The 228,160-nt window shown below is 48.6% G+C and overlaps 5 protein-coding genes across 22 annotated transcripts; 2 read left to right on the top strand and 3 right to left on the bottom strand.

The window, feature by feature from the left end:
• The first annotated feature begins 16,112 nt into the window (after positions 1–16,112).
• Positions 16,113–26,418, top strand: LOC116437754. Its single transcript, XM_032095887.1, has 11 exons — positions 16,113–16,309; positions 18,706–18,888; positions 19,460–19,705; positions 21,736–21,972; positions 22,305–22,595; positions 22,859–22,956; positions 23,216–23,408; positions 24,024–24,144; positions 24,531–24,577; positions 24,974–25,048; positions 25,189–26,418. The coding sequence occupies exons 1-11, from the start codon at positions 16,198–16,200 to the stop codon at positions 25,263–25,265; spliced, it is 1,680 nt and encodes a 559-aa protein (XP_031951778.1). The 5' UTR covers positions 16,113–16,197; the 3' UTR covers positions 25,266–26,418.
• A 1,866-nt stretch (positions 26,419–28,284) lies between these two features.
• LOC116437857 (receptor-type tyrosine-protein phosphatase kappa-like) lies at positions 28,285–44,432 on the top strand. Of its 4 annotated transcripts, XM_032096136.1 has the most exons (26): positions 28,287–28,491; positions 29,967–30,209; positions 30,944–31,234; positions 31,621–31,718; positions 32,199–32,391; positions 32,526–32,637; positions 32,763–32,997; positions 33,232–33,271; positions 33,809–33,914; positions 34,095–34,162; positions 34,447–34,598; positions 34,735–34,822; positions 35,415–35,485; positions 35,889–35,925; positions 36,670–36,767; positions 36,939–37,055; positions 38,168–38,325; positions 38,402–38,537; positions 39,794–39,943; positions 40,126–40,225; positions 40,724–40,803; positions 41,220–41,354; positions 41,793–41,918; positions 42,490–42,647; positions 42,922–43,057; positions 43,562–44,432. In XM_032096136.1, exons 1-26 carry the CDS (start codon positions 28,383–28,385, stop codon positions 43,634–43,636), a joined length of 3,312 nt encoding a protein of 1,103 aa, XP_031952027.1. In that variant the 5' UTR covers positions 28,287–28,382; the 3' UTR covers positions 43,637–44,432. The 4 variants fall into 4 exon arrangements, 3 of the variants coding, with proteins under 3 accessions (XP_031952030.1, XP_031952029.1, XP_031952027.1); XR_004237498.1 differs by lacking the exon at positions 43,562–44,432 and having other exon boundaries at positions 28,285–28,491; positions 42,444–42,647; positions 42,922–43,013; XM_032096139.1 differs by lacking the exons at positions 42,490–42,647; positions 42,922–43,057; positions 43,562–44,432 and adding an exon at positions 42,320–42,437 and having other exon boundaries at positions 28,285–28,491.
• Positions 44,433–44,748: 316 nt separating this feature from the next.
• Positions 44,749–66,160, bottom strand: LOC116437858. Of its 2 annotated transcripts, XM_032096140.1 has the most exons (14): positions 65,947–66,160; positions 57,733–57,915; positions 56,284–56,508; positions 55,592–55,834; positions 54,514–54,756; positions 48,334–48,624; positions 47,850–47,947; positions 47,177–47,369; positions 46,931–47,042; positions 46,571–46,805; positions 46,297–46,336; positions 45,916–46,021; positions 45,790–45,836; positions 44,749–45,294 (listed from the first exon to the last, which is right to left on the bottom strand). In XM_032096140.1, the coding sequence occupies exons 1-13, from the start codon at positions 66,047–66,049 to the stop codon at positions 45,794–45,796; spliced, it is 2,115 nt and encodes a 704-aa protein (XP_031952031.1). In that variant the 5' UTR covers positions 66,050–66,160; the 3' UTR covers positions 44,749–45,294; positions 45,790–45,793. The 2 variants fall into 2 exon arrangements, with proteins under 2 accessions (XP_031952031.1, XP_031952032.1); XM_032096141.1 differs by lacking the exon at positions 57,733–57,915.
• Positions 66,161–72,783: 6,623 nt separating this feature from the next.
• On the bottom strand, positions 72,784–132,505 carry RUSC2 (RUN and SH3 domain containing 2). 9 transcript variants are annotated; one of them, XM_032097065.1, is made up of 13 exons: positions 125,357–125,671; positions 110,138–110,243; positions 89,229–91,304; positions 86,182–86,967; positions 85,489–85,689; positions 84,132–84,275; positions 83,132–83,208; positions 80,921–81,095; positions 79,780–79,885; positions 78,186–78,232; positions 75,939–76,917; positions 74,715–74,888; positions 72,784–74,398 (listed from the first exon to the last, which is right to left on the bottom strand). In XM_032097065.1, exons 3-13 carry the CDS (start codon positions 91,195–91,197, stop codon positions 74,218–74,220), a joined length of 4,839 nt encoding a protein of 1,612 aa, XP_031952956.1. In that variant the 5' UTR covers positions 91,198–91,304; positions 110,138–110,243; positions 125,357–125,671; the 3' UTR covers positions 72,784–74,217. The 9 variants fall into 9 exon arrangements, with proteins under 9 accessions (XP_031952956.1, XP_031952964.1, XP_031952957.1 ...); XM_032097073.1 differs by having other exon boundaries at positions 89,331–91,304; positions 125,357–125,670; XM_032097066.1 differs by lacking the exon at positions 125,357–125,671 and adding an exon at positions 124,688–124,756.
• A 2,639-nt stretch (positions 132,506–135,144) lies between these two features.
• Positions 135,145–217,307, bottom strand: LOC116438255 (phospholipid-transporting ATPase ID-like). Of its 6 annotated transcripts, XM_032097076.1 has the most exons (29): positions 204,634–205,071; positions 204,024–204,543; positions 197,588–197,666; positions 185,870–185,928; positions 176,200–176,313; positions 174,022–174,120; positions 173,060–173,121; positions 171,418–171,490; positions 171,151–171,221; positions 169,919–170,001; positions 166,010–166,168; positions 165,212–165,300; positions 160,055–160,251; positions 158,734–158,942; positions 156,627–156,670; positions 154,911–155,076; positions 153,935–154,123; positions 153,046–153,161; positions 152,025–152,189; positions 150,339–150,450; positions 149,198–149,303; positions 148,236–148,383; positions 145,225–145,408; positions 143,429–143,652; positions 142,013–142,096; positions 140,799–141,044; positions 139,306–139,444; positions 137,274–137,404; positions 135,145–135,394 (listed from the first exon to the last, which is right to left on the bottom strand). In XM_032097076.1, the coding sequence occupies exons 3-29, from the start codon at positions 197,628–197,630 to the stop codon at positions 135,173–135,175; spliced, it is 3,534 nt and encodes a 1,177-aa protein (XP_031952967.1). In that variant the 5' UTR covers positions 197,631–197,666; positions 204,024–204,543; positions 204,634–205,071; the 3' UTR covers positions 135,145–135,172. The 6 variants fall into 6 exon arrangements, with proteins under 6 accessions (XP_031952967.1, XP_031952968.1, XP_031952972.1 ...); XM_032097077.1 differs by lacking the exons at positions 204,024–204,543; positions 204,634–205,071 and adding an exon at positions 217,048–217,307; XM_032097081.1 differs by lacking the exons at positions 204,024–204,543; positions 204,634–205,071 and adding an exon at positions 215,192–215,210.
• Between the last annotated feature and the right edge of the window lie 10,853 nt (positions 217,308–228,160).

Below are 228,160 nucleotides of genomic sequence, written 5' to 3' on the forward strand. Positions count from 1 at the left end.
GTCGCCGCCGAGCCCAGCAGGAGCCCCCCCCCCCACCCCCGACACCGCCCTGCCCCGGCGGGCACCGCGGGGTCCCGCACGCCCCGATGTCCGCAACCACCGGCACCGGCCTCCGGTGGGTGCCGAGAGGGCGTCTCCCTACGCGCCAGGGTGGGCTGTGAGGCCCTGAGATCCCGGGGCACGGCTTTACGTGCACGGACACGGGGCTTTGACTGTCCCCAACCCCTGGATGCGCCATACAGGCATGGGAGCCTTCCTCCCCTGGGTCCCACCTGGATGCGCACTGTAGGTGCGGGACTTCCTTTCCCCCCTGGGCCCTGCCCGGATTCTCCGTGTAGCTATGGGACTCTCTTTGTCCTCGTAGCGCCCAGTCCCTGATGGATGGACAAAAGGCGTGGAGGTCTGATCCGATCTCCCCATACATCCAGCCCCACCCTATACAGTGTCGTGGGACCAGTTCCCCCATACAAGCAGCTGCTGGCAGGATGAGCCCCATAGGCTTGGATCTCTACACAGGGGCTCTGATTCTCCCCGTGTGCCCACCCCAGCCTGGGCAGTGTCTCGGGGGCAGTGCGATCTGCCCTCCTGAGGAGCAGGGAAGTGCAGCCTCTCAGTGACAGCATGCCTGCTGCCTGTTGCACCTTTTTGCGTTCCTTGTTTTCCTGAGCTCTTCCACTTCTCCCTGTTTTCCTCCTGCTTCCTGTTCCCCCACCTCAGGCCTTTTGCCTGCTCTGAGGCTGATCTGTCCTGTCCTTCCTGCCCAGGGACTTTCTGCAGCTGGATCTGCCCTTGCTCAGTCCCACACATTTTGCTGACACTCTCCTTGGCATCCACCTGCCTGTGCTGGCCTAGCCCTGCCCCAGCCGCCTCTCTGGGTGCTGCCTCTGCAGCTCCCCTCAAACAGCTTTGCTCCAGCTGTTTCCCTGTGTGGTAGGACTGGCTGCACATGCCCTGCACCACTCTAGCTGCTTTTCCTGCTGGGAAAAACAGCCACATAGAATATCTCTTGATACGGCATTTTTTGGCCGGTGCTCAGCTCCAGGTGCCACCAGGCACAGCATAAACACCATGGACCATGAGCTCTGGGTTTTCCTCCTTGTCCCAGGAAAGAGAATAACCCTGTGGACTAGAGCAGGGCACTGAGCCTCTTATTTATAGTGGGAACAGTGCCCTGCCCTCCCCCTAGGAATTCATGGTATTCCTGCTCTTCCAGGCCTGCAGAGGGAGTGGGTTTGTGCAGGGCAAGTTTCCTACATGTAGGGAGCCAGCTCTGCCAGTTCCTGTCTCATGGCGTCTGAGCTATCCTTTTCCTCACCAATGCCACTCCAGCCTGGTGCTGGATGGCATGTGTTGGGGAGGCCTTTGTAGCCGTGGGGTGGAGTGCTGTGCAACAGGCCACATTCTTAGTTTTCCTCAGCCTCACATGTCTGTCCTGCTGACAACAGCCCGACAAAATGACAGGAGCAGCTCCATGGATGAGAGGAGAGACCAGCATCTGCCTGTGGGGACAGGAGGCTGTAGGCTGTGCCCTCCCACCCTGGTGTCCAGCTGCAGCTGCTCGGATGGGTGGCAGTGGGTGCCTACCTGGGCTCAGCCCTGGTACCTGAAACGTGAGCATGCTGCTGCACCCACAGCCCAATGAGAATCTCCTCAGTGATGTGGGACACTGCTCAGAGCAGCACAGCCAGCTCAGCTGGGGCAAGAAGGACAGCCTCTTTCTCCCACTTGAGTGCAGCAGATTCCTGATGGTCAAGGCACCGCAACAGAGATGGGGAGTCCTGGTGAGGCATCTTGAAGACAGAAACTCAGGACCACTGCCTGATCAGAGCTCCTGCTGCTCGCAAGTGACTGGGTTTACATCCAATTAAGTTGTAATGGATAAATTAAAGCCCTGGAGATGGCTCTGACTGTGGAAATTGCTGCTGCAGGATTTGCAGTCCCTTCTCTCATCAGCACTGCTAACTCTACTGTGCTATTTCCATCACGCTCTGCTCCTGCCTGACACAGCAGGGCTGAGCTGAGACATGGCTAAAAGTCTCCAGTGCCCCAAATCCCTCCCATGGTGCAGGCAAGTACACTCTGAGCAGCTGGGTGCAAAGTGAGGCTGGGCTGAGCCTGCAGCAAACCCTGAATTAAGCTCCTCAATCCCTGGGGAGGAAAAGCAGAAAGGAGGTCTCCCTGTCTGTACTCTGCTCACGTGGATCTGCAGGGGAGAGAGGAGGGGGGCTTTGTCCTCTTTGCCCTTCTCTTTCTGGGCTCTACACCCTTCTTCTCTCACAGGGAGAAGGCTCAGGGATTAATAAACATCTTCACCCTGCCTGCTGGGAATGGTGCATCACCCAGGCAGAGCAGGGGTGGGAGCTTTCAAACAGCCTAGGGAGGCTGGAGCTGGAGAAGTGCAGGGTTGTCTTGTAAGGATCAGGGCGCTCTACAGGTGTGGGGTGGCCAGGCTGTGTGCAGGGCAGTGGGGGATGCAGGGGCTCTGCACACAGAAAACCCAATCCTTGCTGCACTCCCACCTCTATTCCACAACAGCACCTGTGGCACTGGGGTCCTTGCAGGACTGCTCTGAGTGGGATGAGCCTCGCCCTGCTCGGAGCCCCAGAGCCAGATCTTGTACAGTCCCCTGCTCTGCACCCATGTGCAAGAGCCCATCCATACCTGAGACTCCTTCTCTGCCAGTACTCTGGAAAATCAACAGCTGCTGCTGCCAGGGGTGTGCTGCCAGAGCAGGCATAAGGCTAATGTGCACAAGGGTTTTCCAGCCTGGAGGGGCTGTGCAGACACAGGGGTGAGCAGGACAAAGAGCACTGGCTGACTCAAATGACTCCCTTTGGTCATTTCTCCCTTTCTGCTTGTCTCCAAAATGTGGGTGCAGCCTCTTTGTCCCAACTATCCTCTTTCCTTCTGTGCCAGAAAATCTCTGCCCTTTTCTCACATTACCACACATCACCCTGCAGATCTCTACACCTCACCCCCATGTCCTGTATGTTCCCCAGCTCCCTGCTTATGAGAGGACTGTTCCCTGAAAAACATCTCACGCTTCTGCCCTGTAGGAAATGAGAGATGAGGGCACAGTAGGGGCCATTACACAGTGCTAGGAGACCTGGTCAGTTTGAGGAGCCCAGGGTATATGGGAGAAGGTCTCAGCCCCAGCCTGGTGATCTCCAGCAGCACCCAGTCCAGATGATGCAGCCAGACTACATTTCCCAGTGCGCTGTGTGCTGCTGAGCCCGGCAGGGCCATGCATGTTCCACACCCAGCACCATGGCTGCAGGCTGCAGCAGCCCTTGTCCAGCTGCCAGCAGGGACTGGCAAGGTCCCTGCTGTGAAGGCACATTGCTGTGCCCCCATTCCCTCCCTGTCACTCCAGCTGCAAAGCCTTTGCAGGGTTGTGTGCAGCATGAGGGCTGCAAATATTTATTGTGTCATTAATATTCTTCGAGCATAGTCAGCACAGCACCTGGCAGCATTTGCTTGCTGCCTCCTGTTATCGCTTGTCGATGCTTCTCATGCCTGGGTGCCAGTTCTATGACATCCATGGAGACAGCATCTACATCCATCCCTGTCTCTTAGTGCTGGGCAGTGATTTCAGCTCTCTGCTCTGCTTCTCCTTAAGCAAACCTCAGTGCCTGTGCCCAGGGAGGGCACTGATGCCTGAACCCAGCTGAATGTGTGCCTGCTGGAAGCCCCATGGGGGCAGTGAAATTGAAAACATTGAGAGCACTGATAAAAGAAAGCCAGCCACCACCTCTGAAAAGGAGGGACAGGCAGCTCTGGCTGTGCCTGCACCACGTGTAACCCAGGGTGATGTGACATGCAGCCACGTGAGCACAACTACACAGAATCATAGAATGGTTTGTGTTGGAAAAGACCTTAAAGATCATCTTGTTCCAATCCCCTCTGCCATGGACAGGAACACCTTGCACTGAACCAGGTTGCTCAAAGCCCCATCCAACCTGGCTTGAACACTGCCAGGGTTGGAATATCCACAACTCTGGGCAACCTGTTCCAGTGCCTCACCACCCTCAAAGGGAAAAAATTTTTCCTAATATCTAATCTAAAGTTAGTCTTTTTGAGTTTGAAGCCACTCCCCATTGTCCTATAACTTCACAGTTCCTGATGAAGTCCATCTCTAGTTTCCTTGTAGGCCCCCTTTAAGATACTTGAAGGTTGCTATGAGGGGTCCACACAACCTTCTCCTGAGGGTTGAACATTCCCAACTTTCTCAGCCTGTCTTCATAGGAGAGACGCTCTAGTCCTCTTATAAGATTCATAGCCCTTCTCTTGACTTGCTCCAACAGTTCCATGTCCACATTCTTGCAGTGATTAAGAACTACAGGGACCTTCACAGATCACCAGCAGCTGGTCACTTCATGTCAGGTGGGGACAATGCTACCATCTCCAGCATCACCCTGCTCCTGAACCAGCCTGAACACCTTATCACACAATACCTGGCCATGCTCCCATCCTTCAACACTGCCCAGCAGATAACAGGGCTTTGCCTTGTCCTCTTTACCTGGACCTGGAAAATGTGGCTGTCAGCAACTCCATGCTCATCTCAGGAGGCTGTGTGAGCCTTTCTCGATCTCCTGCACCTTGCCAAGCTATTAGTAACAACTCCCCAGGGACATTGCAGCACACCTGAAGGGCTTGTGGATATGCCAGATGTGAGCCAGGAGCACAGATGCCTAAAACCTGGTCTGGCTGTGGTGATGGGACAAGCGGGGCCGTACCAGAGCAGACTAACCTTGGACTCAGTGGTGCCTGTGACCCACAGCACCAGCTGCAGGAGAGCAAGTGTCCTGGTTTTGTCTGGGATAGAGTTCATTTTCTCCCTAGTAGCTGTTTCAGTGCTGTGATTTGGATTCAGGATGAGAATCATGTTGATAACACGCTGATGTTTCAGTTGTTGCTCAGCAGTGCTTACCCTTACTCAAGGACTGTTTGGTTTCCCATGGTCTGCCCGTGAGCAGGTACACGAGTGTCTCGGTTTTGAAAGACAGATGTCTGCTAAGGAAGGCAGAAGCCCCCCCTTGAAGTGGCAGATAATAACCCCTTTTCCCTCTAAGTTATTATATTTTGAAATCAAGGGCCTTTAGGCGAAGATGTGGGAAATAGGAATAACAGTTCTTTACTCTATATATATATATATATATATATATGTATATAACCAGTCAAACAAAACAACAACAACTCTGGCAGTAACAGCAATCACAAACCCAGCGCCAGCCTTCTCGGCTGTCGGGCCCTTTCCCCTCGGGTGCAGTTCCGCTCGCAGCCGGCAGGGGCGCTGGCGGCTCCCGGTGAGCAGGGCAGGTGCGATGGTTCCCCCGCGGCTGCAGGGGGCGCTCCGGAGCGAGCTCGGGGAGCACGCGGCACCGGCGGCCTGGGATCCCGGGAAGGGATGGGACAAAGGCTCCACAAACCCCTGGGCAGCTGATCCCGGGCTCTCAGGAACAGCAGCCTGGAACGGCAGGCTAGAACGGCAGGCTGGAGCGGCAGGGACGGACGCAAATCCCGGGTGGCAGACGAGATGTATCCAGATGGGAAAAACCCACGGAGGCCCAGGCAGGCAGGGCGAGCAGGGCTACAGCGTAGCGAAAGCTCGAAGCAGCAGCGGAGCAGGGCAGCCACAGCCCGGTCTCCAGCAGGGCAGGGAAAGCGGCTTTTGGGGTCCCGGCGTTGTTTCCAGCAGGAAGAAAGAACGGCCAAAAAGAAAGAAGCAGCAGCTCCTTTCTCTGCAGCTTCTCTCCCCGGACGCTCAGAGCGAACTGACCCCACACCCAGGTGTAGACAAAGGAGTAGCCAGGCCCGCCCCACCCCCCTTTTTGTCTTTCTTAAGTACAGCTATTTGTCCCCTAGCAACATGCATATGGGAGAAAATTCCTTTAACAGAAAAAAAACTAAGACTAAACTGAAACCCCAACAACGAGAAGCCAGGAGGGAGCAAGGCCAGGAGAGCTGACCCAAACTGGCCAAAGGATTATCCATGCCATAGAACATCATGCGCAGGAGTTGCGCACCAGCTGGGCACCAGTAAGGGGGTGGTGAGCAAATGTGTTGTGTTTCATTTAATTCATTCAAGTTTTATTCTTCTCCTTTTAATTACAATTATAATTTTTAATCTATTAATTATTATTAATATTAACAACAACAATAATAATAGTATTGTTTAAATATTTAAACTGCTCTTATCTCAACCCAAAAATTTTATTTTTTCCCCTCTGAATCTCCTCCCCACTGTGGCAGAGGGAGAGTGAGGGGGCATCTGTGTGACACTGAGTTGCCAGTTGCAGTTAAGCTGCGACGTCAAGGGCAGCCAGAGCCTTCACCCATGGTTCATCACTGCCCTTTGATCTGTATGGCTTGATGTTGCTGCAGGGAGGAACTCAGAAGCAGCCCAGCAATGTGTAGGGAAAGGCTGGTGAGGGCATGCATAGTTCAGCACAGTGCCTGACAGAGACCCTACAGAACACACCCACAAGGGTGTGTTCACCCCAGAGACCCTGTACTAACAAGCCAGAAGAAAGGAGCTGAAAAACTGGCCAAAAGCAAACAGGGTGCTTTCCCCACTCTCGCTCTCCTGCCACAGCTGAATGCAGACAGGTTTCTCTCTGTGTCCTTGGAACATGAAAACAAACTGCAAACTGCTTTGAAAAAGTACACTTTTCTCTCTCCCCTCTCAGGCTCAGTTTAAAGGCATAGAAAGGCACAAAATTAATTTCTGGGCATAGGGCAGCGATACGGGATACATCATCATAAACCATACCAGAACTGACAAAAAGAAAACCTTCTGGGGGAAAGCAGTGCTGGAGAACCATTCTCCTTTGAGCGCTGAGCTTCTGTTTGGGAAGGACACATCCCACCCCAGCCCCATTGGCGTGGATGAGAGAAATGTTCCCAGTCCTTTTTACTCTCCTGACCCCAGATAGAGATGGTGGAGCTCTGCTTATTCTCCCAGAAGCCTGAGCACCACGAGGTGGGTGCTGCAAGGAGCTCCCCACCCTTGAGCCAGTGGTCACTCAGGCTACACCTCTCTGAGTAACTCCTTGGCCTGCCCATGGTCCTGTAATCATCCACACCATGCAGTTTTGTTTCCTGGCACAGCTGTGGCCTGGGCTAAATAGGTCAGGTTAAAGGGAGGTTGTTGCTCAGATTATTCACAAGAGAAAACATGGACACAGCCACCTCCAGGCAGAGAATTTACTTGTGTGCCTGTCCTCCCGTGTCTGTTGCCTTCCCCTTTGGCTTCCCCTCCCTGTGCGAGGGCACGGGGGAGCAGTGTGATAGTGCTGTACTCTGGGTGCCCATGGGAGCCCTTCACCTGGAGGTCACCATTGCCACAGCCACGTGTGGGCAGTGATGCTGTGTCCAGGTGTTGGAGGAGCTGGAAAGCAAAACATCAGTTCTCTGTGCACTAGGGAATTGGGAGGTCCCTGTGACTGCAGGCACTTCCTAGCCCTTTCCCATGTCCTTGTGCCCTTTCCAGGCAAGGCAGGCTGAGGCAGCACAGGATGGAGCATGGCCTCCCAGTGTGGGGAGGGAAGGCAGCTGTGCTGTGTTTGTCGTGGAAGCTGCCGCTTGCAGCCAATTCAATCACAGCTCTTTATTGCTTCCCCCAGCTGTTGAAAATCTCATTATGTTTAGTGAGCTCTGTGAGCAGCTCTGCCTACCTTCCTTGTGTCCTGTCTTCTGCCATCAGTCCAGGCACCCTGACTGCTGAGGAAGTGCATCAGCATGCTCCATGGGGCCTGGAATAAAAAACCCACACCACAGCATACACAGGTGGATCTGGCACAGAAAAGGTGTACTGGGATTTTCCGTGAAGACAAAGGCAAAGGAATGGGGTGTGTGTTGTTCTAAGTGGGGACATCTCAACAGCAGGACAGCAAGATCAGAGGGCTACCCACAGACAGCAACCTTACTGTTGTAAGCAACAGTACTCCACAGTGGGCCAAAAAAGGGGAAAGAGTGTGGGTCCCACTTGGCTCTCTTAGTGCCAAACGTGAGGCTGATGGTCCCAGGCCAGCAGCAGGACAGGCAAAGGATACTTGAGCCAGGACAAATGGTGGCAGGTGGGATGTATGCTGGGTCCAGCACAAGGCAGAGCTGAGGCAAATGGCACAGGGCTTTAATCCTGCTGTGTCCTGCATGCTGGAGCACAGTTCCATTAATACCTTTGATTACCGTGACCTCATTTCTGTCCACCTGTGTCATGGGTGGCTGGTCACCCCACCCTGCAGAGCCCTTGTTCTACAGTGGCTGGTTGCACCAGCCCTGGACTGACTGGTCTCTAGGGGGTAATTACAGCCAAGAGACACCCGGTGCTGCAGGTTGTGGGTGAGCCAAGTGTGTCACCACCAGCCCAGTGCCTGGGATGTAAGTCACACCACGATCATGGCAGGCCCTTCCTTATGGGTCATTCAGGAGCATCTCTGTGGATGCCCTGTAGCCTGGATTCTCACAAAGAGGGATCATAAAAAGTATTATCCACGTTTCTGCTGGGTGAAGTGGCATAGGGCTCCCCATGGGAGGTTGTGGCATGAGACAGGACCTTCCCTTTTCCCCCAGGTCTGCTGTGATGCTGCTGTAGGTCTGCTTGAGATCTTGTCCTTGGACTGATCTTGGGCTGGAACACATGTGACTTTATGCACATATTTATACAACAAAGGGCAGCTGCTCTCTGAGCTCTGGGCACTGTGCCATCCACACCACTCACACTGACTTACCAGGACACTGTGCCCTCTTCTCTCCTTCTCCCATACCTGCCCAGCCTCTGTGAGGAGTAGGATCATTCCACGACAAGCTTTGGTCAGGGGCTGAGTGCTGGGGGAGACAGCAGGCTCCCGGGAGTTCTGCTGGGCCACACACTGAGGAAAGGGGTGAGCAGGGGCCCAGCTGAGACCTCGGCTTTCCAGTATCCCATATGTGAAGGAAGCTGCTTTGGGGAGGCATAGCATTCTACTGATGGCACCTGCAAAGCGGGGACATGGACAGGTATCCAGGATAGGTCAGGTAGGAGCTGTGTCAGCTCGGGGTCCCACTGGCATCAGTGATGCATCCTCCAATGCATTATTGGTGCAGCAGCAGGCAGGATGATGGGACTGTGAAGACCAAAATACCAGATAGCATCACCAGCTGGGCCACCTTATACCCTCCTTCATTTTACTGGAGAAACCACTGTTTTTCTTCCCTTTTCATCTGGTTCCTTTTGGGGTCGGTATATTTTGAGCACTTCTCTCTTCCCGGGTACCCTGAGTGGCATATATGGTTTCTCAGGACTTGCTTTTCTCTGGAAGCTGTACAGGCTGAGAACTGTACAGGGGAAGTCCAAGCCTTTTGCTTAATGGGATAGGAGGAGAGACTCCAGGCTCCACCAAACACTCCATCGGTTTTCTATGAAAGAGAACTAACTGGGGTCAGCAGATGGGGTGGAGGGTAACATTTAAATGGGAGCAATGCAGAGAGGCTTGAGCAGTGAAGGAGGTGCAGGCTGAAGGGTTTGTCAAGGAGAGAGAGAGTTGCTCAGGCAGTGGGACACACTGCTGGCACAATGGAGAGCAGATGGTGGGAAGTGGGTATAAAGCACTAGGACAGAAAGAGCAGATCAGGAGCTCTGATCTTTGTGCAGAGAGTCTTCAGGCAGCAGGGTTTGGGGGGAAGCTAATGTGACCCTGAGATACTGCCCCAAATCTTAAAATTCCCACCTCCTGGGCTTAGCCTGCCCAAGAACCAGGGTGGGATGTGCTGAAGATGAGGGGGATGGAAACAAGACTGCCTGGGTCAGATGTGGAACTGCTTGGATGCCAGAGCTGGAAACCCCATTTCTGAGCACATCTTCCTCAAACCAAAATGCAGCATCCCCCTCCACCCAGCCTTACTCCACCCTGCTCCCAGCTGCGAACTGCTTATGTCCAATTTTATGTGCTAAAAATACCTTTCTGGGCAGTCAGCAAATGCGCAGCCAAACAGGAGATGTTGGCAGTCTGAGCATGAAGGGGAGTCGGGGTGTATTTGGGGTTGGTGTGGGCTGCAGCCCCAGGCCAGGAGGGCCTAGGTGACCTAGGCAGGGGGTGGTGGGCTGGCAGATTTGCAGAGGGACCTGCGTCACGGTGGCAGTGCCAGGGCAGTCTTGCCTGGCTTGGGTGTGTGCTTCTGGGGAGAAGGCATGTGCAAGTGGACTCAGAAAGGTGGGGAGATGCTCCCTATGGAGTGCAGTCAGCAGGTCCTGCTCCCTCCCCTGGGAAGAGGTGATGTAGCAGACACAGCAAAGGGATTATCCGGCCCCCAGGGCCTACCTCTGTTCTGCCCAGCACCCAGGAGTGCCCTCCTGGGAACCCTGCAACATGCTGGGCTCTCCCCTGTCACAGCTCTGCTCTCAGCACACGTGTCTTGAATCAGGCCTGGCAGCTCCTTAAGCCACCATAGGAGCAGAGATGGTAGCCTTGTGCTAGGCTTGGTAGCCTTGGGTGACCAGTTGCACAAGAGGGAGTCCCTGCCCCTGCCTCTGTCACCAACTGGGTGACAGCAAAGGTGCCCCGGTGCCACTCCTCTCTCAGGTGAACAAAGCTCTCTGCAGACCTCCCAGATATTTTACTGGGCCCAAGGCAGACCACAATAACTGATCATGACCAGGCTGTCACCTGTCATCATGATCAGGGCTGATCCCTCTGCAACCCAGCACTACTGGGGCTCCCCTTATCCTCCTGCCCAGAGGTCTGTAGATGAGCTGTAGGGGTTTGAGATGTCTGTGTTCTATCCTCATTTTGTGAAAGAGGTTGGCGAGTTCCTAATTTCAGGGTGGCATGGAGTATGGGCCATTTTCCTGTTGATGGCATGGCAAGATCCCTGTGTGGAAGGAAGTTAGGGCCTGGATGGGTTGGGAAAGTCAGTGGAGAGGTGCGGAAGGTATCTTTTCAGCTTTATACCGGCTAGCGCTTGTATTTCAATGCCTTAGAAAGCCTCGAGCAGCCTTGAGAGGTAGCACGGGCAATCTAGCACTTCAGTAGCTCTAAAATCGGTACCTGAATCAGCTGCAGAGCAAATACCATCAGCAGAAGCAAAGAGGGAGAAATATAGCTCCCTGCTCGCTCAATTCCCTGCAGTTAGAAGCCTTCAAATGAGACAGACGACCAGAGATGTTCACAGGAAAGTAGCTGAGCTGAGAGAGAGCCTTTGCTTCCCCTCGACGATCTTTTATTAGGAGAAGGGGAAAGGGGAGGACTGGGGGCGGACCCGGGGCGAGCGGCCAATCAGACACTGCTGAAGAGTCTGAGTTACATTTGGCTTTGCCCGCGCTTGGAACAAAGGAGCTCAGAGCACATGTCTTTGGGAGGGGGGAGGGGAAGCTCAAAACAGGCAGCAACAGAGAGGTGAGGAAAAGCCCACAGCAGGGTTCGAGACTGGGTTCTGGCTGGGATCCTGTGGACTTTTTCCAGTTCTCCCTGTCAGAAGAGGCTCTAGGTTCTGGCAGCACAGGGTGAAGCCCTGACTGAGGCAGACTCTGCATCCTGGAGAGGGATCAGCAGCACATGAGGACCAAGACCCCCAGATCACACAGGGTCATGTGCTTGTGCTGTGCAGGGAACAGACCACTTCCTGGCTTTCCCAGGGCTGGATCTGACTGGGTTACCCTCCTCAGATCTGAGCCTGACCCAGCACCTTTGGGATGACATCCCACCACCATCACCTGACCATCATCTGACACCACCATCATAGGTACAACCCACACTGGGCTCCCTTGGGGACAGGTATGAGGTAGGGAAGAGGATAAGACCCTAATGTGCTTCTGTTCTTTGCGAGTTCTGACACAGTAACAGACTTTACTATAGGGGAACATGGTGACTGTGTTCCACAAAGCCTGATTCTCAAAAGCCACAGATACTTCTCCTTTTCCTTGAGGTTTTATGGGTGGTTTTGAGCACTCAATGTTCTTCTCTATGAGAAGTAAATCTGATTGCAAATTTCAGGTGGTTTGGGTTTTTCTCTCTTCAGTCCAAAAGTCTGAGTCCTGGTAGTTCTTTGATGACCAAATGGACCTTTGGGAAACAATTGCATGGAATCAATCACATTTGCAATGATACTGAATTCAATGCATATGGCTGAGTGTCCCGGCTTTCAGTATTTCTTCAGCGTTTTTCTGGTGGATGCTATACACCAAGACAACATCAAATCTCAAAACAGTGATAAGTTTCTAAGGAGGGAGAGGCCAAACACTGATTGCCAGGCCTCAGTGTGCTTCAGGACAGGGGAAAAGAAGTAATTGCATCAGCTGCAATAGGAAGCCTGTTGAACCACGTGTTAATTTTTTTGTTTAATTCCATTGGTTTCGCTTCTTTCACATGCCAGAGAGAGTCAGTGAGAATGTTTGTGTCTAGCTCTGGGATTTTATCAGGACATTACCCAGTGAGTGTTGCAGTGGGGATACTGCAACACGCATATATCAAACCAGGAGTCCCGTGGAAAGGAAATATATATGGGCAGACGGATTCTTGCTAGCTGTTTCAGAGATGTTTATTTCTCCAGCCGCATGGCCGGGGCTCTGCCCAGGAACTGTTCCAGTCATGGGACCAAGGGTCCTTCTGCCCGCGCAGGGAACACGAACCAACCAATGGGAACGAGGCTGAGCAGGGGCAGGGAAACCCCGTGTCTGTGCCCTCAGGGCCCCTCTCCCAGGGCTACACGGCAGGGGAGGGACCCCAACACCTCACCCGTTTTATTTTAATAAAAGGAGAATGGAAACAACTGGATAAACATAACAAGAACAGTTTCAAAACAAAACAAGCCACCCTCCTGAGTCTTTAAATGTCCAAACAGATTCTGTGGAACATCTTAGGGCTGACAGAAGGGAGACAGAACTCTCTGAGCATGCTTTGTGGGGAAACTGAGGCAGGAGAGGGTTTAACTTCTTCCCTCCCCCTTTTCATCCCCCACTCGGCATTGGAAAGGGATTTTTGGGGAAACAATTGGCAAAAGCATGGTTTTGTGAGGGAAACCATGGATAAAAAAACGGATTGGGAATACACTGGGGGTAATAGGACATAGGGTAAAAGGGAAAGGTGGGATTAGGAAAAGGAGACTGTAGGGGGGGCTTACAATAGAGATACTGTCTAACATGACTACGATTTTTGGCATATATACTGCCTTTTACAGGAACACCATCAGGCCCAGTGACCTGCGATGCTTGTAACCCTTTTCTACCTCGTATAATTTTGAATTCTACCACCTCTCCATCTCCCAAGCTTGGGATGCATTTTTCAGGGTTATTCTTTTTAATAGCAGTTCTATGCACGAATATGTCTTGCTGGTTGTCACACCTTGTTATAAAACCATAATTTTGCTTAACATTATACCATTTTACTATCCCTAAGATCTTAATTACTATGATCTTTTCCTTTTTCCGAGTGGCTGCTGTTTTCTGTCTCGCTGCGTCTTTGCTCTCTCCTTCGGTCGCTCCCGTGTTGGAATTGTCGGGGCTGCTGGTGCCTGCGCGCTCTTCCCGGGGTCGCGTTCGGGGCTGCGCGGGCCGGGCCGGGCCGCGCCGCTCAGTTCTCCGTGCGTCACCTCCTCTGGTCGCAGCTTCGCTGCCGATGCCGGGCGCTGCACCCACGTCTCGGCCGGGCCCCCGAGCGACGACCCCCCCCGCGCCCTGCTCCAGCGCGCGTCTTGGCTGGGCGCGGCTCCGTTCCACCGGCACCGCCGCCAGCTGCTGCCCGCGCGCCGCCCCTCTCGGCCGGGCGTTCATGGGGCTCGCTCCACCACGCGCTGCGCGGGGCTGTGTGGGGTCCGCCAGGTCCCGCCGCTCCCGCCGCTCCTCGCTCCGCCGCCGACACTGCGGCTCGCTTGGCTCCGCCCGCACGCGGGAACTGCCTCGCTGCTGCTCGCAGAGCACTCGGTGCACGTGGCCTGGGCCGCACGGTCCCTGCGCCAGGCTTCCCTTCGCCAAGACACAGCTGACATTGCTCAACAGTCTCCGTAATTAAATAATATTCACGAAAATATTCTTCCATTGGCATATATTTTGACTCCAGTATTAACTATGTCCAAACGGTTTTCCAAAAGCCCTTGGTAAGAATTAAATCCCAAGAAACATAGAAAAAGTTCTTAAACAACCATGCCAGGAAGTGTTTCAGTTCTTTATGAGCTTGAATCAAGCTAAAATTTACAAATCGTTGTTCAAGAATCATTTTAAGTTTAAGATAAATGTCCATATGCGGCTCTGAGAGCCAAGAGTCTTCCCACGGTTCTTCCATAGTTTAGATATGGAATAGCAAAGCAAAACCAAGAAGAGGAATCCAAAGTTTCCAGGGTTTATTCACACAAATCAGTCGCTTAGGGATCGGGGATCATTCTGCTCACAATTCTCCACCATTATGTTGCAGTGGGGATACTGCAACATGCATATACCAAACCAGGAGTCCCGTGGAAAGGAAATATATATGGACAGACAGATTCTTGCTAGATGTTTCAGAGATGTTTATTTCTCCAGCAGCATGGCCGGGGCTCTGCCGAGGAACTGTTCCAGTCACGGGACCAAGGGTCCTTCTGCCCACACAGGGAACACAAACCAACCAATGGGAACGAGGCTGAGCAGGGGCAGGGAAACCCCGTGTCTGTGCCCTCAGGGCCCCTCTCCCAGGGCTACATGGCAGGGGAGGGACCCCAACAAGTGAGTGCTGGTTGTGGCCATTCTCCTGGGTGCTTGCACCTTTGTTGACTGCACAGGATCGAGAAAAACCTGGTTCCCAAAGGACAGGGATCCACCAAGGAAACAAGGAAGACATGACTTAGTGCTGCTGCTCCTCTTGCTGAAAGCTTTCTAGAAGACTTCACCCATTAACCTCACAACAGCTGCATATGACACAGCTGGACTTGAAGTACTGATGTTCCCAAATGGACCTCAGGACACATCTAGTTTACAGAAAGCCCTCACTGTTGCTAGTTTATTGGGATAATACAGATAGATACACCAAGCACTGTCCTGAGGATGGTGGTTCCCAGGAAAGGATCTGTCAGGGAACTCTGGGCCAATGAGTCCCGACTGGGCGGTGAAAAACACCCTGGTGACAGCACCCATTGCCAGAACACTGGTAACGTTGGACTGTAAGGCAATTTTGCTTGTCTATCTAGGAAAACACAGAGAGAGAGAGACTGTGTAAAGCACAGAGCTGAAGGAGGAATGGCCCAGGAGAGCTGTCACAGCGCAGGGAGTCAGGACTGATGTAAGCTTGAAGTTGTGCAACAGTGTGTGAGCTGAAGAGGGGCTCAGAGAAGAGCTTGGTAGTGAGCAGCGACAGGAGACTGGGGGAGTGTGAGCATGCCCCAAATGGAGAGCACTTAGAGAATTCTCTCCCATACCCAAAGACCCTACCTGATCTCAACAGTAACAGGAACAAGACACCTCCATCCAGCTCCAGGAAGACCCTCTTAGCCCCATACTGTCCACACTGTCCAGACTGAGGGCTTCCCATTCTACAAGGCACTGACAAAGAGCAGCTCAGAGCAGGAAAGGTTTGGAGAAGAAAGGAAAAGGGAACACTTCCAGAATCAGGAGCTTGTCTGGCCTGGAAACTCTACTGGTGGGAGTCAACAGCAAGAATGTTGCAGCTGGATCAGTTCAAGGTAATAAGAAGAGAGAGTTTTGGAAGTATTTAAAAGATATGTAGATGTGGTTCTTAGGGACATGTTTTAGTGGTGGGCTTATTGTGCTGGCTTAGTGGTTGAACTTGATGATCTTAGAAGTGTTTTCCAACGTAAACAATTCCACAATTTTAAGGCAAAAGTGATGCATTATAAGAGCAGCCTAGGGTGACCTTAGTCACATTAATCAGGGGTGTGTTCCTCAACGTCCTCCACTGGACCTGGAAGGAGAGAGGACAGAGACAGATATGAGAAGGTTTTGGAGGTGTTTGTGGGAACAGGGCTATGGGAGCCTGAGGTAGCCAGGGAAGAGGCTGGACCAAGACACCTGGGAGACTGCACGGAGCCTGTAGCCACTGTCCATGGGAAGATGTGTGAGAATCAACACTGAGGCTAGTGGGATGCTCTCTTACCAAAGAGGAAGCTTCTTGCTCCACATGTGATTCCCCTGCGGGGCTGTCTCATTTCTGTGTGAGCTCCTCTCCTGCGTGGGGTTGCACAGACACCTTTCCTGAGCGGCTCACACTGAGTCCTGCCTGGGGACTTCATGCCAGCATGGCCCTGCCAGCGCTGGCTCAGACATTCCTCCTGGTCCTTGCTCCTCTGCTGCTTGCACGGGAACAGATGCACCACAGTCCTATGACTCCGTGGGTACATACTGAAGCAGGTAAGGGCAGACTGTGCCTCTCTCTTACAAAAATGGTTTTGCTGCCTCCGCTCTTTGCTACCTGGCCCTACCCTGCTCAGCCCATAGCTGAGGCTATGGGAAGGCTGAAGCTGGTGTCTGCATCAGCCTGGGACACTCAGGCATCCTTCAGGTTGTGGTGGGGCAAAGCTCTATCTGGGATGGAGGGCAGCAAGCCTTGGTGTGCTGGGAAACTTCCATGAGCATGGGAGTTGCAGCGTCCCTCTAAGAAGTGGGTAGTGTCACTGGGAGCAGGAGGTGGCTGGCTCTTGTTATGCAGCAGACAGATGAATCCGGGGTAATCAGAGCAGTGACAGCCTTTCTGGGCAGTCCAAGCAGCACCCCTGTCACAGGGGAAGGTGATAATGGTGCTCATCAAAGAGGTGGGGAGCTGTGAGCTCTGTTAGCTGGGATGCCTGCTCTCTCCCATAGTCCCTGGGGTTGAGGGAACTGTAGATTAGTGTGATTGCTCGTATCAAAAGGCTTGTTCTGTTCTTTCTCCATACCAGGAGGGTTAGGGGTAGCTCCTGGGTCTCTGCTGGGCTCTTCCTACAAAAATGTGGGCATTCCTATGGTGATTGTGTGCTGTGTTGAAGTCCCCATGGGGCAGAGCACGACTAGGGGACCTGAGCTGTGAGTCATTCCCTCTGTAGGGAAATGGGACCAGAAGTGGCTAGCCAAATCATCAGATGGGTCATGAGTCATGCTGCCCATCACTGGTGGCTGAAGGGATGCTGCCCTTCCAGCAATGGGCAGCTCTCAGCTATCCTGGGCAGGATAGAGCCTCTTCTCCTCTCCTAGTCTGTACTCATGACTGGGACTGACCCAAAAGGATCCTGGATGTCACCCTTGGGCAGGGTGTGTGTTACTTCAGGGTGTTTAATGGCAGGAGGGGGGAAGGTGTGTGAGGGGGGTGCCTAACGAGGCTGGGAACAAGTCAAGGGTTTCATGTCTGTCAGATAGTTTGTTTGTCACAGTGAAGTGTGTGCTCTGAAGGCACTGGGAGAGACACAGCTGAGGGGGAAGAAGTTTCGTGTCTGCACCACGTGGTCTAAAAGGATGGGGCTGGTGACAACTGTCCTTTGGGGTGGAGAGCTGGGAAGAGGATTGAGATAATGGCATGGAAACCTGCTACCAGACAAGGGAAGTGGTGAGGGCTGGCTGGCAGGAAGTGGGCAGCTGCAGCTGAAGAGAGGTGTTTCATCCTCATTCAGGGAAGGCCACCTCCATGCCCAGTGCCTCCTCATGGACTTATTTTGCACTGAGTGAGCAAGTCTAGGTGACATGTCTGCCAGGCATGACAAGGCAGACTCATTTTGGGTGAAGTGCAGAGGCTAGGCTGAGCACATTGAGCAGGGTGTGAGCTTTGTGGCCACTGGTGTGAATGTAGGTGGTCTGAGGGGCAGGCTCAAGTTGAAACCTTCTTTCACCCAGTGTAGAAAAAGCTGATTAACACACAGAGTCAAAGTATTTGATTTATTTACAGTTCTGCACAGAAAGGTGTGCTAGGTCACAAATCCACACAGCCAGCACACCAAGGCAGACAAAAGCAGGTATAGTTACACAGACACAATCTTTGGCTATTAGTATATCTTACTGAAGTCACTGCTTGCATGCGTTACTATGACTCATCCTTTCCCCTCTTCACTGTAAAAGCACAGTGTTCCAAGAAATTATGGTACATGCTAGGTGAATGGTGGTCTTTTTGAGAGAAGGAGGCGAATGAACGGAGAACGTGCGTTTTTTACTACTATTAAGAGCAAGGATTCATCACTAGGGTGATGAATAATGTAACAAAACTCGTCAAAACTGGGTGTTTGTTAGGTCACAGGTAAACATCCTGGATGAGAAGAGTGTTATCTTTTTTGTTTTTCCCCTTTCAGGGACTTAGACGATTCATTTTCTGTCGGCCTCATTCCTGTAGTTAATGCTTCCACTGCAGAATTGCTTTGTTCTTTCTCTTGTTACCTGCAACTTTGCTCCTGTTATTCACCACTGCTGCTGGCAGTCACTTCATGGGACCTAGCTGTGGAGTCTGGAATAGCAGCAGAGACTCCCTGGGTCTGGTGCACTCCCACAGCATCTGTGTTTGTGGGAAAGAGCAGCATCCCCCAGGCTGCTGGATCCCTCTGGCTAGGGTGTCTCTACAGCAGCAGGTGGGCAGCAGGGCCTGTGGATAACCCTGCTGCACTGCCCCTGAGGGTGTGAGGAGGGTAAAGCACCTGGGGGCTGGGGCTCATCCTGGGAGGTGCTGTCTCTGCCACCCCTCTGAAGAGAGGGAGAGAGACTGGCACCCCTGTGGATGGAACACCCTCGCCCCGAGGACGCTGCTGGAGCCCAGTGACCCTCAGGCTCTCCCTCCTGGCCTTTGCACACAGGAAGATGTCCAGCTCCCTCTGACTGGGACCCCAAACTGCAGTTTAAACCGAGGAGGAGCAGCTATGCCTTGAACGAAGTGGTGCAGCTCAGCTGTGTACGGGAATCTGTGCCATCCGTCCCACGGATCCAATGCATTTCCAGAGGGACCCGGATTCTGTGGAATGACACTGCCACCTGCAAAGGTAAGCACAGGCCTGCACCACCCTGACCCAGGGTCCTGAGCTGGTGACAGACCCTCCGTGACCTGGTCATGCACGTGACAATGCAGGAATGGCAGGCCTGGATGCCTTGGCTTTCCCCCATGTCCTGGCAGTGATGATGCTCTTTTTGTCTCAGCACCTTGCTGTGGGCACCTGCCAGGGTCTGTGCTCCTGGGGAGAGGAGTCCTTCCCAGACAGCATCTCCTGCCTCAGCTTTGAGTAGGAATAGCTGCAGGGGTTCTGCTTGTTTGCCTGGAAAGCTTCTCTAGGGTTTGGGTTGTCTCTGGTGTGGGAGGTTGTTACTGCTGCATGGCTCACCTGTGCATGAGGGAGACAAGAAAATGGGGGCTCAAACACCCCATGGAGGGGGTGGAATCCACGGGAGGCTTGTGAGTCCTGGAGATGGAGTGACGAGGAGCCCTGTGCCCTTGGACAGTGCCTGGGCATATGACACTCATATCTGTTGGGGTGAACAGGTCTCATGAGAGACCTGTCCCAACCCTCCTCTCATAACCTCCCAGAAGTTCTCCTCACCCAGTTTTGCCTCTGACAGAAACATGCCAAAGGCCTGCTTGGTGGGACCCCAGACTCCAGCTGGCACCAGCCCGTGACAGCTACACAGAGAATGAAGAAGTGACTCTGAGCTGCAACAATGGTTTCCAGCCATCTTTCACCCATGTCAAATGTGCAAACAGGGTTCAGCTATTGAATTATTCTGGATCTCTAAAGGGAGATTTGTGGCTGGGGAGAAAGAGCAGTGACGTGTGGATTCAGCTTCAGGGGAACATAGTGTGCCTTGGTAAGCAGGTGTCAGGAAGTGCTTCCTACTGAGCTCTGTGGTCAAATTCTGCCCCGTTCATCCATCTCTGAGCTTCCATCATCACTGTGGCCAGGGATGCAATTCTGATGTCATGTCAGGGCCACTCGGATCTCAGCACCACTTGGGTCTCAGCGCTTTTGACACCTGAGACCATTCCCCTACTGAATTCTGGCACAACCTTGTCCACCACCAGCCTGGAGAGGCCCCAGCCCCAGCTGACAGTCACCCACAAGGAAAGCCCCATCCCAACCAGCCTTGCCAAGGAGTCCCATCTAGCAGATGGATGTGTCACCTTCCCTCTCCCTTCAGGGGCTAGAGGGACTGCTTGGGATTGCTGACACCCTGCCACATACCCTGCTCCTCCTTGAAACCTCCCAGCCCAACTAACCTCCACTTTCACCTCTGCCAGAAACATGCCAAAAACCCCACTGGAGCCAAAGACTCCAGCTGGCATCAGACCAGGAGAGTTATGAGAAGAATAAAGAAGTGATGCTGAGCTGTCCCAGGGGTTTCCAGCCACCCTTCAGCCACATCAAACATACAGGAAACGTTCTGTCTGTTATCAATGGAAAACCTGTATACAGAGAAGCTTGGAATGAAAGGGACAGCAGAGGCAGTTGGATCAGATATTCAGACCAAGTTCAGGGCACAGTGCCTTGGCAAGGAAGCCTCAGGAGCTTTCCTAACTGCCCTGTTCTACCCTTCCTTAGCAGGGAAGGCAGGCTGTGGGGACACAGGAGGTTTCTGGCTCTGTGCTGCCTGGGAAAATTGCAAATGCTGCTGAAGGCAGTGTCGAGGCAGCTCCTGAGTCTGCCCGGTGCCTGCCCTGGGGTTCCAGGGGTGCCCTGGTGGGGAGAGGGCTGATGCCAGCTTTAGTCCCTGAGGGTCCTGGCAGGAGGAAGTTTTGGTACAAAGGTCCCTACCTTGATACCAAAGTAGCCATTTTGGCAGTAACCAATGCTGCCCATGGCACAGGAGGTCAGGGTCCATGCAGGGCTCCAGGCTGCATTCACAGAGAGCTGGGAGGTGTGTGGGAGACACAGGTCTCCCTAAGGGCTTCTGGCAAGAACATGTGCAGAGAAGTCAGGCTACAGTGTTGTAGGTCTGACAGGTGTTTATGACACAGGTGACAAGAAGCCTTGTGTCAGGGTCTAGGGGATCGCAGAACTCTGCTCCCTGTGTCACAAAATCATAGAATTGTTTAGGTTAGAAAACACCTCTAAGATCATCAAGTCCAACCATCAACCAACTCTACCATGTCATCTCTAAGTGCCACATCTACGTGTCTTTTTAATACCTCCAGGGATGGTGACTCCACCACTTCCCTGGCAGCCTGTTCCAGTGCTTGGGAATCCTTTCACTAAAGGATTTTTTTCTAATATCCAATCTAAACCACCCTGACACAACCTGAGATGGTTTCCTCTTCTCCTATCACTTGTTACCTGAGAGAAGAGACCAACCCTCACTTCCAGCAATAGGATCTGCCTGAGCCGCCTTTTCTCCGGCTCCTTCAGCTGTTCCTTATCAGACTTGTGCTCCAGATCCTTCACCCTCAGCCCACACAAGAAGGGTAAAGCCTGGCCCCTCCTCATGTGCCAGTCTCCCCTCCCTGTCCCTGCTGCATGCTGTCACTGTGGAGCCAGCTTTGGGGCTCAGGCTTTATGCCTTCTCAGGAGGAGTCAGGGTGTTGTTGTCCTGCCTGAGGGACAAACAGGGCACCAGAGTCTCTGGGCAGGCTTTGTGCACAGTACAAACCCTTCATGGGTTCCCCTCAGTCCCTGACTCCAGCTCCTTCTGGCCTTTCCCAGGAGGTCTGGGGGAAGAAGTTTGGAGTCCATATCCTCATCCTCTTGCCAAGAATTGATGTGGAAGGGCTGCTCTGTGCAGTGTCCTGGAGCTCCGTCCCTTGCCCTGGTGGGCCAGGGAAGGGGATGCCCTGCTCCATCCCCTGGTATGACCTGTGGAGCCATGCTCTGCCCAGCTAACACCTTCCCATCTTGTTGGTGCAGAGAAATGCCGGAAGCCCCAGTGGGACCCCAAGTTTATCTTTGACCAAGAACAGGGGACCTTCAACCCAAATGAAGTGGTGAAGATGAGGTGCCCTGAGGGGCACTGGCCTCCACCCATGGAGATCAAATGCGTGATGTTGAAGCCAAAGGAACGTTCCATGATTCCTCGTAGTGGCTGGATAGTGAGGAATGGCACAGACAACTGGCACATTATGGAGGAGAACTTGACCTGTGTGGGTAAGTTAGCAAGCCAGACACCCTCCCAGTGCTCTCAGTGTGTGCTCCCCAGGCTTGGAGAGCAGTTCTGCATGTGTGCCACAGCATCAGTGCCCTGTGCTTGGGGTGGTCAGGGCATGGCAGAGAAATCCAGAGAAAATTCTGGATGCATCCGAGGTTTGTGTCTGTGCTATTGGCAACTCTGGCATGTGTAGTCTGGGAGAAGGCAGAACGTCCTTGTCTGCTCTGTGCTGGGGACAGGCTAGTGAGGGAATGGTGAGGTTGATGGAGTTTGGTGTCAAGGCTTGGAGGGGAAGGGAGGGAGTGATCCTCTCGGAATGCTCCCTTCACAGATGTCCTCCAGGTTGTCCCTGAGACCCTGAAGATTTCCAGCACCAGCATCAAACTGAACTGGACTTGCATGCTCCCTGACATGTGCCAGCATATTCGGGCCAGGTGCCGGCTGGAGCAGCGCTCCTCCTCAAACTGTGAGGGTGAGGAGGTGAAGGGAGAGGAGATGTTACAAGGCCAGGAGGGAACTTTCACCTGCTCCCCTCTGCAGCCCTTCACTGTCTACAGTGTCACAATCTCCCTGCTGCCTAGCACAATCCTGTACACACGGCTCCTCAGGACAAAGGAAATGGGTATGTTTACATGAAATGTCAAGATGCTCTTCACCCTGAAGCTCAGCCAGGGCATCTGCTCCCTTCTGTGAGGTTCCTGGGATCAGAGCTGCTTGCTGCCTGTTGGGATCTGGGGCAGGGGCTGTGCAGGGCCCTGCAGCAGGGCATGTCCCCTTTTTACTTTCGCCCTCCTCACCACACTGTTGCTGCTGTGGGGGACAGCAGCCTTTGTGGGGGACAAATACTTGCTATCCTTGCATGATCCTGTTCTCCTGTGCTTCCAGTGCCAGACAAACCAGAGGAGCTGTGGCTGGATCCCAGCACAGGGTCCCTCAGATGGAAGGCGCTGCCCTCCTGCAAAGGGGAGATCATTGGATACCAGGTACCAGGGGTCCATGGAGTGCCCATGGTCCCCCTCACCTTTCCAGGTATCTCCCTGCCTGGAGCTCTATGCAGGCACCCTGAGAGAGGTGTGAGCCCTCCTTGGCTGGGGCCCACAGGCTGTACACTGCTGGTGTTCCTGGTAGGGCCTGGTCCCCTTGTGTGCCCAGCCAGCAGCCACAGCCCCTCTTCACAGAGCTGCCCAGTGCAGAAGCAGGATGTTGGTGCTACTGTCTAGCAGCTCCTTGTCCTTCCTCCAGCTGAACATCACCACCATGAGAGCAGAGGACGGCAGCTTCCTCGAATTCAGTCAGGTGTTGGTGAACCAGTCTGTCTCTGAGTACGTGCCACCTCGTCAGACAGCTGGCAGCAAATACGTGGTGACAGTGCAGGGCCTCACAGCGGCTGGGGCTGGGGCTGCATCACAGCTGGAATTCCAAACCTATGTCCTGGGTAATGGTTGTTCTGCCCTGGGTCTGGTTGGGGTGGCTTCTTGGGGGTGAGTGCTGAGCCTGGAGCAGCTTCCTGTGTGTGCAACCACCCTGTCCCAGCTCAAACAGGGGCAGAAGTGTGGGCACCTGGCTCAACAATAGGGATGGGGCTGGGTGAGTCCTGCCTCGAGGGCTTGCATTGCCAGGTCTCCAGAGGAGCTGTGCTGCTTCAGCCACTGTGTGTGCCTTTGATAGCAGACCTGCCCCCTCTACTCTTCCACTGAAGAAGGTGACACCCATCCCTGCATTTGAGTGCATTTGGCTCAAGGTCAGAGAGCCCTAGGGCTGCTGAGCCTGGGTCTGTGTCCTCCTGCTGTGTGCAGGAGGGCTGAGCAGGCTGCCAGACCCTCCAGCTGGGAACATGGGACAAGGCCCTTTGCTCCAGAGCCTCCCTCTGCCCTACCCAAGCAGATGTGCAGGCAGGGGAAGATGCTGTCTCACTGGCTGTCCCTGCAGCAGCCAGGGCAGCAGGGCCTGGACGCGCACGGCTACACACATGGAGACACCCAGCACCAAGGCTGGGGCCACTGCTGGGGCATGGCCTAGGCTGTGGCACCCACTCCTCTCTGTGTTTTAGTTTCAGGGCAGCCTCTGGGCCCTTGGCCTGGCTCAGCAGTCACAGTAGTGGTGGTGGTGGTGGTGGTGGTGGTGGTGTTGATCCCCTTGTCTGCAGGGATCCTCTGGTTCATGCTGTCCAGGTGAGTGGCAGGAGATCTGAAGTCTCAGCTTTGCCTCAGGCTGTGCTGTGCTGTGGGGTGAGTGGGGATGGAGAGGGCTCCCCAGCTGCTCCCACCCTTCTCTGGGTGCAGAGGATGCAGCTGGCTGGTCCTACCACAATTTGGTTCTAGGGCTCCTGGCTGGGGCTCTAAGCCCTGGGGCTCAGGGCTGGAACAGGGGCCCTGTGTGCTAAGAGACCCTCTCCCCTTGTTGCTGTTGCAGCCACCGCTGATGTCCCCTGAGGTGTGGGTGGGCAATGGCTGCCAGGGCAGAGGGAGGGTGTGCAGAAACCTCCGTGCCACTGCTGCTGGGTTCAGCAGGGTCTGGCCCACTCTCACTCACTCAGGACTGCCCTTTGCCTTCCCAGAAAAAAGAAGGCCTTGCCCAGCAAAGTCGAGGAGGATCATTACACAGGTAGGGTTCCCAGCACAGAGGGGACTGCAGGGCTGGAGCTGGGAGGGGAGCAAGTGTATTTCAGGAGGGCCCGTTGCCATTCTGAGGTGCCTGCAGGCAGCCCAGCTGGCTTTGGCTGATCTGTCAGAGCAGTGTGTCCCACATCTATTCTCAGCTGAGACCCTGCTCAGTGGCCTCTTCCAGCAGCTCCTGGCTGGGGTCTCTCCGAGGTGCCAGTGAGGGTTGGGAACTGCTCTTCCTTCTCACCCTCTCTGGGGTAGGCAGCAGCTCTTCCCAGCCCTGCTGTCCTGATGGTGTGCATCCCAGGATGATCTGCATCCTGCCCAAGGCTGCCCTGCTCCTTCTCCCACAGTCCTGGGGTCCCTCAGGCTGTTTCTGTCCTCTTGTCCCCCCCAGAGCTCCAGCCCTATGAGAATGCACGTGAGGATAATTACTGTGTGATGAAGACTTTTCTGGCAGAGAAAGATGCAGGTAGGAAATGGGTTGTCCTGCCTGTGACCCCACAGGTCACAGAGAGAGTGGGAACAGGCAGCTGTGATGGTGTGTCTGAGCTCCTCATGCTGCCAAGGGCATGCAGCAGCCTCTGCCCCGGGTTCTTTTGATCTCCTCAGGTAAATATGGCCAGGCTGGAGAGGCATTTCCCAAGCCCCTGCCTGTTCTAGTGTTCTCAGGAGAGTCAGAGCAGTGAGGAAGAAGAGCAGCTGGAAGGGACATCTGAGGCTCAGTGGTGATGGCACTTCCCTTCTTGAGGCTTGGCCCTCCACCACTGGAAGCAGGACAATCTTGTGGTTCTCGTGGGTTATTGCTTCCCCTCAAACTTTCTCCTTCATCAAGCTCCAGAATCCTCTGTCACAGCACAGGAGCAGCTCAAGTAATGGGATGGCCTTCTTGTGGCAGCAAGGATGTATTCTGGTAGTTGCCCAGTGCTCTGGCATAGCCATCTCACCAGCATCTTGGTGCCTGCAAATGTCCCCTGAGACTGAAGGAGCTCACAACTCCTCTTTCCACCCTGTGTCCTGTATCCTCCTAGACCCTGTCCTCTGCTTGAGGTTGGCCCAGCTGTGCTGCCCTGGCCATTATGCTGCTGTGTCTGAACAACCAATAAATTGTTCTGGTTTGCAGGGGCTGCCTGGCCCACAACAGTTCCCACCTCATCATGGGTCCTCCTTGCTTTGTGCGTGAAAGACTTGACCCCATGAATCTTCATGGAGGGGCTTGGAGTAGGCTTTTCCAGCTCCTGGCAGCTCCAAGGAAGCACACCTAAGGTGCTGCATGCTCCTGATGCAATGCTTTGAGTGGCTGCTTTCCCTCCTCCCCATCCTATAGGTAACACCATCTCCACTTTGCATAGCTGGGCCTCTGTGTTGGTCTGTGTCCCCCTCTGTGGGTGGTGGTGCTCATCTCCCGTTTTGTGATGTGAAGTTGGCACTGGACCTCTTGGGACATCTGTGTCCTGCAGCCTTTGGGATCTGCTGGCCCTTGGCTGCTGCTGCTGTCCCAGCATCACTTCCAACAGCCGCTGTCTCCCTCCCTGTGGGATACCAGTGCCCAGTCTGGATGCTGAGGCACAGTACCAAGGCTGTCCTTGGTGAGGAGTGGGCTGCTGGGCAAGGGGGCAATCAACCTCTCTTTCCTCTGTGTGTTGCCTGCAATGTTTCCATCTCCTTCTCCTGCCCTTGGGTGCTCAGGTTCTACTGAGTTCCCTGGACTCAGGTATGACAAGCTGGTTCTGGTTGTGCTTTTTACAGCTGTCCTGGGTTGGAATGTATTCTTTTACTGTCCTCATGAGCTGTTGGAACCAGCAGTGTTTCCTTTCCTCCTCTCTCTGGACTATCTTTTTGTTAATGAGCCCATCAATGCCTTGCCTCATGACTCATCATCCCATTGTGAGATGTTCCACACAGAAGGAGGAACCAAGCATTCCATCCTGGATATAATCTGAGATTCCGAACACCACAGACACCCTTTCCACTGGATTCCCAGAGGACAGGAGCTACACAGCCACCACTGGACCTTCTGAGGAAGAGCAGACCCTTCTACAGGATCACCGCTTCAACAGAACCACATCCACCACTTCAGGAGGAGTGCAGCCACCATCTTATTGGACTGCTACTGCCACCCTGACTAACAGGGTGTCAGGTTGTATCCTGACTGTCAGTTTGAGCCAGTGTTTTCTGCCTTTTTTTTGATTTCCCTATTAAATTGTTATTCTGACTTGGTGCCTCCCACTGGTTTGTTTTCAAACTAGTACAACAGCCCTGAACACAGAGCTGTCATGGTTTTTTGCTTCAGTGTTCTCTCTCTCCCCTGTCAAACCTGCCAATACCCAGTGTAGCCTGGAGGCTGAGGGGCAGCCTGAAGGATCTCCTTGTTGAGGAGCATGCTGCCAGAAGATAGAGCAATTGACCTCTCCCTTCTCCAGCTTTTTTTTTAGCCTGGCATGACTTGCATGTGCTGGTGAAGACATGCTTTGACAGTTTTCGTATGAGCTGTCTGCCCATTTCCTCAGTACCTGCAACTGGCCCCTGGGACCAAAATATCTCCTTCCTGAGGACTGTTGCTGGTATGATGTGTGTGCCTGATGGAGCTGCTCTTTGTGGGTACTGGGCAGAGAGGGGAAGATGAACTGAACCCTGTGTGGCTGCTGCTGGTTGAGAAAGAGGAATGAGCAGGCTTGGGATAGGGGAGAAGAGTTGCCACCTCCACGATTGCCCTGCTTCCCACGCCATATCCCCATAGCCAGTCATACCCTGGGCTGTCAGCCTCATGACTCCACCAGCTCTGTCCAGACAGCCAGTAAAGGCTTGTGGTTTGGAGGGGGCTACCTGCTGTCCCCCAGCTCCTGCCTCGTCACCTCATTGCCCTTGTGAGGTGCTGTTCCCTGTGGGTGCTGAGCTAACTGCACCTCGTTGAGGGGAGCCATGAGCAGACCACCCTTCACCCTGGGCAGGAGTGTGTCCTGTGCGTGTGCCACAGGCAGAGCTGACGGACAAGTATGGTCTCTGTTCCTCTGTAGCCCCCCCATGTCTGATCACCCAGCCTTCTGGAATCCAAGACATCCAAAGTAGATGGGAGGTTCTGGAGGAAGAGAAAAGCAGTGGCTGCTGATGAGCAAAGGGCATGGTTTAGTACTGTGAGTGTTTTCTCAAGCACACAGCTGGCACTGTAGGGCAGCGTGGTCTGCACACTTGGGGACAGATGAGAGTGCTGCGAGGCTGAGAGGGAGCAGGAGGAGGAGGCAGCTGAGGATAGAGAAGCGGGGAAGGATGAGAGAGGCTGTGGGTTGAGTGTTTCTTTCAGAAGGACTGCAGACTGTTTCAGGCACTGAAGTACTCCTTGCAGTTCATGTCCCCATTCCTATCTGTGCTTCTGACCAGCTCTTTATGTGCTTTCTCAAAGGTCCTCCATCTCCTGTGATCATTGAGGGGAAGTGACTCATCACCACTCTAAAACCCACGCAGTGTCAGGAAGCACTTGGATATTACCTCAGAAACAGGAGTAATTCTTCTTGAATGCCCTGGTAACTAGGAGGGTTTTGGGAGGAAACTCTGGGATCTTGGTGACAAGGTTCCTTCTGTTGAGTCCCAGAGCCTGGATGCTCCTGGGGCAAAAAGATATCAAAAGGCAGAAGTGCTGACAGTGATGGGAGGCTCCCTGGCCAAAGAGGAAGCCTCCTGTATCTCATGAGGAGATGCATCTGTTTCCTTCCTGTGGTTGCAAGCCTTGCAGTCAGATACAGATGCCTGGGCTCAGAGGCAGCGAGTGGGGCTGAGATTTCAGTCCTGCCTGGGGACTTCATGCTAGAATGGCCCTGCAGTCGCTGGCTTTGAGGTTTCTCCTGGCCCTTGCATCTCTGCTGTCAGCACATGGCCAGGAAGAACTTTTCAACATCCAGGTAGTGCCTCAGGGAACAGGTAAGAAGTGGTTCTTGCTCTTGGAAGACTTTGCTGCCTTTCCTCCTATAAGCTGAATATTCATCTTCACTGCCTGCAGCCCTGGGCTGGAGCCCAGATGGACTCCTGAGGGCTGTGTCAGCTGGGGCACCCACTGCCTCGGCCCCAGGGACAGGAGCTACAATGCAGTGTACACTGGGGCTCTGCGGGACAGACAGGACTGGGCAGCATGTGCGGTGATGGGTCACACTCTTCAGAAAACCAGTTTGCCCATCATTCCCTGGAGACAATGGGCATGAGTTGGGCATCAGTTCACACACTGTGAATCAGGGGAAGGGTCTTCAGGGAGAAGAGGTGTCACTTTCTGTACACATCCTATCCCCAGGTGTGCCTGAGGGACATTGTGCCTGCTGAGAGCAGTGCAAGAGGGAATTTGCTGCTGCTTTGCCAGGCAGATGGGCTGGGGCAGGATCAGTGGCTGGGTACCTCAGCATGAGGTGGGTCATGGTGGTGTGCCAGGGGACAATGCTGCTGGTTGTGGTGCTCAGCTGGGCATCTCTGGTTCTCTGCCATCGGGGCTGTTTGAGAGCAAAGCCTGAGCACAAGTGGCTTGTCACCAGCATTTCCCTTTGTGGCTGTTCAGAGGGGGATCTGAACCTTGTGAGATCCCTTGCCTGCCCCTTTGGGAGAAGGAAGATTGTATTTTAAGCCCTTTCAGGCCTCACAAAGCTTCTTGCAGAAGCTTGAACAGGCAAGAGCTCCTTTCAGGAGCCAGTGTTCTTGCCTGAAACAATCACTGCCACAAAGCCTCCCCCTGCAGCACTGGACAAACTGCTGGGACCAGCTGTGCCTACTCAGCCTGGAGGATGGAGAATTTGGTGAGAAGGAAGGGTTGTGTCAGGAGAAGAGGGCAGGGGCATTGGTAAAGCAGGAGATGTGAATGGAGAAGGCACTGCTCACCTCCTGTCCCACTACCCAGCGGTGTGGGGCAGGAGGAGAGCGGCCAAGGGACTGAGTGAGTGAGAACAGGGAGCCCAGAAGTGTCACAGGGGCATGGCTGATCCCTGTGGGAGGGATGAGCCATGGCTGAAGGGACATGCATCCCAGCGGGAGTGGTGGTGCCACGGGCCAGCAAATGCCAGCTGAGCTGGGCTGGGTGACAGGCCTGAATGAGAGGTTGGAGGGCGTCTCCTGGTGCAGGGGTGATTGTCCTGGGAATCTCCCTGCTGTGGGCTGTGGAGAAGGGAATATGGTGCCCAGGACACAAGGGTGAATGGGGAAGGTTCATAGATGAGTGATCCTTCACAGTTTCCATGCACAAAGAAAGCCCCTTCCCAACACCTCTTGCCTGAAGGTCACATCCCAGCAGATGGATGTGTCACCTTCCCTCCCCCTTCATTGGCTGGAGGAGTTGCTGGGGATTTGTCTCCCACCACCCACCCATACCCCATCTCATCACCTCCAGCCCAAATAACATCCACTTTCACCTCTGCCAGAAATGTGCCAAAGGCCCCTGTGGGACTCCAGACTCCAGCTGGCACCAGACCAGAAGAATTACAAGAAGAATGAAGAAGTGATGCTGAGTTGTCCTGAAGGTTTCCAGCCATCCTTCACCCATGTCAAATGTTCAAGCGAAGTCCAGTCTTTCACTCGTGGGAAACCTGTGTACAGAGAAATCTGGAATGGAAGAGACTCCAAAGGTGCCTGGGCCCGCATTCGCTCCAGCGTAGAGTGCATCGGTAAGGAATGGATTGGGAGCCCTCTTGGCTGCCTTGCTCTGCCCTCCCTGAACAGGAAAAGCAGGCTGGGGGGCACAGGAGATTTGTGGCTCCGTGCTGCCTGGGGAAATGGCAAGTGCTGCTGAAGGCAGTGTCAAGTCCAGCCTGTAGATCACCACTGAGGTTGTCAGTGATAAGGGTCTCCCTGTGGGCTTCTGGCAAATTGATGTGCACAAAGGAGAAGAGCATGGGGGAGGGATGTGTGGTGGGGTTTGTGGCCAGCACACAGCATCACAGTTTGAGCAGGATCAGAGGGCTTTGCTGCCTGTGTCCTCTCAGACAGTGCAGCTGTGAGCACCACAGCTTGCTCCATGTGGGCTGGGCCCCCTCCAGGCTCTGTGGAATGGTGGGTGCAGGCTTGGCACCCTCTTCTCACAGCTTAGGGCATTCATGTTCCCTCCAAGGGAGAGCAGAGCTGTACCTGCTGGACTGTAGAGATTCTGGGACACACAGACACCTCAGTTTTGAATCGATGGGGAAAATTGCTTGAGCAGCAGTAGTTCCCTCACTCACCCACATTCATTCCTGTCCAACTCCTCCTGCTCCCCTTTGAGAGAGCTGCAGTGACCACCTTCAGTCTCTCCCTTTCCCTCCCACCGGGCTGTGTGATGAGCAAGGTTGTCTGACTGCAGCATCCTTGCATGGCTGGGAGTGGAAGGGAAGAGAGTGACCTTCTGGCAATCTTTCCTTCACAGAAGTCCTCCAGGTTGTCCCCGGGACCTTTGAGATTTCCAGCACCAGCATCAAACTGAACTGGACCTGCAGGTTCCCTGATGCCTGCCAGGGCATGAGGGCCATGTGCCGGCTGGCAGCGCCTTCCTCTCCTCCCTGTGAGGCTGAGGAGGTGAATGGAGAGCAGATGTTACATGGCCAGGCAGGAACATTCACCTGCTCTCCTTTGCAGCCCTTCACTGAGTATAGTGTCACCATCAGCCTGCCCCCCAATGAAACCCTTTTCTCATGGTTGTTCATGACAGAGGAAACAGGTATGTGAACAGAAATATCAGAGACGAAGAACAGTCCAGAGCTGTGTCACAGGTGGATAGATGTTCTCCTCACCTGTCAGCTCATGCAGAGCATCTCTGCTCCCTGCAGTGATATGCCTGGGATCAGGGCTGCTCGGATCCTGGGCAGCTCTGGGGAAGGGGCTGTGAGAAGAGCCCTGAGCAGGGCACGTCCCATTCTCATTGTCCCATGCCACACCCCACTGTTGTGCTTCCCCCTGCTGCAGCACGTGCAGCCTTTGCAGGGAACAAACCCTTCCTGGGAGTCCCTTTGCAGCCTGTCCCATGGCCAGGAGCTGCCTGCACCCTCCTCTGGCCTCAGCCCCTGCTCATGGCCCTGTGTGTGACCCCACCGTCTGTGCTTCCAGTGCCGGACAAACCAGAGGAGCTGTGGCTGGATCCCAACAGGGGCTCTCTCAGGTGGAAGGCGCTGCCCTCCTGCAAAGGGGAGATCATCGGATACCAGGTACCAAGGGACCAGGGCAGACCTTCAGCTCCGGGCCTGGAGCTGTGTGCAGGCAGACTGGGAAGTGTGGGAAAGGGACAGTCGTGATGACCTGAAGGAGGAAAGAGAAGCGCAGGGCTCCTCTTGTGGAGGATGTCACCACAGTGCCTGTGGTATTGCAAGACCTGTCCTCGGGCTCAGAACATGTATCTACAGCCCTTCAAACGAACAGCATCCCTCTTTCCTTCACAGGGGCTCAGCCCTGTGCTCACAGAGGCTGCTGCTCGCACATCCCGAGTGTTGGCTCCAAATTCTTCCTCTCCTCTTCTCTGCTCTGAGGTCCCCGCGCGGGGCTGAGGCTCCTGCCCGTTCCTCTCCGGAGCCTTCCCCACCGGGCCAGGCACACGGAAGGGCAGGCTGGCAGGGCCGTTGCCAGCTGCAGGCACCTTCCCAGCGGGCAGCTGGGAGCTGTTGCATTCCAGCTGTGTCTCCTGTCCGCAGCTGAGCATCACGGCCAGGAACGCCGGGGACAGCGGCGTGCTGGAGATGGAGCGGCTGCGGCTCAATGGCTCCGTCACCGAGCACCGGCTGCCGGAGCGCAGCCCTGGCCGCAGCTACGCGGTGACGATCCGGGGACTGACGGCTGCTGGAGCCGGGGCTGCGCTGGCGAGGGAGTTTCCCACCGGCAGCTCGGGTAAGCTTTGCTGTGTCGCTGTCCCAGGAGCCTGGGCACGGAGGAGCTGCGCTCGGCAGAGCTGCGTTGCCCGAGGCTGGCCCTGCTCCTCGCACAGCCCTGCCCGTGCTCATTCGGCGGGTGTTCCCCTCCAGACACCCCGCACCCCCAGGGCATCAGCTGCCGCAGCGTCCGCGACATCGCCCCATCCCAAGGGACGGCCGTGCTCCCCCTGCGCCCCATCGCCCGTCCCTCTGAGGCAGCCAGGTGAGCGCAGCTCTCGCAGCTCTGCAGCCCCGGCATGGCTCTCCCCACGCCAGCGCTGGCCTGCAGACGCCTCCTTTCCACTGTCCCCGCTGTCCCCCCCGTCCCACCGACTTTGAGCCCTGCAGGGAGCACCAGCTGATCGTGGCCACGACGCACGACGGCTCGGTGACGGAGAGCATCTGCGCGGGGCAGCCACAGCTCTTCAATGGCAGCGTCTACCTGGCCGCTCTTCTCAACCTCACCGCCCCCACGGACTTCGTGCTGGGCGACGGCAGCCGCGGGCAGGGCCACCACAACGCTGCCCTCCGCCCGGGCTGCGACTACACGGCCCTCCTGCGCCTCGTCCGCCTCTCGCCGCAGGTACCCATCGCGGGGCTCCTGCTCCCTGGGGATGCTGCCGGCCGGGGCTGGGCCCCTCGCTGCGTCTGGGCTGGCTGTGAGGGCACACTCCTCTCCCGTGCCTGGGCAGGATGGTGTCCCTGGGCTCCTGGGCCACAGCCGGCTCACTCGGTGGCCCTGGGTGGGGACCTGTGCTGCCAGGTAGGCTAGTGCTGCACGAGTGGGCTGAGCTCTCCCTCCTGTCTCCTCCAACAGGCAGAGAAGTTCACCTGTGTCTGCTACAGCTTCTCTGTTGGTAAGTGTCTCCTTGCTCGTGGTGCCCAAGCCTCTCTCCTGCATGTTCCCTTTTGCCAGCCTGGCAGCTTCCCTGGAAATGAGCTGACACAGGGCAGATGTGGTGGCGTACTGCTGTACTTTGGTCTTCATAGAAGTTCTCTAGATCTTGAGGCTATCTATGGTAGAGAGGCTTCGGACATCCTCAGGACACCTGGGTAGGTGTGGCTCCAGTGGCCTCTGGACATTGCACATCATCCCTGCTATCACCACATATTTAGTTCTAGTCCCAGTGGTCCCCTTGTGATGTGTAACCCCTAAATGCAGATACCTCACCAGACTCTGGCAGTGCCTGGGGCCGTCAGGGACACAGGATCCACAACAGATGGTATCACACCAAGCAAGCACCTTCTCCTTCTGCCCCAACTTAGCTTTTCTCTAAAGCAAAGCCTGGAGTGGAAGACAAGAGAAGTTGCTTTACACTCCACGTCTCTATGGGATCTCCCAATGCTTGGTTCAGGCTGTGCAGGAGCCTGACCCTGGGTTGTGCTGCTTGCAGGGCAGGAGCCATCATCTCTGCTGGACAGGAAGCCAGTGGTTATGACAGTAGCTCTGGCTGTTGGATGCCTGGCACTGGGGATTTTGCTGCTCTTTGTGCTCTTCAGGTCAGTATGTGCCTCACCTCTCCTGCCCTCTGTGAGGCATTCATCAGCTTGCAATGGCAGGGAGAGTCCCAGTGGAGCCTGAGATGAGGCAGGGTGGGAGGCAGGGTGGCTAGATGGGCAACAGGCTCTCCTCTGTCTCTCTGTTCTGCTGGTCTGTGGACCTGACTTGCTGTTTTCCAGGCTGAAGCACAACAGATCAAAAGCGTCAGAGAACAACAGCACTATACCCCTGAGAGGATGTCAAAAAGGTGAAGTATGAGCAAGGGCCCTGTGTGCCTTGTCTAGACAGGCTGTCTGTTAAAAGCACAGGCAGGATGGTTGCTGGTTCCATAAGGTCCTTGCAGGAACAAGGTGATCAGAGCTGCCTGGCACAGGGAAAGGGACACCTCCCAGGACAAGGGAACAGTGTGGGGAGGGACAATCTAAGGTTTGGAGAAGTCCTGGCTGCTGCAATGCCATCTCAGTCCCCACTGCAGAGTGCCAGGACTGGCCAGTTTAGCATCAGTTGGGTGCTGAAGTCCTGTCCTTGTAGTCCCTGCAGATGTACGCAAGCCGAACACACAGATCCTGGTGGAAGAACTGCTGGAGGCTCTGAAGATGTTTAAGAGGGAAGAAATAGAGGCAGAGCAGACAGATGATGAATCAGTTGACAGGCATGGTGCTGGGCTTCTTAGAGAATATCAGGTCTGGTTTAGCTTTGCTTTCCCACCTGGCAGCACTGCCCACCTCTTACCCTTTCCCTGGATGTGTGATGCAGTTGGCCTTGGCCAGCCCCAGAATACATCCCAACGCAGAGTGGGCTTGTCTTCTTCCTCCACAGCAATTGTCCTCCACTTTGTTGCACCCCTGCAATGCTGGGAAGGAGCTATGTAATCAATACAAGAACCGCTACAAGAGCATTATCCCATGTAAGCAGAGCTCTTCAGGGGTTGGCTCAGGCTCTTGGAGCTGGTTGGGATAGCACAGGATGCTGGGTTGGTGTAGGTGCCCCTCCGACACTTCAGAAATACTGAGCTACTTATCTCATCCTCTGTGGCCCCTGAAACCCTGAGGGATTTCTGGCCCCATTGTTCTATATCCCATTGGAGGATCCATGTTCTGCCCTTCAAATCGCCCTGCAAACTTAATCAAACATCACTATATTCCTGTTCTTGACACTAGGCATTGCTGAACACTGCCATGTTCCATCCCGAGGCAGGTATTTGTGGGAAAGTGGAAGGAGTGACCCAATTTCTTTCAAACTTTAAAGCTCCTCTGGGCTCCACATGGTGTGTACATTTGGCCATTTCATAATCTTGCCTAAAACCCCATTGTACTTCCTGCTGTGCCATGTCACCCTTTGTCTCCTCAGCTGTTCTTTAACCCCGAACATGTCCTGAGGCCTGGGGTGCTGCTGAGGAGACAACAGACAGTCACAGACTTTAATAAATTATGCCTTCCCCCTTAATCAGTCTCTTTGTTGCTGCCCTAAAGCATCGGCCCACCTCCCTTCTCTTTCAGATGATCACTGCCGTGTGGTGCTGCAGCCCTCTGACACTGGGAATGGCTACATCAATGCCAGCTACGTGGATGTAGGTAGCAAGGAATTATTACCCTGGGAAGGGTAGGAAAGGTGCCTGGCTGTGCTGGGTGAGGACAGTCCTGCTCACATGGGGGGGGGGGAGGGGGAGGCGGGCTGAGGTCTGGCTCTTCTTGCCCTCAAGGGATGTTCCCTGAATCCCCTCAGAGCTGCCTGGAGTAGCCTGGGTTTGTGTGTTCTCGTCTCTAACAAAAAGGGACATGTGTGAGGGGACAGGAGCTGAGATGCAGCCCCTGGGTACCCACTGTCTGTGCTGGCCAGGAGAGGTGCTGTGGGACACACTGTGCTGAGGGTTATGGGCTTTGGTGCCTGTGGAGATGGATGGATCCTTTATTTCATTCCCTGTTAAACATTTAACCCATGTGATCTGAGCTGTTTGAATCTCTCCCCTGCAGAGCTACCGAAGTCCACGCTTCTTCATTGCAGCTCAAGGTAGGTGCTCCCAAACCTCAATCCTCAGGAGATTGCAGTCACTGCCCTGAGAATTCTGGGGAATGAGGAGCTGGGATAGCAGCCAAGGAGCTGTGAATGGCTCACTCCAAGTCTCTGTATCCCATGGGTCTCTGTCCTGAACAGTGGTTACAGCTGCTTCAGGGCATGGAAGGTCTTAGTGGTAGCTTGGCAGCAGCTGGAGCTGGTGTCTGTGCTGCCCAGTCTGAGGACGTGGTCCTTCCACCCACAAGCCTACTTTGTTCCCTTTGGCAGCTGGCCAAAGGGAACAAACATGTCGGGGACAACCCTGCAAATGCCTGGCATGTCTGCACCCAGTGCACTCAGATACAACCTCTTCTCAACAGTGCGAAGCCTGGATGGGCTTGTCTGCTCTGTGCAGCATGCAGTGAGGAGATCCCTGCAGAGCTGCAAAAATGCTCTTTGGGAAATAGGACCCTAAATATGGGAGCAGCTCATAGTCATCTCAAGAGTCTGCATGCGGGAGCCCCTAAAGCAGCAGTGAATCCCTGACATGTCCTGGGCTCATCTTCTCTCCCTCCTCCTTGTCCTAATTTCTAACATGGTGATGGAGCCGATGTGGGCAGCACCCCTGTCAGGTGCTGACATCCCCTGGCTGTGCCTCTGTCCCTGGGTAGAGGAAAGCCTGGGAATGTCCAAATTGTGCATGGGAACACACCCCCATGGCTTGGACACTGGCACAGGGCTTTCCTCTTCCTTCCCAAGGCCCCTTGGCTGGGACAGTGGTGGATTTCTGGCAGATGGTCTGGCAGGAGAAGACCTCAGTCATTGTGATGCTGACGGGCTTAGTGGAGCAGAACAAGGTAGAGAAAACCTCTCAGCCCATGCTCAGCCCGGGCATTGCCAGAGCCCAGGCTTCCACACATGCTGTGCTCCCAGTGCAGCCATCAGTGAGGGCAGGGAGCAGCTCTGCACCCCTGCAGTCCTCCCCTTGTGAGTTTGCCTACGCCCAGATGTCTCACTGCTGTTGACAGATCAAGTGTGAGCAGTACTGGCCAGAGCAGGAGCAGGTCTACGGTGACTTCACTGTGACACTCAACAACACCTGGACCACCACAGGCCTTGTCAAACGCATCTTCTGCCTGCAAAAGGTAAGCCTGGCATGGAACTGAGGTGAGAATGCAGGACGCATTTGGGTTCCAGCAGCTGGTGGGAGCTGTCAGCCCCAAACCCTCTGGGGATCTCTGCCTGGTCTCCAGCACAAGAAGGTCTGGTGTTAGCACGTTGCTATCACTGGAATCCCTACCAGGGCATCAGTCCCAGGTTTCTGTGCCAGGCAAAGGCAGTCAGTCAGCTCCAGTGGTCACCCCAGAAGATGAGTCTGGACTGACAATGTGCATGGGAATGTTGTGGATTCTTGAGGGCTTGGGTGAGGAGATTGCACAGGGTACAAAAGCAGTTAAAGGGTATAAAATGGAATATCTGCACATCCAGGGTGATGGGACAGGTGCCCGCCTGTCACCTGAATCAATCTGCAGAAGGTCCACACTGAAGCTCCTTGGTCACTTACAGTCCTAAACCTGGACAGATAGTTTATGGTTTCAGATAACCTGCATAGGGTCGTTTCTCAAGGTGGGTGCTCCTGCTGAAGTTACACTTCAGATAAAAAGCAGAAACTGAAGGAGCTGCAAGGAGGAAAACCAGGTACAATATAAAGAAATTGCAGTTATGCATATTCCTGTCCTTTCTTGTCTTGCCCAGAGCAAGATGTAGCTGAAATGTAAAGCTCCAAGAGCACCTGATGGTAAGATGTAGCATTAGTTCTTGCCAAGTGAATGTAATGTTTAGGGAAAAACACATAATGGTCTGGTAACAAAAGTGACTACGTTCACATTAGCGTAGAAACAGCCTTAGGGTATATATTTTCTGGGTAAGTCAGGGCTTTTTGACGACTGTAGAAATACCCTAAGCTGTGATTTTTATAGTTTTCCTCTGGAGTACAAGCTGCTTTTCCTGCTTTGTGTTCACTGTTCACAGCACAGTGAAGCAGAGGACAAAATTAATTGTGTGTCTGTGTGATGGATGAATCTGCCCTTTACTGTCTGAGGAGCTTACGCTGTGGGTGCTGGAGGGAGCACTCTGTGGCGGTGCCCCTCTGAAGTGGTATTCTCACTGCTCCCTCCTTGCTGGCATGCAGTCACTTCACACAAGTCTGCTGGCTGCTTCCAGCTCCCCATTGCCAGCCACGTCTCCCTCTTTGCAGGCAGGCTGTGCTCTCCCAAGAGCGGTGGAGCAGTTTCACTACCTGCTGTGGCCAGACCATGGAGTGCCCAGAAACCCTTCCCAGCTCCTGTACTTGGTGGAGGTGGTGAACAAGAGGGTGTTGGAAGCGCCTGCTGGACCCGTGTTGGTGCACTGCAGGTACCAGGCTGGGCGAGTTTGGGTGCTGGGGCATTGCCAGCAGGGGCAGCACTGACCCAGTTTTCTGTGTCCTCAGTGCAGGGATCGGGCGCACAGGTACCTTCATCGCCCTGGACTTCCTCTTGAAGATGGGAAAGGCTGAGGGGAAGGTGGATGTGTTTCACTGCGTGCAGCAGCTGCGGGAGCAGCGGGTCAGCATGGTGCAGACCAAGGTGAGGAGACGTACTTGCTCCCTGCACACCTCGGGCTGCAGGTCCAATTCCCACCTGTGGGAGTCGGCACAGGCAGGCGGCCAGAACAACCACAAAACCATGGCTGGAATGCCAAGAGTAAATTTATGTCATTACCTCCCTAGCTGGAGGATCCCAAAGCAACACCCAGGAGGTGACACACCAGGAGGTGACACACCAGCACCATCAGGCTCAGTCAATCTTAGGGGACGGCGGGGCTGCTGTTTGCACCCATTTATGAAGGGCACGTGCAGTTTACCAGCTGTGCTGTGATCTCTTCTGTGTTTCTATTATCTGTGGTCTTTGATTTCTCCCAAAACAGTGAGCTCAAGCTTGTCTGTAAGAATGGCCTCCAAGTTTCTGTAAACACCTACATTATCTCTACACAGATTCTACTCCTCAATGCAGACAGATGATAAACAGCAGTGTGCTGTATGTAGGATTTCTCATACTGTCGTTTTCCAGACGTTGACATTCCCAGCTGTACAGCCACTTGAGCAAATCCACCATGCTCCTTGCCATTCTTCTGCTTTCAACTCTTTGCTCTCAACACCACCCTTCCCAGGGATGTGGCATGCAAAGCCGAATTAGCTGTGCTGTTCATGATCTAGCCACAGGGACTCGGGCTGCCAGGTGGTGGATACTGCAGGATCCTTTTTCAATACTGTGTCGAAACCTAGTTGGGCTCTGTGTTTCCCTGAGACTCTCTGAGGTATCAGCAGCATTTGTATGGATCGGTCACCCTGATATAGAAGGGCTGTCTGGTAGGCAAGGATCATGAATGAGAGTCCACCTCTCCCTCAGGCTTTTAGGATGTCTGCCCTCCTGGCATCTCTTGGGCAGCAGCGTCCTGGCCTAGGGACTATGTCCCTGTGGTCTGCTTAGTGCTGGGTTCCTTTGGAGAAAACTAGGTTGGGCTGGACCAACCATCTGCTTGTAGGAGGTCGACTTAGTCCACAGGTTTCCTGAGCTGCCTTCCCCAGAACAGGGGTCTGGTCTGAGAGGGAGCATTAAACCTCAGGAAGATGATCTTGTCTGGGTTGCTGGAATTGCTGGCTGCATCCCAAAGCAGGGCTGCCTGCAATGAGAAGCGTCTGGCCTCAGGGATCTGCAGCAGGAAGGTGAAGGATGAACCTGGCTCACTTCTGGCACAGTTTGATGACAGCTGGTGGTCCGGAGCTCCAGGGCTCTTCCTGGACTGGCTCCAGACTGCGCAGCTGACCTGTATCCTCATGCAGGAGCAGTACAGTTTCCTTTACGAGGCGCTGCTTGAAGGCTTGCTCTGTGGCAACACCGGGGTCCCAGTGGAGAGCATCTCCACCCTTGTCCACTCCCTTCGAGAAGATGAGACCTCAGGCCACAACAGTGTCCTAGAGAAGGAGTTCAAGGTACCACCAGGATATGGTGCACTGGGGCTGTGAGGGCTCATCTGTGATGCCAACACCATCACTGCTCCCCTCCCCAGCAGTGGGATGGAGACGGGTGATCCTTTCTCTGGGGTGGCTCAATAAGGTGAAGGCAGGAGGAAGGACTGACAGGCAGGACTGACTTTGGTGAATCACCTCTACAGGCCCTGCAGAGCTTTTCTGAGTTGTTCCAGCTCCTGCCGTGCAGAGAAGCAGAGAAACCCAGAAACCAACCCAAGAACCGCAAGCCAGGGATCCTGCCAGGTAACACTGGCAGGGCTGGGCAGCCCCTTGCTCTAAAATCCAGTGTCTGATAGCAGCAGGGGAAAACAATGCTTTCCTGCTGCCTCCCTCCCTGGCCCATGGCACTCACAGGTTCTGCTCAAGGTCCAGTCATTGTTTTCTGGTTAGTAGATAATAAATACTGATTCCTTCTGAGCCTGTTGGAAGTACATGGGGTACACCTGGGATAAAGATGTCCCTGGTCTAAACTTTCCCAGTGGAGAAGCTCAGATGAGGCACATCAGGGAGCAGTGAGGAGGATGGATCTGCTGTGCAGTGCCCATGAGGTTTTGGATAACCCACATCAGTGTGCCCTGAGCTGTTGCAGCCATGGGTGTGGTGGTGCCTGTCCATTCAAGCCTCTCCAGCCCATGCTGCAGGGAGCTATGTTGACCATATCTGTTGCAGGGAAAGCCCACTGCCTCTCTGTAGGGAGAGAATGACCCATTACTTCCCTCTCTCTGCTCCTTGCCTCTGCAGCGGATTCCTGCCGGCCCATCCTGATGTCCTCGGTGAACGCAGACGGCTCGCCAGCTTACATCAACGCCGTGTTTGCCAGCGTAAGGCTCCGGCCCCCGCCAGAGTGGGAGCTGCTCAGGGCCCTCCCGCGCACCTCTGCTCAAGGCCCGGGGAGAGCATCCCAGCCAGGGCTGAGGTGCCCCAGCCCTCGGGCTCCTGCACAGTGACTGCTGGCCCTGCTGCCAGGAGATGGCCCCCGCGATCGCGATCGGCGGAGCCCTGCCCGTGCAGGCAGCGCAGCAGCCTGTGCTGGCCACAGCCTGCGGGCAGCTGAGCCCGGGTGTCATGAGCTGAGGGGGCAGCGGGGCTCAAACCGAGCTGCTCTGAGCAGGGCTGGGGTGGCCTGTGTCTTCTCCATCTCCGCAGGGAGGCAGGGAGCCGTTCCTGCTGTGGGAAGGGCTCTCGGGGAGTGGATCGTGGAACTCTCCCCCCACATGCATTACGGTGTGTTTTGCAGACGTACACCGAGGAGGAGAGAATCATCATCACCCAGCTGCCTTTCCCCACCACGCTGGTGGATTTCTGGGCTCTGGTTTGGGATTACACCTGCACATCGGTGGTAGTGCTGAATCAACTGCAGGAGCTGGACAAGGTCAGCAGCCCAAGCACAGCTCTCCCCTCCTGGTTCCCTGTGAGGCCGAGCAGTGTGATTTCTGCCTTTGACCCTGCATGGCTCTTACCATGAGAGCCCTGCTTGCACCAGGACCTACTGCAGGCTTGTGGGGCTCCACCTGGGAGAGCCCTGAGGACAGTCCCAGCACCACGGTGCCACAGCAGTGGGCTGTCCCCCAGCCTCACTGCAAGTGAGCATCCCTCAGGTTTTGTTTACCCCTGCCCCGGTGTCCTCTCTGCTGGAGTGTTGTCTTCTGGCTGCAGTACTGGGTTGGTGCCCAGCAAGTGTCTGGCAGAGACATGTGTACATGGCTTATGGGCAAGGGGCTGGTGTGAGCCCACCCATACGAGGGGCTGAGCTCTGCCCTGCATGCAACCCGGGGCCATGTGTAATCATGCACCTCTCCCCCTCCCCCAGACATACGTGCTGTTCTGGCCCACCCAGGGCGAAGATGACTATGGCCGTTTCCATGTCCAGCTGATCTCAGAGGAGCCTGGGGCTGGCTTCACAACCTGGACACTTGTCCTCAGCAATAGACAGCAGGTGGGCTCTTTGCTCAGAGATGGCAAACTCCTTTGAGAAGAACCTTTGTGAGAACTGGGAGGACCAGCTGTCAACAGGCTTTAATTTGGGGTCAAAGTCACAGCTAGAGATGGCAGAGGGATCTGGTGGAGTCCTGGAAGGGCACTGGCCAGAGCAGGGTCTTTTTCCTTGGGAGAGAGGTTACTCACAAGGAAGTGAGGCTGCAGGCAGAGATACAGCTCAGAGGTATTTTTGTGTGCCTTTCCAACTAGAGGACAGCAGCTGTGGATGGAGTTTGTGCATATTGGTGGTTCATGGAAGGGGACAACTATTGCAGGCAGCTGGACATGGGACTGGTGTCAGTCTGAGCTGCACCTGGTGCTCAGCTCTTCTCTTATGCTCTGTCCATCTGCCGATCTCAGAGCACTCAGTGGAGGAGGGCAAAGTCTGGAGTGGCATCTCCCGTTGTGAAGCTGTTCCCTTGATCCAGTGTGCATGGCTGAGCCAGGACTGGCATGCACTGTCCCTCTCCTTCCCTCTATGAAGCCAATAGGTCTCTGCTCTGCCCAGCCCAGTCTTTCTTCCCCGCTAGCCCAAGAAAGCTGCAGTGGAAATCCGGTTACATCAACTGACAGACTGGCCCATGCAGCAGCATCTTCCCCCACACCCTGACACCATCATCAGCTTGCTAGGGAAGGTGGAGACACACCATCGGCAGAGCCAGGATGGACATATCCTTGTCACCTGCTGGTGAGTGATGTCTCTTGGGGGAGCAGCCATGGCACAGAGCTGGACACAGCCCAGACTGTGTCAGTGAACTTGCTCACAGCTCCATCTTGGGTGGATGTATGGATATGGGGTCAGCTATGTTCAGGGAGGAAGGCTTCCCTGTGGAGGCTAGCTGGGTGTGGGATCTGTGGGCAAGATCATCCTGAGAGTGTGGGTGTCTAGGAGGACACCTCTGAGGCCCTGCCCTGCCACCTGATCCCAGAGCAAATGGCTCTCCCTTTACCCTCCTCCTCAGGGATGGAGCCAGCCGGAGTGGGATCTTCTGTGCTGCTAGTTTCCTGTGTGAGCAGATCCAGAGTGAGGGGATGGTGGATGTATCCCAGGCTGTGAGGATGCTGAAGAGGCGGCGGAGACAGTTCATTAAAGATGTGGTAAGTGCTGACTTCCAACCCAGAGGGATGGCAACACTAAAACAAGAGCCATATCCTGGATTGCCACAGCAGCTGCCCTGCCCCTCTGTGCTCAGATCATCCTGAGGCCAGCAGGGGTGCATGAGATCTTTGAAAACCCTGTTGTCTGCTGCTGGGATGTACCCACTCACTCAGCAGCAGGTTCTGCAGAACTGAATGGGCACCAAAGCATCCTGCATGATGAGTGGCCCCTTTCTGGTCCACCTGGCTGCTCAACACTTTGTGCTGTGGAGGCTGGCTCTCCTCCCAAAACCAGCTGGCTCCAGTGCTGGGGTAGTCCAGCCCTCCAGCTCCTGGAGTACACGCCTGTGATTCCTCAGCAGGGGAAAGTGGACTCCAGCTGGGAGGACGAGGGTGGACTGTACCTGTATTTGGCATGCTCAGGAAGCTGTTGGAGACCAGGGCTGACATGCCACTGCAGGTGTTGGTCCACCAGAGTCTCATGCACATCCTTTTTTTCCACAGGAACAGTATGGGCTCTGCTATGAACTAGCCCTCAGTTACCTGAATTCCTTTGAAACCTATGGGAATTTCAAGTAGGGGCATGACCACAGCCCATCTCTGGATGGGACTTTGACTCCCTGGATAACTCTTCATCAGTAACAGTGGAAGCAAGAGGAAACAAAAGGGATGTGCATGACCCCAAGATGCTTCACTCCCCTGAAAAACCACCCCAAGGGTCCTCCGTGGCTGGAGAGCACAATCTGGACTGTCTCGAAATTGTGGCCAGGCTTTGAAATGGGAACCTGACCCTTTGCTCAGCACTTGTGCAGGAACTTATCTGGAATCACATCCTGAGTATGCAGAGCAGAGGCACTAGGGCTTGACCTATCCTTCCTTGCCAAGGATGTCGAGCACAGCTGTCTCATCCAGGTTCCATTGTCCCCTCAGGTAGCCCCGAAGAAAGTGGGGTAGCACCAACACCCACATTGTGTTTGGTCAGGGAAGTATCAAACTGCTGCAAGATCCATGGTGCTGAGGAGCACAGGATATCTGTCCTACTTTGGGAGAAGCATGAAGCCCAAAGTCAACAAGACCCAACAGTGGGACAACCCATGGTTCTGCAGGGCTAAACTGGTGCTTCAAACCCCACACAATCCCTTCTGGGGGCTTCATCTTCCAGGTGCTTCTCCAAGTGCCACTGCCCTACCACCTCCAGAGAAACTCTATCATCAGCCTGTCTGGCTGCACCATGGCAATCCCAGGTTATAGTGGCTCAGCTTGAATATCCTGGATGTGCTTCAAGCAGTACTCAGAGACAGGAGACCTGAGAACCAGGAGTGACCCCATGGCTCTCTGTCCTGTGTCTTACCAATAAAGGCTATGGTGGTGGTGACATCTGATTTTCGCTTTTCTTCCAGGTTTGACCCAGCACAGGGGCCACAAAGGAACTGAAAGCACAGAGATCCCACAGCTCTGGCCACAGCATGGGCCAAAATGTGTGTTGAGGGACATCACCCTTGATGGATTCCCACTACAAGTCTGCTCCGAACTCACATGAGAACTGTCCAGCTCAGCTCAGGAGCTCAGAAAGGCTGTCAGGCACCACTAGGGCAATACGGGGTCATAGCAGCCCTGCTTGTGGCCCCTCTCAACAAGGCACAGCAAGGCAACGTGACCCCACAGGGTCAATGAGGGGACCAGGCAGCAGCTGAGTGGGACAGGCAGCCCCTCCAAACCATAAGCCTTTATTTGTTGTGCAGACAAAACAGGCAGTCACAAAGCAGTCCAGCCAGGCCTTGGCTGAATATCAGCAGAGAAGGCAGAAGGGTTGGAAACCCAGAGCACAGCAGGAGAATGCCATCATCCTGAGCCTGTGTGGGTCTGGGATTGGGAAATCTGGCATACAAGTCCTGCTTCCAGGAAAGCAAAAATAGAAGCAAAGCTTGAAAAAAAGGACTACAGAAGGCCAAATTCAAAGGCCTTACAAAAGCAGTAAGCAAAACCTGGGAGGTGAAGGGGCTGAGGATTGAAAATATTCAACCCTTCTTGACCTCCTGTTTTTCTCTTGCCTTGCTGAATTGGATAAATTGCATGGGACCCCCATGCTGGTAGTCACAGAAGAGCCAGGGGACATGGCAGCCATCAGCACTGGGCTGGGTTATCCTTCCCATTTTCTCCATTTCCTCACTGCTCTGGATGTCCCTACGGTCCTGGCTGGGGCTGAAGAGACTGACCTCCAGCCTAGCCCCCTTTACCTATGGCGAAAAAGGGCACCCAGTGTCAGAGACAGGCTGGAGCCCAGGGCAGTGCCTGCCACAGCCCAACACTTTCATCTCAGCTGTGCCCAGCCACAGGACCCCAGAGGTGCTTGTCAGTGCTGAGACGAGAGCAGCAGCACCTCAGCCTGACCCTCCTGAGACCCGTCCCTGCAGATCCCTGGTAGGGATGGCGCACACACGGGTCCCTCAAAGACCTGAGCCTTTGGAATGCCTGTCTTTGCTCACCCCTGCCCCTGCTCCAGGCTGGGAGCACTGCCTGGAACCAGACTCTGCTGCCATGTGGGGCTCAGTGGGCAGAGCCATCCTGACCATCCCCAGCCAAGGCAAATGGGGAGATGTGTCAGTGCAGTGTATGAGCTGCTGCTTCTCCTGGGGCTCAGGTCCTCCTAGGAGATTGCTGCCTCATCCCAGCTGTCCCACAGCCCTGTAGTCCCCTCCGTGATGGTTGTCTGCAGAATTGCGTTTTCCTACCTTTTTAGTTACCCTCCTTAGTTTTGTTGGGCAAATACTTCCTTTTCCTGGAAAGGCAAAGGGGAGTTCTGGGTAAGAGACTGGCATTGTGCATGTCCCTGCTGAACCTGTCCGATAACTACTCACCTGGAGATCACAAGCCACAGGATAACTGCAGCCACGAGGAGGACTGCCAAAAGCACAACCAGTCCAATCACAATCCCATGCCACGAGCCTGCAGTCTGTTCTGCAACTAACACAGAGCCAGGGGTGAGTGCCCACAGCCTGGCCTCCTGCTGGCAATGGCCCCAAGAATGGCAAAGGGTATGTGCAAGTGTGTAGGCCTGTGTCCTGCCTGAGGCTTCTTCTGGGAGGGAGGATCACCCCATGTGTGGGAATCTTGCTCTGTTCCACGTGAGACCCAGAAGCTCCTGCCCTGTGTCAGCTCATTTCCAGGGAAGCTGCCAGGCTGGCAAAAGGGAACATGCAGGAGAGAGGCTTGGGCACCACGAGCAAGGAGACACTTACCAACAGAGAAGCTGTAGCAGACACAGGTGAACTTCTCTGCCTGTTGGAGGAGACAGGAGGGAGAGCTCAGCCCACTCGTGCAGCACGAGCCTACCTGGCAGCACAGGTCCCCACCCAGGGCCACCGAGTGAGCCGGCTGTGGCCCAGGAGCCCAGGGACACCATCCTGCCCAGGCACGGGAGAGGAGTGTGCCCTCACAGCCAGCCCAGACGCAGCGAGGGGCCCAGCCCCGGCCGGCAGCATCCCCAGGGAGCAGGAGCCCCGCGATGGGTACCTGCGGCGAGAGGCGGACGAGGCGCAGGAGGGCCGTGTAGTCGCAGCCCGGGCGGAGGGCAGCGTTGTGGTGGCCCTGCCCGCGGCTGCCGTCGCCCAGCACGAAGTCCGTGGGGGCGGTGAGGTTGAGAAGAGCGGCCAGGTAGACGCTGCCATTGAAGAGCTGTGGCTGCCCCGCGCAGATGCTCTCCGTCACCGAGCCGTCGTGCGTCGTGGCCACGATCAGCTGGTGCTCCCTGCAGGGCTCAAAGTCGGTGGGACGGGGGGGACAGCGGGGACAGTGGAAAGGAGGCGTCTGCAGGCCAGCGCTGGCGTGGGGAGAGCCATGCCGGGGCTGCAGAGCTGCGAGAGCTGCGCTCACCTGGCTGCCTCAGAGGGACGGGCGATGGGGCGCAGGGGGAGCACGGCCGTCCCTTGGGATGGGGCGATGTCGCGGACGCTGCGGCAGCTGATGCCCTGGGGGTGCGGGGTGTCTGGAGGGGAACACCCGCCGAATGAGCACGGGCAGGGCTGTGCGAGGAGCAGGGCCAGCCTCGGGCAACGCAGCTCTGCCGAGCGCAGCTCCTCCGTGCCCAGGCTCCTGGGACAGCGACACAGCAAAGCTTACCCGAGCTGCCGGTGGGAAACTCCCTCGCCAGCGCAGCCCCGGCTCCAGCAGCCGTCAGTCCCCGGATCGTCACCGCGTAGCTGCGGCCAGGGCTGCGCTCCGGCAGCCGGTGCTCGGTGACGGAGCCATTGAGCCGCAGCCGCTCCATCTCCAGCACGCCGCTGTCCCCGGCGTTCCTGGCCGTGATGCTCAGCTGCGGACAGGAGACACAGCTGGAATGCAACAGCTCCCAGCTGCCCGCTGGGAAGGTGCCTGCAGCTGGCAACGGCCCTGCCAGCCTGCCCTTCCGTGTGCCTGGCCCGGTGGGGAAGGCTCCGGAGAGGAACGGGCAGGAGCCTCAGCCCCGCGCGGGGACCTCAGAGCAGAGAAGAGGAGAGGAAGAATTTGGAGCCAACACTCGGGATGTGCGAGCAGCAGCCTCTGTGAGCACAGGGCTGAGCCCCTGTGAAGGAAAGAGGGATGCTGTTCGTTTGAAGGGCTGTAGATACATGTTCTGAGCCCGAGGACAGGTCTTGCAATACCACAGGCACTGTGGTGACATCCTCCACAAGAGGAGCCCTGCGCTTCTCTTTCCTCCTTCAGGTCATCACGACTGTCCCTTTCCCACACTTCCCAGTCTGCCTGCACACAGCTCCAGGCCCGGAGCTGAAGGTCTGCCCTGGTCCCTTGGTACCTGGTATCCGATGATCTCCCCTTTGCAGGAGGGCAGCGCCTTCCACCTGAGAGAGCCCCTGTTGGGATCCAGCCACAGCTCCTCTGGTTTGTCCGGCACTGGAAGCACAGACGGTGGGGTCACACACAGGGCCATGAGCAGGGGCTGAGGCCAGAGGAGGGTGCAGGCAGCTCCTGGCCATGGGACAGGCTGCAAAGGGACTCCCAGGAAGGGTTTGTTCCCTGCAAAGGCTGCACGTGCTGCAGCAGGGGGAAGCACAACAGTGGGGTGTGGCATGGGACAATGAGAATGGGACGTGCCCTGCTCAGGGCTCTTCTCACAGCCCCTTCCCCAGAGCTGCCCAGGATCCGAGCAGCCCTGATCCCAGGCATATCACTGCAGGGAGCAGAGATGCTCTGCATGAGCTGACAGGTGAGGAGAACATCTATCCACCTGTGACACAGCTCTGGACTGTTCTTCGTCTCTGATATTTCTGTTCACATACCTGTTTCCTCTGTCATGAACAACCATGAGAAAAGGGTTTCATTGGGGGGCAGGCTGATGGTGACACTATACTCAGTGAAGGGCTGCAAAGGAGAGCAGGTGAATGTTCCTGCCTGGCCATGTAACATCTGCTCTCCATTCACCTCCTCAGCCTCACAGGGAGGAGAGGAAGGCGCTGCCAGCCGGCACATGGCCCTCATGCCCTGGCAGGCATCAGGGAACCTGCAGGTCCAGTTCAGTTTGATGCTGGTGCTGGAAATCTCAAAGGTCCCGGGGACAACCTGGAGGACTTCTGTGAAGGAAAGATTGCCAGAAGGTCACTCTCTTCCCTTCCACTCCCAGCCATGCAAGGATGCTGCAGTCAGACAACCTTGCTCATCACACAGCCCGGTGGGAGGGAAAGGGAGAGACTGAAGGTGGTCACTGCAGCTCTCTCAAAGGGGAGCAGGAGGAGTTGGACAGGAATGAATGTGGGTGAGTGAGGGAACTACTGCTGCTCAAGCAATTTTCCCCATCGATTCAAAACTGAGGTGTCTGTGTGTCCCAGAATCTCTACAGTCCAGCAGGTACAGCTCTGCTCTCCCTTGGAGGGAACATGAATGCCCTAAGCTGTGAGAAGAGGGTGCCAAGCCTGCACCCACCATTCCACAGAGCCTGGAGGGGGCCCAGCCCACATGGAGCAAGCTGTGGTGCTCACAGCTGCACTGTCTGAGAGGACACAGGCAGCAAAGCCCTCTGATCCTGCTCAAACTGTGATGCTGTGTGCTGGCCACAAACCCCACCACACATCCCTCCCCCATGCTCTTCTCCTTTGTGCACATCAATTTGCCAGAAGCCCACAGGGAGACCCTTATCACTGACAACCTCAGTGGTGATCTACAGGCTGGACTTGACACTGCCTTCAGCAGCACTTGCCATTTCCCCAGGCAGCACGGAGCCACAAATCTCCTGTGCCCCCCAGCCTGCTTTTCCTGTTCAGGGAGGGCAGAGCAAGGCAGCCAAGAGGGCTCCCAATCCATTCCTTACCGATGCACTCTACGCTGGAGCGAATGCGGGCCCAGGCACCTTTGGAGTCTCTTCCATTCCAGATTTCTCTGTACACAGGTTTCCCACGAGTGAAAGACTGGACTTCGCTTGAACATTTGACATGGGTGAAGGATGGCTGGAAACCTTCAGGACAACTCAGCATCACTTCTTCATTCTTCTTGTAATTCTTCTGGTCTGGTGCCAGCTGGAGTCTGGAGTCCCACAGGGGCCTTTGGCACATTTCTGGCAGAGGTGAAAGTGGATGTTATTTGGGCTGGAGGTGATGAGATGGGGTATGGGTGGGTGGTGGGAGACAAATCCCCAGCAACTCCTCCAGCCAATGAAGGGGGAGGGAAGGTGACACATCCATCTGCTGGGATGTGACCTTCAGGCAAGAGGTGTTGGGAAGGGGCTTTCTTTGTGCATGGAAACTGTGAAGGATCACTCATCTATGAACCTTCCCCATTCACCCTTGTGTCCTGGGCACCATATTCCCTTCTCCACAGCCCACAGCAGGGAGATTCCCAGGACAATCACCCCTGCACCAGGAGACGCCCTCCAACCTCTCATTCAGGCCTGTCACCCAGCCCAGCTCAGCTGGCATTTGCTGGCCCGTGGCACCACCACTCCCGCTGGGATGCATGTCCCTTCAGCCATGGCTCATCCCTCCCACAGGGATCAGCCATGCCCCTGTGACACTTCTGGGCTCCCTGTTCTCACTCACTCAGTCCCTTGGCCGCTCTCCTCCTGCCCCACACCGCTGGGTAGTGGGACAGGAGGTGAGCAGTGCCTTCTCCATTCACATCTCCTGCTTTACCAATGCCCCTGCCCTCTTCTCCTGACACAACCCTTCCTTCTCATCATCTCCTCACCAAATTCTCCATCCTCCAGGCTGAGTAGGCACAGCTGGTCCCAGCAGTTTGTCCAGTGCTGCAGGGGGAGGCTTTGTGGCAATGATTGTTCCAGACAAGAACACTGGCTCCTGGAAGGAGCTCTTGCCTGTTCAAGCTTCTGCAAGAAGCTTTGTGAGGCCTGAAAGGGCTTAAAATACAATCTTCCTTCTCCCAAAGGGGCAGGCAAGGGATCTCACAAGGTTCAGATCAACCTCTGAACAGCCACAAAGGGAAATGCTGGTGACAAGCCACTTGTGCTCAGGCTTTGCTCTCAAACAGCCCTGATGGCAGAGGACCAGAGATGCCCAGCTGAGCACCACAAACTGCAGCATTGTCCCCCTGCCACCACCAGCCTGCTTGGATGGAAAGTGAGAGACTGAAGGTGGTCACTGCAGATCCCTTGAAGGTGATCAGGAGGCGTTTGGGATCAAGGTGCACTAGGAAACGGAATGTGAACCTTTGGGTGAATTTCTCCAGTGAGACAACTGCACCTGTTCAGTCAAACATGAGACAATTTTGGGGGAGCAGAGGGGAGCCAGGAGAGTGTGTCCCCAGCTAGGCCACATCACAGCTCACAGGAAGCAGCAAAAGGATCCTGCCTCCCTCAAACCTTCTGAGCTGTGTGGCTGCAGTCATCCTTTGGTGGCACGGGAGAGCACAACAGGAGACATTTCATCCTGGCTTCGAAGCAGGAGCTGCTTTCACAGCCACCAGCCTCACAGCATTGGGCCCAAGGAAAAACCCTGACCTTCCTATGCTGTCCCCCCTCAGACACGTTCACAGGATCTCCCACTGCAAGGGACTATCCTGCTTCTGATCCCTCCCTTACCGATGCACTCCACATGGGACTGAATGGCGACCCAGGAATCGCTGGAGTCTCTTCCAAGCCATAATTGTCTGTATACAGGTGGGTCATAATAGTTGTCCTGGAATTGACTCTGACATTTGATTTCAGTGAAGGATGGCTGGAGACCTGCAGGGCAGCTCAGCATCACTTTCTCATCCTTCCCGTAGTTCTTCTGGTCTGGTGCCAGCTGGAGTCTGGAGTCCCACAGGGGCCTTTGGCACATTTCTGGCAGAGGTGAAAGTGGGTGTTATTTGGGCTGGAGGTGATGAGATGGGGTATGGGTGGGTGGTGAGAGACAAATCCCCAGCAACTCCTCCAGCCAATGAAGGGGGAGGGAAGGTGACACATCCATCTGCTGGGATGTGACCTGCAGGCAAGAGGTGTTGGGAAGGGGCTTTCTTTGTGCATGGAAACTGTGAAGGATCACTCATCTATGAACCTTCCCCATTCACCCTTGTGTCCTGGGCACCATATTCCCTTCTCCACAGCCCACAGCAGGGAGATTCCCAGGACAATCACCCCTGCACCAGGAGACGCCCTCCAACCTCTCATTCAGGCCTGTCACCCAGCCCAGCTCAGCAGGCATTTGCTGGCCCGTGGCACCACCACTCCTGCTGGAATGCATGTCCCTTCAGCCATGGCTCATCCCTCCCACAGGGATCAGCCATGCCCCTGTGACACTTCTGGGCTCCCTGTTCTCACTCACTCAGTCCCTTGGCCGCTCTCCTCCTGCCCCACACCGCTGGGTAGTGGGACAGGAGGTGAGCAGTGCCTTCTCCATTCACATCTCCTGCTTTACCAATGCCCCTGCCCTCTTCTCCTGACACAACCCTTCCTTCTCATCATCTCCTCACCAAATTCTCCATCCTCCAGGCTGAGTAGGCACAGCTGGTCCCAGCAGTTTGTCCAGTGCTGCAGGGGGAGGCTTTGTGGCAATGATTGTTCCAGACAAGAACACTGGCTCCTGGAAGGAGCTCTTGCCTGTTCAAGCTTCTGCAAGAAGCTTTGTGAGGCCTGAAAGGGCTTAAAATACAATCTTCCTTCTCCCAAAGGGGCAGGCAAGGGATCTCACAAGGTTCAGATCAACCTCTGAACAGCCACAAAGGGAAATGCTGGTGACAAGCCACTTGTGCTCAGGCTTTGCTCTCAAACAGCCCTGATGGCAGAGGACCAGAGATGCCCAGCTGAGCACCACAAACTGCAGCATTGTCCCCCTGCCACCACCAGCCTGCTTGGATGGAAAGTGAGAGACTGAAGGTGGTCACTGCAGATCCCTTGAAGGTGATCAGGAGGCGTTTGGGATCAAGGTGCACTAGGAAACGGAATGTGAACCTTTGGGTGAATTTCTCCAGTGAGACAACTGCACCTGTTCAGTCAAACATGAGACAATTTTGGGGGAGCAGAGGGGAGCCAGGAGAGTGTGTCCCCAGCTAGGCCACATCACAGCTCACAGGAAGCAGCAAAAGGATCCTGCCTCCCTCAAACCTTCTGAGCTGTGTGGCTGCAGTCATCCTTTGGTGGCACGGGAGAGCACAACAGGAGACATTTCATCCTGGCTTCGAAGCAGGAGCTGCTTTCACAGCCACCAGCCTCACAGCATTGGGCCCAAGGAAAAACCCTGACCTTCCCATGCTGTCCCCCCTCAGACACGTTCACAGGATCTCCCACTGCAAGGGACTATCCTGCTTCTGATCCCTCCCTTACCGATGCACTCCACATGGGACTGAATGGCGACCCAGGAATCGCTGGAGTCTCTTCCAAGCCATAATTGTCTGTATACAGGTGGGTCATAATAGTTGTCCTGGAATTGACTCTGACATTTGATTTCAGTGAAGGATGGCTGGAGACCTGCAGGGCAGCTCAGCATCACTTTCTCATCCTTCCCGTAGTTCTTCTGGTCTGGTGCCAGCTGGAGTCTGGAGTCCCACAGGGGCCTTTGGCACATTTCTGGCAGAGGTGAAAGTGGGTGTTATTTGGGCTGGAGGTGATGAGATGGGGTATGGGTGGGTGGTGGGAGACAAATCCCCAGCAATTCCTCCAGCCAATGAAGGGGGAGGGAAGGTGACACATCCATCTGCTGGGATGTGACCTGCAGGCAAGAGGTGTTGGGAAGGGGCTTTCTTTGTGCATGGAAACTGTGAAGGATCACTCATCTATGAACCTTCCCCATTCACCCTTGTGTCCTGGGCACCATATTCCCTTCTCCACAGCCCACAGCAGGGAGATTCCCAGGACAATCACCCCTGCACCAGGAGACGCCCTCCAACCTCTCATTCAGGCCTGTCACCCAGCCCAGCTCAGCTGGCATTTGCTGGCCCGTGGCACCACCACTCCCGCTGGGATGCATGTCCCTTCAGCCATGGCTCATCCCTCCCACAGGGATCAGCCATGCCCCTGTGACACTTCTGGGCTCCCTGTTCTCACTCACTCAGTCCCTTGGCCGCTCTCCTCCTGCCCCACACCGCTGGGTAGTGGGACAGGAGGTGAGCAGTGCCTTCTCCATTCACATCTCCTGCTTTACCAATGCCCCTGCCCTCTTCTCCTGACACAACCCTTCCTTCTCACCAAATTCTCCATCCTCCAGGCTGAGTAGGCACAGCTGGTCCCAGCAGTTTGTCCAGTGCTGCAGGGGGAGGCTTTGTGGCAATGATTGTTCCAGACAAGAACACTGGCTCCTGGAAGGAGCTCTTGCCTGTTCAAGCTTCTGCAAGAAGCTTTGTGAGGCCTGAAAGGGCTTAAAATACAATCTTCCTTCTCCCAAAGGGGCAGGCAAGGGATCTCACAAGGTTCAGATCAACCTCTGAACAGCCACAAAGGGAAATGCTGGTGACAAGCCACTTGTGCTCAGGCTTTGCTCTCAAACAGCCCTGATGGCAGAGGACCAGAGATGCCCAGCTGAGCACCACAAACTGCAGCATTGTCCCCCTGCCACCACCAGCCTGCTTGGATGGAAAGTGAGAGACTGAAGGTGGTCACTGCAGATCCCTTGAAGGTGATCAGGAGGCGTTTGGGATCAAGGTGCACTAGGAAACGGAATGTGAACCTTTGGGTGAATTTCTCCAGTGAGACAACTGCACCTGTTCAGTCAAACATGAGACAATTTTGGGGGAGCAGAGGGGAGCCAGGAGAGTGTGTCCCCAGCTAGGCCACATCACAGCTCACAGGAAGCAGCAAAAGGATCCTGCCTCCCTCAAACCTTCTGAGCTGTGTGGCTGCAGTCATCCTTTGGTGGCACGGGAGAGCACAACAGGAGACATTTCATCCTGGCTTCGAAGCAGGAGCTGCTTTCACAGCCACCAGCCTCACAGCATTGGGCCCAAGGAAAAACCCTGACCTTCCTATGCTGTCCCCCCTCAGACACGTTCACAGGATCTCCCACTGCAAGGGACTATCCTGCTTCTGATCCCTCCCTTACCGATGCACTCCACATGGGACTGAATGGCGACCCAGGAATCGCTGGAGTCTCTTCCAAGCCAAAATTGCCTGTATGCAGGTTGGTCATAATAGTAGTCCTGGAATTGACTCTGACATTTGATTTCAGTGAAGGATGGCTGGAGACCTGCAGGGCAGCTCAGCATCACTTTCTCATCCTTCCCGTAATTCTTCTGGTCTGGTGCCAGCTGGAGTCTGGAGTCCCACAGGGGCCTTTGGCACATTTCTGGCAGAGGTGAAAGTGGGTGTTATTTGGGCTGGAGGTGATGAGATGGGGTATGGGTGGGTGGTGAGAGACAAATCCCCAGCAACTCCTCCAGCCAATGAAGGGGGAGGGAAGGTGACACATCCATCTGCTGGGATGTGACCTTCAGGCAAGAGGTGTTGGGAAGGGGCTTTCTTTGTGCATGGAAACTGTGAAGGATCACTCATCTATGAACCTTCCCCTATCCATCCACTACTGTCTGTGGTTACTTCTATCTACGTCCCACAGCCCAAAGCATGGATGTTCCCATGTTATCTCTCCCTGCCCATCTCTCCTGAGCACTGCCATGCCCACAGCGAGCACAGCTCTGTTTCCGCATGGGACAGCTCTGCATCCCCATCCCCTGATGGATAGTATTGCTCCTCCTCCAGATCCTTCCCATACAGCCTCCTGTCCCAATGCCAAGGGCTCAGTACGCCCTGCACCATCAGGGCTCCCTTCATTCCCCTCTGCTCCAGCTCCTGCAAGTGCAGGAGATGTCCCCCAGGTTCCTTATCCATGGGCCAGCAGGGGAACAAGCAGACCTGTGTACTCGAGGGTGGCACCTGGAGGCACAGCAAAGGTAATGGAATCTTCATGGGCACCTGGTGGCAGCCTCGGATCCTGCCCCAGGCCCGGGCACCCGGCTGGGAGCCCCAGACCTGGCCTGCTCAGGAACCACTGCAGGAGCTTTCAGCTTGCCCAGCTGTTGTCTCCTGGCTGGGTTGTCCTCTTCAGCGTTTTGCACAGGCACCACAGCCCCAAGGAGGGTGAAGGTAGAGGGGAGACACAGGAGAGCTTCTGCAGCCTCACTTACCCATACACAGCACATCCCCCTCAATGCGTGTCCAGGCACCTGTGCTGTTCCTGCCCCACCAGACATCTCCATAGACTGTTTCTCCATCACTCATCACCTGAAGTTCCTTTGTACATTTGACCTCGGGGAAGGAAAGCTCGAGACCTTCAGGACAGGTCAGTGTCAGTTCTCTGTTCTGTGGGTATTCACTTTCATCTTCTGAAAACTGAAGTCTTTCATCCCACTGAGGTTTTGGGCATTTTTCTGTCAGGGAGAAAATGTGAAAGTCCTTCTCAGACAGGCAGTGCTCAGGCAGGAGAGGGACCAAGGCTTTTCCATGACTGACTGTGGTTAATGTCAGTATTCAACACCATGAGGAAACCCAAAGGCCCCCAAGAGCAGAAAAAGAGCATGTGCCTGGGCAAGAAGGTGATACAGGCTACTAGGAGAGAGGTGAACTGAGGGGCAGGATCTGTCCCACTCCAACTTTCCCATGACATACAGGTCAGGAATAGATTGGGACGAGATGCAGAGACAGAGAAAACCTGTCCCACACTGAAGGCTTCTAACCCTCTCCATTGTGGAGACTGCTGCCAATTGGGACCTGACTCTGAGCTGTGCCCAAGGTGTCTCACAGATACAGCAGCATGTCCAGGTCCCATCCACAGTGAGAAGTGCACGTAGCAGGGGAGACCTACTGGTCCCCAACTTACCCATAGGGCAGGTCAGGTCCTCTGCCAACCTCTGCCATGATCCCCAAATGTTCACCTCCCAAGCATCCTTCCAACTTCGAAAAAGCTTGTTTGCACATCTGATCACAGAAAGGGGAGGAGTGTTGTTCATAAAGCAGCTCACTGTCACCTCTTCACCGACCCAGTAAAAACTCTGGTCTGGGCTAAACTGGAGCTGTGAGTCCCACCGGGGCCGCTGGCATCTCTCTGCACAGAGAAGAAGAGGAGGAGCACATGTGAGCAGGATGGGAGGAGGTCTGCTGGGGTATCTCTTGATGTGGTTTTGACAGGGTCCATCTCCTTTGGTTACCACATTCAACTCCAAATCCCTCTCTTGCAGCCTAGAACAGAGTTATTGGTGACAGCATCCATGAGCAGTCCCATCCATGCCTACTACAGACTTGTAGGGTTCCCCACTCAGGCTCCATTTGGATAAGGGTGAGCAGGGACTGAATTTCTCCCCAGCCTTTGCAAAGAGTTCCTTCCCCTCTCACCACCTTGGCCATATGCCCAGTCATTGTCTGAAGGCACAGGACATACAGTAGGCCCCTGTGGCAGTGGTTGCCACTGCCTCTCAAGTGGCAAGTGAACTGCAGGGACAGAATGCAGCCCTGAATTCCTGCTGGGCTGGCTCAGAAGTTTAGACTCTCTCACAAGGTGATGATGAGCATCCACAGTCCCTTGCTCTGTTATGTAAACTGTCAATTATCGTTTCCCCTCCTCATTTTATGTATATGTCCTTGTATTACCCTGTTGAATATATATATGTTCTAGAAAGTTCTTCAATATCCCATTGGTCCCTCTCTCCCTGCTCCCTCCCACCTTCCTCGATTAGCCAGTTTGTACTCTCGCCTCCCCTTTGCCCAAACCTGATTGGTGGGCTGTATCCCTATAAAACCCTTGGACCCTCCCTTGTTAACATCTTTTGTCCCTGGGACGTCTGAGGAATAAAAGCCTTCATAACCCATACAGAAGACTTCTTTCGATCTCTTTGCCTTCGGTCAGTGCGCTGGCGATTCAGTCGCTTGTGATCCTGCTCGACATCACTCTGGGGATAGTGAGCGTGTGCATGGTGGCCTGACAGCCCCTCCTGAGGATCTTTAACCGTAGGTTGGAACCCCAGAGGTTTCCAGACCTACGTCGGACACTCAGGGAGGCGCAGCGCTGTTCCTTTCCCAGTCACGGCGGCGTGAACCAGGCCCCAGTGCAGGGCCCTTGTTCCTGCCTTTGAACCCCTTCCAGGAGCACAGACCCTGGCAGGTGCCCACAGCAAGGTGCTGAGACAAAAAGAGCATCATCACTGCCAGGACATGGGGGAAAGCCAAGGCATCCAGGCCTGCCATTCCTGCATTGTCACGTGCATGACCAGGTCACGGAGGGTCTGTCACCAGCTCAGGACCCTGGGTCAGGGTGGTGCAGGCCTGTGCTTACCTTTGCAGGTGGCAGTGTCATTCCACAGAATCCGGGTCCCTCTGGAAATGCATTGGATCCGTGGGACGGATGGCACAGATTCCCGTACACAGCTGAGCTGCACCACTTCGTTCAAGGCATAGCTGCTCCTCCTCGGTTTAAACTGCAGTTTGGGGTCCCAGTCAGAGGGAGCTGGACATCTTCCTGTGTGCAAAGGCCAGGAGGGAGAGCCTGAGGGTCACTGGGCTCCAGCAGCGTCCTCGGGGCGAGGGTGTTCCATCCATAGGGGTGCCAGTCTCTCTCCCTCTCTTCAGAGGGGTGGCAGAGACAGCACCTCCCAGTGGGCCCTGCTGCCCACCTGCTGCTGTAGAGACACCCCAGCCAGAGGGATCCAGCAGCCTGGGGGATGCTGCTCTTTCCCACAAACACAGATGCTGTGGGAGTGCACCAGACCCTCTGCTGCACTACTCATCTGCATTCCTGTCATTCGTGCTGGCCACGATCTGCTCACACCCACATACACACTTGTTTGCAGCAAAATCCCACTCAAGTTGCCACTTTGCTTTTGGTCTGGATGTTTCACTTGTTACTTCCTCTTCTTTGTCCCTCTCACAAAATATCTGCTGGCTCCTAGGAGCAGCTGCCTCCTGTCCCATATCCCTCCCATCCTCACCCAAGACGAGCCACAGCCCCTCATCTGAGCTGGCAGAAGGGGCTCGACAGGGACTGCACGTAGGTATTTCAATGGCTGCACATTTGGTTGTGGTTTGCAGCATGTAGATTGGGCAATTGATTGAAGTAAATCTTCATATTAATTTTCATTAACTTCTAGACAGGAGTGCTGCTGGCTCTTTGTATTGCCCTAATTTGGGTCTCTACTGTCTGATTAGATCCCACTTTTCACGTAATAAGAAATATAACTCTCTGTGAGTGTTCATCCATCATACAAATTTAGCTGTAGCTACCCAATCTTTGTCCAAAGTTACCAGGGTGCAGCCAGGCAGGCACAGTGAGTTTATACTATTTCCTACAGTACAAATGGCATCAAGACTGCCCAGGAAAGCTGGAGTGCTCTGCACAACCCATGTAGTAGTGGACCAGAACAACTGCACCACCCCAGACAGAAAGAAGCCCCTGACAAATAAATGGAACAAAAATACCCCCAGACTGGGAAATTGAGCAGCAAGTATTTCAGGCAGGTGAGATTTACTCGTGAAAGCATGAAAAACTGTTGGGGTCCCTCCCCTGCCATGTAGCCCTGGGAGAGGGGCCCTGAGGGCACAGACACGGGGTTTCCCTGCCCCTGCTCAGCCTCGTTCCCATTGGTTGGTTCGTGTTCCCTGCGCGGGCAGAAGGACCCTTGGTCCCGTGACTGGAACAGTTCCTGGGCAGAGCCCCGGCCATGCGGCTGGAGAAATAAACATCTCTGAAACATCTAGCAAGAATCTGTCTGTCCATATATATTTCCTTTCCACGGGACTCCTGGTTTGATATATGCATGTTGCAGTATCCCCACTGCAACAAAAAACAAAAGTGTTTTAATTTGCATTTCAGGGCCCCAAATTGTGCCTATACAAAGATTATTAATTGATGGGGATTCTTCAGTCCTAGAGTCACCACAGAAATGTGAACAATTGTTGCTTGAAAAGAGTCGTGTGGGGCCTGGCCTGAAACAAGAAGCAGTTTGAGGGGATGGAAACTTGCCAGTGGAGGCAGCCTTAGGACCTGAGGGGGCTGTGAGTGCTCACAAGCATGGCTGGCCTCTCCCATATTGCCCCACTCTTGACTTCAGTGCAAGGAGGCCTCATCATTTTTCCTTTTGTAACTGTTCCACACTGCCTGGTAGCTGTGAGAGTCCCCACAGCACACAAACCCCACTGGCAGCACCACTCCTGGCAACCTGCCGGGCAGGAAACCAGGAGGGAAAGAGAAATTCTCCTCTGCAGGCACTCTGCTGGCACAGATGCAGATTTCACGAGGTATCTGGGGCAGCGTCTTTGCACAAACACGGATGCTCTGCTGGCAAGGGTGATTGCAGCTGCACAGCAGAGCTTTGCCTTGCTTCCAGCTCTCCCTGAGTCTTTTCATACAGCAAAGCTCTTACTGCTAGAACAACTGTGAATGAACCTCTCTAGACTTACTGGGCTTCCTTGCAGAGGCCAGGGGTAACTCTGTGTTTGAAAAAGCTATATCTCATAGTTGCTGCTTTAGAGGTGCAGTACAGCGCAGACTTACTGTAGCACAAATGAGAGCTAGTCTTTGTTTAAAGTTTAAATTTTTTTCTTTTACTAAAAAGCGCAACTTCGGCACAACGGAAATTAGGCATATTTAGCATTATGCTAATTATTGTTTACAGGCACTTAGGACTTACTCAGTCTTTCATAAAAGCATAGGATGGCTTGGGCTGGAAGGTTCCCAAGGAAGATCATTTAGTTCCAGCCCCCCTGCCATGCACAGGGACACTTTCCACTACACCAGGTTGTCCAAAGCTCTATCCAGTCTGGCCTTGAACGCTTCCAGGGATGGGGCATCCACAGCTTCTCTGGGCAACCTGTGCCAGTGGACATCAATATACTGACTGCAACATTTTGAGTGTGACCATCCAGCTAACTCCTCCCCCACGTCATGGTTCATCCATCAAACCCACACCTTCACACCCACACCCACACCTTGGAGACAAGGATATCATGCAGGACAGTGTCAAATGCCTTGCACAGGTCCAGGCGGATCAGTCACTCCTCCCTTTTCTACCAATGCTGTCACTCCACCATAGAAGGCCAACAAATTTCTCAGATATGATTTGCTCTTTGTGAAGTCATCACCAATCATTTCCATGTGCCTTAGAAAAGTTTCCAGCAGGAACTGCTCCATGATCTTGCCAGGCACCAAAAAGAGACTGACTGGCCTGTAGTTCCCTGGGTCTCCCTCATTTCCCTTTTTTAAAAAGGGGGTTGTGCTTCTCCTTTTTACAGTCAGTGGGAACTTTACTGGAAGTTCCCTGCTACAGCTTCTCAAATATGGTGGATAGTGTCTTTGCTTGTTCCCCCACCCTCAGGACCCACACATGCATCTCATCAGGTCCCATGGATCTGTGCACCTTCAGGTACCTCAGATGGTCTCAAACCTGGTCTTTTCCTACCACAGGCTGGTCTTCATTCTGCCAGTCCCTGCTTTTGCCCCCTGCGACTTGGGTTACTTTCCCTTGGTTATGGGCACAAGAAAATAGGTGCTGTGTAAGACTCCTGGGCTGGAAACAGGTATAAAGGGATTGCATTAATTGAGCTGGCATAACAGCCACACATTTCTGACTAGCCTGTCCACCTTCACCAGGACTCCAGTGAATCATTCTTCTTAGACCTGGGCACTCATCAGACTTCATCCTTTGCCAGGAACATCAGCCTCTTCTCTGTTGTCTTTGTTTCAGGTGAGAAGGGCTCCACAGAGGTGCAGACTTGCTCCAGGGTTTCCTCAGTATTCCTGTCAGTGTCTTCTGAGCTGGAATGGTGGGATGCTGATGGGATGCAGCGTGGTTTCCAGTGCAGCCTCAGGCGAGGGTAGACACGTGGAATGTGCTTCTGCAAAGATGACACGTGTGCCAGCAGTGTGTCAGTGGCCACATCTGCCCTTCGGACACAAAGACTACACGGGAGAGCAGTCCTGCAGGCAAACCTTCTTGCTCCCTGCTTGCTCTTCCTCTGCCTACAGGGCCCCTTGCAAACACCAGGGGCATTCCTGGCCTCTGCGACTGATCGTTTCCTTGCCAAGCTCTCTGAGCTGTGTTTGGTGCCATGTGCTTGCTGAGAGGAGCTAAGAAAAGCAACCACTGTTTCCACAGAGAAAACCACTGTTCTTCCAGTTGCATTGGAGAGTTGCACTGCAAGCCACTGAGAACGCAAACATGGGTCTTAGAGCATCTCTCTGAATTTGGGAACGGAGGTGATCATTTGGCCCCACTTTTTAAATTCCCCATGGGCTCCCCTGTGCCCTTTGACCTGCCAGGTGTGCCCCTGTTGTGCTCCGGTATGGGGCAGACAGAGGCTGATACAGCACCCAGACCCAAACTGGGTATGGACTGTGCTGAGTGGAGCCCAAGGGGTGGGTGGGAGAGATCAGAAAAGGCAGGCAGAACCCACAGCTCATTCCCATACTCAAAGAAGCCAGTGACTGGAGAGTACCACTACAGGGGAATGCACCAGCATCAGAAACCACTCTAGGAATTAACCTGGTCTGACAGAGGGATGGGCATGGCAAAACAAGCTTGCTTGCCTTGCAGAGGGGTAGTGTACCCCAGCAGGGAAGCCTGAGGGACTGCCAAAGCCTATTTACCTCCTGCACACAGAGCACCCTGCCAGCAGTGCCCAAACATCACAGCTCCTCCAGGGCTTCCCTCCTGCCCACATTCCTGTGACAGCTGAACCCCCTGTCACAGCACTGACACCATCTGCATCCAGGCATCTACAGCTGCTCAGAGTCCCTCCTGCTGGCATTTCTGGTGATTGTTTGAGGGTAAAGCCTAGAAAGCTCTGCTTCCCTGCAGAATGGGGAAGAGAAGACACTTTCAGTCCATGCCTGTTTTTACCTCAAGAACATTGCTGATTACAGCCCAACTTGGCCTCACATCTCCAGTAAGTCCAAGCCTATCAGGCATGTGACTAGCACTTGAGGCTCATTGGAAGAAACTAATCCATGACTGCTGGGTGCAGTCAAGATGCACAGGCTGGGAGGGACACCTCTGTCCTCACCCTCCTTACACTCCTTTCCAAATCATTGCATAAGAATTGCCACAGGGAAAGGGCACCTTGGAGCAAAGGAGCCTGTGCTCTAACCCGGGGTGACTGTTTGAGTGCTTTGGAGATATCCATGGGAAGCTGTTAAGGGACCTCCACTGGAGAGATGGAGCTCACCACTTGTACAAAGCAGCGGGATGTATGTGGGGAGCCGGTGCACGGATGGAGAACAGAGTGTGCTCAGACAGCAATGGGAAAGAAACACTCAGCCTTGTAGGGATTAACAGCAACTGGGAGAGTAACGGAACAGTCCTCAGACACTGTTTTTTATACCACTCTGCACAGTGGTGTGCAGAGAGCCGCCCACAGGCTCTCTGCCCCAGCTAGAGGAAGGAGGCTGAGTCAAGTGAAATTTCAGCAAGGAAAATATGGTGTAGATGTGACCAAATAGGCACCTTTTGTAACGTGCAATGTGTGCTCACTGTGAAATGGGAAATGCTGAATGCCCAAGACAGGAGTGGTGACAAAAGGTTGGTCTATTTGCCTCCTAAAGGCAGATATTTACTGTTTTGGTTTTTTTCCTGGTTGATGCTATTAAATGAATACCCTCCTTGCTCATATTGTTTATTACCTCTGAATATAGAAAGCCTTTTACAGAAATATCTGGACTTCCTGCCCCTGCTGCAAGGAGTTCTGAGCCTGGCAGGCTAAACAAAGTCCCAGCATGGGCCAAAAGAGGAGGGTCAGGAGAAAAGAGAAACAGCTATGCTGACAATTCAGGTCAGGCTCCTGGGTTCAGCCCTTTGCTTACCAGCAGAAGGTGTCCTTTCTGACATTATATTATCTCACACACAAAGAATAAAGGACAAGGTGAAACCTAAGAAGCAGTAGACAAAGTTCAACCCTTTTGGCAGGGCAGCTCAGCAGCTGAGAGAGGTGACAGCAAAGTGCGCAGCAGCCTTGCTGTGTTCGATGCCCTGTGCTTGCTGAGAGGAGCTAAGAAAAGCAGTCACTCTTTCTGTCAGTGGAGTGTTTATTGCAGGTACTGAGAGCACAAAAATGGGTCTGAGAGCATCTCTGTACTCCTCACTGGCAATCAAAGCTGCTGAGTGGGTCTTTAAGAGTGGTGGAAAAGGAGCCTCAGCGAGACCTTGGGGATGCTCTGCCTGGGAGTCATGGCAGGGAAAAGGGGTGGCAAAGCAGGTCACTGAAAAAGGCATTGTGGGAGGAGCTGGGAAACAGAGGCACTCTAACCTGTAGTGGTCTACCAGATGCTAAAGACATCTGAGAGATGTCTAAGAACAGGAGGCAAAATCCGTGTTTCCTGAATCTGTGCTCTGATGATGGGAAGTGGAAGCGTGGTGGAGCACACAGTTCACCACCCCTGGCTGTCAAGCCCAAGGCACTCCTGTGCAGTACCTCTTAGCATTCATGTTCCCCGCAGGATTTGTTCAGGCACAGTTTGGAATTTGACTGACACAAAAACTTTCAGATTGGGTGTGGCTTAGTTTTAGCTACCACCCTCCCACCCCCCAGTCAAGGCAGCTGTGCTCCTCCTTAGAATTTCTTGTCAGCTGCCACTAGATCACTACACAGTGTCAAGCAAGGCTGATGAAAAAGGGGTCAGGACCGGCTTGGATCTGTGCATTTGCACAGAAAACGTGCCCTAGAAGCTTCTCCACCTGTCTTCAGGTGCACTGGGACTGTAAAGGGAGGGGAGTTTTGTGCAGGTACGGCATTTCAGGGAGGAAAAACACCCTGTGAGAGGAGCAGCACAGCAAGGCAATAAGGTGACAATAGGATAATGCCACAATGCACCCTGCTCGGTGTACAGTGTCCCCGTGACGGGGTGAGCAGAGCAGCCATGCCAACCGCACATAACAACCACATCCTGTGCCTGTGGCTGGGCTGCTCTTCTCTGCACTGTTCTCTGCAGCACCATGCACAATGGGTTGTACCCTGTATCTGCCAGGGACATGGGATATAATCAGGGGTCCCACCCTGTTGTTCCCTCTCTCTGTCCTACAGCTTTACCCTGCCCCACTGCCACTGTCAGCCCATTCCACCCTAGCAGGGACGGGAGGGACCCTCCTGCCTCACTCCAGCCATCTTTCTTGCCCTGCTCCTCTGCAAGAGAAGGACCCTGATCCGTCGGGTGGGACCTCAGCAGAGGTGCCAGGATGGGATGAGCACACGTGCTGAGGATGCAGGCAGGGCTGCTCACGCTGCTGGGCGCAGCCACCACATGTTTTTGTCTTGGTTCCTCTTTTCACAAACACCAAGGTGCAAACTCAGCAATATCGTCTCTGCCACAGGCAGCCCCAGACTCCTCTGGGGATGGCTGGGTGACTGAGATCTGCAGAGTGTGACAAGGGTCTGCAGGCCTACAGGCCCCTGTTGCATCCCACTGTACACAACACAGACAGATCCTGGTCTTATTGTGCACCTTGAAAACAAACAGGAAAGCCACACAACGTGACATGGTTGCACATGTGGGCGTGGGAGAACAGCTTCATCAGGGATCTGGGCAGCAGAAAGATGCTCTGGGCGGGAGAATATCCTCTGTTGCAGTTTTAGCCCTTGTTTTTTGCGTTACAGTGTGCTGTGCTTCCACTATCTGCAACCACACGGTCACATTTTCCCTGGAAATGGGCTCCCGTGATGCCTCTCACACAGTACAGACCCTAATGCCACTTCACATCAGCAATTAAAGTTTCTGATCCCACTCCCTGTACTCTGTCACAGCCACTAGATCAGCTGTTTTCTCTAGCCTGCATCCACCCAGACACAACACTGCAGTGGACCAGGACGACATGATTAGATGCTAGTTTAATGATTTTTATCATCTAGCTCCAGGAAAATTAGTTTAGAGAAATACTCCAGACAGATACAGACTAATGCAAGGTCACAGTCCCTGGACCCACAGCTCAATTGCCGGACATTGCAGCCTCCTGGGAGGGCAGGTAACACAGTGCAGTCAGTGAGCCTGCGAATTCCACTGACTCTGCTGGCATCAAAGTGTGTAGCCAATGTAGGAAGAGCCCAGAGGAACCCTGGAGATGCCCTGACCCTTCCAGCGCCAAGGAAGCCCATTAAAGTGCAATCCCAGAATATTATAACTCCTGCCCCCAGGCTCTCCTGGGCACCCAGGGGCTCAGCTCGTGGCTCCCCAGGTCTCTTTTGGGCACCAGCGCCCATCTCCTCTGTGGTGAGGACTAGGCACCCTCACACTGTGCAAGGACAGATGGACATCTTGTATTTCCATCTCCATGGAGGAACACTACAGACCCTGCAGAGACTTTCCCAGCACCCCAAGCTTTGCTGCCCTCCATCCCCAAACAGAGCTCCTCCTAACCACAACCCAGCTGGGGGACTGGGGCCCCAGTGTGGACATCAGACCTCTCTGATACAGATGCTGTATCCTGCAAGCCATGAAGGTGCCCCACAGCTCTGTGGCAGGAGCACAGTAAAACCTTCTCTTGCGGGCAGAGGAGGGAGCACTTCTTACCTCTTTCCTGGGGTTTTCCATGATTTCTGGCATAGGGGTTACCATTATTTTGTGCAGCCAGCAGAAGTGTGAGGAGCAGGAGAAACATCCATCGCAGGGCCATATTTGCCTATGCTCCCAGGGCAGAATTGAGGTCTCAGCCACGCCAGCTGCCTCAGTGCACACCCGTCTGATTGTGAGTGGTGCAAGCACGGAAAGGAAGCAGGCACGCAGAGAAATCACATATGGTGCAAGAGGCTTCCTCATTGGAGAGGGAAACTCCGCCAGTGTCAGCGCTGCCTTCTTTCTCTTTCAGCTCCATGACCCTTTTGCAATCTCGCTGTCTCCAATCGCTTGTCTAAAACCAGTGGTTTTAGGTCTTCTGTCAGGAGCAGCTACTAACCAGAGCTGCATTGCCTTCTCTCCCAGCACAGATCTCAGAAGGACTTGTGAGGTGTTCTGGCTGGGCTGTAGCAGGAATATGTGGCTTCCATACTCACCCAGAAAGTCAAGCAAGTAACTACATCAGGACAACCCTCACCTTGTTACTGCCTGGATAAGCATTGTGATAAAATGGACTTCTGAAGGGCACAGATGATCTTAATTACCTGGCAGTGTGTGTCATGGATGGGAAAGCCCAGGTTTTGGCAGGAGTGTTTGGGTGCTCAGGACTGGGCTGAGAGCAGGTGCTTGGGCAGAAGGTGACAAGAGCCCTGGTGGCCTCAAGCTCAAGTGCTGTGGCACATTGTGTTGTCAAAACATGGTGGGAGCCAGAATGACCATGAAGGGGTGGGAGGCCAGCCCGAGTCAGCAGTGGGGCAGAAAAGGGGCTGCTGGTGAGGCTGTCTGTGCAGCTGGAGGCTGATGGCACTGGCCACAGCAGCAGACCCAACTATCAGAGGACGTTTAGGGCAGGACCTGATGACTTTGTGCATCTCCAGCCACCTTGCTGGATGTGCCTGGCCTGCATCCCAGCTGAAACACACAACTAGGAGAAAAACAAGCCCTCAGGTCTTCTCTGAGGCTTCACAGCCAGGCTGCAGCTCTCTGTGATGGCCTTCCTCTGTTGTGCTCCTCAGCAAGGACTGCTGCTCACACACCTGGCATCAGATTCTGCTTTCTGCTGATTTGCACACCCTGCAACACCTTTATTAGCAGCACTGAGCAGGTCAGTGCAGAGTGGCTCTTTCGCAATATACTCCCCCCAGACACCCCCAAAATCTAACCCTAGGCAAAACATGGTGAAATTCTTGTTTTCTTATTTTTCTGCCATTATAGGACCTGCTTGGGGGCAGACACCCCTGAAGTCTTTTACCTCTGAGGGACAGAGAAGGAGACTGCCCAGCCACATTCCCTCCTAGGCTCAAAAAATCAGTCTCAGCCTCTTCTCCCTTGTCTGTGTTTCACCTCTTCCTGCAACAGAGCTGGCAGGGCTGGGGTCCCCACCTCCATGGACCTGCCTTTTTATTTCCTTTGCTCAAATATGAAGCTCGCCCATAGAGAGTTCACTGTTCTCAAACAAATTTGCCCTGGAAAGTGTGTCCTGGGGCTACAAGTGCACAGAGAGGACCCTGGCATGGCAGCGGGGCACAGCCTGGGAGGTACTCGGGAGGTAGGTGTGCTCTGTCTCAGGTATCTGGGAGGTTTGGGGAGTGGAGGGAAGCAACTGCTGCTCTGCCTCCAGCAACAGCAGCAACTCAGAGGTTACCTCTCCCTGCCCCTTGGTGTGTCTGGGCTTTTCAAGAAAAAAAATTGAAGAGCTGCAGAAGCAAACAGCATCAGTAGGAATGAGTTCTTCAATTTGGAGGATCAGTGCAAAAGGAGTAGGAGAATCCCATAAATTAAAAAAGTCTAAAAAAATCACATCCCTGGTCCCACTCTGCACCACTCTCAGCAGCACAATGGCTCTCAGCTCCTATGCTACCAGTATCTGGCATCTCTGAAAACCCTTCATGGCCTCATGTGAAACCTCAAAAGCCATGGAGGAAGTGTGGCCCAAGCAGTCAGGAAGCTCTCTAATTCTTCACACTTCTCCTTGCTCCACATCACAAAAATTCAGCCTCGAGTGTAACCCGGGCTCTCGCAGGGAGGATGGAGGGGTGCTGCAAGACAGTTCTGCTTTCTCCACAGGGTCCAACATGTTCTGGTCACACCAGGCAAACTGAAAGCCGCACAGACAGCTGCACCCAGCAGATCTGGCTCAGGTGGGAGGATGGGCAGGCTGGATCTCAGCAGGTGTAGGCTGGAGAGGAGCTGCATCCCGCTGCAATGCCATGGTCCAGGCATGCTGCAATGTTAGGGTCCACACATCCTGCAATGCCAGGGTCCAGGCACACTGCCAGGAGTGTGTCCTGCTTCACCACAAACCTTGCAGGGCACTGGCACTGGAGCCACGTTTCGCAGCAATTGTGTTACCCCAGGGAGGTCACTCTGCTGCAAGGAAATGCTCTCCTGTCGACCTTACAGACATTGTGGCAGATTTGGAGCTCTTGAAGTGTTTGCAAAAAGGGCTGCTGGCTGCTTCTATGGGTCTTTGCTCTCTTTTTTGTCTTATCAAAAATTTACGTCTTACCTGTCTGATACTGCTTTTGTCCTCTACACATGACTTGTTCTCTTTTAGGGAGCCTCTCTGTTTTGAATAACCTATGGCCCTGGTGGTTATTCCTGCTGCTTCCTCTCTACCTTTTGATACCAGGAGCCCTGGAGAGCTGCCTTTACCTCTTTGCAGGATTGCCGGACACTGTGACCATGCTGCTTTATCTGTTTCCTCATTTCCACGTATTTCCCCTTTTTGATGCTGATTAAGAAATCCCTGGACTTTTCAGTCTCTGATAATTATGCAATATCATGGAAAAAAAGCATGTTGTGGCTGTCCCCAGCAGGCAGCCCTTTTCCCATGTTTCTGGGAACATGCTTGGCCCATATTTCCTGCACAGAGCTCAGTTCCCCATCTTTCCCCCAGTCTTGTGGTGCATGTGGAAAGCCACACACTGACACCTTGCTTGCCCCTGCCTGCTATTGCAAACCAGTCATGGGGGTGCTTGAAGACCAGCAGCAGTAGCACTACACCCTGCCCCTTCCTTTCATTTGGGATTGCTGTTCCCAAAGGTGTATCCATGGTGCAAAGAGGTCTGCTTCCCTCCTCTGGAGCAGAGGCCCCATTGCTGGGGCCATACCCTGGAGAATCAGAGAGTCACAGAATGAGCTGAGTTGGAAAGAACCCACATGGATTATCGAGTCCAAATTTTTGCCGTTCACAGGACTTCCCCAAGAGTCACACCTTGGGACTGAGAGTGCTGTCCAAACTTCTTGAGCTCTGTCAGGCTTGGTGACCACGGTGACCAGCTGTGACCACTTCCCTGGGGAGCCTGTTCCAGTGCCCAACCATCCTCTGGGTGAAGAACCTTTTCCTAATATCCAACCTAAAGATCCTCTGACTCAGCTTCAGGCCATTCTCTCAGGTCCTGTCACTGGTCGCTACAGAGGAGAAACCAGTGTCTGAATGGGCTTCTGCCTGCAGCTGGAAGTCAGTGCTTGCACCCACACGTGCTCCTCCCCCGCACGAAGCTCTCCAGGAGCGGCATCTGGCTTGCCAGTCCTTCCCTGACATGGAACACACAGCTGCTGGTGCCAGACTGGCCCTTGCGCCTAAAGCATCCCAGCGAGGGGAAGAGGGCCCTGGGCCATGAAAGCCGCTCACGGGCAGTGCTGCCACTGAAGTTCACTCAGAGGAGGCCTCGTGGGTTTCGGTGTGCTGCTGGAGGCAGTGAGGCAGAGAGGGAGTCAGCGAAGGGCCCGAGGGAGGAAGTCAGTGCGGCAGGAGCCGATTTCAGTGCTGAGCCCCAGGATGGAGCCGCAAGAGCAGCACTGTCCTTCCTCCAGCTGAAGGGGAACCAGGCTGTGCCCCAGTGTCAGCCCAGCACTCCTGTCCTGCTGTCACAAGTGGGGTCACACTGGCCAGGGACCTGGGAAGTGGCTCCCGTGACTCCTGGCTGGGACAGAGGTGGTGCAGGGAGCTGGCCAGTCCCCAGGCCGGGCTGCAGCTGGACTGGCCCAAAAGCTGCATATTCAGCTGCTTTGAGCTCACACAAATTTCTCAGAGGTTAATATGAGCTGGTACTTAGTTTTATGACCCCAAAGTAGTGGCCACAAATATGTCAGAATCACCTGCATGCCCATCCCCAGCCTGGCAGCCCCTGCCCATCATGGCACAGACTTGTGGGATTTCAAATGTTCAAGGATGGGGCCAGACTGGATGGGCCTTTGAACAACTTGATCTAGTGAGTGGCATCCCTGCCCATGGTAGAGGGGTGGAACTAGATGATCTTTAATATCCCTTCCAACCCAAACCATTCTTTAATTCTATGAATTGTGTGTGTGTCACTGCCAGGAAGGGTATAGGAAGGAAAGGCATTCCCTTCTCTCCTCCAATATGTATCAGGCCTTTCCAGTGGACCCATACATTCCAGAGTTCCTTCAGCACTGACAGGCACCCAGGGTCCATGGTCAGAGCCTTTGACCTGTGAGCATAATCCAGGTTCCAATGACCTGGGCAGAGAAGGTCCAAGGGGACCTGTGGATGCTAAAAAGCTGGTAGAGAGCTTCTTGCAGCTTCTCACAAGCTCCTCACAGCTTTCCTGTGAGAAGCTTTTGTTCTTACGCAGTGTCTCATGAGAAAGCAGTTAGAGAAAAGTGAACTCTTTGCAGCTGCGTAATTGTTATGAGAACTGCATATTGGTTTGGGTACATGGAAAAATAATATTTACAGATGGGCATTATACTGCTCAACCTATCACCTTGAGAGGTGGTGGGTGAATAAGCCAATCATGTAATTTCTTTATTGCGAACCACACTATAAAAGATGAGCTTTCCATGAAACATGGTCTTAGCTCTGGCTTCGACCATACTTCTCTGACCTGAATCGATGTCATTTTTCGCCGTCCCTGCGCACAACAGTGACAGGGACCTGCCAGGATCCCCTAGCACTTGACACCAGCAGGTCCTCTCCTCTCAGCTGGCACATGTCCCTCAGATTTTCATGCACATCTGGACTCCCCTTGCACCCTAAATCTGCCCCAGCCATGCTGTCACCCCATGACTACCCCTGCCAACACTGGGTCCCACAGTCTTGTGTGTCATCACCCCTAACCTCTGTACCATGCAGAGCAGATTCCTGTTCCATCAAACTGGGCTCCTCTTTGCTTCCCACATGATGAATCTCTGCTCCCAGGGCTCACCCACAGAGCCCAGCACTTCTTTGCTAAGATCTGCTTTGAGATCTGAAAAGAAGCCAGGAGCAATTTTGCTGAGCAGCAGCTCAGAGCTGCATGCAAGGAGCATGAGAGGAGGACACTGCTGCTGCTCAGGTGACATGAGACAGGTGACATGAGACAGGCAGGACTGACTGTGCATCTTGGTGCTGGTCCAGAGCTACCCCTGGCCTGGCTCTGCACCTCAGGACATACGAGGTGCCCACACCAGCTGAGGGGCCTGGCCCTGGCCAGCAGTGTCCCCCAGAGAGCTGGAGTTCCCATGATGATTATCTACAGATGCCCAGTGTCTTTTCTTCCTGCTTAGCATGACCCTGACAGAGTTCATAGGCTCATGTCCCCACCAGGATCCTACAGCTGACCCTCCAGGACCAGGCCACCAGCAGGGCCACGTGGTCACAGCTCTGTTCCATACTGTCCCAATGTCCCATACACATTGCTGTGTTCTTCCAGCCTCACTGGATTCATGGGCTTTGTGCCCTGTGGCCAGTTCCTGGTTGGCCCAGGCTATCTGATAGCCACCAACCTGGATCTGCTTGACTTCAGCCTGATGACCCCAAAGAAGACCTCAGCAGTTGCAAGCCCCATAGCAGCAATCCCAAATCCAGCCTCTGACACCTTAACCACCCCTCTGTGCCTCCCCTGCATCCAAGGCTACCCCAGCAACAAGCACCCAGTGAGCTGCTCAGTGCCCACAATGCAGGCAGCTGGAAATCCCCTTTCCTGCCCCAGGGCTGACTCAGCACCCCGGGGGGCTGTTTGCCAGCACATGGTCCCCTTCCTCATCTGGGCCAGCCAGTGCATGCAGGGAGAGCAGCCTGGCTCCATGGAACTTGGAAACAGCCCTGACCATTGCCTGCTCTGAGAGCTTAATAAAAGCAGCCCATGTACAAGCCCTGGATGCTCTGTGCTGCTCTGGGCCAGGACAGGGGTTTATACTTCTTCACTTGTACATTTTTTTCCAGCAGTTTTGACGCACTGCACGTGTGCAGATCATTTGTCCACACAGACGCAGCAAACTCCAGAGCGGTGTTCTCGCAGAGAAGGCTGGAGCCGCAAGCAGAGATTTTCCCTTCTCCTTTTGAGCTGCTGAAAGGTAAAGAGAAGAGGTGGCTCTTGAGGTTCACAGTGGACTTGGAGGCCCAATGTTTGTTGTGAGTCTAAGTTTAGAATCCCTGAAGTCCTTCCCTGTGAGTGAGCCATAGCCACTGAAATTCATGGCCAGGTTGTCCCAGCCTATGGGTCCCAGCCCACAACTCCTCCTTCACCTTCACCTTCCCATGACCCAGGAGAAGCAGATTCCAGGCTGAAATGGTGTGATCTGTCTGAAACCTGCTTGGGTCCCCGCAAGCAATGCCCAAGGAACCCCAAACAGCACTGCCTCCCCACAACCTATCATCATGTGTAGTGCCCACTCCCCCAACCCCCCAGGCCTGAACTGACAGGTTTGATTGCTGGGGGCAACCTATCTCCTCCTGAAGGTCTGGTGTAGGCTGTGGTGAACGCAGGAGGAAGCCTGGAGTGCAGTGTCCCAGCAACGGTAACCACCAGACCCTTCCCAGGGATACACCGAAATCACAAGTCTGGGTAGCAGGGAGCTCAATCAGCACCTTTTTTATTAATATGCATCATAAATAAAGAAATAAATAAAGGCGAGACACCTCATTCTAACAGGGAAATACAAATTAAATATGGTGCAACATCCGCTAAGCGATGTACAAGCAGGAGGTAACCTAGCAAGACCAGGGCCCCTTGCCATGGTGAAGCCAGCCCAGGCACGATGCTGTGAACAGCGTCAAGCCGGCCATGGCACCAAATACTGGCATGGCCTTTCATTAACACTGTTCCCCACCTGACAGGCAGGTGAAGATCCCCACTACAGCAGGCGGCATGAACATGGCAAGGAAGGGGTTGACTGGCATTGCCTCTACCAAGGACCCCAGGACCTCCAGTATCCCCTTGTGTTTGTGCACAACACTTATCCCCCCCACCCCACAGCACTGCTCAGCAAGACCAGAAACCCTGTGCCAAAGGGAGCACCACCCCTCCCTCCCCAGGCTCCCCAGCTCCCTCTAGGAGCACCCCCAATCTACTTGCTGGGAGCACTGCCCCCAAATCCCTAGCCCAGTCAGGGACCCTGCCCTCATTCCCTCCCCTCCAGCGCCCCTCCACTGAGCATCCCAGGCGCTGGTTCCCTGCTCAGTGTGGAGGGCGCAGGGCCTCCCCCCAAAGCACCCATCTCTGCACAGGGTGGCACTACCCATCCTGGACCTACATAACACTGAACATCCCCGTGCCTTCCTCACAACCCCACACACCCCTTTGCTCCACACGCACACACATACCCTGTCCCCCTCCCCTGTCTGTGGCCACGCACAGCCCCAGCCCTGCAGTGTGGCACTACCAGGCCACTTGTCCCAGTACACCCCACCAGGAACCACTACAGCACACTAGGACCGGGATGCTCCAGTGTGGGGGAGCCTACCTTGCAGTGCCCCATCAAACACAACCCCTCAGCCCAGCCTCGAAGGGACCCTGACAACGCAGGGTGCTCCCACCCCTGCGGCTGAGGATGCCGGGGATGCTGGAGGCTGCAGACTGCACTGCCACCCTCAGGGAGGGGACGGCCAGCATCCTGCCCCCTCCAGCATCCAACAGCTGGGCAGCAGGGCAGCGCTGCCCTGGCAGGGACTGCTTGGGTTCCTGCAATGTACAAGTCCATGGCCTGTGGGTGCTGGAGACAGTGCGGGGCGGAGGGGGGGTCAGGCGGTCCCTGGTGTGGCTGCATGCATGGCGATGCCTGACAATACGAGGTGCAGCTCGCAGAAGACCCCGGGGGGCTAAGTTGGCCTTTGGCAGCTGCACAAGGAGGAGCAAGAAGGAACCACCTACGGTTACTGTATTCTGTAATGGCAGGAAAGGTAAGAAACTAGCAAGAAGCTGTGTTTGTTCCTCTGGCAGGGTAGGCTACCCCAGAGGAGCCTCAGCAGCCCAGGGAACTGTGCTTGGCCTCCTAAACGTGTCAATAGTCCTCGTCCTCAGGGTGGGTGACGTACATGATGGGCACCAGTCCCTTCTCAGAGCCAAGGCTGCACTGCAGCCAGTCACCATCCACCTTGGAGATGACCTGCAGAATATCCCCTTTGTTGAAGCTCAGTTGTCCTGCCTCAGTGGCAATGTGATGGCAAAGAGCTTTCACCTCACTGCAGGCAGAAGGAAAGTAGGGTTAGCTCACCTCAGGACACTCACCCCACCCAGGGACCACCACAGGCCCAGAGGAGAGAGGAAAACATCCCCTGCTTCCCTTGCCAGCCAGGCTCCCAACTGCCCCCCCAGCTCCCCACCACCCGCAGACTGTGGAGTTGTGGTGGATGGATGCACAAGCTGCATCACTGTCCCCAACCATTCCCTGGTCCACGACTACGAAGGGGGTCAGGCAAACTGCAACAGGTAGAGCCGTACCACCCTCAACCTACCCCATCCCAGCACCTGCAGGATTGACCACTTGGTGCCACTCACCAGGTAGGGTGAGGAGACATCCCCCGGGCTGGTTGTGCCACAGCGGGTGCCTCAGGTGGTTCTGGATGGGGAGGGTCTGGCTCTGGGGCTGCTTCACGCCACATGCTAGCCCCAACTGTCTGGGCCACCAGCTGGAACACGGACTTGTCCAAGCTCAGCCAGCCAGAGGGCAGCCTGGAAGGAGGAGACAGAAGCAGTCAGTGGCAGGAAACCGCACCCGGGGAACAGAGCAGCTGCTTCCATGGCAAGGTCATGCCTTAGAGGTTTGGCTTCATGCACAAAGTGCACTGCTAGGCAGTGCCCCAGGTCTCCAGGCAGGGAGAGCTCAGCTGTAACACCACAGCCTGGACTGGGAAGGACATTTCCAGTGGTCATTTTCAGGAGCAGTAAGGGTATATAGAGGGAGAGACAGTGCGGGGAGGTCTCAGCTACTGGGGACAACTTCATGCCTCCCCCTCACCTGTTGTGAGCAACAGGGATGGCTCCGTGTTCTGTTCTCAGTATGTGGTTTTGGGAGGGATGAGGCGATGATGGGGCCGTGTAGCAGAGTTTAGATGCCAAGGTAGTGGTAGTGATGCCTTAGGTTTTAACTGTTACATTTTTCAAATTCTGTATTGCTTAGTGTGTAAATTTGAAGTTTCTTGTAGCCTGTTAACTTCTGCTCTTTCATGCTACGTAGACGTAACAAAGCCTGTCCAGGCCTGCTCTCCAAGGACACCCAGACCGTCCTAGGCCCAAAAGGTATAAACCAAAGAGCAAGGGGGGCAAGCAGAGGAGAAATTACACCATTAAACTGAAGCTTTAATTGCAGAATTAACCCTGCTATGCAAATGAACCAAACCTATAAAAGTGTGAAGAACTCGGGACCTGTTGTCCATCTCGGGGTCCATCTTGGCAACAGCCTCTGGCTCCCCAGCCAGGGGGTACCTTTGAAGGCCTTTCAAATAAATACCTACCTTATTCCCTTACTCCTGTCTGGTCTCTGTTTCTAGGAGGCCTCTTAAGGCATCAGCAGAGCTCAGACAGAAGAGGAAAGCCTATGAGATGGACTGAGCAAGGCAATGGGAAGAATTAAGGCAGGCTGGCAGGACTGAGCAGGGTTACAGACCCATGATGCACCACCATGGTGTAGCCCAGCGGTCAGCTATTGGCCTGACTTCCACCTGTACTGCCACACTCCAGGTTAACCAGCCCTTCTCAGCCCCAAAACACAGCTGCCCTTACCTGTTTGGTTGCCTGGGCTCTTTTTGTACCTTCCTGGACCCAAACAAGTGTCCCCACTTGATGGGCTGGCTGCCCTCTGATGCACTGGTGCTGCTGTCCTCTTGGGGGGCTGCTGCTGCTGCTGCTCCCACTCTTTGCTGAGTTTCCTTCTCCTTGCTGCGCTTCAGCTCGGTAAGCACAGAGTCTGGGGGGCTGCCCATCCAGAAGGGCCAGCTCCGTTCTTTCACCTCTTCGCCGACCACTACCTGCTGGGGCTTTTCCAAGGGCTCTTCCACGGCTTCAGGACTTGGCTTGCTGGCTGCCTTGGGCCTCTCCTCCACGTTGCCCTCTGCAATGGGACAAGCCTCTGCACCCTCCACCACCCCTTCTCGGGGAGGTGGTGCCTTGTGGGTCTCCACTGACCTGGGCGCAGGGTTCAAATCCGCCTTCTTCTTCTCAGAGCGGATGAACTTTGAGCCTTCGGCTGAGCCCTCAATGTAAATCTGAGAGGTCTGCATGAGCTGGTACCACCAGCCTGCCTGTTTGTCCTTCTTCCCCTCCCATGTGCTCTCTTGCATCTTACTCTGCTCTTCCTGCCTGTCACCTTCTCCGCAGGAGGCCCCCACTCCCTTGATCCTCTTCTCACTCACAGCTTGCTGTGGGCTGTGCCCTGGTGAGATGTCACCATCTCTGGCACCCCCTTGGCACGTTTCAGGAGCAGTGCTGCAGCCGTCGGGATCCTCGCTGCTGCCCCGGGTCCGCATCAGCTGCAGGGTGGAGTGCACGGAAAGCAGCAGGTCCTGCTTCACACGCAGCAGCTCCTTTTGCTGCTGCTGCTCTTTGCCCATCTGCATTAGGTGGTGCTCAAAGAGGAGGTCCAGGTTGAAAGGCAGCAGGGAGAGAGGCTGAAGCAGGAGCAGGAGTTCCTCGAAAAGAGGCTGGCACACGCTGTGAGACAGGCACAAGAAGCCCACTGGCTGGTAGTGTGCCAGGATGATGTCTGTAGGGAAACAGACAGGAATTAGAGGAGACGCTCTTGCCACCATTGCCAAGCCACCATGAAGCTGCTGAAGCTATGAGGAAAGGAGATGGACACCAGTTTTTGGTCAAAGTGTGAGGCTGAGGCCTGGGTCAAGAAGCACCAGTTGCTCTGTGAGCTCTCAGGAAACCGGCCCAGACAGAGCTCTCCAGCTGTGCCTGCAGCCAGGACCTGCCTGGCAGACTACCAACCCAGATGACCTCTGCCACCAAATGCCATGGAAATAGAATGGGAATAAAGAGCATGAAAGGCTTGTCACATGGGAAAATTCTATTCTTCATCTTCTGGAGACGAAGGAGGAGCTGCACATACGGGCAGTACCAGTCCCCTACAGACAGAGGTGTCAGGGGCAGCTGGGTACTGTCTTTCCAGAGATCTGTCAGGGCTGAACTGTGGGTCTTAGCAGAGAATGAACTAGCATTTCTATCTGTAGCATTCATAGTTCACTTGATTTGACCACATCTGTACTACCCCTCTGTCCCGTTCTGTTGTCAGGTCTCACTACCAGGGAGAGAGCTGGGAATGGGATTTGTGGCCCCAGCCCAGTGAGATAACAAATTTACACCACAAACAGAACTTGCACCTTACCTCCCCTTTGCTTAGCTCTCATCACCCTGACAGCCCCAGCTTCTGCTCACACTTCCAGCTCTTAATGATGGCTTGAAATAGGTGGTTGTCTTCTGCTTCAGAAAGCCAGGATAAGCATAGATCTTATTCTATTCTATTCTATTCTATTCTATTCTATTCTACTCTATTCTATTCTAATCTGCTACAAAACAGACATATCCAGTAAAACCTGCTTTTTGTTTGTCAGATTTTCCTTTCCATTTCTTTCTATTTCCCGTGCCTGAAGAATTTCAGGTAAGCGTGCATATCTCTAGGCATACCAAAGTCTCAGGCACTGGGCAGGGAACACAGAAATTTGGGGAGCCTTAGATCTGATCTCCTGCAGATAGACTGAGGGATCTGCACTGATAGCCTTGGATAGTAGCTGCAGGTGGGAAGGAGAATGGAAGTCCAGGCTCAGGTGGAAGGAGCTGCATGGCACTTGGACTTCCACCTGGGATTTCCCTGGTACATTGAGACTGTGTATAGCTTAGTCCATCGGCTCAGGGCAGAGAAGAGCAGCCCAAGCCGAGAGAGCAACAAGAGAAACACATTTCCATCCCATGCTCTATTTGTGTGCAGAATTTGGCTCCCACTGCAGCCCACAGCCCTCAGGCTCTTACCTTCATGGTTGTAGAGGTGGTTGAACCAGAACTCCAGGGACCGGATGCTGCAGGAACAGAAAATTAGCAGGGTAAGAAAGAAATAGTGAAGATCTATTCACCTCATCCATCCTCACTGTTCTGCCACAAGAGGTGTGGCTGGAAAAGGGCATTTGCAAAGCATGAGCTTGTGTGTGAAGCTCAGAGAAAGGACAGTGGCTCAGTCCCATCAGCATACCCTGATCACAGCCACCCAGCCTGTCACCGAACATCTACATGGCTTTACATGTGCAGTTGTAACCCTTAACAACCATGTTTGCAGCAAGATTCCTCGCTAATCTGCTCCTATGTCCTTGGGAGAGCTTTGTTCGCTGAGACGAGGCTGCTGTGGAAGAGGCAAATTATCTACAAAACAAAGACCAGTGCTGCTGGCTCAGCCCAAAATATGCTGGTATCCTCTGCCAGCAGGGGAGAGCTGGGTCACCTTGTGTGGGGAGAGCAGGGCAGAGCTTGTTCCTGCCTGTAGGAGTTCTACAACATCTGGAGATCTTGGGAACTCTGTTGCCACTGCCAGAGCTCTTGCTGACCACCAGAGAGGAGCAGGGAAACACCATCCTAGGAGCACTTATCCCTTCACCCACTAAAAGGTATTGCTGCCTTCCTCTGTTAAACACAGCACACTATGCACACTCCTTATGCAAACTGGAAGGGCCGGTCTGGAGTCCTAGAGCAGGGCAACCTCTCCTTCAGATCCTTGCCTTGGGAATGCCTTGGGATCCACTGCAGCTCCACGAAACAGTGGTTTTGATGCCATGAAGATTTTTTGCCTTTTCTTTTATACCGCTGTTATACCTTTTTACAACTTCTGTATTCCTAGTGCTTTTTGCCTACGTTCTTGGACTTGTTTGTCAAGCTAAGAGGCTAAACATTTTAGAAGCTTCATAGCTAAGGATCAGTGTGCCCCAGACCCCAAGGTCCTCTCCAGAACACATTCTGTAAACCAAGATAGAACCATCCAGGGGAAGGCTCCTTGGGGAGGGGGGCTCACTTGAGCCTCTCATTAGAGAATCTTTAATAGATATGCTAATTAATAAAAACCTATAATGTCATACCCGATCTTTTGGGGTGGGCATTTGGCAGGGTGCATTTCAATGCACATGACCTGGACGTGTGCACCTAAGGATCCTTAAAATAAATACCAAGGTAAAATCCCTTTTCCCCTTCTAACCATGTATGACTCTTGATTTTAAGACCAGGAAAAGGCATCAGTTTAAAGAGGGATTTCCAAGAGTAATTAATGCATATATTATGTCTAACCTCATATGAAGCTGGACAGAGTTTTCTCACTCAATGTTTTGGGGCTAAAACAGACTGACCCTGTTCTGCAGCTGACTACAGCCACTCATTCTCAGTCCTGACCTGGAAGGGGAGGGTTTGATCCACCTGGAGTTCCCTGAGGCTTACAGCTTCTTCCTTCCCTTGCCTACTTCTGAGAGGTGGCTTCCCAGATTCTTAAGTTCTTTTCATGGTCATCCGTGCCTGCCTGCATTCATGGACCAACAGCTGCTGCCAGCCCTGGACAGGGACATGGAGCCACCCCAGGGGTCCTGCTTACTTGAGGAGGCCGAAGATGAACGCGTTGAACCTCATGGTGTGGTTGGTGAGCTCTGTGTACTGGCTGATCTTACTGTAGAGGCTGTGCAGCAACTTTGTAGAGGGGCCTGTAGAGAGAAGCAAATGGTTGAGATTAGCTGTGGTGAGCAAAGCCAAAACTGCACCACAGGATGGAGCATCAAGGCAAGATGGATGCTGTCTGGGTGTCCATGTCTGTGTGTGCTTTGCCTCTCCACCACGCCAGCATGAGCTCACTCCATCCCAACATTTAACCACACATGGGAGGTGGGTTGTGGTCCCTCCCAGACTGCCACTCCAAAACTCTGGGAGAGTTTCAATACCACAAGGACCTGCCTCCCACACTTCAGTGTCAATCGCAGCCGTTGGCTCAAAATCAGCATGTAAAGAGAGTACTGTGCTGCATGCTTATACTTTGGGGTGTCTGCAATCATAGAGATAACCCCAGCGCTGAAGATTTGCCATAATCTGGCTATGAGGCTTCCCAGTATGATGCAGAAACCAATGTGGAATTAATTTTGTTGGTTGTCTATCGCGGTATCCCGCAGTGGTAGGGAGGAGAAGAGAAATCCAGCAGGCAGGAATTGTGCAGCAAGATTCATTTATTTCATTATTTTACAACTCTTTTATACACTTTTCTCTTCATAGTCTAATTGGTCAAAGCATCAGCCACCCCTTGGGGTGATTGGCTAAAATCCTAAAACATCCATTGTCAAAATATTTTTCTACTGTACTATAAACAAGGCTTTGCAAGGTCGCAGGTGTTCATAGTTTATAGAACTCTACAAATATCTCCCGTGAGAGAGAAAAGTATCTCATGGGACTGGAAAGAAGCAACACAAATTCTTGCTAGCAGCATTCTGTATCCACAGGTGTCTTTTTTTCCTTTTTTTTTATTGGTTTGGCCTGTTAGGGAGAATTTGCAAATTTCAGGGGAAATGCCAGTAAATGCTTGGGCACAATAGTGCAGTGTCTCTCCCTTCTTGCAAGAGCCAGTCAACGTGCACCCTGTTCCAATGCAGGAAATGTGTGTTTTGCACTCCCATCCTTAGAGCCAACCTTCCCCAGCACCTCCCAACCACAACTACCACAGAGCTGCAGGCACTGCTGCACAACATCCATACCTAGCTGGGTGGATGCCTCCACCACGCTCCAGGGGATGTTCCTCCTCTGGCCGATGATCATGTCCAGGACGTAAGCCTTGAGCCCATCACTCAGAATGTCCCGGACAGCTGGGCACAGGTATTTCAGGATGAGATGCCCCACATTAGGGCTCACAGAGCTGTTCCCAAGTTTGGCCTAAGGCACAACAGGCAACAGGGAGAGTGTTGGTAACTGTTTTCAAGGTAGAGATGCATGGAAACAGTTCAGCCCCACTTGCCTACTATAGGCACCCAGCAAGCAACATCCAGGCTCAGCAGCTCCTTGAACATGCAGGGTCTTTGCTTTCACTCCTGATGCTTCATACACCAGTTGTGGATTGCTCTGTGCAAAGTCTTCCCCAGGCTGGGAAGAGGCAATGACTTGAAAAAAGAATATCCTAGCTTGGGAAGAGGATATCCCAATTAGAAGGGATGATGGGTTCTCCCAAAAGGTGTAACCAGGCTCTCCTGCTGGAGGAAGAAAAGAGCTGGGGATTTTCCTGCTGCTGTAGATTTTCTTGTTGCTAATTTTGGAGCAGGAAGCACCAAGCCACATAGAAGTACCAGCTCCGAGGGGTTAAGGAACACTTAACTCAGTGACATATCAAACTCTAACTCCTAGGGATTACTATGAATAAACAGGGTGAGGGCAAAATGGATGGCCAGAGCTCAGACTGAGGTGCAGAGGAAGCATGTAAGAGCCCAACACCAGCCGAGCAAGGACACATTCCGCTGCTTACAGTCTTTGAGCTGCCAAGGCGGTCTATCCAAATAGGTCAGGCAATGGTGTTCAGGGCGCAGATTTTACCAGCTGAGCTGGAATTATACTGACCACTTGGCACAGGTTCACAAAAGCCCTGAACTGAAACTGAACTTGGCTCAGGAATAATCCTGTCAGATCCACTGAGCACGGCAGCAGCAGGGATGGATGCTGCCTTTTGACAGGTGAATGCTCAACCCCTGGCACATAAAGAAATCCAAGGTTAAAACCACTGCATTGTCTGATAAGCATATTAATGGGGGAATGCTGAAATTATTCCCTAAACCTACACTGTAAGGATTGGAAATCCACAGTGAAGCCTTAAAAAGCTGTGGGAATCTCAACAGCTCCAGTTATGTTGCAGAGCAATCTCTGCATCAGCAACAGCCGCAATTAGGGGAAAATGACTCTGGGCTCTGAGATAAGATTGAACGGTTTTGGAATCTGTCCCAGTCAGGTTTCTCCTTGGGGATGGCATGCCAGGGGAGTTGTCATGTCCAAATAGCGTCACATTGCTGCCCAGAGTCGCCTGACTGAAGCTGAGCATTCAGCACTGAGAGGAGGCACCACAAACATGCTGGGTGTCACAGGACTGCAAACAATGCCTGGTACAAACAGAAGAAAAATTGCTCTGCTTCTGTGTCATTCCAGAAATGCGGGAATGAGGGAGCACAGGCCAAAGACAGCCAGCCCCAGGGCAACCTAGATGCACTTGTGTGTTATTCCAGAAATGGGAAATGAGGGGAGCACGGGCCTAACACAGCCAGTCCCAGAGATGTACTCTGACTACAAGAATGTATTCCTGGTAAGGGCTACCATGGGGGTGACCAACTGCCCCAGATGGGCAAAGACTGATGCACTTTTTTATCATTATTGAGCCCCATGAGACACTGAGGGATGGGGAACACTGCACTGTGTCCTGGCACCAGTGCCAGGCCACAGTCACAGGACATGTGGAGGAGGGAGACACAACTCTCCACTGTGTGAGATAAAAGAATGGTGTGCTGCATCAGACCAGAAGGGCAGCTGGTCTGGTATTTTTTCTTATAGAGAGCCATAGCAAGTACATAAGAAAGAGTTAAACCAGAGCAAACATATCTAATACTTGCCTTTTATACTTTCACGGCCTACAACTACTTTCAACTCAGACACTAAGCTGGACATTATTCCTAAGTGTTTAGTAAACATCAGTGAATTTCCCTTCCCTGTGTTTTTCCTGATCTTCCTTTAAATACATGTACTTACTGCAGTATGCAGCAGGAATTGTCACAGATTTACTATCTGCTGCATGGTGTGCCATCACCATTGTTTGATTTGTTCTTGGTACTCCTGCCTTCATTAGGTATCCTGGAGTTTTTTACTGGAAGAGAATGGAGAGGCAATCTTGCTCCGTTATTCTCTGTGTCACTCAGAATGTCGAATGCTAGACATACCTTCACCCCTGGATCCCTGCTGGTTCCAAAGTGAGCCACAATCAGGTCAACAGCAGTGTTGATAGCCTTCACCAGACCTAGAGGGAAACAGCAGGTCAGAGAGCTGCCTGAGTGGCTGCTAGGACAGACCCTGACAAAACACTCCTTGAAGTAATCAGCTAAGGGCACTGCAAGGCCATGTCTGCACACAAGCCCTCTTTGCCAAAAAACATGCAGACACTCTCCTAAATCCTCACCAAAAACTGTTCCTGCTGGTTCCAGCACTCACCTATCAGCCTGACAGTAGGAGGACCTGTCAATATTCCCACGGGACAGGGACCATCACCTCCACACCCCATCCACTGAGACAGAAGAGATGGGATCTGAGGCAATGAGTCTTTTGCTGCCTTGGTGCCACACGGAGGCAGGGCAGAAGCCTTGTCTTTGGCAGGTTCTGTAATGACTTTCAGTAACAAGCCAGTGGTATGTAGTCTGACATCTACACCAGGATAATGTGAGAACAGAACTGAAACGGGAGGGAAAGCTGCCACCTGGTAATCATGAACACATAGCTGGCAAAAGCATGGGAACCCTTCTGCACATCGGCTGCCTCTGAAATTGTAACAAATCAGCTGTCAAATTCCCCATCCCCAACCCTGCCTTCTAGCATGGATCCCACCACGGCCATATCTTGTCCTGCTCTGGAGTCCTTTCTCCCACCTTTTTATATAATTGATATAATTTTATATTACTTATATAGGCTTGAACAGACTTTTTACCTAAATTACAAAACCTCAGGTTAGCACATCTGCAACGCCACACAGATACACACAGGTCTACCCTTGTATGTAGAGCCTGAGGTGGCGGCATGCCCTGCCTTAGGATCACACTCCCGTGCCTGTCTGCTCTCTCTGCCCATTCTTGTGCGCCTAAGATCCTTTCTAATCGTATTTCCTGGCACAAGCAGCTCAAGCACACTCTGTGGCACATTGCACGGTCCACCGGAGATGCATGGACTCACCCTTCTTCTGCAGCAAGTCGATGGAGATGGACTCTGTGTTGCCATCTGGGGAGAGGCAGAACTCAGCAGGAGGTTTCTCTGCTAGCGAGAAGTAGTCAGGGAAAAAGTCATTGTAGGTAAGCTGGAGTTGCCTCATAGACTGTCCTGTGGGGACAACACAGAGGGGACAAGGATCAGCCCCAATCCCTCACACCAAAGCCTCTTTCATGTTGTTTGCTTTTCCCAGAAGCAACCTGCACCAGCAGCAGTCTTCGTGCCAGCCTGTCCTCTGCTGGGACAGCAAGGCCACAGGCTTGTTCCTGCCCCAGCACTGGTTTGCAATGTGTGCCTGAACAGTTGATCCCCATCACCTTCCCAGTATCCATCTCCAGCTTGACTGGGGGCCCAGGGGCTCTGGAAGATGCCGTGGGAGGCTCAGTCTCATGGGCTGGGGCTAAGGGAAACCTTGCTGCACCAGAGTCTCCAAGCTGCTGCAAGCAGGGCAGGAGTCAGCACAGAGAAAATCATTACTTGTCACACACAGGCACCCACAGACAAGAAGCTACTATGTTTGCTGCCTGTCCTCTGGGATGGCCTCTGTTTTCAAGGGGTGAGTGACATCCATAGGAGTTCTCCCATATGCTTGACTTCCATCTGTTTGACTCTGGGGTATGCATCTTCCCTTGAAGAAAGGATTGAGAAACTGTTTGTGTTGGCAGAGTGAGGTATAAGGCTTTGAGGAATTCCCTCCATGGCTTGAGGCTAGCCTGTAGATGCTCTCCCTCTCACAGACAGATGACACTGCTCTCCCCACAGGACTCTTGGAGGCTCAGTCAAAAGCAGCCTGCCCCTGTCAGCCCTTCCTGCAGCGGTTTTGGAGGACAGGGAAGACCTTAAGGGCAAAGCGTGGAGAAGACAGAGTCCCATAAAGGCTTTAGTGTTGTCAGCTGCCCCGTGAAAGCTACAGCTCAGTGTGGGCTGGGGTAGATGGTCAGGCACTGTGGGGCCAGACCCGAGATCTCCAAGGGCCCCCCCAACTCCTGTGTGAGACAAACTACAGTCTGGCCACAGCCCAGGAGCATTTCTTGAGGTCTAAATGTGCTCTTGCGCCATTCACTTTGCCCTTCAATCCAGCTCAGAGCTGGACGTGACTGCTCTCACCTCACGCAAGAGGGAGGCTCCACAAAGATTTGAACCAGTGAAGCAATTTTCACCTTCTTCTTGAACCCTCCAGCCCCACTGTGAATGGATGTATCATCCCTCCTGCTCTGAGCAGGCAGAGCAGTGATGAATCCAAGCTTAACCTGAGCCCCAAGGAAACTGAGCCTGAGTCCCAAGGTCACCTCCCAAGAACCCCCAGCAGAAAGGTGGTGCGCACCATTCAGCTTGCAGTGGAAATGGCTGGTGCTGAGAGCGCCAGGCAGCTCAAAGATGGGGTTGCCCCGGTTCAGCCGAGGCTCTTGCTGCCTCCTGTCCAGGCTGCCTGCTAAGCTGGGCAGCCCCGAAACGCGGTCCAGACCCAAGGGGTTCCTCCGCCTGTACTCCCGCCACTTCAGCGCTTGTGGGGAGAGGTGGTTCGCTGGGATGCCACGGGCAGTGAGCACCAGACAGGATGACGAGAGCACATGGGAGGATGCAGACGGGAAACACGAAGAGAGAAGAAGAGAAAGAAGGAGGACAGAGAAAGAGAGACAGCACATTACTCAGAGGTCCAGCAGCGTTTCAGGACATTAGCACATGCACATGAGGACAAGTGGAGGCCGCTGCCTGGCACAGCAGGCCAGGAGCTTGCATGCCCTCATGGCTGCAGGCATAGAGGCAGCAGGTTTGGGGTGCAAGCACCTGGCACGGGGTGCTGTAAGACCAGCAGCCCACACTGCCCTCTCTGGAAACACGGTGTAGGAGTTGGGACTGGATGGACATGCTCTTAGTATAGGTCTTCCTCCAGCACCCGGATGCAATTTTACCCTGGTCTGTGGCTGTAAGAAATGGTGGTACTATAGGGAGCAGCCATGGCTGTAGGGAGCTGGAGACGCTCCAGACTAGCAGGTCCTGGAGGATGGGTACCTACCATTGACAGGCCGTATTCCCATGCTGCTCAGGGGACCAGAGCTGCTGGCTTCACTGCCACTTCTCCAGTGGGAATCTGCATGGCCTCCTACTCTGCTCATGGACAGGCCACCCACCAAGAGGGGCGGGAGGGACCCACTGTGGAGTCGGTACTCGGAGAGTGGTGGGCTTGGCTCCAGCGGGGCCTCCTTCTTGGGAATCAGCTTGGGGTTCTCCTTTTGCCTCAGGGTGTCAGCTTTGGTGGCTTTGGAGGGCTGCATGGCACTGACAGCAGGGGATGACCTCGTGGGAAGCAGGTTGGCAGAGATGGGGCAGGACCTGCTTCTGGGGGGCTGGCTGTCTTCAGCTCTCTCTGCGGTGGGCGAGGAAGAGGAGTCCACGCTTTGGAAGAAAGGCAAGTTGCACCGCACGGGGGAGTAACTGCCCAGAGGGGACGGACGGGTTGTTTCGGGGCCAGGCTTCTTGATGCACCCATCACTGCGCGAGGCAGCTCCGTCTGCTGAGCGCTGGGTCACGAGCATGCCATGGGCTTGGCTCCCCGCCACCGCCACCCGCTCTGCCGAGGTGGCCAAGGCCGAGGACTGGGAACTGGAGATCTGCTGGCTGGCAGACCGGTTGCTGGACAAGCTGTAGAGCTGGGAAAGGCTGGAGGCAAAATGACTGTGCAGGGCACGTGCCTTGGGTGGCTTGCTGAAATGGTGCTGAAAAACAAAGGGCTGGATGGGCAGCGTTGTGGGACGCTGGTCCTTGCTGTAGCGTACTACAGGCTTGCTGTCTGTGCCACCACCTTCAGAGAGAGAAAGGGGAAGAAAGTGTGAGGACAGGCAGAGCGACAATCATCGTCAGCCAAGCAGATTGCAGGCAAAAGGGAATGTGCTCTCTGTTGCAGAAGGAAAAGGGTGAGCTAGAGGCCAGTTACAGACTGGTTCAAATCTGAACTGGTTATGCACACCAAGAGCTGGCAAGATAAACATATGTGGCCCCAAATGCAGAGTTTCCAGCTGTCTGGAAGAGCAGAGCACTGCACCAGGAGCTTGTCTGTCCTGGTAGGGTCACCAGCTTCACATCCTTTCCCAATGCCTTGCCCCCTGGACAGCACAAAGCCATGGTGTGAGGTGCCTGCCCTTGAGCTGCCTCTGCCCAAGCAGTACCACAAAGTCAAGGCCCAACACTTTGTGGTACAGTCAGATTTCCTATCTGAAAGGATCTGACTGTCCCCTCCCACATGCACTGCAGACTTGCCCAGCCCAGCACAAAGCATTACATGCAATAGCACTGCAGCTCTGCATCCCACATCGCAACATACTGGTGCTGTTGCAAAGGCTGCCTGCTTCCCCTTCTCCCTCCCTCTTCTTTCTCCTGTAACTGTCCCCGCTTTGGAACACAGAGCTTCCTTCATCCCCCTGCTGCTACCAGACCTTAGCAGGACACACCCAGCATCATGCCTCCAACCCTGGAAAGCGCCAGTCTACTCCAGCAAATGATGTACTGGGATGTCCTGAGGGAGTGTGGTGGGCTGATCTCCATGTGTACATGCCTCCAGCTCCTGATGGGGCCACAAACATCCTGAGGGAGACAGCTGTGACACACTGTGCGTTCAGTGCAGAACACACACAGCACTGGTTACATACATGGGGCTGACTGAGATCCCTGATCAGCCCTGGTGTTACCCAGTGTCTGTGGGGTGCTCCAGACCTTTCTCCCTGTAGCCAGCTTTTAGCAGGGCTTGCTTTCCCTCTAGTCCCTCTCAGAGATTCTGGGCTTGCATGCTGCTCTGGGCTGCAGCAAGGCAGATACATGTCCATCTCCAGCTGCAGGCAGAAGCCTCCTGCACAGCCCTAATGCCTGCCTTGCTGTCACAGTGCAGAGGGAGGGACCCCATTGGAGTGGTGGGCAGCAACTGCTGGGATGTATTACCCCGAAAGCTCCTGTCTGCCCCCTCCTGCCTGAGCAGGGCCTGCTCCTTCCAAGCCCTCCCTCTGAAGCTAAGAGGGCTGCTCCCATGCTGCCCTCTCCCTGTAGAGACCTGCCATCCCAAACCAAGCACACACTCAAGGCTCAATAAACAAACAGGACAATAACTAAAAATCTTTTGCTCCAAGGGCCAAAATCTCTCCCACTCCTGACATGGCAATAAACCACATGTTCTTACCTCCTGCCAAAATTTTTGAGGACATTAAATGGAGACAGTCTGGTTTTTGACATGGTAGGGGCTATTTACTGCAGTGGTCTGGTCAGAGGCATTTTAGAAGGGCTTCTACCTGTGAAGCAGGTGTAAGACCTGCCTAGGGCAGAGACAGGTCTCCCACAATGCTGGAGAAATCACCATACCTCTGAAGGGAGTGTCACAGAGCTTCCTCACGAGGACAAGTGACAGCAATATCAAGGTGGGAAACAACTCACATATTACAGGAGTCCCTACAGAGGTAACTGTGACAAAGGCTCTCCATGGGAACCTTTGCTGCAATCCACAGCACTGTGGAGGGCGTGACCAGGATATTCCAGCAGAGACACACAGGCTAGACTCTTAAGGACTCACACTGTAAGTCCCAGCAGAACCTGTGTGAGCTTCCTGAACCTGCATGGAGAGAAGATTGCTGGCTGTGCCTCTTCCTTCTCCACTTCTGCCCCAAATAGCTCCAAAGAAGAAAGGCTGTGACTATGACTCTACTGGGCATCTTCACATCTCTGTCTTAGGAGCTAAGGGCAGGTGATTCTTATGGACAAGCACAGTAAATTCCCTGCAAGGGATACAACCCTTCAAGCTGCACAGACTCTCTCAGTGCTAATGCCATGTCCTCGCTCACGTGGTATGAAAGGTTTGAACAAAACCTCAGGAGGCTTTAGAAATACAGAGACACGACACGTACACTGATATGAGACTGAAATGAGCACAGCAAGGCTTTGTCCCAGGGACTGGTAGGCCAGGAACCAAACTGCACAGGCACTGGTTTCCTATCACCATGCAGGTTCCCCTGCTGCTCCCCTCATATCCCAAAGAGCTGCCTTCCTTTTTACTTATCCCTTCTGCCTAGTTTGGCTCCTTACCGTCTGCTCGGGCTCTAACATCTTTTTGTCCGTGGCCACTGGCAGAGCCACCCGAGAAGCTGGCATCTGCCTCCGTCAGCAGGGAGAGAGGGGCTTGCTCACCTGCCCCATGCCCACTGGGGACCTTCTCACTGGAGAGCGAGTCTTTGGTGGAACACAAAGCCTGGCTGTCCCCAAAAGCAGGATTCAAACAGAAGCCCTCGCAGCTCCGGTTCAGGCCGTGGATGAAGGGCATGGGTGGAAGACTCTGGCTGCGCCGAGCTCTTTCTTCAAGGAAGGTTGGGCAATCCCGCTGAGTCTCAGGGATTGGAGAGAACTCCAGGGAAGAATCACCACTAGAGCGGAGCGGTGGGGAGGTGCTGTTCTTTTTCCGTCCTTTAGCCAGTTCAGCGAACGATGTCACCCTCTTGGGGGGAGAGCTCTGGATGGGTATTGCTGGACTTTCACTCAGCTTGACTGGACAGCTCACCATGCGCTCCAAGGAGCCCAGCCTGCTGCCAGGACTCCTGTCCAGGTTCTGATCATAGCTCCTGGAGCGCTGCCGGCTTGTGTTGAGGTTCGGTGGTGATACATTGACATAGACCTGACCCTCAATCATGTTCTGGCTGGAATCTCCCTTTGGCTCCTCTTCACTGCACTCTACGTTGCCTTCCTCTTGTCTCAGGTCGGGCCTTCTAAAGAGATAGTATTCTGTGGGCTGGGCTGGGCTACCCTTGGTCTGGTCTTCTGAGCAGCTAGTTATGGAAGATCCCGCAGGGCTGGGGGATGACTGGGAAGACAAGTCACACGTGACTAACTTATAGTAATTCTGAGTAGCCACAACAAGCCGTGCTTGGCTCTGGAAGCAAGCAGTGAGGTCTGAGCTCTCTGACGTGCAAGGCTCACAGTGGAGGTGGTAGGAGTTGCAGTTAGCATCGAGGACAGGTGAGGAGGAGTGTTGACACCCACATACCTTCCCCGAACTCTCTGGGTTATGCGACTCACAAGACATCTTGGATTCAGTGGGTGATGAATGTAAATCCAGGTAAAAAGCTCCTGTGTCTGAGTGGCTGCAGAAGGAAGAGTCACAGGACAGGTTAGCTGAATTGAGGTTGGATTGAGATTGGCCATTCATTTTGTTGTAGAGAGCACTGAAGTTCACCAGGACCCCATCAGAGCTGTTGCAAGAAGAGTCACTGATGTAGCCCATCTGTTGGTCAATCACTTCAGACTGACTTGATGAACTGTAGCAGCGACAGTGCTGGATCTCCGAGCTGGAACAACTGCATGTCCTGTGCAGGGCGTCCTGATTCCGCAGTGATTCACGCGTGTTCTGGTTCCACTCCTGGTCACCACTGTCAAAGGAGAAGTTGGAGGAGCTGCCACGATGGCAGCTGCATTCATCCAGCTCCATGCGTTCTGAGGCCTGGTGGCACCTGTTTGCGTTGTTCCTCTTCTGGATGTTGTCACTGCTGAGTTTGTCCTCTTGCCCATCCACCACACCAGACCGGCTGGCCATATTCCAGGATTTCACAATGTGGTTGGAGTCGTGGAGGTGGAAAGGGGGCAAGGCCAGATCCTGCAGACTGAAGGGAGGTTTGCCATCGACGAGTGAGTTGTGAAGGTGGAAAGATTTTTGACCCAAGTCATCCCCAAAAATGGTGAGGTCTTCACCCTCACTCAGCAGGAAAGGGTTGTGTCTCTTACTGACACTAGGGACAATCAGATCCCTCGCTTTTCTTTCTTTTTTGTCTGAGGCCTCTGCTGAGGTTTCAGAGGTCTGGAGAAAGCTGCTGTACACCAAGGAGTCAGTCTGTGAGAGGTCTCTGTCTGGAAGGGCAGAGGTCCGAGTAATGCTGAGCTCTGGCTGGCAGAAGGGGTTGGTCCTTTTGCTCACGGAGCAGCACTGTCTATCGGGGACCTGGCAATGCACCAGGGGAATGTGATGGACAATCAGCGTCTCACCAGTCAGTTTGGGAGGACTATCCATGGTGAGGAATACTCTTCAGGGCATCAGTGAAGCTGGTACCACCCACGAACAGGTAGGGCTGCACATGAGAGGCAGGGAGGACACTTCTCATGAGGGAATTCAGATACCTACAGAGAGACAAAATCACAAAGGAAGTCACCTCTCGGGAAAGGCAGTGACTATTTAAAGCATCCTTGGTTTGAGTGAAGATTCCATGTGTTGACAAGGATCAAACAGACTGGTTTCTTGTCAGCACAAGTACCTGAGCATGAGGTCCTTCTTCTGGGAAACAAACCATCACAATGTAAAACAAATATGTCACCCTCCATGCAGGCTCCTGGGACAACACTTGTGATTCCACCTGACCCCTCTCAAAGTTACCTGAAGAGAGTAACTGATTTCAGTCAAGTGGCCAAAGGGCTGTACAGGCTTTGGGCCAAACAAAGACCTCACTGCAGATGGCACTGTGTACTCACAGGAAAACAGTACAGGGTATGAAGTCAAGCACTGCACTCTGGTGAGAGCAGTCTATCTTCTCACACTGGATTGAACATCTTTGCTTTCCTTCAAGAACCAAACACAGCAAGGTCCTGCAACAGACACACAAAAGTCCAGGCAGACTGGAAAGCAGGAGCAGACTAAAACAGAAAAGCAGCAACAGTCATTCCTCTCCAAAATCCAGGAGACCCCATGAGGTCTTGAGCCCTTTTAATGGTGCCAGAGGAACATGCCAAAGTATGCAACTACTTATGCACACAAGGGCCTCTCCAGTGAAAAGGAGTGGATGACTTCACTGGGGCCATGGGGAGGCACAGGCATCGGTCAAAGAGGTCCCATACAGCCCACTGGCTTTTGCTGACGTTTTGCTGATGGTGAAGCCTCAGCTCAAACTGGTCCCTCCTGTGGTCTGTGAGGGATTCATATCTCTCTGCCACATTATCTGTGGCATTTACCTGCTTATCTTATTACCTGCTGTACTTCACAACAGTGTGACTGCCACAGTCCCAGGATAGGTGACCATAGGCAGGGCACTGCACAGGCAGGGCACTAAGAGCCCCACTCTCCCTGTGTTCACTAAATAGCAGGTTCTCGTAGAGCCAGCAGAATAACAAAACAGTTTGGACTGAAGGGACCTTAAAGAACATCTTGTTCCAACCCCCCTGCCACGGGCAGGGACACCTTCCCTGGGACCGGGTTGTGCAAAGCCCCATCCAACCTGGCCTTGAGCCACTCCCAGCGTCAACAACTGGGCATCAACAATTTCTCTGAGGAATCCATTCCAGTGCCTCTCTACCCTCAGAGTAAAGAATTTCTTCCTAAGATCTAATCTAAACATGCCACCTTCCAGTTTAAAGCCTTTCCCCGTTGTCCTGTCACTCTCGGCTTGTGTCAAAAGTGCCTCTTCATCTTTTCTTGTAGATGTTCACCAGCACTTGACGTGGGATAGCAAAGGACAAACTCACTTCTCCCTCCCCACCTAACCCAGAAGTCCAGCCTACAAGCACCTCCAGCACAGTCTGCAGGGAGTTTTCCTCCTCCCTTCCCTTCTACATATCAGATAATCCAACACAGACAAGTGTATGGGTGGGTAGCTAAGGCAGCAAGGAGAGGGAGAATCCACAAAAGACAGCAGTGATCCAGGATGAGTCTGAGAGATTAAAAAATGACCTAGTGCTCTCACAGATCTACCACTTGCCCTGAAAATCTTGGCCCAAGCACCCTCGGTCAGCATTACACATCCTGTAACTCATCCAGGCATCCTCAGTGCTCAGTGCAACCTGAAAAGTGCATCCTTGGATCCTGTTCTGGACTCCAGGACTCCATCACTGACCTTCAGACTCCAGAAAGTGGTATGTACAGTGGATTTTGCCTACCTTACCCCAGCATTTGTGATTGTGAGGTGATAATGGATTTGGAGCAGACCTGCAAAGGCACATGGGAGCCCAGGAGGGAAACTAAGAAATGTGGGTTAAGTGAAGTTAGAACAAGAGCTTAAGCAATGAGACAGCTACACAGAAACACCAGGAACTTAACTTCTTTCAGCCTCAAGGTGTAAGAATAGCAATTAGAAGATGATAGAAATGATCAGAAGAAGTACTTTCCTCCCACACACAGTAGTGCATCTCACAGACACAGGATGGTGCTGGCAGGAAATAAAACTACAAAGATGGAAACAGAGCTAATGTTTACAGTAAACTCCCAATAATGCGAAAGTTAATGCTGACACCAGTGTCAGAGAACAGACAGGCCTTCTGGTACATGCTGCCAGAGACTTACATGGCCAGGACTCTCACCTACATGTCTGCTTCTCCTGGCATGTTTCATCCAGGTTTAGGCTCTGAAGAAGAGAGATCACCTGGACCACTTGGACCACATCCAACTGGACTATTAATTGTGCAACCCTAAACTCTCTCCCTCACCTTAGTCTACCTAAAACCTCTATCAACCTTTACACCCCTTTCAGTGACTCCTCTGTCTTACAAGCTTTTGGCTCCTTTCCCACAGCTGCTGCCACAGAGGCTGATCTGTACTCAGCCTAGATCCTGGGGGACAGCTTTTTTTCATCAAGGATTCCTAAGAGCCCATTGCTCAAGAGCCACTGTGGATAACAGCAGCTCCTGACCCTGAGCCTAGAGCACACATAGACACACACACTTGCTGGAGTGGTGTTCATGCCCCAATTTGGACCTTGTGCACCAGTGATGGCACAGCAGGAGGTCTGAGTTTACCTGAGTTTATTTCTAGTTAACTCAGCAGAAGCTTATCCTGTCTCCCCGCCCCTGCCTCACAAGCATTTTGGGAAAAAAGCTGGTCCCCCAGTGCCTGTGTACTCATGTAGCCCACCCCTGCCTTTGTTACTGTTCTTGTATCTGACTGTAATGCTCAGATCACACCTGTCCACCAGGCTATGCTGTATTTCGAGTGCTGCCACTATGCAACCACCTGAAAAGCATCATTTTGAGGATACAGACAATGATGGCAGCACAGCCCATTGCTGAAGCACCAGGTCTCTGCTGCCTCTGGGAAATGGCTGCTTGGAGCAGGCTCCCAGCACCAGCATCCATCTGCTGACAAGCCCCGCACACAATTCACGTCAGTGCAGAAGCTGCCGTGGGAGGACAAGGCTTGCACAGACACACTTTGACATTTGACAGCAAAATGTCAGAGCTGACATGCAGCCATTTTCCATCTGTCTCTCCCGTGCTCTGGCTGCAACACGCAGCTCTGCCCAGCTCTCCGGCTCCGGCGGCAGCACAGGCTCCCCGGGTGGGCTGTGATTCACCGGCTGCCACAGATGCTGCAGCAGACGGCTGCCCATCCTGCCTGCACCCACAGCCTGCTCCCTGCACCAGGCTCTGAGGTGCAGGATCACAGGTGACATGCAGACAGCTCCTGCCAGGAGACATTCTGATGGCTTCTCTAGGGGTAGGCAGGACATTTGTGCCATAGCTACTCCATTTCTCTCCCTTGCAACACCTCCTGGCATCCTCTGGACTTAGGGGTGCAGGGAGGTTGGCAATGGCACTGCCAGCACAAGGATTATTCAGTTCCCAGCACCAGATTATCCTCCCTGGCTGCACCATTAGTTGACCCTTCCTTATTCTGGAAGACTGAAGAAATATCCTTCCTCTTCCTACTCAGGGTCTGCTACGCTGGGATTGACACTGGGGAATAAAATGCAGCAAGCAGACTAGTTTTAGATTTTGCTGGTTTTCATCAGCTCTTTGTAAAGCCCTCACTCCCCTTTTGCAACAGGAAATTTGCAGGTGTGGATAGGCAGTTCATACCTGAACCTTTTCTGCCAGACCAGTTCATTCTTCTTATCATTGTGCTGAATCCAGCTCAATGCTACACACACAAAAACAAACACAGCATCCAGCCTAGAACAGCATGTAATGGCAGTGCAAGGCAGGGAAGCATGCAGGGAGCACCACAACTCTAGACACGTCTGTACATCAGCCATTTTATTTTCAAATGTCAGAATTCTTGCCTTCTCCATACTGACACCTTCTGCTGCAACATGGCAGATACGGGTTGTTTATTCAGGGAGCTCTTCCTTGAGGTGCTAAGGATTACCTGGAGAAGGTGAGGGCCAGACTGTGGACGCTTCATTCCAACCAGGATAATACGGAGCAGACAGAATGGCTTTTTGCAATACAGCTACATTTGGTATGGAACTGCTCATGAATGATTGCATCCCCATGGAAATGAATATACGCAACAAAAACTCCTTAGCTGCAGCAAAGCTCTAGGTAAAAAGCAGGTGAGTGCTGAGCAACAAAGGATGGTTCAGCACTGATCTGAGAGCCACCTACCAGGTTACATCTGTGCTTTAGAGAGGAGGCACCATGCTGCAGGTAACAGGAGCATGCAGAATCTTTTGGGCTCTGCACTTCGTGCCTTCTAAGTCCTTGCTGACCACTACACAGAGACCCTCAAATCCCTCTCCTGTCATACCTCTAAGACTGAGGACACTGTGCTAATTTAAAGGTGGTCAGTGCAGCTTCATGGCTCCTTGGGTACAAGCTTCTGCCTCTGCAACACTGCTGAGAAGATGCAGAAGCCACCAGACCTGCCTGCAATTGCCTCCAAGAGCTGATGAGTTACGGTTGCACACCTCCAGGCATACTCTGATCTCTGTTATGGCTCCAACCAAAATTTCGGAGTTCTAAAGCTGAACCCTTAATACCCCACTCTTCTCAGAGCTGTCCCCTGTACACATGTGGGGCAACAGGGTTCAGCTCAGTAACACAGGCTTCCTCATAAAATGTAATACATTGGAGGAGACATGCTGAGATATAAGACATAAATGTGATTTTAATGCAAAAAGACTGCACATAGAGCACAGAGGATGAAGAAGCAGGAGCAACATCATCAGAACTGTCAGCTGGAGACTTTTTGGAGGATGCCTTTTCTGAACAGATTATTCTTTCTACAAACCTCAGTCACTTCATCTATGGAATTGAGTGTCCAAAGGAAACCTTTAACTGTGAGGGTTGTTGCTGACTCTTTCTGTATGGCTATGGTTTCACTGTCATCATCACCTTCCTCAGAGGGAACAAAATTCATCATGTCACTCAAGGGTGAAATACGCAAAAACAGGGTTAAAAGCTAGGCATTCAGTTTTGTAGAGAAGCAGAAAAAATTCTTTTGTAATAGAGCTGCTTGTTCTTTGAGGGTTGTTCCATGTTAACCCCTGACTCCCACAGTGCATTTGCATTAACATGCCTGAAGAAACCACCCAAAACCCTGCAAAACAAGCACCAGCAGAAATGCTTCAAAAAGCAATGGTTTGTGTGATCTTGCAGACACATGCACCATACAGACATCTCCTCTTTGCCCCACAGGGAGCAATATATTCAGTTTACTCCCTGTATGTCCACCTCCAGGCAAAAGGGCTGGGGGATTAATCCAAACTGAAAGCCACCCTTCGGACAGTGTGGGGGATCTCAGGGCTCACTGTATCCAGCACCAATCCTGCAGTTTATCCCTGCCCTGGCTCTGCCACTCCAAAAGCTACCAAAAAGCACTGGATGGTTTAAAAAAAAAACTTAACAGGAAAACTCCAGGAAACTGGAGGACATTCAGGGAGCAGCATCAGAGAAGAGGATGGGGTGAGTGGGATGGGGTGAGTGGCCTGGGGATGGTCCTGAACCATAGAAATGAATAAGCAGAGGGTGGAGATGAGGAAGCCTGTAAGTTGTTGCATGATGGGTCTAGTTAGTGGTATTTGTTTGGATACCTATTTCTTTCTTGCCAGCTATTACATCTCTGTCAAATTCACACCTTCATTATATACTTTATTAAATCATCCAGTGCGTTTAATGAAAGAAAAGGTATAAAAGGAAATGCTAGTTGTTTTACTCATCCTAAACCTCCAGCTCTCCTTCCCTGCCTCAGGGGACAGGGAGCATAGTCAGGCTGGTCTACATGCTCCCAGGATGAATATTCCAGCCCTTTATGTTTAAAGGGAGCTGCAGAAAAATAGAAAGACTAAATATTTCCTAAACTTCTGCCTCAGCTCAGGTTGGTTCCTCTTGTGGTGTTGTGCAGTGATTCCTGAAAAGACCACTTCCCTTTTCTTTCCACAAAGCCCTGCCTTAGCCAGGGCTTTTTCCAGTGGTTTCCAGGACAGCCTGACTAAGCCCATGATTAATGTATCATTACATCCCAGAACTATATAGGATTATGATGTGTTCCAAATGGAAACTGCAGCATGTGACCGTCAGTCACAGCCCTTGTGCTGCTGGCAGAAAGGAGCTGCATGGGTCAGGGACGAGGAGTCACCAGCACACACAGAACTAAGCAATAGGTGTAGCGTGTGTATTTCTGATGATGACATAACCAGTGTGAGGCAGGTACTGCCTCCCAGTCAGAGGACAAGAAGCCCCAGCTGCTCTGTGCATTTAGAGTTACACAAGACAACAGAAACAGCTCAAGCAGCAGATCTATACCAGCTAACACAGGAGCCAGAACAGTGACCCAACCAGTTTCTCCCATTTCTGTGTTCCCTTGCTCTGTGACTCATCATCTGGCATGTGGCACTCGGCAAGAGCCATTTACAGGCCATGACTCAGAGCATCCACTGAGGTGCTTTGGGATGGAACCTGCTCCTCCTCCTCCTCCCTGCCCCAGCCCCCAGCACATATGCTCCTAATTACTTTATGCAAATCCACAGAGAAGAAAAAGACTGATGTTTCTAGCTGTTCATATCACACAGAAATTGCTGCTGAATTAAACTGCAGACACAGTAAATCCTTTCTTATCACAGACACTCTAGTAGCAGCAGCAGCAGGAGGAGGAGGGACTATGCTTGTATAGCATCTTTCTGCCTGAGCAATCTGAAAGCTTCCTGAAGATCTTACAACAGCAGAAATCACACAATTCCATTCTGAAACGTGCATCTGCCTGGGTGCTGGAGTCAGGGGTTGCAGGGTCACCAGAGCACTCAGGAACCCACGCAGAAGGAAAGAAAATTCTGTAAGCATATGAAATTTCTGGGCACACTCAGTATCCAAAGATGCCAAGACTACCCCTCCCTAACTGCACAGCTTTGGTTAGGGCCTAGTGAGCCTGACCTAATGGGTGGCTTCCCTGTCCATGGCAAGAAGGTTGGAATTAAATTACCTTTAAGGTCCCTTCCAACCCAAGACATTTTATGCTTCTATGATTTATGGCAAAGCAGGACTGTCAGCTGGCTGCCTCATCAATATGTTCCTTCTACTGACCTGCCCAACTGAGGGCCCCAGGAACCAGCAGCTGCAGCTGAGTGGGGACAAAACCACAGCCAGCAGCTGTGGGTGAACCTGAGTCAAAGCCAGCAGAAGTCTGGACTGAAGGTTTTCCCACCAACTTCTATGCCTGGGAGCTGTGAGCTCAAAAATCTCCACCACAACAGCCATGGGAGGCGGGGAATGGAGTGTTTGGCTGAGGGAGCCAGGCATCAAACTCAGCTCAGCTTCAGGAATCAATGCCAGCTCTCTGACCTGTGCCTGCACAGGGTGGCAAAACTGGCTACGTGCAATGGTGAATGAGCAGCTGCTCTTGCTCAGGTGTCCACCGCAGGGGTGAAGGCTCCTGAGATAATGTCATGAAGTGGAGAGGACACAGATGCTTCATATGGATGGAAATACTCTCAACAGCACTGGAGATTTCTGGGCTTGCTGGGGATCTGTAGCATCCCTATAATTAGAATCACAGAATCACAGAATATGCAGAATTGGAAGGGACCCATCAGGATCATCAAGTCCAACTCCTGGCCCTGCACAGAACACCCCAAGAATCACACCACTGCAGGGAGAAAAGGCTTGAAAGTGGAAAATTTAGTGAGGAGGAAAAACACAGTTGTTTTCACTCAAGGTGACCTGGTAGCTGGGAGATGCTAAGAATATTCGGTGTGGGAAATTTCATGTATTGTGTTTGCTTTGAGAAATGGAATTTCTGTAGAAGACAACAGAATCCTGTCAATGACTTAAAACATCATTCTTCACAGGTTTGGGCCTCCCTGCTGTGAGAAAGAGAGGTAAGAAGCTTGGAGGTTACAGAAAGCACAGAACTCTGAAGCATTGCACATGGGCAAGGCCCTTTGAGATGCTGAGGCCGGGGAATGGGCCCATGTGCTTTTGGCTCCTCCTAGGATGGAATAAGTTTAGCAGGGTATGTGTATCCATTTGGTTTTGAAACCTCACAACCAGTAAGGTGATGGGATAAATCTACTCTTTGCACTTCAGCTGTGGGTCATGGCCGCCTTGGTTACTAGCATCTATCAGTTCACACAACCCTGCACCACCCTTTGGAAAGAGCTCTCAAAGTGAAGTGACAAATCACTTGCATTGGATTTTCTTCCCTAACCCTTACTGGAATCTGGCTTCAGGCAACATATTGCCAGACCATAGCAAAGCAGATGACCTACTTATCCAGAGCTTATGGGAGGATAATTTCAGGAGCAATCTTCATCTGCACAAAAAAGGCACACAAGGCCAGCTCTACCTCAAGTAGTCCTACATCCTCTACCACATTCATGACTTGTGGAAAAAAGATGAGCTAAGTCCTAAGATGGCCAAAGAAAGCCTGTCTTCACTGTGAACAAGATCTTGCTGCAGTACAGCTCAGCACATCCATACAGACTCCAGCCACTCCATGGCTGCATATCTTCCCTATTGCTTCCTTTCTGTGCAGATTAAAACTGATATTGCACTTCTGTCCAGACTATGCATTACAGGAATCACAGCTGCAAAACAATCCCTGCAAGAAAAAAAACCCCTCCTTACAAGACAAAAGCATCAGTGACCACTTGAAAAAGCCTGACAAATAAGGAACTCAGTCTTAAGATAACTCAGTAAAAAGAGGCTGTAAAATGATGTTTACTGTCTCTTCAGCCCAGAGTGCCACATATGCAGGAATTACTCACTATCAAGTGAAAACCAAACATTTCTGAGATGGTGGATTGCAGATGTACAACCTCACGCATTGTGACAGCAGAACAGGCAGCAAAGATGGCTACAGGGGAGTCAAGTAAAACCACAGCCAGGCCAAGCTCTTGAAATAACAAAATATCACCCCAGAAGCCACTGTAAATAAAGCAGTTAGTGATGTCAAAAAGCACCACCAGGATTATTTTCAGCCTGCAGTGCTGCAATGCTTTGCTGCCACATCCCAGTAAGCAGGAGAAGCAGCACAGGTATGGCACCACCTAGGAATGATGGACATCAGATCTGCCAGGCAGTCTGAATGCCTGCGTCTGCGGAGCTGTATTAAATGATGCAATCCTACACAGAATTTAACGCACACTGCGCGCAAACAAATCAGGAGCGCCAAAATCAGGCACAAACAGAACACATCCCAGCAGCAGCCTGCTTTACTAGATGTTTCTCTTCCACGATGCACATCTAAATGGTTTTTCAACCAGCAGCTGCGACCAACAGCTGACTCCTGCTAAGGCTGCAGGAGACTTTAACCCTTCCTAGCCCTAGGCTGTTCTACCAAGACTAGAAGAAATGCCTGGATACACAGGAAGACATTTTCTGCATCTCCAAGGCAGGAATACACAATGGTCTGGATGCTGGCAACTCCCTGATTTGGGGTGATAGCATTGTACAAAGCAAAATGGTTGAGTAGCCCAATAAATGCAGCATCTGAGGAGTTAATACATTAAATTTATCCTGCCTTCTTAAGGATATCAAGACCACATATAATATATACGTTAATTATTAATTATCTTATATTAATACATGAATATATAAAAAAATACATATATAATACATTATTTATATAATACATTAATACATGGATATATATATAGTAATAACAGTGATACCCAAATGCTTTTAGACCACAAGCTGGATTTTACAATCCCTTGAAGTCAGCTGGAGGAAAAGATCTTGTAGCACTCAGATTTGAAAATGGAAACTGCCTGATTGTTGTTAAGACTGTGCATTTCTTGATCCTTTTTTTGGTCAGGTACCTGAACAAACAGGTCCTCTGCAATCATGTCTGAATCTCATTTCAGCAGAGTTCAGTGTGGGTAAAAACAAAAAAGGCAGAATGATTCCCGGGATGATGAGACAAGAATTGTCTGATGTAGGAACAAATCCTTGGGCCATCATGAGACTACCCAGTCACAAGCAGCCTCCTTCATTTGGGATAGTTCACATTGCAGAGCAGGTTTCATAACCTTCCCATAGAAATTTAGGAGACTATACAATCATCCCTCAGTGTCCCTTTTGGGATTCCCACAAATTTTTAGAGCTTGTAACTTCCTGAACCAGTGCCTTCCACACCAAATTACATGCCACACTAGTAGTTATCTGTCAGTACTTTTGAACATAGGGATATTTAACTTCACTGCTTATCCTTGGGCTAGGGCAGGGAGAGGATCATATTTTCTACTGCATTTGCCTATCTTCAGTGCCAAGATTTTCGTTCTGCTGAAGTACAAGAGTATTCCCAGATCCTTGGTCTGATTACCAACCTCTCTCCAAGTGTCCTCTTGATGTGTGGGTGTGTTTGTATGTTCACATGGCTGGCAGCAAGGCAGAACTCAAGAGGATCTGGATGAAACCACAGCATTAGTTTATATAACAGAATATTTTCCAAGCAGCAAAACTAACAAAAGGCAAGCCAGAACCTTAATAAAATACTTATGAAGCAGACCAGGCACTCCTAATGATTACACATACTTTCCTTCTGAGAGGGAAATATATCCCTTGTAGGGGCTGGCAACCCAAACCAAGCTCAGTTTGTAAAGCTCTATTCAGGACAGTTTATTTTAGAATATCACTCCACAAGACAGCTCATGTGCTAATTAGGCTTGGAATGACTGGGCTCAACAGAGCATTAAGGGTAAACTAAATCTGATAACCCTGGATTAACCAAGGTCTTCTGCTGAGGATGTTGTGCTACAGAGACCTATTGACTAGAGAATAAAAAGGAGGGCAAACAGGGATGATCCTTGACTCTGTACTGGAAGAGCAGTCAGAGTTCCAGGAGACCCACCAAGCCAGGTTGGATGGGGCTTTGAGCAACCTGGTCTAGTGGAAAGTGTCCCTGCCCATGCAGGGGTACGGAACAAGAGGGGAACTTCAGGGTCCTTTCCAACCCAAACCATCCTACGATTCTGTGAGCATTCTTTTAATCACTTCAAGGGTGTCTGAGAGAACTGAGGAGGCACCTTAAGACTGCAAGGCTCCCAGATCTTCACAGACAGGACACATTCACATTTGAACACCTTTTTTCTTGAAGCTGTTGCATCCTTTCTGGACCAGAAGTCTCAGAGAAGACAAGTAGCTGAGACAAATGTTTGCCTGTGTTAAGCCCTTGCACTGAGATAGGCCTTAACAAAACCACAAGGTTTTAAACATCTGCAACTTCTGAACACATACTATAAATACACTGGGTAGTCTTATTCACAAGAATGCCAAGCCATTTGGGAATACTGCTGGGCTTTGAAGTTTGAAAGCAAGATTCACGGACTAATTAATCACAGTACGTGAAAAGTATTCATATTATCAGTTTCAAATAATCCTCCTTGATTTCCTGGAGCTTTCACATTACCATCAGGGCACCTCATAGATCATTATTTTCTTTCTCTAGATTGTTCATTATTTCATATCACAAACCCTACAGTTTCCCATTTACCACAAGTAACTTCCATTTCTTCAATCTCTCCTCTTAGGAGCATTTTCCAGGGACTTGTTCAGTTTCCTAGGCAGTTTCTCAATTCCCTCCAGCTTCTGAGCTGGGGTGACTAATTTCACACAGTTTTCCAATTGGCAGTGGGATTAGAAGTTGTAAAATAATTTTCCATTCCACTTCTTATGTACCTTAACATCCATATGTACATGCCCACCAGGTAACGTCCCTTATGAGCAGGGTGACAACCAGTTACTTTTTGCAGTTTAATGACATCAGTCTAATGACTTGGAATGCGTTTAATCAGTTTAATAATCTGGAATCTGACAAAGTGTATGTTTGTGACTATCTTCTCTTACACACAGTTATGTAACTTAGCATCAAGCTAAAGAATTTCAAGATTTACAACAAGACTAGCCTAGAAGAAACCAGGGGGGTTTTCTTACATATCTGTTCTCTGAGGAAAGGGGTTTCTTCTCCTTCCTCTCTGGAGTGTGAGTTCTGGGTCTTTGCTCTCTCAGGCTATACAAATTCTGGCCTGCCCATATGCAAGTTCTTTTTGAGGTCCCCCACGAGATAAAAGGGTCCTCCAAGCCTTACTAGGGTCTGGGCTGAAGGGTATTTCTCCACAGTGAATTTCCCTCACTAAAGCAGTGAGGCCTAGCAGCCAGCACCCTTGAAGGAAGATTCCCCTTCCATTTTGAAGGCCAAGCCAAGAGGTTGTTGTGGTTTTTCTTTTCAACCTCAACTCATGCCAAGGGGAAAGTAGAAACAAGACACTGGACCAAAATCCTGGATGTTGAACGTGCTCTGGTACAGAGGGGAATCACTCCTCAGTGCCTCTGGGACAAATACAAATCCACAATTTCAGTTTGGGGTGTTTCTCTACCCTGGGGTACCAAATCCTGTCAGCAGCACAAAGCCTGGGAGAGGTCAGAGTTACAGAGATGGAAATATTCTATGGGGTCTCTGAAACTTTTGCAAAGTCATCAAGAAAAACAGAGATTACAGAAACCCCAGCGGGTCAAAAACGATTCTCAGCATCTCAGCCAGATATGGCCAAGCATAAACTGAACGGCTGTGGCTGGAGCACTGCCACCTTTGTGCATTAACCACCCCCATGCCATTGCTTGTCAGTGCCAGGACACACCTGTTTCCTTGCAGTTTCCCCCCTCCTCCTCTCCTATCGTACTATGAACTGGCTGGCCCTCCTGACCAGGGTCAGGGATGCCTGAGGTCACCCTGTGCTCCATGCTGCCTCACCTCTCCTCTGACCCAGTGTTCCCCCAAAAACAGCCACTCTGAGGATCACATGGGAACAAACGGGCTGTCAGGCTTACTGTAATAAGCAGTCACCACCTTCAGAGTGCTTTATGAAGACAGTAATTATAAATAGCAGGTGCCTATGGAAATGAATGGGCATATGACAAGGAGCTGAAGGCAGGAGGAGATATCTGGGTAAGGACAATGGTCTCCTCAACACCATTTAAAGCACTAGGACCTGCAGTTGGAGGACAAATCTCAGCAGCAGGGTAAGTTAGATGCCACCGACTGTGGACAAGCGAGAACAGCTTGCTGCCAGTAGGAAATAGCTAAGTGCAGATGCATGCTGAAATCCACTTGCTGGTTTTCTGAAGGGAGGTACAATCACTGGTCAGGGTAAGACACACTTGGGCAAGAAACCCCTTAGAAACCACTGCAACAACTCAGATGAGAGCAAATGGTGAAGGAGACGTCGACCAGAGTAAGCCAAACCCCAGGTGGACGTGTCACTCCAGGTATCAATCATCAGAATGAATTAGGCAAAGCCAAGGAAGGCACACCATGTGGGCCAACAGCATCTTGGGACCAGAGATAAGAAATATTTATTCCTCCCACTGGATCTTCTCCTTGTGTGGGCTTATCATTCTTCCACCTGAGTTACTGGAAAAGGTTTGAAGATGGGACTACAGGGAAATACACTGTAATTAACCTGCCTGCTAAGAGCAGAAAATTGCACTAGCACCATAATCAAGCCAGGTCATTCTCCCTGCAAAGAAGGGCATCTGGGAGTAAGCTATGCTATGTGAGCTTACACACGACAATGAAACCTGAAGCACACATCCCTGCTGTTTGCCATGGGAACCCCAGAGAGGGACCAAAAGAAGGTATCTTGCTAAACAACCAAGGTGAATTGGGCCTATAGGCAGAAGGAGGCAAAGTAGCCATGTGGCTGGTCCTGCACCAGTGCAGGCAGAGCATAATGGAGAAGAGAACGAGCTCACTGAAAGCATTTAGGGCACATTCTTCCAGAAGCGACGGCAGCTACTGTGAGTTTATAGAGAATGAGATGCAGTTCTGGAGCCAAACTGATGAGATTAGTATAACTGTATAGGGACTCTAGTCTGAGGTAACAGTGGCTCTGAGGCAAGTATCAGGTGAAAACCCTCTATTTGCCAAAGTTTTCCATACAGGCTCTAATTTAATATTTTCTCCCTGTAACTCCCAGAGCAGGAACTCCCCTCTTCCCAAAAGGAACTGCTAGCATTCATACACTCTGAAATACCCCTGGCACTGTCCCCAAAAACATAACAACAGAGCAGTGACACTTGTTCTCTGCTTCCAGAGGGCATTTTGTGTGGGAGCAGAGGGTGGCCTTTTGGTAGTAAGGCCAGTTTCCTATCACTTGCCAAGGGTCAGTACAAAGCATTGCTGCCATCACTCAAATATTGATTATTTATCACTCAAAGGTACTGCCAGCCCCACACCCTCAGCACTGCCCAAAGACCAACACATGATCTCTCTTCCAAGAGTCCAAACTCAGCACTTCAGTCTGAGCCAGAAGTCGCCATCAGCCACGTTATGGCCACACACCTACATTACAGCTCTGCCTTCCCCCTCCATCCCATTTACAGCAGTTAACAAACACAGTGGGTTTTGTTTGGGTTTCTTATCCCTCTGTCTGTTAATATAGCAACCATCAGCCTTGCCCAGTAAAAAGTACTTACATGTGTCTGAGGGGTAGAAAAAAACCATTACCTACACGATCCTTAGGCTGCAACACAACTGTGGCAGGGAGAGAAAGAGCTTGTGGACCAGCCTGCTTTTGTGCTCATCTTAACAGGTATGTCCCAGCTTTGACCCACTTCTTTCAGAAAATGAACATTAAAATCATTTTCATCAAGAGAGAAAACTGGAGCAGAATCAGAGACCAGAGGTATTTTAACAGCCCATTTCTTTCTTACTGGAGAGTAACCAACTTTGAGATGAGTGTGAGGGCACGCAGGGAACCTGCTTGGCAGATAACATGGCAAATCCTTGCTAAGACTCATTACCAATACAGCTGTCATTGATCACTGCTGTAGATTTCATCCCCTGCCAGCCAAGCTCCCTCAGTTTCTTCAAGCCTTATCCTGCAGCCTCTCAGACAGCTGGAATGAGCTGGGCTTCTGGCTTTTTGGTCTTATGGACTGGACAGCCAGAAGAACTTTATCCACATCAGAACGCTCCCCATGAAGCAGCACAGGTAGCAGACAAGTGAGGTTTTCCACTACTGGTGAGATTTCAATGGTTTCCACAAGCATAAGGACAAAATCTTGTTTTCCAGTACTTCCCTTGATTCCATCGCTGACAGGGAGGTACCTCCAGCTCCAATCCTCCACCTCTCAACCATCTGTAGAGATCTCCACATCTCTTACTTTGGATTTACTTTTTTTGGGGTTCAACTATCAGAACTGTGCCTATTGAGATGAGTTTTCACCCAGCACCCATGATACAGAAGTGGCTTTGGATTGAATATCTCAAGCTGACCCAGTTTATATTAAACAGAATGGTAAAAAGCAAACAGAGCTGTAATGAAACCTTTTTAATTTTTAAAGAGCAGATCTCTGGCATGTCAGGGTAAACAGTTATAATGCCAACAAGAACAAAGAGCTTGGAGAAGTACTGAAGAAAATACTTTGAATGTAAGTAAAAAAAAATCTGGGTTCACCACGAAAGATGAGAAGATTAGAAGAGAAAGGCTCCTGACCAACCTGAATGAGCAACCACACCAAGAAGGATATTAGAGACAAGAAAAATAGCATCTTCAGTGCTGTTTTGGCAAGACGAATATTGAAGCTGCAGCAATTACAGGCTACATAATACAAGGGAAAGAAGGTGCAGAAAAGGAAATGAGCTTTTGAGTGGAAACAAATTCAAGAAGATGAAAGCACTCAAGTCAGAAGGACAAGATATTCTTGATCCCAGAGCAATGAAAGAATAGTTGGTTGATCGCAGCTGGCAACTGCACTTTCAATAAAAATACCCATTAGAAAAGAGAGGAAGAAGGTGAAACCATGTGGCTGACAAATATTAAAGGTAAAAGTCTGTAGCTGTTCTGCAAGGGCAGGCAAAGCGACCCACGTTAGATTTATCAACCTGCCCTTACTATTACATAAATCTTTCAGAAAACACTAGAAAAGAAAAATAAAACAGGGAAATAAACTAAAAACAGAGCAAAGCACAACAAGGGGCTGCAAAAGGCAGGGTATTGTCTGAGTATTAGGAATCATACCAGAGTGAGATCTTGACTCACCAGGAACATCTGACTGGAAGAAAATGAAAATGTCTGGGACTAAAATTTTGTTCTTTCTTTGCTCTCACAGCCTCAGACACCTGACAGGCAATAATGGAGCTTTGGGCAGGCCATTCCTGAGTTCACAGCATATTCTCCTGGGCCACCTGTACTTTCTGCAGTGCAGGTCCAGGTCCCTTGTACCTAGAGATCCAGCTGCACTTTATCTCCATCATCTGCATCGAAGCAGTGAGGAAGACACACTCCTGTGGATCATTTCAGTCAGCTCAGTCATTAGAACCTCTTGCCCATCTTTTAAGTGTCTCAAGGCAGAGATTATCTATGCACTCTCACTGCTTAACAGATGTTCTTGTAGGAGTGGTACCTACTAGCCAGGCACAGCCTGTATGCCCTGGGGACATTCCCACCCCACACAAAGAAGGAGGCTGCATCACCTTCTTTTTATTTCTTTAGGCATTGTACACACAAACCATACACATATGAATTTTCTTCCACATGCTGATACAGGTATGTGTGTCCTGTACATTCTGTTGGACATCCTGTCCTCCAGCACATGATGTGCTTGCTGCACACAGTCATGCTGGGGTTATCCACCACCAATCTCCCACAGGAACTTGCTCTGTAGCAGCAAACCCAGTCTGGAGCACACCTGCAGGAGACATCCCGCTCCCTGCTCCCATCAGCCTGAAAGGGACAGATTCTGGGAGACACAGAGCGGTTCTCCCAGGGCCAAGAGCAAGACAGGGGTGAGAAGGAGCTGCAGTTCAGGAAGCATTATGGTGCTTTCAGGACATTGTCATCGATCTGCAAGACGGCAACAAGCCACTTTGAGATTTTGCTGGAAGCCCTCTTCTCACCTGGCACCTTGCACTGAAACTCTGGGTTTGCCTTCATCACCAGGGATAAAGGCTGTGGAGCCTTGTGACTCCATAGGGATGGAGAGGGAGCAACCAAATGAGAACCTGCAGCAGCAAAATGGTTCCTCCAGAGAACTACTGCAGAAAAGGCTGTGCTGAGGATCACCCCCACCCCCACAAACCCTGCAGGGCTGCACACAGCACTGAATGTCTCAGGGAACACAGTGAGAGGCTGAAGAATGACAACAGAAACAACACATTTGCATTCCCTGACAATGACAACCCTGAATTTCCCCTCTGTGCACTCTCCCACTGGTCTCTGACCCAAATCCCCTGCTCCTCCAGCTCTGCAATGCCTCTCATCTGCCTCTTCTTTCCACGGTTCCTCTACAGCTCTGCAAAACATCTACCATTTTATCTACATCTCTCCTACCATCCTGTTGCTCTTTATAAGCCTAAAAAAACTTTGTCTGAATGATTATTGGGTCACTGGAAAATGGGAGAAAGTTTTTGTGAAATTTTGTGAAATAGGTAAGACCTGCCAAACTCACTCTTCAGCAACACTGGTATGAAAAGCTGCAGGTGTGTGGAGATAAAAATGCAGATCTCTACTTCCCTTGTACTCTAATGCACCTTTATGCCACCCATCAATCCACTCCTTGTGTGATATGTTCCTCTGTGACTCCTATTTACTCCACATCCACCCCAAATCCTGCAATTGCAACCCCACACACTCAGCATTTTCCATAACTCCAAAAGACTGAATCTGCTATTCGATTATCTCCTTTTGTTATGACATTCCCATCTGCACATTCCCCTACAGCCACGTCACTTTAACACATATACCAAAATCTCATTCTTTTATACCTTTGCTTTGTTGTTCTCACTGTCATGCTGAACATCGCCCCTTCAGCATCTATATCCCTATCCCACATACATCCTTCTCTTTGTTCAAGCCCTCCTCCTATTTGCAGAGGCAATTTAATGGAAGGATTTGTGCAGAGGGTGGGGGAGGGAGGAAGAAGAAGGAAGGCAGGGAGGGAAAAGAGGGATTTGGCTACAACGAGACCATGTAATTAAGCTCCAGCGACTGGTACCCAGCCTGGACCCCTCATTTCAGTAATTAAAAGCAGTAATTCCTCCATTCCTAGATAACCTTTCTCATCTGATCTGTGAAAAGAGGCAGGGAGAAAGCATCCATTTACACAGCCAGCACAGACACACCCTGGCAACACAAAGGACTCCAGCTTGCACAGAGCCCGTGTATCTCTTAGCAGAAGGACAGGGTTTTACATGCCATGATATTTACCCTAATGCCTTTTGAACAAATGATTTACCAGTATTTAGGGGAGAAAAAAGAAGGAAAAAAAAAAAAGAAAAGAAGCCAAAAAAAAAGAGCCAAAAGCCACAGTGACAGCAACCTTTCCTCTGTCTGAGTCCTTTGTCTCTGGCTTTTCATGGAAGCGCTGTCTGTCAAAACAGCTTTTGAGCTGCACAGCAGCATCACCGCCAGGGATGCACGGAGAGCATGGTATCTGGTGGGACCACAACAATCCGTGTGGGCTCAGCTGTCATGGCAGGCACAATGGAGAGCTGTGCGGAGGCACTGCCGGGGCGAAGCACGACTCGCCTCTGCACAGCCAGCCCCGGACATGACAACTGCTATTTCACAGCTACAATGGACAAACACACAGTCTGCGCAGCAGCCGCAGCCTCCTCGCTCGCTCACATCCATGACAGCCACAGCCCGCTCCAGAGTAATGCAGCCTCTGAAGAGACAAAGCAATCCTAAAATCCTTAAGCTTCATCGGCTAGCCGGCATCCTCCACAAAAACAAACCGGCCACCGTGCAGGACGACGAGTGGCCTGAAAATCAATAGCACAACTGACACCCACCCCGATAATTTCTCCACCTCACCTTTCCACAGATCCTTCTTTCCCCGTCTCCTGTCAGCAAACACACTCTGCTCCGCCACTCCTGAGCGCTCAGATTCCAGAAGGCTCCGTGCTCTCTCACCAGGATGCTGTGGGAAACACAGAGACAATTTTTTTTTTCCGATTTTTTTTCTTCACAGCTGCATCCCTGGCAATGCAGAGGGTCTGCGCAATCACATCTCTGATGCTCCTGCTGCTGCTGCTGCTGCTGTGACGTTGCTGCGTGTGAAGGAGCAAGCATGCCCACAGCACCGCCGCTCCAGCTCGCATTCAGTCCCTGTGAGACCTCAGACAAGGCAGGGGATGGGAGGGAGCAGAAAAGGAGGAGATGATGGAGGATTGATTCTTACAGGAACTGGGAAATCAGGAAGGCAGCATGAGGAGAAATAAAAAGATCGAAGCCTGTGCCATAAAATAGAGCTGCAGCAGCTTATTCTGTGATGAGACTGGATTTTGGATGCTGTGTGCTTGCAGGCTGTCTGATCTCTTACCCTATCTTTGCCAAGGAAAGCAAAAGGGACTGGAGTGTTATGTTCCTGCTGTTGATAACGGCAGCTAGAACCCTTGGAGATAAAATGGCAGTCTGCAAAGCAACGCACTGGAGGAGGAGGAGGAGGATGGGAAGACTGTGAGAAGCTTCCTGAAGCTTCTTTAAATTTCTGTAGTACCTTGTCCTAAACAGCTTCATCAACAGTATCTACCCCGCATCCCTGAAATGCAGCCACCTCTGCAGTAAAGTGCAACCACCAGCACTTCCCATAGTGCCGAACCCACCGCGTAGGGGCAGGATGTCTGTAGTCCCTGCTCTCACCGGGGACCTCAAATCAAGATCCCACCAACTCTTAGCTGCAGTTTGTGACTAAAATGCTGCTAGATCCTGGCATCTCAGCAAAGCAACCCACAGCAGATCTTCCTAGCAGAAACATGGGGTCACCACCTGCAAAGCTCAGGCTCTCTTGCTACCTGGAAGGATTTTCCCATACCCCTTTTCACCAGAGGCAGCTGGTGAGAAGAGGTGATGGAACTTGCTCCATTGGCAGAGTAGTGCAGCTCCTGACAGGGTACAGGTAGCTGTGCAAGGGACAAATGTGGCTACTTTTGCTTTTCTACCAGCTGGGGCATAACCACACACCCCAGAAACTCAGTTGCGCTCCGGGCTGTGCTGTGCCAGGGAGGTGTTTCTAACACTAGAGCAGCATCCATCCTGGAGGGACTGCTCACATTACTGCCCTTCCTCATCCAGCCCTGCGCCTACAGCCCTGTGTAGAGCCAAGAAGAGCTCAGAAATTGGAGCATCCACGCTGGAAAAAGCAAAACCTGTAAGCCCAAACCAAAACACGTCCTAAACTGAGGCTCCACAGGAAGTGAGCAGGGCAGAGCAAGGCAGAGAAGGGGTAAAACTGTCACACAGACACAAAATTCAAAGAAATTAAGAACTGCCACACGGCTGAGTACTTTTTACTTTATGCCATGATGTACCAAAAGCAGCAAACAAGTAATACAAATACAACAACCCAGACAATATACAACACTTTACAGAAGCTTCTGCCTCTGGAGACGTCAACATAAAATGCTATGACAGAAAAATGTTAAGACTTATTACTGGAAGTGGCTGCCAATTATCTCAGATCCAAGAACACTACAAAATTTTAAAATACCTCTTCAAGTACATTTAAATCAGATTTCTGACAGAAAACCATGGGACTGGGGGGTGGTTCCTACCAAGGGTTTCAGTGGCAGGAGTCCAGGACTCCCCCCAGTGCACAGAGACCATTCCACTGGGAAAAGAGAAAGGGCCTTGGGCTGTGGGCTGTGCAGATTGTTCGCAGTGCACTGGAGCCAGCATCACAGATGCAGCTCTACTACTCACCTCCAAACCACAGCGAACGATCCCTGAACCAGTCCCAGAGGTCGGGCTCCACAGGTCAGGTCCTTCTGAGACATCAATGTATCTGCTCTGTCAGTGGCACTTTATGCTCCCCAGCCCACTGCCTGCCTTTCCTGGGATGCTCGGGACCCACAGCACCAGCTGGTCTTGCTCAAGAGGCAGGGACAAGCCCCTGGGAGGATGCAGGAGGGAGGGACCTACCTCCATGCCTGGCCATTACAGCCAGCAGAAAGCCAGTCCTGGCAGGCTCTGTTCCAACCAAGCTGCAGTAAATGAGACTATTTACTGTGCTCCCATTAACGTGCAGCCCCAGGACCCCTGTACGGCCAGCCCCATTGTACTGTCAGTGTTAATTAAGGCAGGCTCAAGCAGACATCTCCGGCCCCTTCAGCTGGGACAGTCAGGGAGCAACAGCGAGAAAAGAGAAGGAGAGTTTCAGCTGTGGAGCTCTGTGCAGAACAAGGAGCATTTGTTACCCAGGAGACTCGTTCCCACAGCAGAGAGGAGAATGGAAACTATTTCGGTGCCCTCCCCAGTCCTCCACAAGCATTGCCAATGCTGACGCCAGGAGGTATAAATGCTGGCAGGCTGGGTGCTTGCCTTCATCCCTGCCACAGGACACTGGCATTAACCAATTCACTGACAGCAATGCCTGTCTTGTGTAGCAGACACACACACCAGAGCAGATGGGAGTCAGGGGGGTATGTTCTTAAAAATCAGAGCAATGCAGCAGATGAGGGGCTCCCTAAGAAACACTACTATTTACACATCTGTTCCCAACATAAATGTCTGTACCCTCCTCCCCAAAATACATTCTGCATGTTCCCCAGATCTCAAACTCACATGGCCTCAACCCTCTGCAGCACACACCCCTTTGACGCATCTCCCTCCCCAATCTGCCTCAACTCAGCAACAGCGCTAGGAACTGACGGCCTGTCCCAAAGCTTTGCAGGCAGCTGATCTCAGGCGCTAATAAGAAACAACAAAGCTCTTTCTTGCGGACTGTCTTCTAGGAGATGACTTCTCTTTGATCACAGAGATGAGTCACTGCAAGAAGGGGAGCATGGCTGACTCCACAGTGACACGCAAGGAAGGAGCAGAGATACTGCAGGCTGGTGACTGTATCCCTTGGAGAAGGAAGGTGAGAGAGATGGAGGTGTCAAGACATGCCTGCCCCTACAGTAACAGAGGTTCCCATCTTGCTTCACCTGGGCAGGTAGGGATAGGTGCTTCCCACAGACTCCAGCACTCTGTAGTGTAGGTAGCTTGGCAGGAGAAAATTCCTTATCGAGCTATGTCAGCCTCACTATCCTCAAGCATCTCAGGTGTCAGGAAGGATTTCTGCCATCTCGCCTCCTTATCCCTTGCTCCAGGGCTGTCAGAACTGAATGCACGACACAACCTCCCACCTGTGAATTCCAGTAAGGAGGCACATCCTGCTCCCAGTCCTGGGCTGCAGCAAAGCTTACCACTTTGGGGGGAGCCACAGGTGCTGCACTCACACTGGACATGAGCTGTACATGTACCTGGGGTTCTTGCTGACAACAATTAGGACACAAATAGATCAACTGGGTGTTAAAAAGCCCAACACATTTCAGGCTTGGGCTTGGGCTTCTTCCTTCATATAGCATGCAGGAATTGGCTGCTAAGGTCAGCACACGCCCACATACAAGAAGAACCCATTACACTTTTGCCGCAGTCGTGCAGTAAAATCACCCACCAGCTGACCCAGCCTCCCACCTATTTGCTGCAAAGCTGGTCCAGTGATGCATGAACTGGAAACAGCTCAGCCCGATTCCAGTCAGCTGTCTGGGCTGTAGTTCTGACATCAAGCACTGTGCTAGAACAGGTCTTTAATCATCCCTCACCATCAGGCATGGGACACAACCTGACCACCTCAAAACTGCCAGGCAGCCCCACCTGCTGCCTCCAGCTCACAGCTGTACCCCAGCAAAGGGAGTTGTCTGCCACCTCCTCCTAAAGGGTGGGCATTTTGACCAAGCCCTCAATACCTTCAATGTGTCCATGCTTCTCAAACAGAAAGTGGTACAAGCAACAGCAAGATCTCCATCACAGCAGAAAACCTGTGCCTTGCTGTCCACAGGTACAACAGCAGGAACATGCCTAGGATACCCATTCTGGCCACATTTGTAGCATGGCCACAGGGACATCTTCACTCTTTCCCATGTGCTGGACCACTCAGGAAGAAGGTGAAAGCAGCTCAGTGCCTTCCCACCTTGTTTACCCATTGTTTGTGGCAGAAATCTGAATCCCATGACAACTCCCACCCAGCACCAACCCCACCCAGGCTGTTTGGGAAATGCCAGAGAGAGGGATGTTGGTCAGAGATGAACTAAGAGCATGGGTCCGCTCAACTGGAGCAAGGGGGAAACAGAATACAGGAGCCAACAGGAAAGCAGGTGATGAAACTTTATAAAAATCCTCCTAAAGGAAAACTAAAATAATTCCCCCAGTCCTTCAAGTCCTGTGTTTCAAGGTCAAACAGCATCTCTCTGACACACGGAGATCAATACGGGCTGATCGTTAATGACATGCGCTCGACATCTTTTCTGCTCTGTGGGAAGAGATACACGAGCTTTTGAACGAGGGGTCAAAAATCCAAGCAGACTGATAAAAACATATGTTAGCACAGTGGAAATGCCTGCCCTTAGCCCTCACGTTTCCCTGGGGGATCACTAACCGATCCACACCGAGCCTGCTTTCCAAGGGGAACTGAGGACAGAGGCACAGGAGTCTGTGGGGATTTGCCAGTCAAAGACACATTCTCAACATCAGAGTTCACCAGCCCACCATGATGGCTCTGTGTGAGCCCTGTCCACTGACCACAACAGCAGGACTGATTTCTTCAGTGGTAGCAACCCAAGGCAGGAGGTACACCTCCAAATGAGGAAATGGCTTCAAAAGAGAAAGTTGTTGCTGTTTTTTAAAAAAAGTTGGACATTTCTTGTTGCTGCTAACTGTCTTCTAACAGAATTAATTCCCCAAGTTCAGTCCTCTGATGTTTAAGAACATTCTCTGAATTTCCAGCTTATCTTTATCCATGCACAGCTCACCCCTATTCACTCATGTTCCAAAAATGAGCTTTAACGTCAGCATTTATCCAGCCTGTGTTTAAAGTTGTATCATCTGAGTTCTCTAATCACTTCACATTAGGTAGGCTTTCCATTTCTTTGATCATACCCATATTCCTTCTCTTGACCCGACCCAGTTTGCACACAGCCTTCAGAGAGTGACTGGAAATGTACACAGTCTTCCAGGCAAGGTCTCCTGTGCCTTAATATGCTCAGATTTCCGAATCTCTGCTAGAAATGCTTTGTCCAACATGTCACATTGGATGACATATCTTTTCCATGGCTACATCACGTTAGATGCTCACAGTTATCTTGTACACCACTCTGAGACCCTGAGTTTTCTCCCCATCACTGTCACTTTCCCCCAGTGAGCTCCCAGATGGAGTTGAACATTTTGCTGATTTCTCAGGCACACAACAATGCAATTTTGAACTATCCAGTTCCCATTTGTATTGTTCCTTAAGGAATAATCCCAGCTCTTCCTGTTGAATAACACTGAATGGCCTGCAATGATGCTTCCTTAGCTTTGTGTCCTAAGGAAATATCACTATTGAAGTCTTACTTTTTAGTGCACAGAGCATTATTTCATGTATTGAATAGCTTCCATTTTGAGGATTATCTCCACTAACAACTTCCCTTCAGAGCAGTAGTTCCTCTTTCAAAATTCCTGTTATCTTCCTCTAGTCTGCTTACTGCCTCTTAGTTCTCAAAGGGTACTATGGATGGAAGAATTACACATGGATTAAAAGGGAGGCAGGACAAGCACTTGGGAGATTCATTACAGGTTAATAAGCAAACAAAATACTAGCCAATCTCCTGGAAAAAAAAAACCCAACAAGATAAGATAGTTGTGTGTTCTGCTCCCCCACTTTGCTGACCACCTGCAACCACTTCTAGAAAAATCATACTGGGCAAGGTGGTTCCTCCATCCCAAACACCATCTGAATTCCCAACTTCCAGTACTGAGGTCAAATCCCTCCTAGTGCTGGCAATTGATGCTTCACTGCCCAAGAACAGGGGCCCTCACAAGCTCCATAAAAAGTCACAACTACCAGATAGGGCTCGTGCTGGCACGGCTCCCCACAGGGCTGGGCTCAGTTTCACATACCTCCACACTACTGAGACATCTATGGGAGAACCAAACCCTGCCCACAACCAGCTGTCTGTCTCCAGTCCTTTCCAGCCCAGGATTCCAGTATGTTTGTACCCCAAAGGAGACTGGGGTAACAGGGAGATGTGAGTCACTTGGAATTCTGTGGGAAAGGGAGAAATGACCCTACAACCCAATTCTTAGTGCCCATCTTCTACTAGCACTGCCCATGCAAGAGCACAAAAAAATAGCTGAATGTTTCTAGGCAGAGGGAAATGAGAAAACAAACAGCAGAGCAGCTCCTGAATCATGTCTGAAGGCTCAGGTTCAATCTGGTAAACCAGGCTCATAAAGCTGCATAGAAAATGTTGAATTAAAGCAAAGCCTGAACGTAACTGATCTAGGCTGAGGTTTCAGGATGTTTTAAGTAGGAGCTCAGCTCTAAGGGCAAAGCTGTTTCTTCAAGCACTCACTCAGATATTGATGCTACACTAACTGGGAATATAAACTCTCATCAGTCAAAGCCTTGGCAAAAGAAGCAAAAAGGGTATTACTAAAAAAAAAAAAAAAGCCTTTTAATCTGGCAAATAACCACTCAGAGCAGCCATGGTAACAGTGGATATTAAGGTGTTACTGGCTTCACTCCTATTAAAATTAGTTTTCAAAGCAGGATCAATGCTGCCACTAAAGTACCATTTACCTAAATAACTAGTTTCACAGTAACTTAATAGTTCCCCACTGCCATAAGCAAAGCCTTAAGTTGCCACATAACATAATACATTGGAGCTGGTGAACTTGGCAGCCACAGCACTGCTGCATTCTGACCTCAAATAAAAATTATGTACTTCCAACTAAGCAGATGAAAAGCTGCAGGGCTCAACTGAATCTGCAGCCCTGAAATGGTTCACTGTGTGCACAGCACACACTGCTCGAGGACAGTGACTGCTTATGGTTCCCATGATGTGCACCAAAGTGACATTCCCTTCCCACTCTGGGGGCATAGCCAGGCTGATTCAAAGTGAGGGTGACTGCACTGCACACGAGGCTCAGCTCACAGGGACTGCAATGGAAGGGATGATGCAGGGAAAGGGCAAGCAGAGGAGAAGAAAAACATCACTGTTGGAAGCACAAGAGGCCACATCCAAGAATGGAAAAAAACCCTTCTGCCCTCTTGCTCAAGGACTGAGTCATAAACATTTCAGTTTTCCAAGGCAACAGTAAGTATGAAAACTGTTCCGGATTTCCCTGCCCAGGGCAGGGAGGTTGGAACTAAATGATCTTTTTAAGGTCCCTTCCAACCCAAACCATTCTGTGATCCTATGATTCACATAGAAAACCCGCATTAACATCACTCTGCACGTGCCAAAGTCCTTTCCTGCCATCCCTTTTCTGAGCAAAAGCAAGAGTCAAACAGAGAGATCTGGGAGCTCGCCACAAAGAACAGCAAGTTCCCAGCAGACCTTCCAGCTCTCAAACATTCCCACTCCACTTTGCAACAAAGCCTAGCGAGTACATAACCACTGTCTGATTTATTAGAGACACATGATATCAGTTATGATTGTTTATACTGATTTTCCCTCTAAGTTGCTCCAGTTACCGCCCAGCTGGACACACAGTGCTGCTCTGCAGTGTTACCTGCCCCAGCTGGCTATGTTTTAGTGGCAAATAGAGCAATGTCTTGGCAGCTGCAAAGCTCTCTGTTACTAAAAGATAAAAGAGACTTGAAGATTCACTCCACCCCCACCTACCAGCAGCAACGTAACAGCACAGTATTGGCAGGCACAGAGCTCCAGGGCTACATGGGAGACTGCCTGGACTCCTGAGCACCCACATCCCAGCAGGCACCTAGAAAAGCTACAAAGGGGAGAGGGAACAGGACCACTGAGAACTTCTTGAGACCCTGCCCACCACTTGTGCATTAACGTGCTGGCTCTCTTTTACTCTTCACCTCTGGTGTCTACAGTACTGTTAGCTGAAGGGATAAGGTCTATACACAAACAGCAAATTGACATAAATGACAGTCATTACCGTAACACCTGACACAGCACAGACTGCACATCCCCACCCTTAATCATTGTGCATGACCTGCTCATTCAGAAGGGATCTGTGGTTACTGCAGATCACAGGCAAAGCTTGAGCAATAGTGGCATTTTTCTTTGAAGCAGGCAAACAATGGGTAGGGCTGTATGAATAGGCATGTCTTGCATGTGCAAGACTTGGAGTCATCCTTCCCCTCTGCCCACACTGGCACATGGCTCATGGACATACCCTAAATGGACAAACTGGTGAGAGCTTGAAGACAACACGGAAAAAAGGACAGAAAGGAGTAAACTGCAAAGCAAGCAGGTTAGGTCTTGGGGGGAAAACCAGGGGGTACATTACAGTAGTTCCAAAATGTATAAAAGGCTGCTGCCAAGAGCAAGTGGACGAGCTGTTCTTCACATCCTCAACAACAAGAAGAGGATCCCTGAGGGCCAGACAGGAGAATTGAGGTTAGACATCAGGTATAACAGTTAAAACTAACCATTCCCTATTCAACCAAAAAAGCATAAAAGTCGGGAGGTAAATTGGTTTTCTTAAAATTTTCTATGGTCTTGTATATCTCAGAAGCTCTTTGCTTTACTTATTTAGAGGCATGCACCCCTGTTAATCTTCAGAGGCCCTTACTGTTAAAAATGGGAAACAATTTATTTTTTCAACTTTGCTGCCAAACAAATGCCCATGTTACAATCTTGGTCAACTCATGGCATCAGGAAATATCAACAGAAGCAACGGATTGGATTGCTAAAATGAAGGGTGCAGCAGGTAATGTCCCTATCAGTGGGAGCTTCCAGAGATTAAATAAAGAAACCCACAGAATGGCATAGCCCAAGTCCACTGTGCCAGCTCAGGGAAACGTGATTATTACATGGCTTTTGGAGGTTTTATTGTTGTGTGACTTCTGTTTGACTCAGAGAAGCAGGAAGCCTCTGATGCGGGATTAAAAGATGAGAGCAATTTATTCTCTGAGGCAGAATACCTGGGGAAATACAAACATGCTCCTGAAAAGACATAGCAAATATACAGGTGCAGCTGAGAGTGGAAAAGCATCCTGTGCCAGCTGATCTGGCTGCTAATCCACCTGGCTGTTAAAAATATACTCCAGGTGTATTTTTTCCCTAACAAGAATATGCTTAGTGTGAGCTTTCAGCCAGTGGATTCATCCTCCTTTCATGCACCACAGTGAAGAGACCTTTTCCTCAAGAATTCGGTCTTGTTGGAGACGATCCTTGGTCACAGCTGAGAACCCTTCTAAATTTCTCTCTGGTTATTATTAACATCTTCCCATCTACCAGAGCAAGCTGTCATGGATCATCAGTCAGCTGTATTCAAGGTCTCCATGTCAGGTCAGCCCATGATTAAGCAACCTTGTGGCTGTATGTGCTTATCGGTGTACATTTAATTAACACAAAGAGTCTTAACTTGCAGCTCCCAGCTGCTGGGCAAGTTGCGCAAGGTCTACCTCCTCCAAAAGTCACGTTCAAGCAACAGGCAGCCACCCCATATGCAGAGAGGCACAAAGAGCCAGAAATGGGAAATTTGTAGGCTGAGGGCAACAAATTTGCTCAGGTTGGAGAAAGACCCCCAGTGAAGGAAATGCTATAGGGATAAAGGGGATCTGTGTGTGGGAGGAAATCCTGTCCTCTTTTTTAAAATAGAAAATAAAAGCTGGCAGAGGCAAAGCCCAGGCAGCAATGGTGAGGCAGGCCACAAAGGCAAAGCAGGTCACAGGAGATGGCTGACAAACGTGCCAAGCTTGGATTGTGCTGGGCAGACTGAAATAGGGCTCAGCCTCCTGTGAGGCAGATGAAAGAGGTGGGGCAGACCACTCTACAAGGTCCCCATGGAGAAATCTCGGCACTTCAGGAACTCCTGGAATCCCTGGTGTGTGGCTCTGGCACCGCACTGACTATCAGAGAATAGTCTAGAAGGCATATTCTAGATAGAAGAACTATGAGAAAACTATCAAGAAATGTCCAGCAAAGACGGGCTCAAGGACAACAAACAACACATCCCCACATACTCCAGACACATTCCAGTCAGAGGAACAAGAGCATGCCAGGGTGCAAAGGGCCCTAAAAGAGCCCTCAGGAGCTCTGTAATATATGATACACAGAGCCTCATCTGAGGCCTAATAAGCAGCCACAATGGTGATTCAGAGAGCTCTTTGTTGGCTGGACATGGGAGAGGAGGAGGAAGGAACAGAATAACTGAGGAGCAGGAAGCCCCTGATGAAGAACTGATTGCCCAGAGCATGCTTCTGGAGAAACAGAAACATGCTTTTCATCTCCATGACGTACTTCCATGTCCGGACAATTCTGAAGTCGGTGCTTTCAATACATGCTTAAGAAAGCACTCCATCCCGTGCACACACCCTGCCTGTGCCTCTCCACACACAGCATGGAAAAGAGAAGACCAGCTAAGAGGTGAGAGAGGGAGAAGGATGGAGCACTGGAGATACATCAGTCCAAGCCAGAAGCCAGGCATCTATAGATGCTGAGGAGGCTAGCAGAGAAAAAATTCTCCACTTCTGTCTCATGTGAAAGTCTCCGTTCTCACACAAGCTAGCTGTCTGCCCGTTTGCTGTCTGGTAAACATTTGCACCTGCAGGGCTGTTGTGAGAACATCGTGGAATGTTTTGGTTTTACTGAGAATAATACTTTGAAATGGGTGGTTATACCTCTTGGCCTATCACCTTGGTAGGTGGTTGACCAATGGGCCAGTCATGTAATTTCTCTTTTGCGATCCATGCAAAGATGGGTTTTTGGCATTAAAGGGGTCAGCTTTGACCATACCTCTCTAACCTGAATCGATGTCATTTTTCGCCATCCCTGCGCGCAACAGCGACAAGCATCTGCTCTGCTCTCCCACTCATTCTCAGTGCAACAGACAGAGAAAACGCTTGGTCATGATGTTCTAACAGGACCTGCTCTCCATCCCTGGGAACATCTGCCAGAATTAGTAATCCCGTATCAGAGGAGGTGAAGCATAGAGTGTCCAACAGCACTTGTGACCTTTTTAGCAATTTTCACATGCCTGCAGCTTTCACAGCAACCTTCCCTTTCAGCTTAAAATAAATGCAGCCCTTCTGAAAGTGCTCAAAGACTACAGAATCACAGAATCATTTAGATTGGAAAAGATCTCTAAGATCATCAAGTCCAGCCATAACCACCCAGCCCTTCCAAAGCCAGAAACTGGAACTGATGTATCTGGGAATGCAAACATGGGGGCAAAGGAGCTATAAAGGCGGATCCTGAATTCCAGCATCTGAAAGAGATGTTTCTCCGTCCATGATACTGCTGCTGTCAACTCAGAGCAAACAGGTGAGCCCCAGTTCCCCTGCATTGCGCCCAGAGGACATCTTACCTCTTTCTCTTCTCCTGTGTGTGAGGCTTCATGTATTAAGCTATGTAATTAAGCAATGGGTGCTCTACTCCCACAGGGGCTTCTACATTCCATATGAGACCAGGCCAGAGTGGAGCCACATCACCCATCTGCAGGAAGGATTAGCTCTTTCTTCAGATAGAGTTTCTTTGAGCATGAGCCCCTCAAGAAGCATTTTTGTGAGCTCTGGGCTTCACACACTGGGCAGCAGGACTCACTGAGGTCTGCTGCCTTCCAGAGGTCTCATGTTTTTCAACACACAGCATGATGCTGCTGCAGCATGAGAGTAGCTGAATTGCATAACCAGCATAGAACCTGACCAACAACAAGCAAAACCCAGCCTGAGGGAAACAAACCACAGCTCCAGCTTCACAGTGGGATGGCGCATCCTGCACTGGCTGCACAGCTCAAGGAGCATGGCTCCCCAGACATCTCTGCTGTGTAGTCCAGATCCCCATTATAGACACAAATTACACCATAAAAAAGGCAGAATTTTGGGATAACGTTCGTGTTTATACGGATGGCAAGAATGTCCAGAGCTAAGCCATAATGCAACACACAGATTTAATATCCTTTCCACAGTTAAACTAATCTCCAGCTACCAGTCTGCAGGATAAACCTAACCCAGAACTAGAACGACTCCATACGCCATTCTACAGCCCAAGAGTTTCTAATGAGGCAGCGAGCTCTGGCCACCACCAGGGACCTGGCAGCAGGCTAGATTAAAGCTAGATTAAATTTCCTGTACCTCTCATTAGACCCAGCAATAATACCCAGAACATATAGGGAAAGCCCAGTGGCAAACAACCTAATAAAAAAGTGGAAGTCTCACACCTTCTTGGTGACCAGCACATCTGCTGAAGCTGAGGGCCACAGTCCTCTGTAGTCAGCAGGACAGCAAGAGGAGGAAAATACGGGAAGCTGTGCTGGGCCCCCTCCTGCTGCCCCCCACCAAGGGTCCAAGGCTGCTCTCCATGGAAGATTCCCAATGCTTTGGCTGAAATGACGCCAGCACTTGGGCAGGGCTTGGTGTTATTTTTCACACTTGCTCACATAACTCTTTGGATGAATCCTGGGAAGAGCTTCTCACCAAAATAGTACACTGTGGGCACTATTTATACACCCACTGGCAGCACCGCAGGATATGCTGGGGAAAGCTAGAGCACCCCTTTCTCCTCCTCACAGGGGTATAGCGGGGCCCTAAGACATGGTTTGCTGTTTGGGCCAGTCCTCAGAAGTGAGCCATCACCTGCAGAAGCCCTGGTATCCCTGTCTGTCCTGCTGAGGAGACAGACTCTTGTCCATATGGGAGGGAAGCCCAGGTACATTAGGCTCGGGGAAGATGGATGGCTCAGTGCACATCCCAGCTGCTGTGGACTAAAAAGGGAACAGTTGTGCCTAAACACAGAAAATGCAGATGCCTTCCTATTTTATCGCTCCTTGGCTGCTGCAGAGAAATCCAGCAGGGGTCGGGTTTCTTGGTCATCACCTCTTTTCTCGATGTGGCAGCAGCAAAGGTGTGCAGAGGTGAGGGCAGGCAAAGCACCTAACGTCAGCAAGGTTCACTGGAAAGGAGGCACCAGACTGACAAGACTGACTGTCCTTTATCCCTAGGGACAGTAGCAGCCTCAGGCTTTTCCGTATCAGAAGTGGGCCCTAAAAGACTACAGGAAAAAAAAAAAAAAATCAAAAGCAAACCTAGACTATCCAAGGAAAGGAGGCTCTTCCCCTGTCTGATTTTCTGGGTTAAAAATAACTTCTCTAAAGCCATTTCCGAGCCTATTGAACTTACTTGATTTTTGTCTTCAGTGAGTTTCTCCTCCCTCCCCCTTCCTCCCAAGACACATCAGACTGCTCTCTACTCTCACATCTCCTGAAGAAGCAGGTGACATGACCTAAAGAACATGCACAGGATTGCTGCATGAAAACTGACAAGACGGAAAAGAGAAGACTCCATCTTGAAGCAGAAAAGGATCCAAAGTTTGATTTTTCCAGTATGTAGGTTAAAAAAAAAGGGTATATATACATCCTCTTTCCCTGCAAGAGAGGCTACAGCCTGAGCAGCATACTGGCTGTCGAGCAGAGCTACAGAGCAATGCAAAATAAACCCACTAATTGACGCATGCTGTAAAGGCATGGGCAGAACTGGTCACATTACATTTAGCAGAATAAACAGAAGGGATCAGCTCCTACCTTGCCAGATAGAACCTCCCCAGGACGTGGGCTCAGCTCACCGCAGCTGGAAGCCGAGTGCAGCGGCACTGGCATGAGAGCCGCAGGAGGAGCACAGCATGCAGAGCCAGCGATAATCCAAAGCAAAACCAGCTTGTCCCCGTGCCGGCTCAGGGATCAGCGAGCCGTGCTGCGGGGCGTCTCCGCCGGCTGCTCCCCTGTTGATGCAGGATGGCGGGCAACAGGCAAGATGAGAAGGCACTTCTTCCAGGCAGGAGCTGGCTGAGGAATTCCTCCTGCTGCCAGCCACCTGCCCCTCGTCAGGCACAGTGGTGCCAGAGTCTCACTCGGAGAGCATGTGGGCAGGGGAGAGGAGCGAGGGCCAGACTGCTAATGAAAGCCCCAGTGTAAATACAGATGCGCACAGGAGAGGGCTATGGCAGAAATGCAGCTCGTGTTACAGAGAGCCATTTACAGCAGGCACAGAAAGCAGGGAAGCGTGGCAGGGCTGTGCGGGATGGGTCCACTGCCTGCCTGCTCCCACAGCGGGGTGGGAGGGCAGCTGCCTGCCAGGAGAAGCCATGGGGTGAAGTGACCACTAGCAAGGGGAGACCCCCCAGTTCCACATTCTCCATCAGCTCCTAAGCTCCGTATGCAGTACGTGCTAGCAGTAATGCAAACCCATCCAACTTCACGCCAGCCGGGACGGCCCTAGCCCCACACCTTCTCTGGTGCAGAGTGCCACAGCAGCCCATTGCTCCAGGGAGAAAGGCTGATTGGAGCATTGCTCCATTCACCTGCTTGGACTCATTCCTATTGCTCAGGCCCTCTCCCCAGGCTCCAGTTTTCTGCATCTTTGAGACTTACCCTCTCTCCCTAGTTCAATGTGTTTGGTACCTCCTGCCAGGATTCTTCTCTCCCGCCATCTCAGGGTAATTTACATGCTGTACTGCAGCTGTATTTACACCAAATATGGAACATGGGCGATAGGGATTACGTTGGCACAGAATCACAGAGTATTCTGAGTTGGAAGGGACCCACAAGGATCATCAAGCCCAGCCCTTAACTGAATGACCCATTCAGGGATCAAACCCACAACTGCTAGCACCATGCTCTAACCAGCTGAGCTCATCTCACAGTTAAGAAGCAAGGTGTCAAAGAGTTCAGGGGCTTTGCCTCCACTGTGCCTTCAACTAGAACCAGCAGCAGAGGAGAGGTTTGCTGGTGTCAACCACTGCCCATTAAACAAGCCTTGGAAGACCTTAGGGAGAGGCTGGGAAGGAGCTGTTTCAGGACGTTTCATAGCACAGCAGGCACTGCCTATAAGCCCCATGCCAGGCAGGCATATAGCTCACACCAGTGACCTCTGGGTGAAACCGGCAATGAAGAACAAGGCGTTCCTGTAGTTCTCAAGCAAGTGTGGTCTGTAAGGATGTGGGGGAGCTCCAGCTCAGTGGTGTAAAACCTCAAGCAGATCATTTCCCTGCCTGGTGCCCCGGTTTCCCCCCTCTGGAAAACAAGGACCGTAACACTTACCAAACTGCTGTGGATGTTGCAAAGTTAATTTCCTCATGGGATGCTGGCAGCCTGTAAACAGGAATGAGCATTCTGTGGGACTCTCTTCCCACCCATAAAGCAGAGATCCCTTGTGGCTTCCCTCAACATAGAAGCTACTGCTCACAGCTTTCTTCACCCTCACCACAGCAGGTACCCTGCAAAGACAGGGATCCCCATTACCCCAAAAGCAGGAGCATCAGTCCCTCTACCAGCTGCACCCAGGCCATCTGCCAGGCAGGAATGCTGTGCACCAGCCCAGCCTCAGCCGAGCTGTCAAAGCAGCGGAAGGGCTGAGGCTGCACTGCTCTGGAATTCCAGAAACGCACAAACACCCTGTCAGCCTGCACCAGGAATGACTCCTCCCTGCCCCGGACCAGGCTGAATCACTGGAAATACCAAAACAACGATGAGGTCACGTTCCCAGAGCAAGGAACTGGAGCCAGATATAGCTGCATGGAGAAGTGTGCTAAAAAGGGACTTGGTGCAGGGGCTGGGGGGCTCTGGCAGACAGGCACCATGGGCATTTGTCTCGTTTAAAAACAGCTTGAGGCGGCCAGGAGACTTTTTTTCTTCTCTATAGGGAGCAGGGAACTGGGCTTTAAAACCCTTTATCCATCCCACTGGAAGAGGCACAAACATTCTAATGTTGGTGAGTTCAAGGAATGAGGCAGAAGTAAAATGATGACTGGATTCTGAATTCAGTGTTCCCAAAATCTCACTGTGATATGATGATCAGGCTTAACCAGTGAAGAATCCCCTCGCAGCAAGCTGAATGGCAGACAAAAACAGTATGCCCATTACTGCATTTTGCTTTTGCTACAGCCTCAGCCAGCTTCCACAAAAAAACCCCAAAAACCAAAAAACAAAAAAACAACAAACAAACCCAAACCAAAGCCCCAGAAATATTGATTTGGTAAGTTTTCAACAGGGTGAGCAGTAAGTAACAGTGGCTTCTGTTGAGGCTCCTAAAATGAGTACTTCATTATCAGCAAATAGACTTTTCAAGGCTTTTCAGTTCCAAACTTTCACAGTTCTCTGTGTAGGGAGACTGGAGACATTTTGCTATTTAGACTGTGAAGGAAATTGCAACATAGGTCTTGGAAAGGATAAAGGAATTCACAATAGAATGCGCAATAGCATGTTCTTTCCCCTTTCCGTACGACAAGACATTTGGATGGATAACAACACCACCCACAGCTACGTGAATAAGAGGCACTAAGAATCCAGACTTTGTTCCATCAGGACATAAACCATATATTAATCATAAGCCAAGAGGAAACAAAGATAGGACCGGACAGCTAATGCCAAGCATGTCACCTGCCTGGCAGGCCAGTGGTCACTGGGCTGGCACACCCTGCAACAACCACAGCAGTGCTGGGCACACCGAGCCAGCTGATGGGCCATGCCTGCACCAGTCCCCTTCCCCTGAAAGTCTGTCCAGATTTGCTAGTAAAAGTGATAAGAAAATCTGTCGTGAGTTGTGTGTGAGTCTGCTCTCATGACAATCCCACAGGAGTGTCATGAGAGCAGAAGTGCTCAAAACCAAATCAGTTCATTTTCACCCCACTGTTCCAGCATGCTCTGGTAACCAGAACCACCAGTGGGTTACACCAAGAATTGTTCTGGTCTAGTGCCCCACCCCTGACAATGCAGCACTGGCACATAAAGATCACAGAGTGATTTCACCGAGTGCGATCATGGAATGATCTCCCCTTAGGACACATTCTTCCAGCCTGCAACAATCAAGTCAGTGTGTGGAGGTCACACACTGACCATCACGTTTCAGAGACACTGAAACACATCTTGGCCATTGAGGTGTCTGGTTCCTTTTGGAATCTGTGTGTATTTTCAGTCTTCATGCCATCTCGTAGCAACATGTTCTACAAATCAACTGTGTTGAAAAAGGACTTCCTTAACATCCTGTCTAATAAATTATTTTGCTGGATGCGCTTCCTCTGCGCTGTGAGAAATAATAAAGTGTATTAAGCTCATTCCTTACTCAACTTCTCCCTGCTGAACACTATATTATAGACCTTTGCTCTTTCCCAGTATCATCTACTTTTGCTTGTTTAATCTCTCTTCCTACAGAAGGTATCCCAGTCCCTTAATCATCCCCATTCCACTTTTCTCTATTATTTCCAGGTCTGTGTTACTCTTTTTGAAAGAGGGTGACCAGCTGGTATGTGGTACCCAAGATGCAGGCACAACATGTACATCTAGTATACAAGAATATATACCATCAGTTTTTGCTTCCAGTGTGACATCTGCCTTCTTTGGCTACAGCTGAACATTTAACTGATGTGCTCAGGTAACAACCCACAGTGACTCCAAATGGCTTGCTTGTTTGAACAGTGAGAAACTGTTCACAAATCACCATTACACGTGGCATTTATCAGCATGGTCACCCATTTGCTGTTTTATCATGCTAATAGTTCTGCAAGATGCTTCTGTAATTCCTCAAGAAGTTTTCAAACCAACCACCCTGGCTAGCTTAGAATCACTGCAAAATTATAGTCTTCACTATGTCTTCCAAACCTGTGGACCAAGCACTGCAGGCACCAGAGTTCTGATGCCCTGCAAAGCACAGCATTTGACATGAAGTGCTCCATGCACAGTGGCCAGGAATGCTACATAATCTTTTAGGTCTCTTCCAACCCAAACCATTCTACATTTCCTGGCCATTCTTCTGTTAAGAAAATAAAGCTTTAATTGAAAATATGATTCAGCACCATCATCACTCTGCCAAAGATCTCTCAAAGAGCCTGCAGTGTTGGGTGGCTGAGACACAGTCCCATCCATGGCTCAGATGAGGACTCAGATGGAAGTACAGAGTCCACACCAGTGCTTAAGGACTACAAATATGCTCACCAAACACTCACCCCAGGCACAAGAGATGTGAATTGTGGAAAGCATTCCAGGCAAACACACACCAGAATGAGAACAGAGAAACTGTGGACTTCAGGTGAGCAGCAGGTATCAGTAGCAAAACCTCAACCAGGCTTCATGCTCCAGACTCAGAAGAACAGAGACCTAGAGCTGGCAAACCTCAGCTCAGAAAACACCCTGCTATGAGTCCAGGGCTTTGGTGAAGAACAGGGAAATAAGTGTTCAGTGGAAGGCAGATTACATAAAGCCAAAAATAAGTGGGGATAGTCAGCCTCCCTGAACATCTGGAAGGGATACTACAAGCAGAAGATCTCACAGCCAAGTTTCACCTGACTCCTCACAGCCAAGTTTAACCTGAAGCACTCCAAGCTGAGCCAGCAAACCAGCAGGATCTGATGCCTGGCCCAGCTGCAGCAGAGGTTACCACCGAAAAGAGTATCAGGCAGCTACAACTACACACAGTATCTTCATTTCATATACTCCCAGAGCTCAAAGCCCAGGGGTGGAGTGGAAAAGGGTGAAGGAACACTTAGTCTATCCCTCATCTGTACAAAATACTGTTCACAATCCCAGAAGGGAGACAGAAATGAGGTTTTAGTGAACCATAAGCCTTATGTAATATCATGGTCTGGGGTATGACATTCTCCAGCTTACATAAAAAAAAAGGAACAGATTATTCATGCACATTGTCCATCGAACACTGCCCCATCAACAGATTCACTGATCCATCCAAAAGACAACACAACCAAGCCACTGAATAGGGAAAATGCAGGATACCAGGCGTCCTGTGCAAGAAAATGTGTCAGACAGCATCAGCTGCCACAGCAAAAACTGAACCAGAAGCAGAACTGCAGACAGAATTCTGCACAGCCATAAACCCGGCTTGCACCTTCTGAATATTCTATGATCCCTTATCCACAGCCTGAAGGTTTCTGAGGGACAACTGCCAGGAGGTAAGGAAGCCTCTGAAGCAGCTGCTCTAGGTGTTGCTGTCTAAGTCAAAAGGATGCAAATGCACTGCTTCCAGCAAAAGGTCACCAGACTGGAACCTTGCCCAGCAGCTTCTACAAAGCACACTAACTAGGAGACTTTCAGACTGCAATTTTTCAACATGAGAGTACAAATTAGTTTTCTAAATACAGACCTGTACCCTACATGGAATGAATGGCCTGGATGCCCACAGGGCTGATGAAGGGTAGCACTTGATGACACAAAAGACTTCAGTTTAAAATCCAGGGCAGCTACTGACTCCCTGAGTCACCTTGGTGTGCATACCTCAGGCCCCAGCTCCCTGGTGAACGAGGAGGTATTGATGCTCCCTGCCTCTCAGAGGAGCCATAATACAATAAAGCTTAAAAGACCTCAGGATCCCTGCCATAAATCCCAAAGTTAAGGGAAGCAAACAGGATTGCTCATTATGTCTAAAAGCCAGGCTTCTTTTATGAAGTGCCTGATTTAGATGGAGGCAGGATGTAGCCAGTAACAAAAACATTGGCCTTCCCTGGAGACACAGCACTCAGATCAGACAGTGCTGTGTTTGTGGGGTGACGTGTGGGGCTGGGGACAGCACCTGCAGGTCTGGCCCAGCCTCACACTCAGGTCTGGGAACAGTTGCTCTCGCAGTGCACCCACGGAATTCAGCAGCACAGCCCTCACCAGGGCACACTCAGCTCCCCCAAAGCCAGGCACGATGCTTACAGAGAACCTACAAAAAGCGAGTGGTTGGGTCATATGTTTTCCTAATTCAGAGGAAGCCTGGCCCAGCTCCGATATCCCACAACATCTCTTGGTGTTGAGAGTGGGGGTTGGAAAAGTCGAGATCCATTTATAGCTGAAGAGTCTGGCAGAGGGCTCAGCGTTGTGTGGAAAAGCAGGAGCTGACAGCTCAGTACAGTCAGCTCCACCCAGCTGGAGAGGAGAGGCAGGCTGGGGAAAGAGACAGGGGTATGGAAACTACTTCCCTTCATGCTGGGAGTGATGGGAGAGAGGTGGCTTCTCTACAGTGCCAGGAAGAGAAAAAACACTCTACTTCTAAATGAATTACAAGAAGTAGGGCAGCAGAAGACTAGGTTTGGAAAAACTGAAGAGTAGCTGTGCTGCAGATATGGCCAAAAGCACTTAGAGGTCAAGCCCAGGCTGCAGGGCTCTGTGCCCTTCTTCTGAGCCCTTCATCACATCCAGCCCTGCAGCAACACAGACCTTTATCACAGGAACAGAGCTGTCTGGGAGCTGCGACTGGGAACTCAGCCCCACACTTATTGCTGGAGAAATGGCAGCTCCCTCACTCCATATTTACATCAGCCAACACATCAGCAGATGTAGCAAAATGTCCTTGCCAGCCCTCATGGAAAAAGCTTGCCCCTGAGGACAAGGCACCAGTTTAAAGCATCAGCATGCGCAGACTTGCGCTGTGATGACTTCAGCTCCTCCCCATGTTGTCAGGCATGAGAAGTATTTATGTAGCTAACCCAATTTAGATAACAACTGTGCATATTCGTAATAGAATTAGGAAAAATAATCACTAAAACTGTGTTAAAGATCACAGAGATGATGAGGCTGTAAGAAAAGCAAACACAGCCCAGGTGACGCAGTGAAATACCAGAGCTACTGTATAGGCACTGATAAAAGAAGCACCATACAAAAAAAATTCTGGTCATCCACATTTAAAAACGATAAACTCAAACGAACAGGTGCAGAAAGGGCCTGAGGGAAACAGAAAACCTATCAAACAAGAAGAAACTTAAGAGCTTGGCTTGTTTAGCCTAGCCAAATGCAGGCAGAGAGCGGATAGGATTGCTGTCTAAATATATCACAGGAGACAAACAAAACTGCTGAAGCAAAAGTATAATGCTGGCACGACAACAAGAGAATAAATGCAGTGAACACATTTAGGTTGAAAATTAGAGAGAGAGAAAAATCAACCCTTAGGACAGGAAGCTTTCCAGCTGGAACGCCTGGATTTAGGATGAATTTTATCAGTGGTCTGATGGAGTTAGAGGATAGAGTTGTCATGCCCACAGATATCCAAGAGGTCCCTTATGCTCCTGTTTTTGTTCCAGCTGGTAGTTAGCATGGGTCATTACTGAGATGTCTCCGTTCATACAACAGACTCCGCCTGTGTCCATTCACACAACTCTCTCCCACTGACCTGTAGCCTGGAAGTCCTTACTCCTGAGCAGCTCTTAGGAAATGGGAGGGCAGAGGAGCACTACATGCTTGCCCTGGGCTCTCCAACTGGATACTCAGCACAGTGAGCGCTACCAGGCAGCCAGGAAGGAATGCAGGTGGTGCAGTTAGCAATGGAGAACACCCTTGAGGCGCCTCTGCCCAAACGCACCTGCTGCTCCACGGTTATTAGGAACAGAGGTTGCTCAGTGTCACCCTGTGGATTCAGGGGACAGAGAAGATGTTCTAAGCTCTCCTCTGCTGCAGCGTAAGAAATAGAATCCTGTAATCACTGGTTATCAAAGAACCATAGAATGGTTTGCCTTGGAAGGGAGCTTAAAGATTATCTTGTTCCCCACCCCTGCCATGGGTACAGACACCCTGCACTAAACCAGGTTGTTCAGAGCCCCATCCAGCCTGGCCTTGAGCACTCCCAGGGATGGGGCATCCACAGCTTCTCTGAGCCACCTGTTCCAGTGCCTCACCACCATCAGAGCATTATCATTCTCGACCCCCCCACTGCAGCCCAGCAGGGTGGCAAGTACAGGCACAACAGCAAAACAATGTTCAAACTGTGAATATTTATATTATGGAATAATTAGGAGGAAAAAAGGGAGGAGGTGAAAACAAAATCCAAAATCTATTTCAAGGGTTAATTTTTGACATAACTATGAAATACGAGAGCTTCATAAAAGACTAAATTATAATTTTCAGACACCGCACAGACGATGACACACGGTTTGACCTCCCCGGGGGAGCCAAGCAGAGCACCGCGCACACGGGAAGCAGCGCGCACGGGAAGCAGCGCGCACGGGAAGCAGCGCGCACGGGAAGCAGCGCCCCCGCTCCTCCCCGCACAAGCCCCGCGCCGTGCCTGCCACCGTCCCTTACCGATCGCCCGCACCGCTCCGCTGTTTACAGCCGCTCCACGGGGCGGGCTCTCGACGTTGCCCGCCCCCACCGGGTCCTCCGCCTAAGGATGTCTGACGTTTCCTCTAAGTTTCCTCTTAAAACATCCCAGCCAGGATGGAAAATTTTGAGAATTTGTGTGCTTCCCGCATCAGGATACCGGATGAGAAGCGTTGCCGTCTCAGATCCGTTGTCCCACATACCATCCCCCCGTGCACTTCTGGTTATTAACTCCTTACATCAATTAATGGAGCTCCAAGAAATCTATCATCCCAACATTCTCTTTTTATTGTAAAAAACCAATTATTTTACAAAATCAGGAGTGATGCAAGACAGACATCACTGCCAGCTGATGTGTTTCAAATGCTGATTGTGTCAAACCACTGAAAGAATTGTATCTGGTGCAAGCTCACCAACAGCTTTATTATCCCCTGCATGTTGTAGCCAACATTTTCAAATCCCCTTTTAGCCAGAAGGTGAGTACTTTGCACGTAAACCATATGAGAAGAGAGGCACAGTGTCAGAGTTTCCTTGCTCCGTCAGCACAAGACCTGCCTCTGCTGCTCTGCCAACATACTCTGCTGCATCAGACACCAGGAACAGCTTTGACAGGACTTTCAGTCCACAGACCAGTCTGGGTATCATGGGGATGTCTACTTATCTGCACAAATTCTCCTTTTTCCTCTAACCCCAGGGAGGCTGACTGTGAAAGACAGAATCCTCATCAGAAAGCCACGATTGTCTCTGCGAAGTGAATGGTAAAGCAGGGGGAGGTGACAAGCACCAACTATCACAGCGGTTTCCTCAGCCAGAGTGCAGGCTCTCACTTCACTTAGGCGTCTCCTTGCAAGGGAGATCACCAGATAATTTGCTCCTTCCCTATCAAGCAGGTCCTGAACACTTTAGTCTGGATCCAGTCCCAGCTCCAGTTTTGCACCGGCCATGCTGAAATTTAATACCACAGTTTGCAACAAGCCTCCCCATGCAGCAGGTGCAACAGACTGATTTGGTTCTTTTATTTTTTTCTTTCCTGCGCTGAGTTAAACACAGGGAGATGCAATCTTCTATTACAGCTTAAACAATCTCACACAGTAACTGCTGAAACTGGGACCAGAGGCAGCAGGGTGTTCCATGAAATGGGGACATGGCTGGCCTGTTGCCATCATACACTGCCTCCACTGACAGCTCAGAGACTCACAGCAGAGTCTCATAAATATCGGGCGGTTACTGCACAAAAAAATCCAATTCAAAAGAAGGAAGGAGTCCAAATTTGTATAATGGAGCTGAAAAAAACCCCAACCTCAACAAATACCAAAAACAAACAAAAAAACCCCCTACAACAGCCAGGGCTTAGTCCTCTGCACAAAAAAAAGCTGCATTTAGACAGCTCAGCAGTGCTGGCAGGACAGACTCTCACACTGCCACACTGGCCTTCCACCCAGTAACCCCACTGATTATGGAGTTGGTGTAACAAAACAGAGAGCAAATCCCAGTCCCTCAAGATCACCATGTCTTTGGCTGCATCTGTGCATTTGAGGTCCATCTGCTGGCAGATTGGTTGGATTTTCAGCTCTCTACCACCCATGTTTGACAGATAACCTGTTCCCAAGTAAAATTTGAGCCAGCACAGAGAAACACTGCAGCCCTGAAACACTGCAGAGACTCCTCAGGCCTCACTAAGTTCCTCTGAATCGTGAGCACTCTGATCATTGGGAGGGTGGGGGAGCCACCAGGTCATGCTTTGTCCCTTACACTGAGCCCCAGCACCAGCAGAGTAAAGGCTATTTCAGCTGCTGGCTATGAAATAGCTTTTCTGGCTTCCAAACTGCTGGTGTGGTCACCATCAAGCCAGACGTGCATGCACCTCAGTCTGTTAAGGGGGGCCAGATGCCTCGTTCTGGCAGCTCAGGTGAGCCCTAACCACAGCACAGGCTTCTCAGGGGCCAGATTTCATGGCTGGATCCATAAGGAAGTCTGAGTGCCTTCTGCTCTTTTATTTTAAGTCTAAATGAAATGGCTGGTGCCCAGTTAAAAAACTTGAGAGGGCTCTCAGGACAATAATCCTTTACAGGAGCAGATTTGCAATGCAGATAAAACAGGGCAGGCTGATGAGTGTCAGCTCCTGGTCTCTTGACCAATTAAGGGTTTTTCTGAGCTTGCAGCACTTCCTGATGGGAGATGTGGGAAGAGGGTGGTATTTGGATACTGGCCATCTCTTGAGAAAATAGATTACAGTCAAAAGGCTACAAAATCACACGTTACAAAGATTGTGGATTTGTGGATTGTGTGGCTGGACCTAAGGCACACCTGGGGTCAATACTGTCACCCCAGTAATATGGTCCAGAGTGGATTCATGAAGAAAAATGAAGGCACATGGCTGAGAAAGACATTGCCAATTCAACCTTTTCCTCAGACTGGAATTCTCTTTGCTCTGAGGTATGTAGTTAGAGGGAAAAAAAAAAATAGCGTTATGAACAATCTCAGGGAGCAGAGATGCCTCCCACAGCACGTTCTCTCTTGCGCCAGGGAGCCCCTCGGGGATACCATACAACTCCGTGCTCACTGTGCCCATCTTCCCCAGCAGCAGCACATGTCTTTGGAAAAGAAACTGGAACCAGAGGGTGCACATGGGTGACAGGAAAGCCCCAAGTCCTTGATTTGGCAGCCCAGAGGGCAGAGCTCTGGGCAGCCACTGGCTCGGTGCCCTGCAGGGAGCACAGCCTCCTCTCCTGACTTTGGTTTGCCCTTTACTTTGGTTTGCGTTGTTAATTTTTAAGGGGGATAAGGGGGTATCTGGTTTTTTTTCCCCCCCCTTTTTTTTTTTTTTTTTTTTGGTTACAATCCTTTGTGTTTATATTTGTCACTATTTGGTGAAAATGTTCCTGTTGTGGCAAAAGGTGATTTTGGCCGCATGTTTCTCCCAGACATGATGAGTGCTCCGAAGCCATGCTGGTGAGAGAAGGCGTAGCCAGAGCGGCGGGTGCTGGTCCGGCGCAGGCGTCGCTTGGGTGAGGGTGGAGGGGGCCGCTTTTTGGCTTCTTTGATCTTCAGCAGCACCTGGAAATCAGAAAATAAGGCAGAAAAGGTGGAATGTGCATCATTATTCACAAGCACAGTGGAAGAGGAGCAGAGAAAGGCAAACAAAAGCAGGGATCCAAAGACAAAAATGAGGAAAGGGCATCTTCTATTCTACTCTAAAAGGTGTTAATGGGAGCATCATCTGTAAGTCATGAGAGGGGATGATTTCCATGTATTCCCCAGAGCTCTTCAATGCCATGGTTGGGGTATTACTGAAGGACTTTCAGTCAAATCACCCAAAAAGTGAAAGTCATCTTGACAATAGTCAAAATTCCAGAAAACAAATAAAGAAACATTTAAGAATTGGTATATTTAATATAGAAAATAGATTACTAACAGGAGTTTCTGATATGTAAAAGCTTTTTATGATGATAATGATTATCGTCATGGAATTATAGAATCACAGAGTGGCTTGGGTTGGAAGGGACTTTGAGGATCATCTCATTCCAACCCCACTGCCAATATATCAGGTTGATCAATACCCCATGCAACCTGGCCTTGAACACTTACAGGGATAATAGAGAGATCCCTGTATTCCTTGGCAGGTGGAAAATAAATCTTGCACTTTATTTGCAGGTAGGGGGCTTTCTGCTCCCAGGTAGCCACTGAGTTCATCTGCTGACAAGAACCTTTCCAGAACGGGGCTGTCTAGTGCAGGAGGCTGGTATTGAGAGCCTCTGGCTCAACAGAAAACTCCCCAGCTGCCAGACTCCTGTGCTTCTTGCTTGGCACAATGGCAGTGGCAGGTCCTTGGCCTCTCTGAACATCCAGCCTGTTTACTGCCAGCTGGGGAACTCCATAAAGCAGGAAACCCACTCCTCTCCTGTGACCATTCACTTCCAAGAGGAGGCAGAAAAGTAATTTTGTGCTAGAGAGGGAGGGATGCTCAGCCTCAGCAGTGAGACTGGGATTCTGGGTGACAGCTGTGTTTGACTTCTCCTCAGCTGGGGTAAACTCAGCCCACTTTTACACCCCTGAACTGCCTCAAACTGCATCCCAAGGACCTCCCTACCCAGCTGTCTTCTCTAGCACCCACCTAGCCTCTGTGCAAGGGCTGAGAATTCCCCTAACATGTTCTCCTGCAGTCCTGAAGAATCTGTGGAGCTCCACAGACATCACAGAGGATAACCAGGGAGGGCATCAGCTGCAGTGCTTTCCCTTGGGGCTGTCTCTGACAGAGATTCCAGGCAGCTCGGCGCAGGGAGAAGAAGGAAGCACGAGGTGGCAGTAGCATTCAGCAAATGCTCCTGTTTGAAAGAGAGCCCGGGGAGCTCTGTGTGCACTGATGTTCTTGAGGGGGTCCCTTGGCTGTAGTGACCTGTGTGCTCCCTGCCCACTCCATCACTCCCTGCCTCTCCTTGCCCTGGTGCCCTCATCTTCATATTCCTGGGGATGGGAGGGAAGCTGCTTCCAGAAGGGGCATATAACCATTGGCTACAAAAAGTAAATTCTGAAATAAAAAAAAAAATCCCCAGCAAACACATATTCCTGGGTAGAGGGTGAAGGCTTGAGGTCTGCCCGGCTAAAACTGCACAGCGTCAGGGCACGAGGAACACACCACTCTTTTGCCACTGAGCCACAGTGCTTAAATCCTAAAAATAGAGCAGCTTTCCTGCCTCAGAGCAGTCTAATCCACATGTAAATAATCTCAGCCTTGGTCCCAGCTGCAGATGGTTTGAACCGTGCCAAACCCCAAATTCAATCCTCGTTCTCTAGGGAGTAGGGGACAGACGGATGGCAGCACTTGCACCCGACAGGGACACACACTCCAAGTGATGCCAAGCACATGCACTGTGGCTCCATGGTGAGCCTAGGCCATGGTAAGCAGGATTTCTGGTTCAATAAGGTATCTCCTTACTTTGTCACTGGGAGTTGGCTTTAACTGAGCCTTCAGGAATCGAAAGCCAACCACCGGCAGCACGCAGAGGGTGATGCTAAGGAAGATAGCCAGCCACACGTTTGGTTGGCTGAGGGTGTTCCGAGCCGTACCTGGAAAAAACTCCATGATTAAAACAGTAAAAGCAGCACCTCCCACCACTATTCCCTTTTGCTCTCTGTGATTTCAGAGCAACCAGGCAAACAGACCAAAATACAAGGCAGACATCACCTCCAACAGTGAAATCAACAGGCTGTGGAGAGGACAGCAAAGCCAGTGTCACTGTGTGAGATGAGCAAAGAAAAATGCAATGTCCAGACATGACTGCAGCAACAGCCCAGGTGGACAAGGGTGTCAGAGTGAATCTTTTCTCTCTGTGAAGAGTCAAATCACTGCAAAGGATTGATATAAACATTCAGGAGAACTTCAGGAGCAGCCCACGACTCCCACCTTTTGCCAGAACTCTAGTGCAAAGGGAGGAATACTCCTTTCTTGCTTCCCAGCAGCATTTCCTAAAGGATATGGAATACTGGCTCTGCCCAGCAGGTGATGGGAATCACAGCCCTTTACGAGAGGAGTGTGTGTTGCTCTGGAGATCTGCACAGACACCATAGCTTAATGGGGGTAATGGCAGCACTACTGCCATATGGTGGCATGTCACTGACAACTTCTTTGAAACCAAAGTGCTCACTTCTGGCTTTTCCAAAACTGAGGGAATGTAAGATAGAACAAACGGTCTGCAAAACCCTCATTACAGGGCTTAATGATGCTGGTGTTGGCAGTATATTTGCTGAATGTTTTCTTTCCAGTTGGCCAAATGCTGCTGTAATACAACTCCCCTGAAATTTAAGTAAACAAGTTGTCTCAGTCCAGACTAGAAACACTTTCCTTAAAAATGGTTTCAGACTGGGACCTTACTGAGTAGCCCTCAGCATTATGGCTACTTTGAGCAACGTAGTAATAGCAGAGCAGCAGATGAGATATCCCTGGCAATTGAGTTAGAATCATCATAGAATCCTCAAGATGGGAACAGACCTTCAAGATCATCCAGTCCAACTCTCCACCTGCCCCGGGAAACTGAACAGACATTCTGTCTTCTCTCACTCAGCATTTTTGATTCTAAAAACCATCTCAAAGTGGATGTGATCATCTGTTTGAAAAATATGTTGCAACAACTGACCTGCATCTCAGATATTTCTAAGTTTGCTAAGCCCCTTGCTGTTGCAGTGAAGATAGGCAAAACAAGCTTTTACTGAAAAAGTCAGTCAAAAATGAAGGCACTTATTAATACAAAAATCTGAGACTTGAAATTAGAAGTGTTGGGATTTCAGAAGTAGAGATTCATAACAATGTTGTATCTATATTGGCTATGGATGCACAGATCTATTAAAAATGTCTGAATTACTCTGCTGAAGTTACATGTTCCTCCTGGTCAAAGTCTCAGGAAATGGACTCATTTTTTTATCCTTCATTTTTTGCATGTGTTCAGAAACCTGTCATGTAAAATAACTACAAAAACCTGGTCACCACTGGTATGTTTTGTTGTTGGGAATTTGCCATTTAACCTGTCAGAAGGCTTACCACAATCACATGGCATTTTTCTCATGTCTGACTGGATGTTGTACTTCTATGCCTTCCTATGCCAAAATGTTAACTTAGTTACAAAGATCACACATCTACAAATAAGATGCTCCTAGATATCTGTAAAAATTGGACACCTGGAACCCAAATATAGAGGAGCAGCAGAAAGCATTCCACCCTGCTCAGTAGGTTTATTTAAAGGACCATTCTCATGACTGCATGGAAATGTCCACTCTTACCCAAGGAAGTGAATGTGGCACACATTCACCTGGATGGATGGGATTCAAAATCCCAGCAACCCTCAAAAATATCCTGGCTTTTCTTGCAGAAAAGGCAACCAATATATTCTGAAATATACTTTAAAATAATTGGAAACTTTAAGCCCTGCAGTGTGTTCATTCTGAGTGCAATCCAGATTTGTCCCAAGGCTTACCAATGAAGGGAAAGGAGGCTGTGAAGATCAGGTACATGCCATCACTGTACATGGTGAAGGTGATAGCAAAATAAACAGAAAGGCTGCCCCAGATGAAGAACTGGTTGACAACTGTCCAGTAAGAGGTGTCCAAGCCAATCTGAAAAAACAGAGCAATACAGCTATTGTCAGTGCCTTTCTTATTCAGCAGATCTGTGCTGAACACAGCTTGTCCTCTGCTTTGTACACCTCCCCCTGAGAATGCTATTCATTCAAAGTCTCAAGAAATAACAAGTCACAAATCACAAGATTCTGGAAAACCATTCAAGGCAAGATCACTACATTTATCCTGTTGTTGCCCTCTTCTCAAGCAGTCACTAGGGGCCAGTCCTGGAGACAGGATATTAAGGGACTTGAAAGATCATCCTGTTCCAATTCTTCTGCCATAGGCAGGGACACCTTCCACTAGACCAGGCTGCTCACAGCCCCATCCAACCTGACCTTGAACACTTCCAGGAATGGGACATCCCCAACTTCTTTGGGCAACCTGTGCCAGTGCCTCAACACCCTCACAGTAAAGAATTTGTTCATAGCATCTAATCTAAACCCACTCTCATTTCAAAGCCAGTAACTCTTGCTCTATCACTACATGCCCTTGTCAAAAGTTCCTCCACAGCTTTCTTGTAGCCCTTGTTTAAGTACTGGAAAGCTGCAATGAGGTCTCCTTGGAGATCTCCTTGGAGCCTCCTCTTCTCCAGGCTCAACAACCCCAATGCTCTCACCCTCTTTAGCAGAGGTGCTCCAGCTCTCTGATCAACTTCATGGCCCTTCTCCATACTTGCTCCAACAGGCCCTCATCCCTCTTATGCTGGGGGCCCCAGAGCTGAACACAGTAAGTTCAAAAGAGCCATGCTTATTTCTCCAGCCCTAAGCTGTGGTGTAGCATTGAAAGTTAGGAGAACAAGACTGCAAGACTTCAGACAGCAGAAATTATTTTCTAGGGAGGTTTGATTGATTGGTTTTCTTTTAAGAAATCTCTCTCATCTTGATAGTACCATCTTACTTTTCTACCATCCAAGTCTTAGCTATTTCTTCCAGCAAGTTCAGGCTGTGTCATGCATACATCATGCACTGGGCCAGGCTGCACAGACATCTCCATAATGGAGAGCCTATAAATAACTGCCTGATGGCAGACAGACAGTCCTGTGCTTCAAACCCTTCCCATGAAACTAGAACAAGTCCTTCTCTATTCCCTGCCTTAACTGATTTGTCTGTTATGACTGCAAACTTCCCAAGGCAAAGACTCTTCTTTCCTGTCACCCAGATCTTTCATAACATACAAATCTCCTGTTCTGTTGAACTGAGGAGACTAACTTGGTGTCAAGAGACTGTTTTTTGCAAGAATGCAAGATGCAGTAGGAAATACAATGCTGTCAGTACCCTAACTGGCCCTCCAGATGCTGCCATCATGAAACAACAACCAATTCCTAAAAATGTTACCCAGGATGCCTTACCTGTACAGACACCACGATCAGTAAGCAGGTCTGGGCCATCAGAGCAAAGGACTGGTAGTCAGCAATGGCCTTCCCATCACTCCTCACTGTATTGTACATGGCCCCATAGGGGATGAAGAAGAGGATGAGGGAACTGTAGACCCCTTGCAACATGCACTTGACAAACACCACCTTGTTAAAATAGAGGTTTTGCTGGCCAGGCACATATAGCTGAGGGAACACCATGCTCCAGTGATCATCCACATCCTGAATGCAAAGAGGAGACAGTCAGATTTGCTGGCAGCTACCCAACCAAGCATGCAGAGCCAGTTAGGGGGTGACATGCACTTCCATGAGGTAAGGCATAGCACGCAATTCACTCAGTTGTGTTTACTGGCATGCCACTACCAAGGTCACCTGGGCATATTTTCATAATGTATTTTACCTTTCTTGCGCTCAAAAAATTGACAGCTGATTTAAAAAAAAAAAAAAAAAATATATATACACTTCATCTAAAGCAGACTGCATGCTCTGTTCTCCAGAGACTTGGCTGGAAGCTAAGGATTAGAAAATACCTCCCCACACAAGAAAGGCTGACTTGGATCCCTTAAGTGTCCAGAGTGGAGCACTGAACCACTGGAAAGTAGCCAGTTCCTATTTATTTACCTTGTAAAATGCATATAGGAACAGCCTTACTGCTCCTTTGTCTTGTCAAACAGTAACAATTAGGTTGAAATTTGGGTGTGAAATTACTGCAGAAAGAACTCACTAGGAAAGGCTGAACTTGCAAAATAGGGTTTCAAAGATCCAGCTAATTGATTGTTTTGTCTGGTCATTAGAAAGTCACTTGCCAGGCTTCAGGAACACAGGTAGTAGGGTATGACTGCTCCACGGGAGTGTTGCAACAGCAGCTGGTGCTGTAGGCAGCAGCCTAACCCAAAAGTCTCATCACACACTGAGACCTACAGACCAAATCAGGGTAATCATATATCTCTCAACTCCCTATTGCTCACAGGACTACCTAAACCCAAATCATATTACTAGGAGGGAATATACCTTCTCTCTGGTGCGTCTTTTTTTTGTGCTCTAATTTCTCCCTGTCAGGATGTTATTTCAGGGGTTACCACAGTATCTAGCCAAAATGTCAGCTGCTTTTGCTTCATGGAACCAGCTCAAAGCACCTGGAGACAAAACCCCTATGAAAAAAATCCCCAAAACGATGACAGAAACAGTACCTGATCAAAGAGACTCATTCCTAGCACTGGGAGGGAGGTATATACCAAATTGTACAGTGTAATGAACCACTCATCATAGACAGTCTGGAAAAAAAAACAAAGCGTGAAGTTAGCAAAAAGCTGTATTCTCCATTTCTTTGAAAGTATATGCAGTTAATTCCTGCAACACCTTGGTTTGAGATGTTACTGAGACAAAAGGGATAAGATGACTCAAGCTCAGCATCCCTAAACAGGGGAAGGATCACATTATGCCAGCCCAGTTTGCTCAGCACCCATTGCTGGCTGCAGCCAGAGCAGAATCCCTCTGCATCACCCTGCACCTCCACCCCCTGGATACCTGCACTCCCCACAGCTGGGTTAGGTTGGAGGCTGGTTTGCCTTGAACTAACACTACTTTTTTCACTCTAGATGCGCTCCTCTTGCAAGCTCCTGGTGCCCACAGGCATCTCAGGGTTAAACTGCTTGCTCCAAATATGCTAACAGCACAAGCATAGATCTTACAAGATCTGCACTGAACTCTAATCTGTGTCATCAGCTGATGATTATAATCACTTTGAATACTTTTGAAAATCCTGTTAATGACGTATGTGCTTCATAATGCACCTAAATGCCAGAGAAGGTTTAGACTGGATAGTAGGAAAAAATTCCTCATTGAAAGGCTGGTCAGTGTTTAAAAAACGTGGATGTGGCACTGGGGGACACGGTTTAGTGGTGAATGTGACAGTGTTGGGTTCATGGCTGGACTCGATGGTCTTAGAGGTCTTTTCCAACCTTAATGATTATACAATTCCATGATATATATATTCTGTCTCCAGGCATCCGTCCTCCAGCAGCAGCATGATGAAGGCAGCAATACCCGCTTTATACCCATATGGCTGAAGAAGACAGACCTGAGTCTGTTCAGTCAGGTGGGAGGAATGGCTTAGTTTATTTCCTTGTAAAATGTTTCCAGATACTTTGCTTGAAAATGCTAGATATAGACTCATAGAATAGTTTTGGTTGGAAGGGTGCTGTAAAATTCATCTATTCCAACCTCCCTGCAATCAGCAGGCACATCTTCAACTAGGTCAGTGCTCAGAGCCCCATGCAACCTGACCTGGAATGTTTCCAGGAAGAGGACATCAACCACCTCTCTGAGCAACCTCTGTCAGTGTTTTACCAACTTCATTGTAAAAACCTTCTTGCTTGTATCAATCTAAGCTTAGTTCAAAATGATTACCCTTTGTCGTACTGCGATAGGCCCTGCTAAGAAGGGTTCTACAGCTCTCTTCTAGCACTTTTAGGTACTGAAAGGTGGTCTAAGATCTCCCTGAAGCTTTGTCACCTCCCAGCTGAACCACCCCACCTCCCTCAGCCTGTCTTCAGAGAAGAGGCTGACCACCTCCATGCCCCTGAGAAAACTGAAGCTGGACCTACCTGTGCTGAGAAGCCAGAGAAGAAGCCATACCAGAAATGCACCAGGGTGAAGGCAAAGTTCTTATAGAAGAAGTACTTGAGGAACTTGCACATGCGGATGTAGGACCACCGCCCATGGACCAAGAGCAGGCGCTGCAGGTAGCGGAACTGTGCAAAGGAGAAGTCACTGGACAGGACTGCCTGCATCCCCTCCTGGCCACTGATGCCGACCCCAATGTGGGCAGCTGCAATGAGAAGGTCATTGATCACATTATTACATCGAGAGTTATCACTGCCCCATTTTTGAAACTAGTTACCCTGCATGGAACACTGTGTTAATTTCCTCACAGCCTTCATAAACAGTCAAAATGAAAAGCTATTTAAAAAAAAAAAAAAAATTGGTGCACTAATTCTTTCAGCAGCACTATGATTTTGGCTCTGTGACACATTTCTCATAACTGGGCTTTTATTATCTGAATGAAATTATAGGTTCAGTGATAGTTTATAGGTTTTTTTCTGAACCCTTTCCAGCAGCACAAATGCTGTTGTTCATAACAGCTGCTGTTATGAAAAAATAACTATAATTTATATTGACATGCGACTTTTATTTACATGCATGCATGTCCTTCCAGCAGTCTTAAAACACCATCCTAGACAGACAAAATCTTCAAACCATTTTAAAATTTTTCAGACACTGTGCTAAAAGGCAGACCACAGCCTTTTTATGTTTCCTGGGCTTTATTAGTTCAATCAAACAATTAGATAGAAGAGTCACATTTTTTTTAATATTAACTTGCATTTATTAAACATGGACATAAGTTTAATGTGACAGCTAATTATACAGCTTTCACTAATGAATACAATCTTCATGGCTGAAGGTTGGTTAGATTCAGTGGTTTCCACTGAACTGAAAAGATAAAACCCCAGAGTCCCAATCCTCTTGTGGGGGGAGCGGGTTAGTTTCTAATTATTATGTACACTTTAACTTTTTTCTCCTTTCTTTACTGACTGCCTGACTTATCTCCCTTGAAGCTCTCTACTTAGCCTTTTCTTTCTTAATTAAAAGGCTCCAGTTAATCAATTCTTGCAAATTAACACAAGGAAGATTAGCAATAGGTCTTTCTGAATAATCTTAATTTAATTATACCTAGTTAGGATATTTTTCATAAATTCACTGAGGTAATGCAGCATCAAATGATGCTCAAGGATGGAGGGGCCTGGAAACCCATCAGCTGTAACTCAAGGGAGATAATTAACAAACAGACCTAACACAAAGAAATGCAAAAAATCCACCTCACATAATACTGTTCATATTAACACATAATAATGTAGATATGGAATATCTACAGGCACAAAGATTTTATTTCTGCTTTGAGTCAGGCCCTCTGTGATATAAACTTGTTCATTATACACATTGCCCTTGTGATGGTGGCTGTGCAGACACACTGACTGACACATCAGCCCCACCCCTGTGGGCTTTTCATGGAATTACAGTCACTGAGGTTGGAAAAGGCCTGTACGATCATCGAGACCAACCATTTTGTCTGTTCTAAGGCAGAAACAGAAAAATAGGCACTTAGTACAACCTTAGCCCCCAAAGGAGCCCAGTGTGACCCAGAAGGCAGGAGACACAACTAATTTGTGGTGAGAGTGCTCTGTAGAGACCTGCCAAAATGTGGGACACAGGCACTTGTTTCCACAAAGAGGGTAGCGCAGGAGGCATTCAGATACGTGTTCCTGCTGCCAGCCCACCTCAGAGAGCAAATACATCTTTGAGTCAGTCTGCTACAGCATGCTGGCTCTCAGCCATCACTCACTTTTGATCATGCTGACATCGTTGGCGCCGTCTCCGATTGCCAGGGTCACAGCCTTCTTGTACTTCTTCACCAGCTCCACCACCTGGGCCTTCTGCAGGGGAGTCACCCGGCAGCAGATCACCACTTTGCACATGCAGGCAGTTCTCACCAGCTCCAGCTCCATGTTCCCTTCCAGCGCGTAAGCCTGGAAAGGAGGAAAGGGAGTGTTCAGGGCAGGCTCGCAGCAACTCCTGGCCTGACAAAGAGGATGCTGCGAGGTGGCCATGACAGCTGAGCCAGGCTCTTCCATTCCTTTGGGTGAATCCATCCACCCAGTTGCAGGGAGCATCCATACAGCACATCAGGCCGTGCACCCTACACCTACGAGCTTGCACTTTGGGTGCACCACATCTGGATTTGCACCGCAGCTGGGTATGCACCACAGCTGCTCTGGCTGATGTAACCTGACAGAGGGCAGAAGTGTCAAAACACCAAAAGCAAGAAGCTGCTGCAGGGCCTGAGACAACCTTGTGTATCTCCATGTGAGAGAGTCTCTGCTCATCCCTCTTGGATTACTATTTAAGCTCTGGGAGATAAATAGGAAAGATACCAATTTGTTAAGTGCTTAATTAAAAAAAACATGTAAAAAGCTCAGGTGGGCATGACAAAGCAAAACACGAAACTAGGGAGAAGGCTGCTTTACTCTGAATGCTGACCTTCTAAATCAGTCAGCTGTGTTGTTTCTGTTCAGGAAGCACTGAGATAATTAGATGTCTAGTCACCCCTCCAGCTCTGCATGAGGAGGAGAGAGCAGTGTGAGCTTTTTTGTATTTCTTTCAGATCATGTGTTTTGGCTCTGTTCTTTGTTGTCTCTTTTTAGCAGACATGTATGGAAGGAATCTACAGGGCTCATTCCTGCTCAGAGTCATTACACCAGGCCCACTGCCCTGTCTGTGTAAGGCAGACAGTCTTTATGCCACATATTCTTTCTTTTTGAAACACAGAGCTGTGAGTCACCAGTGTCCCCTCTTTCCTCTGTCAGTGGCAGCAGGCTTGCTCAACAAGACACCTTTTCATGGTTTAGCCTGGGTACTGCTGGTCAGTGCAGTCAGAGATGGCTTTTGCCTCAACATCCTTGCTGCACAGCACCAGCAAAATGTTATCACTCTGTATATTAATGGTGCAACTGCATCCAAATCAACTGGCATGATGATGCCATTAAGGATGCTGGCGAGTTTCTGTTCACTGCTTTGTTCAGGCAACACCAGACATGTGCATAACCCAGCACTGCCCTCTGCCCACTGCCCACCCCTCTGCAGACAGGGATAGAGCACTGAGCAGGTGCTGTGTGGGGGACAGTTCAGCACTGCTACCATTGTTCAAGCTCATAGAAATAAAAAAATGACATCTGTATTTGTCTGCACTATCCTTGTGGTCCCCACTGAGAAGAAAGACATCACCCTGGTGAAAATCATTGTGTCTACTCTATGTGGACTGGCTGCTCCCACACAGCCCAGATTTGAGTTTCTTTGTGTGGGACATATCCCCTCACCAGGGTGTGGTGAGCGTGTGTTTTTCCAGGAATATAAAGAAAGCTTTTCCATTGCTGCCAGTGGTGTTTTGGTAGCACAGCACTCAGGGTCTGCACTGCAGGCTGAAGGGATGGAGTAGGAACAGAGAAGGGGCATGCAGCTGATGTCCATGCAATACACATGGACCAAATCTGACAGACCTCTTGTCCACTTTGCAGTAGGAATCTAAAGGGGATTATGGCCCTGGAGCTCACGAAGAAGTGAGCGTAACAGAGGGAGAAAGGGTACTTAACAAGCTAGGCACTATCTGAAAGTGTTTGGGGTCTGTATACATGGCACATGAACCAAAAGCAGAGTTAGATGAGATTTTCTTAATAGTAATTTGCTGGGCTGTACAGAGCTGGGAGTGAAAATTGCTGGACTGCCACTGAGAGAGATAGCAACCCCAGGGAACAGAAGCACCTTGTTTCTGAGAGGCAGCACCTCTCAGAACTTTCTAAATATGTCTATTTGCTTCTACTGAGAACTGGGAAAGTAAAATACAACAGATAAATAAACTTGACATAAATTAAGCCTTCCTCACAGACAGGTTTAAATTGATCTAAATTGTTTTTTCTTCCCTCTAACTACGTCTAAAAAATTTCCAAGTATGGAAAATTTATTGCAGAGCTTCACTATTCTCACCAGGAAAACATTTCACTCAAAAACTCTCTTATCTCAGTTTAATTCCATTGCTTTGTTTACCTGTTATAATTTGAAGACTATTACCAAGACTGATCAGTATTCTCCAGACTCAGAAACCCCAAATGACTCAGTTTCCCCCTGTGCTTTCCAGATCATGCTTGACTCAGGTTTCTTTGTACCCTCTCCCAGCCTGGTGTTACATCCTCTCTTTCTAAGCAGTTAACACAAACACTGACCATCAAATAGATGTGGGATAACCCTCTGCAGATGATAGCTAACTGTTGTTTTAGATCAACAGTGAGCCCTTCAGAGCCACAGTCTTTCATCTGTCCCTTAGCAATTTCATCTAGAGTGTATTCCTTCAGTTTGCTTGGAAGAACATCATGAGAGAATCAATACATTACTTAAGTTATAAGATCTCTATCCTATCAATTAAGTATATCTGTTTTCAACTGTATTTAGTAGAATATGTCCTTGGCATTGAAACCCACATCTCATGTTATCTTCTTGCTGCAAACACAAACCTGTTTATTTTTCTAGTGTCTTTCCAGAAACATTTAAATATGATCCAGCTACTCTATCCCTTTTTGTTCACCAAAGATCAAGGCCAACTGTTCTCTGTTCCTGTCTTCCGAAACATTGTCTGTCACCTTTGATGTCTCAGCTCAAATAACCACTGAACATAATTCTCAGTTAGGAGAAAAAATTCTTGCCCTCTAGAGTTGAATTTTTAAAGCATTTTTCAGATTGCCAGTATGTCCTTCCAGTAAGTTCTTCAGGGAACTCATCCCTAACAAGGCTCTGAACCTTCCTTACCAGGCTGTGGCCAGTGATAACCAGACCGTACATGCCATTTGCTTGCTCATCAGGTAAAATTATTTGGTTTTTTGAAGATTTTTGAAACTGAATGTTGATTTCATCACTGTCCGGAAAGGAGTCTGGCTTCATCTTTTTCCTTGCATTCCTTAAAAAAAAAAAAACAAACACAAGAAAGTAATGAAAATCTTGAAAAGATATATCATGTTTTGTTAAAGCAACTTTATGAAAACAAAAAATCAATGCTTCCCTTTGATAGTTCAGTCCAATTTTTACTGTATCCCTACAACAATATGTGTTGTTTAGCTACTGCTGTCTGCACAGATCATCTACATTTCTGAAACTCTAACAAGTGTTGCTAAACTTCTGCTGATTTGAAGTCAAACAAACCATCTGAGTGTCACGAAGGATGGTATCCCAAAGGGCATCCAATTTTCTGTGCATGTTGTCAGGCAACCGTCTATTCCAAGAGAAAAGGACTGCAAACCTTTCCCGTTTTCCACCTTTACCTAAGAACCTGTGTCTACAGAGGAGGTGAGGAAGGAAGGTAGATTCTCAGATACTGCCAGAAAAGTATCCAGACAAAGGATATATCCAGACAAAGGACAGCAATATGAATAAATGGCAACAGCAGCAGAGCAACAGCATAGCTCAAACCTGGAGCCAAAGCTTTTTGGCTCAGGATCACTTCTGGTGAATTTCACCTGATACTCCCTATCTGACTCTGCTTTCTTATCCCTTTATTTAATTTGAGCTCTTGATTCAAGATGCTTCAGCATTTACTCTCAGAGAAGATCTCTACACTGTGTTTAGCTTCTGGATCTTCCAGGGAGACAGGTGTCCCTTATCTAAGGTCCTTGAATGAACTGCAACAAGGAAAACTGACAGGAGAAAAAAGGTGGAATGATACAAAACACAAATAGTGCTAGTGCACAGCAGTGAATTGTGTTTCAGCCATTTACCTCAGCTCATTCAGTACGTCATCAGATGTGCTGCCTTCAATAACGAAAACATCTTCCATGTCATCATTCAGCAAGTTGCAGGAGTATCCAATATTCATTGCTGTCTCTGGGAAAGATAAACCAGGAGGATAATCCATTTTAGCAGCCCCAAATTCACCCACTTCTGTGACCTTTTTGTACACATGACAAAAGCTCTCTTTCTGACTCAAAAGAGACTGGAGCCTTTCAGAGTCAACAGTAAGACAGCCAGGAGAGTCACTTTGGACATCGCAGCAAATCTGACTTCACAAGACCACAGGAAAAAAATAACTCTACCAAAAAGCTTAAAACACCCTTTGACCAACATACTTGGAGAAACAAAAAGCACTTCATGTTGATCCAAAACTTTTTTTCAGGATTTTTAATTTGCCCTCTCCATACTTCCAGAAAAGCCCCAAACCACAGCTCTGAAAAAGAATATGACGTTTTGTCCATAAAATTCTGAAAAACATATTTCGTTATTTTATAGCAAAATTAATGCATCTGGAACATGACAAAACGAAATGTTTCATTTTTCTCAAAAATTCTCTGCTCATGTCTTGGATGAAATTATTTGCAAACACTTTTGACCTCCCTGAAACACCATTGTTTCAGTGAATATATTATGTCTCCAAAAGAATTCACTGGAGTCTATTTGCTGTTCTTTTCACCTCCAAAAGCCTATGTTTCTCCTCTGTTTCTATTTGGAATGATGAGAGCCAGAAACAAACTGAAACACACCCAACATCCACTTTAACATTAAAGCTTCTGGAAAACAAGACAAGATTTTTTCCACCTTCTTTAACTGAATGATCAACTGGATGAAGGTTGCACCTTTTCACAGCTTATGTCAGGGACTATGGGATGCTTACTGTCACCTCTCCAAAGACAAAGGATTCTGCCTTCACCCTGCTTCCACCCTCAGGACAGAAATTAAGGACAGGTACAAGCTACAGTCAGCCAGTCTAATTCCAGCCAACTGAAATTTTGTGTAGCTGGCAATGAAGCAAAGCCCTGTAAGTTTGTCTTCTGTGCAGTTTTCAAAGGATGAGAACACAGGTCTTAGAAGAACCACCCCACCAGTGGGAGAGAAGAGAAGCATCCAAAGCCGTAGTGCCTTTACCTTGCTTATCTCCAGTGAGAACCCATATCTTGATGTTGGCTTTGGCAAGAGTCTCAATTGTCTGTGGGACCCCATCTTGTAGCTTGTCCTCGATGGCTGTGGCACCTAGCAGCTTAACAGAAATGGCAGGGAGCTGGTTAAGTCCTCCCACTGCTACCAGAGGAGAAAGCATTAAAACTAACTCAACCAAACACAAATGAAATCCCCAAGAATAAGGTTGTACTGATTGTCATTTTTCCTCAGCAAATTTACTGTACAGAGTACAGCCCTGATCCTGCAGATGTTCTAGTCTCTAATCCCCCCAGGCTCTGATGGATTATAAATATGCATGAAATTATTTGCAAGAATGTTTGCAGAGCTACAGGCCTGTGTTGTTCCATGTGGTCCCTTCACAGCAGACAGAGCTTTAACAGAGGGACAAAGACACTGTGGGTCCATGTCCCCAAACCTCCTCTTGTGTAGAAGAACTCAATCCCAGCTGTGCAGTACTGCAGATGTCACATGGCTGCTAAACATATTCTCCAGCCCTTAACAGACCTGTCCCCACCCCTGCTCCACACTGCCACACAGCTACACCGCAGACTGCTCAGGACACAAACCTTCATTTTTCTAAAGTTACTGCTTTCTCTGCTATTTGGAGATGGTGGCTTTAACCTGCTGTCAAAGGGACATGGAGGTTTCACTGTTACCTCAGGTTTCACTGCTACCACCTACCTCCTGCTGCTGGGAGACTAAATTCAGAGGTTGGCTTTAAGTCCAGGATCCCTTCTGGGATCCTGGGATGTCCATCATACATCAGCTATGAGAGTTATCAATGTAGGTAACTACATTGTAAGCTCCGACTGAACTTCTCTACAGGGTCCTCAAAATTGTACAATCCCCATTTTACAGCACTCCCTGTTCCAGCTAGAGAGACTATGCAACTTCCAAAGGCTCCCATCTCGCATCCTCAGGTCACACTTGCTTCTTCCTTGAGCCCTGCTGGCATTCTGAGCATACAGCTAATGGAAGGAGCAAAGGTGTGTGCCAGGATTTCAGGAAAGCACTGCCACGAGTGCAAAAACTGAATTGCCTCTCCTCAGATCCCACACGTGCTTTTCATTCATTATTCATGGCTCTAAAACACAGGCAGAACCCTCCAGGGCATTTAAAAACTGTAACAACACTGAGGGAGAGAAGAAAGACTCAAAGATCACAGTTTAGCTCTGTTTCAAATTGACACAAACATGTTCATGGATATCATCTACCCATCCTGCCCAGGGCTGGAAGAACAAAGGAGACACTCTCAGGGGCACTGGGAATTATTCACTGCCTGCCATTTCAAAGGCTGAAAAATAAATAGATCAGCCATTTGCACATACAAAGGACAGCTATGAAGTATTTGTGTCCACATCATCTCCTGCAGGCTCTGGTACGTCACTTCATCATGAGAAAGCTACTCTGACACCCATGTGAGTTAAAATAAAACCACTCCCCTGCGCCAGTGGCTGACACCCCAGCAATGGGCTCCTGATGGAGGTGCCAGTGAACACCCAGGGCTGCCCTGTTCTGAACCGCTCCTGTCACACAGCCCACTGAACTGTTTGCAGAGCAATGTTTACCAAAGTCATACTGAGCTGTTTATTGACAAACCACCACCCTCGCTGCCTCCCCCACAGCTTGGCCCAGATTCACTGAATTACCAACCATTAGGTCTTTTTCAATCTCTTCATATAACTCTGACAGTTTGTCTTCCCGTCCTTCCAAGGCAGTGCTTGCTTCATGGTGACGCCTGATCCAGTCCTGAAAGTAATCTTCCTCCAAGCTTTTATAGGCCACCACGAGTGTCCTCAGGCCTTCTCCAGCAAACTCCTGCAATACAGTGGTGAGGCAGAAAGGTCCAAGAAGAACACTCTGGTCAGCCAGCCTTACAAAGGACCCTCAGAAAGCAGACCAGTAAAAGCGTCTTGGTAAAGTTTGCAGAGGAAAGGTGAAAAAATTACACCTTAGGCCACAAACATTGTGGTATTTTTAAATAGCAATTCCAGACCACTTTAATATTGCCATCCATGGTCCTTATGAAGAAAAAACTCCAAAGGGCTTTTCTACTTTCTGGCTCTAAAGCTCTACAGTAACCGGGCATTTGTTTCCCAGGCTCATATTTCTCAACAAGAGGTCCAGAGTAGTGAGACCTAAATAAACACTGAACACAACCTTCAATTTTGGACATGGGTTCAACATTTTTAGGGTATGAATTCTGTCTGAAATGCACAGCATGAGCACAGCCAGTCACTGCATCTCAGCAAGTTCTTGTAACTGTGCTTTCTGATGTACAATGGGGAGCTCAGTGTTTGGTGGAACAGCAAAGATGTATTTGTGAAATGCATCTGATGATCTTCGTAGCCATAGACTCACTCCAACAGGTCAATGTCCTTATGTTGAGGATCCCAGAGCTGGACAGTATTCCAGGTGAGGTCTTACAAGAGCAGAGCAGAAGGACAGAATCACCTCCCTTGATCTGCTGACTGTCCTGGAGCAGTTCAAATGGCACCTGGTGCTCATGCTTAGGCAACTAATCTGATACCTAAGGCCACATAAATTAATTTGTTTCTCTATTCCATAACTAAAAATTGGTGCTTAAGTGCTGCTTCTAAAATCTGGGGGTTTTTTTCTGAAGACAAAGTACACTGGAGAAAAGCAGAGATGTTGCTGAGAAGGAAGCACTTACATTCAGGTGTTCTGTGGTCTCCTCTTTGAGAGAGTTGCAGGATGGATGAAGCAGTTCATAAAGAATGGTGTCAGCCCCCTTGCAGTACAAAGTCAAGTCACCTTCTGGACTCCGCACTGTGAGGAAGAGGAAAAGAAATGCTACAAATCCCAGAATGATGCTCTTGGGGTACACAGACCTTCCATCAAAATCAAGAAAAATTTCTACAGGTGTCTGAATTTCCCCAAGTTTTGGCAAACTCCCAGGAATCAAGACAAGCTCTGCTTAGAAAAGACGGGAGTGCATTGGTCTGAGCAGACACTACGGTGTCCCTACAGACATAACTTCACTCAGAAGTTAAGAACAACTTGTTTTTAGGGAACTGGTCCTACTTTTCCTATTTCTCCTACCAGTAAACTGTAACTACAATTATGATATTCCTGATATATTTGAGTATGTTGGAGGGTTAATAAAGGCTACAAAAGGTTTCTTGAATAATTTCTCCATTTTCTGTTCAGGAAAAGTGGGTTTCTCAGTTCATTCTTGCTTTCTCCTTTCCTACTTCCTCAAATTTCACTGATAGTTTAAAAGCTAATTAGAAGAAAGGCCTTTCCTGCATTGTAATGGGGGGAGAAAGATACATGAAAAGCTCAGTGTCTTCAGGAGGCTGGCTTGCATCCCTGTGGTCCAGATGTTGAGATTTCTCCCACCTGCCTCCTTTAAGTATTTTTCTGGCACTGTTCCTGTGTAACTATAAAGCCAAGGCAACACATCTCAAGCCCTCAGAAATAAATGTTATTCAGAGCACATTGCAAAAGAGGTATCCTAGAAAAATGGATCATAGCAGAATGAGGGACAGCTCCAGAACCTAAAAAGTCAGGAAGGAAAGAAAGCAGCAAAGGCAACATACCAATCACAGACATTCGCTTGCGAACATTGTTGAAATCAAGAATGGCCAGAAGTTTGTATATTTTTGTTTCTCCCATTTCCACGACAGTGATGGTCTCCGGTGTGCGAGCCCGAAACACAAATCCAAAGTTTCTGGCAGCAGTGACTAGGGCTCCCTCATCAGGAGATTGTGCTTGATACACCAAGTTACCTGACATGAAAGAAAAAAATGTAATGTGGCATCTGACCTATTTGTGAGCTAAAAAAAGTACAAAATCCAACACATTATACAGCAGTTATCCCTTTGCTTTTCTGTCTATCCACAGAAGTGCAGCACTAAAAAGCACCTTATGTCCACACATCTCCATCAAGTCCCACCAACCCATCCTCCAGGATAGTGCAAGAGACCCCCTGGATTCTTTTGGGGACTTTAATCACTCTCTTTGGAGTCTAACATCTCACTGAGAGGACAAGTTCCTTGGGTTTACCCTCCTCTAGTTAGATCTGCACATTCTTCTGATCAGTATTTTCACCTAATACCTGTCAATTAATTCTAGCCTTTAAAGCATGGTTTTCGTCCTGCCTGGGATTTGAGGAGGCTGACCCAGTAGCTGTGGGAACACTGGGTGAGAGGAGCCAATGAGTCTCCAGTGAATAGGTGCTCTATGTTCTTTGCTTTGTGGGACTAGCAGAAGAGTAGAGAAAGAGTGGGGCAAGCCTCTGCCACCCCAGGGAAGCCGTGGCACCTGCAATTTCCGCACTCCAGAGATGTGGTGTTTGCAGTATGATACGTCTGTTCCATAGGAACACACAGGCAGTGGAGGCCCTGGTCCTTTCTCTTCCCATGTGGCATCTCCAAAGACACTGATTTATGTGTAGCCACACTACAGAAAATCACCAGGGAGCCAAAAGGACCAGTAACAGCTTCTGTGGAGAGAAGACATGCTGTGGTGCGAGTGAACATAACCACTCATTCCAGTGCCTTCAACAGTACTCACCTTCCTTCTTCTCCTCTGGCATCACTGTGTGGCAAAGTGAGAGCAGCCGGAAGAACCTGTGTGTTGGGACATCATTCAGCTTCACGGCTTCAACCAGGCTGTGGTCATAGAAGGCAAACTTTGGGTCGGCTAATGGGTTGTATGAGAAATCAACCTTTTCTGTGTTCTGAAAAAAGCATGGCTTGGTATTATTTGTTGAGCTCTCACACAGCTGTACACCAATGCCTGCCCAACACAGGCCCTCTCTGCTCCTCACATTTACAAAGGACCCCATCCTGCAGGGCTGGCTGCTCATGACAGAGATTGGTGGGTTTAAGGAAATGGGAGGTCATGAAAGGCATTTAATCATGGGACAGGACAGGCACTAGATGTGTCTTTCAGAGCACCATTCAAGCTACAAACCAATTAACTAAACTGCCTCTCTGAGCGGCAGCTAATGCTCCAACAGGATCCCTGCCAATGGATACCTACAGCAAAGAAGTGCCTGCCTTCAACACATGCGTGCTTGGAGGCATTGTGTTCATGATGTCAAAGGCTGCCTGTGATACTAGAATGCAGGAGCCCAGTCTGAAACAATTCAAAAGGGTGTCTTATCCACCACGTTCTCTCAATGCCAGAAAAAATCCTGATGCGGAAAAAATAGGACAGACAGGTGACGTAAAGGTTAAACTCCATGGGCACTGCCCATTTTGTCAAGCAGAGTAGAACACACTGGAGAAATGTCCAGAAGCTCATTGCACCATGCGTCATGGAGTAACGGACTGCCAAGCCTGCCTCAGACAATTCTGTCTCCTGCCCCATCTCCGGTGAGCTCAGAGTTTCCAGGATGGGAATCATCCTTTTGACCGCTGCACACTGACATTTAGCACTCAGTCCAAGAGCACAGACTGACCCCTCCCACACTCGTCTGTACAGCAAGGTCCAGGCACAGCAGCATCATGGATTGTTGGAGGACTCTGCAGGATTCTGCTCCACAGAGTGTCACGAGCAGCAGAGTGGGGTGGACAGTTGGCAGGGGTCCAGTGTGTGTCACCAAGCAAGGCTGACGGAGAGAGGGCAGGCTGGAGGCACAGCACTCAGGACAAACAGCCTGTTTCAGTGGGCAATTTGAGCTCTGAATTCATTCTGGAAATGAATCATTGGAACGGGGAGAGCGATTTTCACCATCATCTTGCTGTTTGTTATTTGGATTACTGCATGCAGCTTTCAGACATTTTAGAAATAAAGACATGTGTGTTTGTGCCAGCAAGCAGAGGCTAAAGAGAAATGTAGAAATGACGTATTTTCACACTTTCTGAAGCCCAGACATTAGAGGAATTTGACAGTGACCTTGCTATTGGTATAAACTGCACTCACTAATTCCTCACTAAAGCTTTAATTAAATACCAAGGTTAATAAAATTCACCTATGTCCAAGTCTCCAACAAACACCAATGGTCAGGTCTTCAAGAGAAGCTGTGCATGCACCAGGATGTCTGGTGAAGCAGAAGGGATAGTGGGCTGTTCCCGACCTGCAGGTTTAAGCCAGGCTTACTGGAAAGCAACTTAACTCTGGGAATTCTCTCACATCCAGAGGAACACACATCACTGTTAAGAGCATCAAGAGCATCAGCTCTTGCAGGGTCAAAACCACAAGCTATGCCTCTGTGGGCTGTGTCCACTGGTACTTATCCAGGTCCACAAAAAGCAAAGATCCTGACAGCACCTGAGCACTTACCTCATTTATTTCTATCCTCTGCCCAGACATATCATACACATCACCTGCAAGCAAGAAAGATGAAATTATAGCCACACACTGTGGATAAGTGCAGTCTCTGAGCCACAAAATTGGTTAAAGTGTTTCTGAGCTAGAATCTATTTTAAAAGTTTCAGTAAATTGACACGGGCACTGACGACTGATGATACTAACAATCAGTTTCTATGTTGGTCCATGACAAAATCCGGAGACTGACAGATGCTTGAAACACACAGCAGTTACCATAAAAATGACTGGCATTTGAGTAAAGAAGACTTGTCTTGAGCTGAACCCAGAGAGGATCTAGTGCTAAGTAGGAAATGAAAGTGCTTCCAGGGGATGACTTCTCTTGTGCCTTCTCCTTCAAAATCCAGCTCCTGGATCCTACTATTTGCAGCACTCCCTGGACACTCACAGAAAAGTGGTCTTCAAAGCCCATTTTCCCCCCATCTAGGTAGCAAGGCTGCTCTACTGATATTCCCTGGACACATGATCTGGTTACAGGAATTGAAGATAAGTCATCTCCAGGATACATAATTAGAACTTCTGCCCAGAGACAAGTTTCACTAGGAAGGTCTGGACTGTGCCAAGGCCAGCCAGTCCCAACACTTCATAGAAATAAGATTGAAATGCAATGAATTACAGGAATGATTGACTCATATTTGCCCCAGCAACCTCAACTGTGACCAACCTCAAGTGTAGTGCTGGTGTGCCTTCACAAAGGCCCCAAGGGTATAAAAGAAAACACAGTAAACACCTCTCCTGAGAACCTAAGCACCAGTTGATTCCCTGGGAACCATAGCCAAGAGGCTTTTGTACACCTCCTTCCCTTAAGCCCAGAGGAGAGCAGAACTAGATCATCCTTTCTGGCATGGCTTTTCTGAATGCCCCTGAACAGCAGAGAAGTACTGTGCTAGAAGAAGCTAAACATTTAGAAAACTACAGGCAATAGATTGTTTGACTTCTTTGCCTGTATTTCCCATTCACTTCTTGAACCCTTACCCTGTTATCTGTTAGTGGTGACATCTGCTTCAGAAAAGTCAGTTAAGGACACATGACGGGAGAGATTTCAAACTGTTTAGCAGTACTAATGTCAGATAGCATAGTATCACTGTTTGAGATACGGTGGTCTCCAAATATACACAGATTGATAGGAAGAAGTATCTTCTTCCAGTCAGCTGATAGTACTAAGAAAGGATGCAAGCTTTATGGCACATTAGTGCATCAACGGGTCTGACACAGGCAAAGCAAGCATCCATATACGAATAAGCAGTGACTAATTTCTCTGGGGCATCTAATGATGTTAATCAATTAGGCAGTTTGAGAAGTGTTAGCACCTCTTGAGCAGTATGAAGAAAACTGCCTGGGGCCATAGCATGAACAAGCCTTTTAAACCAATGACTTCTAGGACCTAACAGAACTAATTACTCTTGTTCCCCATTTTTTCCAACTCCCTACCAACTTTTCTCTCTTCTGATGGGTGGAGAATGTCAGGTGTAAGGACAAAGACCAGGTCTTTGACTAGTCCAACTACCTGAAAAGGATGTGGAAAATCACTACTCATGTCATGAGAAATTGCTGAAAGTGAGAGACAACAGTGTGAGAATCTGACAAAATTTGCAGATAGCCCCAGGAGGGATGGCTGATTTTATAAGGGATTAATAGGGAGTTAGTTATGTGAGTTACATGTTATGTTTTGCAAGGTTAGCAATACCTGGCTAACAATGTCAATAATACAATAAAAAGCTGAGATTACCTAACTAGAGATATCAGAAAAAAAACCCTGCAAATTTGAGTACAGATATTGTAAATCTGGGACAAATGAGGAGAAACTAATAGTGTTGGTTCTTTAGCTGGGATAACAGTGGGGCAGAAAATGGGAGATAAAAGAGTGAGAAAGAAGGGGAAACTATTAATATGTGGCAAGTGGTGCAATCAGGCTGTCCAGACATCCCTGATGGGCAGCCTTGCACTTGATCACTGCAGCTCCTTACATGGCATTCTCTTCTGGATATCAGATTTAGTCTCTGTGGATGAAGAGGCACACAGTGAAACAGAACCCAGAGAGCACGACAAACAGGTAACATACCGTAGGATTTGCCATTGATGGAGCACTTGTTGAAACACATGATGTTCTGGGTGAGAGTTCCTGTCTTGTCTGAGAAGATGTACTTGATCTGTCCCAGCTCTTCGTTGAGTGTAGTGGTTCGGGCCTGAGCTGGTGTGTCATTCAGCGGGTAATACATTTTACGGTCCCAGTCGATGTAGAAACTGTTACCCAGGCGTATAATCTCCACACTGATGAAACAGAAAGAGAAGGTGATTCATTAGCTTAAGGCACAAGGTCTTTATCTTCAGCACCACCATTATCGATTGCAATCAGGAGACAACTTTGTAGGGTCAACCCTTTGAAGGTTGAGTTCAACGACAGGTTGAACTCATCTGTCCACAGGCGGCCTGTGGTAAGGGATGCTGAATCAAGGCTCACTGAAATGATCTGCTAAGTTTACAGCAAACTCATTTCCTTTGTTTTATAAAGCAGTACTTTATAAAAGTACTTGGAAAGTTTCAGAAGTTTTTGGACTGAGAAGTGAGGCAAGAGCAGTGGGTTTCACTTGGTGCTGTTTCAGGAGATGGTTTCCAGCAGAGCTGTGGGCTGGGCTGAGCCCAGTGCCAGGGGCTGAGCACAGCCATGTCTCAAACAACAGAGAACTCCACAGCAAGAGAGCCATTGAGTCACTCAGTACAACCAAAGAGTGGCATCAGCTTGAAGATGACATGGATTTTCACTTTGGACAGGAATGCAATTCATTCCTCATGGTTACCAGCACAAAAGAGAGTCTCAGCAGCAAAGGTGACGGATGGCAGGTACAATGATAAATTAAACAGGGCTATGCAATCTCTACCCCAGCCCCAAGGTTTGAGAGCATCACAGACACATTGCCTACCTGTCGCTCCTGCTTGGCTATCACCAATAACCAACACATCTCTGCACTGTCTGGGAAGAGGCAACAATCACACTGATAATATAGCACCAAGTACTTCAACCTGATTGTACCTACTTACCTGGCAATCCTCACACAGTCCTAAAGCTACCTCAAAGAACAGGCCATTCATTCACTGTTAGCAAGGTGCTAATGGTGGCAGGCTTCCAGCCCTACTCCTATAGCATCCTACACACCTACACCTCCCCTTTAACTGCAAAATCATCCTCTCCTCATTCAGGGCTCACTGTTGTCCCCACTCCAACCCTGATAAAGCCTTCTGAAGGCAGCAGAAACAGGAAAAGCATGAATGTGGTTGTGTAGGATCATCCGTGATGGGGCTGTGTTAGGTTTTAACGAAAATGCTGCTCCCAGTTAAGGCAAAGGCTCCTAAGATCAGAAGTGAAAGGAGCTTCCGGCACGTACCTGACGTAGAGTGAAATTGGTACCACGGTGTTTAGAATGATCACATATGACCAGAACATGAGGAAGCCGGAGTAGGGGGCAGAGTTGACACCCTCTGCCCAGGGCAGATAGACCTGGAAGTAGTAGCCCTTATCATGCTCCCAGATACCATTGCCAATGGCTAGGATGAGACACATCAATGCTAAAAATGCAAAGATCTGGAAAAAAAAAAAAAAAAATTCAAAACCCAAACAAAATGTATTGCATTTTAGAGACACGGAATTTTTTATGTACAGGTTAGTTAGAAGACCCTAATGGGGTAGAGTTGGATAGCCTGAATCATAGGAGAATGTTCCTAGGGATGAAGAGGAAAAACCAGCAAAATTATGATACTTTTACCTCAAGAACAAAGTTACACAGTGCAGAGTCTGGCAACTTGGAATTAAAAGTCCTCAAACAGCTGGGGATTTAAATCCCAAGCAGACATCTCAACTAGGGTGGTTACAACAGTCTGCTGCAGAACACCAAATCTCATTAGAGGAGAGTTGAGCTGAGGATCCTCAAACATCTGGCTGCACACCTGGGAATAGAAACTGTCTGGAGGACTTTACCTGGCCATTTGTCAGATGTATCACAGTATTCCTCACAATTTCTGAAAGACTACTAAGGATAATCCAGCACCGTACAGTTTGGAGTTCAGCACTGGATATTATTCTGATGGTTAGAGGAGAGTTAATTGCTTTCTCAAAAAGAATGGTTGCCTTGGTATCTGCCCTCACGATTTGATTACACTTCCTTTGAGCAAACAAAAAGCAACACCAACCAGTGATGTGTATCCTTGGGCTTTAGAGAAGCCTGTTTCCTGAAGCCTAAAGCAACCAGGGCACCAGCAGCTGGGAAGTGAATTTCAAACTGGGATACCTTACTGAAAACTGGGGCTTGCTCGGGAACACTATTTAACAGACACAAAAACATTACATAGGTCATAAAGCACTTTTTGATTAAAAGAAGACAGGAATGTAGCAATACAATTATTTGGAAAAGAACAGAAAAAGAACAGGAAGAAGGAAATTTAGCAGAAATTAATACAGACTGCAAGGAATTATAGAACTGTGAATATCCAACAGTCAAAAAATATCAAGAAAAGAAAAAAATAAAATCATAAGCAGGTGTGTGAAAAGCAAACATGTTAACAGACAGTCCTCCAAGAGGAAGGAGGAAGGAAGAAGAAGGAATTATCTGCCCTATAGTAAATGAAAAAGGCAGATTATGTCTACTGACACAGAGCACTGTGTGGCTCTCTCTGCTGATAAGCATCTTCAATGCAGCAGGTCCATCTAATTCAAAGATGGAAGCTTAGAGGTTAGTTTTTAACTTTCCCTTTAATAAGGCTAGTTTTCAACAATGTTTTAAAAACTGGGAAGCCCCACCATTTTGGAATCCTGCTAATACAATTACAATATTTGTAAGGTAGAAATGGTGATGGTGGGGGAGATAAACTGCAGTTAACTTGACATCCTTCCTGGACAAATGATAATAAAATAATTCTTTTGGCACAGGCTTTTCCAAACATTTGACATAAACCAGCCAATATAATAAGAAAAAAAGTGAAGATATGGAGTCAACAGGCTGCACAAAAGAGCAATTAAAAATCATCTTTTGCAAGTATAATCATTAGGGAAAAATTATCAGTAACTTGGACCATTATGTAAAGGCCACACAGCAACAATCACATTAAAACAGTAATCAACCTTTTTAAAAAGCAGTAATTGAGGGACAAACATAGAAATGTTAACGGTAAAGCTAATATTTGTACTGCTGAGGTAAGCGTGGCAGGAAGAAAGATACTTCTGTGAAGCAATATGAATCACTTGGTGAAAAGTTCATGCCTGATCAACTCAAATTTTAATATAAAAAAGCTACAAAAGGGAACTGTAAGAAAAGGTGGCAGACTGAGTGTCAGGGGACACATTTATTTCACACACGAGTAGTAGCTTTTCTATTTAATTGTGCGAAGCCAAATAAATTACTCAACTTGTGAAATGGAGACAATATTGCTTGCTGGTAAGGAATGTGGTGCAGTGTTTTTAAACCTCTGTGAACCAGAAATTAAAACATACTTGAATATGTGCCATTGTAATTGTAAGGACTTAAGGATATATTAGAGGCATGACCCACCTCACTGCCCCACAGGTTAAAAATTATCCTTTGCAGAATATCACAATCCATGTAGGAATTTCAATGTGTGATTCAGCAATTGACATGCATGGGGCAAGACAGGAGCTGAACTTTCCCAAGGTGTCCCTGCCCATGGCTGGGGTGTTGGAACAAGATGATCTTTACGGTCCTTTCCAACTCAAACCACTCTGTGATTCTATACCACAGCAGCTCCTGCCCACAGTTGCACTCAATTTATGTCCATTTTGTTTTCTGTGCATTGGGCATGTCAGTGCTTTCACGACCCCACTCGTGCAACACTCACGCTTGCACAAAGCTCACTAACATGCTGTTTGCTCTGAGACAAATGCAAAGGACCAAGCCATTAAAAGCAGCCCTGGAGATTAATTTCCGTGCATAGAAACAGCTGTGTGCAGGGTGTCGCAATTGTAACCACAGCCCTGAAGAGAAGGACATGAAAAATCATAGGTTTGTGCATGCTCATGGGGCTTCCCAGCATGAACATCCTCCCTCCCTGGGTCCTGCCCATACACTGCCTGCTGGAGATCCTCTCGGTAAGAATTTTGTAAAGAGTAAGTGACTTTTGACTTCAAGACGAACATTGACTGTTGGACTGTGAATTAAAACAGTCTCGGTTTCTTAATTGGTGCTTTGTGTTCTGCTCTGGGATTTGAAGCAGTCAGTTGTTTAAGAGGTGAATGTGAGAGCTCTCTTTTTCTGAAAATTTGCTCCTCCTAGCATGCTAAGAAGCAGGTTTTGGAGAAAAAAGCATTTTTGGAGCTGGCAAGTGCATCCCCAGCGGAAGACCATTAACTTCTGTCTCAGATCGATGAGAAACACCTCCAAATGTGACAAAACAGCTATGACTGCCATCTGGAAATGTTCACTTCTGATTAACCCTTGCTGGGGCAGACCAGGGCAACATTTAACAGGCACTCCTTTGGCGAACCTACTTAAATACTGCTTTGTGCCTGGAAGTTTTATGGGCAAATAAACACAAAATAACTTTGCCAGTGTTAATGTGGAATAAGTTTCACTACATGTAAATGACTTATTTATAGTAAGTTGTGGCTACTTTGTCTTAACTCAAGAGAGCACAATATACTGCTTGTTTTTATGACCACGCTCTGTAAACTTTGACCACCCAGTGAGCTGGAAAAACCCAATGCCACATCCTCTTAGGTGTCCAAAGAGTCTGGTGTTTAGGGTACGATAGAGCTTTACTTAGACATCAAAATTTTAGGTTCCTTAAAAGTGTGTAAAGGAGACAAACACACCCTTGGCTCCTCCAGCACCCAAGAACCTAGGCAGAGGCTGATGCAATCAGCTGCAAGTTGCTCAGTTTTTTTGAAACAGAGCCAGGAGGTAAATTCATCTCATTTGTTTTTATAAAGAGAGGCCAAACAGACTGAAAGTTCTGCGTGGGACCCTTGTCTTGTGAAAGGAGATTTAGCAAATCTTAATTTAACATTAAATTCCAGATTCCCTGTTCGGTTTTCCTCTGCTCTGTTTCTGTGCCCTGTGGATCACCCCGAGCCCATTCTCCTCCACAGTCAGAGCATAGCAGAACACCTATGAAAATGTGAAGTTCCTCAAATGCTCGCAAAATTTTGAATGTAAGAGGCCCAAACCTTGTTTGGTTTTGCTGTCCACTTCAGGGGAGGAAGGGAAGAAAACACTGAGGGAAACAAGCTGATGATAGCCAAGATTTTCCCTTGGCAGAGATTGGTGCAAGGTTACTAAAATTAAGGGCATGTCCTTACTGTACACAGAGCAAGGCCTCAAGATGGGTTGAAGACAACCCTGGAGTGGCTCTCTGTGCTATGGCACTGCTGGACATCCCTGGGCTCACCTAAAGGACTTTTGGGATCCCAGTTAAAAATAAGAAATACAGGGGCTGAGATGAAGTGTGGAGGTTGGAGGGTGGTGCCACCCTGGAGATGTGTGTGCTCTTAAGCCCCAGTGCTGAGGAGGCATGAAGTCAGAGAGGGCAGGGAGAGCTCAGGACAGCCTTGCTGTGATGCACAGACTGCTATTGGATGCCTCCTCCAGGGCTTGCACCAGTGCCTGGGAATGGATCCTGTCCCCAGCTGGATAGTAGGGTGATCTGGAGAGCAAGAGTAGTAGGGAAGAAGCAGTAACAGTGACCACTGACCACCAGACCTTCCCAGTCCCAGTTCCCACCAGAAACTGAAGGTTGTGCAGCATGCATGGGAAAGCATGACAAATTTGCACTCAAAGGAAAATGAAATCTGAAACTAAAGACCTTTTCTTCAAGCAACACTGATTAAAGTAGTGTCAGAGTGTATGTCTTCCTTCCCTGAGTGGCTTTGAAGTCAAGCAGTAAAACCTTGAGAGAGTCTGTAAAAGAATCACTATTTCGGTCTGGAAGTATTTGCCATTTCTTAAATCCACTGATGAGCTTAACCCTCAAATTAAATCTGTTTTTCAATCTGAGAAGAGTGCTTGCTATGTAAGATTAGTGTTCTCAAATTTCCCAGCTGCTAAAAACACCAGTTTCCTAGCATTAATGAGACCATGTCTAATAATTTATCCTAACGTGTTAAGTCAGGAGCTGGCATCATGTAAATTAGCAAACTCAATTACCAAGTCCTATGCAGATATCACCAGAGATGCCAACAAATCACGAGGAAGAGAGAGAACTGCTAATGTTTATTTAAATAGAAAATGACAAAATTACTAGAAGAAAAAAGGGCTTTGCAGGCTTCAAAATATTTCTCACACAAAAATGCAGAGCAAGGAGGAGCAGAGAAAATGACAAGCTCAGAAGAAAAGGCCTTAATTCTGTCAATGTAATGGCCTTGCTTTGCAAGACAGGCTGGCAGAGGTGCTGCAGAACTCAGGCTGCTAATAAATTATTATGTACTTTTTCTTCTTATCGTCAGTCACTTCTGATATTCCCCCATTTGTGTGGACAATGAGGTGGAGCATCTGGAAATGATGAACACATCTGAAGAACGGCACATTAATCAGACTTACCACCAACACAAGGACATTCATGAGCCGATCAATGCTTGTTCGCTTAAAAGTTGTTTTTCCACTGTTCTGCATGAGTTTCGTGTCTGGCCCTGGAGATGAAGCACACTTGTTAATTTTAGTAATAAAGCTTAGCTGTTCTAAAGCTGATTCTCTCTGATGCCCCACGGTGCTTTTCAGCATAAATAACCATTGCAGCTCTCTTTAAGTCAGGTATGCACAGTCTTGAGTGCTGGTGAGAAACTTGGGCAGAAACAGGTTAAGCCACTTGTCTGAGACTACATGGAGAGAGCCACATAAAACCATTAATTCTGGACGTTGACTCAACTCTTTTCTTTCAACATTCAGCCCTCCCTTTCAGCTTTAATCACTCTTCACTGAATACCAGATATTGCTATGTTATTGGTGATATACTATGTATTATCTCACGTCTAGAGGAGTACAGAAACAACAGGACTGTGCTCATGAAAAGCGTAGATCTAATCAATAATATTATTGATGACTCTGATATTCCAATATGGATTAAAATCACATAGAAATGATACAGAGTGTTTAATCCAATACACTTGAGAGAATTCTTAACCAAATTTAACTGTTACATTCTTTCTTAGTCATCAAAACTCCCCTCCTGTACTTTGCTGTGTGCATTTCTGAAACAAGAAAGTTTTTTCTTCTTGTACCTGGTAGAAACATACTTTACAAAGAGGAAAATACTTGATTCCTTTGTGCATGCTGGGTGTGATGTATTCCCATGCTAGGGCTGCTGGGCTCTGCAATCCACATGTCAGTCTTTTTACCTACCAGCATAAATAACAAGTCCAAAGCACCACTCTGTGTTCCTGATAGTACAGCCCCTCAGCAACATCTTCTCATTGTCCAGGGCATACTTCTCTCCTCGAAGAGTAAGAGTTCCTGTGAATTTATCCAGTTTGTTATTTGGTGCCTCACATCTGATTTCTCCTGTAAAAAGAAGGTAAAAGCAAAAATGAAAATCTTGGTCCAGAAAGGTGTCATCAATACTGCATTCCCGGCTGTTCCTCAGAGAGACATATTTCACACTGTTGTTGCAATCGACTCCTAACCCTGTCATTCCCATCCTATACCTTATATTTACTCATGTTCTGGGATGTTGCTCCTTCCCCATATGAATCTTGTAATTCAAAGGACCACAATGGACGTGGATCTATCCAATTCTTTGAACACGGCAATTTTTTATTGGTAGAGTACAAAACAAAGTTTCCACAACTTTTATGTGGGTGAGAAGAAATGTTGAACCAGCAATGTACTTAGAATCCATTCACAGTAAGTTCATAGTGGTAGGATGTCACTGGATAATTTTAGCTAAAAGTGCTGACATCATCTTTTTTCTTATTTCATTTTACCTCAAACTGCAGGAGCCCAAGTGAATAAAATCATAGCCTAAAGGCTGCAGAAGAGTAATTAATTGAGGTGTCTTTGTTCACTGTTTTTTAATTTCATCTGTTTTATAACTCAGGAGCATATAAAAAGATACCGCTACCTTCTTTGGCCACACAGCTGACACTGTAAGTGATTGGAGTGTCTATTTCCATGCTTTATATTTATTTATTGTAATAAAATGTGTTCAGATACCTCAGTACAAAAACGACTATTTAAATCAACAGCTGCACCTGTCATTTAAAGATTCAAAGCAGAGCCCTGTGGATGTATTGAAAAGAACTGGAAAATACAAATATGCCTTACTGAAAGGCAATCTAAGAGTTCAGTCTGTTCACTTAATCAGCAGGAACACTGAAGTTATTTTGATCACAGGCTGTAAATACGTACAAAAAGACTAGCATTTGCAGAGAGTGCAGTTCTTCTAGCTGCTCTCAGATTTACACACCAGGCTCAAGAGACTGGAAACAAAATCCAGGGAAGTCCAGAAGAAAAGTGCAGCTTTAAGTGTCATGAACATCTTTACCACTACACATTTTAAAATTAAAGATTATTAAAACCATCAAAAAAGCAGCTAATCTAGGGCAGACAAATCATCAGACACAAAAGATCAAACAGTTAGGAAATTCAGTGACACATGTGACATCAGAACTCATGGTACCAACTGTGTTGATCTTCTATTTTATCCTCTGGTTAGTCCAACAATAACCAGACCTGTGCTCCAGCATTTCTCAAAGTCTCCAGTAACCAGGCCCGTCTCATTACCACCCTTGCAATGCCTTGAAAAGCACAAAGGAAACAGAGGCTTTGCAATGGAACCTCAAACAGCACAACGCTTGGCAAAGCAAACCCAGAGCATGGTCTCCCACCAGGAACCCTGTGCCTGCCATGGGACAATGCTCCTGTGAGCACCTCCGGTGTCCACATCTACTTTCCCATAAGCAGGTGGGTCTGGGCTACTGACATGCTGATTTTGAGATCAGAAGGGATTCATCCAGATGAGACTGACCACAAAAGAGTGAGAAGCTCTAAAAATTCCCCCAGGACAGCTGCACTGAGCCCAGTAACTCTGCAGCTGAAGGCACCACAGCCAGGCACCATGCTTCCTGTCCCCCTCTCCCACTAACAGCAATAAGATACCTGGAATACATTTCAGCTGAAAGAGTTAAATACTGCCAAGTCGACATGTGGTAAGTAGAGGGTAACTGAAAAGTATTGCTGCCTTTCTGGTCTCCCAGTTCCCCAAATCAAACAAAGAAATTCAGAGTTTTGCAAGCATCTCCCTTATCTGAACCATCAAACAAACATCATAGCTCACATTAAGCATTCCACTGAGTGCCTGTATTAGCTGCAAAACCCTGTCCTCTCTTCCTGTCTTAAAAAGTAATTAGATAAAGAGTTACATAAATATTTAAGTATTTCTATGGAGGTTTGCTAAGGGAAATGCAAAGCTGGGTCTGATTCCAGGCACTCTTCCCAGTACACTGTCAAATATAAATCATACTGGGAAACATTTTATTCATTTTAAGTATTGTGAAGAGGTCACTTTTATTTACAACATAAGTAAAATAGATATTTACAGAATAAATAAATATCCAATAACAAAATCCTCAATTTTCCAAAATATTTTTAAACATTTTTTAAATTAAGCACTTACAAGAACACAGTGCCCTTAGATAAGCATCACACTAAACATGCTTGAAAAATTATCTAAGATTTTGTTTAAATCGATAGACACTTCAGCCTGCTCAGGAAAATAATTAAGGCATGCCACTCCAATTACTAACGTAAAGCATCTTAACTGCACCTGTAAACACATATTTCTCAAGACCTAAAACACTCAGAACCTCAGCCATCACTTCAGAGAAATCCTGATGTCCTGAGCTGAAACTTGGCAAAAACCACAAACGTTACTGCACAAAACCTCAACAAAGAAGGCAAAAGAAACTCTACCAGAGACAGTCTCAGCTATGCTCTTTGCCACATCCCCACCACTTGTCCTGGAATCATCTACTTATTTCAAACACATTTTTCTCTAAAATTTTTTTCCCCTCTTTATCTAAAAATATTTCCTGAGAGCCTGCAATCCTTGAGGCGTTCCAAGGACACCAGCACTCATTCCGCCCCTCTCCACACTGACTCCTCCTGTAATCCTGACCTCGTATCTAAGCCAGCAGAGCACTGCTGAACGTGACTAACACCACTTGGTCTGTTCCCTCATCTTCTCTCCACAGACAGATGATGTGTGAGCATGGAGTATTCTGGTTTTGACAGGCCTAGCTCCTTAGCAGTATGTGCTGCTAAGTATTCTTTGGTATCCAGTGACAGGACACATGGGAATGGTTGAAGTTGCACCAGGAGAGGTTCAGATTGGACATCAAGAAACATTTCTTCACTGAGAGTGTGACTGCTTACTGGAACAGGCTTCCTCTAGAGGTGATTGATGTCCCCAGCCTTTCAGGTTTAAGAGGCATTTGGACAGTGCCCTTAAAAACATACTTTAATTTTTGGTCAGCCCTGAAGTGGTCAGGCAGTTGGACTAGAGATAATTGTAGGTTCCTTCCAATTAAAACATTCTATTCTATTCTATTCTATTCTATTCTAATTCTTATTCTATTCTATTCTATATTCTATCCTATCCTATCTTGATTTTGATACAGCAAGTAGTAGTGAGAAAGTTAACCACATCTGCACTGCTTGCCTTTAGATACTTTTAAAAATTCAGTCTTTATTGTGGCATTGAGAGAGGAAAGGAATGGTTTCAAGGTGAGGCTTCATGCTGGGAAGTAATCACCTGTCCTGTGGGCACAATTAGTCCTCAGGTCCGTATGGTGTCTGGGAAGTGCCACTGATCAGAAGATAAATGTAATCGGTGCATCAGCATTGCTACATCAGTGTGAAAATGTTTTGAGGCCAGAACTAAGCATAAGGTTTTGGAAAAACAGTTTCCATTGTGCAGTTATGTGGACTCTTGTGCTGGGTTTCAAGGTGGGTAGTCTTGACATGCACAGACAGACACAGAAGAAAAGTGTCCATCCACAAGAAGTGCCACCGATGCAGTGTCAGGTTGTAGTCATACATGGCACCAAGACCAGCAAGCAAAGAGGGACCTTTTCCTTTACATGTGGTGTTGATACCTGTTGTACAGACTACAGAGTGCCTGTTCTGTTTTGCTGGCACTGCTTCCAGAGAAGCCCTAGCAGGGGGCAGTGGGCAGCTTGGAAGGAACAGTCCTAACTACTCTCTGTAATTTCAGAAAATCCTCTGGAAAGTGAATTTTCCATTTGTACTCACCATTGAACTCTGTCAGCTTTTGCAGATCTTCTCCAAGCTCTGCAGTGACTGTCAGTGCCTGCTTCACCTTCAGGTTTGTTTCACTGTGACAAAAAACGTAAGACAAACACATGAACTGAAAGTCATATGTGAACTGAAAGCTCCCCCTGAAAGTCACTTCTGCTCTTGAGGACAGTATTCTTCCTTAGACATCTGATGGACTGTGATACCATGTACCTGTTCCACCTGGCCAAAGGGTGTAGATTGTCTCTTTCAGTTGCAATGGCACACAGTTCAGAGGAATTCCAGGTATAGTACCAAAGGCGAAGTGGCTCTGTCTTCTTAATTTTACCACAGAGCACCCCACTGTCTATCTTGTCACCCATGACACGTTTAAACCCAAGGTATCTGATCATATAGGAGAGCTCTGAATCTTTTCTCCCATGGTATTCTGATCTGGAAGATTACTTCAGTCCTGGGACTAGCTAGCTGAGGAGTTGGAAATGCAATGTGAATAGAATACTGCATTTGTTCAGGGCCTCTTAGAAGTGGCACTTGTGTGTGTGAAAACTACAAACCCATTTTCAGCAGAAATCAGATGGGGAAAGTCCAGAGGGCAATCTGTAGGGTCTTGGAAGAGACACAATTTCTTGAAATCTCTGGTCTTGGTCAGTCCCTCAGACTGTTGCTAGCTTTGAGCAATGCAGAAAAGGTAATGCAAAATGGGTCATAAAGATGAGGACAGCTCCAGTTTATTCCAACTAACACAAGTTGCAGCCCTCTGACTTGTGGCCATTTCTGTCCTGGAGTGGGCAGCATTTGGAAGCCTTTGCTATGTGCTTGCATTGACATTATTCTATGGCAGTTCAAACGAGATTACCAGAGTTATTAATTATGATTATCTCAGCCAGATAATCTGTCTCAAAGAAAATACTAATGGAGATGAAAGAAATAGCCTCTGCTGGGGATATTGCTTTTGTGATATTGCAGGAACATGTCTCTAACTAACTCTCAGTATTAGAAAAACTGTCACTGAAAAATAAAGTCCCCTCCTCACATGACACTTGCACTTGAGAGGGAAAAGTATCCACCAGAAGATGTTATTTTCAAGATGCCTACCCAAAGTTTATCCTACATTTTATGAAACTCTTGCTACCAAAGCTATTGCAGGTATGCCTGCAGCACCCAGGGTCACCAGGAATGGTGGCTTTGCAGTGATGGCAATGATTGCATGCCAGGGCAGGCTCACTTACCCATCCAGCTCAGCTGTCTCAATGTACGTCAGGCTGTGCGGCTCACTGCTTGACAGCAACAGGAGATCAGCCTGAGCACAGATAGGCAGACAGACAGACAAACAGATTTGGCATGAATTCACACAGTCAGCAGGCACTGCAGAGCAGTGCTGCTTGTCATTACTGCCACATCATCACCATGACTGATCTTCTCATTAGTGGTAAGGGTGGCAGAGAATAACTACCAGGATAGAGATCAGGATCAGGATAGAGAGAAACGGTACTCACTGTCACAAAGTTGTTGTTTTCCAGCTTTATTATATCCCCCACTTGGACATTCATCCATTTTTGCTCCTTTAACCTGCAGGAAAACTTCTAGTAAGTAAGCACATACAGCAAACGCCGCTTGGGAAAGTGGGAAACTTGGCTCTGCTGCTGAAGCCAGACTGTAGGTGCCATCAGGACTTGGGAGCACGGCCTGCCATGATGATCCATACTAAGCTGGAAGACCACCACAGTACAAAAAAAAAGTAGCAAAAAGCAGTAAAAATCAGTAAGAGCACTGGTTGGGCTGACCCATGATGGGTTGAGACCAAGCCCCACAACAGCAGCACAGTCCATGTGCACTATCCTTATCCTTGCCCTTGTCTCTGGACTGACTACTCCCTTCCTTCCTCCTCTTAAAAGGCCATATTGTCTCAAAAAACCCTCTCTGCTTTGTGTAAGAGACTTCACCTAGGAAAACCGCAGATTGTGTTAGGTTTTCCAAGTGGTATTAAGGGCAAGAGTAACCAGCTGTCAGGAAGGTCAGTGCAGGTGCTTTGGCTGCACACTCGCCTGTCTGAGCCATGTCTGCAGTGGTCTTCACAGCACTAAGCCAGATGTCCATGCAGGCAGCCAGCTAAACTGCAAGCACCAACTCAGCCAAGTCATGATAGCTGTGTATGCAAATTCTAGAGGTGAGAAATACCAGTCTCAGAACAGGACTGGGGGCTCAAGCTTGAACTCAGTTCAATCTTGCTTATTCAATGTTGGTCAGAGTTGGGCAGGATCTGTGGTTTCTAGCTTTAGAAAAAGGCAAAATATACAATTTCTGTGTCAAAATGTGTTTCCTAGTCACAGTAACTAATACACAGTAAACTAAGAAACTGGATTACTTAGCAGAGAGCACAAAAAACTATGTCCCTATTCTTCAGTTTCCACTCATATTTTTAACTGTTTGATCATCTGTTGGAGTTTACACAACATACTGCTATCTGTAGTGTGGAAAAAAGTCACAAAAGACTTCACAGCTGTCTACAGCTGTGTCCTACGCATAGCTGGACTCCATGGAGCTGCAAATAAACAGCACATCTGTCTGCCATGAAAGCCAAAGCCTCTGCTAATTTTTCTGCAGGAAAGAACAGTGCTGCCAGTACAATGTCCAAAGCACGCAGCTGAAATGTTTTGGGTACATCTAAGCCAGAAGTGCTACACACACTCAAAGTATGATGAAGTGTATGTGGGAACTATTCCAGCTTCTTAATTTGAAGTAACTTGTTGATAATGCCGAGTTTTGCTTAATGCAAAACAAATGCTATGAGCATAAATGGACACAGAAGATAGCTTTGCTTGTTACTTCTGGGGTAAGGAGTAAAATAATACAAGACTCTGAAATTCTCACTTAAACATAAATATCCAGGAACAGAGAAAGACTTTAGTTTGTGTTAGCACAAGGTCACAGCCATAATGCCTGCACAGATTCTAGTACTGTGTCCAGAGTTCATTAATCAGACACATGGTCCAAAATTGCATGATGAACTAGTGGTGTGAAACATAATTCAATTTTAAATTGTTTAGTGATCCTTGAGAATCACACACACACACAAAAATCAAAAATATTACTAATAAAACACATTTCCCTGTCAGAATTACATCAAAAAGGACTTACATGCCATTGATGAGGACCTGGACTGGGCGGTTGTTGACATGTTTGTCGCTTTTGTGTCGATTCTGAAAATTGGATCAGAAGGTTAAAAGGCATTTCCAGGAAACCAAACACACAGGAGCCATAGGCAGTTCATTAACACTTCAGGTTTCCACCCAGCTGGTTGAACAGGTCAGGCAGATTAGGGTCACAGCTGAGTCAGTGTCCAGCACATGTTTACAGTAGTAGCACAGGGCATAACCAGATTGCAAAGGGCAACAGGCAACACCGGGCTTGCTCTTGGAGAGAAGAAAGAGGGTAGAGCCTTAGATGTCACTTTAGCACAGCCCTGACTCAGCTGGCATTTCTCCTACCCACCTCAGTTTGTAAACACCAGAGAAATTAATTCCTCTTCTGTCATATGGAAAGCAGCCACTGAAGTTCTGGCATTTCTCCATTGAACACCAAAATCATTTCAATAATAAGAGAAAATCAGATGCTAAACTCAGCTCTAATATCACTCTCTGAAGTCAACTGGACTTTTGACCATTAGCTCTGATGGCAGCAGACCTTGGCCAAAGCTGGGCAAGTTTGAAAAATGACAGGTGGGTTGAGCACTTGCTTCCCACCAAATGTTTTTCTCCACCTACATTGTGCTAGATGACAAAGTTGTCCAAAATGCAAGCCTAAGAAAAAATTTCTGTGCCTGAGTCCAGACATATCTATCAGTCACCACATTTTCAGACATGATGAGTAGTTTCAGAGAAAGTCAATGGAGCTGCTGGGCTGCTCAGCAATTTGGAAATTCTAGCTCCTTCTTAAGTAACAAACTATAGATTTTGGGGACTTAATCTCAGACCCCACCTTGGCCACAGACCAGCTCTCTGAATGCCTGCCACTGGCTGTGTTTAAGTGGTTTATTTCAGTTACTGTGCTGAAGAATCACAGACCAACTCCAAAGTACAGGTCAGAAACACAGATCTTACAAAATCATCAATGGCATCCTTGACTCCTGATACAGCCAGCACCAGCACCAAGGGCACGACTGTTGTAAACCAGGCCAGTGAGGAAATCTGAGGAATCAACTGTAGGAAGAAAAGATCTGAGTTAAGACATTTCCTGCCTGTTCAGAAAACCACTGCTTCCTAATCAAGCCGCAGACAACATTTTTCTATGATACCTGAATACAGATTAAAGACAGACCTGTATCCCTGCTATGTGACCCCCCCAAAGGTGGGAGAGCCAGGGAACCCATGTTTTCCTTACAAAACAAGCTATAATTTAAGTTGAAAAATGGAACTGTCAGAAAGTGTAGTGGGTTGCTCTTTCTTGTTGTTTGCAGAATTAGGATTGCAAAGTCCCCAGTGGATTTCTCTGGAAGTACTGACATGGGCAAGCCTGCTGTGGGGGACTCAGAGCTATCTGAGCAAAACCAGCTGTGAAGAGCTGTTAAAAGCCTCTGCTCTTTGTTTCAGTAACTTTTCACATTTTGCTGAAGTAAATTTCGCATCAATGGACAATGCTCAGCTGTTGCTAGGGCTGACCTTGCTCTCCCAAGAGCAATACAGCCGGTTTTGTTTCCTACATCTTTAATAGTGAGAGGACCAAAGAGCTGAAGGTGATTCTGTCATGCCATCAGTGATGCAGAGGGAGATGTCCTACCCCCACATAGTTCTCCCCTTCTTCTAGAAGCACTAGGGATGGCAGCAACTACTGTGTCCATCAGTTTGGATCTGGGAAGTGTGAAGTCCGTGTGCATTGAGAAGTTGATACTTATGCACTGTCACAGCCCAGATCCTACAGGCACCATAGCCCTGCTCAGCTGTAGAGGCTGCAACTGCTGCCTTCTCACCTACCTTGGAATATGCATGTCCCACTGATGTGTGACAAAGGAGTGGGAGACAGAGTCCCCACAGCCTGCCCATCACATCCACTCCTAATGCAGGAGTAGTCCCATAGGCATGGAGTGAGGAAAAAAATGAAATGGAGGAATATGTAATGCCTTCCCTCTTTATGCTACCTTGATGTAAAGAAAAAGCTGTGTGCTTTTATAAATAGTCAACCCTAGATGGCCCAGCAAAACACACAGTGGAATAATATAAGGGAAGTACTTTGAAATACTGTGAATTTGACAGAAAACAGCTAGAGTGCAGTACAACAACGCAAGAACTGCGCTCTCAGCTTAGCTGAAAAGGCACCGTCACTGGTTTCTTGAAAAGTATACATGCACTGAAATCTCAAAAATTCATTCCCTGTAAATAAGCAAAAAAGATCATACATGGTTTCCTGTAGGCTTAACCACATTTCACCTATGCTTTTTTGAGCTGAAACTGTAAAAAAAGCATTTCAAATGGGTTATTTTGCAAATCTGTGTGCAGTGAAATAGTCAACTTTAAAACATCATGCTTGAAACATAATCAAAATTATACCCTTCTTTTGATAGTGTGTATGCTGATATGACTCAACAATAGTACACAGCAAGGTGCAAAGGGGCAGAAATCTTGGTATCAAATTATCCAGTGCGTCCAGCTTTCAGGGGATCGTTAGCAACAGTGATGAGCAAAGTGCAACTCAATGCCATTACAGTCCAGAGGGTTCAACAGTGCTGCCACTGTCTGACACACTCCATACTGGACACCTTCCCCACTCTGGAGAAGGGAGCAGCAATATCCAGCTTTATGCAAACCAGCCACAACCTTGAGCCTTCCTGGTGTTAACTCCTTCCTTCCCACGGAAACACCACAGGTTACAAATGTGTCCCTCTTGCTGCTTCCTTTGAGACTGCCTGTGGAATTTGCCTTAAAATCTATGGGTAACAGAAAACTTGGCTTTATACCACAGGATGAACAAGTAATGTAAATCTGAGGACAGCCAGGAGCACTCAGATGTAGACACAAAGGCATAGTAGGACAGAGTATGAAAAAGTTGCACAATTTGTTGAAAACTAAGTAACTTTTTTTTCTTCATTTAGTTCACACCCTCATATCCAAAGGTAAGAGAGAAAATTGCTTTTTTCTGCCCTACTTTCTATGTACTGTAAGGTTTTACTAAGATGTTAATTCACAACAGGAAATATAGCTTGCACTTCATTACACCTATCAAACATAGACTGGCTTTGATAACAGAGAACACAACCTGCTGGAAACAGCACAGTGATTTCATACCTGCAAAATCAGTAAGAAAAGAAAGTAAGCATTGGCTATTCGCTGAAACTGTTCAAACAGGTTGAGAGGCAGGAAAGTGAAGAAATTGTATTTCGATGTTTTAATTGAATTGTTCTGTAAGGGAAAAAAATGAAAATAAGTAGGATTGGTAAAACAGGAAACAAAATTACAGCACAACACATTTCAACTGTGTCTTATTTGCTTATATTTAGCAATAGCATTGTTTCCAACAGCAGCTCAAAAAGCGTTTCCTTTTCCCCCATACAATCATGCCCAGCCTGGATAAACAGAGAACTCCTCTTGGAATGGGTGAAAATATGATGCTTAGCTTATGCCAGTGCTGCTGCAGGTAAACTTGCATGTAGTTGCTCACAACATCTTCCCTTTATTAAGAGTCTTCTTACTTACACAGTGCATAAAGAAAATTGAGAACTGTAACAAGAAGACAACAATTTTGCTGTAAGCATCTGCAAAGCAGGGTTGGAAAACACATGCCAGGTCAACCATCTGTAGCTTGTCTGATGCTTTGAAGTACCCATCAGCTGGACAACCCTACAGCAGCTATACGTTCTCCCAGGAGTAGGATATGACATTATTATTATAATTTTCAGCTGATTCAGCAAACCTTCAGCTCAGCAGCTTCAAGGGGTGGCTTGTTTCTATTCCACAAAGATCACTTGGATGTGGTGTTGTGCAAACAGCCACTAGTACAAGAATTCACCATTTCAGTAAGTGAGCTGCAGCTCTGTTCCCTATTTCCAGTTTCCTTTTCTAATTGTGGATGGCCCCTCCAGCCACAAGAAGTGGCTGCTCCCCTGTCTGTCTTTTGCAAACCACAGAAAGACCTAAGCTTGATATTGCAGAACTGGGTATTTTCTTCCCCAAAGATCCGAGCAGTCTGATCCAATACTTGCCACCAGTCAGACAGGCTCAATCCATCGTACTGATGCACCAGCTGGGGCTGTCCCTTCAGTTTTCAGGTGTGCTAGACCATGTTTTCATATGAAGTTTAACAGGCCCTGGTCCATGTTTAGTCCTGGAAGGATGAATGCCACCTGTTGTGAGAACATCTTAAATTTCTCCTCCTAGTAGCTCTCCAGACAATGCCCATTAACACCGTTCCAGGAAACCTAAGGTGTGACAGCACAAGGAGGCAGATATAATAACCAGCATAATAAACATGCTGGTTCAACAGCAGAGAAAATGGTGATTGCAGTATTTGTAATAGCTTTTAGATATTGCTAAGCTGGTGGGAGGACAGAAGCTACTAAGTATGAATCACAGCCCACTTCTTATCCATGCATTAATCCAGGACCTCGACATCTACACTGACATGCATCAGCATGTTTCCAGCACTAAACCAATTATTTCACGTTACCATTGAAAGGTAGGTGTGGGGGAAGCTATTCCATTTTAGGCAGTTACTGGATTTCTCTATGTTCAGACACACAGTACAGCATATGTTCTTCAGCATTAAATTAATGCTTTATCCCTTGGACAACCCAAATGAGTAAATCTCTAAAAGGGAAGAAATGAAAACAGCCTTCATAGAAGAGCTAGCCAAATCCTCCTGTTGATTACACTCCAGCAAGAAAAGATATTTATCAGTGATCATCATATAAACCATATTGCCTGACTGCTGGTATCATGTAGCTACCTGCAAGTGTGGTTAACTCTGTCTATGCCATGACACATAGTTAAATTTGGTTTATTTCAAAATCCTTAGCTGTGGGGTATGCATTGTGGACAGGCTCCATGGACACTGCTGAAACAGAAGCAATGCAGTAGCAGCATCCTCTGCAAACCCAGCATACTGAGAACTAAATTGCTTGGCAAGACTGTGTCCACCAAGCACAGAGTCTAGCATATTTTTTGATAAAAACTGGATGTAAGTATCTAAATCTGCCCACTGTTCTGAGGAAAAGTATCACGGACACTTACTTAAAAGAAAAAGAAAAAGAAAAGACTGTTGCTGCAGGAAAAAGTAAATGCAGGGGACTTGACCTTTGTGCGTCAACAGATTACAGAGGGTCACATATAACATGGGAAAAATTACTCAGTAAACACTCAGATAAAGTTTATAGATCTTTGCCTGCAAAAATCTCAGAGGGAAATAAGAAAAGAATGGGAGTGGTTTATTTCAATTCCTGCCTTCTATTTCTGTCCTTTAATTACGTCAGGAAAATCACTGAATGAACCACAGCTATTCATTTTATTTCCTATTGCCATTAGGCATGGTTAAAACTCCAGACATAACAGCTTCCAAATGCTTAACTGCAGGAATCTGGACATCCAGCGTTTTTTCTCCACAGTTGTTCAAGATTATGATATTGTTGTGCACATACTGTCTTTTGGGACACCAGGGCACTATAGACCTGAGGATAAGGACAGGGAGTATTGTCATGGATCTTCTTGTTACTCTAGAATCAATAATTAAAATTAATCACCAGAAAAAAAAAGAACTTGTAATTACCATAAATATTTCTAATTCAACACATAACTTGTTCATGGACCTCAGGGACTGAAAGAATATCAATAGCAAATTATAGTGACAAACTAGGGAAAATTTCAGCCTTTCCAAATCAAAGCTCTGCATTCCCACATCACAGATACAACTGAAGCACTACGCAAGGTATCATATAATCACAGAAACATAAAATGGGTTGGGTTCGAAGGAACCTTAAAGCTCATCTCATTCCAATCCCCCACACCATGGTTCCACTTATCCAGGTTGCTCAAGGCCCCTTCCATCCTGGCTATGAATGCTTCCAGGGATGGGGGGTCCACAGCTTCTCTGGGCAACCTGTGCCAGACCCTCACCACCCTCACAGTAAAGAATTTTTTCCTAATGTCTAATCTAAACCCACTGTCTTTCAGCTTGAAGCCATTCTTTGTCCTGTCACTACATGCCCCTGTAAAAAGTCCCTCTCCATCATTCTTATGCCCTCCCCTCAGGTACTGGAAGGCCACAGCTGAGGCCTTCTCTTCTCCAGGCTGAACAAACCCAGTTCTCTCAGGTATCATTTATGTTTTCAGACAATACTACAGGGCTGTGTGCTTTGACAGCTCAGGCTCTTGGCCAGCTACAGGGAAATCTCATTTGGCCTCTACAATTGATCTTATCCTATTCTGTGATGCTTAACATCATCAAACCCTGTCACTCTTTACAGCTGGACCAGAACCTGACTCTGGGGTGGGAGGGGTGCTATGGGAGCCTGCAGTAGAGCAATGTGTTGAATAGTCCACATGCAGCCATCATTTCACAAGCAATGCCTCTAATACATCATCTGCCTCACTGTCCCCATGCTCTCCCTTCAGTGAGGGACACTCCCATAGAGAAAAAGTCATGGAGAGGAATAATATTTTAACAGCAATTAGGTATTGAGAGGCCTTACTGAAACTTCTGGTTTCCCTATAGATTCATAAAAAGCAACATTTAGGAAGAGCAGTTCTATGGGCTAAGCACAAAGGTGGGGATGGGGAGCTTTAAATTTACTTCCAGATCTGCCATAGACTTCTGGTAGTCCAAGGGCAGTCCCTGCGTGCCCCTGTGTCCTAAATGAGCAGGTCTGAGCGTGGTTACCCACAGTCAGCCTGAAGCTCTCCAGATGAGAAGCTTGACACCAGAGCAATGTTGTCTGTGGGTGAGGGATTATTCTCATCTGCTCTTTTCAGGGGCTAGATTCACACCTCCTGGAGGTGTGACTCCACCAAAATGCTGTCCCTAAGAATAGTGCTCATCTCTCCACAGTTACACAAGTCCAGATCTGGCAGATGAGCTGTTACTTTGGGGGTGTTTTCAGAAGCCTGCCTGTGACGTCCAACAGCAAGCAAAACTCAGCAGATGGCTCCTACCTTAGTTCGCTGAGCAAACAAATCATCTCCTTGCCATAAAAGTCACTGGAAATAAGAGACACTGATGCTTTTGTGGCTAGATTACAGGGGCTAAAGGATATGGCAAGGTACATTTACACCCCTGGCTCAGTGACACAATAGTTTCCAGCAGCTGGACAATCTAACCCTAAGTAAATTTTAGCAAGACTTTGGTGACCTCAAAGGTAGGTGTTACGCCACAACACTTCGTAATTTCCCTGGTACCCGCGTAGCACAAGGTACAGACCGGTGGAACAGCTGAGAAGCAGAAATGTCTTTCCCAGGTGTTTTGATAAAGCCTCACCAAGGAGGTGGCAGAAGTGGAATCCCATGGCACTCTGTTTAACTGCAGCAGTGCTATTGGAAAGCACACAGCAGCCATAAGCAGAAATGTGACCACAGGGCTGTGAATGTGCTCATGAAGATTTTTAATAAACTCATCTAACAGCGCATATGGTACCACCGAGGCTTTGTTTTTGCAGGGAGTATGGAACAGTCAGACCAGAGCAGTTTTAAGCCTCCCAAGTTCGACTTATTCCTGATGGTGGGCAGCAGCCCCAACTCAACAGAAGACTGACAAAGGCCAAAAGGGTGTGATGGTGTTAATCGGGTCCCTGTAAAGGTCCCTGTAAAAAAGTGAACTCCCAGGAGTAAAAGACTTGCCAAACACCAGGAATAAAAACATCAATTTCCAAAGCACAGTTCTCTTTACTTCCTTTTTTTTTTTTCCCCCAATTTTTTTTCCTTTAAACAGGAAAAGGACAGGAATGTCTTACATATGTAACCTTCGACCCCCTCTTGACAGCACTAATGAACTGAGTTCCAGAATCTCGTCACATGTTGGGTATTTCAGGAAAATCTGTAAGAAAGTGTGGTCACTGGTTGTGTGTTCCTATGTTGTTCCTTCTGTCTGGTGTCACCCCATTACTGAGCAGTTAATCATCACTGTGGTGAGTGTCCTCCTCATGGTGGTGCAAAGGACACGGGGTGGCACGGCTGGACAACCTCATGCTGTTGCTCACAGACAGGCCAAGCACAGCACCTAAAGGTCTTGTCTCCTAGTCATCCCCTTCGACAACACTGTGCTCTCCTCTGGCTTGGCTCAGTACCTGAAGCTGCTGCCTGGCAGGAAGGAGGAAAGAAGAGGAGGGCAGAGCACTGCTGAGTGGTGCAAAGGAAGCAAAGTCCAAACCTCTGTACTGTGTTCATTATGGTCTCACACAACAAGACTCCCAGCCAGTGCAGTAGTTTTCTCTCCATGAGGCTTAAACTGATGAAGAGTGGACAACTTGATCCAAAGAAGTCTATGGACTTCACTGAAGATCATACCTGGCACACCTCAATCTTTATGTGCTTCCCAGGGCCCTAATATACCTTGAGGGCATTGACCTCAACTGGTGTCTCCATGCACAACCCCTGTCCAGAGCTCAGGACTTCACTTAAGCTCAGCCATGAGCCTTCTATCCTCGCCTGAGCTACGCTGGAGTCCCCATCTCCAGACTGTCATCTGTCCTAGTTTCCCAGATAAACCTATCCAGCTCTACTTTCTTGATGGACCTTGGACCTCTGCTGTAGATTTGTCTCCAGTCCTGCCTCTCGCCACTCGGCTTGGGCTCCTAAGAAGGCCCCGGATCTGGTTCATCACCTCACCTTGTCTGGAATGGTCAGGATGGACCCCATCACCAGTATCCTGTCCTGTCCCTGCCAGCCAGATGCTGCAGGACTGCACCCTGGTCAGTGAGAGCTCTGCCTGAACTGGGATCACCTCCACTTCCAGCTTGCCCCCTCTCGTAGCACAGCCCCACTCTGGCTGCTCCCTGACAGTGCCTCAACTGCTCTTTGAATGAATCCAACTTACACCTTCCTAAATGCAGAAGGAGCAGTGCAGATTGGTGCTGTAGCTATTCCTTCAGGGACTACTGAGACCACTTTTCACTTGATCAGACCACACTCCCTTCAGCCTTGAGCATGAAGGACACTGGGAAACATCTGCAGGTTGAGACAGGCAGAGAGGGCAGCTGGTGCCACAACCCTGACCACGCTGATAAGATGCTTGAGGATCACCCACCAGGCATCCTTCTGAGATGAAAGCATGCAAGCAGAGGAGGCGGAGCAGAGTCTGAGCCCACTACCAGAGCTCCCTGCTCTCCAATTAAATTTCAAAGAGATTCAGAACCCAGCTGCTGATCCAGCCCAGGGCAATGTGCATTGGCTATAGGAAGCTATATACATCTCTCCTGTTCCACTAGAGACTTCATCAGGTGACCCGAGTCCAAGCGGCCCCCTTGCTGCTGGTCCTGATGAAAGAATTCTGGTTTGACCCTGGGTCCTGATCCAAGATGAAATTTGTCATTGACTCATAGGCCTTGCATTTCCTCTCCTATTGTCTGAAAGCCAATTTCAAAGTTGTTTTCGCAGCCCTTCATGACGTCCCAGTGCAGCTGTGCTAAATTCCATTGTGAAAGCAAAGAAATAAAAAAGGAACTAGGATCAGAGCAAACATTAAAAGCCTTCAGAAGAGATTTTCCTCTCCAGAGTGTTGATGGAGAGCCCATCGTGGTGGACCCAGAGAGGCTGCCCCCTCTGCAGCTGTGCTGGAGAGAGTGCAGACAGATTAAATTGATTAAAGTCCTTAAATCTTGCTATACCACACCTGCCACCCTGTGTTCCACTTTATTTCAGTCTTTACACAGACAAACCTCTTTCTGAATTCAGGAAGGATCTTTCTGTCTGCATTGTGAATGAACACAGGACTAGGACCTGACTTTTCATTCTTACTGACCTATATTGAGACCTTGTCTGTGCTGCTCTAAATGCCTTTTCATGCCACTCATTCACACTTGGTTTCTGAGTCATTCCTAACTAATTTTGTGAGCTGGTGGGTAGCGTACATACCTTCACACTCAGCCCTTGCAGTTAACTGCACAACACTTTGTTTTAAGGTTTGTTTTATTTTTTGAACCCTCCTGCTCAGTTAATGAGGCCTCATGGCTGGAGAAGTGCGGCAGGCAGACACACATCGCAGTTTAGCATTTCCTGTATTTTCTGACGAGCTCTGGGAGGGAATTTGCCCTCTGAAGTCTCCTGCAAGTTGTAGTGTGATGGATGTGGACATGCCCTTGCACGCACTGGCAGCCATGGCTTTCCACGGTGCAGCACCAGGTTCCTGCAAAGCTGGTTTGAGCGTTTTTCGGGAGTCTTGCTTCATACGAGGAAGGCCACCTTTCAGCAGCTGCCAGAGCTGATGTCAGACTCCACACACAATGGAGTTTTCAAGTCTTTATCAGTTCGTCTCTTCTCCCTTCACAGATATCCTGTAGACTTTGCACTGGGAAGGGACAAAGTCCCACCAGTCAGGAATAGGGATATTCAGGGACAACACACCCACCTCTGGCTGTACTTTCCCACTTCCCGGCTCTCACTGTGATAAAGGAGGACAAAGCATCTGTGTACCTTTGATCTATGCCTACATAATAGAAATTCTCCCTTTAGTGAAAGGCTCAAACCTTCACACCAGCTAGGACATAAATCCTGGCTGCAGCAGTAAATCAATATGCACCACCTCGGTTTGCATTTCCCTTTCTTTGTCCTTACAGGCCTTTCTCAGCAACTGCCTCACCCTAAAGAAACATTTACCACCTCACCTAGCTTTGTTACAAGAACCTGTTCTATAGGTTTTATGGTTAATGTGGCCTTGAGTTACCAAGAAATCTGAACCTCACTCCTGTGACTTACACTGCCTAAAATACTTTCAAAGCTTCGATATATTGGTGGGTTTCCTTTGGATTTTAGTGGTCCCTTCCCCCAGAACCATACCCTAGTGCTTAGCAGTGCAACCCCACCATGGTGAGAGAAATCTGAATGTGAGGAAGGTGCCCAAATTTAACCCTTGCCTGGATGAGCTAACTTTCAGAAGCATCATGGATATGTTATGGGAGGATGCCAGGAGACTATCTCCTTTTTTGTCATTTCCACACTCATCAGCAATCTACAGCATGGAATCTGAAGTAATTTATGAGCAAGGTTAGCTCTTTTCACATACCATAGTAACATGGAGTTAATAAACTGAGCTTTTGCGAGGACTTCTTGGAAATAATGATGTGCAGCCCTGTACAGTTAGGGCAATGCTTGCATCACCACCTGAGGTCTATTAGTACCTCACCATCCACTCACCACTTTAAGGCTTGACTCTCTTTGGGCAGTTTTCTGGATTTCGTAAGCCTCAGACTACACTGGTCTCCAGAAATCATGAGCCATAGCTGACTAAAATGAGGGGCATGATTACTGAAACTCACTGCCAAGTTTTAACACATTATACTGAGCTGGCTTTTTGGCTGCCTTCACTTTATCACCTAATCATAGATTTATGGAAATTCTGAAGTGTTCTCAAAGTCATCTACTTAACTGTGGCCGTTTGCAAATCCTTGGGCACAATCAAGCAATCAGCTGGGAAGCAGTGTCATGCAAAGTCAGTTTTCTGAATGGCTTTTCACAAAAATAGACCCGGAACCAGAAGAGCTGCTTGTTCCCGCTACCCTGACTTAATCGCCCATCTCCCTCCTACTTTCTTGTCCCACTACTGCACATAGCAATCATTCAGTAGAAGATGACAAAACCGTATGTAGTGGCAATACCCACCCCAGCATGCTACTGACAGGTTGTGTGCAAATCAAGTGCACTTCCCCAGTCTCAAATCACCAGTCTTGATAAGACATTCGCGCTGCATAGTACTTCACATATATTAATGTCCATGCATTTCATATTCAGAACACATGCAGCAGCTCTGGACCCTGAGACTCTCTAACCTGTGTTGTATAGTTCGTGGATGAAAATGACCATACTGCCATTAGTCAAACCTGTTAGCAAGTCAGACTGTCCCCATCACAAAATATTAGTGTGTTCTAAACTGCTGAGTTTTTTCAGATCTTGCCAAGAAAATACTTGTCATGTTCTTAAACCAAAACATGATTCAAAGGAGCTCCCAAGTAACTGAATGATTAATTTCGCCACTGGAATTCAGATATTCAGAGGACAAAAATTCACAAAATTCACTTCAGTATTAATTGGCAGCTGCAAACACTTTGAAAGAATGCAGCTTCAGGATAGCCTCGCAGCGGGGATAATCCTGCAGGCAGGCAGGACACATCTAGTGGCTGAGCTAACCTTCCTCTGCACACAGCATCAAAAACTGGCCACAAGGTTCAGAAATCAAGTTGCCTAAGGGGGTCCCTGGCAAATTAGCCTGGCTGACCTGGGACACAGCCAGCCCGTGTCAAGGCGCTCTTTGGAATCACAGATTTCAAGGCACAATGTGAACTTAAGTAGGCAGTTAAGAATCTGGCAGAAAAGCTGGCAGAAAGCCACAAGGGCCAGATTCAAAACCTTCCTGACAGAGATGATTTCACTGCAAAAGCTGAGGAATGGACACATTTCCTTTCATATTTTACTTTAAATGGAGACAAATTTCCATGGAAAACTCCCCCCCAGGTTCCATTATTGAAAGGCCTTGGAGCCTGATCCTGCAAATGCTTTGACTCAACAAATTATTTTCTGGAAGTGAGCGAAGTCACTGCGGCATGCTTTTCCAGAATCAGATCTCCTACAACTGCCCATTTTTCAGGCTGACTCAGCAGCAATTCACCTCTGATAGTTCATCTGGCATGCGTTTGCCTGGTTTGCAGAGCCATAGCTGGCATGCAGTTCTGTTCACCCCTTTGAAACAACACTTGAGACATGAAGCAGACGCAGCTACATCTGTGACTACATCTGCATGAAACAACATACGCTGGTTACTTACAGCATATTCAAACTGCAGATTGAAATCACGGTTGTTTGCTTGAAGTTGTCTCTCTTCCTCTGCAAAGAAGAGGAAACACATCAGTCATGCTTGAGGGTAAAGCAGAGTCAACACAGATGTGAATGAAGCATCAAAAAGGGCAAGCAGAGCTGCTAGAAGGGAGTGACACAGTGAATTGGAGCCCTGTGTCAGCAGCCCCGTGTCAGGGACCTGAAGTGGCTGGTGACAGTGATGGAGCAGCACTGTGGACTGGTACCACGGCACTCTTAACACCATATAAGCAGTCTCCTCTACCCACAACTCATTGCAATGCCAGTGCTGGGTCTATGGGTTATTCACCTTCTGGGTAGGAGTTCCCACTTAACTAGTGGTGCTCGCTCTTCCTGCCCTGCTCCATCTCTTCCCCCTGAAGTCTCTGAAGCTGTTGCCATCAGCCTACAGTTGGTGCCTTTCTTCCACTACAGGTGCATTTCTGAGCATCATCCCACCAATGGGACACCATCACCACAGCTATCATGAAATCAAACGTTACTGGAAGGATATCAAAAGATCATCAAATCTGTCCTTTACTTCAAGGCAGGGTCTTGCCTCTCTACCACCAAAATGACATAGAAAGCTCCAGCAATGCCTATTCTTCAACTGCCTTCCCTGCATTATCTAACATAAAACTCATTACTTCAATTTCAAGAAGTTTTGTCTTCTCCTGGGAGGGTCAAAGGTGGTCTTCTGCTTCCCCTAAGTTCCTTGTCCTACTTGTCAAGGACACAGAGTACAGACAGTTGAGGGAGGGGATTGTTCCTCTCTGCTCTGCACTGGTGCAGCCTCACCTTGAGTCCTGTGTGCAGTTTTGGGCACCATAGCATACGAAAGGTATAAAAGCTACTAGAAAGAGACCAGAGGAGGGTCATGTGGATGGTAAAAGGACTGGAGGGGAAGCCATATGGGGAACAGCTGAGGTCACTTGGTCTGTTCAGCCTGGAGAGGAGACTGTGGGGACACCTCATCACTGTCTACAACTTCCTCAGGAGGGGAGGAGAAGGGGGAGGCACTGATCTCCTCTCTGTGGTGACCAGTGACAGGACCCAAGGGAATGGCCTGAAGTTGTGTCAGGGGAGGTTTAAGTTGGATATCAGGAAAACATTTTTCAGCCAGAGGACCGTTGGGCACTGCAACAGCTCCCTGGGGAAGTGGTCACAGCACCAAGCCTGCCAGAGTTCAAGGAGTGTTTGGACCTCATGTTCTCAGGCACGAGATGTGGCTCTTGGGGCAGCTCTGTGCAGGGATTCTATGACTCTGTGATTCCAAGTTCACTACATACTGAAGGCTGTTTTGTCTCCCCAAGGGTAAGCAGCTCCCATTTCTTCAGCCACTTCTTATGCATTAATCCATCAGTACCAGCACCACTCTTGCTGCTCTCCAGTGGCCTTCCCAGCTACTTCACCCCACTCCGGATGAATGCCCAAAATGGGCCATGGTTTGCAGCTGAGGCCTTACCAAAGCTGAGCAGAGCACAAGGGACATGCAACTTTCCTTGCAGACAATGCATATTGTGCATAAGAATTCACCCAGGAGTAATTTAAATATCCTTATGCACCACCAGCACACAGAGGATGGCTTCCCAGAATATGATCCATTTTGGCAGATCCTTTCTGGCAGAGCCAGATGCCTCATCAGGCAATGCAAATCTTTCATTTGTCCTTGCTGAACTGCATCCAAATTCTTTCAGACTATTTCTCCAACTAGTCAATTCTAATCCTATCTTTCAGTGTGCTTGTAGCTCCTGCCAGTGTGATGCCATTCACAGATGTACTAAGTGTGTTCTTTATTCTGTCAGCCAAGATGTAGAAGTAAATATTGAATACCAGACTCAGGATGGGATATACCCTTGATGGATCTTTCAAGTTTCTTAATCAGTCATCAATATCTATTGTTAATGACTTTTTTTTTCCTGAAAAATCTGGCACTCACTGTATTGTGATTTTATCTCAGGCATGTATCTCCCATTTACTTGTAAAAATGCCACAAGTGACAGTCAAGATACATTGCAGCTATCTGAGGCTTTTTCAATAGCCCTCCAGCTACCACTAAAACAGAATTAATTTTGGTTTGATGCAGTTTTTCAGGACTGCTGACTGTTAATCATCTCTTCCCCACACACACACTCCTAGTTACTTTGAAGTGGTTTGCTGTATTGTTTTAACGTTTACTCAAGTGAACCCAATACATCTATAATTGCTCAGCTTTTCTTTTTCCTCTGTTTCAAGACAGATGCTGTGCTTGCTCTCTTCCCAGTCTTCTGAACTTTGTCTGCCTATGAGCCAGACTTTCAAAGGCACCACTGCTCCAGGGCATGCTTTACCTTACCAAGTAAACCACTCTCTCTCTATTCCAGCCCAAAACCTACCCCTTTCTCCTCTGCTTCTGGCAAGTATTATGTTAGATATCTAGAGAAAAAAAAATCAACAAAACAACAAAGAACCCCATAAGAAAACCCCTCTGATTTCTTAGCTTTATTTGCTAGGCCTTTTCCACTGAGCCTCCCCAAAGACCACAGCTCTTAGAGAACAACTTTTATTGCCCTTTATGTCCTTGATAGACTTTCCTCACTTTGAGCCTTTGCCACACTGTTTGTGCTGGATAAAACAGTTCTGCAAGTTCTACAGGCATCCTTCCTTTGTCTGAAGCAAATGGGGAGCTTCTGATTTCACCACCTCACTCACCTTTCTGAGCATTTCTCTGAAAGGTGATAACATATACATGTGCCCTTAATATCAATTAATAATATACGTCCCCTTAATATCAATTATTTAAGGAAATGACAGCCCTGCCTAATTCTCCCTCCACCACAGGATTCCTTCCCATGAGACCTCAGTTATTAGTTCTTCATATTTACTGAAGGTTTCCTTCTTGAAGTTAATGTTAAACAATTTGATACTGTCACTTTTTCCTAAGTATCATCCCATCATTTCGTAACTATTCCTGTTTACACTCCCTCCAGCTTTCAGAGGACCAGCCAACTCCTCCCATTCCCTTCCTTTTTGGAGGGAATCACTTCTGAAACATTCCTCTCCTCTCCAAAAAGTTATCCACCTCTGCACCAAAACTCTGTGCCAGCTGAGTAGGTCCTGTTCCTCCACACTTCTCTCCAACTCTGCCTCTGCATAGCTAGAATTCTTCATTTACCACCATGCCCTGCCTCTCAGAAAACTGTATTTTCTTTTTTTTTTCCCCACAAAAGACTGCCCTTCTTGGTTTGCCATGCCTGTGTTCTTTACCTTGTAGCATTACTCAGAGATCTGCAATTTGTTCATCTCTTTCTTCAAGCTGCATCTCAGACCACGCAGTCATAAAAGGAAAACCTCTGTTAACCTTACAGAATTAAGTTTTATTCTTTTCTATTAATATTCCAGCCTCATGAGTTACCACAGCAGGTGTTTGTTACACCTATTATATGATGATGTGTTAAGACATCATTTCTTCTAGTTCTTCCTGTTTGTCCACTTTTGCATTAGCAAGCATCTAAGCTGTTCAGTGCACCGAACTGCTAGTCTTCCTCCTTTTCCTCCAATGACCCTGTAAATATACAGCATCCCTAATTTTTAAGCCCTTTTTCAAACCAACATTTTTTAGTATCTGTCTGTAGGCTGTTTTCATCAAGCCCTCTAATCACTAACGTGAAGCTAATGTGAGCAGGCAGATGTGCTCTTCTCCTTCTTCAGGCACATCTAACAGTATCAGTCATTTTGAAATCAGCTGCCATCTGCCCCAAATGGATGATTCTGATCAACCACAGCGGCTTCATTCAGTACCCTCAAAGTGCTTAATAATCCTTCACCGATTTCCTCAGACAAATTTTTCTTATCTTCACAACAGGGAGAACAATGTACTAAGAGATCAGAGTCACTTATCTGGTGTCCCAGAGGAAAACAGAAGCAGAGCTCAAGAGGTCCAGACTTGCTGGGCGTCAACTATTGTGTTGTGTGCTCCTTCAGGAATTTTCCTCAGAGCAACCGGGAATCTCAAAGCTGATGAAAGATAAACCTATTTGTTAAAAACAGAAGTTCCCAACACTTGCCTGTTTCCTGCCATACAGTAAGTGCTACCCTTATCCCCTCCTCAGGGGCTCCAAGTCTAGTCCTGGAAGAAATGTCACAGAAAAGATAAATGGTGTTAATGTAAATAGGAATAGGTGACAAAGCTTGAAAGCCTCTCGGGCTACACGGCAGAGCCTCGGTGTCACACAGCAGCTTCTGAAGTCCTCAGTGGCCTTCTGTTTTGTATGCAGAAACGGAAATCCAAGTGCTACAGGCAGCAGCTGAACATGCCCTGAGTTCCTTTGCTCTTCCCAGGGCACACTGGGGGAGCAAGAAGCCATCCCCTTTCTCAGGCTGCCCCCACGGTCTTTGCAGCCAGGCAAGAGGCACTTGACACATGGATTTGAACTCAAGAGTCTCAAATGCTCTTAGAAAGAAGCTGACACACCTATGTGCCCCAGTGAGGAAAGGAGCCTCTCAGAACAGTGAGAGATGCAGCCTCCAAATGGCTTTCATATGAGAAACATTAATGGCAGCAAACGGCTCTGGGATGGCAGAGAAACGAGGCAGTGGGACATGAAACAGAACAGAAATTAAAATCAAGGCACTGCACTCCCATATGGCACCTAAGCACAGGTTTTCTGTGATAACGCCTTTCTGAAGGCCCCAGCTAACTGTGAATCTGGTTCAAAACTGAACGGAGCCTTTCTCTGCCATAGCCATCCATCCCTCTCAGAGGCAGCGTCCCTAAAGGCCAAAACATGAGACTAATTTCTAGTGGCGAGAATTCAGTTTTTTCCTGCTGGGTAACAGCCAATACCTTTGGCTAAATCAAGAAAAATCACAATAAATTTCACAGGGAGCCTCATCCAACAGCATCAACAAGGAGAACTTCCTGTCCTCTGGCTACACCAAAGGAGAACCACTCTGACCACATGCGCAGGCCAACACTGCCTCAGTGGTTTTTACCAGCTGAAGATACTGAGGTCCTACTGCTGTGCCTCCTAATCCAGCAGTTCTCAACCATCACAGACCATGCGACCCCTGTTTGTTTCTGGAACAGTCTGTGCAGAAATGAAGACTCTTGGATCACCACAATAAACAAAAATTTAAGAAAAGTCAAGCATTATACCAGCTTTGCCTGGAAACCATAACTCAGGGGTTTCTGGCTGTAGATCCAAGCATGCGTGTCTTATCATGCCCTGTTGATTCTGAAAGCAATGAGGAAAAAGGGAGGGGAAAGCTGTACGGATATCAGATGAGAAGTTTTTCATTTCTTGAAACTTTTTAATATATCTCTAAGCAAGTCAAATGTTCTGCTTCTGCAAATTGCATTCACTGGAAAGAAGGAATGGTATTTGTGCTCCAAGTTATCATTTCACTGCCACTGAAAACTATTTTAAATTATTCATCAGTGGAAACTCGGCGTACATAAATATGGCTTAGTGCCCAGTTCTCGGTCTAACCACTGAGACCAAGTCAGTGGGAAAGTGCCTGTGTTCTCAGGCAGACAGTTTTAGAAGCTAAACCTCAGAGTAACATCTGTATTTAATAAAATAAAACCCATGCCAAAAAATCAGCTATAAATGTAACTGGCCAGCCCACCAGCCTCTTACTTTAAGACTGCTGCATGGAAAAGTCCTGCAAAAGGTTAGATTCAAGATCTGATCAGACAGCCTGGAAATTTGTTTCTGGTTTATGCTAAGGAGCATGTGCCAAGAGAAGTGCTTTCAATGGGGTATTGGAAAACTTTTGTAGATATTGGGTCTTGTGGCTCCAATAAACGGGAGGTTAAGATCTGCCTGGTTTTGCCAAGTCCTACACAAACTAGGCACTGATACCTCCTGCAAGAAATGAACACAGCCCAATTAGGGGAGTGCCTGCGTAACTAACCCTGACAACAAAACAGAGACAGCATAAACTCTGTAAAAATAATAATCTCTCCTCCACCCTTTAAACAAGTGACCTCAAGAGCAAAAACTCTGCCCTGGACCAGCTACAAAGAGTGGCATCCAGGAGCTGGACTCATCTCCCCAGCTTCCCTTACAGAGTAGCTCTTAGCAAAGCTATTATCCTTACCAAGTTGTGAAAGCTGTAACAGATTGTTCTGGTTCCAAGGGAACTGACCCTACTGGGACTGTAATTCAGGGCTCCCCTGCAACAGGCTATAAGCAGTCTCAGAAGACCCCCTCCAGTCACACAACTCATGATGTGTCTCCTGCTACATCCTCCTTGTCCCATCTCCCTCCTACTTTTGTTGTCCTTACTTTGGGCACCTCATCATCACTGTGTGGCCCAGCTTTCAGTATCACCTCTCAACTATGGCCACCTCACACTCAGCATGCAGGAGATCAGTCATCTCTGAACAGGCAGAGAAATCCTGGCCCTATTTTCTGGTCTTTGCGAGACTGTTCCTCCAGGTGCACAAGAGACTGGAAACTGCCATGGTAAGTCAGTACCTCTATCCTCCCCTCGAAAAAACTGAGAATTACAGTCTCCATAGAAAGGCAACTCCATGGGAGAGGGCAAGTCATCATATACTGTGTTAGGCAACCAAAATCCTCTTCTCCTAGGAGGTTATTATACAACCTAATAGCTAAAATCTCCTTGCACCTTAAAGCAATAATTGCCCCTTTTTGCAATCATTAGGGGTGAAAGAACCATGCAACAAGTGTCTTGATTTGCAGGTACTGTATGTGGGTAGAGTCCCAGTTGTTGAGGTAAAGAGAATGGGATTATTTTACAGCACTGATACCACAGGTTTTCACATTCATAACACAGCAGCACCTTGCTGGGATCAGAGCTGCAACGAGTGAACTCCTTCCAAAACCAAAGCCAGGGACCTTTACACGAGAAGTTCATTATCTCATATGGATCAGAGGACGTATGGATGAAGCAAAGAGCCATATGACAGGTCTGAGGGTCATACTGGTTAAATATCTGTATTTCACAGCCAGTCTGGGACACAGACATTTGTCAGACCCCCATCACCTGAGTGTCACCCTCATGCTGTAACCTGACCGGTGCTGCGCACCTGCTGCTCTGCAGCACGAAACCAAAGCCCATCCCTGCCCTGAACTGCAGCCAGAGCCTGGCAGGGTTCAGCGAGCATGGCTGGGGCAGCAGGAGCAGTGAGAAACCAGTGGGATGGAAACAGGGAGAGGGAGGTCAGAGCCAAACCCATCTGGGAGCAGGAACATGCCCAGCTGCCTGGCAAACAAATGTGGTTTTTTTATTGACTCAAAGGTCGGGCTCTCCAGGGCTCCATGCTACAAACCCACACATTTTTAATGTGCAGATGCCCCCTTTTCTAGGAAGACTCTCTGGCTGCTCTGGCTGGTGAGGATTTATGCTGGCAATTTTCATCTCTGAAATGGAGTAGATTGTGCTGAGTGTGAGGCATTTAATAAAGAAAAAGCATGCATCGTGACCTTACAGCGACACCATCATCAATGGGTTTAGCCCTATTTCCTCCTTCCTGTCCTTCAATTATTAATAAATATATTTATTGTGTCTTTTTGCCTCAAAAAACCAAGAAACTTCCTTCCTCCTGAAGAAATAAAAAAATGCAAGAAATACACTTTTGTGGTCATGGACTGCATCTTTGGTGATTGTACTGAGCTTAGCCTCCTGCTAAGCATCAAACAAACACCACATATAGGGGAATTTCTCACACAGGTAAAACACTTCATATATCCCTGGTATAGAAAGCCAAATTATTTTGCTACTGGAATCACTAACAGAGGACCCACTTATGTGATATACTGACCTCCTCCATTTTCATACAGCAGATGAAAGGTCTGAAATAAAAAACCCTGAGGGTGAACTGGAAATATTTCCACCTCAGGTTTAGTAAATTTTTAATATCAACATAAAGTTCAGTGGTAGAGCCTGCCCTTTTCTAAAAGCAGCGTTTTTTATTATCACCATAAGAAGAGAGAACAGAAGAACAGAGAGCTCCAAAAGGATGCCTCAGATTTGCCCAGCATGTACAACACTTGTGGTCAAACAGCTCTCTTGGGACACAGGTGGAAGAAGTGTTGGATAACCTTAAACCTGAAAATATTCCTATTTAGGTTTTTCTAGGAAGAGACACGGGCTGACTCATCTCTCCCTTTTCCCATCTCCTGCAATAACACCAGTTCTGGTTTTCCTTCCTTTTCTACTCCTGGCAATGTCTCACCCACATGCCCCGGCTCTGGGCAGAGGTGGGGACTCCCACTCACCATGTCTCAAAAATGCCTGGCAACAAATTAATTCTCAAGAAGCATCTACGTCTTTTTGTATTTGTTTCAGTCTGCTTCAGAATGAAACATACATTTTTAAAATATATTGGCAGTACAAATTGTCTCTTCCTCATTTTGAAAAAATTTGATTTCTGCCCCCACCCCCCCCCTTGCCCACCCATTTGGTTTAGAATTTTGTATCACTCCATGTCCTGGTTTTATTTCTGATAGTAGTTCACAATATTTTGACTAATATTAACATGCCAAAAAAAGCAGCTGAAATAGTATTTTGTTTTTATTTTGAAAACTAGTCTGACAGTCACTGGCTGTCACATATAATTTCCTTTACTAGAAAACAGTATCTCCTAGACATGCTGGTAAATGCCGCAGCTTGACACAATTGCACATGTTGTTAATAACAGCAAGGCACAGTGATAGGAAGTGATGCAAAAAAATCATAAAAATAAATACAGCTCCAAAACGAACTTTGAGAAGTTTTTCAATTCACAGTTATTTCCCTCATGGGAAATTATGTAAAAATAAATACATTTTTCATATTCAGTGTCTATTGTGGTGAGACATTTCCTATTAGATCAGAGTGGGGATCCCAGAAGGCAGCTGAGCTTGCTGTCCTGTAGTGCCAGTTGTGGGCTGCCTTCCCCCTGAGCTGCCAAGTCCTTCCCAGAGCCCGACTGCTCCAAGCCCAGTTGCCTTGGTGAGCAGCAAGAAGGAAAACTCAGCGGAGCTTTCCAAAAGCACTACCTCAATTTATAACCTTCCTCTTCCTCTCACAGTGCCCTGAGGCTGGGCTTATGGAGATGAAACTGCTGCAATGACTGTCCTTCCATCCATGTAGTTGAATTCACTCTGCTCTCTATTCCCATTTTTTTCATGGACAGTATCTGCCTATCCCTGTCCTCGAGGTATGAAGCTCCAATGCTGAACTAAACTGCCATGGGATGAAGCCAGTGAGTAGAGATATTCCACAATTATCAGCCATCTCCAACCTTCCATACACTCCATGAACTAGGAGTGCCCCCCTTCCTCTCTGTTTCTTTTAGCTCAGCATAAAAGATCTCAGGCACCTTTTCCACAGAAACACCACTGCTGCTTATCTAAGAGGTGTACTTCCCTGCTTCAGCTGAACAGCTTCCAGGAGCTAGGCATTTTTGTCTGTCTGACATGACCTGCGTTTTAGTTACATTCCTGATTACTTCTATAAAGAACTTGAAACTACAAAAAGCCAACTCTTATCTCCAAGAAACTTAAGACCACGTAACCTGTCCTCTTAAACTACACCTATCAAATTTCGCCTCTACTTCAGCTCAAGTGGAAACCATGTCTTGCTGGGTAGAAACACTGGATCTCGTGGGAGCAATCCTGATCCCAGATCCAGCGGCTGATGCCTGAGGTAATCCATTCCCTCCCATGGAGGTCATACCATGAGCACGGCTCTTCATCAAGGTTGAACATCATCCAGCTTTGGTTTTGGAACAGAAATTTCATCTTTTCATAAGCAGTACTGTCCCTCCAAGATGAGCACATGGGATGTTCCCTGTGGGAGGGCCTTGCCTGCTCTCAGGCAGTACAGTCCTTTGGACTTCTGCAAACATAAAACTTATAAACTCTTGGATTAAAATTGCACTTCAACACTGGCATTTATGCCTAGTGAAATGTTTGCAAGGAGCACTCATAGCTTGGGGCTGCAAGGCAAAATAATTAAAAACAAAAGGGGAGGAGAAAACACTCTTAGCTTCCTGTTATGGAAGCTCCTCATTCCCTGATTGCCCCAGCTTCCTTTATCCTCTGAACTATTTCCAGTTTGCTTTCATTGGTTTTGAACTTACGATCAGATGTGAAAATAAATTATTTTTCCCAAAAAAATATAGGGTTTATATCTAGGAAGATCTGAGTTTCTCAAATACTTGTCTGAAGAGGGTGGGGCTGAATTCTTCTCTGCTAAAACCCAGGCCCAGGCCCAGGAAAAACACAACACTTTCCTAATATAGCAACAGAATCTTTTTGATAATCTGAACAGCTACTGCTTAACAAGTGGGGATGCCCTGAGTGGATGGTGGCTCACAGACAAACCGGTACTCCCTCATCAGCAAAGCCAAGATGAGGTAAAAAAGGTCTGGGGCTGGCAGAGACCCTGCCCTGGAAGCATTCGCAACCTCCTCTCCTGGGACTGCCAGAGAAGCAAACGGATACCCCTGTCTTAAAAGCAGGGCTCACAGTCTGCCCTGGTCCAGGAAGGGGAAATAGCAGCACAATTGCAAAAATAAACCCCTGGGAAAAAGCTGTTCAGTCCTCTGAGCTCAGAGAGGTTGGAAAATAATTTAATGTCAAAATACAAGTAGGGCAGTAATTCCACATTCATCAAACACAGGGAGGAACACCCTGAAAGGAAAGGCTAGAGACTTTCCCTCTTCACTGTATCTGCAGACCTGGATCCCTGACCAGAGGCTCCACACTGGGTCTTCCAGGGTGCACACACATGTGCTCTCAGGGTGCATGTCTCTGATTTACTCTTCTTCCTGTTTTTGATTGAAGGAAATATCGGGGCCATTGCCATCATAAAGTAGAATCATGCAATTGTTAGGCTGCAAAAGACCTCCAAGATCAGCGAATCCAACTGTTTACCCAGCCAACTCCACCGCTAAACCGTATCCCTAAATGCCAAATCTGCACATCCACTAAATACCTCCAGAGATGGTGACTCTACCACTGCCATGGGCAGCCTGTTCCAGTGCCTGACAACCCCTTCTGTGAAGAAATTTTTCCTAACACCCAATCTAAACTTCCCCTAGTATATCTTAAGGCCATTTCTTCTTGTCCTGTTGCTTGTTACCTAGTAGAAGAGACTGACCTACACCTAACTACAGCTTCAAGTAGTTTAAGAGGGCAATAAAGTCTCCTCTGAGACTCTTTTTCTCCAGGTTAAATGCCCCCCAGCTCCCTCAGCTGCTCTTTACAAGACTTGTGCTCTAGACCCTTCACCAGCTTCTTTTCACTTCTCTGGACATGCTCCAGCACCTCCATCTTTCTTGTGAGGGGCTCAAAACTGAACACAGAATTTGAGTTGCACCAGTACGTTTCATCATCCAAAGACTGCACTGGATCTTTGCACTGTGCTTTGCTCATCCACCCCACACCTGCAAAGGATTCTTGTATAAAAAAACCCACCAAAATTCAATTTCCCCAAGGCAGTCATGTGTCACAACAGCGCACCAACTCTGTAGCTGGCTCTGTTGCAGATGTGCCCCTGTTCACTGGCACCCAGTCCACAGCACTCCCCCAAGGTAGTATGAAATTCAGGAAAAGGAAAGAAAGTGTATCTTCCCCCACCTGCTCTGCAGGGCCAGACATGCTCCCAAACAGGAGCTCAAGGACTTGCATGTGTGCTGTATTTACATTCCTTTGCTCCCATGATAATGGCATTACCAGACCACACTCACCTTTCAATTTCTTCTTTCCAAATTTTAATCCAAATAGAGACATCCCAGAACTTTATTTTAGTCCAACTCCATGGAACTTCTACAAGAGAAAAGAGAAGGCAATTCACAACAAATACAGCATCACATATATGTAATTATATGCCAAAAAAATGAGGGAAACAAACTCCTAAACACTGTGGCCAATAGCCACAGTTTATCATCTAGAATGCTTTAAAATACAAAACAATCTTAGGTTTTCAGGTTGCACTGCATCAGTGGGCTACCCTACCTTGGACATGCTGATCAATTCATCTCCTGACATGGTACAAAGAAGGGGCCAGTGGAGGAGAGACTGGAAAGGACATTCCCGCTACATTGGTGCTATATGAAAATGAGAAATACACACGCAGGGCTTGTACTTAAGGCACAGAGGAACTGCGTGTCTACCCAGAGCAAGACCAGCTTCCTTGAAGAGGAGGAAGCAGCGGGAAGCACTGGTTTCCTGTAAATCCGCCTCTGCTCAACATGTGCTGGCTCACACTGTTGTCCATTGCTGGTCATCCTGCATGTTTGGGCAGACTAGAATGACATTTCTCCCCCATTGGCTGCAAACTACTTGGCCCAGAAACCTAAAGCCAGGCACCAGAAATGCATTTAAGGCCCCGAATACATCCTGATAGGCAGAGGAATTGAGCATTTAAAAAAAAAAAAAAAAATCACATCCAAACTGGCTGGTAGTGAAACTTTCTGTGTCCTAATCATCAGACAAGTTTATTTAAAGGATTTGAAGGTGATGTTGGTGCTGACAACCTAGAGGATCTGTGAACATGAGAAAAGCTGGCATTGCTCTGTGACCCGGAGCCTGAATCAACAGGAACACTCTGCCAGTTGTTTAAGTGGTCAGTGAGCCAAGCTGAGACACTTAAGGGAGTCACAATCTATCTGTAACAAGTTTTCTAGGTGACAGAATGTAGTTTTTGCACTTTATCCCATGCTATCTGTGTAAAGCAAGGGTGCATAAGGAGACAGGAATAACAAATATATCATATTTTGGAAACACACATGTGCAAACATAGCCTGTGCCACTGCCCAAATGCAAGCCTGATACAACACTGCCGGTGCAAGTTTAGGCTTCATGTCTTTTCAGAAAATACAGGTAAACTTTAAGGAAAACTCTACCATCCTTGCATAGGTCAAACTTCTGCACAGATCTCTGCCCCAGATGCTAAAGCAAAGCTCTATTTAGCAGCTACAGCTCAGTGAGTCTGAATTCAGTGAGGGGTCTGGGAGCCTCTTTGTGCCCACTCTGCTTGGAAGAAGTCCCTTTTCTTTCATTCATCAATTGTTTCTGCTCATCATGACAAATGCTTTGGCAACACCTCTCCCCAGAATTTCTCTGCCCACGAAGCCAAACCACTTAAAGTTAAAATATGCATCAATATATCACAACCTAAAGCTTCCTCGATCCTGCTGACCAAACTAACTTTCCATCCCTGAGCTCAGTCAATCACTTTCAACATATTTCTTCCATGTTTTGGAATTACTATTATGTCTTACAAAATCCTACTAACTAGGACAGAGAGCTCCCCGTAAGATGGTGGGGAGAGCGAGACACTACCCACACACACAGAGGTAAATACCTCAGATTTCCAAAAGCACCGAGAGCCACAGATCTGATAATCACTAATCTGGTAATCCTGGCAGCACAGGGAAGCAAAAGGTTGACTGGTTGTCATCAGAATATTGATGATTACATGAGCCATATGAACTCTGGATGCTGCTTTATTTGCGAAACATTTTAAAAAACAATAGTCACTGTTCACTGTCAGCACAAAGATGCAAAAGGTTAACTGGTTATAATCATCATATTGATGATTACATGATCCATATGAACCCTGGATCTTCTTGTATTTTCCAAACATTTTAGAAAAACAATCCCCAGCTACCAAACTTTTCCCAGCTGTGCACTCAATTGACAAGGCATATAATTTCAGCAGAGCGTGAAATAAAGATGTTTATGTTTTTGGGGGAGCAGAGAAGAGAAGGTGGTTATAAGCCTTCTTTCAGCAGCAATAACATGAAACAAACAATAGACCTTCACATCTTCTGAACAAAAACCTGCAACTCCCTTCAGCTCTGACATATAGCTTTTGTTAATTACTGTGATTCTTTGAACACTGGTTTCTGGTGGGAGTGCAGTGTGACAAGAAGACTGAAACAATACACTGTTTTGATATGGAAGGCATGTAGTTCCCACAGTGCATTAAATCAGAATTGCATTGATTGAACGTCTTCACTCAGCAGTAAATTTAAGTTACCATCATGGCCAGCACAAATACCCTTACAGGCTTTCAATTCCCACAAAACTTTGCCTTTTAAGGCAGACATGGGAGGTAACTTTGCCACATTCATTTGTACCAATTAGCTCTCCGGTACATCATTTCCACCACACAGACTCGGCATACCTGCTCACTTAGTTAAATCCCAGGAGTTACGTATGAATCCTTCCCAAGCTGACCTGATCCTTTAGGCAAAACTCAGTTCCTGACTTGCCCAAACCACAGTGCAATTTGAGAATGTGTCAGTATTCAATGGGCACACAGATGATGGCATTAAGAGCTGGGCACACCCCTGTTGCATTGAGGTGTACCCTTTATTTTCATAATATTGCAAATTTCTTCCTTTACTGTCTTGTTATTGACTCACACATCTAATCCCCATACTTCTTTACTGAGGAAAGCCACTCTCATGCTGGCTGTAGCTTCTGTGAGAGGCTGCCTGCTCACACCCCCTCTGTGACAGTACACTGTCACACTTCCAGGTGTCTGTTTTCAGTCTGAGAGTTCATTGACCACCAGCTGCCAGTGTGAAAACAAACACAAGCAAGTAATGGTGAAGTTGTCCCCTTTGGTGGAGCAACAGGTACTGCTCCTGTTTGTCTCAATGACCACAGCTTGTGCAGACAGGTGTGCCCTCTTGGATGACCTTGGCTCTTCCTGTCTTTCAGTCCCAGGTCTTTTTTCTTGGCTTACTTTAGACTCTCAATTCTACCTGCAGAGTCCAACATCTTTGCACTTGTATTTATCAACAACCTCCCTCAGGGTATTTTTTTTCCCCACAGATTTCACATGTAATCAAAATTCATGCCTCTGTTCCATTTTCTTTGCTTTTCTATTTTTTAAGTCTGAGATTCAGTTTCCCTTCCAAACTTGCAGTGATGGGTCATCAGCCTCCTATCACTCACATCCATTTTTAATTACAGTTTTAATTTCTCTTTGTGCTTTCTGGGAAAAAAAAAATTACCAGGGGAAAAAAATTATCTCATATTTCATTGGTTGTGTGGCATTAAGTATTGTCAAATTTTGGTAGGACAATTTCATAGCCTCCTTTTCCTGAATTAATTAAAAAACCAATAAACACACCAAAAAAACCATTCTATAGTCAAAAAAAAAAAAGGCAATTTCCTGTTTTTCTTAAGTCTCTCTGGTACCAGCTATGGTCAGGCAAAGTGAAGTGCTGCTTCAGTCTCCTCTAGTTGCTTTCCACAGTCTGTGTCAGCCCTTCTGGATTCTTTGTTGTTGTTCCGTTTTCCACCTGATTATTTTTGGATTTTCTTTATTTCTTTTTACCCCACGTATTCTGCACTGTTCAATAATCAACTGAGGCTCAGAGTATTTGAACACTCATGCAGGTCCAACCCTTCAGCTTAACAGGACACATGTTGCTTCCCTGTATTTTCAGGGCCTATAGCAGAAATTATTTAAAGTTCAAATTCCCCATTCTTCATTTATGGGGAATTGGGGGTATAAGCGACAAATAAATTATCCCCTCTCAACATGTAACACCTTTGTACCTACAGGGCTCTATGAACTGTGTCTCCATTGCTTACACATCTGCAAAGACAATCCACGTGCTTTATGGCAGCTGACAGTTTGATCACGGGCTCTGAGTATTTCAATATCCACAACGAGAAGCTGCTTTGACAGCTCTTGAATAAGGAAGGGATGTTTTCTCATAAACCAAGTTCAGACTTATTTAAAGAAGCCAGACGGGTCAAGGCAATCCCAAGTACAGGCTGGGCAGAGAATGGATTGAAAGCAGACCCCAGGAGAAGGCCTTGAAGGAGCTAGTGGATGAGAACCTCAACATGAGCTTGCCATGTGCACTCACAGCCCAGAGAGCCAAACGTGTCCTGGGCTGCACCCAGAGCCCCGTGGGCAGCAGGGGAGGGAGGGGATTCTGCCCCTCTGCTCCGCTCTGCTGAGACCCACCTGGAGCACTGCATCCAGCTCTGGGGTCCCAGCACAGGAGGGACAGGGACCTGCTGGAGCCAGTCCAGAGGGGAGGCTACCAAGATGATCAGAGGGATGGAGCATCTCTCCTATGAGGAAAGGATGAGAGAGCTGGGATTGTTCAGCCTGGAGAAGGGAAGGTTTTGGGGAGATCTCAGAGCAAATGTCAGTACTTAAAGAGGCCACAAGAGAACTTGAGAGGTACTTTTGGCAAGACATGTAATGACAGGACAAGGGGGAATGGCTTCAAACTGGAAGAGCGTAGGCTGAGATTAGATATTAGGAAGACATTCTTAACTGTGAGGGTGGTGAGGCACTGGAATAGGTTGCCCACAGAAGCTGTGGCTGTCCCATCCCTGGAAGTGCTCAAGGCCAGGCTGGATGGGGCTCTAAGCAACCTGGTCTGGTGGAAGATGTCCCTGCCCATGGCAGGGGAGCTAAACAGGATGATCTTTAAGGTCCCTTCCAACCCAAACCACTGCACAATTCAACTATTTGGCTTGAGAACACAACTGCAAAGCTCCTCCTGCATAAGGGGCAAGTTGCAGTGAACTACAACATGAGGAATTTGCAAAGGTTCACTGAGGGCTGTACTGCAAACTGGGGGTGGAGGGAGGCACTTCCCACCATCACAGTCTTGAGAGGCAAAATGAGAAAAGACATGGCACAACCTGGATGAATGCAGAGCAGATGCCGTGGATGGAAAACACATCTTGTTTCTTGGCCCTATTTCTCTGGACAAAGCTATATGATACATCAGATTCAATGATAAATACGGATTAGAATATACTTGGTGCCTCTGCTCCTATCACTTCATTCCCAGACTCTGTGAAATGATCCATGTTAAATACAATCATTTTTGGAAGGGTTATTTTAATCCAGATCATGGGGTGTAGTTCAGTACGGACTGAAAGTCCTGCCCAAGTAGTGGTCATATCAGATCTGAGTGGGCAGTGAATTGTGCTATAGTACAAGAAGCAAGCACCCAGAAATGAGGGGAATTAGTCAGCAGAACAAGATTTCTCCAGTCAGTTTTGCCATCAAATATCCTGTGGTATGTATACACACAAAAAAGTTGAAACAATTCCATGCAGATACAAATTCAGAAAGCATACCATGCCTCCACTCACCTTTTCACATCAGGTCAGTTTTTGCACATAAGTTTTAGTTTTTTAAAATTTGTGTTTAGATGATGTAGTGACCACAAACACCCACAGGTCTTAGAATTCTATTATTTTCAGGCTCAAGTACTAAATATCCAAGCAATAACTCAACATACAAGAAAACAGATCCTAAGCACTGAGCATCAGGACAGAAAAGGTTGAAAACTTCTTGCTTTCACTACCCATTGCTCTTGGTGGAGTAATGATGTTAAATGCCAGATACAAGTCCCTAAATTTTAAACATGTATCACTTTACACTGGATTTGGAGGCACAACTGAGAAGATACTATGGATTTAAAATACATCAGGTCCTCAACCTCCCTGTTTTATCCATGCCTTTGCTGCCACATGTCATGTGCTGGAGCTGGACAGTCACATTCACTCGCAGGTATTGCAAAAGAAGGACATCACAGTGCTGTGTTTGCCAAGGCTCTGGTAAGAGCAGCATAAAGGCCTGGCACACCTGGCACAAACTGACCTTGCCATGTGCCACACAAAGGCATGTTTACTTTGAACTACAGCTGTACTAACTATTTCAGTCAAATTTGTCAAATTTCGGTTCCAAACAGAACACATTTGCTTTTCTCTATCAAAAGCAGACACAAAAATTTCAGCCATTAGAAGGAACTAGCACTAATCATCATTTAGCACTGAAATACATTACTATTTGCATTTCTCCACCCCTCCTTACAGCCTCCGGTGTTTGAATACCTCAAGAGCAAAACAGGGAATACCATGTGTTGTACCACTACCCGCTTTGCAAACACAGAAAGTGAGATGCAGGGTGGACAATCAAAATGTGTGTCTTGAATCCCAGAACTACTCTTTTGCAGGACTAAAGTCAGATTTGGCAGAACTAAAACCCGGAATAAGTTTAAGGCACTGTAAGTGGTCGCTCTTTGCATCAGGGTTTACAAAACGAGTGTAGTCTCTGGTTTACACCTACTGACTCACTGCAAAGAGTTTGAAAGTATCCCTGAAACTTCCCTGCTTTTTTCATACCTGAAGAGGTATCCTGGATGAGGTGAGCCAGCCCTACAGATATTTTCTGGTGCTGTTCCAATCTATACATACAGAAGCCCGTGAAACTCCGCGTTTCCACCCCTACACTCAAATGTGCCAATGCAATTAGCTGTAATTGCCGGGAAACAGGCTCAGTCTGTTATCTGCCACGTCTTAGAGTAATGATCCAACATCCTCCATCTGTCTTCATTAAAACACTCTTTAAACTGACACCAGGATGGCAGTTAAAAAACTGCATTCAGCTCCTTTGGGTAAGTTAGCTGCAACGACGCTCAGGTTACGGATCAACAGCTGTGGCGGAGCGGGCTCCCAAAGAGGAACGCGGTCTGATCCCTCTGAAACAAACAATAGCAGCTTCCCCGGGCGGCTGCTGCTGCTCCGGCCGCTGCTGCTTGGAATCATGCACAGCTCAGCTCACTCCACCCAGACGTCTCTCAGCTCGCCCGTAGGAAAAGCTCAACCCCGAGCGCTTTGATTAAGCTTCGCAAAACTCTTGGGTCTGGGAAAAAAAAAAAAAAACCCACATGTTTTCGGCCCCCCCTAAAAGCGGCAGGGAAAAGGACAGCGGAAGGAAAGCATTAAATCTTACCCTTGAAGCCTTGTGAAAGTCACAGCAACAAAGTTGCTGCCCTCCATAGCACTCTGGTATACTCCTCTCTTCTCATTTACACGCAGCTTTTTCCCCTCCCAAGACCGACAGCTTCGCTCGCAGTCGCAGCGCCGGGTCATTCACCTAAGGGCGCAAACCTTATCTGCGCTGTGAGATGGGCATCGTGTGTCCTCTCCGACACCCTTAAAGTCCGCCGCTGACTCGCTCTGACATACAACGTCCCGGCAACTACACTTACTCCAAGTTCCTTACTTCTTACTTCAGTCACTGGGCTTGGCTCCTTGCCAAATTTTTTTTTCCCTCCTCCTTTCCTTTTTTTATATTCTGTTTCCTGTAGGGAGAGTGTAGTAGCTCCCTTTAAAAATAAAATGCTTCAGTGCTACAAACTGTGAAAGAGTAAAGCAGAAAAGCAGAACACCTAGGCTTGGGGAAACCCAGTTAACTCCAGAGGCAACAGCTGCTCGCTTTACCTACCTCCTGCCAACGCGGAAGCTTTCAAAAAGAAAGCAAGCGGGTAAAAGAGGCCAACATATCAATTTGCTTTCAAAAAGGATGAACTTGGGAAGGGATCCATTTCTTAGCAGCAGCCCTTCTCTCTGTGTCTGTAACGCTGGAGTCGGTTAGGACTCCTTAAACCCAGAGACACAGTCCTACAAGCTGATCCCAAGGCTCCACCTCACCCACTTTCCAAAGCTGTGAGTAGCAAAAACTCTGCAGAGAAAAGTCTCATAGAGCACAATTGCATAACTCAACCACAGAGCTTCCTGCGGCCAGCCAGAGGATTGCTTTGGCGCCAAATTGCTTGCTCATCCCGAGAACACGACCTTCTCTTGCCCTCCAGGACACCTGCCTGACCTCACTGTGGTCATGGGGTCCCTCCTCACCAGAGCCCCCCAGCACTCTTGTGAGCCTTCCAACCATCCCACCTGTTTTCCCACCTTCAACGAACAAAAATTCACTTTTTTGCCTAAGTTGTGGGACCCTTTACAATACAGTGTCCTCCTATATGCCAGTCCCCTGGCATTTTACCTACCAGATGCTCTAGTCTCCAGACCAAAACTGGGGCAACTACAACTTTAATCCACTTCTAGCTTCCCTATACCTGTGAATTGCAATTATTTTTAAACCACCATATTCTTTACATAGCCATGTTCACAGTAATGCCCACCAGGAACATCTCCATTTATTGTGACAACGCAAGAAACTAACAGTTCTATGCGTATTTGTGTCTGTTTTTCTCCTTCAACTTCTGAGTTTTTCTACTGGGAAATTCATCAATGCTGTTAAAATTAATTTCAAACCCACCCACTTGAATGCATTAATCAGCTGATTAATTATAGTAACACAAGAGTCAAGGCTTTGCCAAAGAGTATTTTCTAGAAAGTGAAATCTTCTGTAGTCAAGAGGAAAGGTATGGAGGACTCTGGAAGCTGCACTGGCAGTACTCCAGTGCTGGTCATGAAGGTTGAGGAACAGAGGGACAATGAAGAGGACGCTCTAGCACCATAAGCAATTTCTGAAAGAAGAAAAAGAGTCTGTGCCCTTTGCTATGACTTCAGGGATATTCCAAGCTACACTGATGTGAGACAACACTCACTGAATTGGCTTCCTAATTCTAACACATGTACAAACAGCCAGCATGGGACATGGCACATAGGACCGATCTCCTCAAGATCCAGGTAATTTTCAGATGAGTATGACCTTGACAGCATCTAACTGGAGAAGAAATTCCCCCTGCAGTAGCCATTTCTCAAGTTCTCACCAACCACACCTTGTTTTAACAGCAACAGCCCAAGTATCACATTTTTTTCCTGCAAGCAAAAGTACAAGGATCTGGATTAATTTTGGTCCTTCTACATATTTGGAGAACCCCTTGGTTTTGCCTCATTCTGGAGTCTTCCTCCTTCTTATAACTTTCATCTGCTTTTCTTCATGACATTTTAATATGTTGGTTGATGACGAGTCATTCTACACTACTCCTACTTTCTTTGCTGCTGTCTTTATACTTGCTTGTTACCACTTTGACCTCGGCGACAGTAATTTCTTCTTTCCTAGAGTTAGATTTGTCTCCTTCCTCTGACACACAAGTGGAACCAATCATAAAGTCACCCAGCCCTGGATCTTGTTTAGACTTTAAAATAGCTAAGAGTTTAGTAGGCTGTTTTGTTAATGATTTTTATTGGCACTGAAATCCACCTCACATACATTGGCCATGACTTTTCCCCTCAGCTATGCTTTCCTTGTGGACTCCAGTGAACCTGCTTACATAGGGAAGCTCAACACACATGGAAGTACTCAGAAGAGCAGGAGTGACTCAGGGTTATGAACTTGCCTTACACTTCATTCCCTGGACAGCATCTTCCAGATCACCACACAATTTGCATCCTCCTTTGCAGATTTCCAAACACGCGAGGGAGCACTGCTGCCTGCAGCGGCATTTATGGAAATTTCAGTTCCCGTTTAAAGGGTGTACACGTATGCTGGGTGTCTGAGTGTCCCCTGCAGCCAACACAGTTTGGGCAGAGATTCAGCTGGACAGCTGCAGCAGGGCAGCTGTGACTTGCCATGATTCGTACTGGTGGGAAGAGGTTAAATCTGTAGCTTTTCCAGTAAACTGTCTTTTTGGCCAGGCAGCCTCCTCCATACTGTGCTCCTTCACCTTTGGATCCTCCACCTTCCCAATGCCCACTAATCACAGAGGGCTAGCTGGAGTGGGATAGATTTAAATTCATGCCATTAGGACCTTATCCAAAGACTTTATTTGGGCAAATGACCGCCAGTCCTTCAGCCTCTGCAACATTTCAGCTGTGATCAAGATGCAAAACTGAAGCCTCACTAGCAGTGTTTTAAAGGGTGCTCTCAGCCCACTCTCCAGATTAGATGTGGTCTTTCTCCAAACAGCAAAGCTGACAGAGCAGAGGATCACCTCAGGAGCACCCAGAACTCTAACGTGTCTGTGCCTGGTGACTTAGTAAGGCTTTGAATGCGTCAATATGCCCTTGAGTAACTGGGACAAACTAGAGGATAGGGGAGAAACAGGAGAGAAGGACATGTTGGAGCATCCCACAATGTAGGCTTGAACCAAATGTCAGTCCTTGAGAGAATCTTTCACTATGATACGCAATTTTTAAAATTACTGTCATCTTGATGCTTTCCCGATGATCTAGGATTGTTCAAAAGGAGCACTGATGGTCTTTGCTTTCCCTTACTCTCTTCTAACTGCAGTCTGCCACTCCTGAGCTGCCAGGTTTGAAGCTTGACCTGCTCTACCATGGCTAGTACCACTCTCTGCAGAGAAGCACCTGTGACTGATGAGCCAAGCTGGGTTCCCCATACCCAGAGCCAGAGCAATCTCCAGGGTTCATTTCCACCCAACGAGTCTCATCTCCATCTCCCAGAACAGCACAAGTGCATTGCTCAGCTCCTAACCATGCTAGTCACTGTTCCAGAGAAGCCTTTCTACATGGCACTGGAGGGCTTCCTCACAAACCCCCTAAGGGCCAGCCTTAGATGACTGAATCTCCTCCCACAGCCTATGCTTTCCTTGTCCTAACTTTCCCCACTAGTCCTGCCCAGTGAGGAGCTCCTTGTGTAGGGGAGGGATAAGTAGCCTACTTCACTCTGGGGACCCCTGGAATATCTGTTGAGCACCTGCAATGGGTCCAAGGGGTCAGATGGTCCCCTTGTCCCAACTGGCTTTCCTATGAGAGACTTTCTGCATCCTCTTGGTGTCAAAAGTCAGATTATGATGCATGAGAAATACAGGACTGAAAGGAACAAATCAGGACATTATTGTCCACACCTCGGATATGAGACCTGTTTAAAAAATAAGAGTCTAAAAAAAACATCCAAGTTGTAAATTGCTGTAGTCCAGGAAACACCAGCACAATCATAAAGTGAATAATGAAAGACCAAGGGTCCCAAAACACACTGTATCACATGTGAAGTGCACTGGCAGTGTCCTTGATCCCTGTGGAGGACGTGGCAGACGAAACTGTCCGACTGGTAGAATGCATACCACAGCTCTGCAGAGGAAGGGAAAATGAAATCCTACATGTTCCTGTTATCATGGCCTGCCTGTGGGTGGAAAATAAAATGGGCAGAGGAGGGTCATGTCATGAAGTGACCAATTGTTCTAGGGCTGTCCTTGCCTTTTGGGAGCTACTCTGCTCAACTCATTTGAGCGGTCCTCCAAGGAATTCCAGATTAACTCAGTTTGAAGGGATGCTCTGGACTCCTACCTGTATGCATCCATCTCTGTGGGTATAAGCTCTAGTACTGCAGGTTCATACAGAAGTATTCCCATACTTCACCAGTTACTCCAGAAACTGTGAGCTGTCCCAGTACACACTACATGGAAATGGTCAGAAAATAGCTTTTGTGAGTGTGTGCAGAATAACCTGAGTCATACTGATCAGGATATGGTGGAGTGCCACTTACCTTCATCAGGGAAGGAAGGGTGTGTGGCTAGAGACGCCTTTTCTCCACCAACGGCCCCTGCCCAGTATTCCAAACCCTTAACAAACAATGGCCAGCTAAGGAAAATCACAAGAAATCAAAAAAGGCCCAGACTCATGTCTTTAAAAAGAAAACAACAACCTGCTCCGGCAACTATTGATCTCATCTTCCAGGCACCAACCTACAAATGTGATATCACCTGATGTTGTAAAACAGAAATTGAAATAATGCTTCTCAGGTGTCGCCTTTGCAGCCCATGAGACATGGAGCAGGGCCGAAAACATTTTGGTGAAAGAGCTTTCATTTGGGTTCAGATGCTCAGATTACACTGAAGGGCAGATAAAAATGCAGAAAAAAAATCAATTCTGCAGGGAACAAGGCCCAAGGCTAACTCACGTCTGAGTCCAGTTCCCACAAGACTTGGGATCTTGTGTTTACAAACTCCCTTCCGGCCAAAAATTTCACTGCTCCAGTAGGGAAGAGGCTGTTGCAAGGGGAGAAATCTCCTGAGTACCTGAAATATTCTCTGTGATCCTAAGAGAAATGGAGTGATTTGATGGACACAGATATTGGTGGGAGCTGATGGAGATCCTCATGTCTCAGTATTATGTTCCCGGAATAAAAATCTGTGTCTCTTCCTTTGCCCATGACACTGCATGTGCCCGACTGCACCGGCAAAGCATGGGGATTAATCAGCTGCTGCAGCAAACCACGGAGGTGTCCACACTGTGCTTAACACATATTTCCTAATCATCACCAGTGAAAAAGAGGAGAATCCCAGGGGGATGCTTGGGAGGGCTCGTTAAAAGCTAATCACACCAATGTGAATAGAAAAAATCAGTAGGTGAGGGCAAAGCTGCAGCCCATCTGGTTAGAGCCTCTGAGAAGAGTGCCCTTTGTAACAGGGATGTTGCACAAGGCCCATGGCTGCTGTTGGCAAGGCAGAAGCTACCACAAACACATAAGCCATGCCTGGTGACACTTCAGATGCTGTCACATGCCCACTCCTCAGATACACATCAGAACACCCAGCTCAAACCACTGAGGAATTAGGATACCCCTCAGTGGGACCCCATGGCTGAACACACACAGGAAATCCAATGCATGCCAAGCTGCCACATTTTAGAGTCTTCCCACAATCTTCCACGCTTTTCTGTGCTACGTATGTGTGGAAGGGATGGGAAGTATCTGGTTCTGCATGGCGTAGCTCGCTTCTGCATTCCCTACAGCATCAGCCAAGAGATCTGGGATTTATTTTTTGAAGTCCTCTGTGGTTTTCATTACATATTGCTCTGACAGTCAATTATCCATCCCATGAAAGACTTCATGGTGTTCTGAGAGAATTTCTGTAAATAGCATGTCACATCAATTATGCTCATAAGCATTTTAACCATAATTCCAAATTAAACACATTGTATGCACTTATATTTCTACTGTCTCTTTTCCAGGGTACAATCATATTTATCCTGCCAGGAAAAATATGGAGGCAACTTGCTGCCTTCCACAAAATTACTCCTAGTATCAACAATCTTTTTTATATTTTTAATATTATTTACTGAATTCGGTGCTCAAGGCCTGGCTAGATTAACCTGACAAAAGGTGTTCTGTCCACGGCAGGGGGTTGGAGCTAAGATGATTTTTAAGGTCCCTTCAACCCTAATCATTCTATGATTCTATAATTAGGTCCTTTTTTATATTATTATAATTTTGATGGCTAGATCGTGATAAGCTGGCCCACTTTAGAGGTCAGAGGGCCTTGGGGGTGAGCAACTGATGTTCACTGCAGGGATGTGCAGCAGGACCAGCACATTCCATCGAGCCATGATCCCAAAAGGGGATGTGAGCACACAGGAGTATAATACTGTAGTGCTACAATAATTTGTAGTGGTGATGACTGGGACCGAGTGACTTCTTGACCTGTCAGAACTCAAGTTCTGTGAACTCTGAGAGGAACAAGGAAGCCCCTGCCTGGTGGCAAAGGCGCATGGTCAGGAAAAAAAAGTAGCCATCATAAAAAACAAGGCCCAGAGAGCCTAAAGTATTGACAATAGAGAACTCGGCTCCCCTCTGGAACATTAAACTTTGGGTAATTAACCAAAGATCTGAAATGCCTGCACTAATACAATATGACATAAATAAGCACAAAACAATTTATTTCCCTGGATATTTCTCTAACATAACTGCATGACATTTTAAGCAACAATTTGCACTTCAACTACAGCACCACCTTGGCAGTAAATAAGCCATATATATCCACAGATCTGCCAGCACGGCCACAGCACATGCCAGGTCCCAGCACTGCCAGCCTTTGCTTTATTCAGTGCAAGTTTAATTTATGTTATATTGTTCCTCCATCTGTTCTCCAGGTATTTAACAGAAGTGTATGTTCCTTTGCACTTGCTCAGCTGAGAGCAAAGACCTGTACTATTCCCATCTCCATGCACACCGACAGTCAGCGTTTAGGCAGTGAATTCCTGTTAACTGAGACAGAAGTTGTGCATATGAATCCCTCTGCAGCCTTATGAAAGAGAGAAACAACCTGATGGGTGCCTGGGGCCTTCAGGATGTGATGGCAGAATTGGGAGGGCGTGCTCTTCGCTCTTCTCCCAGCAATTCAGGAGAACCTGAAGAAGACAGCATCAGCTAAGCCAGTGAGAAATGTGCAGCATACACAGCCATAAGGATGCTGGGAGTGTAGCTCACTTGAGATTAATCCCTGCCATTTCTGCTGTTGGGGTATGAGGCAGTATCACAGAAGATCCCTTTAAGATCAAGGAGATATATGAAAAAGGAGGCAGGTATTTAAATTAAACACCCTATTCCCAGTGTTACAATCTGTCATACCACTTCCGGGTTTCATGTGCTGCTTAAGAGTTAAATAAGTTGTGGGCCCCATAAGAAGAGACAGCATTTACTGTTTCTGATAAAGTGATCAAGGTTTTGTTGGTGTATCTCCAGAAGGCAGTGACACACAGCCTCAAGCTGGTAATATGCTAATGAAGATACACAACAAAAAACCCCGTAATCAAAGACTCTGGGACTAAAGGGGAAGAAGTACGGTTTCAGCAGTACTGTGCAGCACCAAATGCCTAGTCAAAAGAAATAAAGAAAGCAGTTTTCTTAATAAGGAAGTAAAAAAAACCCACAAAACCCATGGCCCTTTCTCTTGCTGTGGCACTGAAGCATAAAAGCTCAAGCATTTCTGGTGCCTCCTCCCCACAAAGAGATAGATAATCTTTAGATAATCACAGGATATCCCAGCTAAAATAATAGAAAGAGAGGTGGAAACTGCATGAGAATTAGTGCACACAATGAGAAACTGTGCTCTTAAGCAAAATCTTCAGGGTGTGTTTTGTTATTTTAGGTTCTTTTTGTACTGTGTTCCATTATTTCCAAATAGGCATTCTTAACTTTCTTAGCAGCCTTTTAACACGTAAAGGGAACCTATAAGAAGACTGGAGAGGGACTTTTGATGAAATTATGCAGTGATAGGACAAGTGGGAATGGCTTTAAGTTGAAAGAGAGTAGGTTTAGAATAGATATTAGGAAAAATTATTACTGAGACGGTGGTAAGACACTGGAACAGGTTGCCCAGAGAAGCTGTGAATGTCCCATCCCTGCAAGCACTCAAGGCCAGGCTGGATGGGGCTTTGAACAACCTGGTCTGGTGGAAGGTGTGCCTGCCCATGGTAGGAGGCCTGGAAATAAAAGATTTTACAGTCCCCTCCAGCCTAAATCATTCTGTGATTCTATGATTATAACCTTGAATCTGGGCAACGACAACATGTTCCTCATTCCAGATGTGTCACATCTTAAAAGCAAAGCTCTGCAATACTCTGCCTGTGGCCCAGCTCCACATTGGACTGCTGGTATCCCCCGTGCCCAGCTGCCCAAGTAACTGCTTAGGCTGGTTTGACAGCAAATATCCACAAGGATTCAGTTAAGCAGAAATGTCTTCTAAGGACTGCTAGTATCTGGCCAAGTTCCTTGGGTGAAGCCGAGTACTAGAAAACACATGTAATCCCTAAAGACTTTGTAAAGATGGTGCAATCAGAACAGAATAAATGCTTTGTGTCAGTAAAGGAAAGTCATAATTTCTCTTAGAAAAGCAAGATTGGATTAGCTCTGGGGATGAGAGTGGTACAGAGACATAAACAGGTCAGACAGAGGCCTGAGTGTTTCTCTGGATGCCATCTGCTTAACAGGTGGTGTCTGCCCAGGCAAGGACTTGAACTTTTTCCTACAATCAGGTTGCTGTTTTGGCCATAGGAGAAAAAAAACAGCATTAAGCACAAAGGGGATAGTCAAAGGCAGTGTCCCAAGTGAGTTTGCAGAGCATATTTGGGAAGAGCATATTTACACTAGTCCAGCAAAAAAGTGCTGAGAAAAAATGGTGTTGGTAAAGCAAATAAAGAAAAGCACTTTGCCTGGCCGATCGACCTGCAGCACAACTTTGCAGCAAGGGTTGAACAGAAATTAAACTTGTGACAATCCACAGAATGACAATCTCTGGCAAGCACACAAAGTCAAAAGTAGTGTCTGGTGTCCAGCTGGAGCTGGGAAAATTCTCTAGCATGTAGTGAAGTTGTGCTTCAAGCTACACCTTGAGACTCCCAAAAATGCCTAGGACATGAGGCAACCGTGCCAGTGAGGCATGAAATTTAAATAGACCAAAGTGTATATAGCTTCATTAATCAATATCTGATGTAGTGGAAAGTTTTTGGATGAATGATTTCTTGGAAACTTGTTTCAGTCTGCAGCTGGTCTTGCAAGTGTTCTACAATTTTGTTCAGGTTTTTTGATTTGTGTTTCAAGTCTTTTGCCTGTTAACAAAACAAGAAGAGGCCTCCATGGAGGCTCTTACATCACTTGAAGGAGAAGAGTCAAAGAAAGAAGGAATGCACATATGGAGCCGTGAAGGTCAGGCAGCACAGGCAAAGGATTCACTTTAGGAGCATACCAGGATGAACAGAAACAGCCCTAGAATTAGACATAAAATTCAAGATAAACCCATTGTTTCATGGATATAGTAGAAAGGAAAGCACTGGAAACCAGTGAACTTAATGTGAGATGCCTGCGTTTGCAGGCAGTGGAGTGGAGCCTGGAGGCTCCTGAAACTGACACAGGCAGTGAGGCATCAATTGATCTTGCAGCAGACAGAGCTGGAGAGGAATTGGAGTAGTCAGGGTTTGCAGTCCCACGAATAAACATAAATCAGCATCAGTTTCAGTTTATGCTCACATAACAGTTCCTACAAACTACAGCAGCTCAGAAGAGATGCACTTCGGTTTGGATGGCTTTGCTGTGGGGGAACAGCCTTAAGGATAAAGCCATCCCAACCAGTGCAGAGACAGAGCCCTCAAGAAAAAAACACTCCGAGGACATGGCTCCAAGGGTGGAGGGGTCTAGAAGACAAGGGAGAGCAATCCTAACTGGCATGCAAGACATCACTCTCTTGTGAACATGCATAATTTAAGCAAACCCATTGCTCTGACCCATTGTTCCCCTCACACCTGTACCAGTATCTTTTGTACTCTTGTAAAGCCAAGTCTGTACATTTAAGATGGAGAAGTAAACAAAGTCCTGTTCGTCCACGAAGTGAAATGGAAGGTGGGGAATGACTGGTAACATTTCACAACACAAGAGTATAAATTGCACACAGCAGCTCTTACTGAGGGGCAGTGGAAAGCAAGTGGAGGTCTTAATGTTGAACTAGTGGGTAGTCCAGATTCCCACTTAAATAGCAACTTGCAGTAGCTGCATATCCCACTAAACTCAGACCCGCAAGAACAACGGAGCAGGAAGGAAGTAAAAGATGAAAGAGTAACACTGAACCACCTATGGAGGCAGGCAGGGAGCTGCACAGGCCCCTGGAGTGACTCAGGGGAAGGGAAAAGGAGTCTTGTTTATGGATCACAGCCCTGTCTACAGCCCCTTCACTGCTCCTGCTTGGAGTATGGTACTGGAAGCATTGGCAAAATCAGAACATTCCACCTTTAAATTGTGAAAAATCACCTTTAAATATTTAAATATAGATATAGATAAGACATAAATCTACAGACAGTAGAGCAGAACTCACCTCTGACTTCTGCTGTGTGAGTCTCAGGTACTGGGGTGGGTTTTCCTCCTTACCTCTACACCACTTTGCACCAAGCAAGAGCCTAATCCTGCTCCTGCTGCAGCCAGTGCTGAGCACATGCAAACACTTATGGGTCCCAGACTGGACCCATGAGTGTAAGGGGCTGGACTACTACGCTGAGTAAACACAGCCAATCTAAGTGTGTGGAAGGTGAGTCCCCAGTGAGCACTGTGTCCCTCTAATGCAGACAGCCGACTGCCTGGTCATAACCCAGGGATCTGTCTTCTCTGATAGAGATGAACTATTCCCAGTGAAACTGCGAGCATGTTTCCTGGCTGATTTGAAGAGAGCTATACTGTCACCAAACACCATGATTTACTGTGATACCAGCAAATTAGCCTACATCTTATTTTCCTTCTTCCAGTGATTTTTGTTTTGCTTAAGCCTGGAATAGTGACTTTTGGTAATGCAAAACTGTGGGTAGGTCATGAATAAACTAACACCTAGAACCAAAGCTGAAGTGCAGTAAGTCACTCATTTGACTAAACAGAGATCCACAGGGAGCTTCTATCACTAAGAAAAATAAGCCATCCACTGAAAAGGAAGTAAACAGTTCAGTACTATGAATTGCAGTGTTACCTTCCTCTGATGCTTTTAAACCACGTTAATGCTGAGAAATAAAGAGAGTGCCTCTTATCACCAGTAATATGGCCTTAACCTTTGTTTTCAATACTGTTCAAATTTGAAGTAATTTAACATCTGCAGAGTTAGGTATCGCTGCAAGTTTGCTTTAGCTACAACAAAAAGTTTCCTTCTCCCTCAGCCTCATTTAGCAAAATCTCCTGGCTTTCATGGGACTTCTTTTGCCTGTGTCAGGATACCTGAAAAATCATGGGCAGAGAGAGAAGAGCAACGCTTTGTGGTGAAAATCCTCCTTCAACACATGCTAAAGTGTCTTACTCCTGGGATGAGAATCAACATAGTGCCAAATGTGAGGAAACAAGGGAGGACTTAGATGAGCATGGATTTTGGGGGGAAGGGGTGATTTTTCTCACAGTACAGAAGATATTTTGGATGCGTTTCCTCTAGGAAACACTTCGCAAAGTCTTTGGACATCCACAAATTGACATCACCCCTTTGCAGTGTGTCATATACTGGCTTAATGAAACAAAAATAACTATGCTAAGAAAAGACTGTCCAGGAGAAACCCAACGCTGTGATTTCTATATAAGGGTCTTAAACAAGTCGTGCAAATGCTTCATCCCAGTCTCATGCCCGCCAGTTTTAAAGGCAGTGACACCATTTATCACCTAGCACACGACAGGCCAGAAAACAACTTGCTAATTGTCCCATCTACCAGTTTGAGCAACAGCAGGTCTCCTCTAGAGAAAGTCAGTTCCAATACAAACCCCTTCATGATGGAGGCTTGTTTCACGTCTTTATTGTTAAATTAAAATTCAATTGCTAGTAATCATGGTAGGGAGAACTCAGAGCACTTTCCACGGAGAAGGAGAAGCCCAGCTCTCCCTTCAGAAATTAATACAGCGAGAGAAGAGGTGCCTGGATCCAAAGCCAGTAATATGAACATGTGCTTTCCCACCGACTTTGGAGAGCTTTGCCAAAGCCACACTTGCTCTACCTTTGAGTGTTGCTGACACACTGGGGCTGGCACTACAAACAGAAAACTTTGACGCCAGGGTCATTATAGAGAGCTAACATTTACAGATGCAGTAATACTCCAGCATGCAAAAGGGGGGAAAAAAAAAAATGCACAGGAAAAAAATAGCTGAAATCTGGGCTTCCATGCCAGTTTTTACACTTTTCTCTTAGAAAAAGAAATAAAGAAATTGTCCTACCTGGCTGTTCTGTGTCTTCTGTTCCACCTGGAGCTGTTTGTCACGACGAACAGAAGGGATTGTTTTCACCACCACGCAAGGAGCCGCAGCTTCTTTTAAGCTCCCTGGACGGTTCCCCCACAGAGCACTCCAGGCTTCTCCCCGGCTGGGAGGTGGGGCTGGCGAGGGAACACCACGCTTTCCAGGATTTGAAACAGGGGCACGCTGAACGCGATCCAGGAGTTACAGGATGTCTCGGTGTGTTCCGTGTCCTCGATAAGGACGGCGAGGGGAAAGGCAAAGTTCCCGAGGCTGTGGGTGGAACGTGGCACCGCGTAGCGCTGAGTAAATAAAGACCAAGTGATCGTTGGACTCGGGTGTGATCACCAGGTATTGCAAAGGTTTCTATACCATAGGCAGGACTTTGCATTTCGTCTTAGAGAAATGCAGCCTAAAAACCCCGTGGTGCACCCTGCTTGCAGCTAAAGCAGCAGCGAGACCTTGAGCTCGGCTTTTGGCAGTCAGCAGGTTTGTCTCCTTGGACAGCACTCAGATAGGGAATTTCAATAATAAAATACGTTCTTTCTTACAGGTCAGACATTTCACTGCCTCCCATAAGGACCTATAAAATGCAGGCAACTTCTGTGGGATAGTTGCTTGTTTGGGGAGTTTATGGCGCCAAGTACAACAGGATCCTGATTCATGTTTCTGGATTCCATGGTTATGAGAAAAAAACCACGTAGGTTCAGCTTTTCACACAGTTTTTTGTTTCAATGCCCTCTTCAGACTAAATAAATCGTTTACAATCATAAATATGAGATAGAGAAGACACAGGACTAATCTGAAAAAGCCACCTAAGTACAACGGTGATAGGGTGCAATATGAAAACTTTCGATAAAATTAAATTGTCTAAGTAATGCCATTTATCTGCAACACCAGTACTGCATACTTTCCTACAGTTTGATAATGCAAACTTCCAGTGCTAATTCACAAGCTTTGATTTGCTCCTTTAAGGTCCTTTTGGCACTTACTTTAGGTTTAATGACACCTTCTGCCTGAACAATTCCAAATTAGTGTCAGGTTTAAATAGATAAATATTTTTTTCAAAGAAACTTTTTTTTTTTTTTAACATTCTTTGCAATATGTTAAATTATTGAAGCAGAAGCCTTTCTAAAAGGTAATTCACACCTCCTTAACCACCTTATCTGTTTGGGGGTTTTTTGTTCTGTCTGTTCTTGGTTAATGAAAAGAAATTCATCAGTACCACTGTTCCCTGCAGCCTTTTTCAAACGAAATCTATTCTTTGGCTTTCAGTGCAGCAGATGGGACTGCAAACATAGCAGTGAAAGCTTACGATTTTATTTAAAGATCTCCCAGTAGATAATGGGCCGTGGTTATGACTAATAGGGTCATGTGGACACGACCTAAAGAAGGAAGGATAACAGCCCGAGCAACACTGAAATGAGACTCAAATCCCCTCTCACATCTGTGACAGATCCTGGATGAGTCAATAAATGCTGCTGTGCTTCTCTTTCCTTATTCATAAAAGGGAATAATAATTCTTCACATCATCAAGAGACCAAGTAGGAGACATTGGCAACTACAAGGTGTTTAGAGACACACCGGTGACGCCTCAGAACATGAGAATTTCTAAGTCTCTTTCATGTAACAAAGGCAGAGGCTGTCCCAAAGTCCTGTTAAACACACTTTTATTCCCCACCCCCCCACTCCAAAATGGGAATAATCACATTTCTGTGGGGCACAAATAAATAAGATCCTTTTCTATTTACTTTCCAGTTCTTGTGTTGGTTCATGATACTTTTATTGAAACAGAAGGTCTTAAGGGAAAAAGGTGTCACATAGTGCAGCAGAAATATGACAGCCTCCCCTGTTAGCGTTTTGCCTCCGAGTACTACAGCTATGAGTCAGCGAGCTGATAGGAAGACTTTTACATAGCACTCAGAATTAGTCTTGGAGGATACACGAAATTACAATTCTGTCCTGTCTTTGCTGTGTTGGTCACTAAAGTAAAAATAACTTCAAATTAACAATGGTTGACAGTTTGGAGCTGAGAGTACAACTTTAGATTAAAGTTTGTGTAGCATGAGAACTCCCTTCGTTTGGAGTTAAAAAACTACTGTTTAAGAATGACGCAATTTTTAAGAGAAAAAGAAAGACGTGCTGCTGCCTGATAAAAAGCCATGTTGCAAGAACTGCTTACAATATCTGCTCTTCCCTTAATGACGCTCAGCACTTTTCCAGAAGATTTCTTCCAGAGGAGTTCTTTCAAAAGTTGTTGTCCCCTTTGCAAAATACAATGTTTTGGGGAGCATTTCCCCTTTCTCCCATCTTGTGGACTGTGGGTCGCACCAATAACCTCTTTTTCTCGTGCTGTGTGAATTCAGTGTGTGTTTGTTCAGAGCTACTGAGGGAGTTTCTTCACCCTCAGTTTCTGCCTTAAAAATATCCTGCTGTGCTGTGGCTTCCTCACGTAGCTGTCATGTGCTGGGAAAGAGGAACGGCAACGGACAGACCTCTCTTGATTTCTTATGGACATTGATCCTGCCAGCGATAAGCACACCAGACATCCTCGAATACGAAAATTTAGAATGACACTGTGACAGTGAGTTACATCTTAGTTAGCCAGGAGTTTTGTGGCTCTAAAAATTTTGTAGTGAACTATGTTTAATTAGTTAAGGAATGTTTGACTGTGATTTTAACTGCTTTTGTTTTAAATCTGTGTTGGCTGAGTGTCAGTAGAAAATCCTGAGAAATTACCTCACTTCACCTGCAGAAAGGAACTCCATGGATCCATGCCTCTTAGAGAACTTAATAAATAGCTGAACAAAATTCAATAAAGAATTGTTTAATGGTTATCATATAACTAGAAATTAATTAATTAGATGTCATAGAACAAGAAAGATACCTTGAGAAAGTTAAGGAGTCAAAGGCCTATACCCCCCAGAAAACTTGATTAATACACTGCAGGTGCATTAAGGGACCCACTTCATGGGCTTGTACACCTCAGAAAACTTAATCAATGGTAATGGTCTAGCCAGGACAGCAAATTTAATGAAGCACTGTTTAGCTGGATAAAACTTGGGTTATTCATTAAACAAAGATAGATGAGATATTGTGGTAGTAATTAAAGAAACAAAACACCTATACCATGATGCAATAAATTGGGCAGACTTTTGAGAGTGTCTATAAAAAAATCTTGGATGTTACAGTGTATATAGGTGCCTGAAAATTATTGTTTCTTTGAACATGTCTAAAGCAAATAAATTCCCAATATGTTCCAAATTTTGACTCAAAATTGTTATTAGGAATATTTGTCCAACAGGTTTTTTGCTGTTAGATTTAAAACTTTTTGTTTCAACTGATACATGAAGCAGCAGGTATTTGGGTTTGGCCCTTCTGCATATCCAAAAAGAAGGATAAAATCTAACGGAAGAACAGGTCCTGAAACACAGATGCATTCATCAGCCATACCATTTCATTCATTTTGGACAAGGACTATCCCTATTTCCTTTTCTAGGTCTTGCCATGCAGGCCACAGAGACCATACAGGTCATCAGATATACGTAACTGAGTCTCTAAGAATGTGTATTGGTTGGGCGTGAAGAAAAATGGACACTTTGATTTATGGCCACAAAACCTCAGATGAGTTTGGCACACAACTTCCTGCAAACGTTAAAAGAGAGGTTCCTCCAAACCATCAGGGCAGTTGCATGGGGCATCCACTTTAACACAAAACCCACCCCCAGAAGCTTATGTTTGCCCCCATCATCAGACTGGAAGCTGATCTGGGAAAAAAGAAAAAAAGATGTTTAAAAAAAAAAAAAAAAAAAAAAAAAAGAAGTACATTTTTATTGGATCATTTCCCTTGTGGTATTCCCCTTAAACACCAGGAAATTATCTCACGGGAATTAAGGGGCGTTGCCCTAGGAAGGTGACATCGCTGACAGCCCAGCTGAGGTGCCTTTACAGCAATGCACACAGCCTGGGCAACCAACAGGACGAGGTGGAAGCCACTGTGGTGTTGGAAAACTACGACCTTGTTGCCATTACTGAAACTTGGTGGGACAAATTCCATGACTGGAGTGCAACTATGAACGGCTGCAGGCTGTTCAGAAAGGACAGGGCAGGAAAGAGAGGCAGGGGGGTTGCCCTCTGCATCAAGAGGTGGATTGAGCGTGAAGAGCTGCCTTTGAAGAACAGTCATGAGCAAGCTGAAAGCCTGTGGGTAAGAATCAGGGACAGAGGAAACAAAGGGAACCTTGTGGCTGGTGTTTACTACAGGCCCTGATCAGGAGGAGCCTGTTGCGAAGCCTTCTTGCTGCAGCTACAGGAGGCATCACACTTGTAGGCTTTTGTCCTACTGGGGGTCTTCAACCTCCCCAGCATGTGCTGGGAAAGTAGGGCAGGGAGCTGTAGACATTCCAGGAGACTCCTGGAATGGAGGATAACTTCTTGAATATACAGTCCTACCAGAGGGGCTGTGATAGTGGATCTGTTGGTCACCAATGCAAACTAGATAACTGGGGACATCAAGTCTGGAAGCAGTCTGGGCTGCAGTGACCATCTTTGATGGAGTTTTAGTCCAGAGGGATGTGACTAGGTAAGGAGTAAAGTTAGGCTCCTGAACTTCAGGAAAGCAGAGTTCCAGCTCTTCAGGGAGATCCCCTGGACACTGCCCACAGGGACAAGGTATTGGAACAGAGCTGTCAGATCTTTAAGAGCATCTCCCACAAAGCACAAGAGCTAGCCATCGCCAGGAGCATGAAGTCAGGCAACAAAGGCAAGAGACTGGCATGGCTGAGTAAGGAAATGCTGGTCAAACTAAAGGGAAAGCAAATGCACAAGCAGTAGAAGCAAGGGCAGGTGAGCTGGCAAGAGTATGGAGACAAAGTACAGTTTTGCAGGGATGGGGTAAGGAAGGCCAAGGCAAAGCTGGAACTGAACATGTCAAGGCATGCAAAGAATAGCAGGAAGAGCTTCTACAGGTGTGTTAACCAGAAAAGAAAAGTCAAAGAAGGTGCAACCCCCCTGATGTTCCATATCCCCCCTTGACCTGGACAAGCTTGAAGAGTGGGTCCATGGGAACATCATAAAGTTCAAGACCAAGTGCTGGTGCTGCACCTGGGTCAGGGCAACCCCCGGTATCAGCACAGGCTGGGCATGAACAGACCCAGAGCAGCCCTGCCCAGAAGGACTTGGGGGTGCTGTGGGTGAGAGGCTGGACATGCCCCGGCCATGGCACTCACAGCCCAGAGAGCCAAACGTGTCCTGGGCTGCATCCAGAGCCCCGTGGGCAGCAGGGGAGGGAGGGGATTGTGCCCCTCTGCTCCGCTCTGCTGAGACCCACCTGGAGCACTGCATCCAGCTCTGGGGTCCCAGCACAGGAGGGACAGGGACCTGCTGGAGCCAGTCCAGAGGAGGCCACCAAGATGATCAGAGGGCTGGAGCATCTCTCCTGTGAGGAAAGCCTGAGATAGTGGGGGTTGTTCAGCCTGGAAAAGAGAAGGCCCCAGGGTGACCTAGTTGTGGCCTTCCAGTATCTGAAGGGAGCCTGCAAGAAAGATGGAGAGACTTTTTGCAAGGGCATGTACTAACAAGGGGAAAAAGGGGGAATGGCTTCAAACTGGAAGAGAGTAGGCTGAGATTAAACATCAGGAAGAAATTCTTAACTGTGAGGGTGGTGAGGCACTGGCACAGGTTGCCCAGAGAAGCTGTGGATGCCCCATCCTGGCAGCATTCAAGGCCAGGCTGGATGGGGCTCTAAGCAACCTGGTCTAGTGGAAGATGTCCCTGCCCATGGCAGAGGAATTGGAACAGGATGATCTTTAAGGTCGCTTCCAACACAAACCATTCTATGAGTCTATGATCTGAGTCACTGGCATTAAAGCAATGTCTGCACAATGTAATGACAACTGGTGAGGTCTGGTTATGTCTGCATGAAGTTATTGCCAAAAAAATCAGACACAAAGGCTTTCAAATTTTCTTTCCTTCTTTTTTTTTTAAAAATACATCTTTCCAACCACTGAGTTCAAAACAGAGTCTCATAAAGGCTTGCACCATTACAGTCCACATCAGAGGAACTGTGGTGCTGGGGTTAGGTAGAAGTTAACTCCTTAAACCAGCATTATGACTGAAACCAGTGTCTCAGGGGAGTGTGACTTCACACATGGCAGAAATAACAGAAATAGCAATCTCCTAGTGGTGCCTACAACATGGGCCAGAGAGTGGATGTTACTGAAATGAGGGAAGAACAAAATACCTGCTGTCGAATATTCAGCCTGACCCTTTGCTGAGAACCCTATTTCATGAAGAATATTTGCAATAAGGCAGCATTAACTTGCCTTCAAAGACATGACTTAAATCTCTGGAGGGAACTCCCATGTATATTCAGGACAGCTACCCAAACTCACTTGCAGAATTTAGAAGTCTCCTACTGAGAAATATGCCAGCAGATGCTTCCTGACATTTAATGCTAAACATGTTACAATGGGGCTATAAACAGCCTTTCACTCTGAAACATATGAAGGAATAGCATAAGACCCCAGGGAGGGACAGCTCTGTAGAAATGGATTTGTTGTTCCTGATTAGGATTCAGACAGCCCTCCCTGGTGTTGTTAGTACTGGTTTGATTTGTTCTAAGGCATGTCAGATGTTTGTTGCACAAACAGACTCCCTGGTGCTTTCATCATGATGGAAAATTAAAAATAAGAGGTGTTAAGTAAAGAACGAGTGCCACAATATGAGTCTAAAAGCAGCACATGGTCATGTAGTCACTACAACCCACTGCTGTCATGAGAACTCCTGACCAAGGTTTCCATTTTAACTTTTGCTATAGTGTGGTTGTCACTTTCCAGTGAATTTCAAGACTATTCATGTTCCTGCTTCCCTTTGGCTGCTGTGAAAAGTCTCAGTTTCCCAGCAGCTTGTGAGAATATCAGTGACATAACCTTCAAAGCAACAATTTCTAAGGCTTCGAGAAAAACTGAGATTTTTCAGTCATGGCTGAATACCTGAAGCGAAACCTTTTGGCTCTCTGACCAGCAGTTAAATGTAGAGAACATTACAAGAAAAGGACATTAAAAGTCATGAGAGGCATCTATATAAAATAGCTAGAGAACAGTAACAGAATAAAATCTGGCCCCAGTGAAGGTGAAACTCAACATCACTTAGGGGTCAACAATGTTCAGAGCTCATTTTGTGAGAGGTAGGTCAAGTCTTGTGCAAGGTTTCTGCTCAGCTTCATCTCACTTTTTCTGCGATTGAAATAAACATGATCCACATTTAACAATTAAATGTGGTTCATAGGTAACATCATTAATGTGATAGGACTTTGAATTTACAACAGGATCATAGATTAGAATTTGACCCTACGTGCCTAACTGTGCAAACAAGCAAAAGATCACAACACGTGTTAAACTTGGACTTGTTCAACACACATGAACTTCTACAATGAAAACATTTAAAATATTATTGCAAGTGATTGCTGACATATGTCTGTCTGGCATCATCCACCCTGAACTGGTCAGGGAGCTCTAAAACATCACAAAATACTTTTATTTAACATACCCCATATTCAGTCACAACAGTGTTCATTAAGAACAACACAGTGCATAGAGTTTTAATCCCCACAAAAGCAGACTCAGATATACCAATACCCATTCTGCCCGAGGAGAAATTTTGGTGAAGGACTTCCAGAAACATAATGGCTGACAGGTTTATAATAAAATATTAAAGTTAAAACACTCCCTCAGCATGACAGGCAAAGCAGAATACATGAGACTCAGTTTCCCCTTGTGGAATGAGTTACTAAGGGCCATTTTCTGTCCCAGCTTAAGTCAGAAATTAAGCTAACATACTGTGTGCTAACTGAGGATTGGCCCAAGCTTTTGTATTTTCCAGGCCAGGTGGTTGTTTCCTGCCTGCACTATTAGGCAGTCAGTGCCAAGGGCCCTCAGTGAAACTGACCTACAGCATCCACCAGATGAGAATACATCCCACTGCTCAAATTTCCCAAATTTGCTTTACTGAAAACCTTATGCAGATTTTGGCTTTTCATTATTTGATTTGTCCCAAGAGGTGCTTGAAGATGCCAAGATTCTGGAAAGGCTTGGGGAGGAAAAACTAGGCAGGAATTATATTTTTCTAAGATTCTCACATATTCCCATATTCTGAGAATGTGAAGAGCTTTCCATCTCCTCCCTGGAGAATTTGAGTTAAGGCAATATCACAGCCATACCTAAAGGCTTCTGTTTAACCCAGCAATATTATTTAGGCTTTTGAAAAAGGCATCTGACAAATAAGAACAAGAAAAATAATTTCAACAGTGGTAACCCCAAGTAGAGTTTAAACTGTCAGGGGAGTAAGTTAAACAAAGATATTACCTTGTTAGCATTGTTTCCTCTTTTTCCCTACATGTTTCTGAGTGCCTGAGTTTGTTCCTTGCGTGCTGGGGACATCAGATGTTGAGAGATGCAAATTCAAAACCACTGTGAAGACGTCTCTGATATCCCCCAGCTACAGAAATAAAATTTTGGTCTAGGTTTGCAAAATCATCAAACTTCCTGCTCTCGCCCGTCTCCTCTCAAGAAAAGATAAATGCTTGCTATAATAGGTGCCCTACTTACCTAAGGCTTTGATCTCTCTCAACTCTCTGTTCACAGATTTCTGGAGGAGCCCCAGCGTACGTGAATTTACAACGCAGCGAGCTGCTGTGCTTTCCAAGAGGGCTGGTTTCAGCACTGTGTCTGCAAGACTTCAAAGGAGAGGGGAAAGTTATTTTTCTACTTATCACTCCAATTTCCCTCTCCACTGCCTCTGGACACTGTCAGTCCTAGGAGATCATAGAATGGCTTGGGTTGGATGTGATGTTTTTCAGGACAGGCTCTATGCTGAACTTCAATGAACCATATCCAAGGAGGAATACTCTCGTGAGATGCTTTGGGGTATTTTTTTATTTCCTTGCAGGAGTCAGAGTGTGAAATACTATCACTAGATATACTGCCCTTTGCTTCAGACACACAAACACACATTTATGTGTTACCTTTCACTTTGAAACAGCTACCTGAGCCAGTAGGCAAGCCCATGACTAAGCCAGCACTCTCCTGCAATCTCATGGGGAAGGTGCTTAGACCTTGGCAAAGTATGGAGAATATTTTGAGGGCTTGGATTCCTGCCCCCTCATTTAACTACAGCGGCCAGTTCACAAAGATTATGTCAATTGGTCACCTGAGAGCCTTTCCAGGTCTCCAGTCATAAACTGTGGCTGCATACCAGCTCCTGCACTGCTGGGTATTGCCCTCACCTGTAATCTCTCACCACCCTGAGAAACCATGGATGGTTCACGCCTGGAAATGTTCAGGGCCAGGCTCGGTGGGGCTCTGAGTAACCTGGTCTAGTGGAACGTGTCCCTGCTCATGGCAGGGGGGTTGGAACAGGATGGTCTTTAAGGCCCCTTCCAGCCCAAACCATGCTGTGATTCTGTGATGACAGAGCTGCCCTTCCAGCTGTGTCTTCAGTTCTGGTGGTTGATTTCATGCCAGGCATTCAACACATTCAACACAGGGATACACGCTGTGATTGCACAGCCTTTGGCACCACTACAGGCTGTCATGAAGAGCCAGAAAAGTCAGCTTGCCCGACAGAGTGAAAATTAACCAAAGTTTGTGTTATTCTTCTGTTAAAATAGCATTTAATGCTATTTTAACAATTATTATATATATGTAGCATGCTCTATCTTTCTATTTAAAGTATTTTTTTCCCAGACAATTGTGATTTCTCATGATTTTCACCATGTGTCATGAGCCTTTGTTCCAAGTTCTGTGTTAATGAACTCATTGTGCTATACTGGAGCAATACCCTGCCAGACCTAGGTCCAAAGAAAAGCAATACAATTAACCTGGCAGGGAGAAGCCTGTGGCTGGCTGGAGTGGCAGTGGACCAGCAAAACCACAGCACTTGCAGGATCTCATCCCTGTATGTCTGCACAGTCCTGGGTTGTGCAGTATCAGCCTGCCCAGGGCAGTATCCTAAGGGAGGCAGGACCTTAAGCAGTGGTGAAGGATGTGTTAGTCCTGGCTGAAGGCCCACGAGCAGACCAGGACTCAGGCATGCTGGAGAGGCAGGTATGTGGGAATTCTGCTTACGCTGCCGTGCTGTAAAGAAAACAAGGTTTGCTTTCCTGACATTGGGCAAGAAAATGTTATCTTCACCAAATACCAAATGTCAGTGTTTCTAGTCCTGCAAAGTGGTCCATTACCTAATTGCAAAACACCTACACCATGCAAGTGACAAACCTGGGAGGCTATGGGGCTTCCAAAGGCTTCCCAGAGACCTGTGTAGTCTGGGTAAGAAACCCACCCAGATCAACTCCATTCTTCAAAAGTGACAAGTTAGGAAAGAAATGGAAGCAAAATCTCTGCTGGAGGAAGTTTTGCTTCCCAGATTATTAGACCAGTAACAATTTTTTTTTTGTTTGGGAACACTTGAAAAAAGAGAAAATTAAAGAATTTTTGCCTAGGTTTCCTGTTCTGCAGAACTCTCTAGTCAGATCAGATGGTCTGAGGAACAGGCTGGGTGTAGATGAGAAGGTGATAAGAACCCAAACCACTAATTGACAAAAATACCTCAGTCCTCAGAGGGCTGACTTGCTCATTACAGGCAGTGAGATTAATTGAGAGGCCTCCCACAGGCAAGGCCTTTTCATGGAGAAAGCTTTACCTGGGACAGGAATGCCAAAGGAGCTTGGAAAGTTACTTGAAGATGAGCTAGGTGGAAATCCCTTGAATCTCCAGTTAACATGACCTGAAAGAATACTTCTGCTTGATCCCAAATCCATTAACCAGCAGGACCCTGGGAATCTGAGTGAGATGCTTGGTCCTGGTTCCAGCCGGGATCAGAGGGAGGGAGCATGGCCAAAACATTGTGGAATTTGATACCTCCTCACATCATTGCCAGGGATGAGGAAAAGGGACACTCACTTCCAGGAAGAAGGATGTTCCTTTCCAGTCAGGAGGAGGCCTGGGGTGGTGGGGAAAGCATGGTCAGTATTTTGCCATGGGCTTTCTGTGTATATTGTTTCTTTGTCCCATACCTTTTGTTATTATTGTCACTGTTA

Source organism: Corvus moneduloides, chromosome Z (genome assembly GCF_009650955.1).
Source record: "Corvus moneduloides isolate bCorMon1 chromosome Z, bCorMon1.pri, whole genome shotgun sequence".
NCBI classification, from domain to species: Eukaryota; Metazoa; Chordata; class Aves; order Passeriformes; family Corvidae; genus Corvus; species Corvus moneduloides.

Coding starts and splice junctions, on each gene's coding strand:
- LOC116437754 (XM_032095887.1), top strand. CDS start 16,198: ATGGCCCTGCCAGCGCTGGCTCAGACATTCCTCCTGGTCCTTGCTCCT. Junction 18,889..19,459: donor TGACACTGCCACCTGCAAAG/GTAAGCACAGGC, acceptor TGCCTCTGACAG/AAACATGCCAAAGGCCTGCT. Junction 22,957..23,215: donor GGGAGATCATTGGATACCAG/GTACCAGGGGTC, acceptor TCCTTCCTCCAG/CTGAACATCACCACCATGAG.
- LOC116437857 (XM_032096136.1), top strand. CDS start 28,383: ATGGCCCTGCAGTCGCTGGCTTTGAGGTTTCTCCTGGCCCTTGCATCT. Junction 35,926..36,669: donor CTTCTTCATTGCAGCTCAAG/GTAGGTGCTCCC, acceptor TTCCTTCCCAAG/GCCCCTTGGCTGGGACAGTG. Junction 41,919..42,489: donor TCCTCAGCAATAGACAGCAG/GTGGGCTCTTTG, acceptor CTTCCCCGCTAG/CCCAAGAAAGCTGCAGTGGA.
- LOC116437858 (XM_032096140.1), bottom strand. CDS start 66,049: ATGGCCCTGCGATGGATGTTTCTCCTGCTCCTCACACTTCTGCTGGCT. Junction 48,625..54,513: donor GTCCCATGTGGAGTGCATCG/GTAAGGGAGGGA, acceptor TTTCCTTCACAG/AAGTCCTCCAGGTTGTCCCC. Junction 47,370..47,849: donor GGGAGATCATCGGATACCAG/GTACCAAGGGAC, acceptor TCCTGTCCGCAG/CTGAGCATCACGGCCAGGAA.
- RUSC2 (XM_032097065.1), bottom strand. CDS start 91,197: ATGGATAGTCCTCCCAAACTGACTGGTGAGACGCTGATTGTCCATCAC. Junction 81,096..83,131: donor GCAGGGATCCAGGGGTGAAG/GTATGTCTAGCA, acceptor GTTGTGCCTTAG/GCCAAACTTGGGAACAGCTC. Junction 76,918..78,185: donor CCACCTCTACAACCATGAAG/GTAAGAGCCTGA, acceptor GTTTCCCTACAG/ACATCATCCTGGCACACTAC.
- LOC116438255 (XM_032097077.1), bottom strand. CDS start 197,630: ATGTCTCTATTTGGATTAAAATTTGGAAAGAAGAAATTGAAAG. Junction 173,122..174,021: donor AGGATGCCATTGATGATTTT/GTAAGATCTGTG, acceptor TCCAATTTTCAG/AATCGACACAAAAGCGACAA. Junction 149,304..150,338: donor TCTCACTGGAGATAAGCAAG/GTAAAGGCACTA, acceptor TATCTTTCCCAG/AGACAGCAATGAATATTGGA.